Source organism: Schistocerca cancellata, chromosome 2 (genome assembly GCF_023864275.1).
Source record: "Schistocerca cancellata isolate TAMUIC-IGC-003103 chromosome 2, iqSchCanc2.1, whole genome shotgun sequence".
Taxonomy (NCBI): domain Eukaryota; kingdom Metazoa; phylum Arthropoda; class Insecta; order Orthoptera; family Acrididae; genus Schistocerca; species Schistocerca cancellata.
The window spans coordinates 307,355,278-307,643,635 of record NC_064627.1 but is presented as its reverse complement, the minus strand read 5'-3'; the positions used below and the strand labels follow the sequence as shown (position 1 = coordinate 307,643,635).

Genomic DNA, 288,358 nt, shown 5'->3' with positions numbered 1-288,358 from the left:
TTAATATAAACCACATTAACTGTACATTACAATATATACACATTTTACACAAGCCACAGCAACTTTACAATGCAATACATACGTATTTTACACAAACAGTGCAGTTACATTTTATATCTGTACAGCACCCGAAAAATTTATCATATGCCTACATTCACACAGGCTATATGTTACCACGCTCTCTAGTCTGAGGAAAGCACTGTCCACCTTTTCTTTCTTTCTACAGACATGACATTCAGCTGCAATAAACCATTTTACACTGATCGCCATATTGCACTGACAACAAAACGTCGCAAAGTGCCATACATATCATCAAATACATAAAGACACCCACGCCTTTACACTGTCCTCCCACTGGTGCCTGGAACTTGAATATTAGTGTGTGAAACCGATGTCCAACTCAGCAATATATCAACGCGTACTGTGTCAATGTAGCAAACATACAATTCGTATCCCACGCCATACAAAATCACCCTTTTACATCTGAAAGCCCTCACTTAATCGAAGTCACTCTCAGAACTGATGTGGAAAATTTCCCAGAACACACTGCAGCATATACTCTATTTCTACATGACAGTGTGATTAATTAGTGCCCTCTCACCATTGTTGTGCAACGAGCTGTATGAAATGAACAGGTACTTCGCCATATCCAGAACATTTCACAATTGTATCTCAAGGTGTGAACATCATTGCAGACGCTCAGGGTTTCTATTAAGATGAGTGTAGACAGTTCATATTTAAAGATGTTGCATTTGTAACGTACACAGAAGACCTCAGAATAATAGAGACATTCTCAGCAGACATTGCATCACCAAAGTCTTTGAAGAATATGAAGAACGCTAAAAGATGGAGGAGTGCAAGGTGGTTAACTCATTTTTACCATGGAATTCACTGGGATAATGCTGGCATACTTCCTAATTGTGGCTAGCGGCAATTCCATCTCCTTCCTTTTAGTGAGGGGCATCAGGTCAGTGACATCATACTGCAGTTAGAATATTTGGTGTTTGCAGATGCCTTTGATGAGTTAATCTCGTTCATGAGAAATTGGAATCCAGTGGGAGGGTACCGTGAGCTTATTGGGTTTCTAAGAGCATGTCTTCCTGTCGTGGAAACGGAGTTTGGCATTGAAGACAAGTCTTTATTATCTTTGGGGGGATAATGGCGTGGTAACACAGAGAACATCAATCACCAAGTGGTTTCCTGCATCCACCTTGAGAGCTATGCTGGCCCAATTTTCTGAGAGGAAGTCAGAGGATCAGCTAAAGCAGTCAGCCAAGTACTACACCTGGACATTCACACATGTCTGTGATCCAGTAAATGGAGGGTCCAGCTGTACCAAGCTTCCTAAGAATATGGCTGACAAGAAGGCATGCATTAATGTCGAAGATTAAAAGGATCAGTCATTTAGTGCATAGTCAATCCTGGCTTGTGAAAGAAATATTAAAGAGAATCCAGAGTGTACATATTCATATGATAGATAACTTGATGTTCATAAGTGTTATAACTTTGATGTTATCGAGTTTCCCATCAACATCCAGGCTATATCTAAATTTGAGATGCAGAATACCAGCTATTGGTTCATGTTTATGGCCTGGAGAAGCAGAAAAGCGAACCAAATGAGCAGGACAAGCGTATAGTCGTCGGCCCCCTGCATTTCCGAAAATTTGCTGGTGAGCATAAGACACATGTAAACATACTCTTATCTCCCATGAGAAAAATAAGAAGAAAGATAATTATCTTATATCTGGATCAAAGACTTGTCTGACTTCTGTTCTCTCGTTGAGTAACAACAAGTGTAAAAAGCATATTTGCTTAAGGTACTCAATGCCTTTTCCTCAGACAAGTTGTTAGCAAAGCATCTAGTAGGTTGGACTTCCAAAGACCCAGTACATGTTATTATGCCTACTGAGGAAAACAAATTCATAAAGTTTGAAAATGCTCATCTTCGAGAGCGATGCCTGTTTGTAGTGTGCATCGACTTTGAATGCCTCCTCGTCTCGTGACTCATTGTGACTATCTTTTCAGAAAAACACGTACCATAATCGGCAGCATAACAAATTGTACCGTTCTATAATCAAGTCTTAACCACTACAAATTTTATGTTGGGGATAATCCTGCTGTTTGGCTGCTCACTGAGCTCGAAAAACTTTCATGGAAGATTGATAAGCTTTACAGTGACAGTGTTCCCATGACAAAATCGAAGGAGAATGAAGATTTGTACAATAACGTGGTTGACTGTCATATTTGCAGGCTGCCGTTAGATAGAAAAGCGGAAACTGCTGATAGGAGCCACTGCCATCTCACGGAGAAGTTCTGTGGCGCAGCTTACAACATGTGCAATTTGAACTACCAGTCAACAATGGACACACTCGTTTTCTTCATAATTTTAGCGATTTGACACTCACTTTCTTGTTGAGCACTTGACTGATTCCTGCATGGAGAAAGATAAGGTTAGTGTCCTACCTGAGAGCATTGAGAAATATAGAAATATATTTCATTCTCCAAAGGAATGACGCCGAGAACTACGCTCCACTTCCTTGACACAATACGTTTTACTCGGACGCCATTTCAGAAACTCGTTGAAACAATACCTTGGGAGGACATGCATATCACACTATCAATAAAACTATGTCTAGGGGAAGCTGACGACCGTGTCCAACCAGTGGATAACAGTGTTGGGGAGGAAATACCTGCTGGGGTGTGGTATTTGGGCCAAGACACACATATCTTTCGTTGACGATGACGATTCTGATGAGGATGAGGAGGAGGAGGAGGAGGAGGAGGAGGAGGAGGAGGTAGTGACAGTGAGGCCCACTGGGAGAACCCAGAGTAATGTTGCTGCTGCTGCTGCATGCTGGAGCCTTCACCACCGCCAGCGTGATGAATAGGAGATTGTTGCTTTTCTTCTTCCTCCAACTATATGCCAGAGTATATGCGACAGTGTGGCGGCGGGTCGTTGTTGGGGGGAGACTGCGCCGACTGTAGTCCCCTGTCTCACAGCCATGTGTGATGCCTTTGCACAGCAGTGCATACTGCTCAGGCGCTTGTTTGATTCCTGCTCCCACAACCAGCACTCTGAACACCCATACCACAGTTTGTGCTTGTGGTGACGGCCTTGATGATGCCTCTGTAACAGACGAATAACGAAAAAAATTAAGTACAACACTCAAGATTTTTTTTCACATATGCTGTAAACAAATAACAATTAAGTACACCAACATTCCAGAACAATAATTATACGTTGTAAAGACGACTGTTGCATTATAATCACGTTTAACACTCTGTGTCCTAGGACTGAGCAGTTCAGTCGGTATTTCTGGTAGTCGTCCCACCCAATCCGGTATTTCCTCCTCATCCAAAAGAACGAGATGGCGATGCCTTTCAGCATCCTCAGCAGCCGCCATTTCATGTACCCACTCCGGTATTTCGCCCTCTCCTTAGGGCCATCCATCCAGCTCACTGACGCTGCCTGCAACAATGAGATATTGAACGTAAATAATTCTTGAAAATATTAGGGACATACTCAGAAAATCGTACTGAAATACAAACAGAAAATCTATTCCTCAGTTCACTTTAATCCAAACAGAAAATCATATTCCTAATTCACTGAAATTACTTATGTATGAAACACACACAATGAATTTGAAAATCGTATTCTACTACTTACAATACTGAATCGATGGCTCTTGACTTTCGGCCTGTACACATACCCATAGAAACATCTAGAAAAGCAAAGAATACGTCTCATGCCACTTGAACGCAACATGTTATGAAAAATAGATGTATATACATTCCACGCCCTCATCATTAGGACCACAATATATTACATGAAACAAAATATTTCCTCTAACAGCTACATGTTACGAAAAAAATACACTTACATTCTTGCTGATTGGCTCGATTATTATTGCTGGAGGCTGCTGTGCTCTCTCTGCGTCCAGTTGGCGGTCTAACTCAGCAAGCATCACAGGGATGAATGCTGCAACGACAGGAAACAAAAAGGCATATACACTACTGGCCATTAAAATTGCTACACCAAGAAGAAATGCAGATGATAAATGAGTAATCATTGGACAAATATATTATACTAGAACTGACATGTGATTACATTTTCACGCAATTTCTGTGCATAGATCCTGAGGAATCAGTACCAAGAACAACCACCTCTGGACGTTATAACGGCCTTGATACGCCTGGGCATTGAGTCAAACAGAGCTTGGATGGCGTGTACAGTTACAGCTGCCCGTGCTGCTTCAACACAATACCACAGTTCATCAAGAGCAGTGACTGGCGTATTGTGACGAGCCAGTTGCTTGGCCACCATTGACCAGACGTTTTCAGTTAGTGAGAGATCTGGAGAATGTGCCGGCCCGGTCAGCAGTCGAACATCTTCTGTATCCAGAAAGGCCCATACAGGACCTGCAACATGCGGTCGTGCATTATCCTTCTGAAATGTAGGTTTTCTCAGGGATCAAACGAAGGATAGAGCCACGGGTCGTAACACATCTGAAACGTAACGTCCACTGTTCAAAGTGCCATCAATGTGAACAAGAGGTGATCGAGACGTGTAACCAATGGCAGCCCATACCATCACGCCGAGTGATACGCCAGTATGGCGATGACTAATACACGCTTCCAATGTGCGTTCACCGCGTTGTCGCCAAACACGGATGCGACCATCGTGATGCTGTAAACACAATCTGGATACATCCGAAAAAAATGACGTTTTGCCGTTCGTGCACCCAGGTTCGTTGTTGAGTTCACCATCGCAGGCACTCCTGTCTGTGATGCAGCGCAAGGGTAATTGTACCCATGGTCTCTGAGCTGATAGTCAATGCTGCTGCAGACGTCGTCGAACTGCTCATACAGACGGTTGTTGCCTTGCAAACGTCCCCATCTGTTGACTCAGGGATCGAGACGTGGCTGCACGATCCACTACAGCCATGCGGATAAGATGTCTGTCATCTCGACTGATAGTGATACGAGCCCGTTGGGATCAATCATGGCGTTCCGTATTGCCCTCCTGAACCCACCGATTCCATATTCCGCTAACAGTCATTGGATCTCGACCAACGCGAGCAGCAATGTCGCGATACGATAAACTACAATCGCGATAGGCTACAATCCAACCTTTATCAAAGTTGGAAACATGATGGTACGCATTTCTCCTCCTTACACGAGGCATCACAACAACGTTTCACCAGGCAACCCCAGTCAACTGCTGTTTGTGTATGAGAAATCGGTTGGAAACTTTCCTCATGTCAGCAAATTGTAGGTGTCGCCACCGGCGCCAACCTTATGTGAATGCTCTGAAAAGCTAATCATTTGCATATCACAGCATCTTCTTCCTGTCAGTTAAATTTCGCGTCTGTAGCACGTCATATTTGTGGTGTAGCAATTTTAATGGCCAATAGTGTAATACTCATTACGGAATAAAAATTCGTCACACACTAAAATTACAGCAGCAAACCATTCAAAAGCTCGGTAGTACGGAGGTACGCCTCTACCGACTATGACCTAAACAGTTGCTGTGAGGGATACTAAAATTACAGGGCACATAGGTACATTGAATGAAGAGAACAATTAACTTACATGGTAGACTATTGTGGCGAAAGCGTTTGCCGCTGCTATCGCTGCTGATGCTGTCGTTGGAAACTGAGTGCTTCATAACACCCCACCGCCCGTCAAAAAAAAAAAAAAAAAAAAAAAAAAAAAAAAAAAAAAAAATAATAATAATCTGTCGCGAGAACACAGAAGCAAACACACAGGTGAACTGACGATGGCAGGGCGAGAGCGACTGCACCATGATGAGGATTTATATAACCCCTATCCCCTCCACCCATCATTTCACCCAGGGAGCCAACAGGAGTGCGGCATTCCTCCCGCCCTACTAATGAATGCTGGTCTGAGCACACAGGACTAATTGGTTCTTGTCTGCCTACCACGGATTTCGCGAGCTTTTGTATGTAGATTCCGGCGCACTTTGGAAATACCGACCGATTCCACTGATCCGTTTTTTCAGCTGGATGCGCTCGCCGATGCGGCCGGAGAGCCCACTGTGGTGAGCTGCGGCCACTGACGAACGCATCGCTTCGTGGATCCTGGATTACGACAGTGCCTCAAGTAGCAAACTACTGTGCTAGTGTATTTAACAATACTGAATCGTCTATAGAGTCTTGATGGAACGTATTTGCGCTCATTTATTTAATTTCAATTTATTAACAATATTCCTGTGCAGTGTAGTTTCGAGTGTGTCAGCATTCATTTATTTTCACATGATGTATTTTCATTCCACGTCCACTTAGGAAGACTGCTATGTTCACGAGTAGCGACAGGAATTGGGTACCGAAACTAGACACTTGAGAGGGCCACCATGCATTCCAAGATGCTCAGCTCTGGCTCAGTGAACTGCGACTTCCAGCACAGGTGTACAACACCTTCCAACTACAGTGCAGTGTTTTGTGTGCAAGTGTCTTTGAAACAAATTGTTTGAAGCAACATTTGCAAGTGTATTGAGGCATCAAGCATTTTACTCTCCTTCCAGCGATCGCAACTCCGGTGGACGGAGCGCGCGAGAGAGTTTTTCAGATGTTTTTAGCGCGATCTGTGACAGTGTAATTACGTGGTTCCTTTCGCTATCCGTATAAAAACAGGTACCATAATTGTTTAACACTGTTTAAATTGTTTAACAGTATTCCCCACTGTAAAGAACAATAACAATATTTCAACACCAGCATCAGTTTCGAGGTGTATTGTGATTTTGGAAATAAACAATATTCCGCAACTCATCTAAATTGTTTAAACACCAGTGTCAATTTGAGGTGTACTGTGATTTCAGAAATGAATAAACAATGTTCTTAAACAAATTGTTTAAACAATGCCTTAGGCACAGCTCATTAGCCTGCCATCATGAGTTTCTCCTAGTCCAAAACCCCAAAACAGACTGAGTGAGTTTTCCAGCCATTTCCAGAGGCAGGGGGTGGCGGTGGGGAGTGGGGAGGGTGAGGGCTGGGGGATTTCCCAGAGTGGAAGGGGTTAATTAATTTATCGATTTAATTAATTACCCTATTAATTTAAAAGTTGTGCTTGTATTGGCAAAGAGGTTTTCCAGAGGGGTGGGGGAGGGGTAAGGGGGTTTCCGTGAAGGACAGATTATCACCAGGGCGTCATATCAACCCCAGGGGGTCATAAATCAATTAACAGAACAATAGTTTAAGGGGAGGGGTCATAAATCAATCAATTTTGCCCCTGAATGTATGTAACTTGCACTAACAAATTGTTTCAGCACCCCCATTGTCCCATTACTGTGTGTGACCCGTGCACAGGCATCTGGTGCCACAAACCTCTGGAAACCTTTCACGTACTTGTCGAATCCGTGGCTCGCAAAATCACTTCCTCAATTGTGTTCCAGAGGTGTACCAACATGCTTTTAAGTAGGTGGTCATAATCAGTGTAAGGACATATCACAGTTAGTAGCAGCTGTTTTGGGCACCAGGCTGAGAGGAATGCCAAGGTGCTCAAGTGCAAGATTTATATATAGTGTATGTCACAATTAGTGGCAAGAACTGACAATGGTGATGTGTACAAGGGAAAAAGGGGAAGGTGGGGGGGGGGGGGGCAAATGATTAGTCGCTTATATGGAAAAATTATCTCAATCCAGCCTCGCATGTTTGTTAAGTCGGGGATTCTTCGTGCTGTCTCATCCTTGTATCAATACGCTGCGCAACAAAATCAAAGGATCACCTTTTTGAAATCCCGTTCTCTCTTTTGCAAACCGTAAGCTTGAAATCAAAGCTCAAATGTGCATACAAACTCCCTTTGAAGTTGTGCAAAAGTGTGGCGTCCTGCCCCGTCATCCTTGGGAAAAGGACAAGAGCTCAGAAGTTCATGTGAGGTGTAAGATGGGTTAATGGCACACTCCATCTTACGTACACTTCACCTCTTCTTTTGAAGCCTCTGCACCTGATGTCAGACCCGCAATGCCCAGCGTTGAAATCACGATGTTTTCTTATGGCTGGCCAGCGAAAAAATTTCATACTCACCGTCGTTCGGAACAGAAACGAAAAACCATTATAGGTGGCATAAATGGTGTCAATGAAAGATCCTTTCCCTTGTCGAAAACGACAGTTGCAGTGCGACGAGCAACAGGACGACTTTCTTGACAACTTTTGACGCTGCTGACTCCCCTTGGACAAATCCGGTCCTTATCTAAGAACATCGTGGGCCAGCTACCTGAATGTGATCGCACCTCTTTGGTGCGCAGTGCAACCGAAATTTTTGCTCTGCTGTCAGGGCGGAAACCCTACGGCCATTCAAAACCATTCGACGGGATTGTTTTCTTCGCCCACTCATAAGAAAACCGCGTGATTTCAGCGCTGGGCCGCTCGGCTCTGACCTCCATCGCAGAGGTTTCAAAAGGAGGGTGAAATGTAGGTAAGAGGGAGTATGATGACCTTCCCATAGCGTGGCTCGTCCACAGTGGCGTTGGGCATAATTGTGGTCGGTTTTGGTGCCAACGTGACATTATTAATCCATCTTACATCTCACATGAACTTCTGAGCTCTGGCCTTGTTTTCGCGTATGTTGACACCTTGCTGTTAGAATCGTCACCGAGACCAAGGGTGACGTTGCAGAGTGCCACGCTTTTGCTGCATCGGAGAGGAAGGCTGTAGGTAACTTTGAACCAAAGTCCAAACTTACTTTTCGTGATGGGATGTAAGTACGGGGTTTCGAAAAAGTGATTCTTTAAATTATGTCGCGCAATGTACTTGTTTAAAATGACTGAGCACTATGGGACTTAACACCTGAGGTCATCAGTCCCCTAGACTTACAACTAATTTAACCTAACTAACGTAAGGACAGCACACACACCCATGCCCGAGGCAGGATTCGAACCTGCGACCGTAGCAGCAGCGCGGTTCCGGACTGAAGCGCCTAGAACCGCTCGGTCACAACGGCCGGCTATACTTGTTTAATGCCACAATATGTGGTACTACTTTGGATATGCAGAAGAGACAAGAACTTGTTTTTGTTATTTCTTCAAAGGGCTTCAAAATAATAACGTAGTGTTCCATATAACACCACTGATGAGAAGTCACATTAGTAAGCCTATCGTGTTACAACACATACAGCGGCATAATCCGTTTTTGTTTCCACGGGCGCTGTACCATATAAATTGTGGAATTCCACCTCGCGCTGATATCTTGTAACAACTGATTCTCTGGTATATTTAGCTACTTTTGAATCGCCAACAATTTGTCTTGAGTAAAGCTCAAATGATTGAAGCGCGTTAGCAGACGTCTACCGGGAGCGATCTTTCCTGTTACTTCCGGCTGGACCTTCTACGACTCAGTTACAACCCTCTGTACCGAATAGGCGAGGCATATAGCAGAACCTTACTCAGCCACCCGAACAACTTTCTCCATGTCAGCACCGCTGTCATGAGTAAATATATTTTGTTTTGGTTAATATCCTAGCGATTTGTGATGGCATTAAGCTCCCTTGCTGTATTTTCTCCAGTGTGAGGGCCTAGAAAAGACGAGGAAGAACTTTTGTGTTCCAACTGGAATACAGGAGACAACCAATGAGCTGCGAAATACTGGAAGCTGGCTTTATTATTCCAGCAGGTATATAAATCATAAGTTACAGAAACCATGAGTGCACCTGAAATATTTGTTTTTATTTTGTCAGCATTATAATGAGAGCGTTTGTCGAAGTCGTGCTGGGGCCCAGCAGTTGTGGATGCTGCCTGCCTCCCACACTTACAACTTCAGCACTGAAATACTAGACGAGCGAGTGCATGCTCATTATACATTAATTTAAATACATTAATAAAAATCTCCCAGGAGTGGGCACCTATATTGCAATGGAAATACCGCCACAGTGAGAAAACACATTAGCTATGCGAATAACTGAGTACATTTATTAATTAATGATCGCCTAGTTAGGATTACATGTAGGACAATTGGACTTATGACTGCAAAGCATTACATTGTACAACATTGGTTAATTTTGATCAAAGCTCTGCATGAACAAAAGAAAATTACTACTAAGCAGTTATTATTATCACGCAAATATCAGTTCTCTGAACATTAACAGTGGCTCACTAAGAGCTTAATTATCTGAATGCACCCCAAACACATTGGAGGATACCTTAAATCTAGCTGGAAGACTGCTTGGGAAACGCTTCAGGCTTTGTATTCTGCGCAACTCACAAATGTAAAGTAATCAAGTGCAAGACTCATGAAACAGGACAGGTAATCAAGCAACCCAACTTGCGTTGCAAATCTTATGAATTGTGAGCTGCTCAGATAATGGACTGCACTTACTCCAAGATGTGAAACTTACTTAGAGCTCAGTGAATAAGTGCCCCAATGCACAGGTTAGCATTGAACGCAAGTGGTTGAGATGGTGCAGGAGAAGAGCTACGACCGACTTTGGGACAGGTCCAGACGTCTTCCTCTCGGTAAGTCCTGAAATGGATTCCTCATCTCCTCCTAACATTCTAACTTACAAAACATTTAGTCTGGAGGGGAGGATCTTTAGCCATTGTCACAGTGACCAGTGAGAATTTCGAGTTCTTTTGCAGAATACGGGAGATGACTGCGGGAATTTCCCATTCTTGGCTCACTGAATGCACTTTAGTACGCAGAAGGTTGGTATTGACTACTAGCCAGGTTCCACTCACTGGTTGAATCCTTCGCGCCAAAGCACGTTGTTGGACAAGATTTCTGTCGTTGGATAATCACATTTTGGAGGGAAGGCAACGAGTTTTCATATGGTAGGCTTGCGTTGCCATATGGTTTTCTTCTGTGTTCTGTCTAGCAGAAGGTGAATTTGTCGCACATGGAAGTCCTCTGGAGGGACTCCTGTCAAGCGAGAAAACTGCATGTGTATCCAGAACTCTAAAATCGGCTTCTGTGAAAAGCAGTACCCTCGAGGCCGCCAGAGCCTTCGTGACAAACCTCCTGATGTGCCCACTCAGCCGACTCGCTTTCTACCATAGCTAGCCAGTCTTGTGCTTTCCTCAAACATAACAAAAAATGAGCAACAAAAAGATCAAATTGCATAGAGAGACGTGACTACATTATCACAATAGCCAGTTGACCAACAAAAGACTCTCCATATAAGCACTCTTATAATTTTCTTTGATACAGCTCTCAAATCATGCTACAGTAATCTGAGTAACACTCATTTGGTGACTTAGCCACCAAATTCGTCCAGTCCAACGGAATCTGAAAGCTTTTGGACGCCACCTCTGCACCTGCAATTTACAGGAATTGTGTAAATGTGCTATGCCAGATACCTCTGGAACTTGGATGAATTTGCTGTAGCACTGCTTCGCTAGCATGCTTGATCTGCAAGCCATCATGAGGAGTGCAATGTGAGTCGTTATAGCAGATCCTCGCTATTGTAACCGTTCACGACCTTCTTCAGCAAAAGATGTCCCACACAAATGAACTTGTTGAAGAAATCTCACCTGCATTCGGCATAAATTATTTAAAAATCCTGTGGAGACATTCAAAGTCTATACCATGCTTATAGATCCAGCAGACTAAAGCAGCTAACGCTAGCGTTCGACATAAATGATTTGGAAATCCTGTGGAAACGTTAAAACTCGCTAGAAAATACACTTTGGTAGCATATAGCCGTCCCATTAACCCCACAAATCCATTACAATCATGAAAATCTTTCACAGTGTTCAGTGAGAAATTCTGGATGTAGCAATGTCAACACCAATACACCAGAAAAACAATGTATCAAACTGCTTATGAAAGAACGACACAGGGACCCTCTCTTGCGATTGATAGTCGATATGGTCTTCCTCCAGTACAGATAACAAAACTTTACACTTGTCTGTGCAAGCTACTGCGACCACTGCCCACATGCTACATTGGACCACATCTGTACATTTAATAGGATCGCCACATATGCTCTATGTTAGCATGCAGACGGTATTTGTTTTTGATATATCGGAAGAGGGGTATGCAGTAATATGTTATCGAGTTCTCTACTGGGTGACGTTAGCCAAGTTTTCATAGTTTTTCTCTGTCAGATGGCACAGAATAACTACACGGGAGAGAATGTTTGGCTACATATTTGAATACACCCTCAGGGAGGCGGGTCTCCTTCAGACTGCAGTACCTGCATATAATTTGGAAACGCACTGCAGTACAATAGCAAAATCTTCATCCTTCTTCCAGTTCCTGTATGATGTGAAATTTCCCTAATTTTCCCGATAAGAAACACCTCAAACTGCTTGTACTGTATTTTCTGCTACCTCATATAGCAGGAGAAAGCTTCATTTGGCGCTGACCTTACACATTGTACACAGTTGGTGGAGCTACGACAACATGTTCACGTTTCCACTGAGTAGTCAATACATGGTCCTGTTGCATTAACTCAGCTCACCCTGTTTCTCCAAGCCATGCGGAAGATTGTAGATATAATGCTCTCTGACTTCTGCTCAGCTCTGACTTAAATTAAAACGATTAATGGACAAAGCTGCAGGGAGAGTGGGACAGAGTCGGAGGAACAGTTACAAGATGTCGGATGTAGAGAGATTGTTTAAAACCACACAGGAGTTTTGCTGTATGAGATCCTTAGCAGATAGGTTCGAAAAAGGGGACTCGTCGCGAGATATGAGAGTGCTGCAAATATGATTCACCAGTGACTGTAATCGTTAAATGATATCTCCATTGGATCCAACACAAGTGTGTGGTAGAATGGAGAGACTTGATCCCAAATCACTGACAGAATTTCTACCAAAAGCGTAACACTATAGATCTGAGAAGCCAATGTTGGTCATAGGATTTTGTACATTTCTTATTACTTCAATCTAGTGTTGCATTTATTAAGTAATTTCTCACATAGCACACCATCTGCTGTATGGGGATTGAGGTGGGGAGGGCCAATATCGCCCTCTGGTGATGGTGGTGTTGTGAACTAGGTCACTTGGTCTCTGGACTGCAAGGTGTTACACACAAAATGTGATATTCGCGGCAATAAATTTGAATTTCCCATTTTTTTTAATTTACTGCAAAAATTTCAATTTCTCACCATTTCCAGGGGTGGGAGTGGAATGGAGGGGAGGGGAGGGGGAACAGACCCACATGCCAGCTGGGGAAAATCCATGACTGCATCAAGGGGATGCCCCTGAATATATGCAATCCGCACTAACAAAGTGGGATGATGCTCTCTTTGACCCACTTCTTCTGTTATGACAGTGCAGCGAAATTTGGTGTTAATGGGCTATGGCAGTGGTCATGCGAGTGCCTTTGCTAACAGCATGATGTCACCTGCAATGCCTCTCCTGGGCTCTTTACCATATCGGTTGGACCCTAGATGACTGGAAAACCGTGACCTGATCAAATGAATCCCGATTTTAGTTGATAAGAACTGAAGATAGTGTTACAGTGTGGCGCAGACCTCACGAAGCCTTGGACCTAAGTTGTCAACAAGGCACTGCAAGCTGGTGGTGGCTCCATAACAGTGTGGTGTTTACATGGAAAGGACTGAGTTCTCTGGTCCAACTGAACCTATCATTGACTGGAAAGGGTTATATTTGGCTACTTGGAGACCATTTGCAGCCATTCATAGACTTCAAATTCCCAAATAATTATGGAATTTTTATGGATGACAATGCATCATGTCACTGGTCCAGAGCTGCTCGCATCTGGTTTGAAGAACATTCTGTACAGTTCAAGCGAATGGTTCGGCCACTTAATTTGCCTGAGAAGAATCCCATCAAATATTTTTGGGACATAATCGAGAGGTCAGTTTGTGCACAAAATTTTGCACAAACAACAATTTCGCAGTTATGGACGTCAATATTTCTTCAGGAGACTTTCAACGACTCTTTGAGTCCACACCACGTCGAGCTGCTGCAATACACCAGGCAAAAGGTGATCTGACACGATATTAGGAGGTATCTGATGACTTATGTTGTTTATAGTGACACTGCATCACACCTCTGACATCACAGGCCGAGTGACCTAAGTTATAACAGCAGTGAAATTCAAAAATTCAAAAAGCACACTTATGATTTAAAATTGCAAGAAATGTCATCAGCCATACTAGGACTTACACATGCTTTCTGCTAGGTAATCAGAAACGCATCTGCACTTGTCATCTAGGAGAACTTTTGCATCAGAATGTTCAGAAACTATGTTGATAAAATTCACCACAAAAATAATGTGAGGGATTAGTGGCAGTTGCTGAACAAGCAACAATGTACCTTATTCATATCCAAACCCATGTTCTGTCAAAAACATGCCAGTCCTATGTGCAGTCGCCATTTATCAACCACATGACAATTAAACACGTGTATATAAAGTGACAAGTCAAATTACAGTCATCAAAAACGTTGAAGACACAGGTAACGTGTAAGAACAATATCGTATGAAAATATTGCTCAATAGACTACATGGTATTTCATGACGAAAAAACTCAGCTACCCTCTGCAATAGAGTGCAACACCATCTAATAGATAAAAGGTGAATGCAGTTTCCCAGAATGTAAACTGTGGTCCAGTGACCCAAGAAAGTGCACCAGCCACTCGATAATACATTACAGAGATGTATGTCACATGGCCCCACACGTAATGAGGAGATGACTAAAATGGGATGAACTAGGCTGTAAGAAACTCACAGCACTGCGTGGCTTCATAGCAGGAATCCAGCGTCAGTGATTTGCTGATCGTTTTCGTGGTTGTAATCGATTGGTGGGTAGTGAAACTAATATTTGCTAGAAATGTGGAACATATACTGTATAGTGTATATATAGAATAAATCATTTAATTCTGCGTCGAAATCGGTGAACTTTGTGCTGAAATCAACAAATAATGTATCGAAATCAATGGGTTTTGTACCTGAATCAGTGAATTTCGCGTCGAATCTCTACCGTAGAACATGTGCATCGATGAACAAAATGCAGTTATTTGCTGTTTTAAACTTAGCGAACGTCACCTATCAGCAACCACATCGCAGAACATCTACGAGGGTTGGAACTTAAATAGTGGCAACTATTTATTCACAACCGATACAAAAGAGTTACGTGTTAACACCTGTTTCTGTCCTTCAAAGTAGTTACCAGCGCTGTGTAGAATCCGTTGCCAGTTATGTGGAAGGTGTAGTATACCGTTAGCAGAGCCTGTTCTGTTGATGGTGCGAATGGAGCAGTCTACTGCCTGTCGAATCTCTGGAACAGTTCTGAAGCGAATGCCACGAAGTGGTTCCTTCATCTTCTCATCTTGTGTGCATTCATGAGATTCAACAGGTGACGTTCTCAAAGGAATATACTGTATTTCACTCAAGAAAGGCAAAGAATGGCCTATCAATCAAAAAATCATACTTGTCCAACTACCAAGAGCTTGAACAGTCCATATAACACAGAAGCGGCCCTGTATTGTGTGGAAAATGTGTATCAAAGTGCAGAGTGTAGTGGACTTAATACACCTCATAACTTCACATACATTATACCACTTCACTACAACACCATAGCTCGATGGCACAAACGATGTTTACGTGCACGACTATGACAACTGATGCACATAGTGGTCGCTACATCCACCTCCTTGGTGGAAGCAGAGTGTCAGTCTCTGAAGCGAGCTGTAAATAGCACATGTCGTCCAGAGTGGGTCGTGCATGGCAGTGGTTCTCTGTCGACTGGTTGTGATGGCTGAAATGGAATTTGGAGCGTTGAATCTGCTTGACGTTGAGCTCTTGACAGCAACGTGGAAGGTGACGCCTCCTGGAATACATTACCAAGTTTCACAGGTTAAGTGACGCGGTGGTTGGTTTCGCACTCACTGCTACATCAAGGGTCTATGTGCTTCTATGTAGAACGTGATATAGTCCAGTACATAGTGGTTGGAGCTGAAGCTTGGCACAGTCTGTCTAAGGCATTACATGCAAACAGTTCTCAAGATAGTCATGAACAAAAGTTGAAGGAGACCCATGCCTGGAGGCCTTGAAAGATTTGATCAGGTTGATATGCTCCTGAAAATGATGCAGCATCTCTGATTGGTCCTGCATTGCATTCGTAAGAGGGCTGGAGTCAACAAGCTCTGTAGGTAGGCGCAATGTCTTGCTGTAAACAAGCTCCACCACAGATGAGTCTATGTCGGGTTCATAGGCCGAGCAAAACTATGGGAAGTGCAGATGTCCATGAACTTCCCTCGCACATGAGCACTGCCTTCAGTGTTTGTTGCCACCGCTCAATCATGCTGTTGCTGGCAGCGTTGTAACTTGTTGTTTTATGGCGAAAGTAGCTGTAAAATTTCACCAATTGGAGAACAAACCCAACTCAAACTGTTGGCTGGGTGGTTATGCACAATGGACAGCCAAAACTCATTAACCACATCAATGCAAATTCAGAGGCTAGGGTTTCTGCCGACATATTATCTGTCAGAACTGCCTCGACCAATGTGCAATGTGCACGTCAGCAGGGGACTGTTAAAACTGGTGGAGGCTCTGTAATGGTGTGGGGCATGTGTAGTTAGAGTGATATGAATCCCCTGATACTTCTAGATACGAACTGACAGGTGATACATGCATAAGCATCCGGTGTGATCAGCTACATCCATTCATGTCCATTGTGCATCCGACGGACTTGGGCGATTCCAGCAGGACAATGCGACACCCCATACTTCCAGAATTGCTAGAGAGTGGCTCCAGGAACACTCTTCTGATTTAAACGCTCCTGCTGGCCACCAAACTCCCCAAACATGAACATTATTGAGTATATCTGGGATGGCTTGCAATGTGCTGTTCAGTAGCTATCACCCCTCAGACGCATACGGATTTATGGACAGCCCTGCAGGATTTATGGCGACAGTTCTCTCCATCACTACTTCAGACATTAGTTGAGTCCACGCCACATCGTGCTGCAGCACTTTTTCGTGCTCTCGGGGGGCATACACGATATTAGGCAGGTGTACCAGTTTCTTTGGTTCCTCAGTGTATATTGCCAATATGTGTAACAAGATTGTCTAGATTCTCCAGTAATAACAATCATCCAAGGGGTCCCACTGCGCCTCTCACACCTCCTTTAATGCTCTTAAGATCCACAATGGCAGCATAGTATCACCCTAATCACACTATTTTGTGTGCTAGACAAACCATGGAGGGGACAGTCCTTCATGAGTATCATTTTTATGTACAAGATAGAACAGCACATTAATCGGACAGTGTAGTATGGCGATGTACTCGAATGCATTCAGTCACTTCCAACCACACATTCTTCAGTTGCATCGCATTTGCTCTATTTTCTGTACATGTGTGTCACAGATGGCTCTCACAACTAAGAATACACTCAAGCTAGTTTTCGAGTGTGGATCGGTCACATGTTATATCTGGAGCAATGTTCAGAGGCGGATCCACAATATGCTGTGTCCAGGATAGAGTTTGAAGGTGGATCCGCAACAAGTTGTATTCGTAGTGATGTTCAGAGGTGAATCCACAGTACGTTACATCCAGGATAGAATTCTAGGGTGGATGGACCATGTGTTATATCTGGAATGGTGTCTAGAGATGGACCCACAATGCATTACATCTGGGATAGGGTTTGAAGGTGGGTTCACCACACCTTATGTCCAGAGATGTATTCTGTGTTTAAAAGTGGATCCACCAGCAGGATGACTGGGTCATGGGTGTCATCTGCGACATAGACACAAAGGAAATAGAGCAAATGCAATGCAGCTGTAGAATAAATGGTTGGAACTGACTGGATGCATTCAAGTACAATGCTATATTATACTGTCCGACTATTGTGCTGTTCTGTGTTGCATGATGATGTCATTGAAATCTGGCAACAATTCTGAGTAGGTCACTATTGGCTCAACCCCCCTGAACGTGTGAAGTAAACTATCTGTCTGCAAATCTGTGACACTAGTTCGTAATAACTCGGAAATAATGCACAGTGGGCATAGTGGAACAGTAGATGTAAAACAAAGAGTAATTTGTTACACATAAAATATGCTGTAATATGTATGATTATTATTATGAATGTATTATACATGCATTTCAAAACACATATAAATATATGTCACTGACTATTAAAAATGCTGCACAATCGGACAACATTACTACTACTTTCAATTTAATATTAATAATAGTTAATTTTCCCTTGGGACGGTCAGTGAAGCTGTGGGGAGCCTCAAAGCTTGCAGCAGTTACTTGTTGAACGTGCCAGTTGCTGGAAGTCTTTATCAGACTTGAGAAGTTTTTCACATACAATATAAAAATGTCAGTGTCAAAATAAGGTTTGGCCAGTGGAAAAATGCACTTGTTAATTCAGAAAGTGGAGAGCTTTCCCATATTATGGGACACAAAAAGTATGGATTTTACTAACAGAACTAAGAAACAAGACGAGCTTGCAAATATTATGCAACTTTTGAAATATCGGACACAGAATTACAGAAAATACACATTTTGCGGAATCATTTTCATAATTAGGCGTAAAAATGTAATTGTGTACAAAGAACAGATGGTCTGTATAGAAACAAATGGGAGTACTTTTATTTCATGAAATTTACATGTGAAAGGAGGATCAAGTGAAACACATTCTCCAAAGAGGCTAAGATTTATTAATTTTATTAAAAAAGTATTTATGTTAAAGTTTAAAGGCTTTAGAATTGTCATTCTACTTGCCCTTCTTATGAAACAAAGTAATCTGTGAATTCATTTCGTACTTCCTAGGTGTGAGTCTGGACAGTTTTGTACGTTTAGGGGCTCCAATGGTTCGTAATACTCGAAAACGCTTGAATATAAGTCAAAAAAGTTTACAGACACATTTCTTTCTCTCTTGAGCCGGTAATTAAACATTTAATTTTGCATTGGTAGTCCTCCAAAAGGGTACAGCTTCGTAATATACACTCCTGGAAATTGAAATAAGAACACCGTGAATTCATCCAGTCCCAAACATGCTCAATGGGGGACAGATCCGGAGATCTTGCTGGCCAGGGTAGTTGACTTACACCTTCTAGAGCACGTTGGGTGGCACAGGATACATGCGGACGTGCATTGTCCTGTTGGAACAGCAAGTTCCCTTGCCGGTCTAGGAATGGTAGAACGATGGGTTCGATGACGGTTTGGATGTACCGTGCACTATTCAGTGTCCCCTCGACGATCACCAGTGGTGTACGGCCAGTGTAGGAGATCGCTCCCCACACCATGATGCCGGGTGTTGGCCCTGTGTGCCTCGGTCATATGCAGTCCTGATTGTGGCGCTCACCTGCATGGCGCCAAACACGCATACGACCATCATTGGCACCAAGGCAGAAGCGACTCTCATCGCTGAAGACGACACGTCTCCATTCGTCCCTCCATTCACGCCTGTCGCGACACCACTGGAGGCGGGCTGCACGATGTTGGGGCGTGAGCGGAAGACGGCCTAACGGTGTGCGGGACCGTAGCCCAGCTTCATGGAGACGGTTGCGAATGGTCCTCGCCGATACCCCAGGAGCAACAGTGTCCCTAATTTGCTGGGAAGTGGCGGTGCGGTCCCCTACGGCACTGCGTAGGATCCTACGGTCTTGGCGTGCATCCGTGCGTCGCTGCGGTCCGGTCCCAGGTCGACGGGCACGTGCACCTTCCGCCGACCACTGGCGACAACATCGATGTACTGTGGAGACCTCACGCCCCACGTGTTGAGCAATTCGGCGGTACGTCCACCCGGCCTCCCGCATGCCCACTATACGCCCTCGCTCAAAGTCCGTCAACTGCACATACGGTTCACGTCCACGCTGTCGCGGCATGCTACCAGTGTTAAAGACTGCGATGGAGCTCCGTATGCCACGGCAAACTGGCTGACACTGACGGCGGCGGTGCACAAATGCTGCGCAGCTAGCGCCATTCGACGGCCAACACCGCAGTTCCTGGTGTGTTCGCTGTGCCGTGTGTGTGATCATTGCTTGTACAGCCCTCTCGCAGTGTCCGGAGCAAGTATGGTGGGTCTGACACACCGGTGTCAATGTGTTCTTTTTTCCATTTCCAGGAGTGTATATTTTTTACAGTAAATACATCATCAGCAACAATTACATATGCTGTCTCAATAGTAGAAGCTGCAAAAGTAGGGTATTGCTGCAGGTTTTGGCCATGAATTTGCGTAAATCGGCGCTTTTTGGCATAAGCTTTCCTGGAATATCAAAGTATTCCCAGAACTCCCTCTCTGTCCTTATTTCAAGGAATTCCGTTCTGCACTCCCTCTGTCTTTCTCCCCCTCCCACCATGGCTAGTGGTGATGTGGGCACACATTGACATCATCCTGCTTTCTGCCAGTCACCGTGGCACCCGAGGCACTGACGTTTTGGCCAATGACGTGCGCGCTCAGCTCTCCAACACTCCAGCGACTTTAACTTTTTGTAATTCGACTGTGTGAGCACCACGAATAGATGCCTACACTTTACAGCGAGATGACCAGTATGAAACGCCAACGTCAGAAGCGATAAGCTGGCAGACGAAAACTGAAAGTAATGAATTATCAGTTCTTTTTGTTATAACAACAAGGTTATCATTAACAGACTCAGTTTGCATGATGGTAGCAGCTAATGTTGTACTGCTTCCTTGCGAGATTTAGAGAACTATTTCTTTCTGCAGTGTGTGGCATCATAGAGTACATGTCTATTTAAAAACAATTGCATCAACCTATTGTGATAAAGTAAAAACCTCATGGCATCCTTTGTATTCACTTCATTTTATATATATATTTAATGCTTTATACTTAGGTTTTGTTGTTATTGTTACAACCCATGATCCAATGCTGGCAAAGCCACTGCAGTCTCCAGTAGTCCAGATGAATTTGGTGGTTATACAAGAGAGGTTGATTGTGGCCTGTGTACCATCAGACAGGCACAATGCGATCTGATCAGCTACCATGCTCTGGTGTGCAACCGTTATACACCATGAATGGTTTGCAAAATATGTGGAAGGACTGCCCACCTGGCCAGTGATTATCATAAATATGAGCAGCTAGCTCACCAAAGAAAGAAGAAATACCTAGAGAAGTTTGTGATGTGTATATAATTCAGATGATGATGATGATGATATGTGTGTGTGTGTGTGTGTGTGTGTGTGTGTGTGTGACTACACATCTTATCGTTAATAGCTATATCACGTTGATACAGGATGTGTCCACTTCCATACATATACGCATCTGAAACTACATTTTGGTCACATATCAGACATTCTTAGCTTAAAGTGTTTGAACTAAAATACTTCAGCATTAACGAATTCACTTAAAACTCTACCATTTAAAAGCACAATATCTAACACTGTGGTGGATGTCGATCTAGCATTTCAAAAATTACAGGTGGCTATTGGAGGCATCGCATGTTACTGTGTTTGTGACACAAGAATACAAGCATAACAGCTAACTCATCACAGCTCATCCGATGTGCATAAATTGCAGCTTGTATATATTAGGTAATCATTTGTGAACCAAATAAATTATTGAGGTATATGACACAAATGCTAACAACTTAGGAGGATCTTAGATCTCATTAAAATTATGCATACTGGAGAGAGACAATGCAACATGCTAGCAGGGCCTTGATGCTTACCTGTGACTGCTGGCTTCTGGTGGTACAACAACAACAACAACAACAACAACACAGTTTTTTAGGACTCGGTAGCTGCATCACATTAATATAAGATCCTGGAATAGTACATGCCCTCGATTCATGTATGTCAGCACCGTATCTTAATGCTTACCAATAATAAACTTAGATATAATGAGAGATACTGTGTACCAGTAACAGCAGTATGCCACACACATTGCAGCTGGTTAGCACTATACTGAGCACATTTCAGTGACAGCTGTGTGTCGTGGACAGAGCAAGGTGGCACAGCGATTAGCACATGGGATTCGCATTTGGGAGGACAACGGTTCAAACCTGCATCTGGCCATGCTGATTTAGGTTTTCCGTGATTTCCCTAAATTGCTACAGGCAAATGTTTGGATGGCTCCTTTGAAAGGTCATGGCCGACTTCCTTCCCCATCCTTCTCTAATCCAAAGGGACTGATGACCTCGCTGTTGGCTGGCCGGGGTGGCAGAGCGGTTCTAGGCGCTACAGTCTGGAACAGCGCGCCAGCTGCGGTCGCAGGTTCCAATCCTGTCTCGGGCATGGATGTATGTGATGTCCTTAGATTAGTTAGGTTTAAATACACTCCTGGAAATGGAAAAAAGAACACATTGACACCGGTGTGTCAGACCCACCATACTTGCTCCGGACACTGCGAGAGGGCTGTACAAGCAATGATCACACGCACGGCACAGCGGACACACCAGGAACCGCGGTGTTGGCCGTCGAATGGCGCTAGCTGCGCAGCATTTGTGCACCGCCGCCGTCAGTGTCAGCCAGTTTGCCGTGGCATACGGAGCTCCATCGCAGTCTTTAACACTGGTAGCATGCCGCGACAGCGTGGACGTGAACCGTATGTGCAGTTGACGGACTTTGAGCGAGGGCGTATAGTGGGCATGCGGGAGGCCGGGTGGACGTACCGCCGAATTGCTCAACACGTGGGGCGTGAGGTCTCCACAGTACATCGATGTTGTCGCCAGTGGTCGGCGGAAGGTGCACGTGCCCGTCGACCTGGGACCGGACCGCAGCGACGCACGGATGCACGCCAAGACCGTAGGATCCTACGCAGTGCTGTAGGGGACCGCACCGCCACTTCCCAGCAAATTAGGGACACTGTTGCTCCTGGGGTATCGGCGAGGACCATTCGCAACCGTCTCCATGAAGCTGGGCTACGGTCCCGCACACCGTTAGGCCGTCTTCCGCTCACGCCCCAACATCGTGCAGCCCGCCTCCAGTGGTGTCGCGACAGGCGCGAATGGAGGGACGAATGGAGACGTGTCGTCTTCAGCGATGAGAGTCGCTTCTGCCTTGGTGCCAATGATGGTCGTATGCGTGTTTGGCGCCGTGCAGGTGAGCGCCACAATCAGGACTGCATACGACCGAGGCACACAGGGCCAACACCCGGCATCATGGTGTGGGGAGCGATCTCCTACACTGGCCGTACACCACTGGTGATCGTCGAGGGGACACTGAATAGTGCACGGTACATCCAAACCGTCATCGAACCCATCATTCTACCATTCCTAGACCGGCAAGGGAACTTGCTGTTCCAACAGGACAATGCACATCCGCATGTATCCCGTGCCACCCAACGTGCTCTAGAAGGTGTAAGTCAACTACCCTGGCCAGCAAGATCTCCGGATCTGTCCCCCATTGAGCATGTTTGGGACTGGATGAAGCGTCGTCTCACGCGGTCTGCACGTCCAGCACGAACGCTGGTCCAACTGAGGCGCCAGGTGGAAATGGCATGGCAAGCCGTTCCACAGGACTACATCCAGCATCTCTACGATCGTCTCCATGGGAGAATAGCAGCCTGCATTGCTGCGAAAGGTGGATATACACTGTACTAGTGCCGACATTGTGCATGCTCTGTTGCCTGTGTCTATGTGCCTGTGGTTCTGTCAGTGTGATCATGTGATGTATGTGACCCCAGGAATGTGTCAATAAAGTTTCCCCTTCCTGGGACAATGAATTCACGGTGTTCGTATTTCAATTTCCAGGAGTGTAGTTCTAAGTTCTAGGGGACTGATGACCTCAGAAGTTAAGTACCATAGTGCTCCGAGCCATTTGAACCATTTTTGAACCTCGCTGTTTGGTCCCCTCCCCAGAATCAACCAATCAGCCAATGTGTCTTGTACCTGTGATGCGACACACTGCCTATGTCTAACACACGACTGCCACGAGCTAGCTGACAAAAATTACAACCTCGTTTTAGTTCAGCAATATGCAAAATGCATAAAGTATCTTGACATAAACATGAGAACTATGTATATACTGAGCCCTCGTTATGCTGTCTTGTGAAACACAGCTTCAACATAATGCACTGGCAGAATGATTGCAATGGAATGAGGTCAAATACAACATCGCAACCTGCCTGTTTGGGTAGCTAAGTTAAACTCCTATGGGGTTCGTTGGTATGGAAAGCCTCCTTCTCAACAATGTTTTAGATGGCGCATCTGGAATGTGCCCTATGTTGCAGCAAGCATTTTATGGTCAAACACCCACAGCGCCACATTAAGGCAATCTGCAGTTTTCTGTGATACGAACCCAGACTTTCTGTTGTTGTTGGTCATTTTGTAATGAACTTGGGCGAATGCCTGCTTTCTGCTGCTCATGAGGCTAAAAAAAGACCTGAATAAATTGGACTGAGAAGTGGAGTGGATGTAGCAGACAGGTTGTGGATCCTGTCGATAGGAATTGATATTTGCTGCATATTTCTGACCTGAGAAGCTATTGAGCCATAGTGATTGCTGAAGTTACTCACCCAGTATGGAGAGCTGGGAGGAATTCTGTCTTTTATCGTTATTTAGGCATGTGTTGTGTGCTTATGATCAGTAAGCAGAGCCCCTGTATCAGAGAATGATGTCATGAACTTGCTGGAAGTGGCGAGTGATTAACTCGAGGAGCTCTATTGTGATATACAGCAGAGGTTGTGTGTGCGCACTTGGTTGTCAGCATGCGACTCCTCATCCCAGTTCAAAACAAAAGTGTATCAAGCAAAACCTAGTCGCTCCAATAAGTTTAATAGAAATGGGGTTTAAAAAACATGGCTCTGGCAATGCTGTAAACTGTGTGCAGCATGGCCAGGAACAGGTAGCAAGAACTATGCACTGTGGTGGAACTGTGTGAGACGAAACAATGCCACGAGGAATAGATATACAGACTGATGTTCAAATCGTGTTTGTGCCATACATTTTTTTCAGTTGAAACATTAATCTGTATTCAATTTACATCTCCACAATGCGGCATCATGTGTAATTTTTCCCGCTACTTTTATCTTTATTTAAACATTAAGCAGGAAGCCATCCTTCACGAACTCGACAGGACCAATTATGGTTTTGCACTGCGCAATTAATAGACACTTGCATCCTGTTTAATGAATCACACTGTCATGTTATTTTCATGTAACAAAATGATGTCCTGCTTACAAATGACGACAACTGGGGAACAAACGTCTGAAAAATTAGAAAGGAACCTGACGAGAACTCGAACCATAACTTCATGGTCGCTGTGGGTTTCAGGTCCCAGCAGTCTGTTTAGTGAGCTACCACAGCTTGCACAATAGTGCAACATGATACACGTTCCTCTGTATATTCCATTGAGCTGCACTATGTGACAGTGTTGCTAGCTCCTCGTTTTCATTCAAGTGTTTTCAAAACGCACCAGATCTGATTTTGATAAATGAACTTTTGTCTGAATCTGGATGAGGAATCGCATGCCATCCTCCCGTGCGGTATTTTTTCTTCACCAACGCAACAGCATTGTTTCGGAATATGAATGCAAGCCCATTTCGTCCTGCTCAGGCTACAAGCAATGTATGGCATTGAGATATAACATCTGACTCATTTTACCAGGGCTACTACATTTACTGGTTCTTTCTATAAACTATTATATAACCTCCCACTGGACTGTTAGCTTACTTGTAAGTAATATGTTCACAGTCACTCTTTCAGATGCGATATAAATTTGTTAAATGCTGACAATGTTACTGGTCTACCAGCAGATGTGTGCCTACTTTGAGTAATAGAACGACCAGTCCAGAAAAGTTTGTGGTTCTATACAGGCTGCAATATTTGACTCAACACCTCAGTCTGCTACCATATTAGGGATAAAGTTGTACACTCAATAAGCTGTTTAGACGTTGACAACTAAATAAATAAATGAAAAACTATAGCAATAAATATAGATATTCCACATTTTCTTTATGCAAGACAACTTCAGTGTTACTCAGTAGTTGAGTTCACTCCATACACTTTAGAACTAGAAAACATTTTCACAAACCTGCTATTTAGGGACTGTTAAGTCCTCTCCACTCATATCTGAAAATCGTGATGGCAGACACACCTTTTCGACCTCTAGTTAGACTAGAATCACCTGCCCTTAAGGTGTATAAATGTACTTAAAAAACAATTGCGTAAACTCACATTTAGTCGTCCTCTGAACAGTAGTAGGTGCATGTCATCAAGCCGTCTATGGTGGTGGCGGCGGCAATGGATAAACGCGACTAATATTTGTCGAGGCGCCTCCTGTAATATTATATATCAGGAGCGTTCAATAATAATGCAACTCATTTTTTCAGCCAGTTTCGTTTAAAAAAATGTGGAATTTGTTGTGAAACATCGTGGAATATTCCCACGTTAGCCCCTATAGTTTCATGAAGTTCCGATGGATGGCGACGCTATATGTAGCCTTCAAAATGGCGTTTGTAATGAAGGTGGGTTCCAAGCAGAGAGCTTTCATTGAATTTCTTTTGGCGGAAAACTAGAGCATCGCAGACCTACTGAGACGAGGCAGTGAACAAAAACGCAGTGAGTCGTTGAGGATGGCGTGCTTCATTATCACAACAAGTTCGCGCAAACATGTCTGATCCCCTGCGTGCCAGCCGACTGGACACAGCTGTGACTCCAGCAACATTGGAATCTGTGGACACACTCATTCCAGGCGATCGATGGATCACAATGAAGAACCTTGCTGTTCTACTGGACGTCTCTGTTGGTAGTGCTGACATATCACCCACCTGGTGGGGTACTCAATGGTGGGCTCCTTGGCGACTAACAGAGGACTATAAAAAGCAGTGAAGTACCATCTGAGCAGAGTTGCTTGCGCATTACGAGGTTACTCGATAAAATTTACTGTCGAACATCGTCACAGGCAATGAAACATATGTTCATCACTTCGAACTGGAAGCAAAACGAAGTCTATGAAGTGGCACCACAACATCTCTCCTCTGAAGAAAAAATTCAAATCTGCACCCTCAGCCCGTGATGTTATAGCGACGGTTTTCTGGTAGTCTGAAGGGGTTATTCTGTTTGATGTCCTCCCCCATGGAGCAACGATCAATTCTGAAGTGTATTTGCTACCCTAAGGAAACTGAAGAAATGATTTCGGCGTGTTCGTCGCCACAAAAATGCAAACGAGTTTCTCTCCTTCTCCATGACAACTCAAGTAGTCTGCACGCCCCAGAGGAATCCACAGAACTTCATTGGACTGTTCTTCCTCATCCACCCTACAGCGTGGATCTCGCGCCTTCCGACTTCCATCCGTACGGCTCACTCTGAGAGAAGCAGTACATGAATGATTGGGAGTTTACTGATGCAGCAAGACATTGAACCTGACGTCGACCAGTAGAACGGTGCTATGCGGAAATACAGGCCCTCCCTGTAAGGTGTCACAAGGCCGTCGTAGTGAAGGAAGATAATGTTGAAAAATGTTTTGTAGCCAAAAGAATGGGGAACAATATCGTGTTTTGGAATCCTGAATATAATCAATCTGCTTTAAAAAAGGTGCTTTACTTATTCAACGCACCTCGTGTAGTAGAATATATTGAGAACAATGATAACAGTGCAGCTGCGAACTCAGCGTGAGAGCAAAAGTGCATTGAGGATCGGCATTTCGTGGTTCCGGCAGGTGCAGGCATTAACATTCTCACTTTAAGAAGTGGCATGTTGCGGTACTGAAGCAACCGGCACATGCAGTCACGCGCTCGCCCCTGCTAGTAAAGAGCTTGGACGCTAGGAAAAGAAATTAACATAAATGACACTACCCAGTTTGACCAGCGACAAAAATGTTATATTTTCGCAACGTCGTCTGGAGATCGCACTTCAGTCACTTTCATTTCTGATCAAGCAGTGTATAAACCATAAATCTGGACGAAATCGGTGATGACAAGTAGGTGCGGTCCACTTGTGAGGTTCAATCTCTCTCCCACTATTGGCACAGCTAATGTGTCATCCACCAGTATGACGCCATGGACGATTTGTTAAATGGCCACAGATGACTGACAGTGTTTTACATTGACAAAGGTAAGCCCTTTCACTGGATTAGTGAAAAGCTTTTAGGTAATTAGACATTGTAATATAAAAAGGGTTCATTCGCAATTATTTCTGAAAAGAGAGAGAAAATAATGCCTTTGGCTTCAAAATTTGAATCTGTAACCTTTTTAATAGGAACTCTTCTCTTGATATAGAAAAATATGTTGCTTTGATCTGAAAAAGAATAGCACATGGTATAGTGATTCTGAATGATCACATAAATATGACAGCCCGTGCGATGTCTAGAGAGGCAGAACCTAATGCAAGAACTTTTATTTCATTGCCTTAGTGTGAGGAATTTCAGGATTTGTCTCTAAATATGAGATCTACGTTTACACGGATACTCCGCAAACCACACTTAAGTGCCCGACAGAGGGTTCGTCGAACCACCTTCACAATAATTCTCTATTATTCCAATCTCGAACAGCGCGCGGAATAAAACGAACACATATATCTTTCCGTGTTAACTATGATTTTCCTTATTTTATGATGATGATCGTTTTCCCCTATGGATGTCTGCCTCAACAAAATATTTTCGCATTCGGAGGAGAAAGTTGCTGGTTGAAGTTTCGTGAGGAGATTCCGCCGCAAAGAAAAACGCCTTTGTTTGAATGACGTCCGCCCCAAGTCCTGTACCATGTCAGTGACACTCTGTTCCTTATTTCGAAATAATACAAAACGTGCTACTCTTCTTTGAACTTTCTCGATGTACATGGTTAATCCTGTCTGGTAAGGATCCCAGACCGCGCAGTAGTACTCCACAAGAGGACGGAATATAGTGTAGGCAGTCTCTTTAGTAGATCTGTTACATTTTCTAAGTGTTCTGTCAACAGAACGCAGTCTTTGGTTTGCCTTCCCAATAACATTTTCTATGTGTTCTTTCCAATTTAAGTATTCATAATTGTTATTCATAGGCATTTAGTTGAATTTGCGGCCATCAGATTTGAATGATTTATCGTGTAACCGAAGTTTAACAGATTCCTTCTAACACTCATGTGGATGACTTCACACTTTTCATTATTTTTGGGTCAATTTCCAATTTTCGCACCATAAAGATAGCTTTTCTAAATCGTTTTGCTATTTGCTTTGATGTTCTGGTGACTTTATTAGTCGATAAACGACAGCGTCGTCTACAAACAACCTAAGACAGCTGCTTAGATTGTCTTCCAAACCGTTTATATAGATAAGGAACAGCAAATGGCCTGTAACACTACCTTGGGGAACGCCAGAAATCACTTCCGTTTTACTCGATGACTTTCCGCCGATTACTACGAACTGTGAACTGTCTGACAGGAAATCACAAATCCAATCACATAACTGAGACGATATTCCATAAAAACGCAATTTGATTACAAGCCACTTGTGTGGTACAGTGTCCAAAGCCTTCTGGAAATCTGGATATACGGAATCAATTTGAAATCCCTTTTCAATAACACTGAACACTTTGTGTATGTAAAGAATAGTTGTGTTTCACAAGAACGATGTTTTCTAAATCCGTGTTGACTGTGTGTCAATACGCCATTCTCTTCGACGGAATTCATAATGTTCGAAAAGAATATACACTCCAAATCCTGGTGCATATCGACATTAATGATATGGGCCCATAATTTAGTAGGTTAATCCTACTACCTTTCTTGAATATTGGTGTGACTTTTGCAACTTTCCAGTCTTTGGGTACGGATCTTTCGTCGAGCGAGCGGTTGTATATTTAAAAGTGCTGCTGCGTCAACATACTCTGAAAGGAACCTAATTGGTATACTGTCTGGACCGGAAGACGCTTTTACTAAGTGATTTAAGTTGCCTCACTACTCCGAGAATATTCCTTCTAAGTTATTCATGTTACTAGGTTGTATCGATTCGAATTCTGGAATATTTACATTGTTTTCTTTGGTGAAGGAATTACAGAGGGCTGTGTTTAGTAACTCTGCTTCAGCAGCACCGTCGCTTCGACCATAGATACTAGTAGACTGGCCTTGCTGTGCACAAGCTATAGGGCTGGTGTGGCTCCAACATAAACCACGTGACTGTTGGCAAAACGTGGCGGGATTTCAAATGAGCGGTCTGCCATCTTGTGTTTGTATCGTATTTTACCCACATTTCTCAATTGACTGCCAAACGCTTCCAACAAAAATTACTTTTTTATTTGCGAAAAGTTATGTCAGAACTACATTTGACCTGGATTTGTTCACAGTACCATTTATAAAATCTAAAAAATATATCGAAGGCCCCTCTGGTGGGCAGCAGAACTAAATTACTATAAACTATCAGTTAAAGTAAAATGTCGTAAAAATTCTTTTAAACAGTAAGAGTGGGCTTGTGTCAAAACTTTAAATATTGGATTCGCCGCGTTTTGAGCTCTAGTCACTTATAAAAGAAAATGGGGTATGGGAATTATGTCAACTATAGGTCCCAAAATTGTCGACTTTAGGAGTAGGTCTATTTTAGAGTATCAATTTTAGGTGCACTTCAAAGGTTCAGTTCCTACTATTTTTACAAAAGTTTAAACTATCAGTTTAAAAAAAATGATATTTTAGATGAAAAGTGAGACTCTGAAGTTTCAGAAAATAATTTTGGAACCTACATTTATTTAATAGTATTAGAAGGTAGAAAAAAAATGCTCTTCATGTGTCGACTATAGGTGCTCTTACCTTACTATAATCTCACTTGTATATACAAAAAGGCGCGTATGTGCAGATGGCTTAAAGTTTTTCCGTTTCAGGGCCTGTATCCAAAGCTGTCTTCGGTTTTTATCCTTAGGGAACCTATGAGTAGGAACGAGAAACACTTATACTTACTTCTGTAACCGAATTATCACAGATACTTTCCAAAGTGTGATATGAGTCTGGCTTTACAGGCATCACCTTCAACACTTCAATTTACGTGATACTCTGTTTCAAGTGTAAAAAACATATAAAAGTCACTTCAGCAGATTTCAATAAATGTATCTGCATTATCATAGAAACACACGTGAAATGTAATGCCATTTCCCTCGACAAAACGCTGAGTACAGCCATAAGCGCAACACGAAACAACCATGTTTTGCCAACATTCATGTGACTTTTAGCCCAGAGATGTTGGAGCCACGAAAATGACGTCAGGGCCAGTCTATTATATTTATGGTCGAAGCACCGTCGTCGATAGTATTTCCATTGCTATCGCACAGAGAAGGCATTGGTTGTGCCTTGCAGCTAGTATACTTAACATGCGACTAGAATCTCTTTGAATTTTCTGCCGGGTTTGAAACAAAGTTTCGTTTTGGAAACTATTATAAGCATCTCGCTTTGAAGTCAGCGCTTAATTTCGAGCTTCTGTAAAATATCGCCAATCTTGGGGATTTTGTTTTCGTTTAAATTTGTCATGCTTTTTTCGTTGTTTGTGAAACGGTGTTCTAACCCATTTTGTGTACCATGGGGAATCAGCTCCGTCGTTTGTTAATTTATTCGGTATAAATCTCTCAATTGCTGTTGATTTATTTCTTTGAATTCCAGCCACATATAGTCTACATTTACATAGTTATTTTGGAGGGGTGAGGATTGTCTCTCAGGAATGTGTAAAATGAATTTTTATCTGCTTTTTTGAATAGATATATTTTTCGTTTATTTTTTGTGGAGGTGTATGCAAAAGAACTCAATCAGATGTTTGCTGTAAGTGTGTTGTGTGAGAGGTGATGTCTCTCTGGCATGATATGCTACTGGTTTTTTTATGTTAAATAAAGTTGCTGCAATTTTTGCTATTTCCTCTGGTGGATAACTTTTAAAAACTTTTGTCTATGTTTTGTGTTGAATTCTCTCCGAATTGCAGCAGATAAACTTAAACGTATTTGGTGAGATAAAATGGTATGTAACTTTGCTGGGAGGCGAAGGATGGATGCGAGCAGGAATCTTGTTAGGGCGTTGCCAGCGCTCTTGTTTGTTGTTTGTACAAACATACCATGCTGACATCAAGGGCTGATGAATCTGCACCATTATTTAAAACATGTTCGTGGAGTACATACTGATGGCACAGCATAAATTACCCCCTTTTTATTTTGCCACTATCCTTGCTTCCTACTGTTCACTATAATCAAAGTAGCAAACAATAAGTTTAAAACTTGAGCCACCATTTCTTGATGCCCACAGAGTAACTGTGAACTAATCAGACCGAAATTAATAGCAATTCCTGTATCTGTAAGAAGATCTATGCTCGATATCTATTGAGGCTATAGCAGCAAAATGTTAACAAAAGCTCTTTCAGAAGACTTTTGAATATTTAAGACCAACATACAATAGTTTAGGAGGTAGGTCCTGAACAATTAGGACTGACTGCAGAGGCCTTTTTCTTAAGGTCGACAATGAGAGCTCCGAGTTGTGGACAGTCTAACAGCGTCCATTACCGCAGAGAGCCTGTAGACGACGAAGTCTCTACACCCTTCAGCACAATGAGACCAAATTTCGACAAGATAATGTTAAATCACATGCTCCCAAAATATCTATGTGGTCTTCATGGTACAGAAGTCAGTGCACCTTGGTTTATCTCCTTTTGTTTGAATAGGAACACTCAAGTTAAGAAGTGATAATATGGGTCATTCTAAGGGTATCACATAAATTTAATTCTTTTGTGGTTTTCGAGGGATAGTTACCTAAAAAAGCTAGGACTGGGAATGGCTCATCTCATAGTTAACAATTATTTACTTATAATGTAAATTGAAGGTGGAGAAGGGAGAAAGGAAAGGATAGGGAAGAAACAAAAGTTGTCAGCTGCATCTGGACTTTATGTGGAATCAGTGCTGATGAGTGAAAATGTGTGCAGGATCGGGACTCAAACCCAGTATCTCCTACTTATGAGGCAGTTGTGTTACCCACTTCACCACTCGTACATAATGCTCAGCACAAATGCATGGACTATCTCTGCACACTCCCTCGCTGACCCACACTCAGACATAGCTCCACCTGTCTGCAGTCCCCATCCATGTCCTCCATGCTTGCTCATTTTAGATTCTCGCTGGAGGTCGAAAGTAAGTGTGCATCCATAGTGAATGTTGTTGATTCAGTGTCCATGAAGGTACATCATTTATATGAATTCATGGTGTAATTTTACCCTCCCACATATCACCATTAAATTGCTCTTAGTATCTTCATTATTTTCAAAAGCTTTGAGAGGTGTAAGATACACAAAAGAAAAACTTTTTAGTTATCTTCATTTTCTCTTCTTGTTGTTGGCTTCAAGTCTTGGGTCTAGGAGCCCCATGGAATTAGCCGAGTGGTCTAAGGCACTGCAGTCATAGACTGTGCAGCTGGTCCCGGTGGAGATTTGAATCCTACTTCGAGCATGTGTGTGTGTGTGTCTGTCCTTAGGATAATTTAGGTTAAGTAGTGTGTAAGCTTAGGGACTGACGACCTTAGCAATTAAGTCTCATAAGATTTCACACACATTTGAAATTTTTTTGGGTCTAGGAGTACATTCTTGTGGCTGAAATTTTGATTTAACGATGTGGGTTCCTGATGACTAAATAACTGATGAAGTGTTATCTTTTGTTAGGATTTTCTTTTATTTTATCGAATTCTTCTACATCACAGTGACTTCGCAATCTCCTCTTCATAAAGCCATCAATTTCATTATTGCAGACAAAATTATAAAACACGTGCATTTGCATCAGAGGCATGCCCACTACTCCTCACATTCTGGGGTACTCACAATATTGCAAAGAGTTTACAAAGCTAAAGAATTTACAAAGTGAAAGAGTTTACATACTTTCTTGACAAAAGAAGAATCAACACCAAGTTGTAACATTATTTCATAAATGAATGCAGAAATAAATTTAATAATTAGCATTAGATTGTGCAATTAATAACAGGAATTTTAAGTATACCAGAAATTTCGTAATTTAAAATATTTTTAAAAGAAGAGTAAATTTAACTGTTAGTAGATATCGATTGTAACACATGAATTTCTTTTTATACATTTTAACCCGAAATGTAACACATTGTATTGAAAAACATATGAAATTCTTTCAGTGAAACAGCCAAGAATGTTCACCTATACCAGATTCGGGATTAATCCTGGTATTGGCTACTTCTATAAGAAAAAAGTTTATGTTATAAAAGGGTGTTCCATACACGGTGGTGTATGTTATTTCGAAAGAACAGACACCATGTGGAGGGGAGGGAAAGGAAAGGAAAGGGACGAAATGAATGATATCAGCTGCATCAAGACGTTATGCAGAATCAGCGGCAATGAGTGACAATGTGTGCTAGACTGGGACTCGAGTCTGGGAACTCATGCTTGCTACGTAGTTGCGTTAACCACTGCACCACCTGGACACCATGTTCATCGCGAATGCACGGACTATTTCAGCATTCTCCCCAGCTAATGCACACTCGCACTTAGCGCCACTTGTCTACAGTTCCTGTCCATGCACTCTGTGATCGCTGATTTCAGATTCCTGCTGGAGGGAGAACGTAAATGTACATTCGCACTCAATGTTGTGCATTCTATTGTGTCCAAAATATCAGGCACCACACATTCGTGTAACTGATTTTCCTTGATGGGCAAAGAATCCACAACACTCAATGCATGTGCATATTTACTATCGACTTCCAGCAGGATTTAAAATTGGTGGCATGGAGGACATGGGCGCGCACTGGAGATAGGTGGTGCTAAGTGGGAGTGTGCATCAGCTGGGGAGCGTGCTGAGATAGTCTGCTCATTGGGAATGAACGCCATATCTGGGTGCCGCAGTGATCAAGGCAGCTGCCTAATAGACTGTAGATCCTGGGTTCGAGTTCTGGTCTGACATACATTTTCACTCATCGCCACTGAATCTGCATAAAATCGTTGTGCAGCTGATATCATTTGTTCCTTCCATTTTCTTTCCTTCCTTTCCTTTCTGCCCCCTCCACCTTCAGTTTACATAATATGTATCACAGCTGCTCTGCATGGTGTCTGTTCTTTCAGACATGACCGAAGGAACAGACACCATTCATTCATATACCTAGTTATGTATTGTGCTTCAGCATCAATTTTGCTCACATATCAGCTCATCTATTAAACACATCTGATAACTCCACTGCATTTTTTGTAGCTCGTGTAGACAGATGTTAAGCTGCTGAACTAGGGTTTGAGCAAAATGTAGAGTTTAATGATATACTTCAAAAAAAACGTTAATGGCTTCTTTTAATGTATGTAGCGAATTGTAGAAATTTTTACTTCAGCTCCCTATAGGTTCACTTCATGGCATTGAAATGAATACAGGAAAGTTTAGCGTCACATTGGAATTCATACGATTACAGATGGAACACTAGCACAACTGGTGGGGTAGCAGCAGGCAGAATCCACAGTACTACAGCATTAACCTGTGATTATTTGTGGAATCCACAGACAAACTAAATCAGGGTACCTGGACAGCTATTTGAACGCTTCTTTATTAGAACATGAGTCTGAAGTATAAATACCGAGACTGGTAACTTAGCAACGAGGGATGTGTCATAGTTGCTACAGTGGGAGCTTTTGCACACTTTTATTCAATCCTTAGAAGGGTACTGGTTCAAAGTCATACACAGGACCACCAGTCTTATAATACAACTGTATTAAAAGAACCGACAATAATGGCAAACAATATTTACTTCCCACTCTTTGCTAAGAGATTTCGTGTCTGGCATCAATCATGCACATTCTTTTAGGAGTACCTCGTTTCGGATCATACGAGTATTAGGATTGCCATCTTCAGTTGTGTCTTCCTTTTGCAAACATGTCGAAGGGGCGAAGCCAGATGACACATTCCACAAAGCGTTCATGGTTTCTCAAATATGCCTCACCTGTTTACTGCCTGTGCACCTTTAAGAACATGCTGACTTCAGTCAGCTATCGGCTAGTGGTGGAAAAGACCTCTACTTGAACTTACTCTGATGCATGTGTAGTATATTGGTGATAGCCTAATTAGTTGTGTTGAATAGCACGTAATATATGTTTTATTTATTATGTTATTATTTTGCAGGTGTATATGATCATTTATTTCCTGTGATATTGATGTGTTTTTGCATCGCCCCTACTGAATACTTTGAGGGCTTCCATGCTACAAATCATGCAGGAGCCATTCCACTCAAGATTTATGCAGAGGAAATTCTTACTGTTCCTATTGCCACATTCAACATGCATGCGCACATTGTGTGGTACAGTGTTCAACCAGAATTTAAACTGACTTGCCCTTGAGTGAGTATAATGAGGCTGTGAGGGCATGCCTTCCCTACCTGGATCATAGCCGCTTGCAGTCCAATGGGTGAAGTCGCTCAGAGGGTAAAGGCTGGCTGGCCCCAGCTCCCCAAATCGACGAAGCTTCTCCCAATCCCACAGCCTCTACCCCATTGGTATGGCGCACCTCGTGCTGGTACTCGGTGAATAACCAGGCGCAAGTTGCCAACTGATTTCCATCACCATTGGTCGGTCGTGCTTTCTCTGAAACTCAAAAGTATTTCATTCTCTCCAGTTCAAGACGCAGAAAGAATTGCCACAAGACTGAATTCTGAGAGATCCTAAGCTCGATTATTTATACCCATGTAGTTAAGCTTGTGACATAGTCCTGTTGGCGGGGGACAAAGAAGTTTGCTTCATTGTATTTGTGCTGTAACCTTTTCCTAGCCTGCTCTGCCCTGAGCATGGGTTGCTAGGCCCAGTAAAATTTGCAACCTGTGAATTTCTCAGTGGCATGTAAGAGCACCCTTGGTCATGTTGTGTTAGCTGTTACTGCACACGAGCATTGGCTGATGTCACAAACTCCTGTCTGCCCTAAATGATTTGTCATAATGTCAACAACATCATCCAGTGGCTTAATCTGTTAACTCATGGCTGTGCTGGTCTCTACTGCCTGGCCCCATGTAGGAAAATAACTTTAAAAAATACGCAAGTAACACACAGAATTTTTTCGCTGCACAGCATGCCTTCCCTGTTTCCAAAGGTTCGTCCCAAAATTCCAAGGTGAGTCTTTAATTAAAATTACTCTTAAGCAAAAAAAAAGTCCATGTTGTACTCATGGCAGCACACAGCTCCAACCCTAATCTGTCCCACATGGGTTTCTCCCTTATCCGCTGCTAACATGAGCTTATCCTCAAAGTGTGGTGTCCAGAACCTTATTGCAATACACTCCTTAATCGAATGCTTATACTAATTAATACAGAGATTCTACTTCCATGCCAGCTAGCCATTCGACTAGCAACTAAAATGTCCATTGATCTGTAGACTGTGCCCGTCTATGTTCGTTACATAAATAAAATATGCAGGAACATAGCAGACACGCCACAACTGGTAGCTGAAATGCTTGTCAATATAATGTTGTGCTGAAGATTTTCTCGAAATTTTTGGACCTGTAACATCTGCTCCATTGAACTTTTTCCCTGCTGTGTTTCGATAATTCTGCCAATGAATGCGTAAGTTCAGGGATGAGGGTGACATTAAGGTAAGTTAAATTCTGAGTGGATAGTACCCTTATTGATCCTTCTGGCCTACGCAACATATTCCACATCAATGTATGACAGTCATACCAGTGCCTGTAGCTGGAAGGTGGAAATCCTCCCCGAATATCTCCCAAGCTGCACCATTAATGATAATATCACTTTCCTGCAATTCTGATTTCTCCAGTCCTTCATGTTTCATTTTTCCATAGCAATTTACACACACATTTTCTGGCGAGATGACTGAGTCCAGCCTGCCTCCCTACCTTGTGGAAATAAGACTTGTGGGCAAGATTTCCTTTTCACAACTCGTCTTATTCATTTTCCCTAAAAGCATACTAATCCAACATGTCCGCATATCAGTCTGTACTCCTTTGAGTGCACTGCTCTGAATCTGCTAATGACATGTTAATATGAGCCTCCTTACCACCTGAAATCAACAATAGCTTCTACATCCTTATTTGTACCCATTTTCCTATTACCCATGAAGTTGCCACAAGTGGACAGGAGCCATACATCATTCCCTCCCTTCTTCCAAGACGAGTGACTAAGGACAAATAGAAACAGAAACAACAGCAATGAAAATCTGACAATAACAATACGATAACAAGAGAGAAATACACATGATACTGACAGGAAAACACTAAATCCTCCCAAATATAACTCAATGTAAAACATATCCATAACATAAATATTAAGAATAAACCTAATACAAACATAACATTGCAAAGAATCTAACAACATAACTAGTTATGTGACCTCAACCCATAAGCAATGTCTTGTGCCATGCACTGTCTAAGTGCTAGAGGTTCCTTCTTCCTGCCTACTGCACCTCTGTATCCTGGGTTGGTTACAGCTAATTGTGGTATCACATCCACTATATACTTAAATAGTTTTATTCAGCTGATGTGAACAACAGAAGTTTTAGTAGGAAACTATGCCTTTACATTAAATGATGAGGTCATCTCCAAGACTTGATGTGGCCCATGACATTTGTTCAAGTACTTCTTCATCTTTCTCTTCGTTGCCAGGGATTGGTGACCAATATCCACTGTCCTATATGATACTGTGATGGTTTGCCCATGAGCCTGTTTGGCTTTTCTTGGCATTCCAGAGCCTTCATGTTCAGCTTGTTTGTTATTTCTCTGTACTTCCCATATTCTTCTCACAAACTTCTTCACCAAGTTGCAATTCGGTTCTTTATTAGGACTTAAAACGTCAAAGGGCGTCAGCATCTTTGTCCCATACACTACCTCAAATATAGGTATGCTTGTTCCTGAATGACTCTTTGAGTTTTACTTGAAAGATCGTATTCCAGTAGTCATGTCTAACATTCATGTCAATACTTAGCATTTTTGAAATATTCTTACAGATAAGCTCAGTCCTACCTTTAGTCTGAGGCTGGAATGGGCTCATTCATAACTTCAGAATTTTTAACACATGGCTTAGCTGTTTCATAAGTTCTGAAACAAAGTTCATTATCTGATCTGTGTCTAGTTAGTTATTTAGTTAGTTATGTCTTTCATTGATCAACCTCACTAAGGTATCAGGCACTCCAGACTTCAATATCCAACTGTTAACTAATACCTGTGTCACAGTACTGGCCTGTTGATCTGGAATTGCTGTCACTGCAAGAAACCATGAACCATGATCAATGATCGTAAACACATACCTATTCCCATCAGTCCATCCATAAAGACACCTGTACAGAACAATATCTAAATAACAACCAAGATGGGATCTGGAAACCACCAGCAGTAATAACAGGGGACCAACTGAAGACAACAACAGCAATAGATACAACTTCAGATGGTCCATCAAGGACATTTTCACCTTTGCCACCAAAGACTCATCAATCCACCTGCAAAAATGCCGCCCCAGAAGCACATTTAATAAGAACCAAGCTGGGACCTTGAAATCAGAAGCAGTAACAACAGCAGCAGCAGATCTGACCCCAGAAGTACTGTCAAGGACATCTTCATTTGTCCCACCAAAGACATATCGATTCATCCTAAAGATGCTTCTGCATAAGAACATATAAATTACAACCAAGAAATCACAATCAATAACATGAGGGGACGCACTAAAGACAACAGCAAGTCCAGCCTCAGAAGTACCACCTAGGACCTCTTCAACTGTAAATGTTAATTTAAGACCAAGGCAGAATACATCTAAGAAGGACGATTTTTTACCATCCTCCAAGAAAGGAGAGAAGTTAGAAGCTACAAATGAGGTTAAAGTCCACTGTAATTCTTGTAATGAACCTCAACAGTCAATTATAATTAACAAGCTTGTGTCTAATAAATCTCATAAATGGGCAATGCAATCTAACAAAAAATTTCTTGAACTAAAAGTTTATTTTCATAATGTACAAGGGCTAAAAAATAAATAAGTTAGAAATTTTAGTTACAAGCGTAAGTGATCTGTCTGCTGCAAAGATTTTGTATATGAACGAACATTTCATGATGGCTTTCGAAACAGAAAGTGCTGTGTTACCACAATTTAGACTTGTGAGACACTTTTCAAGAAAAATTTTTAGAGGGGCAGGGAGCTGCATATTTGTAGAAGACAACATTACTGCCACACCGTTACTGCACTTCCCATAGCTTTGCAAAAGAAATAAAACTGTCAGGCATAAAACCTACAGACCTGAATGTTTACAACAGCCTACAGCTCACTCTATGGCAACATGAGCTCCTGCTACAATAATCTAGCGTTTGTAACAGAAAAATGAAGGAAAAGAAAATCTTATAGTATTCTAATATGTGATGATTTTAGGATAAATTTTCTCTGAAAAGACAGTAAGCATTTAATCTTCAACAATTTTATGTAAAAGTACAACCTTAACTTGACAGTCAAATCTCCATCTAAGGTAACAAACCATAATATTATTTACTTGGACCAAGTAGCTAGAAACATCAGTTGCACAGAATCCTCTGTAAATTTAGGATTCTCATACCACAAAGCATTAATTATACAGGTTAACTTGTCAATGAACAAGCCTCAACCCAAAAAAAATTGTTGTATAGAGGAGAAAGTTCAATAAAACAATATGCACACTTCTGTCTCGATATGCAGAAAGAAATCTGGCAAAATGTGTATGGTGGTCAAACCACAGACAGCAAATATGAAGCATTCCTAGACATTTCCTGCTATTGCCCTAACTCTCACTTCCCCTTACAAACAAAAAGTATAAACACCCTCCAAGTGGATCACCTCAGGAATCATCAGATTATATCAAAGGAAAAGAGAAATTATCTCTATTAGCAAAACTGAACTAGGCAATAGTGAAGAATTTAAGTACTACTTTACTTCATATAAAAAGATATTGAGGAATGTCGTTGGTGCAGCCAAAAAGCTACAAAAGGGTAATCTCCACAATCAATCGTCAAATAAAAGCAAATACATGTGGCAAATGATTAATATGAACACCTGTAGAGGAAAACAACAACCAAGTGGTATAGATCTAAAAGTAAATGGAAAATAATTCCTCAGTAAAAAAGAAACAGCATGTAAATTCAACCACTACTTCAAAAAATAGTTGGAAACCTAACCGATCACTTCAAGAATAACTGTCTCCCAGAATAAGAACCAAATTTTTGCCCTGATATGCTATTCTTAATGCCAATGTCAGAAACAGAGACAGAAAATATAATTCATAGCAAAATAGAGAAAAAGTCGTCTGCTGGACAAGACCAGATCCCAAGCTTTCTCATTCATAATTACAGTAACCATATCAGTAAACCATCACTCACATAATAATCTCCTCATTTATGAATTACACATTTCCTAATAATCTCAAAATTGCAAAAATCATACCTGTTCATAAGAAGAGAGGCGTAGAAGATCCTAGGAACTATCGACCTATTGCAGTGCTCTCAGCATTTAGTATATATAATGACCATCAGACGTAACTCACTTCTAAACAAAGTAAAAATCTTGTTACTTGCTTTGTTTGGCCTCCAAGGAAAGAAAACTACTGCTGATGCAATACATGAGTTACTAGATATTACTCTGGAGCTCGTTGACAAAAAACTTCCAGCCGTAGGTAATTTTATAGAACACCCAAAGGACTTCAACATGGTTAACCACAGCGTACTGCTGCAAAAGATGTACTCCTGTGGAATAAGAGGAACTGCCCATGGCAGGTTTAAAGTTGTCTAAAAGATCAACAGCAGTATGTTGAATTAAACGAAATCAAGCCCTCAGGAACAGCCAGCGGTGTACATTCTTCCACACAAATGATAAAACAAGGTGTTCCCCAAGGCTCAGTGTTATACTCCTTGTTGTTTTTACTTTACATAAATGACCTTCCACATAGCCTATCAGACACCAAAACCCTTCAGTTCGCTAATGACTCCACTGTTCTCATATCTGCTACAGAGGAAACTCTCCAGTCTGCTCTAGATGGAACCACAGATCAATTGAACTTATATCTTAAAGATAACAGGCTCCTTCTTAATGTAAAAACGACAGTTAGACTAACTTTTCACACTGCTCGAATTAGAAACCCCTGATACCAAGTACATTACTGGACAATATTAATGCTCAATTGGCAACGGAACTAAATTCTTGTGGATTTCCATACCTGACTTCATTACTTGAGAAGATCACATTGATTTAACTACCACAAAATTCAGTAAAGTGTGTTTTATGATCAGGTCAATACGGAATGTTATAAACATGAGCACACTCATAACATTGTATTAAGCTCTGTTCCACTCGACATTTAGTTATAATTTTTTTTGGGGGGGGAGGGTCAAAATGCTCAGTCTTCGAAATTATTTAAACTTCAAAAGAAAGTAGTCTGAACAATTTCATATAAACAGCAAAGAGAAACACATACATTACTCTGATTAGATCCATTATAAATGGTTTTTGAAAGCCTGCGACTGTAGATATAATAGGTTTGTTTATAAATAAATAATCTGCTACCAGTCACGATTTTTTCTTTATTTTATTATTCGCACGACGCGTTTCGAGAAATAATTCTCATTTTCAAGTGCGTTTTTATGTGTGTTAAGGCATTTCTTTTGATGTTGTCAGTGTGTGTGAGTCTGTGAGTCAACAAAATGAAGCAGACTCACACACACTGACAACATCAAAAGAAATGGCTTAACACACATAAAAACGCACTTGAAAATGAGAATTATTTCTCGAAATGCGTCGTGCGAATAATAAAATAAAGAAAAAATCGTGACTGGCAGCAGATTATTTATTTATAAACAAACCTATTACGTACATTACTATTTTAAAAAGTTGAATATATTGCCCCTTCCAACCAATACAGGGTGTTACAAAAAGGTACGGCCAAACTTTCAGGAAACATTCCTCACACACAAAGAAAGAAGATATGTTATGTGGGCATGTGTCCGGAAACGCTTACTTTCCATGTCAGAGCTCATATTATTACTTCTCTTCAAATCACATTAATCATGGAATGGAAACAAACTGCAACAGAACGTACCAGCGTGAGGTCAAACACTTTGTTACAAGAAATGTTCAAAATGCCCTCCGTTAGCGAGGATACACGCATCCACCCTCTGTCGCATGGAATCCCTGAAGCGCTGACGCAGCCCTGGAGAATGGCGTATTGTATCACAGCCATCCACAATACGAGCACGAATAGTCTCTACATTTGGTACCGGGGTTGCGTAGACAAGAGCTTTCAAATGCCCCCATAAATGAAAGTCAAGAGGGTTGAGGTCAGAAGAGCGTGGAGGCCATGGAATTGGTCCACCTCTACCAATCCATCAGTCACCGAATCTGTTGTTGAGAAATGTACGAACACTTTGACTGAAACGTGCAGGAGCTCCATCGTGCATGAACCACATGTGTCGTACTTGTAAAGGCACATGTTCTAGCAGCACAGGTAGAGTATCCCGTATGAAATCATGATAACGTGCTCCATTGAGCGTAGGTGGAAGAACATGGGGCCAATCAAGATATCACCAACAATGCCTGCCCAAACGTTCACAGAAAATCTGTGTTGATGACGTGATTGCACAATTGCGTGAGGGTTCTCGTCAGCACACACATGTTGATTGTGAAAATTTACAATTTGATCACGTTGGAATGAAGCCTCATCTGTAAAGAGAACATTTGCACTGAAATGAGTATTGACACATTGTTGGATGAACCATTCGCAGAAGTGTAGGAGGCCAGTCAGCTGCTGATAGTGCCTGCACACGCTGTACATGGTACAGAAACAACTGCTTCTCCCGTAGCACTCTCCATACAGTGACGTGGTCAATGTTACCTTGTACAGCAGCAAATTCTCTGACGCTGACATTAGAGTTATCGTCAACTGCACGAAGAATTGCCTCGCCCATTGCAGGTGTCCTCGTCGTTCTAGGTCTTCCCCAGTCGCGAGTCATAGGCTGGAATATTCTGTGTTCCCTAAGACGCCGATCAATTGCTTCGAACGTCTTCCTGTCAGGACACCTTGGTTCTGGAAATCTGTCTCGATACAAACGTACCGCGCCACGGCTATTGCCCCGTGCTAATCCATACATCAGATGGGCATCTGCCAACTCCGCATTTGTAAACATTGCACTGACTGCAAAACCACGTTCGTGATGAACACTAACTTGTTGATGCTACGTACTGGTGTGCTTGATGCTAGTACTGTAGAGCAATGAGTCGCATGTCAACACAAGCACAGAAGTCAACATTACCTTCCTTCAATTGGGCCAACTGGCGGTGAATCGAGGAAGTACAGTACATACTGACGAAACTAAAATGAGCTCTAACATGGAAATTAAGCGTTTCTGGACACATGTCCACATATGATCTTTTCTTTATTTGTGTGTGAGGAATGTTTCCTGAAAATTTTTGTAACACCCTGTTTATAGCAGAAATGTTTTACTAAGAAAAGCATTTACAAACGTGACAGAAATATGGATTGCCACCACCAAGACACAAGATCAAAAACCTTTTTAAGACTAATTCCTGCTCAACAAACTAGTGCAGTAATGGTATTAAATGTATGGGAACAAAATTATATAATAACTATCGAGCATCAATAAGAGAATCTGAGGATGTAAATAAATTTAAAATGAATGTAGAATCTCCTTTAATGAAACGCTTTCTTTACACCATCTGGGAATTTTTGGTATCTGAGCTGTCATAATGAACAAAAGTGTATCAAAACAGTCATTACTTGAGCCATATTCATGCACATCTTATGCGATTTCTGGAAAAAGGAAATAAATTAAAAAATATTTCTGTTTGAGTAAAGAAGTCACCTTTTCCACTCATACTGCACATAACAAAATAAGATAATACACCTTATGAAGTTGTAGCTATTAGAACCTGTGCTATACAGGTGAAAATAACACTGTCTGTATTAAATATTCCTGCCCACTGTTTATAAAGAGCCTTTGGTAAAAAATATGTGAAAATACTGTGTTTTATTCATGTTGTATATGTTGTAATGTATATTTTGTATTGTCTAATCCCATGTAATACGTATTTCTGTATTGACTTATCCGATATCATTTGTACTAACCTGATCTGTGGGACGAATAATAAATAAATAAATATATATTTGATAAATGCCAAGCCCAAGCATTTGAAATGGCTTCAATGGCTCTGGTAACCTCTGCAAAACGCCCTGCTGCTAAACAGAGCAGATCATTTTCTATACCAAAGCTCAATGACACAGGTGTCTTTGCAATACTATTTGAGATTGCTTGATAAGTCGCTCATATATGGTTGGACTGAAGTGAACAGTCAGTGCTGGGTGATGAACTAGCTCCCTGTGGTGATGTCTGGGATGATGCACGTGCGAGGTTTTGATGCCTGTGGGAACCCAAACGTTAGAGTGCCTTGAAATACATCAATTACTATATTTCCCTTTTATGTGGCTATACTGTTTCGACAATTCTGTTTTTAACGCAAACCAACATTTACTCTTGTTTTACTGAGACACTGTAAAAGCCTTCATCAAAAATTTTAAACAGTTCTACTCTTTATTGAACACAACTAAATACATTCATTATCTTATGAGTATTGTACCAGAAGATACAGTTACTGAGATTGTGTAAAGGCTGATTCACACTACGCATCAATGGAACATAATGTAACCTCAGGCTATATCACCGCCAAATGATGGAATTCTCACATTAGATGGAAAGTGAACACTTATGTCAGTTCAGTTAGCCCAGTACCGAATGGTGAAGGTAAAGCTATAAGACACCATTGTGATATAAAAATCTGGAATATAGACTAGTATCAGAATTAAGAAACTACCAATAGTAAATTCAAAGTTTAATAGTGATCAGAGCAAAATTCATAACGGATGCTCTAGATAACGTTTGTATGGTAAACTGCTGAGAAGTGAAACAAGAGGAATGTATCGTCAAAATATTTCAAAATATCGACAAAATATGTGTATATACAAACACAAGAAACAATATTTATAAGTTAATACACAGAGCCTGTTTACCCAGTACATTGTATTTACTTTTTCCAAGTACTAAATAACTTCAAAGGCAATGCTTACTCTTCTCTTTCGATAGACTCGACTGTTCACTGCTAAAAAGTGTTGTATTTATAGTCTTTTTTATATACAATGCAGGCTATTTTGTCTGTCCAGTTTTTTTATGAAATCTAAATAATTTTTCACTTTCAGATATCTGCCCTCTCTTGCAGAACAACACTGATTCTAAATTCAAGGGATGGGAACCAGCCACCGTGGTTTAATAGCAATGTTGGAAGACTGATAACTTATAAAGAGAGCTTCATCATAGATTCAAGAGAACTCAAAACCTACCTGACAGGCGACAGACAAACAAAAGCTGGCTGGAGCGAAAATGAGTGTAAGGGGAGCAATGAGAGAAGCATGTAATAGCTTTGAAAGTAAAATTTTGTCAAACGCTCTGACTAAACACCTTGAGCGGTTGTGGTCTTACATAAAATCAGCAAGTGGTTCAAAATCATCTATTCATTCACTCAGTGATCAGACAGGCACCGAAATAGAAGTTAACAGAAAGAAGGCTGATTACTGAATTTGGTCTTCTGAAATTGTTTCACTGCAGAAGATCGTAATACAGTCCACCTTTCAATCATCTCTCGAATGTCGAAATGGCATGTATTCAGATAACTCCTCACAGAACAGAAAAGCAACTTAAGTCTCTTAGTAGGGGAAAGGAATCAGGACCAGGGAAGGTACCTGTAAAATTTCACAAAGATGATGTCAGCAATATTTGATCCCAGTCCAGCAACAGTTTGTTGCACATTCCGGGTGCAACAAAGGGTACCTAGAGACTGGAAAAAAGTGCAGGTCATTCACATTTACAAGGAGAGTCATAGGTGAGACGCCCATAGTTATAGGTCAATACTCTTGTAGAGTCACAGAACACGTTTGTGCTCAAGAAAGATGATGTTGATGTAGAACGAAAATCTCCTTTGTAAAAATCAACATGGATTTTGCAAACAGATCTTGCAGAACTGTGATCACTCTGTTCCTAAGTGAATTCCATAGTGCTGTAGACACCGGCGCTGAGGTTGATGCCATGTTTCTTGTCTTCAGGAAGGTATTTGACACCATCCCACAATGCCGTTTAGTGGGAAAAATGCGAGCTTTCTGAGTATCGGACCAGATTTGTGACTGGAATCAAGACTTCCTTCCAGATAGAACTTGAAACGTTCCTTTTAACAGAACAAAAATGACGGATGTAAAGGTAATTTCCAGAGTACCTCATGGAAGTGTGATAGGACCATCACCGTTTACAATATATACGTAAATAATCTAGTAGAAAGCTTTGGAATCTCTTTAAGACTGTTTACAGATGATGTGGTTTACTGTAAGGAAATAGCAAAGACAGAAGTCTTCGCAAAATGACCTACAGATGATTAATGAATGGTACAGGCTCTGGCAGTTGACCCTCAACATACATAAAAGTAACATATTATGCACACATAAGATAAGAAATCCGACGCTTTACAACTGCGCTATTGATGAAATATTACTGGAAACATTAGCTCCTGTATGCTCTAAAATGTCTAGGAGCAACTATCCAGAGTGACATTAAGTGGAATCACCACATCAAACAAGTAGTAGGAAAAGTAAATGTCAGACTGAGATTCGTAGGAAGAATCTTAAGGAAATGTAACTTATCCAAGAAGGAAGCGACTTAGGAGCTTGTTCTACATATTCTTGATTTTTGTTCATCTATTTGGGACCATTACCAGAGATAGAGAAGATCCAATGAAGAGTGACACATTTGATCACAGAATCGTTTAGTCAGCGTGAGAGCTTTACAGAGATGCTAGAAAAACTCCAGAGGCCGGTTATATTAGATTAGATTCAGTTTTCGATCTGTAGACCGAAAAATGAGAGACTCATGGATATGGGACATGTCAGAGAGTATAACATAAAAAACATTGAACATTTGAATATAATACTCATTTCCCTGATCATTTGTCAAGAGAGTGTCAATTTATGTTAAATACAAGTGCAATAAAATGGAACTACTAATATTTAAGAATTAGTACACTATCAGAAAGAAATATACTTATCCACTGTTAATAAGTTTATCATATACAAAACTCCCAATTTTGACTAAATGCTGTCTAAACTGAAATCTAACAGTTATTTCTACTTAAGGTGGTGTAACAGCCCCTGTTAAGATATTTGTCTATAGAGTAGGAGTTGCCTACTAAAAATTTTTTCAAACTTTTTTAAACTGTGCTTTACCTGAAATCAATTTTTTAATGGCTGCTGGCAATTTATTGAAATCATGTGTTCCTCAGTGTTGAACCCCTTTTTGGACCAAGGTAACTGATTTGTGTAGATTGTTCTTGTTCATAGTCTTGGTACTATGTGTTTGAGTTTTTGGTTGGAGACAGAGATGTATTATTACCAACAAATTTCATTAAGGAATAAGTATTTTGAGAAGCACTGGTTAGAATACTCAGTTCCTTGAACAGGTTTCTACATGCTGTTCTTGAATTTACACCACAAATGACTCTTATTACATGGTCTTGCCCTCTAAAAATTTTGCTCAGTTTGACGAGTTACCCCAAAATATGATCCCATATGACATAATAGAATGAAAGTAAGCTAAGTATGCAAGTTGTTATATCTCTTACATCTGATGTCATTTGTATTGCGAATACAGACTTGTTTAGGTGCTTCAGCAATTCTGTGTTATGCCTTTCCCAACCGGATTTATTATTGAGTTGTAATCCCAGAAATTTAACACTGTTGTCCTCTTCTATTTGCATGTGTTCTTATGTATTTTCATGCTGGAAGGAAATCTCTTACAGGTTCTAACGTGCATATAGTTTTCAAAGTTTAATGGCAGTGAATTAGCTATAAATGATTTGTTAATATCATCGAAAATTTGATTAGCAGCAATTTCTAAATTTGTACTTGACTTGCTGTTTATTGCAATGTTTGTATCATATGGAAACAAAACAAACTTAACTTTGGGCAGTGTAACAGACAAGACATCATTAATTTACACAGAAAAAGCAATGAACCCAAGACAAAACCTTGAGGAACACCACATTCCCCATCAAATGACGACTGATTGCTTATTCCACAGACGTTTTGCAACCACACCATTTATTTACCTTTAGTTAGATAGACTTGAACAATTTTGGAGCACTGCCAGTGACACCATAATATTTTAATTTACTTAAGAGAATGCTGTGATTCATGCAGTCAAAGGCTCTTGGAAGATCACAGAAAATACCAGTAGCCTCTAATTTGTTTTCTATTGAATTAAGTACATTCTGACTATGTGTAAATAGCCTTCTCTATACTAGAGCCCTTAAAGAACCCAAATAGTGACTAGGACAATATATTATTTGCAGTCAGGTGCTTAAGAAGAGCTGAACACAACCTTCTCAAATATTTTTGAAAAACCAGCAAAAGTGAAAACTATCGATAGTCTGCTGGTATCTCTTTATCGCTCTTCTTGTAAAGAGGCTTAACTTCAGCGTATTTTAGCCTGTCTGGAAATGTTTCACTGATAAGAGATTATAACACAGATAACTTACGATAGAAATCAACTCACATGAATACTGTTTGAACTCTTTGAGCAGACGCTAAAAAAAGAGGCATTGTGTTTCATGGAAAGGTTTACTATTGAAATTTCGAGAGAGCACTTTTCAGGAAGAGTCAGAAAATGTTTTACTTCCTCCCACATACATCTTGCAGAATGACAACAATGAGAAAATTAGAACGAATACAGAGACTTGTTGACAATCACTCTTCTCACACACCAGTCATTAGTGGGCAGTGTTTTCTGCAAAGTCATCAACCATTTCATTATATTTGATGTTAGCATGTCCTTTATGTTCTTTCTGAGATATTCGTTTTATTGGTAGCTTTCAGGATGTCCATTGGCAGTGGATTAGTTTCCTTGATAGTGTTTTAAAAAAAACATAGAAATATTCAGAATGTAACTGTATGTACAGAGTAGTTTGTGATGTGAACGTAAAATGACTTGTTCCACATCATTAAGATCTACTGTGCAAAATGATTCATGGAACATATAACTAACTAACTAACTATGCAAAGCCTCTATGCAAAAACTGTTAACTGCATGATAAGCGAAGCTGGGATAATCTCGAAAAACTCGTAGAATCCAAACTATTACAGTTAAAGACCTCATTTCCTTTTTAAAAAAGGTTAAAAAATTAATTATTTGGTATTAATGGATGAAACCTGCGATTATGTTTTATACATTAAAATATTAAGTGAATATTGACTTAGCGGTTTTATGACCCAATTTATTCAGTTAGCAGGCCATGAAAATGTATCGATCGAATTACGAAACAAACAATCGGTTGCAAAACCCGCTATTCGCTGATATGTTAGCAATGACAGAAGGATGGAATTTAATTATTGCAAATATAAACAAAGCATGTTTTATTTCAAGGAGAAGTGTGAAAATTCTACAAAACTGGCATATAAAAACATGAAGGTGACATTATTTTAACAGGAAAAACTGACTTCTTTAACATCAAAACGAGAACAAAAATGAATGTTCGTCATTAGGATTTTAAAAAAATATGCCATCGTGCTTTCGACATCACAAGGTATTGTAGAAAATAAAATAACCTCCAAACTATAACTTAATAAAACATCGATAAAATTTTAGAAAATGATACAATTGGCAGAGAGTTGTATCTTAGTTAAAACAGTGACAAAAACTTTAGAAACTGAAATTGCTTTTAAGTGACATTGACCTCAACACAGTCCATCCACTCAAAATCGCTTCTGGGTTTTTCCTCATTCTGAGGGTTGAGAACGGCAGGAGCGACTCTAGGAGTGCCCCCTGCTTGTCTAAGACCTCGGTGTAGAATCTGAGTTTGTCGTTGGTCGCCCAGTCTCACCAAAGTAGAGCTCCAAAAGCTTTTTGATGTCTCTGAGTTTGGTTTCTGAAAGTTCTACGCCTGCTGTGATTGGTGTTGGGTCATTTCCTTTACTGCAATTTTTTCCCCTCTTCACCCTCTACAGATTTCAAATTGTAGAAGAGCTCTCCAAGAACTAACCAAATTTTATTGTCTTTGCTTTTCGTGAGCACGTTTTTTAAGTTCTTAAATCTGGAAATGCCAGTTAACAGTAATGTTCACTAAGCCTTCCGTGTATGTCATAACATTTAGTGTCAATACAGTTTTCACTGTCTAACATTTAATAATACTTTTCATGTTCTTGAGGAGGGACCATCGCCCTCGGTCTCATTCTAATCATCTGGAACTACTGCGACAGGTTCGCTTCTTGCAGAATTCCTACTGTTTCAATTACTCTCACTTCGTCTGCACCATCTTCTGCATTTAACCTCTTCACAAAATCACTCATTTTCTCCAAAACACTCATGCAAATACGTCAACAAACATCCTCCTGATCAGTTGAACTGTGCTTACCTGCGTATATTTCGACAATTCATCAGCAGTGGGAACTTCATTGTTGCATATGTGTTTGCTACAGGGCAGCCAGCTTAACCCTGAATAAGGAAAATATTACTTCTAATCGTAACAAATAGAAAGGTAGCTTTCAATGTCTAGATGGGAAAATCTGATGTCAGTTGGCGTGCTCTTCATCCGGACATGGCACAGCAACTGCCATGTCTGTTGAAATTGGCGGGTTTTGTAAACGTTGAACATTTAGAGGGGTTAGCACCCAAAGATAACGTGCAGTTAGCGGAGTTTACAACCGAACACGATTTTTTACAGCCATTGTCAACGATTTATAGCTTCTTTCGCACTCTGAAACCTTTTCCTTTGTGTAGGTGATGCAAAAATCTATTTGGCAGTGTGCCTAACTCAGAATCAACTAAAAATGCATTATCGGATTTTGCATCTGGACTGCTTATTTACAACATACTTCACGAGGGTATAAATACAAGGCAGTAGTCAAAATGCCTAATTCCTTAAACAGATGTCTAAAAGACAATCATGGGCGAACAGCACATATTGTTCTTACATCGTGTTTTTGACAGAAGAATGCTTTCTTGCTTAAAGGTGAGTTATCCTAGAACATTATTCTGTATGACATTACTGAATGAAAATAAGCAAATTAGGTTTCTGATTTTTCTCTCCCAAACATCTGCAGTGATTCTAAGCTCAAATGTGGCTGAATTAAGTTGTTTTAGGAGCATCAAAATGTGTTTCTTCTACTTCAAATTTTCATCAATATAGACCTGTAAAAATTTTGAAGTTTGCGCCCTTTTTATTATTTGGACACCATGTGTTACTCTTGTAACTGGTGTAGTACCTCTAGATGTGCAGAACTGAATATGTTGTGTCATTTAATATTATGGGTGAGACCATTCACAGAAAAAAAGTCAATGATACTTTTAAGAGTTTTGTTTATCATTTCTTCTTTTTCGTACTAATGTTTCAGTTGATGACAATACTAGTGCCATCTGTAAAAATAACCAATTCTGCTTGTTGTATACTGGATGGAAGATCATGAGGAACAGTAGTGGACCTAAAATTGAACCTTGAGGAACTTCATACGTGATTTCCCCCTGTCAGAATTATGTCCCTAGAAAATATTGGTTGAATTACTAAGTGTAACTTTCTGCATTCTTGTGGTTCAATAATTCATTATCCAATGGTTGGCTATACCATCAATCCCATAAAATGTCAATTTATCTAGGAAATACTATGATTCACACAGTCAAATACCTTAGAGGAGTCACAGAAAATATCTGGTACTATTTTACTATTTAGTCCTTGTAAAATTTGGTGACTAAACTCTGCAAGAGAGGCACTCTGCGTTGCGGTGTAGCTTGCTGTCCAGGTTTCGAGAGGATGGGTTTCTGGATGAGATATCGAATATATTACTTATACCTCCCGAGGAGATCACGAATATAAAACTAGAAAGATTCGAGCGCGCACGGAGGCTTTCTGGCAGTCGTTCTTCCTGCGGACTATACGCGACTGGAACAGGAAAGGGAGGTAATGACACTGGCACGTAAAGTACCCTCCACCACACACCGTTGGGTGGCTTGCGGAGTATAAATGTAGATGTAGTGGATGTAGATGTAAATGGCATTCTCAGTAGAGCAACTCTTCTGAAATCCGAAATGTGTTTGCTTAGGATACTATTGTTGCTAAGGTGAGATAGTATTCTAGAATACATCACCATCACCAATACATCACCATCACCGTCAACAATGAAACAGGTTGGTAGTTATTGACATATCGCTTGCCAACTTCCTTAAAGGCGGGTTTAACAACGGCATATTTCAGTCTCTCTGGAAAAATGCTTTGTGTTAGGGAAGCATTACGTATTTCGGATAAGATTGGGCTTATTACATGGGAAGAAATCTTTAGTACTCTACTGGAAACACCATTAAAACCAGATGAGCTTTTAGTTTTGAAAGAATGTATGATTTTCTTAATTTCAGAAGGAGAAGCTTTTGATAAATTCATATGATCAAATTTTATGAAAGAATACTACTGTGAGTTTGCTCTTGAAGTATTTGTACCTATAATAATCTTCATGGGTTTGCAGCCGGATCATGTCTTCGTCCAGACACAATATTTCGGCGGACCAGCTGGCCACCATTTTCAGGTGAGGACACCACATATCAAATTCATCCAACTTTATTCGACGATTAAAATGTTTGTACTGTGGTCCTTCTGACTTGCTCGTTAGCTTTGATGTTATTTCTTTCTTTACTCAGGTTGCTCTTGAAGAGACCTTGTTACTTATCGGTGAGATATTAGATGAAGAAACTACCAAGTTATGTCGTCATGTGTTGACTTCAACGTATTTTCTTTTTAATTATGTATATTTTGAGCAAACTGATGGGGTGGCTATGGGAGTCCACTCGCCCCCATAGTCGCCAACCTTTTTATGGAAGACTTTGAGGACATGGCACTCAAAACTTCGTTTCTTAAACCAAAGTGTTTTTTGAGATACGTTGATGACATTTTTATGGTTTGGCCACGTGGAATTGATGCTTTGAATCGCTTCTTAGATCATTTTAATTGTCTACATCCAAGTATTAAATTTACTATGGAAATTGAAAGTGATGGTAAACTTCCATTTCTTGATGTTTTAGTGCAAAGAAAGGCTGATGGGACTTTTGGACATAGTGTGTATTGGAAACCCACTCATACTGACCGCTATCTTCATGCGACCAGCTGTCATCCACCAAACCAACGTAGTGGAGTTTTGCGAACTCTGGTCAAAAGAGCTTATACCATTTCTGATGACGAACATTTGAAAGATGAACTTGATCATTTGAAGATTGTTTTTAAACATAATGGATATACGGAACAACAAATATGCCATGCTCTTCAGTTTGGTCTGTCACTTGAGCCCATAGAGGATACTTTTGAAGCTGTTGCTTATTTACCCTTTGCAGGAAGTATGTCATCCAAAATTTCAAGAATTTTAAGAAAATGTAATATTAAAAGTGTTTTTACGCCTGTGGCCAAGACTAGAGCCCTTCTTGGCTCAGTTAAAGAAAATTTGGGGCTGAGGAGGTCCAGGGTTTATGAAATTCCATGTCACTGTGGAAAGAAGTACATTGTTCAAACTATTAGAACTATTCAGGACTGGTGCATGGAACATCATCGGCACACACGGTTGTTTCAGTCTAACAAGTCTGCAGTGGCGAAACATTGCCTTAACAAAGGACAAAGGATGATGTATGACAAGACACAATTGATCTCTCCTGCTTCTCGCTGTTGGGAATGTGTTCTTAAAGAGTCCATTGAAATTAGATTATCCAGTAATATCATTAACAGGGATAAAGGTTTTCCTCTAAGTAAGATATGGAATCAGATTTTGCCCAACATTGAACAACAATGGTCTTCTTTTCGATCATTGGATTCTTCCAACTAGTGCTGTTACGATTTATCGTTTCTGCCGTCTTCTCACACCGGCGCGCTGCGTGTCTACTTGCCGCCAGGAGGCGCTGCCCATCATCTCACGCACGTGCAGTGCTCTGTTCGTGGTGTATAAAGGTTTCCGTCGTTGTGGCTGGAATTCAGTTCCGGCGAGGCAGTGCACTGGCTTTAACTCACCTGAAGATGGCAGCCAGCTCGTCCGCCGAAATTTGGTGTTGGGACGACGACATGATCCGGCTGCAAACTCGTGAAGAATATCAGAAGTTATTACGCCAGGAAAGACTATGAAAATCATTTGTACCTATGCTTTATGTTATACACTCCTGGAAATTGAAATAAGAACACCGTGAATTCATTGTCCCAGGAAGGGGAAACTTTATTGACACATTCCTGGGGTCAGATACATCACATGATCACACTGACAGAACCACAGGCACATAGACACAGGCAACAGAGCATGCACAATGTCGGCACTAGTACAGTGTATATCCACCTTTCGCAGCAATGCAGGCTGCTATTCTCCCATGGAGACGATCGTAGAGATGCTGGATGTAGTCCTGTGGAACGGCTTGCCATGCCATTTCCACCTGGCGCCTCAGTTGGACCAGCGTTCGTGCTGGACGTGCAGACCGCGTGAGACGACGCTTCATCCAGTCCCAAACATGCTCAATGGGGGACAGATCCGGAGATCTTGCTGGCCAGGGTAGTTGACTTACACCTTCTAGAGCACGTTGGGTGGCACGGGATACATGCGGACGTGCATTGTCCTGTTGGAACAGCAAGTTCCCTTGCCGGTCTAGGAATGGTAGAACGATGGGTTCGATGACGGTTTGGATGTACCGTGCACTATTCAGTGTCCCCTCGACGATCACCAGTGGTGTACGGCCAGTGTAGGAGATCGCTAACCACACCATGACGCCGGGTGTTGGCCCTGTGTGCCTCGGTCGTATGCAGTCCTGATTGTGGCGCTCACCTGCACGGCGCCAAACACGCATACGACCATCATTGGCACCAAGGCAGAAGCGACTCTCATCGCTGACGACGACACGTCTCCATTCGTCCCTCCATTCACGCCTGTCGCGACACCACTGGAGGCGGGCTGCACGATGTTGGGGCGTGAGCGGAAGACGGCCTAACGGTGTGCGGGACCGTAGCCCAGCTTCATGGAGACGGTTGCGAATGGTCCTCGCCGATACCCCAGGAGCAACAGTGTCCCTAATTTGCTGGGAAGTGGCGGTGCGGTCCACTACAGCACTGCGTAGGATCCTACGGTCTTGGTGTGCATCCGTGCGTCGCTGCGGTCCGGTCCCAGGTCGACGGGCACGTGCACCTTCCGCCGACCACTGGCGACAACATCGATGTACTGTGGAGACCTCACGCCCCACGTGTTGAGCAATTCGGCGGTACGTCCACCCGGCCTCCCGCATGCCCACTATACGCCCTCGCTCAAAGTCCGTCAACTGCACATATGGTTCACGTCCACGCTGTCGCGGCATGCTACCAGTGTTAAAGACTGCGATGGAGCTCCGTATGCCACGGCAAACTGGCTGACACTGACGGCGGCGGTGCACAAATGCTGCGCAGCTAGCGCCATTCGACGGCCAACACCGCGGTTCCTGGTGTGTCCGCTGTGCCGTGCGTGTGATCATTGCTTGTACAGCCCTCTCGCAGTGTCCGGAGCAAGTATGGTGGGTCTGACACACCGGTGTCAATGTGTTCTTTTTTCCATTTCCAGTAGTGTATTTAATAAATGATTGTTAAATAAATGTAATTGCTACCTGTGACTAATCATTTATAAACCTTCCATTAAGTTCAATAGTGTTCTTTTCTTGTTCTGTGGCTGGTTGTCCAGCCTCTCATTTCACTACATTCCATATAGCTTTAAGTCTGTTCTCTGAAGTACTGATTTCAGACATCATTTGCATGTTCCTTCATTTTTAATAACCTTTCTTCCAACTTTTGAGTGGTTTTTGTAGTGTATAACTACTGTAGGATCCCTACTTCTTCTTGGCAAAAGATACATTTCCCTTTACCTTTCTTAAGATACTTTATTCCCTCTAGTGGCCCATGGATTTTTATGTGGTTGTTTAGTGTCCCTTCTGTTCAGCATATTTAGAAATAGTGATATGGATTTATCAAGGAACAGATTAAATTTTACGTTAGCATTTCATTCATTATAAATTATATTACATTTCATCGCTTGTAAACTATTCTTTAAAAAAGTTGATCTGGAGTCATTAATTATATCTGATTTCCACTCAGGAGTATCCATACTGTAAGGCATGATATTATTTATCCTAAATAATACTACATCTTGATAAGAGAGAGCATTCATTACAGGATAAACAGTTATTTTCTTGCTTTGAGCTTTATCAAAGAAACCATTGTCAATTAGGGCCCTGCTGTCTTTATCCGCCTGTGTTGAAAATTAATTGTTGAGATCAACTTGTAAGATTCAAATAAGGTATCCAGATCATTTGTCTTATCAGATTCCTTTAGAAAATCTGCACTGACGTCACCAGAGACTATTAACTGTTTGCTGTTCTCTGACAGTTAACTCAGTAAGCAATCCAGGTTCCTCATACATAGTTCAAAATTTCCCAGTGGGCATCTGTAAACAGTTACAAGCAAAAGTGACCTATTTTTCAGCATTAATTCACAAGGACACACTTCTATATGCTGATCACTACATCTACTTGTCTCAATATTTTGAACTTGTGTTCTGCAATAGTGTAATCTTTTATATGCAACTTACCTAGTCTTGCGGTTATGTGGTGCTCAGACAGGCATGGAATGTCTATCTTTCCAGAGCTCTCTAAATTTTCCCAACAGACAAGAAGTTCTTTTACCTCATTACTCAATCCTGTAATGTTTTGATGAAATAAACTAATCTTGCCTTCCTTTCTTACGCAATTTGTGGGGCCCTTCTGTTATTTTTACTTCTTTCAAGGCAAGGTACCTGAATCATGATTCTAAGCTGAAAAAGGTAACCCTCTGACACCAGTAACCACAGGGATCTTGCTATGTGTGATCGTGCCCCCCCTTCCTCCCCATGTCCCCACTTTTATATAATTTGCAAGTAGCTTAGTCAACCTATCCTTCCCTCTCCAATTCTGGTGTAGGTCATGTATAGTATATTCCCACCTCCCAATTGCAGCAGCTGGCATTGCACTCATACGAGATTTCATTGCAGCTAGCAGCAGTCTGTTCAACCTGGTGTTTACCTAAACCACAGCATCGTTCACCTGAGGCTGGGCATGGCGCTGCAGGACCTCCACAAAGCTCACATTTTTGTGTGGAGTTGCTACTCGTATTTCATCCATGTCACCACCCTAATGCTGTAATAACTGTTCGTAGCCGGGCCGTTCCCCATCCACCAACTACAATAAACTGACCCTCTTTTTCAAAAACCTTTGCACAAATTCTCTATGTCATCTGCCATCTGGCTAAGGGTAGTACTTGGGTTCATAATACTTGTGACCTGCTACTGTGTATATAATTTGCCTGCACCATCTCTCCTAGACACCTCCCATGACCACTACCTAGCTGGAAGACTCTTTCCTTCCTACTATCTTTTGGTACCAATACTGCGTTTCTTTCCTAGAAGAATGCTGCACCCTACTGTGACCTACAGCTGGATAAGGAAGGCTCTACCCTCCTACTTTAGGTAACAATTCAAAGTTATTCGATACTGTTAGCACAAATGTATATGAAGTTGAAGAGCTGTTATCCTTTCGCCAATTGATTGTTACCTTTATCTATTTCCTAAGATCTTTTTCTCTCTTCAACCCATCTACTTCAAATTTCGATTGACCTAATTCAGCTGAAGAGTACAAATAACGATTCACAGTCGATACATACCACTCCCTCTTTGACTATCCTACAGCAACATTAACATTTGTCATGCATTGCAGTACAAATTACACTCTTAAAACTAGAATTAAGTCCCTTAACATACTTTACACTGGACGAATTTTCGTTACTTGTGAGCAGCAAAAATTATGATTGTAGGTTATGATGTAACATAAAAAGTCATTTACTTCGTATAACAGCAAGAACATATCTTGGAGTAAGCCTCTGCAATTCATCGAAATCAAAATGTTTTTAATTGGAATGTTCCGGATGCAATGTAAAGCTGCGAGTGCAGCTATAGCTTCTACTGAGAAACTAGAAGTTTCACTGGGAAGCGAAATCAACCTGCGCTTGGGAGTAGGAACGCGCAAACCACTCTGCCATTATCTACTAGTATAGCATGAGTAAGCACGTGAGATAGGTTAACTTCCGCTCTTAGCAGACGACTACATCGTTCCTCCCATCAATGTCTACCTCTTCTCGACGAACTTCGACACTCTCCGTCCCATACCGTCCCGTTCTGTTGACCTGGGTGAACGCCGCTCAGTGATCCCTATGTCTAATGCCGTCATTTGGAATACACTATAGAAATGTTTGACGCCCTCTTCGGTGCATTCGCGTTCTGTGAAACGTGAATCAACCTTACATCAAGAAATATTTCGAATTCATCTTCTTATTTCCTTTATCATTGTTATGCAGTATATCTTTTAAAGCATTGTTATTTGACGTAGAATGTAAATTTTCCGTTCCGTCATGCCTGTATTCTATCTCTTTGCCGATGACTAACTGACTTTACCGTGAGCCAGGCAAACTTGCTTGCACGACCGGTATTGCAGTACACCTGTGCAACTTTTCAATATCTATGGAAGCCGAACTTGAGATGTTTATTGTTTACTGTTTGTTGCAGTATCTGTGAAAACCACGGTGCTGGGAGGTGTGTTTGAAATGTTATTTTGCGGTCTGTTGTTTAAACTTGTTTTGTAAACATTGCAGAAATATAGTATTTTTAGGGATAACCGTGCGTTATCCAATTAAGGATGGCACACCTGAGCCTCAACCAGTACTTGCAAAGGGTGAGTGAGAATAATTTTGACATCGATGTCTCACATGCGTGAATGAATGGTGTTTTCGCTTAGCTTTAAAATAATAGTCAGCTTATCTTACACCTCCGCATCCATTTTAATTTTGTTTGAAATTTTTTTTACGTTTTTCTTCTTATAGAAAGCAATCCACATTATGTTAGCGAATATAGACTTGTAGAGATGTTATAATATCAATAATGAAATATTTCTGACTTATTGTCACTGAACATTTAGCCGTTGTGGAAACATTAGGGGATCCTGAAAGGCAGTCGGTTACCACATTCTGTATTTGACACTCATATTTGTTGGCTTCATCAACACTAAAGCGAATTATCACCATTTATCCTAACGTAGACATCCAGGTACGCTACGAATTAGTATCAGCAACTAGGGTCTATTGTTCATCCAGCTGAGCCGTCCATGTAAACTCAAAGCATGAAAGAAATCTTCAGTTCAGACTTTATCTCTCCAGCCAATGTTTATAGCTGTTTTCAGTATTTGTGTATGTTATAGCCCTTGGCGTGAATTCAGTGTTGTATTTTTAAGTAAGTTGCCGAAATGATTGACTGAAAAAGATGCGTTTCCCAGCCAGCTTTAGTTACTAAGTTTGTATGTGCAGAATTTAAGTGTTCTAACTGTTACAATATGTAGGGCTGACAGAAAAACTACTGCTGATAGCCGTCTCTGATTAACAGAAAACTTGTACTTTGTATGTTCATGCTTTTTTTGTTGTAAGTAATGTTGCTGGGACTGTTAAGATGGAAGTTGCATATCTTATTCACTTTGAGCAGTGAGGTAAGGTATTTGACTTGTAGTTTGGCATTCTGTAAGTTGAAAGTTTTAGTGTTAAGTCCCAAGATGGATCTATGCCCCCCCCCCCCTCCTCCTGCTGTCCCTCCTACCATACCTCCATCCTCCTGGCAGTAACATGACTTCCAGACCTCGACACCCTATGTGTGTGTGAATCATATTGAACTGCACTGTGCATAGATTCCATGCTAAACTGCTTTAACATTTATACCTGCCCAATTTTTTTTATATATGGAGTTAAAAGTACACTATGAAATGATGCATTTGTTGTAGATTGTAAAAATGCAGTTATGAAAATTTGTAGAATTAAAAATGATTCTTGTTATTGAGGAAACAAAATAGAATGGAAACCTCTATTTGTATGTATTTGTCTGGAACTTCTTATTGTATCATAGTTGGAATTTTTCAACCCACTGATACCTCCTCTCAGCTTTGACCTATGATACCATTGAAGTGGCAGACATAAATCTCTCACTGAAATCTGAAATGTATAAATTACACACCGTAAGAAGAATTGGAGTTATTCTGATAATATAAAATTTGTAGGCTTCGTGAACTTGCAGCCTTTTGTCTTTCAGTCTCGCTTTGACAATGGGCTATGCTACAGATCAGTTTGTTACCAAAAAACTACATTTAAAATAGAGTATACTAGTGAAATAAATATTATTATTGTTCTGTCCTATCCCTGTTTGTTCCACATCATGTCAAATGCCACATCATCATTATGCCATAGCCAACAACTGGTATCAATAGATTCAAGTAACCATACAGTTGATATACAGTGACAGGGACTCTATACTGTGGTGTAAGACATGAGACTTGTCATAACTAAGGAAGCAACAAAGAACATCAGCGGACCTTCATTACACTTATTGCAATTGATGATGGGTAGATTTGTCGACAACTCATGGTCTGGTGGTTACTGTGACTATATGTAGATTGTCGTCCCATTCATTTGGGGATTGGATGTTCATGTTGTCCTAATCATTTCGTCTGATCATTACAAAGACACGCAAGTTGCCAAAGTGGCATCAAATAGGAAGGCTTGCACCAAGCAGCCAAACAACCCCAGATGGAGAGTTCCAGCCAGTAATTCCACAAGATATTTCATTTCATGGATAACTCTATGTACACACATTTGTGTACTGCATATTGGTAAGATTCAAAACCAAACACTGGTCTTTCCATTGGTTAGTGATCCTGTAAATGAAGAATGAGAATATTGCATGCCACTGTGGCTAGTGCATCCATGAGTTTCCTGCCCTACATTATAAATTGTTCTGATAGCCAACAGAATAAAACCTTCTTCCTCATTCTCTTTAAGGGAACAAGGAAATTGTGATTTTCACTACAATTTTCTTTTCTGAGTACACCCATCCAGATAGGTGTGTGTGTGTTGAAGTGCCACTTCAAGGATGGGGAGGTGCACCTGCCCCAGATTGAATCCACCCGATGGATTAATGATAAAGATTGGTGTGCTGGTCAGCTTGGATGTGGTTTTTAGACAATTTCCCACATCCTACTGGATGGATACTGTGCTGGCACCCAAGTGCAGCCTCAGTTACACTATTCACAAACATTTAGGATGGGCAAATGGGGTGGCAACAGGAAGGACACCCAGCCATCCGTTAAACTAACCATTCCAAATCAGTTAATAACCATGCTGATGCTCTGCCAATGCAGGACAAAGGCATAGGAAAAAGAAGATGAATTTCTTTTCGGAGTACAAGTGGGTGGCTTGAACAGCCCTCAGATTGTCTGAATAGAACAGGAAATTGATGGCTAGAATGCATCTCATATGCTTCAGTGCTGTAAGGATATCATGATTTATATATCACAGATACTAAATTTCTTTGGTTGGAGATTTCAAAGACACTATCTAGGCAAATTACAGCACAACCAAGCCTGACTGCCTGTTAAGACACTGTAGTGTGGGCAGGTCTATAATGATGATTGTGAGTTTTAAAAAAGTGACATAATTTGGAGTATAATATCTCTAGCACTTCATTAAATTCAAAAAGTGTTGGACCCTGTTAGCAACCAGGACGGAAGATGATTCCAACCATGGGTAGCGATGAACATTTAGTCCAGAACAAATGCTGTTGTTGTTGCGTTCTTCAGTCTGAAGACTGGTTTGATGTAGCAAATTCTATGAGTTCTTGGTTGACATGAATCACTGGGATAGTTTGCATGCGCCATTTGCAATAGAGGATGATCAGTCAAATGAACTGTTAGTGACTTTGGAACAGACAGGCACCCGTATGGTTGACATACCATAGGGAGTTAACTTTCAAATGATTAATGGTGGCTGGCTACCAGCTTGGAAGCAGGCTACAAAACTGTTTCTGTAACCACCTATGGTTAGCTTTCCCATGGTGAATAGCATTGTCAGTCTTCAAATCTAGGTATTGCTGATCCCAGGACCTCACTCTCTTAGTCCAGCCAGGACCATATGAAAGCTTTGTAGAACTCAAACAAACCCATTTTGCCCGCTGCTCCATGACTTGTGGTGAGGCATTTCAGATAACAAATGCTGTGGTAAACCAGGTTTTCATTGCCTTTGATGTGGTCTAGGGGTAACCTTCAGTTCTGGGTTCGACCCTAGCCACCCCAAAAATTAAAGAAAATAAACATTCAGCAATGGCCTGAGGCTTCCGGTACAAGGAGACATCCTCGTACAGCCAGCAGTCTTCTCGAAGAGGGCAGGTGAGGAGACAGAGGCCTCTCTCTTGTCCTTTGGGTGGGAAACTGCTCCAGAAAGGCAGAAGAATTAGCTATGAACAATGTTATAAGCAATGGAAGCCACTGAATTAAAGACATGTAATTTACACCGACAGGACGTGTGATAGGTAACTGAAAAATTGTTATAATGATCTCTCCATTAGCAAAAGATCCCAGATGAGGCCCTCATTCAGAACTTGGCAAGGGAACTGCCAAGGGGTGGGTAACCATGAGAAAAAGATTGTGTAACCATTGAAAGGGTAATATAAGAGATGGAGCATAAAATGTCAGAAGTTTGAATGTTGTAGGAAAGCTAGACAACCTGTAAAGGAAACTGCAAAGATCCAGTTTAGATGTAGTGAGGGGTCAGTGAAGTGAATTTGAAAGAAGGTAAAGATTTGGGTCAGAAAATTATAGGGTAATATTGACAGGAGTAGGATTCATTGTGTTTAGGAAGGTAGAACAAAGAGTGAGTTACTGTGTAAATTACAGTGACAGGGTGGTTTAGTCATAATCGACAGCAAAAGTAGTTCAGGTATACATGTCAACATCATAGCAGATGAAGAGGGTAGAGAAAGTACATGAGGATATTGAACTTGTAGTTCTGTATGTAAATGAAGATAATTTCAATGGCAATGTAGGTTATGTAGAAAGGACCGAAAAATCGCTGAAGAAGAACAAAAATTTGCACCCTTAAGGCTGAATTAGAATATTTGAATTTGGAATTTTATAGGCTAAGGGAGGGAAAAGAGACAGGGCACTGGGAAAAGGTAGTAAGCAGACTGCGAGAAAGGGAAACTGTTGAAAAAACTTTAAAAATTCAGTTAGTAAACCAGTTTGGCTTGCTATATGAAGTAGTGGAGAAAGGGCCTCATCCAAATGTAGTTGAATGTAGATTGAAGCAGAATATTAGCTTAAAGAAAAAAGACAGGTCAGGATCAAATCGGAATAAGAAAAGGAGAATTCTGCTTCTAGGTAGCAGTCATGGGAGGGGTGTAGTTTTGTGAAACCAAGATCTAGCCTAAGCCAGGGGACCGAAAACTTAGGTCAGCTGTGTAGGGACTTTGGTAAGGAAGATCAGGTAATTATAGTTTGGAGAGCAGGAAACAGCTTGGCTATGAATCCAACATATACACACCTGGAAATTGAAATAAGAACACCGTGAATTCATTGTCCCAGGAAGGGGAAACTTTATTGACACATTCCTGGGGTCAGATACATCACATGATCACACTGACAGAACCACAGGCACATAGACACAGGCAACAGAGCATGCACAATGTCGGCACTAGTACAGTGTATATCCACCTTTCGCAGCAATGCAGGCTGCTATTCTCCCATGGAGACGATCGTAGAGATGCTGGATGTAGTCCTGTGGAACGGCTTGCCATGCCATTTCCACCTGGCGCCTCAGTTGGACCAGCGTTCGTGCTGGACGTGCAGACCGCGTGAGACGACGCTTCATCCAGTCCCAAACATGCTCAATGGGGGACAGATCCGGAGATCTTGCTGGCCAGGGTAGTTGACTTACACCTTCTAGAGCACGTTGGGTGGCACGGGATACATGCGGACGTGCATTGTCCTGTTGGAACAGCAAGTTCCCTTGCCGGTCTAGGAATGGTAGAACGATGGGTTCGATGACGGTTTGGATGTACCGTGCACTATTCAGTGTCCCCTCGACGATCACCAGTGGTGTACGGCCAGTGTAGGAGATCGCTAAGCCCTGTGTGCCTCGGTTGTATGCAGTCCTGATTGTGGCGCTCACCTGCACGGCGCCAAACACGCATACGACCATCATTGGCACCAAGGCAGAAGCGACTCTCATCGCTGAAGACGACACGTCTCCATTCGTCCCTCCATTCACGCCTGTCGCGACACCACTGGAGGCGGGCTGCACGATGTTGGGGCGTGAGCGGAAGACGGCCTAACGGTGTGCGGGACCGTAGCCCAGCTTCATGGAGACGGTTGCGAATGGTCCTCGCCGATACCCCAGGAGCAACAGTGTCCCTAATTTGCTGGGAAGTGGCGGTGCGGTCCCCTACGGCACTGCGTAGGATCCTACGGTCTTGGCGTGCATCCGTGCGTCGCTGCGGTCCGGTCCCAGGTCGACGGGCACGTGCACCTTCCGCCGACCACTGGCGACAACATCAATGTACTGTGGAGACCTCACGCCCCACGTGTTGAGCAATTCGGCGGTACGTCCACCCGGCCTCCCGCATGCCCACTATACGCCCTCGCTCAAAGTCCGTCAACTGCACATACGGTTCATGTCCACGCTGTCGCGGCATGCTACCAGTGTTAAAGACTGCGATGGAGCTCCGTATGCCACGGAAAACTGGCTGACACTGACGGCGGCGGTGCACAAATGCTGCGCAGCTAGCGCCATTCGACGGCCAACACCGCGGTTCCTGGTGTGTCCGCTGTGCCGTGCGTGTGATCATTGCTTGTACAGCCCTCTCGCAGTGTCCGGAGCAAGTATGGTGGGTCTGACACACCGGTGTCAATGTGTTCTTTTTTCCATTTCCAGGAGTGTAGTATTAAGAGTGACCTGGATAAAACAGAAGCAGAAACTGGGCACACAAAGTTGGGGTTTGTGGAGGTCTTTCAGCACCATGATTGGTCCTGGGTAGATGCTGCTGTAAGGCATGTTAACACTGAGCTGAACAGGGCACTCCAGACACCAGCAAAATCTCACATAAGTGGTGTTCCAGTTGATGCTATTGGAAGGTGGATATACACTGCACATGACCTGCACCTAAATCGGGAGGGGAAAGATAAGTTAGCCTCTCTATTAGCAGATACTGGAAGGTGGGCCACAGTCACACAAGATATGATCCCTGTGGTTAATGGGACCAGGTGGACAGGTTTTTTAGGTTAAAGCCAAAGTCCAGACAGACAACAACAAAGAAAATTAGAATAAAAGAATCTTCATGTACAGGAAATAGGGACAAAGCTAAAGATAGTATCAACTTACATCACCAAAATACCACGGGAATAATAAACAGAGTAGATGAGCTGTTAGTTTGTTTAGATGATTTCAAAAATAAGAATGAGATTGATATACTTTGTGTGTTTGAACACCATGTAACTGTGGTGATGGATAGTGCCAGTGTAAATTGGTATAATTTAGCATCTTACACTTGCAGATCTAGTGTGGATAAAGGAGGAGTTGACATTTTCACAAAACAAGGGCATAAATAAAAAACTGTACAAGTAAGTAAATTTTGTGTCGATCAGCACTTAAAGTTTGTGAATGTGAACTACAGCTAGATAATGTAGTGTTGATGTTAGCACCAGTGTACAGGTCCCCATTAGGGGATTTGGAGCTATCCATAAAAAAGTTTGACTCCCAATTATGCTGTCTGTCCAATAGAAAATGACACAAATAATGTCTTTTGAAAAGTTATTAATTGGTTTTATCCGAATGGGCTTGCTGAACTTTAAAAAAAAAAACAGAGTGCATTCAATTTTCTGGTGCAAGGAGTACAGTTCCTTCAATAAATATAACACATCAACAGAAGTGAACTAGAAGTGTTATCAATGTCATATAACTTAGAATCAGTGATCAGTTTCCCTGCCCATATAGCTCAAGACAGTAGCACTGTAACAGATAATGTATTTGTATAGCAAGAGGTAGCACTGTAATAGATAATGTATTTGTACAGCAAGAGGATGTAAAAAGATAATGTATTTGTACAGCAAGAGGTAGCACTGTAATAGATAATGTATTTGTACGGCAAGAGGATGTAAGACTAACACATGCTTTCCCTGTGATAAATGGATTATCAGACCATGATGCACAAACCTAGCAGGGTGTACAGTTCAGAAACCATTAAGTAAAAGTGCAAGATTGCTCAACCCAGAATATATAGAGCACTTCAGAGAAAGTTTAAGAAATGTTAATTGGGGAGACGTATATAATGAGCCAAATGCTGATGATAAATGCAACATATTTCTTGATAAATTTACATCACTTTTTGAACAGTGTTGCCCAAAAAAACTACAAAATATAACAACAAACAGTTTTCAAAGAAACCTTGGATTACTACACATATTAAAGTGTCTTCAGAAAGAAAGAGAAAACTGTATAAGACAGTAAGAATTTGTAAAGACCCAGAAGTAATGGTTCAAATGGCTCTGAGCACTATGGGACTTACCATCTTAGGTCATCAGTCCCCTAGAACTTAGAACTACTTAAACCTTACTAACCTAAGGACATCACACACATCCATGCCCGAGGCAGGATTTGAACCTGCGACCATAGCAGTCGTGCGGTTCCAGACTGAATAGCCTAGAACTGCTCGGCCACACCGGCCGGTCATAAGTAATTTTACACTATAAAAATAATTGTAACATTCTGAAAAAAGTTGTCAGAAAATCAAGAAATATGTATGTTAGAGATGAACTTAACAACTCGAGCAATAAAATCGAATCAGTATGGAATTTTCCTAGAAGGGGACAGGGAAAGTAACCACTGGGGTAGGTAATATTACTAGTAAAGAGAATGAGGCAATCCTAACCAGTGGTACACAAGCAACCTAATGTATTTAACAACCATTTCTTAAGTGTAGGTGATAAAATTGGTGAGAACAGTAAGGAAAAGCATTAAATCTTTGAAAAATAAATGTGTTGTTGGAGTAGGTGACATTGTTAACAAGATATTAAAACTATTTGGAGCAGTTACAGCTGTCACATATGTAATGCATCACTAAGTCAAGGTATTTTCCCAGACAGGTTAAAATATGTCATTGTCAAGCCTCTCTACAAAAATGGGGACGACACAGATTTCAATAATTAATGGCCAGTATCCTTGCTTATAGCATTTTCAAAAATCGCCAAGGAAGTAATGTATTCAAGAGTGGTTGGCCAACTCAACAGTAATAGGATATTTAGTAAATCACAGTTTGGATTTCAAAAATGCTGTTCCACTGAGACAGCAATATTCAGTTACACTGTCCACATAATAGACTCTTTAAATAGTAAAATGTCACCAGTAGGAATTTTCTGTGACTTATCCATTTTTCGGTGTGACAAATGGCGTCAGACAAGGTTGCATACTGTCACCTAAGTTCTACAGTATCTATGCAGAGTGTGTAATCAGGAAAGTGCTGGATGGATGGAATGGTGGGATTTGAATTGGTGTCAGGAAAATCAACAGTTCACGCTTCGCAGATGATACTATACTCATAGCAGGAAGTGAGGAAGAACTTGGTAATCTGTTTTCAAAAGTGAAGGATATTAGTCTAAATCTTGGCCTGGAGATAAACATGGAAAAAACCAAACTAATGGCAATAAATTGCCAAGGCATCAATCAAAACCAACTTACAGGATGCTTAAGGAATCTGGAGATAGTGAGTGATTATGTATATTATCTAGGCTCTCTGATCACTTACAAAGGACAGTGAGATAGAGAGATAAGACGACGAATCATTCTTGGCTGTGCCGCAATGGTCCAACTCACTAAGATATGGCAGAATCTGGCAATATCGAAGAAAACTAAGATGCGCTTGGTGGAAGTATTGGAGTTTCCTGTATTCTTATATGGATGTGAGATCTGGACCGTGAAAGGTAGTGGTAAGAGCCGCACTGTGGGTGCCTTCGAGATGTGGTGTTGGCGGAGGATGCTACGGGTGCCATGGACACAAAAAAACAACAAACGTTTCAATAATAGAAGAACTTAAAATCACGGGAAGATTATCTTCTTGTGTCAGCCAAAGATACCTTCAGTTCCTTGGGCACATCTTGAGAAGGAAAGGGGATAATTTAGAGAAGACCACCTTGCGGGAAAAAATTGAGGGCGGAAGATAATGTGGGAGAGCAGCAAACAGATGGTTGGATCAAGCGAAGAAGATTGCCAGCCTGCCACTTCACGTCATATTAAGAAATGCTGAAGGTCACTGTGGATGGAGGCATCTGTCTGAAGTTTCAACTATGTAAGATTGGATGAGGAAATGAGGTCACAACACTCAGCAATGAGCAAAACAACTATGATGATGATCCAGACCATTTGATTGTGTGAACCATGACCTGATGTTAAAGAAATTACTATTCTATTGTACAAATGGAACAGCATATTAGTGGTTTAAGGCATATATACAGAACAGGAAGCAAAAGTTTCTTCATCTGGCTTAAGTGATTTAAGGAAGTTTGCCACTTCATCTAAGGGGGGGGGGGATTGCATTATGTGTTCCACAGGGTTCGATCTTGGGTCCCCTTCTCTTCTTGATATTTGTGAATGACAGTTTACTATCTCAACACCTAAAAATTTGAACTGTTCAGTTTCAGTAATCTCAGACCCCACATCATAGCTATTCTTAACGCAGTATGTTGTTAAATTAATAAGTGAACCAATTGTGAGCATTTCCTTGTATCCCATAATGGTCCAACTTCTGGAGCAATATTTTGTGATCTATTATTATTATTATTATTATTATTATTATTATTACTACTACCACCTTTTTTTACCAGTTCTATGTCATTCACCAGACACAGCTGGACAGACAGTGTCAAGATACAACATTATCAAAATACATTAATACAACTCTATTGTGATAGTAATTTAATACCACAAGACATATTTAAGTTATAAATTAGATTACAATAATATCACAACTATAAAATAGATGAAGTATATAATGAAATTAAATGTAACGGTTGCTGTTGGAGTCATGGAACTGAGCTGCAGCTCAAGTAAACACTATGCTATTACTACAGAAAAATTCTTAAATATTGTAGAAGGGTTGCTCTTTTAGCTTACACAAAAATAGTAGTTTTAAACTGCTCCCATGGTAAAGACTGAATGTGATCAGGTAGAGCATTAAACAATTTTAGGGCCACCATTGGGAAGCTGTTTTGTGTCTTTACTAATCGACATCTTGGCATGTCGATACTGCCTTTGTTGCGAGTGCTGTATTTGTGCTTCATTTCTCTTTCTGTAAATATCATGGTTTATCATGTGAAAGAGGCAGTTCAATATATACTGGCTGTAAACAGTCAGAACTCCTAACCTGGTGAAAATTGGTTTACAGTGGTCTGTTTTTTTGCTTGAAGTAATGATTCTCATTGCTTTCTTTTGCAGTAAAAGCACATTCTTGCAACCTGCAGAATGGCCAAAAAACAACAGCCCATAACTGATGTGGCTGTGGTACATTGCATAGTACACAGAAGGTACTGTTCTGGTACTATACTTTTCAGTTTCCTCAAGGACTTTAACTTGATCTGGTGTTAGAAGGATTAGCCGGTGAAATCTTTCACCGTTTCCAGGGTACGCCCGATTGTGCCTGTCTTCAGTCTTTAGGCTCACAATCTTCTAGGAGGCTCCTTCTTTGTACATTGAAGTACTTACCATTCACGCCCAGAAGTTCTCTGTGACGTCTGTGTACAAACCACCAGCTGTGGACTTTGTTTTCCATGAACCAAACAATTTTACATATGATCATATTAATTTTGTCATGGGCGATTTCAACTGCCATGGGGATATAATGAGACTGATGAGAATGGTGTACAGCTTGAATCCTGGGCTGACACTAACGACCTACAACTCATTCATGACCCAAAACAGCCAGCATATTTCAACAGCAGAAGATGGGGAAGGGGATATAATCCTGACAACATCTTTGTGAGTAGGAAGTTGGCAGCACAGTGCATGAAGCTTGTTGAAGAACCTATCCCAAGTACACAACACAGACCCGTCGTTTGTGTTGTGAATGCCATGGTTAAACCAGAGGAGGTGCCATTCCGAAGACGGTTTAATTTCAAAAAGGCAGACTGGCAGCAATTTAAAGAGCAATTGGACGAAGAGATTGAGAAAATCCCTCCTCGACCAGATGAGTATGGTAGATTTATCGATTTTGTGAAAGGGAACTCAAGGAAAAACATCCTAAGGGGTTGCCGTACCCAGTACATCCAGGGTCTGACCGGCAGCAGCAAGGTCTTACTTGACAGGTACCAAAACCTGTTCACTCAGGACCCCTTCAGTGAAGATACGATGGAGGTTGGGGAGGAACTAATGCAGGCTATTGCTGAGGATAAGAGATCACGGTGGTGCAAACTAGTAGTCGAGAATCTTGACATGAAACAAAACAGCAGACGTGCATGGAAATTACTGAAAAACTTAAGTGGGGACCCAACTGACCACCAGCAGAAGAACAACGGGGTAACAGCAAATCAGATTGCTAGCCAACTTCTGAAGAATGGGAAAACCAGAGGGAAAAGAGAAAGGGAAAGAGTTATACCCCAAGAACAAAAAGATTACGGACTCCTCAATGCTTCATTCACAGCAACTGAACTGGAAGACGCCATTCAGAGTATGAAACTGAATAAGGCCGCTGGAACTGATGACCTTAGAACGGAGCGGATAAAACAGTTTGGGCCCAAAGCTCGAAACTGGTTACTACAAATGATGAACACCTGTATTAAAGAGCTGAATATTCCAAAACTATGGCGGCAGGCGAGAGTGGTGGCTTTACTAAAACCTGGCAAGGAGATAAAGGACCCCAAAAGTTACAGACCAGTGTCACTTCTATGCCATCTCTATAAGATACTGGAGCGGATGATTCTCAACCGGGTGGCAGAAACTATAGATGGAAAGCTCATAAAGGAACAAGCCGGTTTCAGACCAGGAAGATCTTGTTGTGGGCAAATACTTAATCTGACGCAACATATAGAAGACGGGTTTGAAAAAAAATTAATAACTGGAGCAGCTTTCATAGATCTTACTGCTGCATACGACACGGTAAACCACAGAAAGCTATTGCGCAAATTATATCACCTCACAGGGGACTGTAGGTTGACGATGGTTATTGGCAGTCTTCTGCAGAATCGAAGATTTTATGTCTCCCTAAGTGGTAAGAACAGTAGATGGCGACTGCAGAAGAATGGCTTACCACAGGGAAGTGTACTTTCTCCCATCCTTTATAATGTGTACACTAATGACCAACCTATACCTCAAGATGCAAGACTCTTCGTATATGCTGATGACACAGCTGTGGTGGTCCAGGGGTCCAATTTTGATGCAACATCTGGAAATCTCGCTAGAGCGCTTGAAGAACTGGCTCAATACTATGACGCAAATCACCTCAAGCCAAACCCTGACAAAACCCAAGTATGTGCTTTCCACCTGCGCAATAGAGATGCTGGAGTTGAGCTTGACGTTACATGGCAAGGTAAGAAGCTAAACCGCTGTCCAACACCTTAATACCTTGGGGTTGTACTTGACAGAATGCTTTCCTTCAAGCAGCATTGCCAAAACACCAAAGCTAAAGTCTGCTCCAGGAATAACATCATCCGCAGGCTGACAAACTATGAATGGGGAGCCCAACCATCAGTACTGAGAACATCAGCACTTGCTCTGTGTGTTTCTGCAGCAGACTATGCAGCACCAGTATGGGAAGCATCTGCACATGCTAAACAGGTTGATGTAAGTGTAAATGAGACAATGCGAATTGTTACAGGCTGTCTCAGACCCACACCAACGGGTAATTTGTACCTACTTGCTGGAATTGCCCCATCAAAGATCAGAAGGCAGGTGGGAGCAGACGCTGAGAGAACAAAGAAAGAAACAGATTCTCGACACCCACTGAATGGGCACGTCACTCAGGCTCGGAGGCTTAAGTCTAGAAACAGCTTTATTGCAAGAACCAAGATCCTTGATGGTTCACAGGAAGATAATAGAGTCCGTAGATGGGAGAATGAACAAACCGCACTGCAGATAATACCAAAAGAGCAAATGGCACCTGGAAACAAACTTCCTTATTCAGTGTGGAGAACACTAAATAGGCTGAGGGCTGGTGTTCCCAGTTGCAAAACTAATCTGTGTAAGTGGGGACTGCTCACTAACAATGACGACGTTCTTTGCGGATGCGGAGAGGTACAAGACGAGGCACATCTGCTCATGTGCCGACTACTGCCGGAGCCCTGCAGTTTTAGTGACCTGCTACAAGCCAACGACAAAGCCGTTGTGGTGGCTAACTATTGGAAAAATAAAATTTGATCTGGACACAGAAAGAAGAAGAAGAAGAAGAAGTTTCCTCAAGAGGTACAGGACCCGTGAAAGTTTGGAACATACATGTTCGGTGTGCTGTTGCCAGGTTAATTTGATATCAATGAGAAGGCAAAGAAGTTTAACATCTGCTGCGTTACCCAGTGCTCCAGTATTGAGGCTGCATATCATCATCTGAGTTTTTTCTTCATTAATTTTCATTTTGTTCATGATAAACCAGGCCTTAGCTTCATTGAACAAGACTTCTGCTTGTTGGACTGCCTGTTCAACATTCTCTCCTTTTGAGAATAAGGTTGTATCATCCGCAAATTGCAAGGTGTGCCCATTGGAGCCTTTGTCATTTATGAAGATAAGGAACAGCAGGGCCCCTATTACCGATCCCTGTGGCACACCATGCTGTAGCGTCTTCTCACCTGAATCAGCTCCTTGCACGAAGACAATCTGTCGTCTGTTTCTCAGATAGGATTCAAGAGTTTGCAGGACAGATCCCCCTATACCATATGTTTTTAGCTTTCTGAGCAGGTCCTTATGTGGGATGCAGTCAAATGCCTTACTAAGGTCACAGAGTACTAGTGTTATACTCTTTATCTTCAAAACCCTGACTTATGTTTGTAACTAAGTCAAGTACAGCTGTTGTTGTTGACCTGCCCTGCCGAAAGCCATGTTGTGCATCATAAAAGAGACTATTTCCTTCAAAGTAACTGAATAGTTGTTCTTTCATTATTTATTCCATCACCTTCGCTAGTACTGGTATTATAGATATGGGCCTGTAGCTTGACACTTAATGTGGACTGCCTTTTTTGTAAACAGGCACTGTGCGTGCTACTTTCAGGAAGTCTGGAAATTCCCCTGCACGGAGGCTTTTATTTATTACTACTGCTAATGGCTGTGCAATTTCACTGATTATAGTTTTTAACATAGTACAGGACATGCCATAAATATCAGGGCTCTCTGAAGATTTGTAGCTTTTTACAATTTTTATTATTTCTTTTGGATACACTCTCTTCCACATTACCATGCTTCATTTATTCTCAAATTTCACAGCAGCTGCAGGATCTATTCCAAAGTCAGGAATTTCATCTACTGTGTTTTCCACTATTTTTATAAAATAGTCATTAAACTCATCTGGACTGCAAGAATTGGAGCAAGAGGTGGGCTTTTTCCTGTGCTCATTAACCAGGTCCCATGCTGCTTTACAAGGATTGTGAGCTTCTTCAAAAAAATCTGGCATTGCTTTTCTTCTTTACTTTTTCCACTTCCTTTCTGTAGATCCTTTTGGTCTGTAAATAACTGGAGTATAGTCTATTCTTAATATCTATATCTTTAGCAGCTTTGACCTTGTCATTTAGTATTTGGGCAATGCATTTTATTTTGGCTAGTCTAGTAGTATACCACCTCTTTACTTTGTTAGTTTTTTGTCTACATTTTGGCTTAGCATTTGAATATCTCTTGGGTTTTAATGTGAAATGTTCATCAAATTTCACTTTAAGGGTCTGGAACATGTGACTGAATGCAGAATTTGGTGGCAGTTCATCAATTATTTGGTGCCACTATGTAGAAGACACTGTAGTTTTGAAATCATCTAAGCTTTTCTTTGTAATAACTCTATTTCTGAATACATAATTTGAATGCCAGCTGGGAATTTGTTTTGTACTTACTGAGTTTCTCCATAACTTCATGATTACTGCATGGTGATTTGCTAGTATAGTGTCCACCACACTTACTTTGTAGTCCCAACTATTTAGGTTTGTCACAATTGTGTCAAGACAAATAGCTCCTCTTGTTGGTAGAGAGTTTCCTATGAATAGCCCATAACTGCTTACTAAGTTCATGAAAGCTCTTTCTTTATTATTACCTTCTCCAATATGAATGTTGAAGTTTGCAGATCAAGCAATTTTTGTCCCTAAGTGCATTAGGTGACACAGACAGTTTTCCCACTGGTTGAAGAAATTTTCAAAATTTCCATCTGGGGAACGGTAGACAGAAACAACAATTAGGTTGGCATCTGACTGTCCCAAAGCAGCTAATTCTAGGTCTAGATCTACACAAAATTTTTATGTAAGTCAATTTTATTGGCACTGAGTTTACTATTTACATACACAGCCACACCACCATGGATAGTAGTTTCTCTACACCATGCATTCACCATTTCTAAATATTCAATGTTTCTGTAGTATTCTGTTTGTGGTTGGGCTAGCCAGTGTTCACATATACATAATACATCAGGTCTCACTTCATGAACAAACAGTGGTAATGAACCAAGTTTTGTTCTGAGGCACTGCACATTTACACTCGCTATAACTAAGATAGCATTTTCTTCAATGATATCATTTCCTTTTTCACTGGAATGTTCTTGGTCTTGGGAATTTATCGCACTGGTGCACTGGGCATCCTCCGGAATAAAAAACGTTTTATCACAAGGTTCTTCGGTCATATACTGTTGTCCATTATTTTATCTTTTAGGTCGAAATCAACACCAATTTTTATGCTATTATTTATTCCCTTTGTTTCCTGTTTTTCAACTGTAAAATTGTTGTGATTTGGGAAAGTGTTCTGTAAGAAGTTAGTTACATTTTCAGCTGTAGTGCCACCTCTTAGTTTGCTTAGGTGGAACCAGGCTTTTTTGTCACCATACAGCATTCCTTTTTCATTACCAATACCTATTATGGCTTCATTTCTGTTTTTAGTTCTGGCATTCACAAACGTTTGTATAGTGGGCCTCGGACACTATTCTCCAGATTTTCCATTTTGTAGCACAGTCTTGTAAGATATTTTGTTTTCTTTTTCCGTGTCTTCAGTGGTTTTGGCCGGTTCATTTTCTTGTTTCACTGCAGTCAAATTTCTCCTGCCTCCTCGCTTGTTTTTCACTTCTTGCCAGTCTGTATTGATGCCTTCCGAAGAGTTTTCATCCATCAGATCGTTTACGTCTGTATTTGGTTTGTTTTTAATGTGGGGTTGAGTTTCACTGACACACTCATTGTTTACATTTGTACTAAATGCCACTCTAGCAATGTTTGGGTCTTCAATGTTATTTCTCATTGGAAAATTACCACGTGATGAATTTGCAGGCTTTTTGCTGCTGTTGTGATTGGTGATGGTGGTAGGTGCTGCTTCTCTGACACACTCCAGACCAATATTTGAACTTTGCCTCAGATTAACGATGTTTACCTCTTTATTTCCGGCTATAATACATGACATGTTGTTTTCTACATTCTCTGCACACTGTCTTGCTGTGTTTCTCGATGATTGAGATGCTTTTTCACTTCGTGGTGCCAATATTTCTAACTTAGAGTTTGTGGCAATCAGTGTCTAGTTTTTCTTTTATTTATTTGTTATCATTGGTAAGTTTTTTCACAATTTGCGTAAGATTATTCACTGATGCAACTAGGTAAACACTGCATTGCTGCTTAGAGTACAAGATTTGTTCATGTTTCGCTGTATTAATGTATTCTGAGATTTTGTCAGCTAACCTCACTTCACAGTTGTCACAAACTTACCTTAAGCGACCTTTTGAGCACTTTAGAATGCGATCTTCGCTGTTGGTGAGCCCCACACATTCCGTGTGAAACAATTTTCCATACCATAGTCCACACAAAACACTGGATTCCTTATTTTTAATGTTTTTCTCGCACTTAGCACAAATGGTGCTTTCACTGGACACCATCTTTCCAAAGTTAAATGAAAGAGGTGCCTAGCATTTGAAACCTTTTGTTTAATCCATCCAGTACCTCACAGAGAAAAGAGAACATAGCATTTTCAATTTTTATTTGATAGCAAATTATGCAAAATAAAATGATCAATTATCCTTCCATACACAGCCTTTTCAATAACTTTAGCAAACACTGGTGGCATAGAAATAGGTCTAAAATTGTCTACATTATCCATTTCTCCCTTTTTATAAAGCAGCTTTACTACTGAGTACTCTAATCGTCCACAAAACTGACCATTTTTAAAGGAAAATTTATAGATATGGCTAAGTACAGGGCTAACATCTGCAGCACAGTACTTTAATATTCTGCTAGGTACTCCATCATGTCCTTGACAGTCCTAGTCTTCAGTGATTTAATTATTGACTCAGCCTCCCCCTTGTCAGTATCACAGAGGAGTATTTCAGATGTCAGTCTTGGAAAGACATTTTCCAAGAGAGCTGTATGAGTCCCTGTGGAAATTAAGTTTTTATTTAATTCACCTGCAGTGCTCAGAAAGTGATTGTTAAATACTGTACATATATTTGAATTGTCAGTAACAGAAATATTTTTACTTCGAACTAACCTTGTGCTGCTGACTTAGACATTTCTTTCACAACTGACCATACGGTTTTAATTTTATCCTGTAAGTTAACTATTCTATTTGCGCACCACATACTCTTTGCCTTCCTAACAACATTTTTAAGCACCATACAATACTGTTTGTAATGGGCTACTGTAGCTTGATTGGGACTACTACTGACACTTTGGTATAATTTCCACTTCATTCTACATGATATCCTCATTACACTAGTCAGCCACGCAGGCTGCCTTTTAGTGCTAGTACCCTGTTTAGAATGTTCTAATGGCAAGCAGCTTTCAAAGATCATGAGAAATTTTCAAGGAAAGCATTATATTTGTCATCTGTGTTATCGGCACTATAAACATCCTGCCATGCTTATTCCTTGCTGTTCAGTTAACTTTTCTACATGCTTTGTAATTATATATAGCCTTTGTTTGAGTACAAAAATCTTTTTGTGTTTAAACTTGTGCATCATGGTCCGAGAGACAAAAAAAATACTGTCTATGGCTGTGCTACTGTTCCCTTGCACCCTCGTTGGGGGGGGGGGGGGGGAGAGGAAGTCTTAGTCTGCATCAGATCATATGAATTTAGGAGATCTTCCTTCCTTTTTCATCTACAAAATTAATATTGAAGTCAGCACGTATAACTAATTCTTGATACTTCTTGTAAAGTGAACCAAGAACCCTCTCTAGCATGAGAAGAAATGCTCTGAAGTCAGAGTTAGAGGACCTATAAATAGCAACAATTAGAAGTTTAGTTTCACTTCCCGTGCATAACATTCAAATAACTTTTCAGTGCATCGCAGTAATACGTCTGTGGACTCAAATGGAATATGCTTTTTATGTACAAGGCCACTCCCCCACTCTGCAAAAAACTCCTTGGTAAACAGCCAGCTAATCTGTATCTTTGGTAAATAAAGCCTCTGAACTGTCAAATTATTTAAGTGGTGCTCCGAAATGCCAGTAATGTCAAGAGTCAACATCTATAAGTAGTTGACTAATGTTATCTCTATTACCTATTATATTTTGATGAAATATGCTAATTCCTTCACTACCTGGGTACCTGATCTCCTTTGAAGGCGATTCCTTTGTTAGAGGGACTTCCTTTAAGCAGGACTGACTTCAATCTAAAAAAGGTGCAGCTCTAACATCAACTGCCATAGGAATTTTCCCATGAGTGATCCCACCACCACTACATTGTCAGCCATAAGCTTAGCCAACCTCCTCTTCCTATATCTATTGAGGTGCAGGCCATGCCTAGTGAAACCCGATCTACTGATAGACTCAATTAGCACCACTGCAGTGTGAGCCAGGCATTCTGTGATCAGCCTCTTGTCCAGGCCCATGTTAACACGCCTAACAGCTTCATTAAGGTGAGGCCGATCATGACGCTGAAACAGTTGCGCAAAGTGCACATTTGTGCCACCAGTTTGAGTATCTATCTTAACTGGGTCACCACCTACATCACAATTCCCATCTCTATCAAGACTATTCCCAGCTCCACCCACAATCTCTACCTGACCCTCTTTTATAAAATTCCTATGTAACTCCCATAGGTTAACAAGCACCTCAGCCAATGCTGTACTAGGCTTCACAATGCTGGTGATCTGGTACTCATTCCCCAACACTTCCTATGACTGCTGGCCCACACCTCTGCCATGTGAACTACCAAGCAGCAGAACCTTCTTCTTTCTGTTAGAATTTGCGATTAACTGAGGCTCCCTAACTGCTGAGGACTGCTGCGTGTTTCCTACACCTACAGCTACAAGAGGCTCCTCTCCACTAAACTGTGACAGTTTGTCAAATATAATGGTTGTACACTAAGTATAGCTGTCTGAATATCTCCTCCTCCTAGCCTCCTCCTTACCAACTGCCAGTTCCCATTCCCCAGCACCGTTCACCCTCCTCAACCTATCTAGTTCCTCCTTTGTGTTTTCTAACTGCACCTGATGATATCATTGTCTGTGATAAACACTTGTCGCCAAGGACAGTGTGCTGGGTTCTGTTACTGAAGAAGTCTTTGAGCCACTCACATATCTGGGAACCTAATCCATATACTCATACCTTCATTAATAGTCAGCAGTGGGACACCGTGTCAAACACTTTCTGGAAATCTAGGAGTATGGAATTTACCTGTTGACCTTCATCCAAGATTTGCAGGACATAATGTAAGAAAAGGGCAAGCTGAGTATTGCAGGAGCAATGCTGATATCTGGACAGGTGCTTTTCCATCTCAAGGAAATTTTTATATTTGAACAACTGTTTATCTGCTTGATCTAGCAAAAATACTCTCCCAGGCTTCTTGATGGATTTTTTAAGTTTATTAACCATCATTGCTATGATGACAACATGATCACTAATCCCTTGTTTGTATACTGACACTGTCAATAAGTGCAGGTGTATTTTTAGCCAAAAGGTCTGAAATATTTCCATTGCTTGTGGACTGTGGATCTTTCAGAAATATGTTTCAAAGTACTTCACAAGACTGCCAGTCCATACCAGCTGCAGTGAATCCATAGACATCCCGATCTATACTCAGTAGTTTAAATTTACTTCCACCTATTATTCCATGGTCAGGTGTTTCCTTTCTACTGAGTGTAGACTTCATTTGAATGATACTAAAACTGTTACGGCAGAATTGTCTGCTGGTAAAACTATCTGATAATTAACTTGATTACACCTAGTTTTCATGTAAGTTGCTTGTTCAACATTCTCCAGTGATTTTTTTCTTGAACCTTTCATGCCTACATTTTATAGTAATGTACATTTAAGAAATGATAGTTAAACTTATCTGCTACTTGTGACTGATCATTTATAAACCCTTCCATTTAAATCAATAGTGATGTTATCCAGTTCTGTGGCCTCTTGCCCAGCCTCCCATTTTACTACATTCCATGTAGCTTTAAGTCTGGTGTTGGAATTACTGATTTCCGAAGTAATGAGCACGTACCTTGATTTTTAATAATTATCTTTAATAATTTTGAGTAGTTTTTGTAGTGTGCAACCACTACAGGATTGTAACTTTTTCTTGCCAACACATAGATTTCCTTTTTCCTTTCACAAGATACTTTAATCCCTCTAGTGGTCCATACAATGCATTGAAGGCCTCTTCCAGGGGTAGGACTTGGCTGATGATGTCATAGGAGACATGGAAGTTGATTTGTAGGACATTGGGGATCCAGTATTAGAGTTGAACAGAACTTTGGAAGACTTGTGATCAAATAAGGCAGACGGGATGGATGACATTCCTTTGGAATTTCTAAAACCACTGGGGGAAAATGCCAACCAAATGTGTTTTCAGGTTGATGTGTGTAACCAGTGATCGGGAGACATCCCATCAGACTTTCAGAAAACTAGCACCCACAGAACCCTAATGGTAGTAAGGGCAGATGAATAGGAGAACTTTTGCAGTCTGCCCAAAAGCTCATGCATCCAAGCTGCTGACTGGAATAATAATGTAGAAGGAAGGAAAAGAAAATGGAGGATTGTTTTGATGACAGTCAGTGTGGCTTTCTGAAAGGTAAAGGCACTAGAGAGGCAGTGCTTACTGTGTGCTTGATTATGGAAGCAAGACTTACGAATAATCAAGACCTGCTCATATGATTTGTTGACCTAGAATAAGCATTTGACACTGTAAAATGCTGCACAGTGTTAAAAATTCTCACAAAAGATAGGAGTAATTTATGGGTAAAATACAGGTAATATACACAATATGTCCAAGAGTCAGGAGGAAGCAGTAATAATTGAAGACTAAGAGAAAAGTGCACAGGTTAAAAAGGGGGTAAGACAGAGGTGTGGTCTTTTGCCCCCACTGTTCAATCCATACATGGAAATAAAAGAATAATCCACAACTGTGATTAAAATTCAGGGTGAAAGGTTATCAATGATAAGATTAGCTGATGACATTGATGTCCTGAGTGGGAATGAAGAAGAATTACAGTATACTTGGAATGAAATGAACTGTCTAATGAGTACAGAATATGTATCAAGATTAAAGCAAAGAAAGACAAAAGTAACGGGGATTAGCAGGAATGAGATTAGAGCTAAACTTAGCATTAAAATTGGGGGCCTCAAGGTATGGAATCCTGCTATTTTTGGAAGGACGTGGCAAGGAGGACACAAAAAGTAGTCTTGAACGGGCAATGAGAGTGTCCCTCACTTAAGTTAGTTTGCTAATATCAAACATAGAATACACCGTCTCATTTTCGACACCAATATTGGTATAGTCATTTCTGGAATTGAAATTTCGGGTAGTCTTCTTCGCTTTTGCATAGTGGTAACAAAATGCTGGATTATGGCTTTTAGAACCTGTTTATCTGCTGAAATACTGAAGCCATGTAAGGACTTCTGCTGTGATCAGGAGGCAGCTACCCTTCTTTATTGCTGCAACAAAGAATCTCCTCCCTTCACCTATAAATTCTACTAATGATCTCACATACTATTGTAGATTTGATATTTGGTAACTTGCACCAGGATCTCTACTTATGTTCTATGATAGTTCTTCAACATTTTGCTCAGCAGTTGATCAGCTTTTAATCTTATGATGATCAGCACACCTGTTCCTAATTGCTGAACAGCCGCCTGCCCCAATTCACTTCATACATGTCTTGAAGACTCCTGGATGTATGCATCAGCAGTGTGGTGGATCAAGTTCATATTGTGATTCACCTGTTCTTGGATGCTGCCTAGATTTTTAAATACATTTTGCTTTGCAGCATTAAGGTGCTTTGTTGAATATCCATTTCATTGACTTTCTTTTGTGTGTCACTCTACAGAAGTCACTATAGTGCAAATTGCCAAGCAGTGTTGGTGATGGCTACAAAGTATTTCAAGAGATGGGTGGTGAAAAGTGCTGAATTGCATGCTGCAGCATATATTCAGAAGACATTATCATTCTGAAGACTTTATGAAAGTATGTGGAGGTAGAACCAGTAGTTCGTAATGTGCATCAGAATATGTCCACAAATGATGAACAGTTGGAGGAGCTGTGCATTAACTTCAATGAGAGCCCTAAGGTTTAAACATTCATTGGAAAGTTGTAGTGAAGGAACTGTACTGTTGCCATATATGGCTCCAATACCATAGCAGTAACTGCTAATAAAATGGTGTTAGGCCGAAGAGAAGTGAAGAATGACAATCATCATTTATCAGTATTCCCACTCATATAACCTCCTTCCTGATAACATCTTCCCATTACCCCATCTACCCCTGAATACTGCTTTATCTTTGTTGTGACAGTTTTTGTGGTGTGTCTATGTTTGTTATTGCATGGCAAGTAGAATTCCTGTTTGTCGTGAATTCCTTTTAGTATTTACCAAATTTTAGACACATTGTTTTCAGTTTACTTTTCTTAAAATACTGATCATAATGCTTTGTTATGTTTGTTATGTAGTGTTACAGACTACATACATGATTGTATGAATAGTAATTTTTTAAAGTTTTATTGATCACAATTGTATGAAGTACTTAACTGTAAATTTGGGTGTAATGATGGACATTTTTCTGCCTTTGTGACTCCATTGCTTGTTGGTTATTTCATTCGTTACGTGGTCCATAGATCATAGTCATGATAAACATTTTGACTTGGAAAGTGTCAAGTGAACAAACATAGAACACATACTTAAAAATTAAGAAAATCATTTTTAGGCTATATGCTAATCATTTACAGTTCTTTTCTGTGTAAATGATTAATTATCTCTGTTCAAGAATTTCTCTCTTGTGTAGAAGGAGTTATTAAAGAGAAACATCTTTAATCTGAATTGAAAACACTTCTGCTGTGGGTCAGATATTTTATTTGAAGGGATAAATTGTCAAAGAGTTTATGGCTGCACATTTTACACCTTTCTTTTCCATAGTTAGATTAATTAAAGGATGATGCAGATAGTCTTCTCTTCTAGTGTTGTACTTGTGAATATCTCTGTTACTCTAAAAGCCAGATAAATTGTTGATAACAAATTTAATAAATTAAGTAATGTATTGTGAGGGTGTGGTTTATATTCCTAACGGCTTAAATAGATGCCTAGAGGATGTATGTGGGTGAGTGGTACACATAATTATAATTATTTTCTTTTGCCTAATTGGGGAGCTGTCCCAGAATATTATCCCACACAACATCAATGCATGACAATATATTGTATATTTTCTCTTACTGACTTCTATAGGCATAAGATTGGCAGCTATTCTTTCGGCTAAGTAACTGAGCTTAAAAGTTTTAGCAGTCTACGATATGGTTCTTCCACTTTTAGTTTTATCAGTATGTATGCCTAAAAACTTTCTACTTTGTTTTCGTTGTTGGTATACTATATTAATAGGAGGTGTGCCATTGCTAACAGTAAAAAATTTGATGTGCTGTTTGTTTTCAAAGTTTGAAGCTAACCTATCTGTGCAAAACCAGTCAGTAACTTTCACAAAAACTTCATTTACTACTTTCTCTGTTGATGTTTCTTTGCTCAGGTTTAGAATGATGCTTGTGTCATTTACAGACGGGACTAATTATGACTTCTGATTCAAGTAAAGCACTACGTCACTAACATATAGCAAGGAATGCCAATGATCGAATGCTGTGGGTCTCTCATTATAAGGATGATATGGCGTCTCTCTTTGTATTACTCATACAGCACAGGATAACTTTCTGCGTTCTGTTTCTTAAATGATAACTAATCCAGGCATGTGCTGAACTACGTATTGTACAAAAACATAACTTTTTTAGTAGGCTATTGTGATTGGTACAATGTCTTATTAGAGATATTATTGACTCCATTTGAACTTTTTCTTTTGAGAGTCCTAATAATATTTCTTATTTCAGAGAGAGGTGTGTGATCAGTTTTTACTTCACTGTTTAACTTCTTTGGTGTACTTTTCGCATTCTCTTCGGGACCGTTTGAACCAGTTTCTTCATCCTGTGTGTGTGTGTGTGTGTGTGTGTGTGTGTGTGTGTGTGTGTGTGTGTGTGTGTGTGTGTGTTTGCGGGGGGGGGGGGGGGGGAGGAGATTCAATTGATACTATATTCCTGTAAAGCCATCAAATTTCAGTTTTGCAACTGCTGTTATTTAAAAAGTATACAGCAGTTATTTTATTTATAAACAAAGATAAACTCAAAGCATTGCAGTTTTGTATACTTCATGTTTTAAAGAAATTTTAATTTGTTTCTTTTTTATGTGCAGGTGGAGGATGCTTGGCAGAACAGGGATGGTACAACGTTATCAGTAAGTTTTTATGTATTCTCTGAATATCCACATCGTTCATTGTGCTAACATTTAAACTTTGAGTAATGGACAAAAGTATTTTATGTTTGTACATGTTACAACATTAAATTGGCTGCCCACTGTATAACATAACCTCTGAAAGATAGTGTAAAACACTATCCTACCCCCTGCCCTCCTCCCACATGCCACCCCACACCCCACCTCACCCCACCCCACCCACATCCCTTTACACAAAACTAAATGTATTGTATTGTATTGTATGTTAACCGGGGAGGCTCTGTCCCCGCCGCAGCCGCAGTGGTCCACAACCGCACGACGACTACCGCAGTTCACTTCACCTCTCCGCCGCCCCACGCCGAACCCAGGGTTATTGTGCGGTTCGGCCCCCAGTGGCCCCCCGGGAACATCTCACACCAGACAAGTGTAACCCCTATGTTTGTGTGGTAGAGTAATGGTGGTGTACGCGTACGTGGAGATCTCGTTTGCGCAGCAATCGCCGACATAGTGTAACTGAGGCGGAATAAGGGGAACCAGCCCGCATTCACCGAGGCAGATGGAAAACCGCCTAAAAACCATCCACAGACTGGCCGGTTCACCGGACGTCGACACAAATCCGCCGGGCGGATTCGTGACGGGAACCAGGGACTCCTTCCCCCCCTGGAAAAACTAAATGTAACTCACAAAACAGGGAAGAAAAATTAAAATCAGGACAACATAAATACACTTGAAACATTTCTATCGCCAATTATGAGGTCACTTACATTCATTAATGTTTGTGATAACTGGAACTAGTTGAATGTTACATCAAGACCCCCCCCCCCCCACACACACACACACACACAGCTCATACTTGTTGCTTTCTGATACGCAACCATTTACATTAGTATTTAATCATTAGGCTGACACTGTCCTACACTGCTGAGTTATTTCATTAATTAGCAGTCATTAGCAGTATATAATAGACTCTAATAATTGTAGGTAATAAGTAATAATAATGTGTAAGTATTAGCAATGCAGAACAGTCAGCAAGATATCCATGCAAAGATCTTTAGAACACAAATCTCTATGGCAGAATATAAAATTTTCGCTGTTCCAAGATAAACATTGATAAGCATCAAATAACTGTATTACTAAATAAGTTTTCCAAATACATTGTTCACACTCACTTCATTATAAGTGGAAGCAATTTCTTACATATTTTGAGGAACGACATCACAACATAAATGATCTGGTATAATTTCCTCTAAAGGGAATTTTTGTGCTATAAACACCATGAGGTTTTCCCTGTACTGCTGCAGAAGAAGAAATTACCTTAGCATCTTCTCAAAACCAGCCGTTCACTCTCAAGATGTGTTTAATTGTCTACCACACTGAAGATGTGCTGTAGCATGTACAATACCAGTGCATACGGTTGCAACTCTGCTTAGTAAGTTTCTTGGATCTTTTATTCTCTCAGCCATTTCATAGCAGCTGATGATGTGCAGTATGACTTTTGATATATACTTGCATAGATAACTCTCACATAGGTAACTCCCACTGTGCTTTTGAATGAGAAAAGGAAATTAGTAAATAATTCAATCTTCTCCAGTACTCAAGTGGAAAGTTTTCTGTCCAATCTTCTCCAGTACTCAAGTGGAAAGTTTTCTGTCGAATGGCTGTTGAATGTGCAGTCCCTTATGTAGTGCCTAAATGACTAGAAAAAATTATCGTCTTGGTAACGGTTCAGAATGTGATTATTTCAGTATTCTGTTTACTTAGAAATTGCAAATGTATAGGCAGTTTCAAGCCATTTCCAAACATTGCTTGCTTCAACCTCTAAATGTGTGTGGGGAGTTTACTTAGTATCTCTGGGATTAGGACTTCAATATACATATTTCTAAAAATATATCTTTTGCTAAAATTCTGTACAACATAAATGCTAAGTATGTAATCAAGAGTGACAAATTCTTTTCTAAATTACCTTGGTTTTGAAACAGGTTGATCGGCATGAGTACAGTAGAAAGGGTGTCACTCAGATCATATCTACCACACAGAGGTTTTAAAAAGAAGTTGTTGCTTTCTGGATATATATGGTCCTATTACTAGTGAATTGCTGCATTACATATGTGCTTGTTATGGGTAGGTTAGCAATACTACTGAAACAAAGAAATGACTAAACTTTGTAGGACCACTAAACCAGCGGAAATTAGTGCCATGCTGCAGGGCTGCCATTATTTCCAAATACTTCTACACACATATTCCGCAAGCCACTCTATGGTGCGTGAAGGACGGTACCGTGTACCAATACTAGTCATTTCCTTTTGTGTTCCACTTGCAAATAGAGCAAGGTAAAACCACTGTCTATATGCCTCAGTATGACCACTAATGTCTCTGATCTTATCTTCATGGTCCTTAAGAAAAATATACACTGCCAGCAGTAGAATTGTTCTGCAGTCAGCCTCAAATACTGGTTATCCAAGTTTTTCTCAGTTGTGCTCCTCAAAAAGAATGTCACTTTACCTCCAGTGATTCCCATTTGAGTTCCCGAAGTATCTCTGTAATACTTGCATGTTGTTCAAACCTACCAGTAACAAATCTAGCACTTCGTCTCGGAATTTCTTCGATGTATTCCTTTAATCCAACCTCATGCAGATCCCAAACACTTGAACATTACTCAAGAATGGGTCATTCTAGTGTCCGATGTGTTGCCTCCTTTATGGATGAAGCACACTTTCATAAAATTCTCCCTATAAACCGAAGTCAAAAATTTGCCTTCCCTACTATAATCTGTATTTGCTAATTCCCTTTCATATTTCTTTGCAACATTACGCCTAGATATTTATTCAACATGACTGTGTCAAGCAGTGTACTACTAATGCTGTACTCGAACATTATAGATTTGTTTTTCCTACTCGTCTGCATTAACTTACATTATTTTACATTTAGAGCTAGTTGCCATTCATAGTACCAATTAGAAATTTTGTCTTAGCATCATGTATCCTTTCTTCCAAATTTGCTTCTTCAAGACTAAAGTAAATATTTTACAGTGGATAGATATAAAGTTTTCTGGTACATAGCTTATTGTACAATTTACAAGAGACTTGTGAAAGCTTGATGGGATGACATAAAGTCTTTATGAAAGTGTAATAACCAAAATTTATTACCTTTGTCCTTCTGACTGTAATGTCGTTTACAGATGATTAGAGTCAGCAGCTATCATTTATATACCTCAGTTAAATCTTCCTGCAGAACTTGAGGCCCAGGAGTCATACTGCCTTTGTAAAACATGATGGTGATGTTCTTCAATGAAAACAAGTGTGTTTTAAAATCTAACAGATGTAATCAAATGATACAATTTTTACTACTGTGGAGTGCCATGTTGCATTCAAAATAATGTTCCCTGGGTGTATTTTTAAAAGGGGGGGGGGGGGGGGGGGGGAGGTGGCAGGGGTTGAATCTTTAACATTGCACTGGTATAGATAGTTGTACAGTGGAAAGAACAGTTAGTCTCTGTGGCCAATAATGGACTGTGTTCACTCATTCTAATCTTGCTGTTGAGTTTGTGTTATTCTGAATTTGTGTACCTTTTTGAATAAATAATAATGTCAATTCTCATGTTGTAAAAGTTTGTATGCATTGTTGAATCACAGTACATGATTAGTGCCACTCAGTGCATGTTCATCTCCTGTGGCTGCTAGTCCTTTGTTTAAACAACATTTAAGTTCCTTTAAATGCATTGTTTGGTCAAGTAATTAGAATAAGTAAGACATATTCTGCTCTGTTTGTAATATAGGCTCCATTGAATATATGTAAAACCATGTATAAAATCATACCACTGTTCAGAATAAATGAGAGTTAAAACTTGAGCTTTCGAGGATTAACACCACCATCAGTGACAGTAAATCTCCTGAGAAAGAAGCTGGTGTGAATGCTTAAAAGCTTGAGTTTTAATTCTGATATGACTTGCTCTGAACACTGAGAAGGTTTTATACAAGGATACAGTTGCAAAAAACTTCTGCAAGACCCAAGTTAAAATTATGTCTCACGCCAGGCTTGGAACCTAGATCCTTGAATTTCACAAGTAGTGTACTACTGATTATGCCATCTAAGCATGCCTTGAGCACTGACTCGAAGTTGGCTGTGATTTGTATCTTAAGACAATACATTTCTTTATGTATTTATAACTTAAGACAGTATATTTCTTTCTTTATTAGGTAAGTTGTTTTGCTTCTGCCATCATCATATCAAAACCAGTTCCTATAATTCAGTTAACAGTACAGAATTCTTGGCCATCAGGACACTGGCTGGTCAGTCCTCTGTGCAGTAAATGCCGCCATCTGGCTGTTGTCTTCCCATTCAGCCCCCAATTGTCTTCTTTGGCTTTTGCTCCAACTGTTTATGTGTACAGTTCCATCCAGCCTTGAGTATGCATGGTGGTTACCTCAGTCACTCGCTCCCTGCACACTCTTACTGCAGCAAGAAAGCTTGTGCAGTTTTGACACCACTTGCTGAGTGGGGAGGAGCTTCAACTGTGCCACAAAATCACTGCACAGCCTCCCCCATCAAAACTAGTTACCTACAAGCCTCCCCCCCCCCCTTTTTTATTTATTTATTTTTTTTAAGGGAAAAAAGAGGGAGGATCATTTCGCTGTAACACAAACATGTCAGATTTCTGGGTCATATGTCTATCCTGTACATCCAGAATAGAAATGCAAGAAGTTTATAACAATGACTCCATTGAATGTACTTATTGCCAAACTATGGTGCATACAGTGTGACGTGATTGTTTGTGTAACTGGCTGGTGCACTGCAAGTCACCATTTCAAACATGACTACTGGCTACTATTTGTTATTCAGTATTTTCATTTATGCAAGATTCTAAAAATTTATTGTGTTTGTTATACTTGTACAAGTTGTACAACTTTGCTTCCGCCGTTTGCCAATAGGTGGCAACAACGGTAAGTAGAGGTCAAAAGAAACAGATCGCAGACGTCAGGCAGTTAGCTTGGACGTCGGTCAACATCACCTCATTCAAACATTAGTCGATTTGTGTCTGCATCATAAAGTTGTTCTTGATTGAAAATGTCAGTTTACGAGCCTAATTCTCATCATTAGTGGGAGGTGTTACTGTTTTGTTTCAATAAGAAGAAAACAGTGGCTGAGTCTCATCGAATGCTCTCAAGTACGTATGGTAAGGACGCTATTAGTGAAAGAACGTGTCGTGAGTGGTTTCAATGCTTCAAGAAAGGTGATTTTAATGTCATAGACCGGCACAGTGGTGGAAGAGAGCATGTTTCCAAAGATGCAGAATTGGAGACATTGCTGAGTGAAGACTCGTGTCAAACTCGAGAAAAATTGGCACGATTAGTGGGAGTGACACAGCAAGCCATTTCAAAACGTCTCAAGGCTATGGGCATGATTCAGAAAGAAGGAATGTGGGTCCCATGTGAGCTGAAACCAAGAGATGTTGAAAGGCACTTGTGTGTTTATGAATAGTTGCTTCAGAGGCAAAAAACAGAAGGGATTTCTGCATCGCATTGTGGCTGGGGATGAAAAATGGGTTCATTACAGTAACCCTAAATGCAAAAAATCAAGGGAATATCCCGGCCATGTTTCCATGTCGATGGCCAAACCGAATATTCGTGGCTCCAAGATCATGCTCTGCATTTGGTGGGACCAGCTCGGTGTCTTGTACTATGAGGTGTTAAAACCAAGTGAAACAATCACAGGTGCTTGTTATCGAATGCAGTTAATGTGTTTAAGCAGAGCATTAAAAGACAAACGGCTGCAATACAGCAAGAGGCACAATAAAGTGATTTCACAGCACGACAACACTTGACCCCACATTGCAAAAGAGGTTAAAACGTACTTGGAAATGTGAAAATGGAATGTCCTGCCCCACCCGCCGTATTCTCCAGACATTGCTCTCTCTGACAATCACCTGTTTAGATCAATGGTACATGGCCTGGCTGACCAACACTTCCGATCTCATGAAGAAGTCACAAATTAGATCGATTTGTGGATTGCTTCAGAAGATGAACAATTTTCTCGACGCACGATTCGTTCACCGCCTGGAAGATGGGAGAAAGTAGTGGCCAGCGATGGAAAATACTTTGAATGATACATGTGTAACCAATTAGTTTCATTAAAGCCTCAAATGTTGGGGAAAAATGGTGGAAGCAAAGTTGAACACCTTGTATATTCTGAAATATTTGATGTTTATATAAATACCAGCAATCTCCATGCAGGAATTCATTTCTGTTGTGGCTATACATTGGCATTTGCAATAAATGTGCTTTCAGTGTTACATGGTGTACTGACGACTCTGCTTTCATATTTGGACTTGAATGTGGTTATGACATGACAGTATAATCTTAGAACACATTCTGTATTCTATTCGAGCCATATGAAGGGTTGCGCTGGAAAATAGAAGCTCGATACATCTCCACTGTTGCAGCTTCCTTTGAAAGAGCGGTTACTGGAGTTATAAATTTAAGAATTTGGTAAGGCCCCTGAAACTGTGGTAAGAGTTTTACTTCAACCTTACCAACCCTGACAAATTCTCTGAGGTAAAGCTGATTTTCTGTCTTGAGTCTATTAGATCATCTTCTGTTATTATAGTGTATAACCTCCTGTTTAAAGGTTGCTTGAATGTTTTTTTCTGACCTGAATATTTTCGGGAAATGTCGTATTAGGTAGTAGTTTGTCAATAGACATAAATTAGGGGTGAATTTAGCTGCAAGGCGAAAATAAGCCTCCCTGGAGTGTTCTTATGTGCATCACCTTTGGCAGTGGTGAAGACATACGTCAACAACTCCAGCATCTCATCCCAAAGGGTATGGTCGTGGTGTTGGTATGTGATTAGTGCAACGTGAAGATTCTGATTGACCCTTCCAGCAAAGGAGGGTTTTGGATGATACGGAGTGGTGATAGAGTGCCTCGCCCTTATTTCAAACAATCCTTTCAAGAAGCTTGTAGCTGCCTGCACATTGGTTGCACAGGTAGTAAAAAGCTAAGAAAACCTCAAAAAGGCATCCAAGCAAATAAATGCATACCTGTTCCCCAAACATGAGTGAGGAAAAAGCCAAGCAAAATCCACATATATCTTTTCTAATTGTTGCTACACTGCATGTAATGCCAACATACCTCACTAAAGTCATTTCGGGATTCACAATACAAGATACTATTATTCAAAAAATACGGCTTCGCCTCTTCATCTCTTGTCAGCCTGTCTTTTTGTCTATCTTAGGGTTTCATACTCCCCAGATATCTGTCGTTACCCTTAAACAATGATGGAAATTCCCGTAAAATTGGACTAACTACATCAGAGTTTGGGATCTCCTCCCTTATTCTCTCAGTACCATCTGCCTCAGAATGATCCAGGATCCTACTTAGTCCGTCAGCCCACTAGGTGTCTCACGACTCTTCCGTGAGTTCGTGCGTGGCACACACCTTTTGTGACCCTTTCTTCCTTCATGGCTGCAATCCCTTTGCTGTGCCCCTCCCTCCCTGTCCTCGCTCCTTTCCCTCTGCCATCTTCTTCCCTTCTGCCCCCTTCTTCCCCTCTGACCCATTCATCCCCTCTTCCACTTTCTTCCCCTCTTCCCCCTTCTTCTCGTGTGCAGCCTTCTTCCCCACTCTCAGGGTCCTTGCTTACGACAGACCAGCTATGCTCCTGGTTTCTGTTATCCCTTACGGCTTCATTGCTCTTGTATTTTTTTCATTTTTTCTTTTAAGCATTTTTGGGCCCCCCTTGGGGTTTGACCTCCCCTTCTAAATTTTGTCTCCATATTATGAACCTCCTGGGAAGAACATCTTAGTATCTTTGGTGTGTAGCCTTACTGCCTCTTCCATTGTTTACTTGAGTTGTCCTTTTAATGCTATATAGCCAGCTCGGTGCTGGGATCATTATGTACCCTTTTGGTAGAGCCTCCTGACAACTCAGGGGTCACACTTCTGATACCTCAGCTGCTACCTCTCTGTGTATGCCTGGGAGTGATTGCTTGTCATTCTGGAGCATCAGAAATCCCAGTAATGGCCACTGTGCCAGACAGCCCATACTGTGGTTGGACGGTGTTCATGGGGAGAGCCCCTGATCAGAGTGGGTTTCAAGATAGACGCTGTGTATGAAACCTATCGAGCTAGAAAAAACAGTCAGTTCTCCTATGGCCATCTCTTTGTGCCTGTATCCTTTAATGCTGCTTCGTATGACCCTCTGGCCTTCCCTTCCCTGACCACGTCCTGAGAGGAGACCATGCTTCCCAGCTTGGTTTGAAACCCTTTCCTGACTGCTTGGTCTGCACCAGAATTGATGGGGACACTTTCAACCCCACCAAGCTGTTAATTTTGTGCAAACAATCAAAGAAGTATTTGGTGAAGTGGACTCTCTGAGTAAGATGTAGTCAGGTTCGCTGATGATCACAACTTCTCCTGGTGTCCAATCTGTGGCCCTTTGTGCCTGACCATCTTGGCAATCATCCTGGCATCCATTACTCCTCATCAGTCTTTGAATATGGTTCAGGATGTCATTTTTCATAGGGACCTCATTCTTCAAACTGATAAGGAATACCTTGTCAGTCTGGAGCAATAGGGTGTTAATTTTTCTGGTGTGTTCAAAAAGGCCATAAGGACAATTGCATCTATACTAGTACCTTTATTCTGGTATTTGAGCAGGATACCCTTCTGGAGGAGGTCAAGGTTATAGTTTATCGTTGTGACATGAAGCCGTATATCCTGCCACCCATGCGGCGTTTTTGGTGTTTGCATTTCGAGCAAGTCTTCCCGCTGTACAGCGAACCCCCTATACAGTGAATGTGCACACCCACTCCATGAGGGGATCTCGTGTGTTCCACTGCCTATATTTTAATTGTCATGACCATCACTCTTCATGCTCATCAGATAGGGCAGTTTATAAGAAGGAAAAGAAGATACAGGAATATTAAGTCCCTTGATTATTTATCCTACACTGAGGATCATCAGAAATAAGACGTCTTTACCCTGTGTTTATGACATCTAATGTTGCCTCTGTTATGTCCTTTCCCCCTTCTTATCTCAGTCCTGCACCCTCACCCCTTCTCCTCTCCCTCTCTCCAGCAGTTCCCACACTCTCCCCTCTGGGTGCTACTGATCCTACCCAGCCGGGAAGTGACCCCCTTATTTGACATCTGCTGGTGATGGGGACCTTTTTTGTGACCCCTTCCCCCAGTGTCTTCCATACCGGAGGCCTACTGCCACACATCAGCTGTGCGAACCACAGTCTGAGTGCCACAAGGTTGCCCACTCATTCTCAGTTCTGGATGTCACTGAAGCCTGCCCTCCTCGATCTATGGAAGAGAAGAAGAAGACACGTAAGTCCCAGGCAAGGCCTTCTGGTGCCCCTGAAGGTGCCAACTCTCCCCTCACATCCTGAGTAAGACCTCTTGTTTACAAATGGGCCTTCACCCTGGTTGGTGATGTATGGTGATGCAGCAGTATGTCTAGCTTTGACCAATATACCTCCTATTTGGATCCCAATTTGCTTATCAATGGAATTGTGATGGATACTACTGTCACCTATCGGAGTTGCAATCCCTTGTTTCTTTTTACTCTGCAGCATGTGTTGTTCTACAGGAATCTCATTTTACTGATGCTCACTCACTGACACTTCGTGAGTTCCGTGCTTTCTGTTGGAACCGGATTGTTCGTTTGAGGAATTCCAGTGGTGTTTGCATGTTGCTTCGTATGAATGTTGTTGGTACATGGATCTCCCTTCATACCACATTGGAAGCGGTTGCTATCCTGACAGGCTACCTATGCCCACTGCCTAATTGCTCTCCTTTTGCAACTCCTCCTTCCCTTCATACTACTTGAGGATTTTAATGCCTATCACCCCTCGTGAAGCAGTGATTTTTCATCTCTTCAGGGTCTCCTCATAGAACAGTTTCTTGCAGACCATGCTGGACTTTCCACCATGTTGATTGGCCTCTATGTACCTCCCAGGTGTGTGTACCCCTTCTTTCTCAGCTTGTACTGAGAACCCGTGGTCTAGGGGTAGCGTCTTTGATTCATAATCAAAACGTCTTCAGTCCTGGGTTCGATCCCCGCCACTGCCTAAATTTTTGATGAATAATCAGCATTGGCGGCCGAAGACTTCTGGCATAAGAAGTCAGCCTCATTCTGCCAACGGCCTTGTCAAAGAGGGCGGAGGAGCGGATAGAGGTTCAGGGCACTCTCTTGTCCTAGGGGTGGGAAATTGCCCCTAAAGGCGGAAGAATCAACAATGATCAATGACATGAGGATGCAGAAGGCAATGGAAACCACTGCATTAAAGACACGTAACGTGTATCCACAGGACATGTGGCCTGTAATTGAAGAAGTGTCATGATGATCTCTCCATTGGCTAAAGATTCCGGAATAGTCCCCCATTCGGATCTCCGGGAGGGGACTGCCAAGGAGGAGGTTACCATGAGAAAAAGATTGAATAATCAACGAAAGGATAACGTTCTACGAGTCGGGGCGTGGAATGTCAGAAGCTTGAACGTGGTAGGGAAACTAGAAAATCTGAAAAGGGAAATGCAAAGGCTCAATCTAGATATAGTAGGGGTCAGTGAAGTGAAGTGGAAGGAAGACAAGGATTTCTGGTCAGATGAGTATTGGGTAATATCAACAGCAGCAGAAAATGGTAAAACAGGTGTAGGATTCGTTATGAATAGGAAGGTAGGGCAGAGGGTGTGTTACTGTGAACAGTTCAGTGACCGGGTTGTTCTGATCAGAATCGACAGCAGACCAACACCGACAACGATAGTTCAGGTATACATGCTGACGTCGCAAGCTGAAGATGAACAGATAGAGAAAGTGTATGAGGATATTGAAAGGGTAATGCAGTATGTAAAGGGGGACGAAAATCTAATAGTCATGGGCGACTGGAATGCAGTTGTAGGGGAAGGAGTAGAAGAAAAGGTTACAGGAGAATATGGGCTTGGGACAAGGAATGAAAGAGGAGAAAGACTAATTGAGTTCTGTAACAAGTTTCAGCTAGTAATAGGGAATACCCTGTTAAAGAATCACAAGAGCAGGAGGTATACTTGGAAAAGGCCGGGAGATATGGGAAGATTTCAATTAGATCACATCATGGTCAGACAGAGATTCCGAAATCAGATACTGGATTGTAAGGCGTATCCAGGAGCAGATATAGACTCAGATCACAATATAGTAGTGATGAAGAGTAGGCTGAAGTTCAAGACATTAGTCAGGAAGAATCAATACACAAAGAAGTGGGATACGGAAGTACTAAGGAATGATGAGATACATTTGAAGTTCTCTAACGCTATAGATACAGCAATAAGGAATAGCGCAGTAGGCAGTACAGTTGAAGAGGAATGGACATCTCTAAAAAGGGCCATCACAGAAGTTGGGAAGGAAAACATAGGTACAAAGAAGGTAGCTGCGAAGAAACCATGGGTAACAGAAGAAATACTTCAGTTGATTGATGAAAGGAGGAAGTACAAACACGTTCCGGGAAAATCAGGAATACAGAAATACAAGTCGCTGAGGAATGAAATAAATAGGAAGTGCAGGGAAGCTAAGACGAAATGGCTGCAGGAAAAATGTGAAGACATCGAAAAAGATATGATTGTTGGAAGGACAGACTCAGCATACAGGAAAGTCAAAACAACCTTTGGTGACATTAAAAGCAACGGTGGTAACATTAAGAGTGCAACGGGAATTCCACTGCTAAATGCAGAGGAGAGAGCAGATAGGTGGAAAGAATACATTGTAAGCCTCTATGAGGGTGAAGATTTGTCTGATGTGATAGAAGAAGAAGCAGGAGTCGATTTAGAAGAGATAGGGGATCCAGTATTAGAATCGGAATTTAAAAGAGCTTTGGAGGACTTACGGTCAAATAAGGCGGAAGGGATAGATAACATTCCATCAGAATTTCTAAAATCATTGGGGGAAGTGGCAACAAAACGACTATTCACGTCGGTGTGTAGAATATATGAGTCTGGCGATATACCATCTGACTTTCGGAAAAGCATCATCCACACAATTCCAAAGACGGCAAGAGCTGACAAGTGCGAGAATTATCGCACAATCAGCTTAACAGCTCATGCATCGAAGCTGCTTACAAGAATAATCTACAGATGAATGGAAAAGAAAATTGAGAATGCGCTAGGTGACGATCAGTTTGGCTTTAGGAAAAGTAAAGGGACAAGAGAGGCAATTCTGACGTTGGGCGAATAATGGAAGCAAGGCAAAAGAAAAATCAAGACACTTTCATAGGATTTGTCGACCTGGAAAAAGCGTTCGACAATATAAAATGGTGCAAGCTGTTCGAGATTCTGAAAAAAGTAGGGGTAAGCTATAGGGAGAGACGGGTCATATACAATATGTACAACAACCAAGACGGAATAATAAGAGTGGACGATCAAGAACGAAGTGCTCGTATTAAGAAGGGTGTAAGACAAGGCTGTAGCCTTTCGCCCCTACTCTTCAATCTGTACATCGAGGAAGCAATGATGGAAATAAAAGAAAGGTTCAGGAGTGGAATTAAAATACAAGGTGAAAGGATATCAATGATACGATTCGCTGATGACATTGCTATCCTGAGTGAAAGTGAAGAAGAATTAAATGATCTGCTGAACGGAATGAACAGTCTAATGAGTACACAGTATGGTTTGAGAGTAAATCGGAGAAAGACGAAGGTAATGAGAAGTAGTAGAAATGAGAACAGCGAGAAACTTAACATCAGGATTGATGGTCACGAAGTCAATGAAGTTAAGGAATTGTGCTACCTAGGCAGTAAAATAACCAATGACGGACGGAGCAAGGAGGACATCAAAAGCAGACTTGCTATGGCAAAAAAGGCATTTCTGGCCAAGAGAAGTATACTAATATCAAATACCGGCCTTAATTTGAGGAAGAAATTTCTGAGGATGTACGTCTGGAGTACAGCATTGTATGGTAGTGAAACATGGACTGTGGGAAAACCGGAACAGAAGAGAATCGAAGCATTTGAGATGTGGTGCTATAGACGAATGTTGAAAAATTAGGTGGACTGATAAGATAAGGAATGAGGAGGTTCTGCGCAGAATCGGAGAGGAAAGGAATATGTGGAAAACACTGATAAGGAGAAGGGACAGGATGATAGGACATCTGCTAAGACATGAGGGAATGACTTCCATGGTACTAGAGGGAGCTGTAGAGGGCAGAAACTGTAGAGTAAGACAGAGATTGGAATAGGTCAAGCAAATAATTGAGGACGTAGGTTGCAAGTGCTACTCTGAGATGAAGAGGTTAGCACAGGAAAGGAGTTCGTGGCAGGCCGCATCAAACCAGTCAGTAGACTGATGGAAAAAAAAAAAAAAAAAAAAAATGATGACATCATCCATGATGCGCACTATATGATAATTTGTGCCACTGGCATTGCCATCCCCCACTCGATGGGACCCTCTTGCCGCCGGCTGGTTCCGTGGTGGAGCACAGCCATTGCAATTACCATCTGTGATTGCCATCAAGCCTTGTAATACCTTAAGCAACACCTACACTCTGCCAGTCTTTTTACCTTCAGATGCCTTTGTGCCAAACTCTGTTACTTAATCAAAGAGAGCTAGTGGTTGTGTTGGGAATGCTTGTCTCCTCCCTAGGTTCTCCTGTTCCTTCGTCACGAGTGAGGGCTATGCTCCGGACCCTCCAATGTTGCCAGTGGCCGTCTTCCATTCCAGACCTTGCCCAAGTGGGTGCCTTTTGTACAGATCTGCAACCTGTTTTGTGACAGCATTGGTGTCAGCCACCTCCCTCCTCTGACAACAGCAGACCAAAGCTTCCTGCTTATATTTTACCTGTTGTCAGGCAGAATCTTATTAAGATCTTCTTACTGAATGGTAACTGCTTCTGGCCCTCTCCTCTTCCCACGAATCATCCTCTGGTCCTGATTCTATCCATAACCAATTGCTTCAATATCTCAGCCCTCCAAAGTCTCTTGCAAGTTATTTGAATGGATGATGGTTCATTGGCTGTGTTGACTCCTTGAATCTCGGGACCTTTTGTCGCCTTACCAGTGGGGCTTTCGGGAGGAGCAGTCTCTGACCGATCATCTGCTTTGGTTCAGACTGCATTTCGGCAGGCCTTTTCACAGTCCTTCCATCTTGTTGCAGTTTTCTTAAATCATTATGAAGCCTACAATACGGATTGGCACCATCACATTGTACTTACATTCGTTGAGTGGGGTCTTCAGAGCCCCCTCTGATTTTTGTTCACCAGTTCCTGTACCACAGGTCATTTCAAGTTCGTGTTGGCACTGTTCTCAGCTTTTTGTGAAACATGGAGAATGGCATTCCTCAGGGTACCAAATTAAGTGCACATCTTTTCCTCATTGCCATTAATGGATTCCTTGCACTTGCTCTGTGTGTGTATGATTTCTGTGTCTGGGCTAGTTCTCACTCGGTGGCCACTGTGGAATGACAGCACCAGGGTGCCATCTGGTGCACTCTCATTGATCCTCTCCCACAGTTTTCAGTTGTCTCCTTAAATTCTGGGTGTGCATTTCTATTGCAGTACTATGGTCAATCCCGATCCAGATCTCTATCTCGATTTCCAACACCTGATTATTGTTACCCAGTTCTGTGTCTTGGGTCTTCTCTGTGACAACAAACTTGCTTGGTTGCCACATATCCATATTCTGAAAATTGGCTGTTTCCATAAACTCAGTGCCCTTCTCTTCCTTCCGCACACCTCTGGATGCATGGCTTATTTGACTCTCCTCTGCCCTTATTGGGTTGTAGTTCTGTAATGTCTGGACTCTGGTTGTTACGTTTATGGGTCAGCTGCCCATTCCACACTGCTCCTCTTCAACCTGATCCACCGCCGTGATGTCTGTGGCCACCAATGCCCTTTTCATTAGCCCTGTCAATAGTCTTCTGATTGATGCTAGGATCCTCCCCCAGATTTATGTACATGACTTTCCTTCTGGAATTGGAGTCGCTCAGTTAACATTGGTGTTAGTTCGAGAGGCCTGCGACCTTGCCACCATGTCGGCCTTGTTTCCTCCATCTTTTTCCCGATATTTTGTCTGGTCTATTGTGCCATTTTCCCCCTCTTTTCTTGTGTGTTCTTTCCTTGGTGTTGTGTCATGATTCATGGTGTGGTGTGAGCAGTGGGATGGTTTGGCGATGGTGCCAGTGCCGCGTTGCACATAGTGCCTTTGAGCCTCCCACATCCTGTACTTTACTCTTCTTACTTCCCCCCCCCACCCCCAATGTTTCTTCTGCCTCTTTGACCACCTGTATTCCTTTTCCATTGACTGGACTGTGTTGTTCCTCCCATAGTTCCTGCCACAGTAGATAATGGGATTGATGACCCCTCTGTTTTGTCTCCCCCCCCTCCCCCCCAACCCCCCCCCAATCAACCAACCAACCTATTTTATTCCATTGGCAGTTACATTATCTGTACCCTGCACATTGCTTGACTTTAAACAGAAATGCTGAGATATGTGCAGCCCATCTTGCTATCTTGTCAGTATGTCTAGGTCTTGCCAGCTGGAGGGCCATTTACTCCATGTAAAAATGGAACTTGTCGAAGGCAAATAACATGCCTGATGCTCCCAGGTCATACACCAAATGCAATTTCTGAAGTGGTGACAACCCATGAGAGGTAAGCTCAGGTTGTCTGTCATCCCAGTCTAGCTGTAGGACTTCTGGCACACAAGCCAACAAAACATAGTTTCTCAAAATTCGAGATTGCCAACATTGGGGCACACACGAAAGCTCCCATAAGCCCTTTGAAAGCAGCTAGCTCAACCGCCCCCCCTGCCTCCCCCTCCCACACCACTCCATCTCCATGCACACACACACACACACACACACACACACACACACACACACACACAAACGTGGATCCTTTTTTCATAATTTACTCAGGAGCATTGCTTGCTGAGCAAAATTTCGAGTGAATATTCAAAAAAACTGGACCATCCAAATAAAACTTGCACTTCCTATGGATACCTCGATGGTGTGGACATTTCCTTATTGCCTAAGTTTGGTTTGGGTCAGTCCTAATTTCACCTGGTGACACCCATTGCATCAAAAACGCCACCTCTGGAATGAAGCTTAATCTTGTTAGGTTTCACTGTTAAACCACTTTCTTTAATTGAGTGATCGCTACCCTCAGATGATGTACATGCTCATCCCAATTACGCTAAGAAGAACTATATCATCTAGTTAATGTGTGACGTAGAAAGCGGAGCTACTTTTACTTCCCCCCTTGTTTTGCCATCCACCTCCTTAAAATTCGTTTTTTCACTTTTAACTAATTACCTTTAACATATGTGAATAGAATCTGCATTTTCGTTAAAGAAGAAGGTTGGCCCTCACTTTTAAAGAATATGACACTAGATCTAATTTTGTGCTTAGTTTATGTATATAATTGATTCTATAATTTATTTCGACTATTATTAGTTAGTATCTTTCATTATATGGTGAAATTAGTAATTGTTTTGTAACTTAAATTCTGTATAAACAAATGTAATTTCTATAATAATTGCTAACATTTGGAAGATAAAATGCTAGTAATCTTGAAGTATCTATTTGGCTCTCTTCGAAAACATGTTAGCAAAACCAACCCTTCATTAATTCCAAAGTAATTAACAGTTTTATCAAAAGTATTGCTTGCATAACGATATGTGTTAATTTCATGAAGACTGAATTTTTTTATGTATTCATTTAATTTAATGAGTTAAGCTGTAATTGTGATTTTGGTAAATTAAACATCGAACAGTGTGAAGTTTCAGTACCTGTTATTGTGATGATATACGAGGACCCGAGTTTTGGTTACGAAACAGTCAGTCCTCGGCCGAGTCTCAGACGAGGAACCTGTGTCGATTAGAACGACAACAATGCAGCAACTTAACAGTGAAATAAGTGTTACACAAATAGGCCTTGTGTTAAAGCAATGAGTGTCTGTTCCATACACACCTTTCTATTATTCAAGAACTGTGAACTTTGTGGTTAGGCTTTTACTGCTTGGAGATGTTCAACAGTAAACTATTGTAGTAGTATGTGGGTGTTCACCTGCAGTTTATTAATGAGGCTTATCGAAAGTTAAACAATAATGCACTGGCCATATAATATTCGTTGGCTACATCATTTAAAGTAGTCTGTGTTGTACTTCCACTACCCATCTTTCAGCCAGTGTAGCAACGCAGTATGTCGACACCGAGGACAACAAATGAAATCAATAAAGCAGGCAAACCGCTACAAATGCTACACATACTTCAATTTGCTGTTCAGAAATATGTAATCCAGCAACTGGGACAGAATAGTGGCTCCAATCATAAGACCAAATGGTATTCAGTTGAATTCGAAGAGATTCCAATCAGTAGTAATGCTGTAATATATTTGGAATACTCATTGAGTGGAGTCTGGTAGTAAGCTTGATTGAGACCCAAGGTCTCAAAAACTTACACACTTGCAAACCATCCAAAACAGGTGTACGGATCAGGCAACAGAATAGATTTAAGGCCCACCTTATTTCACTTATAATAATCATCTATCAGCCTAGATTTACCAGAAGCCTTCGGGACCCAGAAGATAGGTGCCGAATAATGTGATTTGGAAGAGCAGATCATACCCTGTTCTAACATTTTCCCTATAAGACTTTTCAGTTCCTTTGTACACAAAGGGGGTAAACAATAAGTTGGTTTTCTCTTTGAAACTGCATCCCTAAGCTCAATTTTACACTGAATGAGATTTGTTAACCTCAGTTTATCAGTCAACACAACAGTGAGTTCACTACATCGTCCTCTGATCCAGTGGCAAATGATCTGCATGTACCTTGCTATCAACACTTCCCTTTACCTGCAGAGAAGCTAACGGAAACACTATATGCTTGCAAAACGAAAAAATGTCATGTTTACAGAAATTCAGTGTGAAATAATCCTCCTCCCAGCTCGGAATTAATCTGGAATTACTAGGCATAACATCTGAACATAAAATGAATTCGGCAGACATCCCCTGAGCTGTTCATAATTTAATCATCTGGGTCAAGTCTCAAATAATGCAGTTTTATAAGTTTTACCTTCACCCAGTGTAACAAATGCAATAAAGTGGTATTAGCCATGACCTATGAGACAGAAACCTGTCTTAATTTAGGCCATCCACACACAGATTGGTGGGATTGGAACCAACCTTACCCAAAGACATTAACAGAACTACAAGTGTTTAAAAGGATGCAAATTGGATCAATATTAATTTTGTAGCACATGAAAGGGGTTGAGCCTCCATCGCTTTGTCCTCTCTTAGAGCTGCAAACTGTCCACTCATCCCAGTTGTGCCCTAGTGGTATCATCACCTTGATTGTCTATTATCTCATTTCTCATGTGGACAGCCATGTATAGAGACTCCCTGGTCTGCACAAGCATAACAACTAATCTGTCTCATGCATTGCAGACACCGTCTTTCAGACACCCTACACCCAATAGCCGCTTCACTCCCTGGCCCCCGACAAAATTAACATACCTACTCCCTTTCGTCTTATGAGCCAATGCTTCCAAGTCCATGAACCCCTTTGGCAGTGGAGCAAACATCATTCACAACCTGACCAGTGGATTAATTCCCACAGCTTTATTCGGCACCACCTCCTGTTCCACATATGAAAGGCATGAGGCCCTTATTTCAGTTTTCAGTCTATTCATATTCTCACCAAAGGATTCCCCGTCACTTTGTTTATGATTATAATGTGTGTCAGTCAAATGTCACATTGCTCTAGTGAGGGTACTTGTTGGCAAAGCTGTCTATGGAAAGCTTCAGCTGTGTCCTGTAATATGATGGTTCTAGCCACTCACTGAATGAAACTCCCCTAGATATAAAGGTACAACATCTGCAGAGTCCAAACACTTCTTTTTGCTCATGGAGCGACACCAACTGCTATAAAAGCTGAGCAATACTTGGAACTGTGTTGATCAAAAATATTTGTCCTTTTTTCATCATTTCTAAAAGTGGATGAGGTAACTTTGAAAACTGTTTGTCTCACTGGTCAGCATCTGCACCTGCTAATTTGTGGTTCTGGCAACTTTCGCCATCCTTCTTGATGTTTCATAGACCTTTTACCCTGTACTGATGCTGCAGATACATGTTGTTTACTGTTAACTCTATCTGTGCAGCCTTTGCTCAAGACATTCCATCACATGACTGTTCTCTCCTTCCTTGCATAGGAGCTTCAAGTCACACAAACAGTTTGCGTAATGTGCTACCCTGGCCTGCAACCTTCTCAATTCAATATGCAGAAGGCACTTCCCCATCCAGAAATTTAATAAATGAATCAATCTTGGCCAAAGCTAATGGAAATCACTGCACCACCAGTACTGATTCCACGTTCTCCATATTAAGTTAACTGAATTGGGTCTCCTAATACCTGGCAAAGCTTTTGAGTCAGCTTGAGCACTGTAGCTGCAGAGCCCTGTCGACAAATGGTGATGTCATAGACTAGTTCTTCCTTCTGAAGTTACCCATCCTGGGAACATCTCTAACAGCCATACCTGCAACATCACACAGTGGAAATGCACAAATTGTCACAACTTTATTCTACACCATAGCTGCAACACTGTCACATCGCGTAACCACAAACTACTACCATTTATTTAGCAGCAGCAGTATGATGAGAAACGAAAAGACTTGGGGGGGGGGGGGGGGGGTGTTGTTGGGGACCAAATATATTTAAGTAGTCACACAATGTTATCATTAAACTCCTTTTTTATTGGGTCACAGATACCAGCCATCAAGAAAAGCAAACAAAAAGATTAAAATCAAAATGAACTCAGTGATTGTAAAAGCCTTAGCTGGTTCCCTTTTAATTAAATCCCTAGATCAGTAGAGCAAAAGTCTTCTGTGACTAAAGAACAACTTTCTGTAATTTAATTAGCAGTAGAGTTAAATCACACTTCAAACATACATTATAAAAATTCCATGAAATAACTGAACTCTAGTGCAGTCTCTTGAAATCCTCAAGAAGAAAAAGAAGAAGAAGAAGAAGAAGAAGAAGAAGAATGGAGAAACACCTGCCCAGTAACTTGAACAGAAAATACACTAGTGAAGTCAAATATTTCTGGGTGGCATATTCAGGCAATTTACTGTCTGGACATCAAGGCGTAGGTGTGTCAAATGTGAGAGTTTCACTTTGAGTCCAGTATATGAGGCACACAGCACAAGGTGCACTCACTGCCCATACTCTCCAAGCACAGACTTCTTGGGTGCCTTGACTACACCGGCTGGTCAGTCTTCTTTGCAATTGGTGCCACTGTCTGCCTGTTATCCTCCCACTCAGCAACTAGTCATCTTCTTTGGCGGTTGCTCCAAGTGTCTGTGTTCATATCCTCCTGGCCAGGCCTCATACTATCATGCAAGTCGCTCACTCGCCTGCACCAATAGTGTTAGCAGTGGGCTCCTTTGATCCTTACACCCTCTTGTCACAGTTAGAAAACTCCTGCAGTATTGTCACCACATGCTGAGCAGGGGTGGAACTTTTAACTGTGTTGTGAAATCAACACACACAATCTTCTGAGCTATTTCGAGAAAGTGATTAGGCTATCTGATATATTGACTACCTGACTACTGTCATTTATTATTTGGGCATTTTCTTTAATAACAAACTTCTCACATTCTTTGACCTATTTCCTGATTGCTCTTTTAATTATTGCTCATATAGATTTAATTTTACTATCTGAATTATTCATGTAGGACATATAAAGAGAATTTTTTTAATCACCTTCATTAAGACAACACAGCCTTTCTCAAAATACGTAATCAGTCCTACTTCTCTATTTATCCTAACAAAATTCTTTTCCTTGCAATTGATATTTTGATTCTTTTTGTAATCCAGGGCTTTTTTGCAGTCTCATTAGTACCATACTTTGTTGTTCTCTTGGTGAAGTGTTTTTTGAAGATTGATAGAAACCCGTGTATAAATGCATTAAATTAGTAGTTGGTAACCTCCTTCGTCATCTGCCTCCATTCTTCTCTGAACATCACTGTTTTTCTCCAATTCATCTGTCCAGAAACAGTCTGTAGTTCTGCATTTGTCCTTATTCTCAAGCTTCCTTCCTCTCTCACCATCCTAGATACTTTCTCAAAATGCACCTTTCCCATCTCAATAGTCAACCTTCCTCCTTTTGGTCACCACCCAGCCTTCCAATGCATACATACTACATTATTTTGCTATTAATGTTTCATGGCTAACACAAGCCTTTAATTTCTTTCATTCTTTTCAATTTTTATCTGCATATACACTACTGCCCTTTAAAATTGCTACACCAAGAAGAAATACAGATGATAAATGGGTATTCATTGGACAAATATATTATACTAGAACTGACATGTGATTACATTTTCACGCAATTTGGGTGCATATACTCTGAGAAATCAGTGCCCAGAACAACCACCTCTGGCAGTAATAACGACCTTCATATGCCTGGGCATTGAGTCAAACAGAGCTTGGATGGCGTGTCCAAGTGCAGCTTCACCACGATACCACAGTTCATCAAGAGTAGTGACTGGCGTATTGTGACAGGCCAGTTGCTCGGCCACCATTGACGTTTTCAATTGATGAGAGATCTGTAGAATGTGCTGGCCAGGGCAGCAGTTGAACATTTTCTGTATCCAGAAAGGCCCATAAAGGACCTACAACATGCGGTCGTGCATTATCCTGCCGAAATGTAGGGTTTCGCAGGGATCGAATAAAGGGTAGAGCCACGGGTTGTAACACATCTGAAATGTAACGTCCACTGTTCAAAGTGCCATCAATGCAAACAAGAGGTGACCGAGACATGTAACCAGTGGCACCCCATGCCATCACGCTGGGTGATATGCCAGTATGGCGATGACGAATATACGCTTCCAATGTGCGTTCACTGCGATGTCGCCAAACATGGATGCGACCATCATGATGCTGTAAACAGAACCTGGATTCATCCGAAAAAATGACGTTTTGCCGTTCGTGCACCCAGGTTCGTCGTTGAGTGCACCATCACAGGCGCTCCTGTCTGTGATGCAGCGTCAAGTGTAACCGCAGCCATGGTCTCCGAGCTGACAGTCCATGCTGCTGCAAACATTGAACTGTTTGTGCAGATGGTTGTTGTCTTGCAAACGTTCCCACCTGTTGACTCAGGGATTGAGACATGGCTGCACGATCCGTTACAACCATGTGGATAAGATGCCTGTCATCTCAACTGCTAGTGATACGAGGCTATTGGGATCCAGCATGGCATTCTGTATTACCCTCCTGAACCCACCGATTCGATATTCTGCTAACAGTCATTGGATCTCGACCAACACGAGCAGCAATGTCACTATACAATAAAACGCAATCGCGATAGGCTCCAATCCGACCTATATCAAAGCCGGAAACGTGATGGTACACATCTCTCCTCCTTACACGAGGCATCACAACAACGTTTCACCAGGCAATGCCGGTCGACTGCTGTTTCAACCTTGTGTGAATGCTCTGAAAAATCTAATCATTTGCATATCACAGCATCTTCTGCCTGTTGGTTAAATTTCGCGTCTGTAGCAAGTCATCTTCATGGTGTAGCAATTTTAATGGCCAGTAGTGTAGTTCTTATTCTACTGACAGTTGCCCAGATTCCTTTTCATGTGTATTGTCTAAGGATGTATTGTGTACATGAAGTTTTATTTGATCTACAAATTGTTCCACACAAAATGAGGAAATAGAAACTTGACTGAAGAATTTTATCAATGTCTGGCAATTTCATTTGCAGGAGTACTTGTCGTTTCGGCATCCTCATGTTGCCAGCAGCAAACTCCAAGTATCAAATCCAGAGGCAGCTGTTGAAAAAATCGTTGAGCCACCGCTGGATGAAATAGTTTCAGCACATTTGAGGTAAGCAATTGAACAAATTGTGTGCCAGAAACACTTCCTCATTTTATTTGTGTTTGGTTCAGCATATATATATATATATATATATATATATATATATATATATATATATATATATATATATATATATATATATATATAATAGAGGGAAACGTTCCACGTGGGAAAAAATATATTTAAAAAGAAAGATGATGAGACTTACCAAACAAAAGCGCAGGCAGGTCGATAGACACACAAACAAACACAAACATACACACAAAATCTAGCTTTCGCAACCAATGGTTGCCTTGTCAGGAAAGAGGGAAGGAGAGGGAAAGACAAAAGGATTTGGGTTTTAAGGGAGAGGGTAAGGAGTCATTCCAATCCCGGGAGCGGAAAGACTTACCTTAGGGGGAAAAAAGGACAGGTATACACTCGCACACACACACATATCCATCCTCATATACACAGACACAAGCAGACATTTGTAAAGGCAAAGAGTTTGGGCAGAGATGTCAGTCAGGGCGGATGTACAAAGGCAAAGATGATGTTGAAAGACAGGTGAAGTACGAGCGGCGACAAATTGAAATTAGAAATTAGCGGAGATTGAGGCCTGGCGGATAGCGAGAAGAGAGGATATGCTGAAGGGCAAGTTCCCATCTCCGGAGTTCTGACAGGTTGGTGTTAGTGGGAAGTATCCAGATAACCCGGACGGTGTAACACTGTGCCAAGATGTGCTGGCCGTGCACCAAGGCATGTTTAGCCACAGGGTGATCCTCATTACCAACAAACACTGTCTGCCTGTGTCCATTCATGCGAATGGACAGTTTGTTGCTGGTCATTCCCACATAGAACGCTTCACAGTGTAGGCAGGTCAGTTGGTAAATCACGTGGGTGCTTTCACACGTGGCTCTGCCTTTGATCGTGTACACCTTCCGGGTTACAGGACTGGAATAGGTGGTGGTGGAAGGGTGCATGGGACAGGTTTTACACCGGGGGCGGTTACAGGGGTAGGAGCCAGAGGGTAGGGAAGGTGGTCTGGGGATTTCATAGGGATGAACTAAGAGGTTGCGAAGGTTAGGTGGACGGCGGAAAGACACTCTTGGTGGAGTGGGGAGGATTTCATGAAGGATGGATCTCATTTCAGGGCAGGATTTGAGGAAGTCGTATCCCTGCTGGAGAGCCACATTCAGAATCTGATCCAGTCCCGGAAAGTATCCTGTCACAAGTGGGGCACTTTTGGGGTTCTTCTGTGGAAGGTTCCGGGTTTGAGGAGATGAGGAAGTGGCTCTGGTTATTTGCTTCTGTACCAGGTCGGGAGGGTAGTTACGGGATGCAAAAGCTGTTTTCAGGTTGTTGGTGTAATGGTTCAAGGATTCCGGACTGGAGCAGATTCGTTTGCCACGAAGACCTAGGCTGTAGGGAAGGGACCGTTTGATGTGGAATGGGTGGCAGCTGTCATAATGGAGGTACTGTTGCTTGTTGGTGGGTTTGATGTGGACGGACGCGTGAAGCTGGCCATTGGACAGGTGGAGGTCAACGTCAAGGAAAGTGGCATGGGATTTGGAGTAGGACCAGGTGAATCTGATGGAACCAAAGGAGTTGAGGTTGGAGAGGAAATTCTGGAGTTCTTCTTCACTGTGAGTCCAGATCATGAAAATGTCATCAATAAATCTGTACCAAACTTTGGGTTGGCAGGCCTGGGTAACCAAGAAGGCTTCCTCTAAGCGACCCATGAATAGGTTGGCATACGAGGGGGCCATCCTGGTACCCATGGCTGTTCCCTTTAATTGTTGGTATGTCTGGCCTTCAAAAGTGAAGAAGTTGTGGGTCAGGATGAAGCTGGCTAAGGTAATGAGGAAAGAGGTTTTAGGTAGAGCGGCAGGTGATCGGCGTGAAAGGAAGTGCTCCATCGCAGCGAGGCCCTGGACATGCGGAATATTTGTGTATAAGGAAGTGGCATCAATGGTTACAAGGATGGTTTCCGGGGGTAACAGACTGGGTAGGGTTTCCAGGCGTTCGAGAAAGTGGTTGGTGTCTTTGATGAAGGATGGGAGACTGCATGTAATGGGTTGAAGGTGTTGATCTACGTAGGCAGAGATGCGTTCGGTGGGGGCTTGGTAACCAGCTACAATGGGACGGCCGGGATGATTGGGTTTGTGAATTTTGGGAAGAAGGTAGAAGGTAGGGGTGCGGGGTGTTGGTGGGGTCAGGAGGTTGATGGAGTCGGGTGAAAGGTTTTGTAGGGGGCCTAAGGTTCTGAGGATTCCTTGAAGCTCCGCCTGGACATCAGGAATGGGATTGCCTTGGCAAACTTTGTAAGTAGTGTTGTCTGAAAGCTGACGCAGTCCCTCAGTCACATACTCCCGACGATCAAGTACCACAGTTGTGGAACCCTTGTCAGCCGGAAGAATGACGATGGATCGGTCAGCCTTCAGATCACGGATAGCCTGGGCTTCAGCAGTGGTGATGTTGGGAGGAGGATTAAGGTTTTTTAAGAAGGATTGAGAGGCAAGGCTGGAAGTCAGAAATTCCTGGAAGGTTAGGAGAGGGTGATTTTGAGGAAGAGGAGGTGGGTCCCGCTGTGACGGAGGACGGAACTGTTCCAGGCATGGTTCAATTTGGATAGTGTCTTGGGGAGTTGGATCATTAGGAGTAGGATTAGGATCATTTTTCTTCGTGGCAAAGTGATATTTCCAGCAGAGAGTACGGGTGTAGGACAGTAAATCTTTGACGAGGGCTGTTTGGTTAAATCTGGGAGTGGGGCTGAAGGTGAGGCCTTTGGATAGGACAGAGGTTTCGGATTGGGAGAGAGGTTTGGAGGAAAGGTTAACTATTGAATTGGGGTGTTGTGGTTCCAGATTGCGTTGATTGGAATTTTGAGGTTTTGGAGGGAGTGGAGCTGGAAGTGGGAGATTGAGTAGATGGGACAGACTGGGTTTGTGTGCAATGAGAGGAGGTTGAGGTTTGCTGGAAAGGTTGTGAAGGGTGAGTGAGTTGCCTTTCCGGAGGTGGGAAACCAGGAGATTGGATAGTTTTTTAAGGTGGAGGGTGGCATGCTTTTCTAATTTGCGGTTGGCCTGTAGGAGGATGCTCTGAACAACCGGTGTGGATGTGGGAGAGGAAAGATTGAGGACTTTTATTAGGGACAGGAGTTGATGGGTGTGTTGATTGGCTGAGTGGATGTGTAGGTGAAGGATTAGGTGGGTGAGGGCAATGGATTGTTCGGTTTGGAACTGGTATAGGGACTGATGGAAAGAAGGGTTGCAGCCAGAGATGGGAACTTTAAGTGTGAGGCCTTTGGGGGTGATGCCAAATGTCAGACAAGCCTGAGAAAATAAAATATGGGAGTGTAATTTGGCTAGGGCGAAGGCATGTTTGCGGAGGGAATGTAAATAAAACTTAATGGGGTCGTTGTGGAGGTGTTGTGAGGGTGACATGGTACTAGAAGGTGGAAAGTGGAACACGAGGCTGAAATGAAAATGAAAATAAATATAAAAATATATGGGGAGAGATAAAGGTAAAACTAGAAAGCAAATGGAGATCTGGTGTGAAAAAAGGCGAAAAAGGGTTGGTTAGAGCTGGGCTGTTGATCCTGTGGTGAACTTGTGTAGGTAGATAATGATGTGCATAAAGGTTAGGTGGTTGTGTTGCCGCCAAAACACGTTAAAGGGTGGAGAAATACGGGAGAATTTCGAAAAAACTACGTGAGGATGTATTAAAAGGGTGGTTTGGTGGTGACAGATTATGGAAATGAAGCTAACAATTGTCTGATGAAGAAATAATGACGTTAAAACCTGTGGGAAGCGGCTAGAAATGATCGATGATGTGAGAAAAACGGAAATGGAAATAAAGCAAAAGATATTAAAACTAGCCGAAAAGGTTGTTAAATAGCTGAAAGGAACTGTTTGTGAACTGGAAACGGTGGATTTTATAGCAGCGGTAGTGTTGAAAGCGGAAAAAAAATTTTTGGTTTGGAAGTGGGTTACGTATTATTACGTATTATGGAGTATATATCGGCGGGATAAAATTGTATACTGGATTACGGTAAAAAAGGAGAAGGTGAATAGAATGTGAAACTGCTGGCAAAAACAGGAGGAGGAAATAAGACGACAGAAAAGACTACGAAATGTAACAGTGACAATAACAATAACAATAACAAACGTGATTGTTGGGTTCAAATTAATGATATGAATATAATAGAGGGAAACATTCCACGTGGGAAAAATATATCTAAAAAGAAAGATGGTGAGACTTACCAAACAAAAGCGCTGGTAGGTCGATAGACACACAAACAAACACAAACATACACATAAAATTCTAGCTTTCGAAACCAACGGTTGCCTCGTCAGGAAAGAGGGAAGGAGAGGGAAAGACAAAAGGATTTGGGTTTTAAGGGAGAGGGTAAGGAGTCATTCCAATCCCGGGAGCGGAAAGACTTACCTTAGGGAGAAAAAAGGACAGGTATACACTCGCACACACACACATATCCATCCTCATATACACAGACACAAGCAGACATTTGTAAAGGCAAATGTGCTGGCCGTGCACCAAGGCATGTTTAGCCACAGGGTGATCCTCATTACCAACAAACACTGTCTGCATGTGTCCATTCATGCGAATGGGCAGTTTGTTGCTGGTCATTCCCACATAGAACGCTTCACAGTGTAGGCAGGTCGGGAGTATGTGACTGAGGGACTGCGTCAGCTTTCAGACAACACTACTTACAAAGTTTGCCAAGGCAATCCCATTCCTGATGTCCAGGCGGAGCTTCAAGGAATCCTCAGAACCTTAGGCCCCCTACAAAACCTTTCACCCGACTCCATCAACCTCCTGACCCCACCAACACCCCGCACCCCTACCTTCTACCTTCTTCCCAAAATTCACAAACCCAATCATCCCGGCCGTCCCATTGTAGCTGGTTACCAAGCCCCCACCGAACGCATTTCTGCCTACGTAGATCAACACCTTCAACCCATTACATGCAGTCTCCCATCCTTCATCAAAGACACCAACCACTTTCTCGAACGCCTGGAATCCCTACCCAGTCTGTTACCCCCGGAAACCATCCTTGTGACCATTGATGCCACTTCCTTATACACAAATATTCCGCATGTCCAGGGCCTCGCTGCGATGGAGCACTTCCTTTCACGCCGATCACCTGCCGCCCTACCTAAAACCTCTTTCCTCATTACCTTAGCCAGCTTCATCCTGACCCACAACTTCTTCACTTTTGAAGGCCAGACATACCAACAATTAAAGGGAACAGCCATGGGTACCAGGATGGCCCCCTCGTATGCCAACCTATTCATGGGTCGCTTAGAGGAAGCCTTCTTGGTTACCCAGGCCTGCCAACCCGAAGTTTGGTACAGATTTATTGATGACATTTTCATGATCTGGACTCACAGTGAAGAAGAACTCCAGAATTTCCTCTCCAACCTCAACTCCTTTGGTTCCATCAGATTCACCTGGTCCTACTCCAAATCCCAAGCCACTTTCCTTGACGTTGACCTCCACCTGTCCAATGGCCAGCTTCACACGTCCGTCCACATCAAACCCACCAACAAGCAACAGTACCTTCATTATGACAGCTGCCACCCATTCCACATCAAACGGTCCCTTCCCTACAGCCTAGGTCTTCGTGGCAAACGAATCTGCTCCAGTCCGGAATCCTTGAACCATTACACCAACAACCTGAAAACAGCTTTTGCATCCCGTAACTACCCTCCCGACCTGGTACAGAAGCAAATAACCAGAGCCACTTCCTCATCTCCTCAAACCCGGAACCTTCCACAGAAGAACCCCAAAAGTGCCCCACTTGTGACAGGATACTTTCCGGGACTGGATCAGATTCTGAATGTGGCTCTCCAGCAGGGATACGACTTCCTCAAATCCTGCCCTGAAATGAGATCCATCCTTCATGAAATCCTCCCCACTCCACCAAGAGTGTCTTTCCGCCGTCCACCTAACCTTCGCAACCTCTTAGTTCATCCCTATGAAATCCCCAGACCACCTTCCCTACCCTCTGGCTCCTACCCCTGTAACCGCCCCAGGTGTAAAACCTGTCCCATGCACCCTCCCACCACCACCTATTCCAGTCCTGTAACCCGGAAGGTGTACACGATCAAAGGCAGAGCCACGTGTGAAAGCACCCACGTGATTTACCAACTGACCTGCCTACACTGTGAAGCGTTCTATGTGGGAATGACCAGCAACAAACTGTCCATTCGCATGAATGGACACAGGCAGACAGTGTTTGTTGGTAATGAGGATCACCCTGTGGCTAAACATGCCTTGGTGCACGGCCAGCACATCTTGGCACAGTGTTACACCGTCCGGGTTATCTGGATACTTCCCACTAACACCAACCTGTCAGAACTCCGGAGATGGGAACTTGCCCTTCAGCATATCCTCTCTTCTCGCTATCCGCCAGGCCTCAATCTCCGCTAATTTCTAATTTCAATTTGCCGCCGCTCGTACCTCACCTGTCTTTCAACATCATCTTTGCCTTTGTACATCCGCCCCGACTGACATCTCTGCCCAAACTCTTTGCCTTTACAAATGTCTGCTTGTGTCTGTGTATATGAGGATGGATATGTGTGTGTGTGCGAGTGTATACCTGTCCTTTTTTCCCCCTAAGGTAAGTCTTTCCGCTCCCGGGATTGGAATGACTCCTTACCCTCTCCCTTAAAACCCAAATCCTTTTGTCTTTCCCTGTCCTTCCCTCTTTCCTGACGAGGCAACCATTGGTTGCGAAAGCTAGATTTTGTGTGTATGTTTGTGTTTGTTTGTGTGTCTATCGACCTGCCAGCGCTTTTGTTTGGTAAGTCTCTCTCTCTCTCTCTCTCTCTCTCTCTCTCTCTCTCTCTCTATATATATATATATATATATATATATATATATAATGGATGGGACAGTTGCTCTATGTTTTTCACAATCAAAAGCTATTATAGCAGAAAGTATAAATAGAAATAACTTAAGATTGACTGATGATCATATGAACAGTTGGTTTACCTTCCCTTTAAATCTGAATATCAGATGTTTATAAAGCGTGCTGTTAATCATCTGTAAAACTTTGTCACAGGTGGGACAGGAAATACTCATAACATTGAATCCCCACCAACATTTTACAAGAACTCTGTGAATAAATAACAAAACAAAAAGACTGCTATACATTTAAGCTTTCAGCCAAAAGGCACCCACACAAGAACAGCTCACATCCACATCACCACTGTTTCTGGCCACTGAAGCTGGGCTGTGCAGAGCAAATGCTCCCCAAGGGAGAAGCAATTTGGGGTTGGTGGAGGTAAGGAGGAGGCTGGGGCAGGGAGGGGCAGGATAGCAAAGCAGGGGTTTAGTGTTTCTAGTGGGAATATCCAGGGATGTGGTTGGGACAGGTGCAGTATGTAGTTCGGGGGGGGGGGGGGGGGGGGGAAGACAAGTGGGTGTATTGATGGAATAGAAGGCTGTGTAGTGCTGGATTTGGTGCAGGGTAGGGACAGGTAGGTAAAGGACAGGGACTAGCAGAGGTTGAGGCCAGGGGTTTTTGGAAATGTAGGATATATTGCAGGGAGAGTTCCCACCTATGCAATTCAGAAAAGCTGCTGTTGCTGGAAAGGATCCAGATTGATATGGTAGGGAGCAGGATACAGGGGCTGCTGGAGTGGAAGGCTGAGCAACAAATTGAGGATAGAATATAAAATTTAATTTATTACGCAAGAAAATTCATGAAAGGTACTGGTAACAACATATTGACACATAACTTGTTCATTTTAAATGTACATCAGCTGATTTAACATGAATCATCAACAAGTTATCTAACATCAAACAATCTGCAAATATGAGATTTAATACTTTCCCAAAATTTTAATGCTTGTAAAATGCTATTACGAAACAGAAAATTACCAAACTGGTCACTGTATTTAAGCCTTACATAACCAAATGGGCACAATGACTTACAGGAAATGATATCACAGGCGTATAGCAATATCTGCCCACTACAGCACTGTCTTATGTGACCTTGTGTGCCACAATGATTCACAGAAGCAACTCATATAGCTAAATGGTGAATGTTACCCACAATGGCACTTGCATTATAGTCTTATTTAGCACACCGATTTACCAAGACAATGCAATTAATGCCAAGAACAGTCTGGTCCAGAATAACGAGTGCCCTACCACTGATTAAACTACTCAGAATCCGTAACGAACTGTTTTACAAGGCAAGCACATTCAGTTCAGACAAGTTAACAAGGCAGTGCCTCCATTTGAATTATACCACAGAAATCCATCAATAGTCGTAGGCCGAACAGTGATTTGAAAAGGATTGATAACAAGTTGCCGCACTGTTGGCGGTTGGCACTAAACCCCTGTCGTGCGATAGATGTGTGGGCCAGAAACCCTGTTGCAACAGGAGCCGTTAACAACAGTACCCACAGAACTCTTTCTAAAACCACACCTAGAAATGACATCAAAGGGATTTCCAAAACAGTTTAACACTCAACAGTAGTGAGTAAGAGAAAAGGACAAAAAAAAAAAAAAAAAAAAAAAAAAAAAAAAAAAAAAAAAAAAAAAAAACAATGGTGTCACAGTAGACTTAAACTTTACTTGACTAGTGTGACAATTTTGGTGTCCCTTAACTGAGATAAGTTCAGTAACAAACTGAAATGCAATTTAAAGACACTCAAGTAAGGTTATTGTGAAACACTCCATCACACCCACATAAGCACTCCAGTTCATACGTAAATCAACCAGGGCACAAGTCAGTATTTCGACACGCGACATGGGAGCCCTCACTGCTCAATAATGCAAGCCAGAATACGACAGAAAGAAGTCTAGCTGTAACCCCACCAGATGAAGATGCACCAAACTAACAGCTCACCTTTAACAATATTAATCCAAATGCCGCTAATAAGTTAATGGCCAGAATAACACCAGCCCATAGCCACAGCATGAGGAAGGTTGAACTGGTAAACAGAATGAACGACAGCGAGTCACCGCAGCACCTCCAGTTCCGCTGTTTGGCCAGCCCCAGTGCAACTGCGACACTCACACCACTTGCCGACGCGACTTCCGTGATCTTCCGGCGTCACTCCGTCCAGGCCCGTTTGTCTTCCTCTGCCCAAGACTCCCTTTCAGCTTCCCGCACAGAATCCCAGAGGGCGCACCAACCCGTGCACCGCAAAGCGAATCGAAAGAGATCGAACACACTACACTGGAACAATCAAATTGCAGGAGCACACGGCACACAGATGGTGCAGGCTGTGAAGTGGTCATTGAACTGAAGCCTGTGTGCAGTCATGGCTGCAGCAGCCAGAGACAGTGGTCATAGCAGTTTATCCTTGTCGTAATAGGTACGTTACTGATACTTACGTATAAAAACTGTAATCAAAGACCTGTTTTTATATTTAAAATTAATTTCATTATATTAATTTATAAATGAATCAGTAGTTACCATATTTAGACCTCATTTCCGGTTTAGATAACCTTGTAAGTAAATTTTGTTACCTAAAAATAAGATAAATTTCAGTACAGTGTTACTTTAAAGTCCTGAGTATCTAATTATTTTAATTTGAAAAATCCACTACTAAAAAAAACTGAGGACCACTAATCCTCTTTCAAAATGTTTAAATTCATAATATGAGATGTTCCTAACATGTTTGATATCTGGATTCGGAAGAATAGCAAGAATTTGGTTCAGACTTCATGTTCATCCTCCTCATCAGTTTTGAACATCTTTGCAGAGCCGTCCCCTATAGATCTCTTACACATAAGCTGTGTTTCTCAGTTTTTTTCAACAGCCCCTTGGGTAACTGCATCATGCCTGTATCTGACTGATTTCGTTCTTGCAGTTTGAAATGCCAACAAAATAAATGTTCTTGGCATGTTCTTTTCCACAGCTGTTTCTGTCAGTGTAACTTCTTCGAGATGTGATTGTTCATCACTCATCTTAGAATCTGTAAAAAGCTTCCTTTATTGTCATATTCGTGTAACATTTCTGCAAGCCAACTCTTTTCTCAGTTGTTGGATGTACAATAGATTTGATATCATCCATATCAGGTAATTGAAAGTGGATTGTGTCTCATGAACAAGTTCTGTATTTTGAGCAGATTATCACCTGTAAGTATAGAAGGTGAAGATTTCATGTCTACTAAGAAAATCTGCTTTTCTGTTGTTTTAGGCAGGCTTTCCTATACAAACATATTTGTAACTGCTGATTTTTTTGAGGGGCTGGAAGGAAACAGCATCTTTACCCAGAAAACAGCTATGCTAAGTGACTGGCTTTTATATGATCCTGTCTGGGGAGTACAGATCTGAAACTCATATTCAGTTGGTACAGATTTTATTTGAAGCCTGTATTTTCCTTTTCCTTTCAGCTTCCTTATTAAGATGTTCAATTAAAACTTTTTCACAGGAAGAAGTCTTTATCTTCATGTTTTACTGTCTTCTTCTGCCCTATAATCTTCTTTTTTTCTTTATGGGTGTTGTATTTGCTGGTTTTCCTGTCTTCTTCTGTCCTATAATCTTCTTTTTTCTTTATGGGTGTTGTACTTGCTGTCATCTTTCTGCAACATTTCTCAAGTTTTTCTCATATGCTTTGGTGACATTGTTTTCCCCATTTTCTGAATAAATAGTAAACCATTAAGGTGGTAGTTATACCAACCAACATAACTTAAAAATGATAAGTGTTAAATGGTTTAGTTTTCGTAATAATTCAAAAAACTGTCATGTATGGGACACCATTACTTTCAACACTTACATGTGGTCATTCACATATTAAATGCCACTTTATGGTTCACTAGGTACTTTTATTGGCTTTTCTCATTCCTAACTTAAAATAAACATAATTACTATTATTAGTGAGCTCTAGAGTAAACTTTTCTGCTGTTGAAACTTAAATGTTGAAAAAATTTAAAATAGCTGCCAATATAAAAGGCAAACTTACTGCCCTCCATCCTTATGTACAGAAGTGTCAGCTTTGCTTAACTACATTTCCTCAAATAATTTTGTAACTTTGATAATTTTTTTTCAGGACAGTGAAATTTAACTTTTGTAGATTGAGAATACTATGACATAAAATTAATTAAAATTAAAATTAAAAATAATATCGTCCTCAGTTCCACATAGAAACACCCTATAGTTAAAATTGAACAGAATGTGTTTTGAAAGCATCTTTTTTTTTGTGTTGTTTGGCTAAATTGTAACCGAAGGCCAGCATCTAATAGACAAATATGAGGAAACTTCTCAATACAGGAGTCAAAAATTGAACTGTGTCAGTCGTTTTTCCCTCAGTTTGAGAAATGATTGTGAAGCCATGCCAAATTGACTGCACAGTTTGTAACTTTGTGACTGCTTGTTATCAATATTATGAAAAGGATAGTTGCTACTCACTACATAATGGAGATGCTGAGTCGCAGATATGCACAATAAAAAGACTGCCACAAAAAGAGCTTTCAGCCAACAAAGCCTTTATCAAAAATAGACAGAAACACCCCCCCCCCCCACACACACACACACACACAGAGACACGCGCATGGCCACAGTCTCTTGCTGCCAGAGAATAGTGTTTATGTTAGTTGTATCTGTGTGTGTGTGTGTGTGTGTGTGTGTGTGTGTGTGTTGTCTATTTTTGACAAAGCACATTTTGATTTTGTGACAGTCTTCTTGTTGTGCCTATCTACAACTCAGCATCTCCACTATAGAGTGAGTGGCAACTATCCTTTTCATAATATTGTTACATTCCATCCTGGAGTTTCAATTGTTTAACTGCATGTTATACTGTATTATTCTCCATATGTCCGAATTCATGTAGAGGAAACCTTTTCAACATTTTGCCAGTACCTCTTCCCTGCTTTCTGAACTTCACAGTCTGCTTGCATACTTTTTGGGGCCAGAACTCCTGGAAGAAAGGATGTTATGAAAAAATGGCTTAGCCACAGTGTAGACTGTTTGTTTCCAGAATGAATACGAATTGAAACTTCTTGTCAGATTCAAATTATGTGCTAGACCAGGCCTCAAATCCGAAACCTATGCCTGTCCAGGCACACTTCACAATCTGCTTTGTTGAAGTTCCTATTGACGATTCAGGGATTCAAATATTTTGTGTTACCTTGAATCCTTCAATTAATTTATTTCACCAAGACTTTCCGTTACCGAAGTCAAATTACAGTATTTTTCTGTGTTAAAAATTTTAAATTTCAAGTTGAGCTGCAGTGGATGAATTTGTTTTAGCCTAGAACAGAATCACTGAGTGTAGAGAGGAGAGAAGAAAGAAGGAAATTACTGTGAATGGTGGCTCCAGGCATCAGTTTATTCCAGTTACTAACATAATTATGCATAGTTTTACACAAGACATTTGTTAAATGTATTTCATAATCATGCTGGTAGTGTTTTCTCTTCCTATTTTCATTATTTGTAAAGTGCAATGAACATTACTAGAAAGTTCATAGCCACAAAATGATATGCATCCATTGTAACACTCCAAAACAAGAGACTGAGTTGATTTTTGTTAACTGAGGATTAATGAAAATAAGAATGAAACTATTGTAAAGGTGATTAAGAGAAATCTAATCCTCCTGTGTCCACTTCATTTTGTCTCTTGCTATGAGGACAGACTCCAAGTGTAATGTTTTTTCCTATTCCTAGATGTTCTGGCATGCTTTTTTTTTATGTAAACTTGGCATTGGAAAATCTGGGATGAACTTAATGATGATAGATGACTATTTACCAAATAAATGAGGCAAAAAGAAAGAAAGAAAGAAAGAAAGAAAGAAACAAACAAACAAATACACACACACACACACACACACACACACACACAGAGAGAGAGAGAGAGAGAGAGAGAGAGAGAGTGTCACACCCCTGACATGTTTACTGAGGTAGGTAGTAATGTTAGGTGGCATTGTTGTTATGGGTCATGAAAGAAGCACAGGTTCCCATAGTTCCTTTCAGTTTTACTGATGACTTGATTTTCATCCAGACGGTTTTATGTGCAAGTGGTTGACATAGAAGTTTGATAGCTGGTGCAGTGAATTTCATTACGATTTTACATAATCTGATGATGCCTAACCACAGCGAAATGCTTAAGTTTTTGCAACTGTGACTTTTATTTTCAGTATAAGCAAGGCAGGTTGTTAGAAAAGATCTTACAAATGTGGAACTTGTAGAGGAAACAGTAGTGGCTGGTCTCTACATGGCAAGGTAAAGGGGAAGAAACAAGGGAAGGTTGTAGTTATCTGCAGTTACTCAGTATTTATTACTTTACCAGTACATTAGAACTGTCAGTTTTATATTGATGGGAACCTGTCATCAGCTCGAAGGTTGATTTGAATGTCACAGTGCTTTACTAGGCATGTTCGTATTGGAGGTGTTTAGGTGGCTAGGGCATAGACATGATGACAAAAATACTGTTGATGTGCTTTGATAGTAACTTCGGCATACTACATAATAGTAATAATTCATGGTGACTGAACAGGTTGGTGCAAGTGTTTCAATTAGATAAAACGTGTGGATAAAAATCCTATGTTAAGATCACAAATTTTCTTTATTGGTTTTGGATCATTGCCGAGTCATTTTCAGGTCAGTCGAAAATGTTGCTCGGTGTATGACAATGTAAATTGACACCAACTATGATTTTTATTTTAGGGCTACTTAGCTCTAAGAATATGGCAATTTGTAATTATTACACACTGAACATCATATTAGATAGTCTGAAGATGGCTTGGCATTTAGCTGAAACCAGTAATCAATAAAGAAAATTTGCAATCTTGGCATAGGATTTTTAGCCACGCATTTTAAATCAACAGAATGTGTATCTCCCCATTGAAAATATAAAAATATCAAAGAATAACTTTTCAGTTTGATGCTACTTTGGTGATTTGTGTGTCCTAGGCCTATTCCAGTATTCCTACCAGGGAAAGGGGTCATTCATTCTAGCACTGTATCCAAATCTTCATATAGTTAAGAAGTGAAGTTCAGCATACTGAGATAGAGATTGCTTGTCACTTCAAAGCTGTAGCAACCACGTCTGAAGGTGGATGTATTGTTGTGGAACTGTTGGAATGGATATAGTTAATGGTTTGTGGGTTTAAATTGAGCAGGAGTGGAGGTAAATATCAGGAAGGTGACTCCATGAACTGAAGAGGAGAGGATGTAAAAAATGTGAGATATTGGTGACACTGAGAGGCATTTCTTCCCAGCTGTACATACACGTGTGTATTCTGTGCTTGTTCAAAAGCCAAATTATGAAAAGCTACTGCCCGGTCAGGAGATTGCTCAACACCATGGTAGAATTTCCAACTGTTTGCAAGAACGGTAGTCACTCCTGAAGTTGGAATCTGTTTGATTGGGTTTGTAAAAATACAGGTTTCACAAACAATTACTTATTTCTTGCACTTTCTGCAGCTCTTAAAGATTGTTTCCTGTCACTTTGCATTGTATTCATTCTCATTTTTTGTGCTTCTGTTGCTGGTACCATTCATTATGCCAACAGATATGGTGCTGCACTTTCTCCTCTGAACTGATACATCATGGAGTCTACATAAATAATTGGTTCTTGTAATAATTTTTTGCACAAAAATTTTTTATGACCTTCCATCAAACAAGAAGGCTGCATGCAATTTTACTTGCCAGCTATCAGTTTCATCAGACTGAAATATTTGGCTTGTTCATAGTTTGCAATCAGTTCATCTATACACATAGGTCTAACTCTATTTGGTTTCTACATGCTTATTTAGAATATGCTTATCTAAGACCAGATGCACCCTGCCAGTGGCTTTCACCACTAACAATGGATTGTTGTAGACACTTGATTTTCTATAATTTTATTTATTTTTATCTTGCATCACAGTTCGTAAATTTAAAGCTACAGGATAGTAGTTACACAAGAAAGAACTCTCATCTCTTACCTTAAATTGACAAACATAATCACCTATTACTCTCATTTTATCAGAGAATATTGATTTTTATTTCCATAGAATATTGTATGATTCATTTTTCTGCTCCTCACCTAAAAGGATAGATTCATAAGCTTTAGTATATATATATCAGTGTCATCAATCTGCATATCAGTTGGAGGTTCTTCTTATTAGTGTTAAGTACTATCAGCAAGATTTGCATAAATTGACAACTTCCTATCCTTATATATCTATATGTTTCTTGTTTAAACAATGTAAACTTCAGGTTGGAACATCAACAGTGTAAGGAAAGATAGATTGCTACTTATCGTAAGGATGACACATGAAATTGCAGACAGGCACAATTAAAACGCATTTACACATAAGCTTTTGACCACAGCCTCCATCAGAAAAAGAAGAAGAAACACACACACACACACACACACACACACACACACACACACTCACACACTCACTCACTTTCATTCACACAAGCAAGCACACTCATGGATACATAACTGTGATTTCTAGCTGCTTGGACGTGAATTCTGGCCTAAGTTGCCATAGAGGATGGAGGTGTGCTCTTTTTCTGACAAAGGCCATGTTGAAAGCTAAGGTGTCTGTGCCTGTCTGCAACTTAATGTGTCATCTTTGTGGTAAGTAGCAGTCTATCTTTTCCTTACATTGTTCATGTTCCTTGTTTAACTTACCTTTACTCCCAGTTATCCCTATGATATATACACCTGTAACACGTAGAATAGGATACTGGTCTCATTGTGTGTAAAAATTCTTGTGAAATCAAGGAAATCTCACTACCTGAGTCTAAATAAATGTCTACTTTCTTTCCATTAGCATGACCTGTAGAATGCTCATACAGAATGTTTGAGGTGTACTTCCCCGTCAGGTTTGAACTTTGGGAATCATTGCAGAAAATTCATACCCTTTTCTAATCAGAGTTCTTCCTTGTCGCTTGATAACCCAGCTATCCTTTTTCTATGTTCCTTGTGGATATTTTCTAAGGCTTGCCATAACTTTTGACTTTCCTTTTGCACCACTAGTGGATTAAATGTTCTGTTGTACTTTAAGTGCTCTCTTGTACATTTTGTTTAAGTAATTCTTGTATGTGTTCCTCCAAATCTGTGAAAGTGTTTGGTGCACCACTTATTTCACCAAAATCTCTACTTGTCTAATGCCTCTACTCAGCTTAGCGTATCTGAGATTTGACTATGCATTTCTTCAAATTCATGGGTAGACAATTTCTCTTTATGTTTTGTTTTATAATCTGCCTGTTGACACTGTACTTGAGCCTCCTTCCTGACTAAATCACTTTGGTTTTCTATTTCAGCCTGTAACTCCTCTGGTAATTTTGCAAAGGTCACAGCTACCTCCTCCCCTTGTATTTTTAAATCTTTAATACTATTATGCATTTCATATATTTTATTTAATCACTCTGGTTAAGCTTTACTGCTGTTCGATAACTCCTCCAAATTTTTCAAAATTTCTGACATTTTGTTATACATTTTTTGACTGTTTACTGGCATACAATAAAAATAACAGTAATATTTGCCTTACAAACACTGGTAGCCTATTTTCTTTGCTTTTCTTTGTCATCACCTTCTGTGAATATTAAGGACAGTAATACTTTTCCTGTGTTCTTTTGCTCTTAGAATAATTAAATCAAATACAGTTAACTGCATGAAACAATGTCAAAACATTTTTATTCTACAGAATTTAGCAGCATGTTCTATTTAATCCTAAACACAATTATAATCATTCATTGTTGAGTATACTGTAATTATTGGCGGGAAAGATTTTTTGTGTTCTTTGTTTTTGAAAGTGTATTCTCAATTGTTTTCATGTTTACATAAATTAGTTACCTAGATGACATTCTACTTTTTACTTATTTCAGATGTGTTACTGCTGTCAATAACCAAGAATTTATGCCTGCATATAACTATCAGACTGGGATGGTACAAGCTGTGACAAAATTGCTTCAGTCTCAGAGGGACCAGAATTGGGCCCTACCAGTAATGTGTGCTGCTTGTTTAGACTTGCGAATGATTGCCGTTCAAGCAGATAAACAAGTTACACATCGCTCTGTGGAGAGCCCCATGGAAATTTTTGAGAAAACTGCTGAATGTCTAATGGGGTGCTTTAGGATATGTGCAGCTGACAAGTAAGTTGGAGAGAGGAAAGCTTTTGTCATGTCATAGAATGTATCTGTTATATACGTCCTGTTGTCAAGATACTTGCTTTCATTTAACTAGTTAAATACAGGCCTTGCATTACTCCATTTTGATCTTCAGAAATAATTTTATGTTTTATTATTTCTTCCTGTTTAGTTATGTGCTGGCTTTTCAAATATTTTGGAAAATATTGGCAGTAGACAAATTGACAGATAGTTACCTATCTCACTGTGTCTGCCTCTTTCATCAGCTGGTCATATTTCTATCTATCAGAAATGTCAACTGCTTGAAATGATTAGTTGATAATGAAATGTGGTGATATGCTGTACTAAGACGTACTGCCATTATTATTTATGTTGCTATTTCATCCCATCTTACTGGGTTTAGAGTTTTAAGGACTTTTGAATATTAGTCACACTACAACACAACACAGGATCAAATCTGACTTCATTAGTGTTACCACGAGTGCAGTCAGGATAAATGTACACAGGGAAGTAGTACCTATTTCTTGGGAATCAGTGAAGTGTTTATTGAATGCTGTACAGATTTCCGTATCTTCAAGTTAGATTCTTTTTTAATCATTTTTGATAGTTCCTACTTCAACTTTCTTAATGGACCACAGTTTTTGATTTGTTTCTGGTATCTGAAATAAAACTTTCTATTTGCAATTTGTCCAGACATTTTTGTTGTACTACGCTGTTAAATGATCTTGTACATCTTGTTAAAAGTGTTTGGAACTTTGGATCAATGTAGACATTTTAGTCTCTTTGGTTAAGCAGGAGTCAACTACATGTGACTGTATGAACTGTTATGCTGTTATGTATGGAAAGTATTCATTGAATAAATTTACTGAACTTATTTTGCTAACAGACTAGGGTATCTTTTATTTTTCCTGTTAGATTGATCCACATAATCTTACACAAAATTTATGATTGTCATTATGTTACAGATTATGTTCAGCTAAGGTAGTGAAACAAAATAGACCTAAATGTGCAGTCATTCTCATGAAGTTTTCACCATTCAGTCTCAAATCATCTGTAGACACGAGATCCGTCACATTTATTGCAACTTTGTCATTAACTTTTATGTTAATATCAGCAGAAATAACAACCTTTCTGTACAGCTTTACTGATCTTAATCTGTTTAATAAAATTTTAATTTATTCAGGAATACATATAGGACTGAATAACTTGCAGACAGATTAAAACTGTGTCCCAGACCTCTTCTGTCACCTTCAGTATTTGATCCCTATTCAGACAGACAGTTTTAATTTGTAGTGAATTTTCATTATTAATTATACTACTATTGTTGTTATAATATTTCCAGTGTTATTTTCATTCTTAAATTTCTCAGATCCAAGTTTCATTATTATATTTTGTATACTTTCAATAAGTTATCACTTTGTTGTAGCATATTCTAAGATATTATGAGTCTCAGTCCAGCATCGAGTTTTAAACTGTAATGACATTAATGAAAATACGTTGTAAGTTTTAGACATTGCTTGTTGTTGTGGCTGTAATATGAAAAGATAATGTGTGTGTATTAACTGCTGTTTCAGTAAAGCTGAGACTTTCTTATTAGAAAAATATGATGAACATAATTTTGTGAATGAGTACTGTGGAACTATGCATGATTGTGACTCTTGAAGCACTATTATTTTTCAGCCGATCGACAGAAATATCTACCAAGAGATGGGGAATGCTTCCACTTGTAAACCAATTGTTTAAAGTGTATTTCCGAATAAACAAACTCCATTTGTGCAAGCCTCTGATCAGAGCGATTGAATCATCCCCTTTGAAAGACAATTTTTCTCTTAGTCAGCAGATAACATATAAGTATTATGTTGGAAGGAAGGCAATGTTTGACAGTGATTTCAAATCAGGTAAATTTGTTTTGCTTTCATCTCTTTGAAAAACTGTTATACCTTGAAAAAATGTTTGATAGAAATTAGTATAGACTAAATATTAGTATAGACTAAATATTATGTTTGTGAAAACACATACAGCCTCGCTGAAGGTACTTCATATGAAAGTGCTGTTGGTATTGTGTGTCAACGTGTACATGGATCTGGAGGGATACTATATTTATGTAAGGAAGAAAAACCGCAGCTCCTCAGTTTGATTATCTGGATAACACATGTAGATGAATCTCTCAGCATATTTAGTTGAAATGAAGAAATGGACTTGGGTACAAGTGAAAAATAACTACTGAAAATGCAAAGAATTGAAAGCAATTCATGAAGTTCAAACATTCTGTAGAAAATATGATCAAACATGAAGGAACACAGTTTTCTGTGAGAAATGTCTTACTAAAAACCAGCAGTCCATACTTCCTTGGTCACAGAATGTGTGATCAGAAAATACTTTTTTAAAAAGAGCTGACGTGTCATTATTGCTGGACTATTAAGTGTTATTTAAAACTCCCATTTTAGAGTAGATACGCCTGAAATTAATTCTTACGTGGAATATTTTTTGTATGCCTTATTATACAGCGAACTTTGCCTTACATGTGTGAAATAGATATCTGTGTGTATTTATTCAAGGACAAATGGAAGTTTTGCACTAGTAGGTTAGCTTAAAAAAGTCATGCAGAGTTCAAACAGTACAGAGTAGGAACTGGATAAAAATACCGACCTCTTGTGGATAGTACTCTTCCAATTGTCATTTTATTTGTAATTATTTGGATCACCAAGTCAGAATACTGCCCACAAAAGACGTGTGTGGATCAAAGTTCTGGTACAAGACTGTTCATATGTGGTACAAATGTTCAACACACTGAACTGAGATTAAACATTTCATTCTAGCCAAATTTTGGCTGTCTCTCCAGGAATCCTAAGATTATTTCAGTAAATGCCCCTGAAAAGATTGCTGACCATAATTGTGTGTCATTGTCAGTCATGTAAGTACCAAATGGTTTGGGTTTGTTTTAAGTTCAGTAAGATGAAATATCTCTCTGCCATACGTGCTTTCATTCTATGAAAAAAAAATTGTTTTTTGTTTTTTTGAAGGAAAAATAGTCGAATTATTGAATTGTGAAGTGAGCTAAGGAGTAGCCAACCGTCTGAACAAAAACATGAACCTGGTAGTCAGCTTATGGACTTGCATGCTTCTTCATGCTCCCCTGCCCAGACACAAAATGCTGAAATAATTTAGTTGTGCATTTATATGGGTTTTGAAGAAGGCAAGTTCACAGACTAAGATTTGCATGTGAGTTCTTGTATATGTGACTGCCACTGTCAATTTCCTCCATTGTGTGGTGAAGGATGATCTTTCCACACCATATTGTTTGTAATTCAGCAAGGATTTTCCAGTATCATGAAAATATGTCATGCACAGAAGTATTCAGTTCACTGACATTCTGAGAACAGTGCTGTTCTGGTGCTTTTTTTTAAATTCAAATTTGCAAAGAGCATCTTGTTGCAGCTTTGAGAGTCTTTGTTTCTTCGCTTTTACTCATGTAAGTGTAAATGTGGACTCTCAGTTTTGCATTTTGAATGTTGCATTCCTAAATTATACTTTGTAAAATTGAATTCTTGTTTTCTAAAGCCCTTTTTTTTCAGCTGATACCTATTTGTCCTTCGCATTTGAAAAATGCCACAAGAAATGTGTGAGAAATAAGCGCTTGATTCTAATATATCTGGTTCCTGTGAAGATGTTACTTGTAAGTACTTAATAATAAAAGGTATTGTATCTGCATGACACATGTGGTTATTATAAAAAGCATAAGTTATAAGAGTTGAGGGACATCAAAGGGAAGCAGTGGTTGGGAAGGGAGTGAGACAGGGTTGTAGCCTCTCCCCGATGTTATTCAATCTGTATATTGAGCAAGCAGTAAAGGAAACAAAAGAAAGGTTCGGAGTAGGTATTAAAATCCATGGAGAAGAAATAAAAACTTCGAGGTTCGCCGATGACATTGTAATTTTGTCAGAGACAGCAAAGGACTTGGAAGAGCTGTTGAATGGAATGGATAGTGTGTTGAAAGGAGGGTATAAAGTGAACATCAACAAAAGCAAAACGAGGATAATGGAATGTAGTCAAATTAAGTTGGGTGATGCTGAGGGAATTAGATTAGGAAATGAGACACTTAAAGTAGTGAAGGAATTTGGCTATTTGGGGAGCAAAATAACTGATGATGGTCGAAGTAGAGAGGATATAAAATGTAGACTGGCAATGGCAAGGAAAGCGTTTCTGAAGAAGATAAATTTGTTAACATCGAGTATAGATGTAAGTGTCAGGAAGTCATTTCTGAAAGTATTTGTATGGACTGTAGCCTTGTATGGAAGTGAAACATGGATGATAAATAGTTTGGACAAGAAGAGAATAAAAGCTTTTGAAATGTGGTGCTACAGAAGAATGCTGAAGATTAGATGGGTAGATCACATAACTAATGAGGAGGTATTGAATAGGATTGGGGAGAAGAGGAGTTTGTGGCACAACTTGACTAGAAGAAGGGACCGGTTGGTAGGACATGTTCTGAGGCATCAAGGGGTCACAAATTTAGCATTGGAGGGCAGCGTGGAGGGTAAAAATCATAGAGGGAGACCAAGAGATGAATACACTAAGCAAATTCAGAGGGATGTAGGTTGCAGTAGGTACTGGGAGATGAAGAAGCTTGCACAGGATAGAGTAGCATGGAGAGCTGCATCAAACCAGTCTCAGGACTGAAGACCACAACAACAACAACAACAGCCGTAAATTAGTTTGACATTGATTTTGTTATTGTAATGGATAATTCTCTATTTCATATCAGTACACTGGCTTGGTTGTGAAGTGCCAGACTACATACCCAAAGGTCTCTCATTTCGTCCCTGCTTGTTTGCAGGGTTTTTATCTTTCACTTACCACTTCTTTCAACTCCACCAGTGTGTGTTAATGTGAGGTTCAGAGTTCACATTAAACTGTGGGTCTCCATATTACCGACTCTGTAAAGGTTGATTTACACTTGATGGAATGGAATACAGGGGAGTGGAATGTCTAACATTCGACAACACATTTCAAATGACGACATTCACGCAGGCTCATCAGAATGGGACAAACATAACAGGACATCAGTTTCAACATTTATCAGTAAGAAAGTTTTTACTTATATGTTGGTGGTGTGGAGGGGGGGGGGGGGATGTTGTGGTCTGCTATTATCAGAGTTTTCACGATGCTCACATATAATAGTGGATTTCATTCATGTTTTTGCATCTTCTTGGACATTATTTGATTATTTTGCTTTGTATCTGTTACGCAATGCGAATGTTGCCAGATGAATTGATATTCTTTTTTCACTGACTGTTTTTCTACAAGAGAGGGCAGAGACCATATGCCTTTCTCTGAAAGTGAAAAATTATATAGGTTTTTATACCTGGACATAGAAAAAGCCTAAACTGTATATAAAAAAAAAAACATAAATTGATGAAGCAGCATTCAGTAAGTAAACCTTTTAACAGTGAAAAAGTCAGCTGTATTGAAGGAGAAAAATAATGTTGTTTTTTATATTGTTTGGTACGTAGGAATTGGGTGGGGGGGGGAGGGGGGGGATGCAAAAAGTAGATAAACAGACTCAGTGTTTTCTTCTTTTTCTTGTACACTTATCCCTGCCTGTGCAGAGTTGGTGTGGTTGGGAATGGATTTGTCATGGTTAGTTTCAAGGGGTGGCTAGAGACCCTTCCTGTTGGAGTCGTTGCTCTCCAACTCTCTGCCGTTCAGTGTTATCCTATGTGAAAGAGTGTGAAAGTTTTTTAAATGTTTGTGAATCATATAACTGAGGCAGGACTTGGGTACCAGGCCATTATTCACCTAGGTGGTTGTCAGAAACTACCTAAAAACCACATCCAGCCTGGCTGACACACTGACCTTCATCATTAATCAATCTGGGGTGAGCACATCTTCCTGTCCTGCAAGCAGCACTTTAATGCACATTTCTGTCTGGGTAGGTAAACAGGCTCTGTGTATTGCCTTATAAATATTGGTTGATGTGTTATGTGTATATATTTTCACTAGCAAATAAATGTTGATGCTTTGAAGTGTTTGGACAGGACTTTTCCTGCTGTTCTATTTCCCAGCAGTTTACCGTATGAACTTTGTCAAGATCATCCAGTATGAAGTTTGCTTTGGCTATTAATTAACTTTCTCATTGCTAGTTTCTTAATTTTGATATATGCTTACTTTTTGTATCATAGCTGGTATGTCATAACCTCACTTTCACAATGCACTACTGGTGTAAGTGAAGTGATGTTGGAGTGATGTTCCATCAAGTGTGAATACACCACCATTTAATGGTGACATTGCCTGATGGTCAATTCCATTGATGTCTAGTGTGGATTGGTCTTAAGTCAGTTCAAAGCAATAGTATACCACCTCCAATAGGACTATGCCTAATAAAGCAACTTCCTCTTCCAAATGCAAAAATGTGTTCTTGATGTAATGAGGAGAAATGATCATTGTAATAAAATAAGAGAAATCGGAGTTTGCAAGGAAAGATTTAAGTGTTTGTTTTTGCTGTGCATTGTTCGAGAGTGGAATGGTAGACAGGTAGTCAGAAGGTTGTTCTATGAACCCTCTGCCAGGCACTTAAGTGCGAATTGCAGAGTAATCATGTGGATGTGAAGTTCAAACCAACTTTATGCTGACTCAGATCGTTAGTATTAGCTATACCAGAGGTATTGTGCAGTTTATGTGCTGCTTGATGCTGTGTAGAATATACAAGGCAGGGGAAACAAGAAGAACAGAAAGTATTTTATTCATGTGTTGTTGTTGTTTCCTGTCCACCCCATGCAATTGTTTGCCCAAACTCTGTAGTAGATAAAAAAGATTAAAGTAAAATATAAAGTAAATAAGATACAGAGTAGATTACTGAGAAAGAAACTATACAGCATGCTAGTCCAAAAGTAGTTACCCTGTAGAAGGATTCTTGAACTATAATATTGTTATTTGTTGCTTGATACAGCAGAAGGAACTGAGAAACCTACAAAGAATTTTGTTGACAGTGATTCATTTTTCAAGTAGTGTGTGACATTAAATGATGCCAGGGTAGCCAAGAGCGCTAACACGCAGCTTCCTGGACTCGGGTAGGCGCGCCGGCCTCGGATCAAATCCAACTGGCCGATTAACGAAGAGGGCCGGTGTGCCGGCCAGCCTGGATGTGGTTTTTAGGCAGTTTTCCACATCCCACTAGGTAAATACCGGGCTGGTCCCCGCGTTCCGCCTCAGCTACACGTGTTGCAGACATTTGAAACATGTCCCCACTATTTACTGATTTACACTAGATGCAGACACTGATTCCGTCCTGGGGGGGGGGGGGGGGGTACGGGGTGGCGGCAGGAAGGGGCATCCGGCCATCCCTAAAACCTAACATTGCCAAATCCGTTATAACCACGCTGACCTTGCGATCGCTGTGGGACTATGGCGTAAGCAAAAGAAAGAAAGAAAGTTAGACTATTCCAAAATTGGAATTTAGTATAATATAATGTTCACGATTCTCCTGTATAGTAAATTACAGATTTAAATTTTACGTTATGAGACAGTAAACTTCTGCTTCTTATTCCGATTCTGGTATGGTGGATAGTTGGTCACAGTAACGGTTATGAGAAGAAATCTTGAGTGAGGATTAAAATTTTAGTGGGAGTGGGAGATGATTTTTTTTTAAGAAGGGAAGGTGAGAGAGAAATTTAGTGGAATTGTATGTGAAACATTGGAAGGTAATGTAATGCCTGATGTATACATGTTTTCAACACTAAAAAGCCAAAGGAAGTTCCGCATTGGCATTCTAAAATTGACCTCATAATAAGTGCATTACAATTGCCTTTATTTGATTGCTTTAACTGGGACTACCTCCTAAATTCGAACTTGGAGGTACTTTATAAATAATGTATACACAACTAGGCAGCTACCCAGAGGCATGATGTTTTGTGTGCAGGGTAATATTGACCTAGAATTACAAACTCAGTGATTTCATTCACCAAGAAAAATGGAAGAAAAACATTTATTGTTGCATATAGTAGTCACCACAGAGCTGACTAAAGGTATTTCAAATAGGTATAAGTGAAATTCTACACAGCATAAAGGAGAAGTTCTGATAAATATTTATCTTAACCACAGTTTGGATAGTGAGGAGGAGATGCCACACTACTGAGGAGACAATAATATAAACACCTGTGCATGAGTTCCAGTATTATGTGTGATAGAATAGTGTTACACTGTTTATTTGAAATATGGATAGATACAGTTATACCAGTATGCACATCTATAAATTCTGTGACAGGTAATGTAAGAGCAGCACAGACTTTTCCAAACTGATCCAATCCAGGTCTATGAATATACATATATGTGGAAAAACAGTTGCGTTATAATGTACACCAAGCACATGTAAAGTTACAAAATAAAGACACCAGGTGTGAGGAAGAAGTTTTGGAACAAGTAGCTAATGTTCCATCAAGTAGTATGTGTAGAGTAGCTTGTGCAATGCATTCAAGCTACCAAAGTGTGATGAGGATTCAACAAAAGACATTGTTTTGTGATGCAAATGTCATAATGAATTTATTTCTAGCCAGAATCAGGCATTAAATATTATGAAATGGATCAGTTACGACACCACTAGTGTGTTCTAAAAATTGTAGTTGAGGAAAGAAATCTATGAAAGACCCTTGTTTGAGAGAGTAATTCTGACAAAATATGTAACTTTAATGTCTCATAACATGGTCTTGACATTATTTAAAAGTGTATACCACCTTTTTATCAAAGTTCTTTTGTATTTATTATTTATTTTATTTTTACATAGCATTATTAATGAAATAGGTCCCACAGTGCCTATTAAAGACAAGGCTTCTGCATTTAAGTCATTGGCACTTAGTCATAACTAGTTGTAAAAGTTTTAAAGTCAAGTTTCACCCCAGAACTGTTGGCCTGTCCAACGAGTGCTTGATTATTAAAATGTAACTACAGTACGTGTTCAGTTGTCTGCTCATACTACTGGTCAAATATTGACAATGCATTTGTATCCTTGTGGCTCAAGAGAAACCAGAATGTTTGTACTTGTACACAAGAGGTTTATTAAGGGCTAAAAGATATAGTTGTCAAGGTGTGGCATGAGCTGCGAGCTGCACTTTAGGGAAAGAATGCAGTCATGACTGGGGCAACCACAATTGGGATACTACTGAGCTTGAAAATATTAGCACATCAAATGACACTCACCTGACATCAAATGGCACTCACCTGTAAAATGAAATTAAGGCAATTCATGTGTGTGTGTGTGTGTGTGTGTGTGTGTGTGTGTGTGTGTGTGTGTGTGTGTGTTATGCTGCTGTTATAGCTGCTGCATCTGCCCTACGAGACATGATTGCTATTTATATTTTTTAATCTCCTTGCCAATGGTATTGGTGGTTTGTAAGTTGATGATGACTTGTACTGTCATTGTGTCAATATTTATTCTTCTTCAGATTTATGAACATGACTGTAATGAGAAGCCTAATTGACTTTATGATACAAAACTGTTCTTTTACTTTTCAAATGCACATCAAATATGGATGTAACATTCTTCTTTCATAAATATTGTTTGACTGTAGAAGCAAATTAGACCATCTGCATTTAATTAAGATTGAGTAAGCACATAATATGAGAAATTGTTGCTCATGTATTGCTACAAGGGTTGTCCGTAAAGTAAAGTCTCCAATGAGCTCCCATCGGGACGAAGCGAGATAGCTTAGATCAGACAATAGCGCCGTGTTCCTTGCTTCCCACACCACTATTCTTGCCAGTTCCCACATCTCCACAATGCTCCTTCTTGGTTAGCAATTGTTAATGATGGAAGGGACAATCAACATTCCCGCCAAGTGTGAATTTGTTCTGTGATTAGATGTCTGTGGTTTAAGGGATCCATTGCCAGTTGACCAATGTGTTCAGAGAAAAGTGTATGGATGTAAAAAATGTGCGTAAGTGGCGTAGGGAGTTTGCAGATGGTCGTACAAACATGTACGGCAAGGCCGGCCACTGGCATCCATCAGTTTTGGATGAGACAGTGACGAAAGTCAAGAAGTTTTGGTTGTGGATTGGCATGTGACTGTGCGAGAGATTGCCGAACTGACAGGGGACATCTCTAAGACTACTGCGGACAAGATTTTGGCAGAAATTTTGATGTATCACAAGGTGTGTGCCAGGTGGGTGCTGCGGATGCTCGCTGATGAACACAAAAAGAAGCACATTGAAAGTGCCTTCCTTCCTGCACAAGTTGATGGGAGAATGGTATGACTCAGGTATGAAAAAGCTTCTGGAGTGTCTCCAAAAATGCATCGATCATGATGGGGACTACGTTGAAAAATAGCTAAAAGTTCAAACTTTCAGAATCTGTTGTTGGTTTTGCAATAAAATGAGTTTACTATGTGGAAAAGCATTGGAAACCTTAATTTACAGACAACCCTTGTAGGATATCACTTTTATAATTTTTTGAATCTGTTTTTGTTGATTTTTTTAAAGAAGCACAGGTCTGCTTTTTATATAACTTCATGAAATAAAACACATTTCCTGAAAGGAAGTTAGTTATTTCAACATTCCAAAAGGAAAATACAGGTTGTAGAACCTCTTGAACTATTAAATGTTCCATGTCTGTGAAGGCCTGGAGAAATTTAAGGCTTTGCTTCATTGCTGCTCATGACGAGATTCATAAATGGAAAAATTGGGATACAATTATTACACAAGGCGAACGTAAACTGATCTGAAAGTAGGATGATTGATTGCTGTTGATGATAAGAGGCACACCTTCAACATTGTTTTTCTTTCCTGTAATTTTACAGATAAATGAGAGCTTACTTGCAAAAACTGGTTGTCCCCGTGACCATTCAGCATCGGAGCTTGCAATATACAGTAGGTATTTCAGTAGTGGTTTTTGGTTTTGCAGGGACACTGGAAGTAATACAGATGAGTAACAGAGGTGCTGCTTTGAACAATGTCGAGGCAGCCATTACAGTGCGGGATTGCCAATGAGTCTACAGTTTTGAACTACTGTTGGCACATGCAAGTTATCCATGGGAAAATAATACGTAAAACCACATGAAAATAATGGTGGAATTAATTCCAGCCCAGATAAAATTAGTACATATATCTAGAGAGAATCAGTCGGATGTAAATAAGTAACCAGTACTGAGACATGAGAATAATGGAGACAAAAGCGTGTTGATTTTCACTGATGCATTGACATGATGGTGGTACACTGCATGTGAGAACATGTTGTTACTGTGATGAAAAAATAGTGAGCATCTCCTAAGAATGTGATTGGATTCCTATTGTGAGCTTCCTGTGCCCGTCTGACTTTAACGTAATGCAGTCCAGCATGTGTTGCAACTAAGATAGTGGCAAACTTCCATGTCAGTCTTCTCATTGTGCTGATGCCAACTGATCAGAGCTAGACTGTTCCGGAGTGGGCTTGGGAGAATCTCTCCATCAGTTTTATTCCCTCGGTGGAGACACTGGAGTGACTACACTAGTAAAATGTAGTTCCTTGCAGCCAACTTGACCAAGGTGGCAACAATGATCCCTCCCTGGCTATTAGGTTGGTCATATTGCAGTGGTGCTGTCCGAACACATCCGTCCACTGCCACTGTGAATAAAAGGTCTCCTTCTACCAAAACGTGGTGGGGGAGCAAGTTTGAAAGCAACAGCTTCTGTCTTCCTATTTAAAGAACACACCATCTTGGGGCTGTTTTACTAAGTTAATTTCCAGACATCTATAAATTATGCAGACACTCTCATCCTGTGGTCATGTTTCCTTGGTAACACGATGGTCGGTTTGGAATTACAGGCAAAATTACTTCTGAGAGGGAAATTTTCCTATCAAATCCCACCAGCTCATTAAATATGCACACAATCAACCCTGACTGTGATTGTTCGGTTCATGGTATCTTGTACAGTTTGAATCTATGCTGAAATTCAATATTAATTAAATACATTTAATAGGAAGGGGGGGGGGGGGGACAGAATGGTCATTCAAATTCCTGTGCATGTGTGAGAGCTTGAAAAGTATCCTAGTCGCTAGATGATGAATTAACTTTAATATTGTGGTAAGCTTAGTCACAGTATTTTGTCCCATACTTAAATGTTAAATGTTATGGAAAGCATAATTGTGACAGCTCTTCCAGACTGAAATATTAATAGTATGTTGGCTGCAAATCATTTTCACCCACAGCAACCACAACAATCCCCCCCCCTCCCCCCAACCCTCTGAAATCGGTTTAAAAAGCCATCGCTTTTACTACTGCTCCAAAAATGACGAATACTGTAACGCAAGAGCACGTAAGTCTTATTAATGTATGTGATAGACCTTCCATGATTACAGTACTTCAAATAGATCAGAAATATTGCAGCCATTAATGATTTCTGCTTTTCTTGCCATTTTCTCTGTCTACATCTTAAATCATTGCTAATCGTCCAAGGAACTCAGCAGCCAACACAAAAAAATTTCTTGTTTCTAAAGTGTACACATTCTTGTCAATACTGGGTGTTCACCATGCATTTTGAGAAAATAACTTATCTATAAATATAGGCACTTATTGCATCTTCGAACATTTCAAATTTTTAACTGATCCAGCTCTTGTCAGCTCTATGGCCAGCCCTTACATTGTGTTTCAAGGTATGTGTGTATACAAGTGTAGCATAAGCAACCTGTGATTGAACAATTTTTAGATGAATTGGCTGTTTTAAATCAGACTCGTAATTGAACTTGTACACACAATTAACTTGATGGGAGCGCAGAGCCAGTCACCACAGACTTGAGTCAGCTCCTTCTCCCAGCACACAAAAATAGCATGTGGCTGTTGTGCATGCTGATGCCATAACTAATGCTACATCTCACCAGCTATAATTCATATTTACTTTACAAGAATAATAAAGAAGGAAAACAGTGTTACGTCTATGTACTGTTGCCAGCTTTTTGTAACAAGCATGTTGGTGAGAACTTGGGTTCTGATTCATCATGGTTGTTGATCATAGTTGTCTCTTTTTCTGCAATTGCTACAATCTATCATGTGTTTCACCATGAAATTATGTATGTTAAGTTTTTTTTCCTTTCAATTCTTCACATTTCTCCTTTAAAAATGCTTTTAGACAAGATCGTTTCTGCAGATTGATATTTGTGTTAATAAAGTTCTTAGATGAGAAATATTGTCACGTCTTACACATTTGCAGGCAACCACCATTGGGAGCATAAAGACAGCACTAAAACGAGATTGTTTAAAGATATGAAGTGATTGTTTTAATGTCAGTTTGTAAAAATATATCTCAAGGGTTGATGCTTAAAACAGCAGTTGTAACAACTTGGCACTTGCCATTCCTCATGAAATCAAGATACCAGTACAGGTTTATAACAGAACAAATATGAGAAATTGAGAATGCTGGCTGTGCATTCTAACTTAGCGTATGTGAGGTGGGGAAAATGTTGTGTATTCTTTTATGTCCCTTATTTAAAGATTACTTGTATGTCAAAGACTCAAAAATCTGGATTGGAATAACAAAAGTATGAAAAGCGTGGATTGTTACTCAGCACAAAGAGGAGGCGTTGAATGAAAATTCCCCGTCATATATTACTTGTATTTTTGAAACAGAGAAACTGAAAGTTGAACTTAGCTGTGCAAATTTGTTCATTTGGTGTGGTATCTCAGAGAAATTTATTGTGTTAACATGTTAGTGCTGTATCTTAATGTTGTATTGTGTTTTACCCTAAAAAGGTACGACAGTTGATGTAGCAACTTCTACCTCAGTAAAGGGACTTATAGTCTTAAACTAGTCCTAATTCCACTAAATTGGCTCTTTACTGGCCTGAAACACCAGTAACAGTTAAAAAATTTGAATTTTTATAATATTCACAATCTGAAGTCCTGAAAATTAAAAATATCATGAACAGTTTCTCCATAATTGTAATTTATAAACAGGCCATTATTTTCAGGGTTACATGCCAAAGAAAAAGGTCCTTGCCAAATATGATCTTCTTCAGTTTTGGGAGCTTGTAGAGGCTATTAGAAGTGGAAATATCAGGCAAGCCAATAAAGTGATTCAGCAGCACCAATTCTTCTTCATAAAATGTGGTATATATTTAATTCTTGAGAAACTGAAAGTAATTGCATACAGGAATTTGTTCAAAAGAGTGTAAGTTCATGCATTTTATATCACATATTTCAATAATTATAAATTTTTAACTCTGCTCACCAATGAAATACACATTTAGCATTTTTACAACTTCAAATGTCTGATACACAAATTGTCCTGTTACTTCGTGCTCTTGAACATGGTTTCAGTCTTTTACATTACAGGAGTTGTATTTCATGGATCATGTGGAGAGCATTGTTGGGAATGTGGAAAGTAGTCAAGGATGTACATTTAAGTGCAATATAATGAAATGACTTGATTTACTTATTTATCTTTCTTCATCCAAGGATTATCTCAAAATGATACAGGATTTGTCAATCACTAGCTCAAAATATACAACACACAAAACATATTATAGTACCACAATGCTTATATTAATTATGTTCTATCCAATACATTAATTTTAAGAGTTTTTGTGAAGAGGAGTTACCTAATAGAAAGTTCTATAATTCAACCATAAATTCTACTACATTACACTGAATCAGTTAAATATGCTATAGGAAGTTGTTGAATACATGTGTACCCAACTCATTTTCCTCTCTGCGCAAATTTTAAAACAGTTGAAGTTGTGTAACTAACACCATGTGGAATATTATCCCTCCAAGTTCAGTTTACACCCTAAATACGTTGCAAAAATATTCTGAACAAACTAGTTTCTTTGATTTTCGAATCACTTTTACATGTTATAAATTCTGTTGTACCTAAGTTTCTGAGATTGCTGTCAGTGATGAGAAAAATAATCATCTTTACTGTTGTTGTTTTTCTGTTTGAGAAGTGGATTGGCAGAAGCATATGTATTAAAAGTGTCTACAGTTTGGGGTTACCTCTGATTAGCTCATCATTTATGTTAAGGAAATTTACCCATTTTTCCTAATTTGTTTTCTTGTCTGATATTTCTGTATTCCAAATAGTTTTTATTTCATTTCAGGAGATACTTATTTTTCCTTGAATATTTTTATAATGTGATATAACTCCGACACCATGAGTTACCCTTGATCTAAGGAAAGACTTCTGTTAGTGTTGCATGATAACCTGGTGGCATGTGTTGCCCAGGATCTGTGAGCATTCAGTTTACTTAGATAGGTCAGTTTTTTAGAACAACAATTTTCAAAGCAGATTTGAATATTGTCCAAAAGTTAAGCATAATCACAAACAGGACAGATTTATCTACCAGGATTTTGGAAGGATTACTATAAAAAACTGCAGCTTAATCAAGAAACATTTGGCGTACAACAGTGACCGAAAAATTATGTCAAAAAAGTTCTGATAGCTAAGAGACATATTTGTAAGAAAATAACACAACTTGGAAATCTCTTCCCCAACAAAAGAAGCTGTTAACAGGGCATATGGTTACCCCTAACAGCCCCACATGCTATACAGTGACTTGATGTGCTCTCTACAAAATAGTTTGAGAGCTCTCTTGGCACTTGATCCCATTCCCCAGCAATAACAGTGCAGAGGTCTGGAAGTATTCTTCTTGGAGGCCGAAGGATTGACATTCACTTCCTTAATGCATCCCTGACATGTTCCATAGGATTCAGATCCAGGGATCTTGCTGGCCAGTTGATGCAATGGTTATCTTCCTCTTCAAGAAATTCATCCACCAGAGCAGCTCGTAGTGGACAGGCAGTATTGTTCATAAAAAGGCAGCCAGGAACAATTGCACCTCTGAAAAGTGAACATGTGTTAGCAGTATCTCATCTCTGTATCTGTGAGTGTTTACAGTATTCCTCCAACCACCAATGAAGGTGCGCAGCCCTGTATAGCCATATCATGATGCCATTAGCACCAAACTGGCACTTTCTGTGATGTTCCTGGGTTGTATTAGCTATCAGGTTCTCTCCAGAGAAATCTATTTTTCTCGGATGAATCCTGCTTCAGTTTGCAAGTGATTCTCATCATGTCCTTTCTTGACCTAAGCCAGTGATCTACCTCTAATGACCGTGTTATCAGTAAGATGTTAGAGTTTAAGAAATTTATGTAATCTGTTATTTCTTATGTGTAATCACTCTTTACAAAAAATTGTTCATTAAGTTGTAAAATCTAAATATTTGGTGTCTAGGCAGTTTTGTTTATCTGTGACAGTTTCTAAGCACTTTTCACATTTCAACAGTTGTTATCATCAGCATTTTTGATGGTTTTATGCATTGGCAATAGTTTCAAATGCAATTCAGTTTTCTGTAGTATTTGTTTAACTTATGACTTCACCCACAATATACTTGCCATTATGAAGTTGTTGTTTTTCAGGCACTTTATGCTGGACACTCATCAGATTCCATTGGAAGCACTCCTCATAGCCCTTAAGATAATGGGCACAGATGATATTGATTTAGAAGAAATTCAGTGTATTGTTGCAAACTTAATAGCTGAAAAGAAAATAAAGGGCTATCTGTCTTATAGCCATAAAAAGTTAGTTGTAAGTAAACACATGCCCTTTCCGGCACTGAGCTCAATAGTCTGATACAAAAGGGCAATATATATATATCTCTGTGTGTGTGTGTGTGTGTGTGTGAAAAATAGGGGAGAGTGAGAGAAATATATATATATATTAAATTTTCTTTTTGGGTGTGAGAGTAGTATTTTGGGGAAGATGTTTTGTACAGTGTCATTGTGAAGGTAATTTTATGTTTCACAAAATGTAAAATAAGCAGTGTTTTGTACAATTTATGTAAACATGATGTGGATAATTCACATTAATATTGTTATGAATTTTCCATATTTGTACACTTTTAAGAAGAAAATACAACATTTTTGTACTAAATGCTTTTCTTCTTCTCTTTTTTACTGTGAAAGAGAAGCCAAGTTGGTATATAACTGGTGTGTGAAGTGCAAGTTAGTATGTTAAGCGTGATGAGAGGGGGGGGGGGGGGTATGTGAGTGGAAAATTTGTGTTTGGTATTGTTCACATGTGATCCTATATTAATTGTGGAGTTTTTGTTTCATGTATAGACATTATCTGAATGTGAGTTTATTTGCAGGAAATTTAGGCTCCTTGAGTGAGCTTGTGTTAGGGTAGATGATGACTTGATGAATTGCTTAGACAGAGTCACATTGCTTCAAAATCGGACTGGATTTTATAAGACCCAATGTTTGCATTGCTCAAGATCACCTTGGAGAAAGTGATGGTTGCACAAATGTATAAGGAGTTATTGTTGCTGATGGCTATTATGTTTTTTTCTCTTTTTTTCCGGAATGAATATCTCACTATGCAGCAATGTATACATACCATTGAAATTTCCTGACTGTGTTCGATTGAAACTAGAATTTAAATTCCAGCCTTTCACAGATCTGCTGACAAAAATACAAACAAATTGATTAACAAAAACACTAGACGAGAACTAACCCTCAGAGCAAGCTGGATTCCACAAAAGATTTAGCACAATGAAGCATATTCAAATTATTAAACAGATAATAGAAAAATTGGAAGATCGGCACCTCGAAATATACCTTGCTTTTGTCGATTACAGCAAAGCATTCGATACCATTGAACACCCAAACATATTTCAAGCAAAAAGAAATCAAGGAGTAGAAGCAAAATACATGCAATTACTAAAAAACATTCAAAACCACAGCTTTGCTAGAGTTAAAACTGAAAAGACAGGCCAACCTTTCTGCATGGAAAGAGGAGTTAGACAAGGGATCCCATCTCCCCAAAACTATTTACCTGCATACTGGAGGACATATTCAGGAAACTAAAATGGAATAAGAAAGACAGAATATGCCTCAATGGCAAGAGACTAACAAATTTGAGGTTCGCTGACGACAGTCGTCTTTGCCAAAACTGCAAGGGAAATGCAATCAATGCTCCAGGAGCTTAACACACAAAGTGAGATGGCAGGACTCACAATGAACAAATCCAAAATGCAAGTAATGACAAATGGATTAGAAACCCCAATATATCTTGAAGGAACAGAAATAATGTATGCATCACAATACATATACCTAGGCCAAATAATTTCCTTTAACAACAAAATGGGAAAAGAAATAATGAAGAGTTTCCTTACCTTGGAAAGCTTTCTGGGCCTTAAAATTCATATTGCTAGACAGAATCCTGAATAGGAGGCTCAAAATGGAGGCACTTGAAAGCTTTGTTTTCCAGGGTTATTATATGGATGTCAGACATGGGCTCTCAAAGCAAAAGACAGAAACACTCTACAGGTATGCCAAAGGAAAATGCAGAGGAAGATCCTTGGCATTGCTCTGAAAGACAGAATATCAAACACCTCGATACACAAGATGTCAGCAACAATAGACATAGCACAGCAGTCTACTAAGACCAAAGGGAAATGGGGCGGCCATATGGCTAGGCTGCAAGACGACAGATGGACAGCACGAGCTACCACATGGGACCCCTACATTGGCAAGAGACTCCCAGGAAGACCAAGACAAAAATGGTTGGACTTATTCAGAAAACAAGCAGGAAGACAGTGGACCAGTATAGCCAGAAACAGAAAGGAGTGGAAAGAACTAGAACTACAACTAAGTGACCAAGTGTAATTCAATGTGTAGTGTGCATTAAGTGCAGTAATCTCTTACAAGGACTAGCTCACTGCATGAGTCTTCAAAAGCAGCTACCCCTACTTGTAGGAGACCTTTGACCTCAATTGGACAACACAGGCTATTTTCATTCATTCATTCATTCATTCATCCTTTCGCAGACAATGCCCTCACTAACTAACTTACCCAAACAAATCTTGAAGTCCAAATAAATGTTTCAATGTGCCATTACCTTCAGGCTGGTTTGAAAATTTTTCCACACAACTAACTTATCAATTAGAACCCCGCCCCCCTCTTTTTACCCCTGTACACTTTCACTGATGCCAGATTCTGCTACCTAATTGTGATACACAATGTATAGAAATCTTGCATGTGTTTACACCTGGTGACCCTCAGCTTGACACCGTAAATGGCTGCTACTATTTTCAGTACACCCGTATAGAAATCTTACATTTGTTGTGCCACAAGCAGTGCCTTGTGCAGCTTGTGTCTTAAATTGGACCTTATTGCCTCTCCCCTACCTCCCAGAATGCATAGAGTCTCTCCTGAATACCTTGTTGGTACCCCATGGAGAGTGAGAAGTAGGAGAGAGCTACTAGAAGAAATAGAAACAAAAAGTGGATGTGGGAATATGTTAAATCAACAGTAATCATAAACAAATTAATGAAAACACAAATTTTATTAACAAATTATCATATTTATAGTCTATGATTAGAATCTATTTTTGGTGTAGACACATAGAAGCATGTCTTAGTTTGCCTCCTTAACAAAATGAAATCATTTTACTTTCTTTGATAACATGGCCCAGCATCACTTTTAACATAGTCAATTCAGTGATATAATCACCTCACATAAAGTGGCCATATTGTTACATTTTAAATTTTTGTAATATCTTCAGGACCATGTCTGCTAAAAAACAGACAGGTCTGTGAAATAGTGATACAGATTTGATTTACTAATTATATGCAGTACATATTGTGTACACCCATAATGAATCAGTTACTATGAAGTCCAGTGTATGTGTTCATGAATCTCACTGACTGATTAAAACTGTGTTCTCAACTGGGACTCAAACCCAAAATAATGCCTTTCATAATGAATGTATAATCAAAGTGCACCTCTTCATACATTTCTCAATCTCACTCAGTTTGCTAGTACCTCTGTCCTTCATTCAGTACTCATCAAAAGCTCTCATACATAATTTGCTGAAGAGAAGCAGTGGCAAATTGAAGCTCTGAGATATGCATGAATGATTCTTTTAGTAAGGAAATTGTCCATTAAAGATCTAGGTTCAGGTTCTGGCCTAGTGGGCAGTTTTAATATGTCAGGAAATTTCATTGTATAAAGTTTGTTTGTCTGTATGTGTGTGTTTTGCATTGAGATGGTGTCTAATTTAAAGGATTCAGTGAACCAGAGATATTCATTCATTTTTTGTTGTTGTAATGCATCAATAATGTGGCCAAAATAAGCATTGTGATAGGTTTGAATATGCTTACTCACAAGTTCATGGAACAAAATTTGGGGAAAAAAATATTTTAGGCAGAAATTTTGCTGTTATGCAACTTGCAAATTTTTGTGACTAGTTACAGTGCTGAAAGTGTGGATTTTTTTCTGAAGCCAGCTTTTCTTGGGAAAAAATATTCTGAAGTGTTATAAAACATTTTGTTGTATGGTTACATTTGCTTTCTACGTGTAACTGAATTTAGATGTCCACTTATTAAGATGGCAGGTAAGTACACTTGTGAACCAAGCATTGTTTTGCACATATTATCATGTTGGTCTATACAAGATATCATTTTGGTACTGCATTTTTGACACTTGTTCTCAAAATCTCACTCATATTGAAAGAAAGTTACCAGGTTACTCCAAATTCATTTGTGAGAAAAGCTTTGCTCTAAGTGGTTCAAAGCAATTCTCACTGGAGTACAATCTGTTGCTGCTGTGTAATCGTCATCCTATTCCTGAGAGCTTTTGATATTACATTTCCAATTTAACTGAATATATATTTAAATTTTGTACATGCTTATGGAGAAACTTTGATGACATCATTCAGGTATGTTCTTCTTTAGAGTTTCAAGTATTTGATTTAGCAACATGTTATTTTGGTGCTCAGTCTCTTCAAGTTTACCCAAAAGATCTGCAAATTCATTTAGTTTCTGTTGAAACACATCAAAATGAGTTTCATTTTTTTGAAGTTCTTCTTTTGTATTGGTGATAGCTTTTTCCACACTTTCTCTCAATAAGTTTTGCCTGCTTCCCAGGTTTTCTTGCTCCTGAAGAATTTTCTCATTTTGATATCTCACATTGTCAATCTCTGATGATAGGTTACGTAGTCTTTGGTGAAATACGTGTTCCGTGTCGTATGGAAATGCTCTGTGTGGGCTGTCAGGAGAGACAAAACCTCTCTCTGTATGGCTGTAGTTTCCATTATGCTGCAACACAAGAAAAATTTTGTAAGACTGGTTACATTCTTAAATGTGTACTCTATTTTTAAGTAATTGTCAAAAGTATTACAGTAGTGAAAAAAGATGAAGTTAAATTTCTGTAATGTACACATTTTAGTAGGGTATATGACTATCACAAGAAGTGATGCACTTTTGAACAGATTCTCATGGACAACAATTTCAGTGTTTTCAGTTACCTGTCATAAGACTCTCCATAGAGCTGATTATAGAAGTGTTATATGTCATCTTGGGAAACAGTGTTCCATACTGTTACCATGTGCTGTTTGAGTTGGTTAAACATCATTGCTGACAGTTATCAGACAGGACTAAATGCTGTCTCACCACATGCTCAATGGGGAAACAGGTTTGATGATTGTGTTGGCCATGGTTGTTGATGGCCATCTTAGAGAATGCATAGGGTAATATGATAACTTTACACAAGGGTATCATCCATTGGGAGAGCAGATTTGCTGCCTTATAGGAACATCCACAGAATAAGCTGGATTATGTTATAAATTATGTTCAGTATTTTCCTAACACTCCTTAGAGTCGTATAGACGTTGTAAGCTATGCATCGTCACACAATGACGGCCAGAGTTGGTCGTGTTTATAAGTGTTACATTACTGGCTGTTGTGCTCACAAGTGGCCTTCACTGTCACCACAGCTAACCAATGAAAATCAAAGGGCTCCACACACGAGCAACAGATAGCCGCGATCCATGTCGTGATATAACCTGTAACTGGTTGCCCACGTGAACTTCAATAATATGTGTAATTGTTTCGTAAATAACTCAAAATCAGCATATGGACCCTAGTGTTTCATGACTATTACCGTGAACTACTCATCAGTTCTACTTCTAAACCACAAGCTTCAGAATGCTCATCACTGCAAAGCTGGAAGGAGTATTTTGTATTACTTCTTAATATAAATGGCAACTACAGCCCCCATTTCACTTCTCAGAGTGGTTCGTGGGCCCTGAATAACTATTAATTCTATGTAAAGATCTTACTCAATTTGGGCAAAGGGAAATAAAACAAAACTGCACAACTACACTTAATAAATAGAGAACCAAGTCCCAGCCTTATTGCCACACATCACTACTAAACAGCCATATTGCATGCACAGGCCACATTCGATCCATCAGATTGCCCAGAATTTCCATGCGATTAGTGCACACACAAGTGCTTTATGAAGTAGTCGGTCACACAAGTGACAGATGGCTTCGATCTATTGCCTGTGTGTGGGGTTATAAAGAAATATACATTTGACTGAAGTCTTCAGCAATAGAAGTCAAAACAAAATTTTCTTTCTTCACTATATATCAATTTGTTCTGTTTAGCCCTCCAGTTGTGTTTTTCATTTCACAATCAGAGGAAGGGTGCATGGTTGTGAGATGTGAGGGGAAGCTTGGTGAGTAGCCATTGTTGGTATCCCAGCTTCCAGCAAATCATAACTGGATGTCACGCTGGGTACAATCTTATTACTAATTTTTACTATGATAACTGTGTAATCAACAGTTGCTGAATATGCATGTCTACCATCCAGAACCATGGTAGTGAGTGTGTACTCCTTCCTGTCGCAACTGGCACCAACATTATTACAGCTGATTTTTCATTTCCAGGATGCTGGGCAATTGTTTGGAAGGGCCATCCAGGCTCCTGATGATCAACAATACGACATCTGAAATTCAGTTAACTCCACATATTTTCCCACGTCATTCTGGCAGGTCTATTATATTTACTGACTACTGATTTTGCTCTGAAACAGTGAACCACTATTTCAGCAATTCATATACAGTGTGAAGCACCTAAAAGTTGCACCATAAATATTGTGGAAATGGAAAGTGCTCTTGAAGTGCAGTTTTTACAGAATTGATCGATAGTCAGAGGCTAGTATTGTTAGTCAATAAACAAATTGAAAGACTACTTACAAAGAGTATTTTTTGTGCAAACATACATTTTTTAAAATGGAATAATGCCTGTTGACGTTAACATACTGAAAGTAGGGTAAATTAGAATGTCAGTGGTGTTTGTTCCAGGATTCTAGTGCTAGTTGTTTACAGGGTTTATTTTGAAAAGTTCCCACACGGACACGTGTTGGGCTTTCAGCCTGCATAGCTGCTAGGTAAGATGTTGTTATGTTTGCTTACAGTGTGCTTGTGTGTTCCTCGATTGCATTGCAACTTGCTAGTCAGTTAGTACGTGACAGTTCAAGCAGTAGGTTGTGAATCGACAATGGCTTTTTCTGCGTTGGTAAATCCTGACATGCTCTTGGTGTTTGGAGAGTGTAGGAAGATTCCAGTTCGATTGTGTACAATGTATGTGGCAAGATATCCCAGTAGCTGTCAACCATCTTTGCAATTTTTTATCAACCTCTTCAACCAGGTATATGAAAGTAGTAGTTTAAAGGCTAGATAAAGCAACATAAGGAAACAAGTGACAACAGAAGAGGGGGAAGTTAATGTTCTTGCTGCAGTTGCAGTTGATCCGCATGTTAGCTCCTGTGCCCTATCAAATTTCTCTTCATCAAGAGATGCATGTAAATATGAGAATCATGTCAACTTCTGTACATGGACATTAAGACGCGATACTCCAGATGTGTCATGTATCTTGTTTAGTGATGCAGCCACAATTACTAATCATGGCTAGGTAAACTGCTGAAACATGCTATTGATGCGTTGGTAATCCCCTTTGGCTTAGCAAGGTGGAGTGTCAGCACCCATGGAGTGTAAATGTGTGGTATGGGATAGTGAACTGTCGGCTGATAGGCCTGTTTTTCATAGAAGGAATGCAAAATATGCGCAAGATTGGATTCTATTAACAGGTCATCTTCCACGGATTCTAGAAGATGTTGTTCTGCACTAGGAGGAACTTGTGGTACTAATATGATGGCTGTCCAGTCCATAGTGCACAACGTACTACAGCATGTCCTTACCTATTGTTCTAATTGTTGGATTGGAAGCAGAGGATCTGTACCTTGGCCAGCCCATTCCCTGGATTTGATGCCTGTGGACTTTTTTTCTGTGGGGAAAGCTGAAAGATGCAGTCTACAAGGATTGAGAGACTGATTAATTTAGGGGGGTTATGGGACTAAACAGTGAGGTCATCAGGTCGGCGATTCCAAAGTTACTCATGGAAGAGAGAGGGTCTGATAAAAGTGGATGGATCCAGCCAGATGAGTCAAACTATGGAATGAGGAAGTTAGAATACATGCAGTAGAATGTATAAAAGGGAAGCCCAAATCTAAAAACTGGAAAAACAGAGGGATAAAAGAGCGGCCTTTGCAAGGGGAAGTGGTAATTGGTTCCAGATCGAGAGAACATTAACCACAATTATCCTGCTTCAGGAGTAATGTAAAACCTTATATCTTAAAATAAAAACCACTTTCACAGAGGAAATTGAGGACCAGTTCAATCATCCATGAATTGTCTGCTAATATTAAAATTAAGGAATGGCTAGCAGCTCAGCTGTAAACACACTACATGATCCCAGCAGTAAATGGTGTTTTAAGCCAGTAGGAGACATAAAAGCATGTCCTGTCTTAGCTATCGTGTTAGAACCATCAGTGTAGTAGATGGTAGCACCCTGGAGCTCTGCAAGGATGGGACGTAATAGAAGCCAGAAGACCATAGGGGCAACAGTGATCTTTGGATCCTAGAATAGGTCATTCCTAATCTATGGTCTAGACACCATCCAAGAAGGGTTGTGGGAGCAAATACACGGGGCGCATTTCAGTGAGTGGAGATTGAGATCCTGACAGGGAAGTGAGACGCATTCCAACCAGCAGTCCCACCCATGGGCAGTTATCAGGAGGGAGACATTCCTTGCCTGCAGAGAGGACAGGGTACATGGGATGGCCAAGAAGTTGGCTCCATCATATTTGTGGAGGGGGAATTCCCACTTCTGCCAGGAGACTGTCAACAGAACTAGTGTCAAAGGCATCAATAACCAGATGCACCCACAGTGCTGAACAGGGTCAAGTATTTTCAGAGTGGAAGGAGCCGCTGAGCCATTAACCTATCATAATGTAGTCTGGGCAAGACCAGAGTACAGTAGAGACTGAGAATAGCATCATGGTCTGCACCCCAAGATGTGTGGGAGCTGCACCAGATAAAAAATTGTCGACATACAATGCTGGGGTATCCAGAGGCCCAACAGAGGCTACAAGCTCATTTATGGCTATGTGAAAGTGTGTGACTCTTAACACAGAACCCTGTGGGATACTGTTCTCTTGAATCCGAGGGATGCTGAGTGACGTGCCAACTTGAACCTGGAAGAGCCGGTGGGATAAAAACTCGCAGATAAAAATCAGAAGGGGTTGCGAAAGCCCTGGTCATGGGGGGTAACTAAAATGTGATGATGCCAAGCCGTGTCATATGCCTTATGTAGGTCAAAGAAGACCGCAACAAGGTGCCGGCAGCTAGTAAAAGCCTGTTGGATTGCAGTTTCCAATATGATTAAATGGTCACTTGGAGATTGTCCTTCCTGAAAGCCACATTGACATGGGGACAAAGGTCCCAAGATTTGAATATCCAACATAATGAGAAGCTAACCATTCTCTCAAGCAGTTTACAAAGTATATACATCAGGCTAATCAGGCAGTAGCTTTCAAAAGATGTTGGGTTCTTCCCGGGCTTAAGGACAGGGATGACTATACTGTCTTGCCATTGCACCAGGAAAGTGTCCGTGAGCCAAATGCAGTTAAAGACCCTGAGTAGATGTTGCCTCTGGGCAACGTCCAAGTGTTGGATCATATGGTTGAGGATGGAATCCAGGCCTGGTTACGTATCATGTGAAGAGGTAAGAGCCTGCAAGGTTTCCTGTTCATTGAAAGGTTTATAATAGAGTTGACTTTGATGGGGGCTGAAACATCTGGGGATCTGCTGAACTTGGTGTTTCTGCCAGAGTAAAGTAGCAGGATAGGAAGAGGACGCCGATGCCATTGCAAAGTGTGTCACTAGGTGTTCTGCAAGGACCAATGGATCAGTACACAGAGCACCTTGGAGGATAAGACCCTGCTCAGTTGACTGTCCTTGGCAGCCCAGAAGGCCACAGAGCTTGGTCCAAACCTGCAATGAAGAGGCATATGTCCCCAGGGAGGAAACATAGTGCTCCCAGCATTCCTTTTTAATCTGCTGAATAAAGTAAAGAGCCGTAACATGGATACACTTAAAAGTGAGGAGGTTGGTCTGTGAAGGGTGCCATTTAAATCAGTGCAGTGCCCGTTGGCAGTCCTGGAAAGCGATTGCTATGTCCTTGGTCCACCACGGTACTGGTCAACGACGAGGGATACCTGTGGATAGGGGGACAGCAGAGCCAGCAGCGTGTAGAATAGTGGCAGTGACACCCTGCACAACTGTGTCAAGGCAATTCGAGAGACAGGTGTTGAAGTGCGCAGCAGACATATAGAAAGGCCAACTGGCCCTTTAGGATGCCCAACGAGGGGGCCTGTCTGCCTGACGGTGGCAGGTGAATGATAGAATCACTGTCACAAAGGTATCAAAGTTGGGTAGCCTGTGAGATCGATTGCAGTAAAGGTGCCATGAGTGGCACTGAAGTGGGTAGAGGAACCAGGCACAAATTGAAGTCTGTAATAAGTTCGTCAATTAGAAGACCCCTACCCGCTGAAGTGGCACTCTGCCACATTATGTGCAATGAAGTCCCTGTGGAGGAGATATGGGGGCGGGAGTTGCTGTATGGAGGTAGAAAGTTCAATATAAGGATGTGGCCTACCTGGAGGGAGGTAGACATTGCAAATGGTAATCAAAATATCCACGGGTGTACTGCCGGTCTACAGTGTCCAACGGGCACAATATTTCGGCGATCATACATGTCGCCATCATCAGGTGAACTGACAGACTGAGCTCATGGTGGTTGTCGGTGTCGTTTGCACTTTAACCGCTATTGCTTCCAGGTTGGTACAAAGGGTGATCCAGTTACTAATGACATCTGAGCGAACCAAAGTGCAGGCCCCTCCAGATGCTATCCCTGGGCTGGCATGGTTCTGACAGAACACCCGATGACCATAAAACGTTGGAGAGTGGTCATCATGGAATGCGTTTCTTGAAGAGCAAGACAATGCAGAATAGGAGGAAACAAGGCATTGTATTTCAAGTAGGTGACGATAGTATCTGTTGCAATTCCACTGGATTATCATGTAGCAAGAGTCCACATTAGACATAAAGAAGCAGAGGGCAGATCATGTCACTTGATCAGTGGTCGTCACCAAGGATGGGGTGACATCCATAAATAAGATGTCATACTCATGTTGGGGGGGGGGGGGGGCAATGGCACCTCCGAGGGTGCCTGGAGGGGCCTTGTCATGGGATGTATGTTTCTTCTTCTTCTCTTTCAGAAGTGGAGGAGAGCATGGCACTAAGGAAGTACAGGCTTCTGCAAGATCTGGAACCAAACGAGAATGGGGGACTTTGGGGCACACAGATGGTGCATCTTGTGGCCGAGTTGTGGTAGTAGGCTTCTGGCCTGAGAGACGCAGGGATGGGGTGTCCGGGGGGTGGGGGAGCCCCATCACTGGCAGCTGCCGAAGAACGTAGGCACATCTTCAGCCAGGGAGGGGAAGCGGCTCCCAGAGGGAAGGTTCTGGGAACTGCAGGGGGGAGGAGAGGGAGATGGGGCTAGGGTGAGGAAGTAGTAGGAGGGGGAAAGGATGTAACAGAGGAAAAAGTTGAAGAAATTGATAATGGATGGAGTCTCTCACATTTCTGGTGAGTCTCTGCATAAGGCAAGTGATGCACATACTTGTCCTCTTGGATCTTCTTTTCTCTCTTTTAAGCTGGGCAATCTGGTGATTGAGGAGAGTGGCGGTCATGACAATTGACATCCACAGGTGGTGGAAAACAGAGGCTTCACTCATAGATTGGGTGTCCACACCACCGCACAGAGGGTCCGTCGTACAGCAGGAAGGCATATGTCCAAAATGCGAGCACTGAAAGCACCTCATGGGTGGTGGGTCGGGACATATGGCTTCACTTCACATCTGTGGCACATAATCTTGACCTCCTCACTTGGTCAAGCACTAAAAAGCCAGAATAAAGGTGCCAGTATCAGTGCAGTTGTCTTTATGACCCTGTTGCACACGTCGAACAAAATGAACACCGTGTCGCTCCAAATTAGCCTGGAATTCCTCATCAGTTTGCAGGATGAGATCCCTATGAAAAATCACTCTCTGGACGATATTCAGAGACTGGTGAGGGCTAATAGACACTGGGGCATTGCCAAGATGATCACAAGCACGAAAAGCTGCAAATTGGACAGCAGAAGAAGCTTTGATCATAAGGGAGCCCGACCACATCTTACTGAGAGACTCCACTTCACCAAACTTGTCCTCGATATTCTCCACAATAGACAATGGGATTGTGGTGGTGAATGTGTCCCTGTGTGTCCTAGTACAAACAAGGTAATGGGGAAAGTGTTTCATCCCAAGCTTGGGCCTCCTCCCATGGTGGAGCAAGGGAAGGGAAGGGAAGGGACGCCACGGTCGCAGGTTCGAATCCTGCCTCGGCCATGGATGTGTGTGATGTCCTTAGGTTAGTTAGGTTTAAGTAGTTCTAAGTTCTAGGGGACTGATGATCTCAGATGTTGAGTCCCATAGTGCTCAGAGCCATTTGAACCATTTTGAAGGGAAGGGAAGGCTGCCGGGTCATATGAAGCAACATTCAGAGAACCTTCATCATTCGAAGAGACAGCCATTTGAGAAAGGCCAGATTTTTGCAGTTGGATACACTTCGTGGGCCAGGCATCTGCCCTGATACCACTCACTCCGGTTAGGGGCTCTCCCCATTGGTGCCACCCAGTCGCAGCAAGGGCCGCCTGGCACATCGCCCAGTGCCAAGAGTTCCGGTACTCCCAGAAGACAAGCAACCGTTCCTTGGTATACATGAGGAAGGAACGGCTCAGGCATCATAAGTGTGATCTCTGTCTTGTCAGGAGGCTCAGAAAGATGCGTACGTAACAGCCCCACTACACGGACTGGCTGCTTGTGCTGGTAGTGGGTTGAAGGGGAGCTACGGCGTGGAAGGAAGAGAGGAAGGTGGGGGAAGAGGGGGAGGGAATCCACGCCGCATACGCTAGGGAGGGAGTTCTTCCACAAATGGGTCACACTAAAAACAGAAAATTTAGAAGTCGAGGTCTTGTGAAACAAGCGGGAACATAAACCCCAAAAAGGATGAAAAAGAATAGGCAGGAGGAACAAAATTGCAAACAAAAAAGGGGACCAGGTGCTTAGCATGGTCGACATAAATGAGAACACCGAGAAAGGGGAAGGAGGGGCAGCGAAGAAGGAGCGAGGATCGGGAGGGAGGGGCAGGGTAAGGAAATGAAGCCTGGGAAGGAAGAATGGGCTGCAATACCTCAGGGCCTAGTGTGTGCCATGCACAAACTCACGAAAGAATCGTGAGCACCTTGGGAGGTTTCTACGAGGACGTACCAACTACACCAAGTGGTATGTAATGACATATTACTGCAACTTGCTTGGACATTTCTGCTGAAATGCTAACACATGTGCAGTAGTTCCATACCAGACCGGAAGCATGTATTGCCGCTGCCGGTGGTCTTTTTGAAAACAAATTGTAATGGTAAGTTTTCTCATTACTGATCATAATCCACATCACTAGTTTATGCATTTATGTTGTTCTTTAGTGTGTGCTACCACAGATATAGTATAAATGTCGGTGTGGGAACTTTTCGAAGTGCGATAGCTCGTAAGTGACTCGCACTAGAATCCTGCAACAAACATCACTGACACTCTGATTTATCCTACTTTTACTTTGTTGATATCAATAGGTATTGTTCCATTTAAAAAAATGCATGTTCCCACAAAAATAGACTTTTTAAGTTTTATTTCAAGCTCTTGATTGGTTAACAGTACGAGACCCCGACTACCAATCCATTCTGTGATAACTGCACATCAATAGTACTTTCCATTTCCGCAATGTTTACGGTGCAGGTTTTAGGTGATTCTCACCGTATGTTGTCATAAGTTCAGAGATCATATTCATTTGATGTGGTTCCGAATCTGCCCAAAAGGATGAAACGTTAAATCATTCCTTTCACTATTTTATTGTCTTCTAAGCTGATATGTATTTACATAACATTTTCAGACATGTTCAATCTCCATATTCCACTAGAATGTACGCAGGACATGTAATAAATTTAACGTAGTGACACTGTCGGATAGATAAGCATAGAAAATACTTAATTTCAGAAATAACGCCAGTTTTTCTAAAAATTGCGCTTATAGCGCTGAATTTTATGAGAAATTTAAGACATGCAATTGCTTTTTACACACTGTATTGCAGTCACACTATCATCATATTATTATGAGACACATGTGTTTGGAGACCACTTTAACAAAGAAGACTGCTACATCCACACAGTAAAGTGACAGATAAGTGTGGCATTGCTCTATTAATGGTGCTCGTGAAGCTGTCAGTGCCAGTGCTCACGTCTCCAAAGCATCGGAAGAGTGGGATTTCTCCTTAGGCCACCACCTTACTCACTGATGCTGGTCATCCGGGATAGAGCAGAAACACGATTTATCACAGGACACAGTGCGGTGTGATTGATCAGCTGTCCATCCTTCCCAGTGAAGCTAATACTTGATGTGCACCTTTTTTCGTTGTGGTCTTAATGTCAGCCAGTGCATGGGATTCCCATGTCCAGCTGCTGCTAATCTCTGACCGATGGCGTGCCATAACAGAATGTTGCAGAGCGTCCAATACCGTACTTGTTCTGGGTTGGCAGGTGCAGATATGAAGGGATTATGATGTGCTTGGTGCACAATACAGTGATACTCCATTGTGGTGGTCAGATGTGATTGACCGGAACCTTGACAAGTGTGCCTGCCCTCAAATTCCCAAGCAGTCCAATGTCGGACCAGTGTCACATCCGAATGTCCCGAAATCTGAATACTGGACTATTCGACTAGCTGGCCAAATCAAGATCCATAATGTGGCTCCTTACAAACCTTGTTGGATGCTGATATCATTATCTCACACGAGTACGTGGCATCTGCATGTCCTTACCAGTGGTCACTCAGGATCTGACGCTGTTCATGCCCCGTATACGATCCAGCAGGCCAGGTAACAATGCTAACACTAGCGCACTCTAGTGAAGGCTGACTACACGTGTAGGGTAAGCCTGGACAGTCCTGGTTTTTTAGTGCTGTCCGGGGTTGCAAAAATGTCTAGTGTCTGAGAATTTTATGACTGACAAGTACTTTTTTTAAATTTTAGACGTGTATGTTTGACATTGCGTTTTTAACGATTGTCTTACGGCCATGCGCCTCAGCCGATCTTGGAGCAAGTGCTGACGTTGACGGGAGGGCGTGGCTACAGGTCACGTAACTTTCACTTAGTCATTTACAACACACCAGAGAAAATGGGTTTATGTTGTTTTCGTGTTTGAAGTAACTCATTTACAAGTTTTTGGTCCTTTTTACCTCTGCTCGTCTTTTGCCTCATCATTTAGCTGTGCACAAAAGAGTGTCTGTGTTTAATGTTAACCTGCAACAGGAAAACAAAGTTTTGAAATTGTGTAATGACAGCAACAATGGCGTATTTATTGCACGCTATGTACTAAATAATTTTATGTTGCACATAAAGAAAAATGCGACATTTAAAGACCACGTGAAAACAACTAAGCTTAGGAGTGCTATTGATACTACTGCTTCACCATATGTATGAATTTTTTTTAAAGCCAAAGAAAACAGTGATCTGCAGTGTGCAGCTATAGAGGCCACATTTTCATACCACACTGCTAAACACGAACATCATTTCTGAAAAATCTCATATCTACTGAAAAATACAACTGAATAAATGAAGTTAATGTTTCAGTAAACTGCTCTAACTAAATTCAAAAGTACGTCATGGGTTGGACTCAGATAAAATATGGTAATTTGTCCACGGTTGTATCCATAAAAAGTATGGTTAGCCTATGCCAGTGGCCGTTCTACCTGTCAGAGAGAATTGAATCATTTACATACCCGCCGATGGTGTGTATGTGTACGAAGTTAGATTGACATCTGACCATGTCTTCTGGTGCTTCACTTTTTTTGTCAGGGAGTGTAATTAGTGCCCTGTTGTTATCACTCATCAAAAGCTGACGTTATCACTTAAAGATGATGAGCAGGTGGCTCGTCGAAATATCACCAAGTCTTAATGATGCCATATGATATAACAATCGAAAGTTCAACAATATGTTTTGTTTTGTGTGAGCTCCTTGCCAAGCTTTTAGGGTAGATGTTTTTATTTATTCCAGAGTGGCAATCTCATCATTTTTTAGTTATCTGCTTGCCCTGCATATATCTCTTAATTTAATTTCTGAGTTGTTTTCTGATTTTGATGTTATTAAACATGCCAACAAATCCAGTCGTAAGGCCGATGATGTGAAATTAAATGATATTTGTATTCCTGTGGTGAAGAAAATTTGTATAGCTCTTTCCAGTATTCGGCGATAGGAATAGAATATGACAGCAGCTAACAATGGCGAATTGCGCTCGAGTTATGAAAATATGTAACATCACTCCTCTTCACGGGAACACGCGGTAACGAAATTTTACTGCAGTGAGTAGTGAACCAGGGTGTGAATCGGATGTACATGGAAGCTACAACCTCTTTGAAGATTTCCGTTCTAAGTTGGGACGAAACACTGGGATTCTGAAAGAAATTCATTCGACCATGGCGTAATATCTGCATGTACATAAATACTTTGCAGTCCACTTGCTTGTCATATATCAGTAAGAAACTCTTAAACATTTAGCTCTGACGAGAGACAAGTAGAAGAACTGTGGCTCAGATTTAGAAGAGTAGTTGACCATGCACCTAACAGATATGTACCTAGTAGAACAGTTCATGATGGTAGGGAACCTCCATGGTATACAGTTGCTACAAAGAAACTTCGAAATAAACAGAGACAACTGCATTTTATGTCTAAAATGAAGTATGGGATTATACATAGATGCTGAATGAAACGCCTATGGCTGTCAAGAGGACAATGTGTGAAGCCTTGAACGACTACCATACAAGAATATTATCGAAATATTTATCATGAAAACCCAAAGAATTTCTGGTAACATGTAAAGGCTGTTGGAGGTACCAAATTTAGTGTCCAGACACTCATGGACGAGGCAGGGACTGAAACTGAGTGTAGCAAAACAAAAGCAGAAACTCTGAAGTCCATTGTCAAATGTTCCTTACAAATGAAAAAACAATGGTATTGCACACCACTGCAGAGATGAGTGATACAGATGTTGGTGTCAGTGGTGTTGAGAAACACCAAAAATCTTGAAGACTGAGTAAAGCTCCAGGACTCGATGTAATCTTCAGAACATTGATTATATACTGAATTTGCGGCTGAGGTAGCCCTCTTTTTTAGGCGTAATCTACTGTAGATCTCTCAACAAGAAACTGTACCAAGTACTTGGAAGGGTCCGCAGCTCGTGGTCGTGCGATAGTGTTCTCGCTTCCCACGCCCGGGTTCGGCTCCTCAACGCCGACTATAAAATAATAGCGAAATGCATCGCAAACAACCTGAAATCGGCGATGAGGAAAGTCATCAGTTCGTGGCAAACGTGCGGTACCAGGGAAAAATATATTTGACGCCACATGCACCTACAGGGACATAATAGCACAGGCAGCCACCACCAGAAGTGCAGGTGCCATAATTTCGGTGGACTTCAACAAAGCCTTCGACAGGATCGACCGCAAATATCTCGTAGACACACTAAACAGACTCGGGTTTGGGCAAAAATTCATCACAATCATCCAGAAGATACTAAGTACTGCGAGATCGACAGTAATAATCAATAGTTGGGAAACAAAACTGATAAAACTGGACAGATCCGTGAGGCAAGGCTGTCCATTGTCAGTGGCTCCATTCGCTATAGCACTGGACCCGCTGCTGCGGAAACTCACAAACGACATCAGAGACTTCTCCGTAGGAGGCAAAGCAGTAGCATGTATAGCCTACGCTGACGACCTAGGCATCTTTATTGAAGACCAGGAAGATATTGGGAGAGTAGAAACCATCATGAATACATTCCAAAAAGCGTCAGGCGCCCAAACGAACCCCAGAAAAACAGTGCTACTGCCCATAGGGAATCGACGACTCAAACCAGACAGCCAGTGGTATAAAATAGCAGAAAGCCATAAAGTTCTTGGAATATATATACAGTCTTGTCCACGTAGAATGGCCGCATACAACTGGAGGGACGTGCTACACACCATAAGAGGTCTCTCCAGACAGCACGCGAACCGGAAGCTAACAATCCACCAGAAAACAGAACTGATAAACACGACGATCCTGTCGAAAGCATGGTACCTGGCGCAAATCTTAAGCACCCCGACAGAAATTGCGCGAGCACTAACGAGCGCAGTGTACTACCTGTTGTGGCGTCGAAATATATTCAAAGTGGCGCAAGCAACGTGCTCGCTGCCAACGAAAGAAGGGGGACTAGGTCTAGTTGATATAAAGACCAAATGTGCAGCCCTTCTACTGAAACGAACGCTCGCCATCCAGTACAAAAACCCTGACAGCGTCACAGCCAAGATAATTGGAAGATACAAGCCCGCATCACAAGAAGCGCCGGTCGACACGAGGCACATTCCCTTCAGAATGCGACACGTCAGGCTGCACTACGCCAACAAAAGTTACGTTCTGGACACCGTGGTGAACCCCAGCCACAGAACAGCCAAGAGAATATACTGGGCCCTCAGGGGGAAGCCGGCAAAAAACAAAATTGAACACAAACTCCCGCAATACAATTGGAAACAAATATGGGGGAACGTCTCGGAAAACGTGTTGCCTAAACATGCAAAGGAGACATGGTACAAAATAATTAACAGAACGGTACCAACCAACCAAAGACTGGCGGAGATAAAACTCGTCGCAAGTGACAAGTGTGACGTATGTGGCATGACCGACACCCTCGAGCACCGATTCACGTGCGGGAATGCCATCAACATCTGGGAAGCGTGCCAGCAGATGGTGGCCCACACCAACAGAACGGCGCCGGGAAGCATCACAGTGGAAGCAATCACCGCCCCAGACTGCAACCCATTTCCACGGCCCAAGCGACTGGCGACTCTCTGGATCCTCGCCATGACGGCATACGCCATCGTAGCGCGGAGGCAGACCGACCAGCTGGCCTTCCTGATGGACCTCTGGGAGGAGAACAGGACGGCCCAGCAGCACAGGCGATACCACGAGAACTTCAAAAACTTCCTGCAGATTCCACTGCAGACAGCAATCGCCAGAGTCCTTCCCAGCCTGTGACCCTCAGCACCGCCACCAGCCACCTCACCACACTCACCACAAGAATAACGTGTGCAGTAATAGTGAACAAGTGCAACACAAAAGATAAAGTGCTTTCTCTTCTCGCATCAAATAGTGAATATAGTAGTATAAAGTGAAATCAGTGATACAAAGTGCTTCTCACCAAACATCTGTCAGGCTCGCAGCCAAAACAGTGTCAAAAGTATGCACAGTAGTACTACCAGTTTTTTTTAATTAACTTTTCTTCCATTATTGTACTATACTGAATAGGAAACAAGCATTACTTAGTGGAAAGTGCCAACTACTCATTATTATTATTAAATATATTTTTTAATGTGCCTATAAAATTCTATTGATTACTCACACTATCCTTTCTGCTTCTCTTATGTAATATGACAAAATTTTCTCTCTTCTTCAATTTAGGTATATTCTGTAGTATATGTAATAAACGTTTCTTCCACTTCTGCTCCACCTATCATGGTGACGTTTCCCTCATACTGTCCCACTTAAAAGTGTAACTAGAGGAAGAGATCAAACCAGAATACACAATGTGCCTGTGGCATCACAAGTGCATCTTATACAGAAACATAAACTCAAAATCAATGCATCGATGCCAAATATAAACTGTTATGCCTGTCCTGCAGTGTCTACCCCCTCAAAAAAAAAACGAAAAAGGGAAAATATAAAAACGAAAACATATAAAATGACAGTAATATTAACCAACACTAGGAATATAATAGATTAATAGAATAAAATGTCTTTTTTTAAAAATGTATCGTTGTTAATATATTTAAATAAATATATATGGTTACAAAAAAAAAAAAAAAGATTCCCGGGGGGTCAGGGATTTTCTCTGCCTCGTGATGACTGGGTGTTGTGTGATGTCCTTAGGTTAGTTAGGTGTAAGTAGTTCTAAGTTCTAGGGGACTGATGACCATAGATGTTAAGTCCCATAGTGCTCAGAGCCATTTGAACCATTTTTTAGTACTTGGAAGAAAGTACAAGTCACATTCATATGCAGGAAGGCTATCAGAAGTGATACACGAAACTACCATCCAATACCCTTTTAATTCATTTGTTGTAGAGTCGTATAACTCATTCTGAGCTCAAATATGATCAGCTATCTTGAACATAATTACTTCCATACCACGCAGCACATATTCCAAAAACGTCGATCATGTGAAACCCAACTCACACGTTTCTCACATGACATTCTAAAGCCATGGATCAAGGCAGTCGGGTAGATACGTGCCTCATTTCTCGATTTCCGAAAAGTATTTCACTCAGTACCACACCTGCACTTGTAATCAAAAGTGCAACAGTACAGGGCATCAAGCGAAATTTGTGACTGGATTGAGGATTTCTTGGTAGGTAGTATGCAGGATATTTTCTTGGATGCAGACTCATCAGCAGATGTCGAAGTAACTTCGGATGTGCCTCAGGGACATGAGTTACCCTTGCTGTTCATGTTGTTATTTTTACGGAAGAAGCAATTATCTATAATGAAGTACAGTCTAGAAAAAAGTTGCACGAATAAACAACCGGATCTGGATAAAATTTGAAACTTCGAAAGGTTGGCAGTTTTCTTTAAATGTTTAGAAATGTGAAAATGAATCGGTCTTTTTAAAAAGGGCGTAAGTCAAGAAAACCAACTTAGTGGGAAACTAAAAAAACTGTTTTGGAAGAAAAATTCCAGGAAATAAGAAAGTTTGCTCGTATGAAATAGTAGTATAGGTGCCCCTTGATTCGTATATACATTAACTGTTAAGTGAATACATACTATGTTATGTATATTTAAAATGTGAAAACATCTGCCCTTTAAAAAATGGTCTCATAGGAAGAAGACAGAACAAAATGTTGATATTAGGCCACGTTAGTGAATTAAATGTTACAAAAACGATTCTAAGCCACAGAGAATGGACATAATACCTTTAAACTGGTAAAAGAAACATTTAGAAATATTAGAAAAGGTACATAAAACTCAAGCCTTTCCACTTGGGATGAACTGTTCCTCAGTCATCGTCATGTGCTGTACTACTGTCAGTAGTCCAGCTCAAAAGTTCGTCGTAGAATTGCGTACGCTCACTTGAAACATATCGCTACATCTTTTCTGCGTCTTGAATTTTTTGCACTTTAATTGGCACCGATCCTGCTGGGTAGGCGGGGTTTGTTGGAGGAGGTACAGGTTCTCGCTGATGGGCCATGATGAATGTTGGCTCACTAATTCGTTGATACACGTCGAGCGTTTTATGAACCCAACTCTGTCACTCGACTAAACAAAGTGAAAGGAACTGGTGAGTGCAAAGTTACATCTGTCACATCTTAGCTTGTACCTTGTTTCTTCAGAAACTGTCGTCTTCTTACAATATTTTGTCCACCAACCTTTTAAGTCCAGAATGTCTGATGTGTCAACTTCTGTAACTATAAATTTTCCTGATTTTGTACTGCTTTGTAGAATGTGCTATGTTGTTTGACGAACAGTGAATATTCTGTCGAAACTTATCCGAAGTGATATCAGAGTCACGATCACAAGGTAAAAAGCTGTGTCCTCTCACTGGAAAATACTGCTGAAAAAGTTTGGGACGTCCAGAATCTGTCAGTGAAAGTATCTACTGGTTCCTTCGTGACAAACATACGAAGTGCTAGTCCAGCTTTTTATGTCTCGAATGCATAAAACATTGACTGAGATCTCTCCGAGATAAATAGATGCTGTACTAGTACTTTTGGCAGGCTAATACGAGGGTGTTTTGAAAAGTTCTCGGAATCACCACGAGAGGTCAGGACAACGAGTTGTTTACGTGTTATTCATTGGACTGTTGCCTGGAAACACGTGCCACGTCAGTGCTCTTGGAAAAGAGCTGTGGCGGTAACGAGGCTCTGTTGTTGTTCCCACGTAGTGATTTGCGAAGATGGAAAAAAATCGAGATTTGAGCAGTGATTAAGTACTTCGCGAAGAAAGGAATGAAATCAAAGGACGTTCGTGTCGATTTCCAGAATAAACTGGGGGACTCTGCTCCTTCATACTGGACTCAAGCCATGTTGCCAAGTTCACATTTAAATTTGGTCGGGAGAGCTTAGATGATGATTCGCGCAGTGGTCGGCCAAGATGTGTCACTACTCGAGAAATCATTGTAAAAGTTCACAAAATGATAATGGAGATCGCCTATTGAAAGTCCATGAAATTGCTCACGCTCGCCATATGTCATCTGAAAGTGTATATCACATTTTAACTGAAGAATTAGAAATGAATGTATTTTTTATTTGGCATTTAGAAATATTTGCTAGGATACCTTATAGCACGTAGATTTAAAACGTGTAAGCTTCCATCAATAACTATGGTTTGGTGAAAATTGAATGTCTCTCTGAGTGGTCACTTTCCCACCTCCGCCTCCCCCTCCTCAACATGCGGCCCGAGATTTCGCTCTACAATGGTCAATATCGGCTTGTAAGCAAAAATATTTGACGACCACAGGTCTGGAATATTTCTTTCACGTATGGATAGTTGGACTAATTGTTCGAGGCAATTATCAGACGAAGTTTTCAGTATTATTTCGCAAGACTGTCCTTAGCGCCGGTAACCTATAATATCCCGAACTATTTTAATTATCGCGGCATTTCCAGCTGTGGAAGTTATTTCCTCAAACACTGATAGAGGTGTATCAGGTCAGTTTCTTTGGGGGAGGAAAATAATTTTCACGGAAGGAACTGGAGGCTGGAACAATATGGGTTACTGTTGGCGACGAACTTCATTTGACTTCTGAACGGAGCTGCAAGCTCACCGAATGCAGGGACAAGGTTGACGGCCGCGGCGCCGACGCGGTGCTGTGGCGGGGGTAGCAGTGGCGGCTGGCGCCAGCCTTGATGAGCTCGACGACGAAGGGCTCCGCGCCCGGCTCGGAGCAGGCGATCATGAGGCAGGTGCCCTTGTAGGGCCGGCCGTACCAGTGGTCGGGGTCGACGTCAGGCCGCGCCAGTAGTTCGCGGAAAGCGGACAGGTCCCGCCGCTCCAGCGCCTGTATCAGCTCCATTTGCGCCTCCGAGCACTCGCACGTTGCCCGAGGCTCGAACATCCTGGAACAGCATAATGCGAGGGGCAACCGTATAGCTTTAATTGTTGTGGTTGTTGTTGTCTTCAGTCCTGAGACTGGTTTGATGCAGCTCTCCATGCTACTCTCTCCTGTGCAAGCTTCTTCATCTCCCAGTACCTACTGCAACCTACATTCTTCTGCATCTGCTTAGTGTATTCATCTCTTGGTCTCCCTCTACGATTATTACCCTCCACGCTGCCCTCCAATGCTAAATTCGTGATCCCTTGATGCCTCAGAACATGTCCTACCAACCGGTACCTTCTTCTTGTCAAGTTGTGCCACAAACTCCTCTTCTCCCCAATTCTATTCAATACCTCCTCATTAGTTATGCGATCTACCCATCTAATCTTCAGCATTCTTCTGTAGCACCACATTTCGAAAGCTTCTATTCTCTTCTTGCCCAAACTATTTATCGTCGACGTTTCACTTCCATACATGGCTACACTCCATACAAATACTTTCAGAAACGACTTCCTGACACTTAAATCTGTACTCGATGTTAACAAATTTCTCTTCTTCAGAAACGCTTTCCTTGCCATTGTCAGTCTACATTTTATATCCTCTCTACTTCGACCATCATCAGTTATTTTGCTACCCAAATAGCAAAACTGCTTTACTACTTTAAGTGTCTCATTTCCCAATCTAATTCCCTCAGCATCACCCGACTTAATTCGACTACATTCCATTATCCTCGTTTTACTTTTGTTGATGTTCATCTTATATCCTCCTTTCAAGACACTGTCCATTCCATTCAACTGCTCTTCCAAGTCCTTTGCTATCTCTGACAGAATTACAATTTCATCGGCGAACCTCAAAGTTTTTATTTCTTCTCCCTGGATTTTAATACCTACCCTGAATTTTTCTTTTGTTTGCTTTACTGCTTGCTCAATATACAGATTGAATAACATCGGGGAGAGGCTACAACTCTGTCTCACTCCCTTCGCAACCACTGCTTCCCTTTCATGTCCCTCGACTCATATAACTGCCATCTGGTTTCTGTACAAATTGTAAATAGCCTTTCGCTCCCTCTATGTTACCCCTGCCAACTTAAGAATTTGAAAGAGAGTATTCCAGTCAACATTGTCAAAAGCTTTATCTAAGTCTACAAAAGCTAGGAACGTAGGTTTACCTTTCCTTAATCTTTCTTCTAAGGTGAATCGTAAGGTCAGTATTGCCTCACGTGTTCCAATATTTCTACGGAATCCAAACTGATCTTCCCCGAGGTCCGCTTCTACCAGTTTTTCCATTGTCTGTAAAGAATTCGTGTTAGTATTTTGCAGCCGTGACTTATTAAACTGATAGTTCGGTAATTTTCACATCTGTCAACACCTGCTTTCTTTGGGATTGGAATTATTATATTCTTCTTGAAGTCTGACGGTATTTCGCCGGTCTCATACATCTTGCTCACCAGACGGTAGAGTTTTGTCAGGACTGGCTCTCCCAAGGATTATCACCACTAAAAATTTAAGTTATGTTGGTAATTTTTGTTTTTCGCAGGCATATGTCGTCAGTTCTGATACAAACTGAAATCATCGCACCAAAGTATCGTAACGCGCCGCTAGGTAAGCCAAAACATAAGCGAGCAAACCATTAATAAAGTGGATATTGTGCATGGATAACTCCATATCCGGCAGAAAACCAGACACCTGGAGATGTCAACAGATCGCAGGGGAAGCCTGAAGAATTATATCGAGAGACTCTACGGGTAGAAGATGTACCGAAATATCAAAAAGCTGGGCAAGCTTTGACAAAGAAAAGGGGCAATGATCAGTTCTTTCAGCTTCCTGCTGGTGTGTCTAGTTGGGTACATGGTACAAGTTTTCGCCAGTATCAGTACGCATATGCACTGACGGTAAAAAATGCAACATCAAAAAATAATGAATGTAGAGTAATGAAGTTTATGGAATACATTTACCTAGGTAGCTTACTTAAGTGATTAACATTGCGAGAAAAACCGCTGAAAATTTGAAATGCTGGGACGTTAATATCTGGCGTAACCGCCAGAATGTTGAATGTAAGCATGCAAAAGTGCGTGCATTGTGTTGTACAGATTCCAGATGTCAGTTTCTGGGATGGAGTTCCATGCCTGTTACACTTGGTTGGTCAACATAGTAACGGTTAATGCTGGTTGTGGATGACGCTGGAGTTATCGTCCAGTGATCTCCCATAGGTGCTCGCTTGGAGACAGATCTGGTGATAGAGCAAGCCATGGCAACATATCGATACAGAGCAAGCCATGGCAACATATCGATACTCTGTAGAGCATGTTGGTTTACAACAGCGGTATGTGGGCGAGCATTATTCTGCTGGAAAACACCCCCTGGAATGCTCTTCATGAATGGCATCAGCAGGTCGAAACACCAGACTGACGTACAAATTTGCAGTCAGTGTCGTGGGATAACCACGAAAATACTCCTGCTGTCATACGAAATCGCACCCAAGACCATAATTCCGAGTGTAGGTCCAGTGTGTCTAGCGCGTAGACAGATTGGTTGCAGGCCTTCAACCAGCTTCCTACTAACCAATACACGACCATCACTGGCACTGAGGCAGAATCAGCTTTCATCAGAAAGCTCTACCCTGCCCTTCAATGAACACCAATGAAGTCGCAAATGGCAGTGGAAGGAAAGCTATCGGGCTTCTGGCTCGGAGCTGTCCTTGAAGTAACCGATTTGTAACGGTTCATTGTGTCACTATGGTGCCAACTGTTGCTCAAATTGCTGCTGCAGATGCAGTACGATGAGCCAGAGCCGTACACCGAACACGATGGTCTTCCCTCACGGTAGTGCCATGTGGCCGTCCAGAGCCAAGTGTTCTTGCGACTGTACGTTCTCGTGACTATCGCTGCCAGAAATCACGTACAGTGGCTGCATTCCTGCCAAGTCTTCCTGCAATATCGCAGAAGGAAAAATTAGCTCCTCGTAGCGCGATTACACGACCTCGTTCAAACTCAGTGAAGTGTTGAAATGGCGTCTTTGTCGTCTTAAAGACATTCTTGACTAACATTAACTCACCACGTCCAATCTCAAAGGCAACTAAAGCTCACGACCGTTGCAGCGTGTGTTTAAAGCAAACCTGATTTGCATCCTCATAGGGCGCTATTAGCGCCAATTTTATGCGACAGACGTGAAAGTTGAACAGACATCAACTTCCAGATGTAGACATACGACTACCAACTTTCGTATATGTTGCGCAGCTCCTTCATGGTTTTGGGATTTTTTTTCGTCTATATATTTGTACCTCATGCCGTGACTGTGTTATCTGTGGCTCGTCATTTCGCAAATTCCGGTAAACCATGCTGCACAGAAGACTGGCAGAGGCTTACCTCGATGAGGACCAATTTGGGTTCTGGAGAAGTATGGGGTTAGTCACTGCAGTACTGACCCTACGACTTATTTCAGAAGAAAGAATAGAGAAAGGCAAACGTATGTTTACAGCATTTGTATATTCGGAGAATGCTTTCTACAATGTTGACTGGAATACATATTAGAAATTCTTAAGGTAGCGTGGATAAAACACAGGGAAAGAAATGTTATCTACAACTTGTATATAACCAAGGCTGCAGTTATAAGAGGAGACAGACGTGGAAAGGGAGCAGTACTGTCGGCTGCTGTGGCCGAGTGGTTCTAGGCGCTTCTGTCTGGAACCGTGCAACCGGTACGGTCGCAGGTTCGAATCCTGCCTCGGGCATGGATATGTGTGATGTCCTTAGGTTAGTTAGGTTTAAGTAGTTCTAAGTTCCAGGGAACTGATGATCTCAGATGTTAAGTCTGTACACTGAGACTGCAGTAATGAGAGCTAGTGGAAAGCAAAAAGAAATTTGGAAAGCAAAATAAAGTTGAGGGAGAATAATGTGTCGTGCAGGTATATCGTAGCGCGATTCAGTATCCCCCTGGTTGGTAGCATCATTGGCGGTGGTAGAGTCAGAGCGATTTTCCAGCCCAAGAGGGAAGCGCAGTGACGATTAGGTCGATTTAAGCGCGACCACGTGGACGGTTGTACTGTCTCAGTGATCGGGTGTCTAGCGGTTTGTGTGGCGACGGTGAGTAGTTACAGACATGACGTCTTGCCCGATAAGATCCTTGGTTTGCTGCTGCATTTGTAATGAGTCGGCCAGATCAGTGTAGACGTTGTTTCAGTGTGTTGCTTGGACACCTACTTGAATTTAGATTATTCCGAAGAAGTTAGTCTTCATTGTGGTGCCAGGTTGGTTTCCTGTCCCCAGTTCCAAAAGATTGAACACGAGGGCGATTGGTGAATATACTCAACCGATTGCAGCTATTGATTGGACGGTTATTATGTTCCTGCTTCCTGGGAACTATAGTGAGCATTCAATTACAGTCCCAACGTCACAGCCGGCCGCTGTGGCCAGCTGTTCTAGGCGCTTCAGTCCGGAACCGCGCTGCTGCTACGATCGCAGGTTCGAATCCTGCCTCGGGTATGGATGTGTGTGCTGTCCTTAGGTTAGTTAGGTTTAAGTAGTTCTAAGTCTAGGGGACTGATGACCTCAGATGTCAAGTCCCATAGTGCTTAGAGCCATTTTTTGAACCAACGTCATAATGTATGTGTGAAAAGGCTATTCTCTTACTTACCAGCCTGGTTATTCATCGCCCTCTGTAAAGCAGTTTTTGTGAACTTTTCAAGAGGTATCATTCAAGTCATTTTACTGCGTATTTTTAACTGTTAAGCTGACGGTGTGGAAGCCTCTTGGCGGGGTTTTGCTGGCTAACTGGCGTTATGTAAATTAAGCGTTACTTTGCGTGATTTCAGCGCACGACTCGCTTTTTCCAATTTTGTCCAGTGTATTTTCGTGTTGTAATTTTTTCTAAATTTGTTAACTAGTAATTTATATGTTACATAACACCTAGAGTCCACGTGTGGTTGATATTGTGAGATCCGCTAAAACGACATTAAGCAAAAGAATTGATTAATCCTGAAGTGGACGCTCTCTCCGTTAGTAGTACTAACGCGAGAGCCTGGAAACAGTTGGCCAACTGTGTTGAGTGTAGTTTTCGCCGTACACAGGCACCTTGTCCGCACGACAACTAATTGTGTTTATGCAAGTTTGTCATCAGCTTATTTACTTGGATTGCTTACTTGCTTAAATTTGGAATGTACTGTTAAACGTCATGTTGTTGATATTAACTGTCTGTGTTAAGGCTTGGATTTAAGGTCAAGTCTTCAGAAAAATTTTCTTAAGATTCTTTTCTTATATTTGTTTTCTAAAATGTTAGTTTAAAGGTTTTGCCAAAATTACAACCAGTTGCCTTGCTTCCAAAAGAAAAGTCACTAGTAAATTAAATTCTGGCAGTAGTCGCTGCGATTTTTAGATCTTTTTGATGTGGCAATAACGTGGTTTATGTTATATTAAATTTGTTAATAAAATTATGGCCATTATCCTGTCACTCAACACCATTTCCCTACCGCATTTCAAATAAATACAAACTTTGAGGTTAGCAGGAGACATTGTAAATCTGTCAGAGACGGCAGAGCACTTGGAAAATCAGTTGAGCGGACAGTAATGTCTCGAAAAGAGATTATGAGGTGAACATCAATAAAGGTAAAACGAAGGTGATGGAACTTAGGAATGTAGTCGAATCGAATCAGGCGATGCACAAGGAATTAGATTAAGAAATGAGAAACTAGAAGTAGTAGGCGAGTTCTGCTATTCGGGCAGCCAAATTACCGACGGTGGCCAAAATACATAGGAATTACATGCAGATTGACAGAAATAATATCGAATGTAAGTTTATTAATATCGAATGTAAATTTGATTGTTAGTAAGTCGTTCATTATCTAAAGCATTTGTCTAGAGCACAGCCTTTCACGAAAATAAAACTCGAACCATAAGCAGGCCAGACAAGAAAACAGAACTTTTAGAAATGTAATGCTACAGAATACTGCTGAAGATTAGTCGATTAGGTCGTATGACTGACTAAGCGGTACTGAATCGAGTTTTCGAGAACAGAAATTTATGAAACAACTTGGCTAAAAGAAGGGATCGATTGATGAAACACATGCTGGGGCATGAACGATAGGACTATGGAGGGAAGTGGGATGAAAAAATTGTGAGACTAAGGCTTGATACAATAAACAAGTTGAGACGGATGCAGGTTGCAATAATTGTGCAAAGATGATCACACAGGACTAAGAGCAGCATCAAACCAAATGTACTGATCACCGCAATAACAGCCACAACGAGATATGGCACCATGTAAACCCGTTTTAATGTCGCCCCACCGATCACCGGCTACACCTGAAACTTCAGTACTTGGAAAATGTCTTACAAGAGGACCATCAAACCTTTTGATAACGTATTTTGATGAGTCTTATGTATGTTGTAGGGGGACTTGGTTCAAAAATGGTTCAAATGGCTCTGAGCACTATGGGACTTAACTTCTGAGGTCATTAGTCCCCTAGAACTTAGAACTACTTAAACCCAATTAACCTAAGAACATCACATACATCCATGCCCGAGGCAGGATTCGAACCTGCGACCGTAGCGGTCGCGCGGTTCCAGACTGTAGCGCCTAGAACCGCTCGGCCACCCCGGCCGGCTGTAGGGGGACTTATCCTGAGTACTTGGCAACGGTTTTTTGTGCGACGGCCCCTAGTATCCGAGAAATTCTATTTGTACGGCCTGTACCTACAGCGTTACTCAAGTTTCGGCCACGCGAGCCTAGTGCAGGGGCTAAGATTCACACGGATGGTATTTGTCGTACAAGCAACCGTAGCACAAATTCGTGGTCTCCACGCACATTTAAGGAAAGCTACTGCCTTGCAGGCACACTGATTTTTCAGTAACGATACCGAAAAACGCAGATCGTTTGTTTTCGAAAAGATTGTTCTGTCTTCGATGCGCAGCACGCATATTTGATCATTCCTGTGAAATCAGGTGCGCTAAATATATGCAGACTTAAATAATGCATTTTTATAGAATTTTCAGTCGAAGAAATTAAAAAGTAGACAGGCAAGATTTGTACCCTTGGTAGCCGTTAACTTTAGCCGCTGTGCTACGTTTGCTTGGTCGAAACATTACCAACGTCACGGATATGCACTAAAGAGCCAAAGAAACTGGTATACCTGCCTAATATCGCATAGGGATCCATCGAGCACGAAGTGCCGCAACACGACGTGGCATGGACTCGACTAATGTCTGAAGTAGTGCTGGAGGGAACTGACACCATGAATCCCGCATGGCTGTCCGTAAATCAGCAAGAATACAAGGGGGTGGAGATCTCTTCTGATCAGCACGTTGGAGGGCGTCCCGGATATGCTCAATAATGTTCGTGTCTGGGAAGTTTGGTTGCCAGTGGAAGTGTTTAAACTCAGAAGAGTGTTTCTGGAGCCACCCTGTAGCAATTCTGGACGTGTGGGATGCCGCATTGTCCTGCTGGAACTGCCCTAGTCTGTCGGAATGCACAATGCACATGAACGGATGCAAGTGATCAGACAGAATGCTTACATACGTGTCACCTGTCAGAGTCGTATCTAGACGTGTCAAGGATGCCATATCACTCCGACTGCACTCGCTCCACACCATTACAGGGATTCCACCAGATTGAACAGTCCCCTGCTGAGATGCACGGTCTGTGGATTCTTAAGGTTGTCTCCATATTCGTACAAGTTCATCCGCTCGATACAATTTGGGACGAGACTCGTCCGACCAGGCAACAGTCCAATGTCGGTGTCGACGAGCCCAAGCGAGACGTAAAGCTTTGTGTCGTTCAGTCATCAAGTTTACAAGGGTGAGCCTTCGGCTCCGAAGCCCATAACGATGATGTTTAATTGAATGGTTCGCACGCTGACACTTGGTGATGGCCAGCATTGAAATCTGTAGTTATAGGCGGAAGAGTTGCACTTTTGTCATGTTGGAAGATTCCCTTCAGTCGTCGTTGGTCCCGTTCTTGCAGTAACCGACGTAACAACTGCGCCAGACACTTGTTGTCTTATGTGGGCGTTGCCGACCGGAGCGCCGTATTCTGCCTGTTTACATACCTCTGCTTATACCAGTTTTTTTGGCGTTCCAGTGTAGAAGGTACGCGTAAAACTATAACGTCGATTTCCTCAGAAACTGAGGGCCGTTGCATGTAAATGCGATAGTCAGTTAGACAGGGCAAGTCCCTCTACAGCGTAACTAAGATTCATCAAAATACGTGGTTCACAGTTCTGATGGCCCCCTTGTATGTTACTAGTTACCTACCTAGTCGAAAGGTGTAGGTTAGGGCTGTGGACAAAATATAAATATGTCGATGTCTTTACCAAGGTGTATCAATATATGAATCAGCCATAATTCTTTCATCGATATATCGATGTCGGAATGATAGTATCGAATGCCGACATTTTCATTATATTTTTTCGCAATTTTCGGCAAGTATTTGAAATCGTTCTTTTGAAACTGCTGTTGTTGTGGTCTTCAGTGCTGAGACGGGTTTGATGCAGCTCTCCATGCTACTCTATCCTGTGCAAGCTTCTTCATCTCGCAGTACCTACTGCAACCTACATCTTTCTGAATCTGCTTAGTGTATTCATCTCTTGGTCTCCCTCTACGATCTTTACCCTCCACACTGCCCTCCAACACTAAATTGGTGATCCCTTGATGCCTCAGAACACGTCCTACCAACCGATCCCTTCTTCTAGTCAAGTTGTGCCACAAACTCCTCTTCTCCCCAATCCTACTCAATACTTCCTCATTAGTTATGTAATCTACCCATCTAATCTTCAGCATTCTTCTGTAGCACCATATTTCGAAAGCTTCTATTTTCTTCTTGTCTAAACCATTTATCGTCGACGTTTCACTTCCATACATGGCTACACTCCATACAAATACTTTCAGAAACGACTTCCTGACACTTAAATCTATACTCGATGTTAAAAAAATTTCTCTTCTTCAGAAACGCTTTCCTTGCCATTGCCAGTCTACATTTTATATCCTCGCTACTTCGACCATCATCAGTTATTTTGCTGTCCAAATAGCAAAACTCCTTTACTACTTTAAGTGTCTCATTTCCTAATCTAATTCCCTCAGCATCACCCGACTTAATTCCATTCCATTATCCTCGTTCTGCTTTTGTTGATGCTCATCTTATATCCTCCTTTCAAGACACTGTCCATTCCATTCACCTGCTCTTCCAAGTCTTTTGCTGTCTCAGACAGAATTACAATGTCATCGGCGAACCTCAAAGTTTTTATTTCTTCTCCCTGGATTTTAATTCCTACCCTGAATTTTTCTTTTGTTTCCTTTACTGCTTGCTCAATATACAGATTGAATAACATCGGGGAGATGCTACAACCCTGTCTCACTTCCTTCCCAACCGTTGCTTCCCTTTCATGTCCCTCGACTCTTATAAATGCCATCTGGTTTCTGTACAAATTGTAAATAGCCTTTCGCTCCCTGTATTTTACCCCTGCCACCTTTAGAATTTGAAAGAGAGTATTCCAGTCAACACTGTCAAAAGCTTTCTCTAAGTCTACAAATGCTAGAAACGTAGGTTTGCCTTTCCTTAATCTTTCTTCTAAGGTGAGTCGTAAGGTCAGCATTGCCTCATGTGTTCCAATATTTCTACGGAATCCAAACTGATCTTCCCCGAGGTCGGCTTCTACTAGTTTTTCTATTCGTCTGTAAAGAATTCATGTTAGTATTTTGCAGCTGTAGCTTATTAAACTGATTGTTCGGTAATTTTCACATCTGTCAACACCTGCTTTCTTTGGGATTGGAATTATTATATTCTTCTTGAAGTCTGAGGGAATGTCGCCTGTCTCATACATCTTGCTCACCAGATGGTAGAGTTTTGTCAGAACTGGCTCTCCCAAGGCCGTCAGTAGTTCTAATGGAATGTTGTCTACTCCCGGGGCCTTGTTTCGACTCAGGTCTTTCAGTGCTCTGTCAAACTCTTCACTCAGTATCATACCTCCCATTTCGTCTTCATCTACATTCTCTTCCATTTCCAGAATATTGTCCTCAAGTAAGTCGCCCTTGTATAGACCCTCTATGTACTCCTTCCACCCTTCTGCTTTCCATTCTTTGCTTAGAACTGGGTTTCCATCTGAGCTCTTGATATTCATACAAGTGGTTCTCTTTTCTCCAAAGGTCTCTTTCATTTTCCTGTAGGCAGTATCTGTCTTACCCGTAGTGAGATAAGCCTCTAAATCCTTACATTTGTCCTCTAGACACCCCTGCTTAGCCATTTTGCACTTCCTGTCGATCTCATTTTTGAGACGTTTGTATTCCTTTTTGCCTGCTTCATTTACTGCATTTTTATATTTTCTCCTTTCATCAATTAAATTCAATATTTCTTCTGTTACCCAAGGATTTCTACTAGTCCTCGTCTTTTTACCTACTTGATCCTCTGCTGCCTTCACTACTTCATCCCTCAGAGCTACCCATTCTTCTTCTACTGTATTTCTTTCCCCCATTTGTGACAATTGTTCTCTTATGCTCTTCCTGAAACTCTGTACAACCTCTGGTTTAATCAGTTTGTCCAGATCCCATCTCCTTAAATTCCCACCTTTTTGCAGTTTCTGCAGTTTTAATCTACAGTTCATAACCAATAGATTATGGTCAGAGTCCACATCTGCCTCTGAAAATGTCTTACAATTTAATACCTGGTTCCTAAATCTCTGTCTTACCGTTATATAATCTATCTGATACCTTCTAGTATTTCCAGGATTCTTCCATGTGTACAACCTTCTTTTATGATACTTGAACCGAGTGTTAGCTATGATTAAGTTATGCTCTTTGCAAAATTCTACCAGACGGCTTCCTCTTTCATTTCTTTCCCCCAATCCATATTCACCTACTGTGTTTCCTGTTCTCCCTTTTCCTACTCTCGAATTCCAGTCGCCCATGACTATTAAATTTTCGTCTCCCTTCACTACCTGAATAATTTCTTTTATCTCATCATACATTTCATCAATTTCTTCATCATTTGCAGAGCTAGTTGGCATATAAATTTGTACTATTGTAGTTGGTGTGGGCTTCGTGTCTATCTTGGCCACAATAATGCGTTCACTATGCTGTTTGTAGTAGCTTATCCCACTCCTATTTTTTTATTCATTATTAAACCTACTCCTGCATTACCCCTATTTGATTTTGTATTTATAACCCTGTATGCTCCTGACCAAAAGTCTTGTTCCTCCTGCCACCGAACTTCACTAATTCCCACTATATCTAACTTTAACCTATCCATTTCCCTTTTTAAGTTTTCTAATCTACCTGCCCGATTAAGGGATCTGACATTCCACGCTCCGATCCGCAGAACGCCAGTTTTCTTTCTCCTGATAACGACGTCCTCTTGAGTAGTCCCCGCCCGGAGATCCGAATGGGGGACTATTTTACCTCCGGAATATTTTACCCTAGAGGACGCCATCATCATTTAACCATACAGTAAAGCTGCATGCACTTGGGAAAAATTACGGCTGTAGTTTCCCCTTGCTTTCAGCCGTTCGCAGTACCAGCACAGCACAGCAAGGCTGTTTTGGTTAGGGTTATAGGACCAGATCAGTCAATGATCCAGACTGTTGCCCCTGCAGTTACTGAAAAGGCTGCTGCCCTTCTTCAGGAACCACACGTTTGTCTGGCCTCTCAACAGATACCCCTCCGTTGTGCTTGAACCTACGGTACGGCTATCTGTATCGCTGAGGCACTCAAGCCTCCCCACCAACGGCAAGGTCCATGGTTCATGGGGGGGGGGGGGGGGGGGGGGTTGAAACTGTAGTAGAACATAATTTTACTTTCACTTTCTGAAGTGGTCTAACTACTTTTTGAGCATTTCATCAGGTCCAGTCTTTTTTCTTTGAGTGTGTGAGTCAAGCTTACGTGGCACAAAGAACAGCTCCAATTGCACTTGGGGGCTGAGGGCGGGGGTTGGCGGTGCGAATGGAATAACAAGATTTCCGATGTGGTGAAACAGCACGGCGCTTGCGTTAAAAAACAGTTTTTAACGCAACTGATGTGCTATTTCTCAACATCGGTATTGTTCAAAAACAGTTGCTGAAAGTGGTGAACAAAAATCTAGATGACGAGATTGGTTTCGCGGTGGGCAGAGACGTGTGAGGGGAAAGGCTGACGTAATAGGCACTCGGCGCTACAGACAGAAACTGCAACGTTTAACATCACCACGCAATTTTGACACTACGACAGCTAGTTCGCTGGCGTTTGCAGAAATGAAAAAAAAACAGGAAAGTCTACATGAAGTGTTCCAGACAAATCCGATAAGAGACGAAACCGAACAACGGGCCCGTCGGACACCTTTTATTGTGCTTCTTGCATGCAGTAGTGTTGTTAGGAAAGTGGTTATCGCCAAGCATGAACATGCATCATTTTCCTTTCAATTCTTGCTCTAAGGGGGATAAGCAGGCTACTAGCCTATTGATGTGCAGAATATCTAATAATACATACATCAAACAAAATTTTGTATCACCCCGGTTCCCAGAATTCCTGAAGATAGATGTTGCCTGTGGATATTATATCACTGCCACAGTCCCTTTGACTGTTCAGAGATGTCACTAAATCCGCCCAAAGGTGTAAACAACCATGCATGAGCAGCGTCTGTTAGACGGAGGGGGTCCGAAAGTCGATCAGTTCCAGTCATACCACCAGGAAGGAGGTACACGGCTCGTGTTGTCTGTAGTTCAACCATACCTAGACGGTCAATACTGCGGTTCGATCGCGTCCGCATTGTTACTTTGTGCCAGGAAGGGCTCTAAACAAGGGAAGTATGCAGGCGTCTCGGAGTGAACCAAAGCGATGTTGTTCGGACATGGAGGAGATACAGAGACACAGGAACTGTCGATGAGTTGCCTCGCTCTGGCCTCCCAAGGACTATTACTGCAGTGGATGACCACTACCTACGGATTATGGCTCGGAGGAACCCTGACAGCAACGCCGCCATGTTGAATAATGCTTTTTGTGTAGCCACAGGACGTCGTGTTACGTCTCAAACTGTGCGCAATAAGCTGCATGACGCGTAACTTCACTCCCGACGTCCATGGCGAGGTCCACCTTTGCAACCGCGACACCATGCAGCGAGGTACAGATGGCCCCAATAACATGCCGAATGGACCGCTCAGGATTGGAATCACGTTCTCTTCACCGATGAGAGTCGCATATGCCTTCAATCAAACAATCGTCGGAGACGTGTTTGGAGGCAACCCGGTCAGGTCGAATACCTTAGACACACTGTCCAGCGACTGCAGCACGGTGGAGGTTCCCTCCTGTTTTGGGGTGGCATTATGGGGGGCCGACGTACGCCGCTGGTGGTCATAGAAGGCGCCGTAACGGCTGTACGATACGTGAATGCCATCCTCGGCCGATAGTGCAATCATATCGGCAGCATATTGGCGAGGCATTCGTCTTCATGGACGGCAATTCGCACACCCATTGTGCACATCTTGTGAATGTCTTCCTTCAGGATAACGGCGTCGCTCGACTGGAGTGGCCATCATGTTCTTCAGACATGAAATCTATCGAACAGCCGGCCGGGGTGGCCGAGCGGTTGTAGGCGCTACAGTCTGGAACCGCACGACCGCTACTGTCGCAAGTTCGAATCCTGCCTCGGGCATGGATGTGTGTGATGTCCTTAGGTTAGTTCTAAGTTCTAGGGGACTGATGACCTCAGCAGTTAAGTCCCTTAGTGTTCAGAGCCATTTGAAGCATTTGAACCTATCGAACATGACTAGGGTAGATTAAAAAGCGCTGTTTATGGACGACAGGATCCACCAACGACTCTGAGTGGTCTACTCCGAATCGCCGTTGAGGAGTGGGACAATCTGGACCAACAATGCCTTGATGAACTTGTGGATAGTATGCCACGACGAATACAGGCATGCATCAATGCAAGAGAACACGCTACTGGGAATTAGAGATACCGGTGTGTACAGCAATCTAGACCACCACCTCTGAAGGTCTCGCTGTTTGGTGGTACAACATGCAAGTGTGGTTTTCATGAGGAATAAAAAGGGCGGAAATGATTTTTATGTTGATCTCTAATTCCAGTTTCCTGTACAGGCTCCGGATCTCTTGGAACCTAGGTGATGAAAATTTTTTTGATGTGTGTAAATCAGTACTTAAATATACAGCTCTAAAACTGGTAATATATTTACCATGCGCATCCGATACTTTTATAGGCCAGTATGTCTATGCTTTTCCTGTCGATATTTCGAGATTTTAATAATATTTTTCGATATATCGAGTGCCGATAAATATGCTTTTTTAAATATCGATAAATCGGAATACCGATATTTTTAAAAATATCGTCAGTCCTAGTCTAGATAAGTGGAACAGCCTCCACCGCCTTCCATAGTAGTACTGAACGGCTGTGCACCAACATTGCACAGCATTGTCTTGTTAATGTGGCGCTGTCACATCTCGGGTGATCTGCTGATTGTTCTGGTTAGTTTATCTTTAGTAGCTAATGCAGATAGTTACATTTGCAGAACAGCTGTAGAAACAGTATTATGGCTCATTATCGATTCTGTATTGTGAAGGAATAAAGCGACCACGCCTTCAGATAAGTGGTAAGTTGAAGTGAGGAACCTTTCAGCCTGATATGTCCATACTCACCTCAGCACTAAATTCTGTCCGACACGATGACCAATCTTGAAAGGTCACATCACGACATTTCTCACGTTGTAAATTAGTTCATTTACTGATGGACAGCGTTGTAGATTGATTTAAAGAATGAAATTACCGTGCTGTCAAATAAGCCACTAAGAAATGTTGCTTTACTCTGTCAATCCCACATTTGCGACTTACAGCATTATGGCAAGTATTTCGCATTTTATGCGGATATCATGTATTAAGTGTCACTATAAAAGCTTTGTAATCCACAAAAAATACTGTTAATAAGAAGTGGAAACTGTCAACATTTTACGCAGTAAATTTGTTAAATATTCTGTGCATGTTCCATTCACAGCATAACATTTACGTACTTATCCTGTGATCTGGTTAAAATGTCCTGCCCCCACATCCTTCGGCAAGGGGCGATGGGCGATGGGCTACTGGTTCACTCGCTCAGAAATCAGTTCTCATAGATCCCAGGGTTAAGGAGAACCTTCAAATGTGTTTGATGAGACCAAAGTACATGAATCGAGAAGGCGAAACTATAAGTTCAGTGTACGTGACCGACAGTGGCTCGCTATGGAATATTTCTTTTGGTCTGTTCTCTCAGACAATTACGAAACAGAGAGGTTTCTGATCAGTGAAGCACCTGATACTGGGTGGTTATAATTAAAGTGCAGCTACCCATAAGTGTCAATTGTGGGCTGTAATTATCGTATGGCAGCGAAACTTGATAGATATTCTAATGCGTTAAGGCGGAACCAATTTACGCTGGAAAAGAACTGGTTCCAATTTTGATTACCAGTGGCACCGTTTGTGTGACGGTATGACATCCACCATGCTATTTGACAAACAATAACGTGAGTGAACAATATGGTTATCGAGAAGAGAGTCCGTGTGCTGTAAGTGAAACAGGTTTTTGTGGACGACAGCAATTGTAGTGATGCGCTGAGAGAGTATCGCCTACTGAAAGGTCTGAGGAGAGGCTCTATGTCATTAAATGGTTTAAAGAAGATGATAATGAAATTTGAAAACACAAGTAAGCTTGGTATGGGACCTGAAGAGGAAGATGTCCTATCCCGGTGGAAGATATTGACGACGTTTCTGTTGCTGTAACTGACCATGCAGCACGTGTCCGGGGTGGTGCTAGTGCTGGTACATGCCACGAGGATTGTCCATCACAGGTCAACAGTACGGTAAGTTTTGCGATCTATGTTAGACTGGTACCCGTACAAGATCCAGACGGTGCAGCAACTGAACCTTATGATCCGCAGCAACTTTCTGAATTTGCTCTTCAGATCCAAGTTGAAATGTGGCCGGGCAATATTCTGTGGAGTGACGAGTCACATTTTACACTGCAGGGTGCAATGAATACACAGAAACGCCGAATTTGGGGTGCTGTTAAACCGCATGTTGAGCACGAACAGCCATTGCAGTCCCCGTATGTTGACTGTATGGTGTGGATTCACAAGCACTTTCATTCTCGGTCCGTATTCTTCTATGAAGAGAACGCAGCCAATGGGCCAATCAGGTGTACCGTGACGTCTGCACATTATCGAGACCATGTGATTCCTACTTCCATAAAGATCTACGTAATGCAACCTTCCACGAAAGTGTTATCTCTAAAGAGTTTCCAGATGCATGATCTGCAAGATCACTCGATCTGAATCCATGGCTCTGCAGTTATCTAGCAGGAACACGTTCGATCTCTACCTCATTTGAAGGCCAGTATACAGGAGCACGTTGATCAGATTCCATAGGAACCGCTGAGGGCAACTGTTGATCACGTCGTTTTACGGATGCAGCATCTCGTCGACATCTCCGCTGCTCATACTGAACAAATTGTGTAAACGGAAGTTAATAATAAAATCAGTATTATTCATTTCTCACTTATTTGACGTTTTCTGCCCACGTCCCATTGTGGTGTCACCGCCAGACACCACACTTGCTAGGTGGTAGCTTTTAAATCGGCCGCGGTCCGCTAGTATACGACGGACCCGCGTGTCGCCACTGTCAGTGATGGCAGAGCGGGCGCCGCCACACGGCAGGTCTAGAGAGACGTACTAGCACTCGCACCAGTTGTACAGCCGACTTGCTAGCGAAGATACACTGACAAATACGCTCTCATTTGCCGAGACGATAGTTAGCATAGCCTTCAGCTACGTCAATTGCTACGGCCTAGCAAGGCGCCATTTATCTTTTGCTGGTTATCTTATAAAGCCTGTACCGTCAGACCGATGTTCTACAATTGTGGATTAAAGTTAAGTATTCTACCAGTTACTCTTGTTTTGCTAGTCTTATTTCTCTGACCTGTTCCAGACCTCACGCCAGCCTGCGTGAGCTTAAACGCGTGCATTTCGGCTTCCTCCAAACCCCGTGAATTGGCTCCTGCCAATTCACTTCACCCATTCGTAATGCATTATTTGTGGAAACATTTATGTACGTCTTTCTTGCATTCACAACGCCCGATTTGCATCAGGTGGCCAAAATCGTAAAGCATTAGTATATCTATCAAGCTTCGCTACTATACGATAATTACAGCCCACACTGGACCTCTGTGAGTAGCTTCTCTTTAATTATAACCACCCGCTGCCTCACTGTTTTACAGGAATCAGTATATTTCCTTTACTAAAACTACTATACGAATCTGTGTTGGTGAATGCATTCTCTCAGAGCAGCATGTTCACAAAGGTGGCGAGGGTAACAAATTGACACCTGACAGTTTGTCGGTAGAGTTCGGACTCACCCTTTATTCATAAACAGCTGATATCCAGTGATGAGTAGGTACTTACGTAACTTGTCGCAGACAGTGGGTAACTTGTGTGCCCAGTTTGTCTGAGTTACTTTAGGCGTCCCAAAGGCATTTTTTTTTCATATCGGTCTTCATTACTTCTCCCACTGTTACAGGAGTTAGAGTTCTCAAAATTTTTTGGCGTACACATTGATGTAAGCTTGAACCGGGAGAAGCATGCTACTGAACTTCTCAGACAGTTCAGCTACTTTTGCTCTTCATGTAACTGCTAGTCTTGGAATTCAAAGATTCAAACTCCTGACTTATTTTTCCTGTTTCCAGTCCACAATGCCTTATGAAATAATTTTCTCGGCTAACTCATTACTTGGAAAGGAAGTACTGATTGCAGAGAAGTGGGCAGTAAGAACAACATTAAATGTTCATTCTCAGATATCTGGTAGGTACCTCTTCAAGGAGTTAGGAATTTTAACTGCATCTTCACAAGATACGCAGCCTGACAAAAAAAGTGAGGCACTCAGAAGACATGGTCACAAGTTACTGTAACTTCGTACGCATTCACACCGTTGGCGGGTATGTAAATGATTAGAGTTGAAATATTCTGTGAACAGTAGAACGGCTACCAAATCGCATTACTGTTATTCGTTTTAAGCGTTGTAGCCACACCTAGTAAGGTACACCTTGAGGTGAGAAGAGTCATGGGATAGCGATACGTACACATATAGATGACGGTAATATCGCGTACATGAGGTAAAAAAAGGGCAATACATTGGCGGAACCGTCATTTGTACTCAGGTGATTCAAGTGAAAAGATTTCCGATGTGATTTTGGCCGCATGACGGGACTTAACAGGTTTCCTACGCGGAATCGTACTTGCAGCTACAAGCATCGGGCAGCCCATTTCGGAAATCGTTAGGGAATTCAGTATTCCGAAATCCACAGTGTCAAGAGCGTGCCGAGAATAGCAAATTCTAAGTATTACCTCTCACCACGAACAACGCAGTAGTCGACGGCGTTCACTTAACGACAGAGAGCAGTGGCGTTTGCGTAGAGTTGTCAGTGCTAACGGACAAGCAACAAGGTGTGAAATACCTGCAGAAATCAATGTGGGACGTACGACAAATGTATCCACTAGGAAAATGCGGCGAAATTTGGCGTTAACGGGCTATGGCAGCAGTCGACCGACGCGAGTGCCTTTGTCAAGAGCACGACATCACCTGCAGCGCCTTATCTGGGCTCATCACCATAATGATTGGACCCCAGACGACTGGAAAACCGTGACATGGTCAGATGAGTCGCGACGTTAGTTGGTAAGAACTGGTAGTAGGGTTCGAGTGTGGCACAGATTCCACGAAGCCATGGAGCCAAGTTGTCAACAAGGCACTCTACAAGCTGGTAGTGGCTCCATAATGGTGTGGACTGTGTTTACATGGACTGGACTGGGTCCTCTGGTCTAACTGAACCGATCATTGACTGGAAATGGTTATGTTCGGCTAGTTGGAGACCACTTGCAGCCATTAATGAATTCCATGTTTCCAAACAACGACGGAATTTTTATGGATGATGAGGTGCCATATCACCTGGCCACAACTGTGTGTGATTGGTTTGAAGAACATGCTACACAATTCGAGAGAATGATTAAGTCACCCAGATCATCCGGCATGAATCCGATCGAACATTTACGGGACATAATCGACAAGTCAGTTCATGTACAAAATCCTGCACCGGAAACACTTTCACAATTATGGACGGCTATAGAGGCAGCGTGGCTCAATATTTGTTCGGGGGACTTCCAACGACTTGTTGCGCCCACGGCACGCCGAGCTGCTGTACTACGCCGGGCAAAGGGAGGTAAGACACGATATTAGGATGTATCCCGTGACTTTTGTCACCTTATTGTATAAGGTGCGTGAACAGTGTCAGAGTGATTACTGTGAAGGGCACGGAGACGCCGCGAACACGTGGGAGACGGCTTTATCGGCGCCTGACACATTTTCAAAGGGGCTTAGTTGTTGCTCTCCATTCGGTCGACTGATCGAATCATGCACTGTTCACGTTTCGGGGGGGGGGGGGGGGGGGATTCGGATGTGACGGTGGCGCACTGTTGAACTGGGCGGGAAGGTGAGGAGGACAGACATAATCATTTTCAAGATTCCAATAGAACTGTCTACGAAATGTTGAGGTACTCTCCTACCAGCAGGGTTTTCTGGGCCGTCCTGATAGAATATGTGTGCGACCAGCTCACGTACCCACTCCTTCCCAGTGCCAGCATCCAGGATATCAAGGAACAGATGCAACAGTTTGTGGCCAGCTTGCCTCAGGTAACCTTGGCTTGATGAGACCCTTCCCAACCGAATCAGTGCATGCTTCCAGGCCAGAAGAGTTCCAACGTCATACAGTTAATTGAGCTCAATCTGCGAAGTTCTCTGTAAATCCTACTGTATTTTGTAATCGCATAAATAACATCGCATGCTCTCTCAACCCGTGAAGTTTTTTTTTCTTTCCTTTCTGTGTTCTTCACTTTTTTTGTCAGGCACTTTATATATTCGCTAGTGAAATTCGTCGTAAATAATCCATCAAAATTTGAAAAGAATGATGTGTCCATACCTATAACACTAGAAGAAAAAAATCACTTTTCTTACCTGTGTAAGTGGCTCAGAAAGATCATATGCACCAGCAAAATTTTTTTATCCTTTGACCAAGAACATTAAATGTCTGACAGGTGTCAAAGGAAGTTCTAAATCTAAACCAAAATAATTTATTCTGGACAACGCCTTCTGTTCCACAGACACATTTTTATTTAAAGTCTGGTAACCTGTAGAGAAAATCTATTTTTTAAGTGTAACTGCACGAATAGGACAATAAAATATGTTAAAATTACCCACATATACATATCCTGTACACTGATTTGTTCCACATTATTTCGACGAAAAAATCTTTCAGATGATCTGTTTAACATGTAACTAAGTAGAGCTGGCACCAGTCAAGGCAGTGATGTGGTATGTATAGTCCAGTCTTTTGCATGGTATCACCACAGTAAAATGGGTCAGTGTGGAGACGTGACTAAATGTCAGAAAGGAGCTATGGTGTTTGAAAACAGCCAAGACCACATACCACATTGTGAATGTAGTTGCCCAATTAGTAAATGTATCAATGCAGACTGTCCAATATGTTTAAAAGGAATGCTGTACCACTTGCAACAATGTAACACAGCATAAGATCAGCAGTTGCAAAAAATTCTGTACCGACAGGGGCCGGAGGCTAGAGTCCCACCTTGTTGGTGACGATCGGTTTCAAACCAGAGAGTAACTGCTGTCACTGAATCTGGGACCTTCTCAATTAGTTTACGAGCGAACATTACTAAGGGCACTCCATGCAGTGGACATTTCGAGTACCTCAGGAAAGGCCACGGCCCATAAAGGCACACAAAGCTTCACACCTTCAATGGTGCCAAAAATACAAACTGGACGGCAGCTGACTTAAGGAGTGTAGTGTGGTCTGATGAACCGCAAGTTTACCTCCTTGGAAATGATGCAAGTTGTCGGGTCCTCTCTGGGGGACACCACCTTGGCAAAGCACTGTCCATGTGGGTGGAGAGGCTTGTGTATCTGTGTGAAGCTGAGGGCTATGCTGAAGGAAGAGGACCTACTGCCAGATTGCCCTTAGCTGATGGATCAGACTAAGAGTGCCCCACAGCGTCCTGTCTTCTTTATCCACTCCTAGTCCTTACCCAACCCAAGGTGTCACGCGATCATGCTGAGGGGTGTGTGACACATGGGAAGGTGTGTCGCAAACAGAACCTCAGGGACACCAGGTGACATCCCTGAGTAAGTAGACTTACACCGTGTGGGTTTTCCGTGGTGTGGACCCGGTGATCCCCAAATCTCGTGGGACCAAGATGGACACGACTGATGAAAATAATTTAAGACAAACTGAGGGGCAAACTGAGGCCTCAGGCACCCAAACATCGGGGTCAGGACCGATGGAATGCACTCCCACTACTGAATCAGGGTCTAGACCTGAGCAAGAAGTGGGAACAGTAACTGAGAAGTTACACCAGATCAAGATTAAAGCCTTGTCTGGGGCCCAGAGGAGGAAACTTCTCAGGGAACAGATGGCCCTCTTTGAAAAGGTTGGGGGAGTGGACACTGGTGCAGGACCCAATTTCAGAAGAGTCTGTCTAGATTGTGGTGCCCTTATTTTAGTCTGTGAGGGGGTGCGTATGGTGGAATGCCTCAAGGACAAGGTGCTCATGATATCCCCGTGGGAGGATGCAAAGCTGCTGGTCAAGACAGCGGCTGAGCTTCTTAAGACCGCGAAGGTATCAATATGGGTACCAAAGATCCTGAAGGATGTCTCTCCAAAGACTATGTTCGAGAAAATAAGGGTCCATAACCCAGAAGTCTCGACAGAGGATTGGAGAATAATCGACCAGAGGGTTGTATCGGAAGGATGAACGCTAGAGGTGGAGGTCAGAGAGAAGTCCCTGAAGGCAATGCGAGAGCAAGACCTGAAATTGTTTTTAGGGTTCTCGCAGGTTGCTGTCAGGATAATGATGGCAGCAAGATGGAGACTTGAGGTGCTGCAGATTAATCTGCAACATAGTAAAGGGGCCACTACTGCCCTGAGTCGTTGCCTGGGGAGACAGGAAGTGGACGTGGCCCTGATACAAGAACCCTACTTATATAAAGGGTGTGTATCAGGCCTCAGTGGTACAGAAGGTGAGCTGATTTATGCTAGAAATCTAAGAAACTCCAGAACATGCATTTATGTGGGAAATGGAATTTCTTTCATGCCAATGATGGATTTCTGTTCCAGAGACCGGTGACCATCAGGATGCAGCAACATGAGGAAGATATCATGAGGGAAATTGTTTTGGCCTCAGCATACCTTCCTTACAGAGACAGCTCTCCTCCTTTGGAGGTGAGGAGACTGACAGAAACTTGCCATCAGCAAGGCGACCAACTGTTGGTTGGATGTGATGCCAGTGCCCACAACCTAGTGTGGGGCAGCAAGGACACCAACAGTAGAGGTGAGTACCTTCTTGAACTTGTTTTGTCTAACAACTTGGAGGTCTTGAATAGAGGTGACAAACCTACATTCAGGAACAGCAGAAGAGAGGAAGTAATTGGCATAACCTTAGGTTCCATGATGATGGGCAGCTATGTCAAACAGTGGCATGTGGCTTTAGAGCTATCCTCATAAGACCACATGTATATTAAATTCAAGGTTGAAATGGGAATCAGACAGACCACGGCCTATAGGAATCCTGGGAAAACAGACTGGGAAACACATAGGAGGGACCTTGACTTAAGCTTATCAGAAATTAATACCTCGATAAGGAATCCAGAAGAGTTTGAGGAAGTAGCAGAGGCTGTAACCTCTGCCATAGTGACCTAATATCAGGACAACTGCTCAGTCACAAAGAGGTGCACAAATAGGAGTGTACCTTGGTGGAACAACAACTTGGAAACGCAAAGAAGACAAGTATGGAGACTGTTCAACCTTGCAAGACGTAAAGGACAATAGGCAAAATATTGTGAGGCCCTTGACAAGTACAACCTTGCAATTAGACAATCAAAGGAGGCATCCTGGAAGTAATTCTGTGAGGAAGTGGAGAGCACAGCTGCTCAAGCCAGACTTCACAGAATCCTCACTAGAGTACAACCAATCTTGGAGGTATGTTGAGGAAGGAGGATGGGGAACATACAAAGACAGCACATGAGATGCTGGAACTGCTCCTCAAAACAATGGTTCTCAGGCATTCAGAGAGAGGACTGGGAATTGGCCAAGGAGTGTGTCGACGTCAGTAAAATCTAATGGGTGGTGGGAACATTCCAACTGTTCAAGTCAACTAGCCTGGATGGAATCTTTCCAGCTATCCTGAAACAGGCAGGAGAGAGTCTTATAACAGTCCTATGCAGGTTATTCAGGGTTAGCTTAGCAGCAGGAATCATTCCCAATGCCTGGAGGGCAGTGAAGGTTGTCTTTATTCCAAAGGCAGGGAGAACTGATCATACCAAGGTCAAGGATATGAGATCAATCAGCCTGTCCTTTTTCATTCTTAAAACATTGGAAAAACTGCATTCAAACCAACTTGCATATCAATTAGGTAAATCATGTGAGACAGCTCTCCACCAACTTGTTGGGAAGGCACTTCACTTTCAGGAAATAGGCCTCTGCATTTTCCTGGACATCGAGGAGGCTTTTAGTAACACAACCTTCGATTCCATGGTTAGGGCAGCAGAGGTGCATGGCCTAGGGACCACTATATGTAGGTGGACTAGGGCCATGCTTAGTGGAAGGAAGGTAGAGGTCACCATGATGAATGAAGAGATGGTAATTAACACCACTACAGGTTGTCCACAAGGAGGAGTTTTGTCCCCTTTATTGTGGAATCTAGTGGTGAACGAACTCATTGAGAAACTAAATTCCAGACTATGCTTTTGCCAAGGATATGCAGATGACCTTGTCATAATAATATTTGGCAAATTTACTGACACAGTCATGAATATGGCACAAGGTGCGCTGGACGTTGTGCAAGATTGGTGCAGGAAACAAGATCTAGGGGTCAATCCTAAGAAGACTGTTGTGGCAACATTCACGAAGAAACATATCCAGCACTCAACTTGGAATCGAAAGCTTTTCGATGAAACTCTACCTGTGAAGGGGATAGTGAAATATCTAGGGGTAATCTTAGATGAGAAGCTAACATGGACCTCTGACATTGAGCATCTGCTCCAAGGCGAAAGGTACTGCAGTGAGTACCAGAAGAGCTTGTGGCAAAAACTGGGGTCTAAGTCCCAGATGTATGCACTGGATATACACCACAGTGGTTAGACCTAGGATCTCCTATGGGACCGTAGTGTGGTGGAAGAAGGTGGAACAGCAGGTTGCCGTTGAGGAGCTTGCTAAGGTGCAGAGACTGGCCTGCTTAACCATAACAGGCTGAATGAGCGACACACCTACCGCTGGGATGGAAACTATGTTGGACATGCCTCCACTACACCTTTGGGTCACGATGAAAGCGGCAGCTGCTGCATACAGACTCAAAACTGATGAAAACTGGATCTCATTGGGATATCCAGAGTGAGGTAAATATAGGAATGGTTGAGGAAATGCTGGCCGACTATATAAAAACTCCCAACTGTTTCAACAAGCCTTACAATATAATAATTGGAAGCAGAGAGCATTCAAAATCAGACCTTGCACTGGGGCTGGGGTGTACGGGGTTCAGCCAAGACTGGAGGGCATCATCTCTCTAGGAAAAGTGGCCTTGGTATTCCAAGCCGAAATCACTGCAATCAGGGCGTGTATGGAGGAGAATGTGCGTCGGTGTTACAGGACCATAGCATCTGCATCTATTCAGAGAGCCAGGAAGCCCTGAAATCGTTGGCAGCCCCTGCAACGAGATCTAACATTTTTCCAGAATGTCACAGGTTTCTGGTGGAGCTAGGGGAAGCAGTAGGGTAAACCTAGTGTTGTCCCTGGCCCCTCAGGTATCGGTGGCAATGAACAAGTTGACAGATTGGCCAGGATGGGGGCAAAGACTCGATTCATTGGACCAGAACCTGTCCTGACAATCACCAAGGCTATGATCAAACTAGAACTACGGAACTGGCTCAGAAGACAGCATGTAGAACACTGGACCAAGGTCTATAAACAAAACCATGGAAAGGTAATGATGCCAAAGCTGTGTTTTAAAAGAGGCTCTGTAATCCTGGACTTGAACAGGAAAGAGATTAAACTCATGGTTGGACTGATGACCGGCCATGGAAATTTCAAAAAACACCTACATACAATGGATATAACGGTAGAAGACCCTAAATGTAGGATTTGTGATGTGAGTGAAGAAACTGCATCACACCTAATCTTCGAATGCACGGCATTGGAGAACAAGAGACACAGATTTTTCGGGACAACTAGACATGAAGAAATTGTGTCTAACAAAGAACTGGTAACGGGACTGCTTGCACTATTTAAGGGCATTGGTTGGCTTTACTAGATATACAGGGAGCGATACCGCACAATAAACTCGGTTTCGGTGCGGACAGTGGCTGGTTAGACCAAAGCTGTTTTAGCTTCCCTGCTAAAATCAATCAATCAATCAATCAAGGTGTCGCGTGCACTGACGGTCCAATCAGGCGTTCAACGGAAATGTGTGGAAAGTGTACTTCAGGTTGGAAGTGGTTCTTTGACGTTTTGGAGATTTCTTTTTAATTCTTTTTGTAGCAGCTCCGCTCTTTCAGATTACCGTGAACATGAACTAGGTTGTTTATTTCAGCATTGTCATTGACTTAATGTTGGATTTTCTCCTAATATTCACAATGAGAATTCTGTAAACACTCTTGTCTTGCGAGAGGATCACAGCCACGTTCACGAGGGTGTATGCTTAAGCCGTCGGCAGACGGACCGTGTGGGTGGCACCCTGGACTCGTATTTTGGAGGACGACGGTTCAAACCCGCGTCCGGCCATCCTGATTTAGGTTTTCTGTGATTTCCCTAAATCGCCTTAGGCAAATGCCGGGATGGTTCCTTTGTAAGGACGAGGACGACTTGCTTCCCTAATCCCATCGGTCCGATGACCTCGCTGTTTGGTCCTGTGCATTCCAACGCTGACCGTTGAGCGTGCCGAGTTTCTGACGCCATAGCGTGGAATAGCACGTTGGAGGGGGGGGGGAGTCTTTCTGAACGTGCAGAGCAATATCTAGTACGCCGCCAGATATTCTGAACGTGCATTTGAACATAGACGAGTGAGATGAAGAAAGCAATCTACGTCACATGCACACCATATCTCTTCAGCAGAGAAGCGTGTGGCGCTCTATTGGCTACCGGTTGAAGCCCATTTGTATATGTACCGTTTCTGAGCTCCAGCAAATTGAGGATCTCTCTAAAAATCGTTGTAATAAAATGATGGGAAGCATCAAAGTCGTGGTTAATGAATTATTGTAACTTGTGTATTTTGAGTGTATGCCGTTTTACGGCAATGGGACATTGACGATCCATCAAAACCGCCTTCTTTTTGGTACAATTTGTTATACTTAAATGTATATCTACGATTAAAGCTACCAGAAGATAGTGCAAAAGGAGGAGCTGAATTACTCGTGGTCCATGTAGCGCAATGAGCAGTGTCTTAGGGATGTAAGGTAAAGATTGTTGTGTTGCTGGTTCCCACTTTGCAGGATCCAAATACTTTTTTATTATCTTTCGCTTTTTCTAATAGGTAATGATACTTTCTTATTAATTTAGTAAAATTGTATTCTATAATATTCGATGTTATGGAAATATAAGTGCTCTCTATCTGAGGAGTGAGTTTGTTCGATTGGCTTAATCCACAAGGCAGCTTGCACAGCTTGCAGTAAGATATTTTGCATTTTCTTATTTTAAGTAAATATTCTTTTATTTAATAGGAATAGTGATCAAGTAAGAATGACCTTAGGGTTCTATTAAAAAGTGAGAATGATGAAATAATTTTTACACACATCAAAAAAAGTTTTGCATCATCCCAGTTCCCAGAACTCTTGAAGATAGACGTTGACTGTGGATATTGTATCACAGGCACAGGCCCTTTCACTGTTCAGAGATGTCACTAAACCCGCCCAAAGATGTAAACAACCATGCATGAGCAGCGCCTATTAGACGGAGGGGATCCGACAGCCGATGAGTTCCAGTCACTCCACCAGAAAGGAGGTACACGGCTTGTGTTGTCTGTAGTTCAACCATGCCTAGACGATCAATACCGCGGTTCGATTGCGTCCGTGTTGTTACTCTGTGCCAGGAAGGGCTCTCAACAAGGGAAGTGTCCAGGCGTCTCGGAGTGAACCCAAGCTATATTGTTCGGACATGGAGAGAGAGACAGCAACTGTCGATGACATGCCTCGCTCAGGCCGGCCTAGGGCTACTACTGCAGTGGATGACCGCTACCTGCGGCTTATGGCTCGGAGGAACCCTGACAGCAAAGCCACCATGTTGAATAATGCTTTTCGTGCAGCCACAGGACGTCGTGTTACCGCTCAAACTGTGGCAATAGGCAGCATGATGCGCAACCCCACTCCCGACGTCCATGGCGAGGTCCATCTTTGCAACCAGGACACCATGCAGCGCGGTACAGATGGACCCTGCAACATGCCGAGTGGGCCGCTCATTATTGGCATCACGTTCTCTTCACCGACGAGTGTCGCATTTGCCTTCAACCAAACAATCGTCGGAGACGTCTTTGGAGGCAACCCGGTCAGGATGAACGCCTTAGACACAATGTCCAGCGAGTGCAGCAAGATGGACGTTGCCTGCTGTTTTGTGGTGTCATTATGGGGGTCCGACGTATGCCGCCGGTGGCCAAGGAAGGCGCCGTAACGGGTGTTACGATACGTGAATGCCATACTCCGAACGATAGTGCAACCATATCGGCAGCATACTGGCGAGGCATTGGTCTTCATGGACGACAATTCGCGCCCCCACCGTGCACATCTTGTGAATGACTTCCTTCAGGACCGAGAGAGGTGGCGCAGTGGTTAGTACACTGGACTTTCATTCGAGAGGAAGACGGTTCAGTTCCGCGACCGACCATCCTGATTTAGTTTTTCCGTGATTTCCCTGAATCGCTCCAGGTTCCCTTGAAAGGGCACGGCCGACTTCCTTACCCGTCCTTCCCTAATCCGATGGGACCGATCTCCTCGCTGTCTGGTCTCCTCCCCAACCCAACGCACTTCCTTGGGGATAACGACATCGCTCGGCTAGAGTGGCCAGCATGTTCTCCAGACATGAACCCTATCGAACATGCCTGGGATAGATTGAAAATGGCTGTTTATGGACGACGTGACCCACCAACCAATCTGAGGGATCTACGCCGGATAGCCGTTGCGGAGTGGGACAATGTGGACCCACAGTGCACGAATACAGGCATGCACCAACGCAAGAGGACGTGTTACTGGATATTAGACGTACCGGTGTGTACAGGTCTGGACCAGCATCTCTGAAGGTGTCGCTGTATGCTGCTCCAACATGCAATGTGTGGTTTTCTTGAGCAATAAAAAGGTCGGGATTGACGTTTATGTTGATCTCTATTAGAATTTTCTGTACAGGTTCTGGAACTCTCGGAACGGAGGTGATGCAAAACTTTTTTTGGTGTGTGTATTTATGTGATGAACTACTGTGAATTTCTATCGCATTACATGTAATGGAACTCTTATAAGGCGATGTCCTTATTGACTGGACACTCTACTGTGCTTTCCTTTTTGCCTTTTAACGTGTTCCCATATGTATGGTAGAGAGAGAACAATATGAGTAGCTCGTGGTGAGGAAATGTCCATTTTAATGCAGGCAACATAGAAATTTTACGTCCGACAATTTCGCAAACAGTGTGATTTGCGAGTCAGATACAGCCGACACCTTCTGTTGCAGCGCCCTGCGATCGCACACACCACGTTGGAGCACACGTACCGGATTACCCGTCGCATCGCCTTTGAGCGTTCAGTAGCACGTTAAACTCGGCACACTCAACATTGGCGTTCGAAAGTACGGTGCGTGTGCCGACGGCCCTACGTTCGTGGTTTGACGAACGCTCGGGCACCCTATTGCAATTCGACTGGTACACTAAATCACCCGATCTTAATCTCATGGAAACTGTCTGCGATTATGTGGAACAGCTGGTGAAACTTGTCAGTCAACATCCACTAAATCTGTTATCTCTACAGAATCTAATTATCAAGGAGTAGTCTCTGAGAGAGTATCTAGTGTCTGGAGAGACTTTTGATCTTATGGAGTTGATGACATTATCATGGCTAGAAGCCCAGCGTTGACCAATGTTATGTCCGAACTACTTATAAACTCATTCGTAAACTCATTATGGACGCGTAGGAGGAATAATGCCGTAGTAGGAGGGCTCTAGCAGGACCATGCTGAGGATAAGAAGGCTTAATGAGGAGCTTATTACAAATCTGACACAGCTGGAGTAAATATATATATTTTAGGAGTCTAGTTTTGTACCGACTGATTCGTTCTCAAGCCTGACCACAGAAGGTACACTGAAAGTGCCTTATCTTAATGACAAACGACTAAAACTGGCAATGCGTGTATCACACTGTGACGATGGATAAATGTCATAATACACATATGCTCACTATACAAGTCAGAAAACTGAAGCTTCAGGTTGCGTTTATTGTAACATTTGTCTGGTATCACTGTGTGATCCACGTATTGTCAATTTTATATGGTTGTCATTACGATTAGGCACTTTCAGTGCTGCCTCAATAGGTTAGGCTTGAGAATGAACCAGTCGGTTCGAAACTAGCCGCCAGCAAATAGGTGTACTGCAACTGCGACATTTGTAATCAGCTCTCCACGAAATAAAAGTGGTGCTGATCTTACATCAACAAAATATTGAAATTGCGTAAAATAAGACGTAATATCTCAACCCTCGTGTGAGTGTGGGGCTGATTTTCACCTCTTTTTAGTGCTCTGTAGCAAAGAACGTAGTGATTAACTTACTAGTTTCAAAGTTTGAAAATGAATGATCATTTGCGGTAATTTATAGTTACGACCACTTTGTCTTCTGAAAGAGAAAATTTCATCATTCGCTATTTTCTATCCTATACGGGGTCGATCATAATTAATGGCGTAAACGCACTTTGTTGACATGAAATGATCGTAAGGCGCCACTGTTTGCGAGAGCTCATCTAGGGTTGTTCCGCCGCATAGGGCAATTCTTTTTATTTGACGCTACTTCTGCGACCTGCACTTTGATGATGATGAAATGATATGAGGACAACACAACACCTAGTTCTCGAGCGCATAAAATCTTCGACCCGGTCGCGAATCGTAGCCGCCCCCCAACAAGGCAGTCAGCTGCGCTGGCCACCCACCTACGGAAGCGGACTAGGCATATAGTTGAAAGCACACGAAACCAGAAGCAAAAAAGTCTCAGTAAACAAGGGCTCTAAATGAATACCTGAAGAGCTATGGGCACTTCTTCATCTTCGATACTTTGAAACAAATCTCTTCTACAGCATCCTTTTTGCGTTCTATATTTTGAGAGGTGGTAATATGGACCGAAAAAAGAAAAAAAGATTCCAGCAAATATTACCTGTAAAATGCATACCTAAAGAGTTATGAGCATTTGATTATCTTTACTACTGAACAGGCCGGCCGCAGTGGCCGAGCGATTCTAAGCGCTTCAGTCTGAAACCGCGCAACCGCTACGGTCGCAGGTTCGAATCCTGCCTCGGGCATGGATGTGTGTGATGTCCTTAGGTTAGTTAGGCTTAAGTAGTTAAAAGTTCTAGGGGACTGATGACCTCAGATGTTAAGTCCCATAGCGCTCAGAGCCATTTGAACCATTTACTGAACAAGTGCGCATTGCTTTTAAGGTATGCATTTTAGATTCAATGTTTACTAGACAACTTTTTTCTTTTTTTGGTCGACACTACCTCCTCCCAGAATGCGGAAAAGAAAGATCATGCACTAGAAGACATTTCTTTTATTATTTGTTTATTTAACCCGATGTGACTAGGCCCATCAGGCCCTCTCTTACATCGGACCAGAATTTCACACATACAGTACCTTCTTTACAACATAGCTACGTAAAAATAAAAATTTTAATAACTAGTATTAAAATGGTCCGTAGTCACAATGTGAGTAATGGTTTTAGTGTCCGTAGTCACAATGTGAGTAAATAATACTGCCTCGAAATAATGTAGTTAATACTGGCATTATTAGCACTACTACTACTGCTGCTGCTGCGACTAATAGTGATGATAATAATAACAATAATAATAATAAAAATAACAAAATAATAATAAGGACAAAAATAACAATAAAGATAGTGGCAGACATAAAAAGAATTTATAGGTGCACAAAATAGATGTTTCTGATACAGCGAGTTCTGGGGAAAGGGAGTTTAAGGAGACTGCACCCGCTAAGAATACTGGGAAATGGGGAAGACCTGGTTGGAAAGAAGGATGCCCAAGGGTAACAAGTGCGCTGAAGGACAATAGTAATCATTATTGTTGCTTTAGTATCTACGTCATTAACTGTCTTTTGAAACTTCGAGAAAGTGGCGGAACGATGGAGGAAAGGAGTTTGCTCTGGGGGGTGGGGGTTGTTTCTGCAATCTTGTTCACATAAGAGCGTTAAGGTCGAGGGGAGACGTGAGGGACGGTGTTCGTTGATAAGACAGTAGAGAAGACTGAAGGCATGGAAATCTCTGCGCTTGTCTACACGCAGCCAGGATAGCTGTGGGTGTGAGGAAAGAGTCGAACATCATGGATATAAAGAATACAAGTATTCATCACCAGTTCTAGGAGCCGTGAGCTTTTCTGGTATAGGCATCGCTGTAATCAATAATTTGGGGTAGAAGTTCATATTTGTCCCGTTTTGCTTTAAAGATTACACGCATTCCCGGTAATTCGGGCTAACGGCCGCGCGGTTCGAGTCCTCCCTCGGGCATGGGTGTGTGTGTTTGTCCTTAGGATAATTTAGGGTAAGTAGTGTGTAAGCTTAGGGACTGATGACCTTACAAGGGAACCTCCCCATCGCACCCCCCTCAGATTTAGTTATAAGTTGGCACAGCGGATAGGGCTTGAAAAACTGAACACAGATCATTCGAGAAAACAGGAATAAGTTGTGTGGAACTACGAAAAAAATAAGCAAAATATACAAACTGAGTAGTCCATGTGCAAGATAGGTAACATCAAGGGGAACGTGAGATTAGGAGCGCCGTGGTCCCGTGGTTAGCGTGAGCAACTGCGGAGCGAGAGGTCCTTGGTTCAAAACTTCCCTCGCGTGAAAATTTTTTTTCCTTTATTTTCGCAAAGTTATGATCTGTCCGTTCGTTCATTGACGTCTCTGTTTCACTGTAATAAGTTTAGTGTCTATGTTTTGCGACCGCACCTCAAACTTACAGTTCGGAAAATATTCATTGACCTTGTTATTGAAGTCGCGAGCTGTATTTGCCGGATTCATATTGCCCACGGAATACATCTCACGTATTTAATGCACTCCCGTCCAAAGTAGCGAACAGCCAACTGCCAGCCAGGGAGCCTCGTTAGTAGGAATATTCCTCTTTCGTGCGCTGTTGTCGACTGACGTGTGTTTCGATGTTTGTTTAGGTGTTGCGTCCTCATGCTACGGCGCAGTTACCTCGCATCGGACGGACGGACGGACAGATAATAATTGTCTGAAAATAAAAAAAATAAACTCTTCACTCGAGGGTAGACTTGAACCAAGGACCTCTTAAACCGCAGCTGCTCACGCTAAGCACGGAACCACGACGCTCCTGAGCTCACTTCATCCTTGATGTTGCCTATCTTGCACATGGACTACTCAGTTTGTATATTTTGCTATTTTTTTCATAGTTCCACACAACTTCTTCCTGTTTTCTCGATTGATCTGCGTTCAGTTTTTCAAGGCCTATCCACTGTGCCAACTTATAACTAAATCTGAGGGGGGTGGGATGGGGAGGTTCCCTTGTTAGCAATTAAGTCTCATAAGATTTCACATACATTTGAACATTTTTTTCGCGCTAATGAGCCTAGAATGACCAACCAGTGCGGCTTGGAATTTGGATGGGTTGAGTTGTATCCCTGTATCCCGCACCCGTTTTGATAGTGCACTCAGGTCGGTATTGAGATTCTCGATAGCTGTCTTCACAGTTATTGGTTTTGCACTTAGATACAACTGGAGGTCATCAGTGTACATGTCGAATTTGCAGTAGGACAAAACTGCTCACGTATCATTGACATACAATGAAAGGAGTATAGGACCTAATACTGTGCCCTGAGCGGCGGCTGATACTACCTGCCTCCATTGTGACTTGTGGTGCCGGACATGACGCACTGCTGGCGAGACGTCACGTATGAGCGAAACCATTGCGCTGCACTTGGCTAGAAACTTAGGCAGCTGTGTTTGGCAAGTAAAATGTCGAACTCGACAGTGTCAAACGCTTTGCTGAAATCTAAGAAGCACATAATTTTCTCCTCTTGTGCGTCCATGGCAAGCTTCAGGTCATCCGTTACCTTTATTGCGGCGGAACTTGTGCTACGATGTTTACGGAAATCCGATTAGTATTCGTCTGTAGGTTGTTTGTGCTTAGGTAGTCTCTTAGATGGGCTATACTATCGAAGATGAAGAAGTGTCCATAGCTCTCATGTTTACTGAGACTTGTTTTGCTGCTAGTGTTGTGTGCTTTCAGCTGTATGCGTTTACCCCATTAATGTCCGCCCCAGTAGCTGAGTGGTGCTGGCACGGTAGCTCAGCGTGTTCGGTCAGACGGCTGCTTGCCCACTGTAACAAAAAAACTGAGTAAAGGAATCAACGATCACCTTGAACGGATGTCTTGTGACGTCCGCCCAGAGCAAACGCAACGAAGAATATCGAACAAAATGAAAAGAAAAAAAGTGGTCAGCGTGACGGATTGCCGTCCTAAGGGCCCGGGTTCGATTCCCGGCTGGGTTGGGTCCGCTCAGGGACTGGGTGTTGTGCTGTCTTCATCATCATTTCATCCCCACCCGGCTCGCAGGTCGCCCAATGTGGCGCTAAATGTAATAAGACCTGCACCAAGGCGGCCGGACCTGCCCCGCAAGGGGCCTCCCGGCCAATGACGCCAAACGATCATTTCATTTCACCCCATTAATTATGATACATCCTGTACTACACGCGCAAACATATTTGACACTCGGCGCCGTGGCTGATGAGAGCGACGGCAAAGACATTTCCCATTTACAATCGCTCCCATCAGCCACCGATCCGAGTGTCAACTTTGTTTGCACGAGTGTTATATTTGCCAGAGTACTCATTCCGCGACGTTCGTGAAACGTGCTGCTAGAGAAGATAAAGACTTTCTTGACTCCAGCTTTGGTTTGAACCTCACAGACCTTGAAGAGACAGGGACTTAGTGGAGACTGTATGTCATAGTCTTCATAGGGACCTGAGAAATAACTTGCTCCCTAGCTAGAGGGGAGAATCTATATTTCAGTGATTAGCATTTGTCGCATACACAAGTAGTTGGGTGTAGGAGGCAATAGGAGCCGGTAAAAACTCTTAGGATCACCCGGGATCAAATCTGGTAACTGTGCAGACTGACATTCAAATAGACAGACAGCGAGTTCTTAGTGTGAGCAAAGCACCTAGCCATCCTTGCTAGCCAACATTTGTCTCCGTAAATCGCCGCAGCACCCCAGTGTCTGAGGAACTTTACCTCGTCCTATACACTAGATGAACGTCTGTCCCCCGGAGACGCTGCGTGCAAAAAATATATATTGTGGCATTTTAAATCAAAGTTCTTTGTCTGTCTTCTTGCGCGACAATCGTTTTTATTTCGCTGTCGCGAAATGACAGGTCGGATAAGATAAATGGTTATCAGACACACAAAACATGTGTAAAACGACCGCACCCAGAACTTGTCGAGACGAGACGGTCGTATGCTGTCTCATTTTGTTGTCGCCGCAGGAATCAGCGCGGTTCTAGATCTTTAAAGTTGTTGCCTACGAATCTGGACGGTGACCGCTACTGCACAGGGAGAATGCGAGTAGATTAAAGAGGCTTCTCCATAGCAATTAGCGCGTGTGCCGAAAACATCGATCGTGAAGCCCGACTAATTCGCACACACGCCACATTTTAACGTCCTGTCCGAATTTTAATACACTGCGCATTGATCTTGGCCTGCCATGTACTCTGGATGAAATTTTAGCGGATGACCCAGGAGCAGTTGCTCGCGTTCTTCGTTTTATCCACTTGGCAAACCTGTCTAAGGACATTTGATTATGCTGTTTTCTTTTAATCCCTTGCTGTTAGTGCCTTTTGAAGTGTTGTCCTTTTTAGTTGCTGTTTTAACATTGTGCCTCGCAGTGCATTCATAATTTAGTCTGGGCGCTAATGACCACTGTAGTTGTGCGCCCTAAAATCACAAAAAAACCACTTAGCATGATGGCATTTGGGGCTACAGATAACTAGAAATTCTGTTTCTTCTAAAAACTTGCTATCAACACCACACCGTCACCAATTGCGCAGAAAGCTTTCATTTCGAATATCCGGGATGACTTTCGGCTAGGTTGAGGACTTCTTGGCGGTCAGAACGCAGCACTTATCTACAGGAAACTACGGTATTACGGGGTCACTGATGTTCATGCTCCTTTATAAATCAATGTCTGAATCGCAATTTAGTACAGAATTTCGTAAAACAGTCTCCATAACTTACCGTCAGATTGAAACATGCTATTTACTGACAGAGCTGACACGCTATACGTAGGGTGTCCCAAAATTTTTAGGGTCAGAATTACACAGACGGCGGCATTAGTAGCAGTAGTAGTAGTTTTTGTTGTTTTATTCATCAAGGATATTGGGCATGTCTTGGAATTGCAATTTAAGAACAGCAAAAATAACGCAATTTGTATATACAAGCATTTACGTACTTACAGGTCTAGTTTCACAAGGATGAAACAAGTACTCGGCCGTGACTTTATACAGTAAAAATGGTTCAAATGGGTCTGAGTACTATGAGACTTAACGTCTGAGGTCATCAGTCCCCTAGAACATAGAACTACTTAAACCTGAGGACAACACACATCCATGCCCGAGGCAGGATTCGAACCTGCGACCGTTGCGGTCGCGCGGTTCCAGACTGAAGCGCCTAGAACCGCTCGGCCACTCCGGCCGGCCTTTATACAGTAGATACAGTAGGAACCATATCGGCATTTGAGTAAGTAACTTAGGAAAACCAGGGAAAACCTAAACCAGGACAACCTGTTTAAAACAGACGGTGCTACCGCATACGGTTCATTCCTACTGTACAACACTGTTTTGCCGTAAGTTATTGTAAGGGGCTATTGTTACACTGTTTAATCAGAATAAATTCCCAGCCACAGCCAACAGTACACACGCTACAGTCATATTGTTTGATAATGTAACACTACACACACTATTAGCTGATGTCAGGATCATAGTGACGATATTTGGTTTCCGTTTTGTGTGTGAATTCCCATTTGCTAACCTGAAAAACTTGAGTCAGCTTCCCTCTATAATGAATGAGATGTTCAGCTCAGAAAGAGGATAATGTGTTAGTGTTACATGTTGCACAGCATTGGATGTAAGTTTTTCTAGAAAAAAAAGGAATGGTTATTGTATTCCACAGCTGTTATTCCTATAACGTTACTTCTGTTCGTTTTGCGCCAAGGCGGCCGGACCTGCGCCGTAAGGGGCCTCCCGGCCAGTGACGCAAAACGCTCATTTCCATTTTCTATTTTGCGCACTCTAAAGCTTTCTGCAACTGACAGGTGGCGCGTATCAACTGCTGTTTCAATTTGAAGCATTTCCTGTATATTTCATTCATTATCTACGTATATTTACAGATCTATTATTAAGCTTGGTCTCTTGTAATAACAGTTTTCATTTATAATATAAGTGTTTTCTTAATTTGTGCCGCTCTATGCTATTCGCGCCACGTAAGTGGCACGCATTGCGCTGTTTCAACGTGACGGCGTAATCAGTTGACAAACTTTTCAGTCTGACGTCAGCCCTAGCGGCTTGCTATGCTTATCGTTACAATATTACTTTTACTTACTTGACTTGAGCACTTCAGCTGATGTGCTTTTATTATCTCTCCGTGCAATGTGAACCTATGTAAGTAAACCTGTTCTGTTTTTAATACGTCTTGCGCTACTTAAGACTTTAGAAATGTTTGTTATTCTTCTACGTTGATTAAAATTTTTTACGGGTAACTAATTTGTGCAAGCGGTTGGCTGTTTTTATTCTTCATTAAAAAGAAGGTAAAAACGTAAAGTGAAACTGTTATCTAGAACGACAGACGTTTCATTATCGTTATTATTATTTATTTGTGTTATATTTTTTACCGAACCCCTAATTTGCGTTATGTAAATAATCCCTTAGTCTTCGGAATATATTGCTCAACAGCTACCTTTTAAGTGCCTTTAGTAAACTCTTTAATCTCCTTACGCAATTTATTGCACAGTTATATTCCTCCGTAAAAATGCTGTTTCGAGTTTTATGTCTCCTCTTTCTTGACAAATTTAAGTTCACACTAGATCTTGCTTCATGGTTATGGACAGAGCTGTTTGTGCAGTAATTATCAATGTTAATTTTGATGTGTACCGGTGATTGGTAAATGTACTCATACGATTTAGTTGAAATCCTCAATGTTTTGAACAGATCTTTGAAATGGCCCTTTGTCGTAGGCTGAAAACTGTGTTCATATGTTTTGCATTTGTTCCTCGAAAAGAATTCCATAGCTAAGAATTGAGTATACATATGTAAAGTATGTAACTAAAAGGCACTGTTGCACACTGACGACAGGACTCGAAGGGTATGAAGGGTATGTTGATGTTGTGTTTCCAAGCATTTTCGTGTGTTCGCACCGCTTCGACTGCGTATCAACACTCATTCTAAGAATTTTTTGTGTGGTAGGGTCTGCAGCTGCAATGAATGTTTTGTAAGATTTCATGATGTCGTCAGCTGCCACTCTCTTTATTTTACGTACGGTTGTGCAATTTCGGCCTTAGACCATTTTCAAGCATTTTATGTATGATTTTTGGTAGTAAATTATGCCTTGTACGTCGTTGCTCCTATGACTCTATGTTATGCTCATAAAATAAATCCGTGATGTTGTATGCTATTGTAGTAGCCTTATATGTAACAGCATTGCAACAACTTCTCGAAAGTAACGTGCTGCTAAAATAGCGTAAAACATCTCGGACTTATTTTATGAGCATAACATGGAGTCACAGGAGCAACGACATACAAGGCATAATTTACTACTAAAAATCGTTCGTAAAATACTTGAAAACGGCCTAAGGCCGAAATTGTACAATCGTACATAAAATAAAGAGTGACAGCTGAAGCAAAACAAAAACAAAAAAAAAATTCATTCCAATAAATTTGTGTTAGTCACACGGTTTACTGAGGTGTTACCTACATTTAACGTGTCATTTCCCAAGTTAAAATGACATTCATTGTATTTCTTTCCTTTATGCTCAGTGTCGCTTTACCACTCATGACCCAACTGTAAACTTCCTTGAGGGTTCCATTTGCTGCCTCTGCGAACAGTTCTCTTGTTTAATCACTGACTATAATGCTGTTGTCACCAGTGAAAAGAAATTTTTTCACGTGACTAACACATTGGAGAACTCATTGATGTAAATCAATAACGATATTGTTCCTAATAAGCTACCGTGAGGAAATCCTATATTAATGTATTTAGTTTCTGATAAGAGTAGATAATTATGAACTCAGTAATTTTAGATAATAGATTGGAAAGGAATATTTCGCTTCGTACGAGACCTTGAAGGAGCAGAATGTGAGAGGTTCGCATTTAAAAATTGTTTACGGTTCAAAACAATCGACAACTTGCTGCATCCCCGTTGAGGGCGCTACTTAAAAAGACAATAAACACTCGTCTATCCACCGTGGAGTTTGCCACTATTTACAGTTCGTGAATGGCTGTCGAAGATGGAGTATTACTTGTTACAGAAACTTACACACATGCGTTTGATGTACGGCGAAGTAGGATGTCGCGTCCAGCGGGAAGAGCGAATGTACAGAGAAAAGGTTCGCAACAGGCGGCATTCCAACTGTGAAGTGAAATTTACGAGAAAGTGGAACGTTCACGCCATAGGGAAGTGAACAACGTTCCAGAGAAAGAATATTTTCCATAGAAGAATTTGGGGAAATGTTACTGGGTCGTGTGGGGAAGATTAATCAGCAAGCACACGTCAACGAGTCCGTGAAATGCACACTTTGAAGGATCTATGTGGAGCGTACTGGCAGAACACCGATCTCTAAGTGATCTCTAAGAAATTATTTTAAACCCAGAGTTCAGTTCTGCCAATGGGTTTTGTTGCAGGACATGTTCTGACAATGGCAATCATTTATGATATTGCTGCTGTTGTTGTTGTTATGGTCTTCAGTCCAGAGACTGGTTTGATGCAGCTCTCCATGCTACTCTATCCTGTGCAAGCTTCATCTCCCAGTACCTACTGCAACCTACATCCTTCTGAATCTGTTTCGTATATTCATCTCTTGGTCTTCCTCTACGATTTTTACCCTCCACGCTGCCTTCCAATACTACATTGGTGATATCTTGATGCCTCACAACATGTCCTACCAACCTATCCCTTCTTCTAGTCAAGTTGTGCCACAAATTTCTCTTCTCCCCAATTCTATTCAATACCTCCTCATTAGTTTTGTGATCTACCCATCTAATCTTCAGCATTCTTCTGTAGCACCACATTTCGAAAGCCTCTATTCTCTTCTTGTCCAAACTATTTATCGTCCATATTTCACTTCCATGCACGGCTACAATCTATACAAATATTTTCAGAAACGCCTTCCTGACACTTAAATCTATATTCGATGTTAACAAATTTCTCATCTTCAGAAACGTTTTCCTTGCCGTAGCCAGTCTACATTCTATATCCTCCCTGCTTCGACCATCATCAGTTATTTTGCTCCCCAAATAGCATAACTCATCTACTACTTTAAGTGTCTCATTTCCTAATCTAATTCCCTCAGCATCATCCTACTTAATTCGACTACATTCCATGATCCTCGTTTTGCTTTTGTTGATGTTCATCTTATATCCTCCTTTCAAGACACTGTCGATTCAGTTCACCTGCTCTTCCAGGTCCTTTGCTGCCTCTGATAGAATTACAATGTCATCGGCGAACCTCAAAGTTTTTATTTCTTCACCATGGATTTTAATTCCTACTCAGAATTTTTCTTTTGTTTCCTTTATTTCTTGCTCAATATACAGATTGAATAACGTCAGGGATAGGCTACAACCCTGTCTCACTCCCTTCCCAACCACTGGTTCCCTTACATGCCCTTTGACTCTTATAACTGCCATCTGGTTCCTGTACAAACTGTAAATAGCCTTTCGCTCCCTGTGTGTTACCCCTGCCACCTGTGTCGATAAAAAAGTAAATATACAAGTCTTGAAGCGAAGTTTAGGATATTCTATCATTTGTACCCGGAAAACCATAAGAGAGACTTGAAGCTGTACAGGGTGCTCGGAAATTCCTGTTACATACTTCTAGGACTTGTAGAAGGGATTGAGTTCATAATATTTTGATTGGTAACCCATGGTTTCACTGCGGATATGTATCGCGTCCACGTATGCGGAGGGAAAGAGATAAACCTGAGAGTTGCTTGTCCTGGTATGCAAGAGGGTAAACACAATGACGGTCACCTGATGTCACTTAACGTCTGCCTTACTGAGAGAGCTTAATTTACGAGACAGCTGTAGAGACAGACGAATATCTGCTAGCACGAGTTCTGGTTGCCTCACTAAAAGCTGCAGAGACTCCAGGTGGGATGGAGAGTGTAAACCAGATCATGCTCCGTAGGTACAATGTCTGTAATAACGTTGGCGGTCGCTACATCGAGCCGCTGTTGTAATGCATCGGTACTGTTCTGTACGTAAAATATGCAGGTTTTTTGGTTTGGAATACAGTAAATACGTAATGTTTAAGTGTTAATACAAACAAATGTGCTTAAGTGATAAATGGATGTTTCGTAATGTTTTCTTTCAAACTGTTCTCGTAATTGTACGTTTTCGTAAGCAGAAGTGGATGAGTTAGACATCTGAACTGAAACGGGTGTAGAACGGAAACGGTACGTTTCCGGACATAGGTTCCTATTCAGAATATTATGTACTCACTCTCTTCTAGAAGCCCTAGAAGTTTGTAACGGGAATTTCCGAACACCTTGTAGTAGGATGTTGAAAATTAGGTTGACTGATAAGAAATGAGGTAGTTTTCCGCAGAATGGACGAGGAAAAGAAAATGTAGAAACACTGACAGGAAAAAGGAACGGGATGATAGAACCTGTGTTAAGTCATCAGGGAAGAACTCCCATTGTGCTTGAGGAATCTGCAGAAGGTAAAAACTTTGGGAGAAGGTACAGAGTGGAATACCCACAACAAATAACTAAGGACGTTGGGGTCAAAGGTCCTGTGAGAGGAAGAAGTTGGCTAAGGAGAGTATTCGTGGCGGGACGCATCAAACCAGTAAGAGGGCTAATGGCCACCCTCTCTCCACTCCCGAAATAAAAAAGTAAAAAAAATTGTATAATTTGATCCACCCTGTTTATAAAAGTAAACTGAAGGTATTGGATATGCTGGTATCGGAGTAGGTACTTGAGCTGAACGATGTGGAGTCCAGTTCTTATTGTTCGCCCGTTATGGAAACGTGAAACAGAGCTTGCTTTATTCGTACTTGACATCTTGAAAACAGTAGACCAAACGGATAGATTTCAGAAAGGGGTACGACATCTACCACATCGTCGACTATGGACCAAGATGCAGTCATACATACCTACGCAAATGTGGGACTGGCTCGAGAAATCCACTGGTTGGTTAAAATTAAAGTGCAGCTACTCACAGTCGTCAAGTGTGTGCTGTGATTATCGTATGACAGCGAAAGTAATGCATTAATGCGGAACTGATTTAGGTTATAAAAATTACTTCAATTTTGGCCACCAGGTGCAAATCTTGCGTTGTGAATCCAAGAAAGATGTATAGCAATGTTTCCATAAGTAATGGATTGGGAACGCGACGTGGGCAGAAAAGGTCAAAAAAGTGAGGGAGGCATAATATTGATTTTATTATTAACTGCCTCTTGCACAATTTCTTCAGTTTTAGCAGCGGAAACGTCGACGAAATGCTGCATCCGTAAAACGACGTGATCAGTAGTTACTCGCAGCAGTTCCAATGGAATCTGAACAATGTATTCCTCTGTTCTGACTTTCAGATCAAGCAGAGACCGAACACGTTCCTGCTGGATATCCGCAACGCCATGGTTTCCGATCAAGTGATCTTGCAGATGATGCATCTGGAAAACCTCTTGAGAGAACAGTTTCGTGGAAGGTTGCATCATGCAGATCTTTCACTGGGAGAGTGACGTAAGGTGTTGTCCCATCTTGCATGAAACCAACGGTTTCCACACACTTGCCATCTTCGAAAGCAGGAATCTCATGCTCTCGATAACGTGCAGACGCCACGGTACATCTGACAGGCCCTCTAGTTGTATTCTCTTCAAAGAAGAACGGACCGAGAGTAAAGAGTCGCATACACCCAGTGCAATGGCCCTTCGTGCACAACACGCGATGTAGCAGTACCCCAGATTCGGAAGGTCTCTGTAGTCAATGAACCCTTTAGTGTAAATGTGCCTCGTTGCTTCATAGAATACTATCCAACCCCATGGCATCAACTTCAATCCGCAGCAAGCGGATCATGAGTTACAGTTGCTGCACCGTCTGGATCATGTACGGGTACCAGTGCCAAATAGACCGCAAAACTTTCCGTACTGTTGACCTGTGATGGACAATCGTCGTGGCTCGTACAAGCAGAAACACCTCCCGGGACACGTGCTGCATGGTCAGTTACAGCAACAGCAAACTCAATAACTTCCACCCGGTTGGGAGGCCTTCCTCGTTCAGATGCCACACCAAGCTCACTTCTGTTTTCTTCTTGGGCATCTTCTCAGACCTTCCAATCGGCGATACGCCGTCAATGCATCATTGTAATTGCTGTCGTTTAAATGATACTGTTTCACTGAAAGCGCACGGTCTCTCTTCTCGATAGTCATTCAGTCCACTCACGTTATGGCTTGTCAAATGACAGCATGGATATCATACCGTCATAAAGACAGTGTACATGCCAGATTTGCACCTGTGGCCACAGTGGGAACTAATTTGTTTTCCAGCGTAAATCAATTCTGCATCAACGTATTACCATATCTACCAAGTCTCGCTATCATCCGATAACTTCTGCCCACACTGGAGACTCGCGAGGAACTGCACTTTAATTATAGCCACCCTGTATATTACTACGTGACTATCCCGGAACCTGTCACCGTGCGAGGTGGCGCAGTTGTTAGCACACTGGACTCGCATTCGATAGGACGGCGGTTCTACCCGCGTCCGGCTATTATGGTTTCGATTTTCCGTTATTTCCCTAAATCACTTAAGGGGGGACGTTGATGAAATTGACCAAAAATGACAATTTTCGATATATTTTTTTATTTGTTAGGACAACTCATGGACAATAAGTTCCCAAAATTTCAATGTTGAAATCGCATTCGAAGTGCTTGAAAATTTTTTCAACCAAACGTGTGCGGGATACATCTATAAGGCCGTGATACATACTCTTTGGTTTTATAGATCATCTTTGGCAGATTCTCCACTTCTCAAAAAGTGTGTTCATGGCAAAACCCAAAATCCAAATTAGTCTCCAAATTTACTCATAAGGAAACGATGCCCTAAAAACACATTTGCATCTGCTACAGTTGTCAGAATTGCAACTTATGATGCAGTTATTGTATTTAATAATGGGAACGTCGGGAGGATGAAGGTATTAGAAAGAATGGGCTTCAAGATAGGAAATTTTCCTCAAGACATCCTGAGAAAAATAGATTTGCAGTGTGTCTCTACAGCTGAAAAGTCAGTTGAAGACCTGGTAAAGGAAAGAAGACAGACAACAAGAAACCAGAAGAGAAGCCTTGAAGCTAAAGATGACCCAGAGTACAAATGTGGTGCCTTCTGAAGAAGTGACATAAGGAAAAAAGTTAGGTTGAACTTAAAATTGCGTTTCCTGAAAAGTTTGTTTTTTAAAGTTTATGCACCTTTTCCTCAGATTCTATGAATGCTAGAATTATGAAATTATGTACACATATTTCTGTAAACCTAATAAACGTTGTCTCAAGAGCATATTTTGAAATTCTGTTTGCAAGCTAAGATATGGGGCAAAGTGATTGGAATTTTGCATGAATTTAAAACTGTACTTGCGGAATTATAATTAAAGAAATTATGAAAATTCTCCTATTTGACGTATTCCAAAAACCTCATGAGAGAAGCTTACAACATATAAAGAGAAGAAACAGAGAATTTTTTGTTGAAATCTCTTGAATACTTTCTGAGAAAAAGGAACGTACATTATTTTTTGAAAATAAAACTTCAAATTTCATTAAAAAGATTGAATATACTATAATCAAAGGATTTTATATGTAAATGTGTTACTTTCACGTAAAGCGCGGTACAAAATTTAATTGCCGTATCTCCAAAACTGTGGATTTGGTGCATTTTTGAAATAGTGTGCGTTTTTCGTCAACACCCCCCCTTAAGGCAAATGCCGGGATGTTTCCTTCGAAAGGGCACGGTTGCTTTCCTTCTCCACCCTTCCCTAATCCGAGCTTGTGATCCGTCTGTAATGACCTCGTTGTCGATGGGACTTTAAACACTCCTTCTCCTCCGGAACCCGACAACAGCTACAGGTTGCCTATCTAACGGCTTCCAGAGATAACAAAATTTGATTTTCGATATCTCGCTTAACTGTTGATCAAATTTAAAAATTTAAAGTGCCCTCATCATGCAGAAAAACAGCAATACCATGTACGACATTTTATTTTGTTACTTACTTACTTACTACTAAATCTACTGGCAACACGCAATGAAGGCAGTATCTGCATGCAGTGAGAAAAAAATTGCAACGCCAAATAATAAGTAATGTAGAGTAATGAAATTTTCAGAATATGTTTGTCTAGGTAACCTATTTAAGTGATTAACATTGCAACATCACAGTTTAATGTGAGAGCCAGATAAGATATCGCAAATGTAAAATTCTCTTATATTAGTAACCGGTGTAACCGCCAGAATGTTGAATGCAAGCATGCAAACGTTCATGCATTATGTTGAAAAGGTGCCAGACATCACTTTATGGGAAGGAGTTAACATGCCAGTCGCACTTGGTCGGGCAGTACAGGGGCGGCTAATGATTGTTGTGGATGACTCTGCAGTTGTCGTCCGATGATGTCTCGTGTGTGCTCGATTGGTGATCGAGCAGGCCAAGGTAACATATCGACACTCTGTAGAGCATGTTGCATTACAATAGCAGTCTGTGCGCGAGCGTTATCCAGTTCGAAAACACTTCTTGGAACGCTGTTCGGCATCACAACAGGTCAAATTACCAGATTGACGTACAAATTGCTGTCAGGGTGCTTGGGATGACCACGAGAGTGGTCCTGCTGTCATACGAAATGGAATCCCAGACCATAACTCCAGGTGTTATGTCCAATGTGTCTAGCACACAAACAGGTTGGTTGCAGGCCCACAGCTCGCCTCCTTCTAACCGGTCACAGTCATCACTGGCGCCGAGGCAGAACCAGCTTTCAGCAGTAAGCACAACAGACTTCCACCCTGCCCTCCAGTTAGCTCTCGCTTGACAACACTGAAGTCACAAATGGCCGTGGTCTGGGGTCAGTGGGGACGCACGCTACAGGGCGCCTGGTTCGGATCTGTCCTTGAAGTAGCCGATCTGTAACTGTTCGTTGTGTCACTGTGGTGCCAACTTCTGGTCAGATTGTTGCTGGAGATGCAGTACAATGCGCCAGAGCAATTCGCCGAACACGATGGTCTTCCCCTCACGGTTGTTTTATGTGGCTGTCCGGCCCCGGTGTTCTTGCAACCGTACATTCTTGTGACTACCGCTGCCAGCAATCATGTACAGTCACTACGTTCCTGACATGTGTTCCTGAGATATCGCAGAAGGAAAAATCAGCTCCTCGTAGCCCGATTACACGACATCGTTCAAACGTGATGATGATAGCGTCTTTGTCGCCTTAAGACATTTTTGGCTAACGTCAGCTCACCACGTCCAGTCTCTAAGGCAACTAACGCTGACGACCGTTATAGTATGAATTTAATGCAAACCTGATTTCTATTCCACAGGGCGCTCCTAGCGTACACTCTTGTGCGATTAGTGCGATATTTGAACAGATATCATCTTACAGATATACAGACACGCCTACCAACTTTCGGTTATGTCGTACAACCCCTTCCTGATCTTGCGACTTTCTTCCGTTAGTGCTACTGAATGTAGCTGCGAAATATCATTGTATGGCACATAGTGCAGGTGATATGACGACATAAACATTGAGATGCGTTAAAAATTAACTTTTGGTTAAAATGGAGCGTACTTTATGCAGACTATGGGAGAGTACATACAATGTTTCATAATGAGAGCAGTTAAAGGGTTCCAACAAACTGCAAGCCTAATTTCAAACATTTCCTTAACTTTATTTCTCTAACATGATTAAAGTCAAATATTTAGCACATTAACTTGGTGCTGTTTTGTACATGGGAGTTCGGTTCTTTAAGGGATCAGTGGTTTACTGGTATTTATTTAATACAACCCAGTAAGCTATACTAAGGTGGTGGATGTTCCACAGAAACGAATGTTAGGTAGGGTGTGCCCCAAGGAAGTGTAATAGGGCCTTCAGTGTTTTCAATATACATAAACGATTTATCAAACAGGATCGGCATCACTGTAAGATTGTTCGGTAACTTGGCTGTTGTGTACAGAAATGTATCGTCGTTGAACTATCGTAAGAGATTACAGGAAGAGTTGGCCAAAATTTCCACATCGAATCCAAATTAAGGAAGGCGAGTGGAGGACTTACATTTATTGGAAGTGTTGTGAAAAAATGGAATGAATCTGTAAAGGAACTCAGCTACAAAATGCTAGTGCGACCAATTCCATTGTTCCATTGTTTTGTGTGCTTATCAAATAGGCGTGACAACAGATATCGGTCATATTCAAGTTAGAGAACCTGTATTCGGAGAATGTACGACCATTATATTACCACTAACGAATATCTAGCCTAGGGATCATGAGTATAAGATAGCAGGGATTAGAGAGCGTACTGAGGCATAGAGACAGTAAATTTTTCCCTCGCTCAGTATGCAAATGGACTGGGAAAGAAAATCGGTAATAATGGTTCAATGTATACTGCGCAGAATACCGTGCATTGGCATTCGGGGCATAAAGGGTGTTAAAGAGTGTCGAATATTTTGAAGAATAATATTCAGTAAAATGAAATGAAAAAGAGAAATGTACAGTAAACATAGGCTCTAAAATGCATAGTTTTAAGAGTTCCGAGCATTTGTTCGGTAGGAGAGGTATGTTTTACTGTAGTGGAGATGAACAAGTGCCCATGGCTCTTAATGTACGCACTTCAGAGCCCGTCTCTATCGGACTTTTTTTTTTGTTTTGATGGTTACTACCACCTCTCAAAATATTCACTCCTCTTTAACACCCTATACAGTTTGTTAAGTAAGATCGTGGTCAGACTTATCAGTAGAAAAATGTATCTGACAAGAAAGTAAAACATATACACATCGTATATGAACAAAAGAATAATAATTAATCATACGTCCAGTGACCCGCAGCGTAGATAATTGCTTGGCATCTGCCAGGCATGCTTGGAACCGGGTTTTCCGGGTATTCACGTGGAAGAGACCTCCAAATGCGTCGATTTTGCGTTTACAGTTGTTTCAAAGTGAAGATCTTTTTCCCTTGCAACTTATTTTTGATGCAAGAAAATACATTTTCAGCAGGACTAGCATCAGACTACTGTGAGCGACAAACCAGTGCCTGCTCGTCTTTCTCCTTGTTGCAGTCGCTGCAGAGCCTGCTGTGGTGCTTCGGATCATTGCCCTCCTGCAGAATCCAGTCTTCATTTTTATCGATAAACCAACATTCGGTAGTCGGCATCAAACTTCTTTGATAAACGCGACGCGTAAGCTGCAGTCATGTCCCTTCTTGTGTGTCTCAGTCCAGAATCCAAAGTAAACTAATTATTTATGGACGTAGCAGGAAGGAAAAAGGTTCTCTCTGTTGGGACGTGAGAGGACTAAGGCGATGTCTTTTATCATCTGTGTGTAATACCGACCACGCTCTTGCTTAACAGACTGTATGTGTAGAGGCAGTTCCGAGTTTATTATCCTGATACTGTACCTTCCAGTAACAGGCGTTGGGATAACATGTCCATTTCGGAGTCTACTTGTATATGATTATTTACTGACGTTTGTCACGGAGCATGTCGTCGTTCGTATAAACGGAGGAAACTTTTCCCCGTATTTTCGTGACTTTGCAACTCGTCATGTTGTTCGGATGATTCAGAATGCTCTGATGTGCTGCAGTGATGAAACGATGTGTACGAATATTTGAATTTTACATGTTCTTTATGGGATATTTTGTTGGATCTAGCTCTTTCTTGCATTTATTTCATCTAGGTATATTCACGGCAATTTCTATCTGTCGCTAAATGATTTTCATGGGGGTACATACATGTAATGGAATGAAACGAACATGTTTGTTGGTAGCGGCCCTTTTCGCATTTTGCTTGTCAAATACTTTGGTTTTTAATATTCAGGTAGCATAGACATTTGAAATGTTGTGTACTAGGTCTGATCTGAAAATTCCGGAACATTCGTGCCCATGGTGTGTTTGAGCGAAATGTGGTTGGCTTCCCTGCACACGCCTGTGTTTAATGTGTAACTGTCGGAAGTTTCACTGATGTATGTCTGTTTGCTATTGTTCAGTACTGTATTGAGTAGAACGTTGAGTCGCACAGTCTGCGAATTTCGAAATGGCAGAGTTAGAGGGACAACGCATCTGCATTAAATTTTGCGTGAAACTCACGAAAACCTTTACAGAGACACACCAAATGAAGCAGAAAGCCTACGGTGATGAGTGCTTAAGCCTTACTCTGAGGTACAAATGGTTCACACGGTTTAAAAATGATCAGACGGAAGTTAAAGATGACCTTCGTTAAGGACGCCCTTCGACGTCTACCGACGATGCTCATGTCAGGAACGTCAACGAAACTATGCGTCCTTTTTGAAGACTGACTGTCCGAGACGTGCAGAAGAATGTAACATTTCAGTTGGGTCACGTCATGAAACCTAACATAGCACGTTGGAATGCATCGTGTTGCTGTCAAGTTCGTCCCACTGCTGATCAGTTAAAACCAGAAAGATCTTCGTCTCGCAATCTGTAAAGAGTTTTCGGATCGTCCAAATGAGAACGAGATGTTCCTTAAGAGAATCATAACTGATGATGAGACATGGGTTTACCGTTATGATGTTGCGACCAAGGTTCAGTCTTCACAAAGGGTCGGGATAAGTTCTCCAAGACCAAAGCTCGTTAGGGCAGGTCAAATGTCAAAGCCATTCTGATAGTTTCCTTTGACTTTGAAGGATTAGTTCATCACGAATTCGTGCCACAAGGACAAACTGTTAATCTCACGAGCTGCGACATGGTACTACTGGGACATGTTGCGACGCCCGCGGACAAAAATGTGAGAAGGAAACGGCCTGAAATGTGACGAGACAGTTCATGGCTCTTGCATCACGATAATGCATCCGCACATTCATTCGTGTTGGTGAGTGACGAAGCCACAGTTGTGCCTCTGCCTCCGTACTCTCCACACCTGGCCCCTGCGCACTTTTTTTATGTCCAGAGTTGAATTCAGTCTGGAACCGCGCGACCGCTACGGTCGCAGGTTCGAATCCTGCCTCGGGCATGGATGTGTGTGACGTCCTTAGGTTAGTTAGGTTCAAGTAGTTCTAAGTTCTAGGGGACTGATGACCTCAGATGTTAAGTACCATAGTGCTCAGAGTCATTTGAAAAATTTGAAACATTTGAACCAGAGTTGAAAGCACTGATGAAAGGACAAGATTTACAACAATAGACGAAATAAAAAAAAAATCTCAGACCGCGCTTCGCGCGGTCCACCAAGAGGCATACTAAGGCTGCTTCCGGAAGTGGGAACGGTGTTGGGAGCGGTGTATCAGTATTGGAGGAGAGTATTTCGATGGCGACCCTGCACAATAAGTAAAAGGTAAACGTAGAAAAAATTTGTGGACAAAGTTCCCGAATTTTTTGAACAGACCTTGTATATATGGTTCTAAGGAGCATTTTATTGGAGCATTTTATTCCGTTAGTATAAATAAATGTCGGTAAAGCATGTACATCAAATGTTATAAAACAGAAGTTTCTTAACAGTGTGAACTGCATGACCCCTTCGGTAAACGTCCGTATCTTAGTAACTTCATGTTACTTTTCAAATTAGATCCACAATTTACCGTTCATCTACTGGAACTGCAACATTTCTGACTTCACCTTGTTTGCTCACCACTCTTAACTGTGTTATCTGTACTGGGGATAGATTCTGTACCTCCTCAGTGATTGCTTTCTTGTTTCACTTTGCCGGCCGCGGTGGTCTCGCGGTTCTAGGCGCGCAGTCCGGAACCGCGCGACTGCTACGGTCGCAGGTTCGAATCCTGCCTCGGGCAAGGATGTGTGTGATGTCCTTAGGTTAGTTAGGTTTAATTAGTTCCAAGTTCTAGGGGACTGATGACCACAGCTGTTAAGTCCCATAGTGCTCAGAGCCATTTGAACCATTTTTTTGTTTCACTTCCACCTATCACTTGTAAGCAGTACATACTTACCTGCATTTATCTCTTCTGAAATCTTCCCTGAAATTTTCATTTGTCTCCTTTCGTAGATTCTTCACCAGGTCACAACTTACGACATATACTGTGTGATCAAAAGTGTCCCGACACACTTACGTGATATGTGATTGGCCTCTAAATATCACGAGAGGTGGATCCAGCAGTATAAACGAGGCGGTGAGTATTGTGTTGTCAGCAGAGATGAATTACCAGATTGGGTTGGTCAGAAGCGTTGGTGACTTCGAACGTGGACTAGTCATTAGATGTCACCGGAGTAATACTTCCGTCAGAGGCATTTCAGCCATTGTGAAACTGCATAAGTCAACTGTTGGTGATGTGACTGAAGTAGAAACGCGGTGGAACAACGGCAGCTTAACTAACACCAAGCAGACCGCCGAGCATGGAGTGTGGTTGTAAAATATTGCATAAAATCAACGAAATAAATCACTCGTGGCTTCCAAAGTGCTACAAGCCGTCCAGCCTATGACAAGGCACACATTTCTGTAGTCAGTTCTGCGTGACGCTTGGGGGTGATGTAAAGAGTGGACAGTGCGTGACTGGAAACGAGTGATTTGGAGTCACGTTATACTCTCTGGCAATCCAATGGGAAGTTTTAGTTTGGCAAATACCTGGAGAATGTTAGCTGCCTTATTGTACATCTACATCTACGTCATTACTCTGCTATTCACAATGAAGTGCCTCGCAGATGGTTCAATAACCACCTTCAAGCTGTCTCTCTACCGTTCCACTCTCGAACAGCATGCGTGAAAAACGAACACTTAAATTTTTCTGTGCGAGCCCTGATTTCTATTATTTTATCGTGATGATGGTTTCTCCCTATGTAAGTGGGTGTCAACAGAATGTTTTTGTAATCGGAGGAGAAAACTGGTGATTGAAATTTCATGAGAAGATCACGTTGCAACGAAAATCGCCTTTGTTTTAATGATTGCTACTTCAGTTCACGCATCATGTCTGTGGCACTATCTCCCCTATCCCGCGATAGTACAAAACGAGCTGCCCTTCTTTGAACTTTTTCGATGTCATCCGTCAGTCCCACCTGATGCGGATCCCACTCTGCACAGCAATACTCCAGAATAGGGCGGACAAGCGTGGTGAAAGCAGTCTCTTCAGTAGACGTATTGCACTTTTAGGTGCTCTGCCAATGAATCGCAGTCTTTGGTTTGCTCTACCCACAACTCTATGTGATCGTTCCAGTTTCGGTTATTTGTTATTGTAATCCCTAAGTATTTAGTTGAATTTACAGGCTTCAGGTTTGTGTGACTTACCGCGTAATCGAAATGTAGTGGATTTCTTTTAGTATTCATACGAATAACTTCACACTTCTCTTTATTCAGGGTCAATGGCCACTTTTCGCACCATACAGATATCGTTTCTAAATCATTTTGAAATTCGTTTTGGTCATCTGATGACTTTACAAGACGGTAAATGACAGCGTCTTCTGCAAACTATCTAAAAAGGCTACTCAGATTGTCTCCTATGTCGTTAATATAGATCAGGAACAATAGAGGGCCTACAAAACTTCCTTGGGGAACGCCGGATATTACTTTTGTTTTACTCGATGACTTTCCGTCTATTACTATGAACTGTGGAATTTCTGACAGGAAATCACGAATCCAGTTGCACAGCTGAGGCGATATTGCGTAGGCACGCAGTTTGGTTAGAAGACGCTTGTGAGGAATAGTGTCGAAAGCATTGTAGCCCAACGGTGAAGTGCCTAGCAGGTAGTGTTACGTCATGTGGCGGTTTTTCGTGGTTAGGGTGTAGTTCACTTATTGCAATCAATAAAACACTAAATGTGGAAGAATTTTAACACATTTTTCAACATTGTATACTGCGTACAGTAGAGGAAGAGTGAGGAGACAGCAATTGATTGTATCACCATGACGATGCACCTTGTCATAATGCGGCATCTGTGAGGCAATGGTTTGTGAATAACAGCTGTCCTAATATGGATTGGCCTCCCCATAATCCGACTTAACCCAGTGCAACAGCTGGAACATCTTTGGGATGAGTTAGAATGTCGACTTCGCTCCAGATCGCAGCCTCCGACATCACTACCATCTCTGGTTTTGGCTCTTGAGGAAAAATGGGCTGACTTGCCCCACAGACTTTTAGACACTTGTTTGAAAGTGTACCCAGCAGTTCAAGCCCCCATAAGGACGAAGGGTGCATACTACTCATATTAATACACTAAGAACTGTCGGGATACTTTTGCCCAGATAGTGTAAATGTAAACTCCGTCCACAGGCCCTGGTGGACCCAGCGGTACCGACCGGCCGCCGTGTCACCCTCAACACATAGGCGTCACCGGATGCGGATATGGAGGGGCATATGATCAGCACACCGCTCTCCCAGCCGTATGTCACTTTCCGAGACCGGAGCCGCTACTTCTCAATCAAGTAGCTCCTCAGTTTGCCTCACAAGGTCTGAATGCATCCCGCGTGCCAACAGCGCTCGGTAGATCGGATCATCACCCATCCAAGTGCTAGCCCATCCCGACAGCGCTTAACTTCGGTGATCTAACGGGAACCGGTTTTACCACTGCGGCAATGCCGTTGGCTCAGATGGTGTAATCGCGAATAAAAACAGTGATACAGAAAGTGTAGAATTTGTTTCTTTTCTTCATGTCTATGATCACGAAGATTGTCGTCTCACTACATATTTCGGTCACTGGTGACTATCTTCAGATTATGTTTTAAACAGATCTGTAGGCGTTGACTACTAACGGAAGACGATAATCTGACGACAGTTTTAGGATAAGAGAAACTAATTTTGATCGATTGTCATTTGTCGGTATCGAAATCCTCTTCTCAATCGTTTTCCTCACTCGGGAACTTATTCTGACTACAGTATCTATTGCAGTGTTTACGGCAGAGCATCTCGGATTTCGTGATACGGGGATTCTGTTTGTAGAGGAGATACTTTCCGCTTCCCCGCTTTTTCCACAAGCTCTCTCCCAGTAATTGTCAACAGACATCATGCGATTTTGGAGGAAGTGAACCTTCTGATAAGAGTTAATAAACTCACTGTTTTGATATCACTAATATTTTAAACCACACTGTTCTGCCTCACAATTCACTGTACTCTGTACGAGGAAATGTTACGAACGCACAAGGAAAACTGTGCATGCTACAGTGACTCGCAGCGAATTGAACGGAAAGTTAATGAGTTGGATTCGACTCCAACGAACATATCGTGAGGCAATAGCTTTTTTAACATGTTATTATTAACTTTTATTTTACAATATAATTATTTATGCGTTTGTTGACCCTACTGAATATACTCGACACCCACCAGTAAATTATTCCTCGGAGCGTTACGTACGAGTTTACTTGTGTGACTTGTTGCACAAGACGACGTTCTCGTCCTTTTTACTTCCCTGCATCACAGGCTTTCCTATAGCAGCTCGTGATCCTCTATTTTAGTTAGCAAATCTATACTGGTATAGGTGTATCTGTCGCAACAACGAATAACTGAACCAGCAGGACTGTCATCTGCAACTCTAGCCTACACACTGATCTTTAATTGAAACTTGTCCTCCTGTAAATTTGCGATGTCGTCTGGTCTAATGTTGTACATAGACACAACAAACTGGCAACTTAGGCAGAAAATAATTGGAGAAAATTTTCCCGTCTAAGCTCTTTAACAGCGAAATACCCTGCTCACGAAACATAATACGATCCAGGTGCTCCTTGTGGATTGGATTTCACGTTGCGCAACGAGAGCCACTTGTCTGGATCTTCTTTAATAGTCCACAGAATAGTTTCTTCTAGGCAAACTGAACGAGTTACTTTTTAATTTTTTTATTTCTGTGGACGGCAACAGTGATCAGCAATTCCTCGTTATTCTCCTAATGCATACATTTTCATTCTCTACCCTTACACTTAATCCCCGAAGTCACTAGCAGAAATGAGCAAACGATTCCATCTTTTTACTGACGCGATTTTCCGTTGTTCTAATTTCAGTAACTTCTTTTACGGCCCTATCATCAAATGCTTTGTCTATGTGAAGACTGATCTATTGTAGGATGTAATTTGTCCGTCTCCCGCAACATTTTTTGTCGTCAGTGATTTCTGGGAACAAAGTTGCGTAAAACATCTATCGCGTTTCGTTCGTTATTGATCAACAGTGCGCATTGCTTCCAGGCCTAACAGTTCGTGTAGGCGCACAAATTCAGTATGGATATACACTGACGGAAAAGAAAAATCGCAACACCAAGGAGGAGTTATACGACATAAACGAAAGTTGGTAGGCGTGTTTCTATTTTTGAAGGACGATGTCTTCATATTTCATGCAGGTCGTATAAGAGTTGCGCTAGTAGCACCATTACGAAGATGATAAACGGTTTGTTTTACATACATGCGGTAACGATCGTGAGTGTTAGTTACCTCTGAGATTGGACGTGGTGAGTTGATGTTAGTCAAGAGTGACTTTAAAGAGACTAAGATACCATTATCAACACCTCATTGAGCTTGAACGAGACCGTGTAATCGGGCTATGAGAAGCAGATTTTTCCTTCTTCGATATTGCAGTAAGACTTGTCAGAGATATAGCCACTGTATATGACTGCTGGCAGCGGTGGTCACGAGAATGTACGGTCCCAAGAACACGGCGCTCTGGACGACCACGTGGCTCTACCGGGAGGGAAGATCATCGTCTTCGTTGTGTGGATCTGGCGCATCGTAGTGCATCTACGGCAGCAGTTTGAGCAGCAGTTGGCATCACAGTGACACAACTAACTGTTACAAATCCGGTTCTTCAAGGACAGCTCCGAGCCAGAGCCCTGTAACGTGCATTCCACTGATCCCAAACCATCACCATTTGCGAGTGCTCATTGGAGGGCAGGGTAGAGGTTTGTTGTGTTTTCTGATGAAAACTGGTTCTGCCTCGGTGACAGTGATGCAGATATGTTGGTTAGGAGGTGGCCAATTGAGGCCTGTAACCAATCTGTCTGCATGCTAGACGCACTGGACCAACACCTTGTGAAATGGGTTGGGATGCAGTTATTCCATGCACCGTTACTGCACAATTGTTAATCAATCTGGTAATTTGACCTGGGAGTGTTTTCCAACTGGATAATGCTCGCGCACATACTTGTGTTGTAACGCAACATACTCTACGTGTTACCTTGGCCTGGTCGATCACCAGGTCTGTCCCCAATCGATATAGTGGGAATTAGTGAAGTTCGGTGGCAGGAGGAACAAGACTGGTGGTCAGGTGACTACAGGGTTATAATCACAAAGTCAAATAGGGGTAATGCAGGAGTAGGTTTAATAATGAATAGGAAAATAGGAATGCGGGTAAGCTACTACAAACAGCATAGTGAACGCATTATCGTGGCCAAGATATATACGAATCCCACACCTACTACAGTAGTACAAGTTTATATGCCAACTAGCTCTGCAGATGACGAAGAAATTGAAGAAATGTATGATGAAATAAAAGAAATTATTCAGGTAGTGAAGGGAGACGAAAATTTAATAGTCATGGGTGACTGGAATTCGAGTGTAGGAAAAGGGAGAGAAGGAAACGTAGTAGGTGAATACGGATTGGGGGTAAGAAATGAAAGAGGAAGCCGGCTGGTAGAATTTTGCACAGAGCACAACTTAATCATAGCTAACACTTGGTTTAAGAATCATTATAGAAGGTTGCATACATGGAAGAACCCTGGAGATACTAAAAGGTATCAGATAGATTATATAATGGTAAGACAGAGATTTAGGAACCAAGTTTTAAATTGTAAGACATTTCCGGGGGCAGATGTGGACTCTGACCACAATCTATTGGTTATGACCTGTAGATTAAAACTGAAGAAACTGCAAAAAGGTGGGAATTTAAGGAGATGGGACCTGGATAAACTGAAAGAACGAGAGGTTGTAGAGAGTTTCAGGGAGAGCATAAGGGAACAATTGACAGGAATGGGGGAAAGAAATACAGTAGAAGAAGAATGGGTAGCTCTGAGGGATGAAGTAGTGAAGGCAGCAGAGGATCAAGTAGGTAAAAAGACGAGGGCTAGTAGAAATCCTTGGGTAACAGAAGAAATATTGAATTTAATTGATGAAAGGAGAAAATATAAAAACGCAGTAAATGAAGCAGGCAAAAAGGAATACAAACATCTCAAAAATGAGATCGACAGGAAGTGCAAAATGGCTAAGCAGGGAGGACAAATGTAAGGATGTAGAGGCTTATCTCACTAGGGGTAAGATAGATACTGCCTACAGGAAAATTAAAGAGACGTTTGGAGAAAAGAGAACCACTTGTATGAATATCAAGAGCTCAGATGGAAACCCAGTTCTAAGCAAAGAAGGGAAAGCAGAAAGGTGGAAGGAGTATACAGAGGTTCTATACAAGGGCGATGTACTTGAGGACAATATTATGGAAATGGAAGAGGATGTAGATGAAGATGAAATGAGAGATACGATACTGCGTGAAGAGTTTGACAGAGCACTGAAAGACCTGAGTCGAAACAAGGCCCCCGGAGTAGACAACATTCCATTGGAACTACTGACGGCCTTGGGAGAGCCAGTCCTGACAAAACTCTACCATCTGGTGAGCAAGATGTATGAAACAGGCGAAATACCCTCAGACTTCAAGAATAACATAATAATTCCAATCCCAAAGAAAGCAGGTGTCGACAGATGTGAAAATTACCGAACAATCAGTTTAATATGCCACAGCTGCAAAATATTAACACGAATTCTTTGCAGACGAATGGAAAAACTAGTAGAAGCCGACCTCGGGGAAGATCAGTTTGGATTCCGTAGAAATACTGGAACACGTGAGGCAATACTGACCTTACGACTTATCTTAGAAGAAAGATTAAGGAAAGGCAAAGCTACGTTTCTAGCATTTGTAGACTTAGAGAAAGCTTTTGACAATGTTGACTGGAATACTCTCTTTCAAATTCTGAAGGTGGCAGGGGTAAAGTACAGGGAGCGATAGGCTATTTACAATTTGTACAGAAACCAGATGGCAGTTATAAGAGTCGAGGGACATGAAAGGGAAGCAGTGGTTACGAAGGGAGTGAGACAGAGTTGTTGCCTCTCCCCGATGTTATTCAATCTGTATATTGAGCAAGCAGTAAAGCAAACAAAAGAAAAATTCAGGGTAGGTATTAAAATCCAGGGAGAAGAAATAAAAACTTTGAGGTTCGCCGATGACATTGTAATTCTGTCAGAGACAGCAAAGGACTTGGAAGAGCAGTTGAACGGAATGGATGGTGTCTTGAAGGGAGGATATAAGATGAACATCAACAAAAGCAAAACGAGGATAATGGAATGTAGTCGAATTAAGTCGGATGATGTTGAGGGTATTAGATTAGGAAATGAGACACTTAAAGTAGTAAAGGAGTTTTGCTATTTCGGGAGCAAAATAACTGATGATGGTCGAAGTAGAGAGGATATAAAATGTAGACTGGCACTGGCAATGGCAAGGAAAGCGTTTCTGAAGAAGAAAAGATGCTGAAGATTAGATGGGTAGATCACATAACTAATGAGGAAGTATTGAACAGGATTGGGGAGAAGAGAAGTTTGTGGCACAACTTGACCAGAAGAAGGGATCTGTTGGTAGGACATGTTCTGAGGCATCAAGGGATCACCAATTTAGTATTGGAGGGCAGCGTGGAGGGTAAAAATCGTAGGGGGAGACCAAGAGATGAATACACTAAGCAGATTCAGAAGGATGTAGGCTGCAGTACGTACTGGGAGATGAAGAAGCTTGCACAGGATAGAGTAGCATGGAGAGCTGCATCAAACCAGTCTCAGGACTGAAGACCACAACAACAACAATAAGTTTTACCGTATTCTACCAAATTGAGTTTTCTGGATGCCTATGCACAATCAACAACTCACATCTTTTAGTCAAATTGTTCCATAAATTTATTTTATCTCCACTTCGATTCCTGGGAAAGGTTAAGGCTGGAAATTACGTGTGACCGTTTCATAACAACAAGCTCGACAGTTATCTTAAGCGATTTAAGGAAACCACCGAAGGTCTAAATCAGGATCGCCATGTAGCTTATGAACCTCTGTTCTGAAGTCCGCCTCGGTAGCTGCACGGTCAGCGCGGCGGAGTATTGAGTGAAGGGGTGCGTGTTCGATTCCCGGCCAGGTCGTAGATCTTCTCCGCTCGGGAACGTAGTGTTGTGTTTTACTTATGTTCGTATCGTCGTAATTGACATTCTGCTATAGAGATGAGATGGCTGAATGGGCACGTCGCTAAAGCCAACAAATTAAAAAACCATCGATTCCCTCCCGTGCTTCCCTTGTGTGTGTGTGTGTGTGTGTGTGTGTGTGTGTGTGTGTGTCTGTCTGTGTCTGTGTCTGTGTGTGTGTTTGGGCGGGTGGCGCTGGATCGGAGTTACTTTTGGTTGTACTAGCAGCGTGTTTCTCACTCAAATCAGAATTAAAGAGAAAAATGGAAAACACCTTGAGATACAGATGTTGAAGTATGAATATGTTCGTCAATTCATCAAGCATCGTACGTACAGACTTTTTTGCTACATGCCAACACGTTTTCCCTTTCCACCAAATGCCTCATATTACTGTCGTCACAAGTCGCCTGCCCCAGTATTATCCAAGATGCTGAAAAATGTATGAAGGACTTCCATGTCGTAATGCCTTAAATTCCCACACGCTAAATAGACCCTTTTTTCTTTACTATTTGCTTCAGTTAAGATTAATATTTTAATTATCAAATGTATTGTATTGAACTGGGGACCTAGAAACGACAGAGAGGCTTCGTCCCCGCCGAACCCACAACAGGCTACAGCAGTCCACTCACCCCACCGCCGCTCCACACCGAACCCAGGGTTATTATGCGGTTTGGCCCCTAGTGGACCCCTTTGTCGTTCATGATCGTTTGTGGTCCAGGTGTTTGGTGTGGGCAGGCATAATGTTGCGTGATGACCACACACGGCCGCATCGAACAGCGCAGGTGTAGGCGCTCTTGGAACGAGAGGGCATTCGGCTAACTGACTGGACTGCCCATTCCCCCGACTTAAAATCCCATCGGGCATGTGATCGCACTGGTGGAGGAATGGAACGCTGTATCACAAGAACTCCTTATCAACCTTGTGGCCAGAATCGGAGCACGTTGCAGAGCATACGCTGCCGTCTATGGTGATCAGACACCCTATTAAGAATCATGTCCTACCTTTTGTTATGTCCAGGGGACCATCATAAATAGCGGCGACTTCAGTGTTATTACTGCCTTTGAATGAAAGTGTCATTTCTGTTGGTCTCATTGCGTAATTCTTTCAGCTACCTTCTGTACTATACTGTAGCAGTTCTTTCTATGCATGGTCCAAGTTTTGTCGAGCTATGCTACTTGACAGTGACACATTATGTGGAAGTTACTTTCGCCCGTGAGTTTTGCACACCAGTATATAACACGATGGCGAGATAAAATTGACACGCAGATTGACAGGCAGATAAGCTCTTCATATTGTAGAAAATACGAAACCTAAGATAATTACTGGAGAAATGATGAGGCAAAATACAAATATCTTTCCATTTTACTTCTCTTAGGAGTTAACATAATGAAGCAAGTAATTATGTCACGACTTATGAACTATACACGCTCCTAATAAAAGCTAACACTCACCTTAATATTAGATAACAGTCTAGTGTACGAAAAGTAACTGAAGTAAATTATAAGCCAACGCCTAATTAAAGCTAACACTCGCCTTAATATTAGATAATAGTCTAGTGTATGGAAAGTAACTGAAGTAAATTATAAGCCAACTGTGAATGAATTTCGAACTTTTGATAACCGATGATGCAAGCATTGGCTTGAACTTTAATCGAACTATTCAAGTATTAGGATTAACGTCCTCAACTGAACAGTCTACGTGCAAGGCTACCACTGGGAAAAACCGGGTTCGATCTGTAGTATTTTTAAAGGTTTTTGTGGAGTAGGGGCTACTGAATTGTAAACCACTCAGCCTCATGAGGACAAATGAGGCGCTAATTGAGGGAGAAGAGGCAGCCACGGTATGAAAACAGACATTACGAGCCAGGAGACCAATGCGCTAGCTCTTTGCTTGACCGACATTGTTCTTCATTTACGTCTTGGGCTGAGGAAAAAACAGTGATTAACTTCTATTGTTGCGTAACACACTAGTATTGATCTCTAAGTTCAGTTTTTTCATAAATGTTTTGATAAATAACTGTAAATTATAATCGGATCAGAGTCAAATTTATTAGGCAGGCAAAACAGCTATACGTCATACGAGCAAACTTTGAGTAAAACTCTAAGGACTATTAGAAAACATAGGCTTAAAGGTGCATTAGACACCTCAAAGGTTAACAAGACACATCAGTATCATGCTAGTTCGAGACGAAGCAATTTCATAGTTTTCATTAACCATACGTGCAGCAGCAACAGTCTAAAGAATGTCGTATTATAGTATCCACTATTACGTTGTTGTTGAAAACTTATTGGTGTAAAAAAAAAATTGGCCGGCCGCGGTGGTCTAGCGGTTCTAGGCGCTCAGTCCGGAACCGCGCGAATGCTACGGTCGCAGGTTCGAATCCTGCCTGGGGCATGGATGTGTGTGATGTCCTTAGGTTAGTTACGTTTAAGTAGTTCTAAGTTCTAGGGGACTGATGATCACAGATGTTAAGTCCCATAGTGCTCAGAGCCATTTGAACCATTTTTTAAAAAATTGTTTCCTTTTTTAACATCAAAATATTTGCTGTTTCTAGTCAAGATTTTATTTATTTATTATGCTACATATTTAGCTAGGAATGGAATGTATGTGGAAAAGACATATTAGACGCCATAGGAGGGGGATGCTCATTGTTGTCGACAAAAATGTTGTGTCTATCGAGGTCGAAACTGAGTCCGACTGTGAAATTATCTGGAAACGAGTAGTAGGCCTACGTGAACTAAAATTAATTTTCGGATTTGGGTCACCTGATTTGCCGCAACAGTTGTAGAATCATTCAAGGGAAGTCTGCGCTCTGTTGCTCTGTTGCGTGCAATATTAGTTGGAAGCGACTTCAGCATATCTTGTATAGACTAGGGCGTATAAGTATTCGTTGCAGGGGGTACGGACAGACAGTCTTGAGAAGTACTTTTGATCGCGTTTTCCGAAAACTTACTTGAACAAATAGTCGATAGCCCACACGCGGTGTAGATATTTTAGACCGACTAACTACTAACAGGCCTGACTTTATCGCACAGCGTCAGTATAGAGACAGGGATTCGTGACCACGATATTCTCACAGCGACGATGGTTACTAAACTTAATAAGTCCATCAAGAAGGCTATCATAGTTTTTATACTAGAAAAAGCAGGTAAGTAGTTGTTAGCATCCCACTTACACAATGAACGGACATTATTTAGTTCCAATACGACGGACGTAGGGGACTTAGGGGCAAAGTTTAAACTGACTGTAAATCGTGCTCTGGAGACGTATGTGCCAAATAACTGGATTAAGGATGGAAAAGATCTTCCGTGGTTTAACAGCAAAATTCGGAAACTGCTGAGGGAACAGAACTTGTTGCACTCTCTGTTCAAGAAAGAACGTGGAAATGACGATAGGCAAAAGTTAGTAGAAAATGGTGCGTCCGTAACAAATCAATGCGCGAAGCATAAAACAACTACCACCGACATACCTTAATGAAAGATCTTCCGTAGAACCCAAAAATATACTGGTCATACGTAAAATCACTAAGCGAGTCGAAAGTTCCTGTCCAGTCACTCGTGGACTAGCCTCGGGTGGCAATAGACGACAGCAAAAAGAAAGCTGAAATTTTAAACTTCACGTCTAAGAAATCATTCACGCAGGACGATAGTCTGTCGCACAGACCCCCGCACGGTCATAGAAGTAGGGTCCAGATGAAATCCCCATTCGGTTTTACAGAGCATTGGCTCTTTGCTTAGCTCGCATTTATCGCGAATCTGTCACCCAGGTCAAAGACCCAAGGGCTTGGAAAAAAGCGCAGGCGACTCCTGTTTATAAGAAAGGTAAAGGAATGGACCCTCACAATTACAGATCCACGTCCGTAACAACGGTTCGCTACAGAATTCTTCAACACATTCTGTGTTCCAATGCAACAAATTTCCTTCAGAGCACGGATTTGAAAAACAAGGCTCGTCCGAAAGTAAGCTCGCCCTCACATGGTATCACAAAGGTATTGATTTAGCGCGACAAGCACAGTCCACATCCTAGATTACCGGAAAGCGTTTGACGCGGTGCTTCACTGCAGACTGTTGACGAAGGTCCGAGCTTACGGATTAGGTTCACAGATATATGAGTGGCTCGAAGACTTTTTAAGTAATGTAATCCAATAGGTTGTCCACGATGGAGAGTGTTCATCAGAGACCAAGTTCTTGTCAGGAATGTCCCAGGGGAGTGAGAGAGTATCGCTGTTACTTTTTCTATACACAAATGATCTGGCAGACAGGGTGAACATCAATTTATGGCTGGTTGCTGATGATGCTTTGGTGTACTGAAAGGTGTCGTCGTTGAGTGACTGTAGGAGGATACAAGGTAACATATCTAGTTGGTGTGATGAATTGCAGCTTGCTCTAAATGTAGAAAAATCGTAAGTTATGTGGATGAGTAGGAAAAACAATCCTGTAACGTTCGAATACAGCATTAGTCGTGTGCTGCTTGACGCAGTCACTTCGGGTAAAGATCTACGCGTGAGGTCTGTATTAAATGGGATGAGCGCTTCTGGTTCGTAGTCGGGTTGGCGAATGCTCGACTTCTTTGTATTGGAAGAATTTTGAGAAAGTGTAGCTCACCTACAAAGGAGACTGCGCTAGTACGGCCAATTCTTGAGTACTATTCTTTTGTTTGGATGCTCACTAGGTCGGATTAAACGAAGACATTGAGGCAATTCAGAGGCATGCTGCTGGATTTGTTAGTGGTAGTTTTGATCAACACACAAGAGTTACGGAAAATAATTTTTTCATAATGCGGGGCCACAGTCATATTATATTTCTTTAAAGTCAGTACCGCTGTTAGACTGTTGTTTATTTGCAGTGTTACATTTCCACTTACACAATCATGATTTCGGCTTCAAAGTGCCATTATCAAGTGTTTTATGTGTTATAAATTGCCTAAGATGGCATACTGTCGTATTAAAATACACTATTAGGCACATTGTCTAAGAGTCGATATTTCTGGCTGAGTTTACTGATTTTTTTCATTACTGAGTACACCATCTTGACTGATTGAAACAAAGCAGTAGGCTCTGCCAGAAATATCGACTCTTAGACAATGTGTCTAATAGTGTATTTTAATACGACAATATGCCATCTTAGGCAATTAATAACACATAAAATACTTGATAATGGCACTTTGACGCCGAAACATGATTGTGTAAGTGTAAAGTAACACTGTAAAATATACAACAATCTAATGGCGGTATTGACTTTAAGGAGTTGCGGGAAAGCTTCGTGAATCGAAATGGGAATTCCTGGTGGGAGGACGACGCTCTTTTCGCGAGACACTGTTGTAGAAATTTGAAGAAACAGCATTTGAGGCTGATTGCAGATCGATTCTACTGCCGCAAACGTACGTTTCACGTAAGTACCGAGGCACGTAGGCAGCCATGTAGACAGTCGGTTTTACTTCGCTTAATTTGCGAGTGGAATAGGAAAGAAAATGACTAGTAGTGATATATTCTATCCTCCATCATGAGCAGTACGGTGGATTGTGGGAGATGTATGTGGATGCCGCATTCAAACATTTTAAGCAGCGTGGTCGCTTTGCGTGGGTCAGCTGCATCATTATTGTAAAATTACTGTAACACAAACGGGACAGTTTTCATTACTGACGTTTAAGCTCTTATTTAACATCAGGATACACGAAATTAGCTGGACTTGGCGAATTTCAAGTGTGCTATGCAGAATGTCAGTGATGCCAATTATCACTCGCAGACGGGATTAGCCGAGCAGTCTAGGGCGCTGCAGTCATGGACTGTGCGGCTGATCCCGGCGGCGGTTCGAGTGTTCCCTCGGGCATGGGTGTGTGTGTTTGTCCTTAGGATAATTTAGGTTAAGTAGTTTGTAAGTTTAGGGACTGATGACCTTAGCAGTTAAGTCCCATAAGATTTCACACACATTTGAACACATTTTTATCACTCGCAGAGTGTCTTTCTGTTCATGAGCACACTGCAAAAACAGTGATGCAAGTGAAGCAGCAAGATGATGAAATCGTACTTGATGAACTGTCATAAAATCCTTTCACACTATTTTAGTAACACATAACTGATGCAAATCTATCTGCGTCCTATACAGGCTGTGATATCATACATAGTCAATTACAAGGAAGAAAACCAGCAGAAGACATCACTGATTTCGATTTCTCGCCATACACTGCCCCCCTCCCCCCCCCCCCCCCCCCTCGGCCAAATGCCACACCAGCCGCTACAGTAACAAACAATGGACATAGAGTTCTAGATTAATCTAGTTTAAGACTGTTTAAGTAACATTTCTCTGTATGTATGTGTGAACTACTGAAAATGAAAGGAACATGTTCGAAACGCGTTGTATTATGTTAGATTAAACACAAAATAAAAAAGTGACTGGTAGCAGAAACTAGAAATAAATGTTACAAAAGGCTGTAAACCTCTTGAAAATACAAGGTAGAAACAATATTCTCTACTGCAACAATCGGCAATAGAAACCAATACACAATGTAAACCGTAGTCATCGCCCGTTTTCACATCCCGGAATCTATAAACAAACCTGTTGTAATGTTTCACATTTTACCGAAGACCAACGGCCCGGTTTTTATAAGTAAGTTATTCAGACAATTACTACACATTACAGATTAGCACTAAACACAACACATCCACTGGGTAGGAGAACAAAATGTTTAAGTTCTTCATATATTAAATTAAAGTAATAAAGGGGATTTGTTAGAAGTACTGAAGATAGTTTGACATTGAAGATAAAATCTTACTGAGGCTGTGAAAATGAATCAGTAAATTTCTTTGTAGGTTCTTAACACAACAAAATAAAGACCGTGGAATGTAAAAATAAATAACTGTCTCTTTGTTGTACAAGTAAATAATATAAATGATACTGTATAATATGAAGTTACGAAAATGACAATGGTCCAGCCCACGATATATCTGCCGTGAGATTTTGTATTAGAAACTGTCCTGTTCAGTGCTTCATTTACACGATATTACTAGTACCTTCATATTAACTATGAAAAGTTAGTTTAGACTAAAATTCTTATCAAAAAGCAAGCATGAGGCCTCACTGTAACGTATATTTCGATCGATTTCAATATTTGATACCACCAAATACCTATTAACGAAAATTTCATATACTGTGTTGGAAACCTTCTTTAGTAATACGGTAGGCGTTGTATTATTTGGCTGAGAAGTGTTTCATTTTCCACTTGCGTCACATGTATACATGCTTACAATCGCAGCTCAGGCCATAGTTGAAGGAATAGTGAGAATTACTTTCTAATTTGTAAGTATTTATAGGAGAAGAAACGTCAGTATCGATTATTTTTCTCGTTTTCGTGTTGCGCCGAAGCTACCAAAACGACGCAACAGTCCACGCAAGCAAATACCACGTTTAGGATTACACACGCTTGATAATGGCGACTACTTTCTGAAACTTGCGTGCGTTTGATAAGTTATATAAATGAAGATCGTCACTGGTAACAGGTAATATGATTTGTGTGAAAAAAATGAAACTTATAAGAAAGTAAATTACGGCAGTGAAATCCTTGGTTTACCCAGCGAGCGGAAAAGAACGTGACATTGTGTTTCCAACAAAAGCTGTATTAGGTTTAAATAACATGAGCACACGTAACTAAGACCACACACAGTATTCAGATCACAGTACAACCAACAGTTACCTCCATCTTTCTCATATCTGCTCATATCTGTTTAGTTAATGCAGGTAGCTTGTTTCTACCTATCTTCATTTGTCGGAGCACTTTATTCTGGTATAAGTGCACTAAAAGTTTGTACGGTGCTGATAAGAGTTTCAAGAACACTATGGCTACAGCTTATCAGAGTGTCTAGAGACGCTTCATTTGTGGTTAGCGGAGAGGGATAAGTCATTATTATTCCTGGTTTCTCCAGAAATAACCTTTACGAAAGAATTTGAACATACCCGCATATTTCGTTCTCCTAACATTCCACCTTTTTCTGTTTCGGATCTTTGAGACTGAGAAGCGTGTAACATAAAAATAATTAACGCTGGCGAGGAGTATCCAGAGACGTGTACTGCAACGCTAACCCGTTACGTTACCTATATCGTTATCATAAGAAATTTCCACGACCTATACTTCTAGAATGGCTGTTTTGAAGAGACCTGAAATACCAAGTGCAATTTCTGAACTTCCCAACAGTCATATTTTTGCCCTTTAGGAAGCTGTTTTTGCTTGTCTATCCTGTTTGTATGTTTTCCAGCAGTTATGAGGGCTTACGCGATTATCTTAATTTACGATTTGCTTTTCTGGAACTCTGATGACAAGTCACCTGTTGTTGTTGTTGTTGTTGTTGTGGCCTTTAGTCCAGAGACTGATTTGATGCAGCTCTCCACGCTATCCTGTGCAAGCCTTTTCATCTCCGTATAACTACTGCAACCTACATCCTTCTGAATCTGCTTAGCGTATTCATCTCTTGGTCTTCCTCTACGATTTTTACCCTCCAGGCTTCTCTTCAATATTAAACTGGTGATCCCTTGATGCTTCAGAATGTGTCTAACCAACCGATCCCTTCTTCTAGTCAAGTTGTGCCACAAACTCCTCTTCTCCCCAATTCTATTCAGTACCTCCTCATTAGTTACAAGATCTACCCAGCTAATCTTGAACGTTCTTCTGTAGCACCACATTTCGAAAGCTTCTATTCTCTTCTTGTCTAAACTGTTTATTGTCCATATTTCAGTTCCATACATGGCTGCACTCCATACAAATGCTTTCAGAAAAGACTTCCTGACACTTAAACCTATAACCGATGTTAACAAGTTTCTCTTCTTCAGAAACGCTTTTCTTGAAATTGCCAGACCACATTTTACATCCTGCCTATTTTGACCATCATCAGTTATTTTATTCCCCAAATAGCGAAACTCATCAACTATTTTGCCTCATTTCGTAATCTCAATCCGTCAGCATCGCCTGATTTAGTTCGACTACATTCCATTATCTTCGTTTTGCTTTAGTTGATGTTCATCTTACATCCTCCTTTCAAGACACTGTCCATTCCGTTCAGCTGCTCTTCCATGTTGTTTACTGTCTCTGACAGAATTACAATGTCGTCGGCAAACCTCAAAGTTTTTATTTTTTGTCCATCGATTTTAATTCCTACTCCAATTTTTTCTTTTATTTCCTTTACTGCTTGCACAGTATACAGATTGAATAACATCGGGGACAGGCTACAACCCTGATGTAACTCCCTTCTCAACCACTGCTTCCTTTTTGTGCCCCTCGTCTCCTATAACTGCCTTCTGGTTTCTGTACAAATTCTAAATAGTCTTCCGCTCCCTGTATTTTACCCCTGCCATTTTCAGAATTTGAAAGAGAGTATTCCAGTCAGCATTGTCAAAAGCTTTCTCGAAGTCTACAAATGCTAGAAACGTAGGTTTGCCTTTCCTTAACATATCTCATAGTCGTAGGGTCAGTATTGCCTTGCGTGTTCCAACATTTCTACAGAATCCAAACTGATTTTCGCCAAGGTCGGCTTCTACCAGTTTTTCCATTCGTCTGTAAAGAATTCGTGTTAGTATTTTGCAGCCATGGCTTATTAAACTGATAATTCGGTAATTTTCACATCTGTCAACACCTGCTTTCTTTGAGATTGGAATTATTATATTCTTCTTGAATTCTGAAGATATTTCGCCTGTCTCATACATCTTGCTCACCAGACGGTAGAGCTTTGTCGTGGCTGGCTCTCCCAAGGCTATCAGTAGTTCTAATGGAATGTTGTCTACTTCCGAGGCCTTATTTCGACTTAGGTCTTTCAGGCCTCTGTCAAATTCTTCACGCTGTATCATATCTCCCATTTCATCTTCATCTACAGCCTCTTCCATTTCCATAACATATTGCCCTCAAGTACATCGTCCTTGTATAGATCCTCTATATACTCCTTCCGTCTTTCCTTTTTCCCTTCTTTGCTTAGGACTGGTTTTCCATCTGAGTTCTTGATATTCATATTCTCCAAATTTTCCTGTAGGCAGTATCTATATTACTTCCAGAGATACACGCTTCTACATCCTTATATTTATCCTCTAGCCATCCCTGCTTAGCCATTTTGCACTTCCTGTTGGTCTCATTTTTGAGACGTTCGTATTCCTTTTCACCTGCTTCATTTACTGCATTTTATATTTCCCCATTTCATCAATTAAATTCAATATTCCTTCTGTTACCCATGGGGAAGACGAGGGCTAGTAGAAATCCTTGGGTAACAGAAGAAATATTGAATTTAATTGATGAAAGGAGAAAATATAAAAACGCAGTAAATGAAGCAGGCAAAAAGGAATACAAACATCTCAAAAATGAGATCTACAGGAAGTGCAAAATGGCTAAGCAGGGAGGGCTAGAGGACAAATGTAAGGATGTAGAGGCTTATCTCACTAGGGGGTAAGATAGATACTGCCTACAGGATAATTAAAGAGACCTTTGGAGAAAAGAGAGCCACTTGTATGAATATCAAAAGCTCAGATGGAAACCCAGTTCTAAGCAAAGAAGGGAAAGCAGAAAGGTGAAATGAGTATATAGATGGTCTATACAAGGGCGATGTACTTCAGTAAAATATTATGGAAATGGAAGCGGATGTAGAAGAAGATGAAATGGGAGATGTGATACGGCGTGAAGAGTTTGACAGAGCAGTGAAAGACCTGAGTCGAAACAAGGCCCCGGGAGTAGACAACATTCCATTGGAACTACTCACGGTCTTGGGAGAGCCAGTCCTGATAAAACTCTACGATCCGGTGAGCAGGATGTATGAGAAAGGCGAAATACCCTCAGACTTCAAGAATAATATAATAATTCCAATCCCAAAGAAAGCAGGTGTTGACAGATGTGAAAATTACCGAACTATTAGTTTAATAAGTCACAGCTGCAAAATACTAAGGCGAATTCTTTACAGACGAATGGAAAATGTGGTAGAAGCCGACGTCGGGGAAGATCAGTTTGGATTCCGTAGAAATATTGGAACACGTGAGGCAATACTGACATTACGACTCATCTTAGAAGAAAGATTAAGGAAAGGCAAACGTACTTCCTAGCATTTGTAGGCTTACATAAAGCTTTTGACAATGTTGACTGGAATACTCTCTTTCAAATTCTAAAAGTGGCAGGGGTAAAATACAGGGAGCGGAAGACTATTTAGAATTTGTACAGAAACCAGAAGGCAGTTATAAGAGTTGGTGGGGGGGCATGAAAGGGAAGTAGCGGTGGGAGTAATTCTGTCAGAGACAGCAAAGGACTTGGAAGAGCAGTTGAACGGAATGGGCAGTGTCTTGAAAGGAGGATATAAGAAGAACATCAACAAAAGCAAAACGAGGATCATGGAATGTAGTCGAATTAAGTCGGGTGATGCTGAGGGAATTAGATTAGGAAATGAGACACTTAAAGTAGTAAAGGAGTTTTGCTATTTGGGGAGCAGAATAACTGATGATGGTCGTAGTAGAGAGGATATAAAATGTAGACTGGCAATGGCAAGGAAAGCGTTTGTGAAGAAGAGAAATTTGTTAGCATCAAGTATAGATTTAAGTGTCAGGATGTCGTTTCTGAAAGTATTTGTATGGAGTGTAGCCATGTATGGAAGTGAAACGTGGACGATAAATAGTTTGGACAAGAAGAGAATAGAAGCTTTCGAAGTGTGGTGCTACAGAAGAGTGCTGAAGATTAGATGGGTAGATCACGTAACTAATGAGGAGGTATTGAATAGAATTGGGGAGAAGAGGAGTTTATGGCACATTTTGACAAGAAGAAGGGACCGGTTGGTAGGACATGTTCTGAGGCATCAAGGTATCACAAATTTAGCATTGGAGGGCAGCGTGGAGGGTAAAAATCGTAGAGGGAGACCAAGAGATGAATACACTAAGCTGATTCAGGAGGATGTAGGTTGCAGTAAGTACTGGGAGATGAAGAAGCTTGCACAGGAGAGACTAGCATGGGGAGCTGCATCAAACCAGTCTCAGGACTGAGGACCACAACAACAACAACAACAACCCATGGATTTCTACTAGTTCTCGTCTTGTTACCTACTTGATCCTTTGCTGCCTTCACTATTTCATCTCTCAAAGCTACCCATTCTTCTTCTACTGTATCTCTTTCCCCCGTTCTTGTCAATCGTTCGCTAATGCTGTTCCTGAAACTCTCTACAACCTGTAGTTCTTTCATTTTATCCAGGTCCCATCTCCTTAAATTCCTACCTTTTTGCAGTTTCTGCAGTTCATAAACAATAAATTGTGGTCAGAGTCCACCTGTGCCCCTGGAAAAATCTTAGAATTTAAAACCTGGCTCCTAAATCTCTGTCTTACCATTTTATAATGTATCTGAAACCTTCCAGTGTCACCAGGCCTCTTTCACGTATTCAGCCTTCTTTCATGATTCTTAAACCAAGCGTTAGCTATGATTAAGTTATGCTCTGTGCAAAATTCTACCAGGCGGCTTCCTCTTTCATTCCTTACCCCCAGTCCATGTTCACCCACTACTTTTCCCTCTCTTCGCTTTCCTCCTATCGAATTCCAGTCCCCCATGACTATAAAATTTTCGTCTCCCTTAACTATCTGAATAATTTTTTTTTTTCGCATCATACATTTTTTCAATCTCTTGATCATCCACGGAGCTAGTTGGCATATAAACGCGTACTACTCTGGTAGGCATGAGCTTCGTGTCTATCTTGGCTACAATAATGCGTTCACTATGCTGCTCATAGTAGCTTACTCGCATCCCTATTGTTTTATTCATTATTAAACCTACTCCTGCATCACCCTTATTTGATTTTCTACTTATAATCATGTATTCACCTGACCAAAAGTCTTGTTATCGTGCCACCGAACTTCACTAATTCCCGCTATATCTAATTTTAACCTATCCATTTCCCATTTTAAATTTTCTAACCTGTCTGTCCGATTAAGGGATCTAACATTTTATGCTCCTGTCCGTAGAACGCCAGTTTTTTTTTCTGCTGATAACGACGTCCTCCTGGGTAACTCCCGCCCGGAGATCCGAATGGGGGACTATTTTATCTCCGGAATATTTTACCCAAAAGGGCGTCATCATCATGTAACCATACAGTAAAGTTGCATGTCCTCGGGAAAAATTACGGCTGTAGTTTCCCCTTGCTTTCAGCCGTTTGCAGTAACTGCACAGCAAGGCCGTTTTGGTTAGTGTTACAAGGCCAGATCAGTCAATCATCCAGACTGTTGCTCCTGAAATTACTGAAAAGGCTGCTGCACCTCTTCAGGAACCACAAGTTTGTCTGGCCTCTCAACAGATACCTCTCTCCTAGAACACTACAAAATTCCCGTATGGAATCACTCAATTACACTGCTTCTAACCTCTGCTTGTAACCTCTGCTGGTTCTGTAAACGTATTTCTCTTTCTGTTGTCATCCATATTATTACATGGAAACAACCTTTAGGAAACGGTTGCTGACGTCTGACATTCTATAACAGTCCGCGTAACTATTAAATATTTGTGGCGATAAAGGGAAGAACGTTTGCTTTTAACATCCCTTCGATGGGCACGGAGCCCGTGGTCCCATTGTGGATCGTGTCCATTTCGAAAAAGCCATAGTTCCACATGCCTTGAGCAAACTAATTACGGAAAACCTGAACTGAATTGCCGGACGGGTAATTTCACTCTTCTTTCAAATAAAATGACCTGTGTGGGTCTGATCGCTGCACCATCTCTCTTGTTTTTTCCATCGTTTCGTCCACATTTGCGCTGGACTGGAGCGCTTTTTTGCGTATGAACTGTTTTTCGCATATGACACTTCATAATGAGCGACTACTTTTGTAACCAATTATGCGAATAAATAATGGTAAAAGTGTACTGAGGCTGAGGCGTTAATCGTTTAAGAAATTCCGGCATCAAACCGCAGACTGCGAACTTTCTTCCAAATGCGCACAGAAAACTAATCGGCTTTGTTTTATAGAATGTAATGATTAAGAAGATCTTTCCCTTGGATGTGTAAGAATATGCTGTTAACATTACTCGAGATGGAAAATACTTGAAGCAGAATGTCGCAAGTGAAGAAAGTTGATCCCCATCCCATAATGCACCCAACCTGCAATCCAATCTACTGCACACTTCTGAAACTGTACGCCGCGAACAAAGCATTACAAAGACGTGGAATATGGAGAGAGTGAGAGTAATTTAGGATGCACTGGTAGGATTTGAAACATGATGCTGTAGAAGGAAATCGAAGAAAGAAGGGAGATTTGGGTTTAACGTCCCGTCGACATCGTGGTCATTAAGGACGGAGCACAAGCTCGTATTTGGGAAGGGTGGGGAAGGAAATCTGCCGTGTCCCTTCAAAACAACCCTTCCAGCGAAGAAAATGGAGTACTTACATGGATGAACTTCTATGTGGTAGAAATATAGGGCAAGAAAGATCAACACGTTAAGCATCTGATATTGACGATAAAATTAGACACGATATAATAGTGAAGCGCCTGTGTCGTTACGAAGAACAATGCCACGCTCTCACGGACATGCATGCATATGCGAAGGAGCACGCACCGCGGCGGTTTCAGGCGTTATGAGGGACATGAAATGTATTCAAAGTTGCGAATACGAACAACCATCAGCTATATAATGTAATGACGACAATGAAATCGCTGTTGCAGAAGCAACGAAAAAAGCATGTCAAATTTAAAAGAACGCAAAATCCCCAAGATTGGAAAAGTTTTGCAGAAGTTCGAATTATAGTGCGTAGTTCAATGCGAGATGCTTTCAATAATTTCCACAACGAAACTCTATCTCGAAATCTGGCAGAAAACCCAAAGAGATTCTGGTCATACATAAAATACACGAGTGGTAAAACGCAATCAATACCTTCACTGCGCGATAACAACGGTGAATTCACTGACGACAGTGCCACTAAAGCAGAGTTATCAAACACGGTTTCCCGAAACTCCTTCACCAAAGAAGACGAAGTAAATATTCCTGAATTCCAGCCAAGAACAACAGCCAAGATGAGAAACATAGAAGTAGGTATCTTCGGTGTAACGAAGCAGCCTAAATCACTTAATAAAGGCAAGGCCTCCGGTCCAGACTGTAAACCAGTCAGGTTCCTTTCAGAGTACGCTGATACAATAGCTCCACGTTTAGCAGTTACATACAAGCGCTCGCTCACAGAAAGATCCGTATCTAAAGACTGGAAAATTGTTCAAGTCACACCAATACCCAAAAAGAGAAATACGAGTAATCCGCTGAATTATAGGCCCATATCACTAACGTCGATTTGCAGTAGGGTTTTGGATCATATACTGTGTTCGAACGTAATGAAGTACCTCGAAGAAAACGATTTATTGACACATAGTCAGCACGGATTCAGAAAATATCGCTCTTGTGAAACACAACTAGCTCTTTATGCTCATGAAGTAATGAGTGCTATCGACAGCGGACGCAAAATTGATTCCATATTTTTAGATATCTAGAAGGCTTTCGCCATCGTTCCTCACAAGCGTCTTCTAAGCAAACTGCGTGCCTAAGGAATATCGCCTCACAAGGGAGCCTCCCCATCGCACCCCCCTCAGATTTAGATATAAGTTGGCACAGTGGATAGGCCTTGAAAAACTGAACACAGATCAATCGAGAAAACAGGAAGAAGTTGTGTGGAACTATGAAAAAAATAAGCAAAATATACAAACTTAGTAGTCCATGCGCAAGATAAGCAACATGAAGGATACTGTGCTCTCAGGAGCGCCGTGGTCTGTGAAACAAGAGGTCCTTGGTTCAAGTCTTCCCTCGAGTGAAAAGTTTAATTTTTTATTTTCAGACAATTATTATCTATCTGTCCGTCCGTCCGATGCGAGGTAACTGCGCCGTAGTATTGGGCAAGGTAGAAGAATCTTTTTACCGATTCGCCAAGTGTACAAGTTAGGTGGGTCGACAACATATTCCTGTCATGTGACGCACATGCCGTAACCAGTGTCGTATAGAATATATCAGACGTGTTTTCCTGTGGAGGAATCGGTTGCCCTTTGACCCTGCGATCAAATGTTTTCGGTTCCTATTGGAGAGGCACGTCCTTTCGTCTACTAATCGCACGGTTTCGCTGTGCGGTCGCAAAACACAGACACTAAACTTATTACAGTGAACAGAGACCTCAATGAACGAACGGACAGATCATAACTTAAAAAAAAAGTGAACTTTTTCACTCGAGGGAAGACTTGAACCAAGGACCTCTCGTTCCGCAGCTGCTCACGCTTACCACGAGACCACGGCACTGCTGGGCTCACATAGTCCTTAATGTTGCCTGTCTTAAACATGGACTACTCAGTTTGTATATTTTGCTTATTTTTTCATAGTTCCACACAACTTCTTCCCGTTTTCTCGATTGATCTGTGTTCAGTTTTTCAAGGCCTATCCACTGTGCCAACTTATAACTAAATCTGAGGGGGGTCCGATGGGGAGGTTCCCTTGTCAGTTGTGTGACTGTATTCGTGATTTACTGTCAGAAAGGTCACAGTTCGAAGTAATAGACGGAAAGTCATCGAGTAAAACAAACGTAATATCCGGCGTTCCCCAAGGTAGTGCTATAGGCCCTATATTGTTCCTGATCTATATTAACGACGTGGGAGACAATCTGAGTAGCTCTCTTAGATTGTTTGCAGATGATGCTGTCATTTACTGTCTTGTAAAGTCGTCACATGACCAAAACGAATTGCAATATGATTTAGATGAGATATCTCTGTGGTGCGAAAAGTGGCAATTGAATAAAGAAAAGTGTGAAGTTATTCCCATGAGTGCTAAAAGAAATCCGCTAAATTTCGATTACGCGATAAGTCACACAAACCTGAAGGCTGTAAGTGCAACTAAATACTTAGGGATTACAAAAACAAATAACCAAAATTTGAACGATCATATAGATAATGTTGTGGGTAGAGCAAACCAAAGACTGAGATTCATTGGCAGAACATTAGAAGGTGCAACTGGTCTACTAAAGAGACAGCTTTTAACCCGCTTGTCCACCCTATTCTGGAGTATTGCTGTGCGGTGTTGGATCCGCATCAGGTTCGAAAATGGTTCAAATGGCTCTGAGCACTATGGGACTTAACTGCTGTGGTCATCAGTCCCCTAGAACTTAGAACTACTTAAACCTAACTAACCTAAGGACATCACACACATCCATGCCCGAGGCAGGATTCGAACCTGCGACCGTAGCGGTCACGCGGTTCCAGACTCCGGCCGGCCATCAGGTAGTGCCACAGACATGATATGTGGATTGGAATGGCAATTATTAAAACAAAGGCGTTGATCTTCTCATGAAATTTCAATCACCTGTTTTCTCCTCCGATTGCGAAAACATTCTGTTGGCACCCACCTACATAGGGAGAAATGATCATCACGATAAAATAAGAGAAATCAGGGTTCGCACAGAAAAAATTAAGTGCACGCTTTTCCCGCGTGCCGTTCAAGAGTGGAACGGTAGAGAGACAGCTTGAAGGTGGTTCATTGAACCCTCTGCCACGCACTTTATTGTGAATAGCAGAGCAATCATGTAGATGTAGATGAAAATTTGTTCCGGATTGGGACTCGAAACCGAATTTTCTGCTTTGCACGAGCGGTTGTTTTAAGCGCTTTGACTGTCCGTGCGCGACTCACGGCCAGATCCAAACATCCAGATGTGGTCGTTACTGCGGTACAACCTGTACTCGTACACACATTATAATTCCCGTACAAGGGAGGGCATTTTAATTGAAAGTCTTAGCCCGGTATCGGCGGATAAATATGATATTGCAATGCCTGTGTGGTTAAGGAGAATGGTGCAATGTTCCTTTAGACAGCGGCAATATTACACAAGACTGTGGTTCACATCATGGCAATGGCCTGCAACAGACAGCTTAAATTTTTAGCAAGTCAGTACATCACTTATCGATGAATACATTATGTCCTTCGATTCATATCATGCGTTTCTCCGTGTATTCCTTTCTTTATCTAATAGACCGAGCAGAGGAAAATTTACGAAAAAGGGTACAAACAGGAAAGACAAAGAGAAAACACTTTCTAAAGGACAAAAGTGTAACTGTTGTTTCCTTCAGAAATTGCTCTTGATACCTGTGAACTCATCATAGTAGCCATTTAAGAAGCACAGGCCTTGAATATTTCTTCTAACAACAAACGATATAGTAACATGTGTGTTCGAAGGAACTTTACATCTTTCTCCTTAACAACATGGGCACTGCAATATTACATTTACGCACCGATACCGGGCATTTCAATTAGAATGTCCTCCCCTGTAGGGGAATTACATGATATGCGTGCGAGTACAGGTTGTCGCGCAGGAACGACGACATCTGGAAGTTTGGATGTGACCTTGAGTCGGGCACGGATAGTCCAGAGCGGTTAAGGCGACCGTTCGCCTAAACCGGGAAATCCGGGTTCGTGTGCCGGTCTGGCACAAATTTTCATTGTCATTCTTTTGCACAACATTCAATATATTTCAGGTATTCATGTGTATATATAATTAGACATGGGCCACAAACTCGGATCTGACACGGATTTGTAAGAAAATCGGCTGTGACTTTTTTCATAGGATCTTCCCTGACAGTCTCCTCAAGTGTTTTAGCAAAATTAAGGAAACCGTAAATGAGATTGTCCGGACGGGAATCAACCCAGCAGCCCCTTCAGCACTGCTCTGCTCCATTTCACTAGGTCAAGGGAGGAAAATATGGAGGATGGCATGATATCAATCAAAGGACATAGTATTGTTTCTCGATGCGTAAGGTACTAAGTTGCTGAAAATGAAAACTATCTGTTGCAAGCCATTGCCATGAGGCGAACCACTGTCTTGTGTCATATTTTGCGTGATGCAGGAGCGGCATAATAAGAGGACGTAGTGTGTATACGTCAGCAACGAGCTCATTTCCAAAGGACTGAGACAATTTAAGGATCGTGGGGAGCTATTCGAAAGCCTTATTCACGCTAATGAGAAAGTGGAGGTCGTGAAACTGTCAGAACTGAACTGTTTGTATTAGAAAAATGCATTCAGTGTACAAAGGAGACTACTTACAAAACACTCGTGCGACCTATCCTAGAATGTTGCACTAGTGTGTCTTATCCGTACTACGAGGGGGTTAATTAATTAATGCAACATTTTTTTTCTCCGCAAATTTCGGTTGAAAAAAATGCGATATTTGGTTGTGGGACATTGTGGAATATTCCCGCATGAGTCCCTATAGTTTCATGACGTTGTGCGATAGGTGGCGGCAGCCATCAAAATGTCGTCTGTAACACAGGTGCGTTCCGAGTAGAGAGCTATCATTCAGTTTCTTTTGATGAAAAACCAGAGCATCACAGATATTCATAGGCGCTTGCAGAATGTCTACGTTCTACAAAAGCACGGTGAGTCGTGGGGCGAGGGGTCTGTCATAACCGCAACAAGGTCGTACAAACCTGCCGACCGGCCGCATACAGCTATGAGTGCCGCAACGTTGGAACGCTCTGACGCTCTCATTCGAGGTGATCGACACATCGCAATCGAACACATCGCTGCTCAACTGGACGTCTCTGTTGGTAGTGCTGATACACTCGTCCAGCGGCACGAACTCACAAAGCTTCATTGGACTGTTCTACAGCCCAGATCTCGCATCTTCCGACTTCCATCTGTTTGTCCTAATGAAGGAATGACTCCGCGGGAAGCAGTACGTGGATGATTGGGAGGTTACTGGTGCAGCAAGGCGTTGGGTCCGACGTCGACCAGTAAAGTGGTACCGTGAGGGCATACACGCCCTCCCAGAAAAGTGGCGTATGCCGTCGCACTGAACGTAGATTTTGTTGAAAAATAGATTATTTAGTCGAAAGACTGGAGCATAAAGTGATGTGTGGGAAAACTGAATAAACCCGAACTACTTTTTTTAAAAAAATGAGTTGCATTACATATTGAACGCCCTCGTAAATACAACTAGCAGAAGATACTGTACCAATCCAAAGAAGGGCACCACGAATGGTCATAAGTTTTGTTCGACGCGTGTGAGTGCATCAAGCAGATTCTGCTGATAAACCTTGAACTGGCAGACGCTTGGAGACATACGCAAAATATTTTGGAATATACTACACTCCTGGAAATTGAAATAAGAACACCGTGAATTCATTGTCCCAGGAAGGGGAAACTTTATTGACACATTCCTGGGGTCAGATACATCACATGACCACACTGACAGAACCACAGGCACATAGACACAGGCAACAGAGCATGCACAATGTCGGCACTAGTACAGTGTATATCCACCTTTCGCAGCAATGCAGGCTGCTATTCTCCCATGGAGACGATCGTAGAGATGCTGGATGTAGTCCTGTGGAACGGCTTGCCATGCCATTTCCACCTGGCCCTCAGTTGGACCAGCGTTCGTGCTGGACGTGCAGACCGCGTGAGACGACGCTTCATCCAGTCCCAAACATGCTCAATGGGGAACAGATCCGGAGATCTTGCTGGCCAGGGTAGTTGACTTACACCTTCTAGAGCACGTTGGGTGGCACGGGATACATGCGGACGTGCATTGTCCTGTTGGAACAGCAAGTTCCCTTGCCGGTCTAGTAATGGTAGAACGATGGGTTCGATGACGGTTTGGATGTACCGTGCACTATTCAGTGTCCCCGCGACGATCACCAGTGGTGTACGGCCAGTGTAGGAGATCGCTCCCCACACCATGATGCCGGGTGTTGGCCCTGTGTGCCTCGGTCGTATGCAGTCCTGATTGTGGCGCTCACCTGCACGGCGCCAAACACGCATACGACCATCATTGGCACCAAGGCAGAAGCGACTCTCATCGCTGAAGACGACACGTCTCCATTCGTCCCTCCATTCACGCCTGTCGCGACACCACTGGAGGCGGGCTGCACGATGTTGGGACGTGAGCGGAAGACGGCCTAACGGTGTGCGGGACCGTAGCCCAGCTTCATGGAGACGGTTGCGAATGGTCCTCGCCGATACCCCAGGAGCAACAGTGTCCCTAATTTGCTGGGAAGTGGCGGTGCGGTCCCCTACGGCACTGCGTAGGATCCTACGGTCTTGGCGTGCATCCGTGCGTCGCTGCGGTCCGGTCCCAGGTCGATGGGCACGTGCACCTTCCGCCGACCACTGGCGACAACATCGATGTACTGTGGTGACCTCACGCCCCACGTGTTGAGCAATTCGGCGGTACGTCCACCCGGCCTCCCGCATGCCCACTATACGCCCTCGCTCAAAGTCCGTCAACTGCACATACGGTTCATGTCCACGCTGTCGCGGCATGCTACCCGTGTTAAAGACTGCGATGGAGCTCCGTATGCCACGGCAAACTGGCTGACACTGACGGCGGCGGTGCACAAATGCTGCGCAGCTAGCGCCATTCGACGGCCAACACCGCGGTTCCTGGTGTGTCCGCTGTGCCGTGCGTGTGATCATTGCTTGTACAGCCCTCTCGCAGTGTCCGGAGCAAGTGTGGTGGGTCTGACACACCGGTGTCAATGTGTTCTTTTTTCCATTTCCAGGAGTGTACAATTCCCTGCGTATCGCTTCCGTTGGCATGGCGAGAATAGAATCAGATTAATTACAAGGCGAACAGAGGCGTTTAAGTAGTCATTCCTTCCGTGTTCCATGCGTGAATGAAACGCAAAGAAACTCTAATAAGCAGTGCAATAGGACGTATTTTCAGCCGTGCGCTCCGCAGTGGTAAGCAGAGTATAGACACTCACGCAACACTGTGCATTGACGTGCAACTTTGCTCACGCTTGTGAACTTTTATGACTGTTTCCACTGGTACATAATACTCCAATCATTTTTCTTCTACTACTACTTCAGGAATAAATGTATTTATACCATTATCGTTTGTTTATGTCCATTTTCAGATATATGACATTATTATTAATAATACATTTTTTAATGCCACAAGAAGTGTTAAGGTTTTGAAGTCCAAGGGACAGTCAGCAAAAATTCAGAAACTATCGTTCTTGTGAAACTCAACTAGCTCTTTATTTTCAAGAAGTAATTCGTACTACCGACAGGGAATGTCAGATTAATTCCATACTTTTAGATTTCCAGAAGTGAACTCTAATCAAATAACGTGCCTGCAGAGTGTCGCCTCAGTTGTGCGACTGGATTCGTGAGTTCCTGCCAGAAAGGTCACAGTTCGTAGTAATTGACGGAAAGTCATCGAGTAAGACAGACGTAATATCCGGCGTTCCGCCAGGAAGTGTTATAGGCCCTCTATTGTTCCTGATCTATATTAACGACATAGGAGACAATCTGAGTAGCCGTCTTACATTGTTTGCAGATGATGCTGTCATTTACAGTCTTGTAAAGTCATCAGATGATGAAAACGACTTGCAAAATGATTTAGATAAGATATCTGTATGGTGTGAAAAGTGGCATTGACCCTGAATAAAGAAAAGTGTGAAGTTATTCACATGAGTACTAAAACAAATCCGCTAAATTTCGAATACGAAATTTTAATCACACGAACCTGAAGGCTGTAAATTCAACTAAGTGCTTAGGGATTACAACTACAAATAACCTAAATTGAAACGACCACATAGATAATGTTGTGGATAGATCAAACCAAAGACCGATTCATCGGCAGAACACTCAGAAAATGCAACAATTCTACTAAATAGACGGCTTACACTAAGTAGACTGCTTACGTCACGCTTGTCCGCCCTCTTCTGGAGTATTGCAGTGCGAAGTGCGATACACATGAGATGGAACTGGCGAAGGGCATCGACAAACTTCAGAGAAGGGCAAGTCGTTTTGTATTTTCGCGAAATAGGGAAGAATGTAACGGATATGTTACGTGGGTTGGGTGGCAATCATTAAAACAAAGACGTTTTTTACTGTGGCGAGATCTTTTCACGGAATTTCGGTCTCAGATTTTCTTCCCCCAAATCTGAAAATATTTTGTAGATGCCCACCCACATAGAGGAAAATGATCATTGTTATACAATAAGAGAAATCGGGCTCGCACAGAAAGATTTAAGTGCTCGTTTTTCCCGTGCGCCGAGAGTGAAACGATAAGGAAATAGCATGAAGGTGTTTCGATGAACCTCTGCCAGGCACTTAATTGTGAAGTGCAGAATAATCGTGTGGATGTAGATGTGGATATAGAAAGTGTAGAATCGTATGGAAGCTTCAATTTCACGTAGCTAGGAGCCAGACCCTTGTAGAATTACAATAGTTACGAAATATTCCTATAACACGCACTGATTTCACATATGGCTCGTAGCATAATGCGGCCCTTCCTTGTTTCATATAGAATTCATATGCTGTTGAAAATACGTATGGAGGGTGTACAAACACTGTTCACGTTGAAATTTTCTTTCAACGCGTATATTTGAACTTGGTACTTGCGGCGAAGCAAGATGCCGCAGAGAATCTCCGAAACGTTTTGGATGATGTCACTTTTATCAAAAATAAAAACTGCTGTACAGCAAAAACTTTTCAATGCCGTTGAGCCGCAGTCATACAATACTTTTTAAAAGAGTAAACCGCCATTTGACTGTGTATTATTATCCTTATCTTTCGTACTATCCGGATTCCGGCTTTTATGCCATTATAAAGTACAATGCTACAAGTTCTCAGACCGTTATTAAGTCATATCTTTTAAGGCAGTTTGTCAAAGGCAAGGCTTTGACAGTTACAACGTAAAGACACGTGTTAGCCTAGTTATAATAATAATAATAATAATGCAAATTTATATGGCGGATTACTTTTTCAAAAAATGCTGTATAGCAGTTTGTGAAAATTGCCCGATAGTAACTGTAAGAACCACACTGGTAATCATTTGTACGTTCTACATGCAATGAAGAGTATCACATCTTTGCGGCTTATTCTGAATCATTTCTCGCACTACAAATGCATTACAGTCATAAAAGCAACAGATACACAACTGCATTTTACGTCGGATGCGTGGTCCGAAAACTATATGTAGTAGCACATAATCTGGAGGTGAATCAGACGATAACTTACTTTACGTAGATAAACTACGGCGGCTTCGTACGACGGACGCAGTCAGCCCTGCTAATACAGGTGCTAAGAATCCACTCGCGTCTGCTCTCTTGACACACTTTCCCATCCAGATGACAGGCACCAGCGTGGCCGTCTGAAGTAAATAAGCCTTGCACGATCACCTCCTTTCTCATAATCTTATCGCTTTCTGCTGAACGCTTATCGCCGATAAAGACGTCTCCCCTCAGTCACTGTCTTGGCGCTTAGGAAGTTACTGAGTCAGTACAAAGATATATTTTCACCAAATGTCAAAGATGTAGTTACACTGAGGTGTTAGCGATAAGCACTTATACAGATGATATACAGATGGCGGTAGTATCCTGTACACACCGTATAAAAGGGCAGTGCACTGGAGGAACTATCATTTGTATTCAGGTGATTCACACGAAAAGGTTTCCCACGTGATTATGACCGCACGACGGGGAATAACAGACTTTGAACGCGGAGTGTGAGAGTGTGCCGCGAATACCAAATTTCGGACATTACCTCTCACCACGGACAACGCATTGGCCGACAGCCTTCACATAACGACCGAGAGCAGCGGCGTTTTCGTAGAGTTGTCAGTACTAATAAACAAGCAACACTGAGTGAAATAGCCTCAGAAATCAATTTGGCAATTACGATGAACATATCCATTAGTACAGTGCTGCGAAATTCGGCGTTAATGGGCTACTGCAGCAGACGATCGACGCAAGTCCTTTGCTTACTTACGGCATGAAATCACCTGCAGCATCTCTCCTGGGCTCGCTATCATATCGGTTGGACTCTAGACGACTGGAAATCCGTGGCCTGTTCAGATGAGTCACAGTTTCAGTTGATTGATGGTAGGGTTCGAGTGTGATGCAGACCCCACGAAGCCATGGACCCAAGTTGTCCAGAAGGCAAAGTGTATGTTGGTGGTGGCTCCATGATGGTGTGCACTGTGTTTACGTGGAATGGAACGGAATTGTCCAACTGAACGCATTGTTGACTGGAAACGGTCACGTTCAGCTACTTGGAGACCGTTTGCAACCATCCATGGACTTCTCAAATAACGATGGAATTTTTATGGGTAACAATGCACCATGTCACTGGATCACAGTTATTCGCGAATGGCTTAAATAAAATTCTGGACAATTTGAGCGAATGAAATGTCTATCGAGATCGCCCGACATGGATCCCATCGAACATTTATGGGACATAATCGAGAGGTCAGTGCGTACACAAAACCCTACATCGGCAACACCTTCGCAGTTATGGACGGCTGGCTCTAGAGGCAGCAAGGCTCAATATTGCTGCAGGGGACTTCAAACGACTTGTTCAGACCATGCCACGTCGAGCTGCTGCGCTACGCCGAACAAAAGGTCAGACACGATATAGGGAGGTATCCCATGACTTGACATCTTTTAGATTGGTTTCCACAAAACAAGATATATTCTACAAGAACAGCGGTAACTTGAAATGTTATGTCACGAATGTGATTAAATAGTCAAGGTGCAGAATACGACATAAATAAGATGTGAAAAACGCAGTTATAGATAAAAAATCGAAGTGAAACTTGGGCGATAAACAACACACATAAGAAGAGACTCGTCGTGCTAATGTCAAAATGACAGATATCGAAGTAAGTGACTAGGATATAGAAAAATCAACAGAAATCACTGTTTGTGTACGTGATTATGTCGCAGTTGGTGAAAGAAATCACTTAACAAAGGAAAGGTGAGTGGGCCTGATAGGACACCTGTATGAGTATACATGGAGATGGCGAAGAAAGCTAAGCCTCTTGTAGCAGCCGTCGCTGGAGAAATGAAGGGTTTTAAGTAACTGGAAAACCGTGCAGCCCGTTTCCAATTTCAAGAATGGCCGTCGAACATGCGTACAAACGTATAAATGGCCTGTATCTCTGACGTCGTGCTGTTGTAGAATTTCGGAAAATGTTTTATGCCTGCGTATTATGACACATTATGACATCTCTGGAGACCGATGATCTGTTCCATAGGAATCAATATTGTTTCCGAAAACAACGATCGTGTGAAATCCTGGAAGCAGTAGATACCAGCACACAGCTTGGCATCCGGTTCTTTGACTTCCGGGCCGGTCGGTGTGGCCGAGCGATTCTAGGCGCTTCAGTCTGAAACCGCGCGACCGCTACGGTCGCAGGTTCGAATCCTGCATCGGGCATGGATGTGTGTGATCTCCTTGGGTTAGTTAGGTTTAAGTAGTTCTAAGTTCTAGGGGACTGATGACCTCAGATATTAAGTCCCATAGTGCTCAGAGCCATTTGAACCTTTGACTTCCGGAACACGTTCGACAAAGTTCTGCACTTCCACCCAATAAACAAAATACGAGTGCACGAAATATCAGACCAACTGTGTGATTGGATTGAAGAGTTTCTAGCAAAGGGGGTACAACATATTATTCTCAAGGGATGATGATGATGTTTGGTTTGTGGGGCGCTTAACTGTGTGGTTATCAGCGCCCGTACAATGTCCCAACCTTTGCTCAGTCCAATTTCGCCACTTTCCTGGATGATGATGAAATGATGAGGACAACACAAACACCCAGTCATCTCGAGGCAGGTGAAAATCCCTGACCCCGCCGGGAATCGAACCCGGGACCCCGTCCTCGGGAAGCGAGAACGCTACCGCGAGACCACGAGCGGCGAACATTCTCAAGGGAGAGAAAGCACCATACGTAAAAGTAACTTAGGGTGAACCCGAAGGGAGCGTTATAGGACAAATACTTTTCACAATATACATGACGTTCGGAAATTCCCGTTACAAACTGGGTCAAGCAGAGGGGAGTGAATACACAATATTTTTAACAGGAACCCATGTCCTGAAACGTACCGTTTCTGTGCATCAGCCGTTTGAAAACATGTTTGCTAGGTACGTATGCAACAGGGTAGTCACGGTGGTGGGTAGTTACGATGGATTGGCTGTTGTCATTTGATGTGTATCTTACCTCTCTGACCTGTTTCGAGCGTCATTCACGTGTCTGAGTGTTACAGCAACACTGCTGATTACGTGTTTGCAGAATATACCGTCATGATCCTTCTGAACGGCAAGCTCACCGTATTTGAAAGAGCTCTCGTCGCATTTATCAAGATCGTTCTCCACAATATCCGACTCTGTCGCATACCCCTTTCACCATAATTACGCAACGGCTTCGAGAAAGGGTACCTTCACCATCAGCAGGAGTGACTGTGGTCCTCTAAGGAGACACCGCACACCCGAACTGGAAGAGACCGTAGTGCATCACGTTGAAGAGAACCTGTCAAGAACGCAGGAGTAATGTCTGTGGCTACTAATGAGTGGCACTATAAAACGCCTGAGCAATTACTTATCAAAATATTTTCAAATGGTTGTAGCACGGAAACGGTGCGTTTCCGGACTTGGGTTCAAATTCAAAATATTAACTACTCATTCCCTTCTACGAGTCCTAGAAGTTTGTAACGGGAGTTTCCGAATATTGTACGTAAGTGAACCAGTGTATAATATGGGAACTTCCATGAGGCTTTCATGGTTGGTGCTATTGTATTGAGAAGAGTCGCAACGTTAGAAAATGGTAGCAAAATGCAAGAAGACGTGCAGAGGATCGACGTTTGGTGCAGGAATTGGCAGTTGACACTTATTATAAAAATTGCAACATATTGTGCATAAGAAAGCAGAAACACCAATTATTGCATGATTACACGATTTTCGAAAGATCGCTGGAAGCAATCCCATCCATAAAATATGCGGCTGCGTGGGGTAGCAGCGCGGTCTTCGGCGCCTTGCCACGCACGGTTCGTGCGACTTCCGCAGTTGGAGATTCGCACACTAAGATTGATTTGATGTATCCCCAGACTCTGTAGTCCACGCTCGAAAGGGGTAGCTTACAAAAGCCTCATTCTACCAGTACCTGGGTGCTGCTTCTTAGTCTGAGACCTCCACCGAATAGGACTGATAGATGAAATAGCACTCCGCCTTCAGGCCACAAGCGGCCCATCGGGACCATCCGACCGCCGTGTCATCCTCAGTTGAGCATGCGGATAGGAGGGGCATGTGGTCAACACACCGCTCTCCCGGTCGTTATGATGGTTTTCTTTGACCGGAGCCGTTACTATTTTGTCGAGTATCTCATCAATTGGCATCACGAAGCTGAGTACACCCAGAAAATAGATGAAATACAGAAGGTCTAAAGAGTGGCAGCGTGTTTCGCCACAGGTCCGTTAAGTAAGCGCGAAAGCGTCACGAAGATGTTCAACCAAGTAACGCAAAAGAGGCTGCAAGAGAGGCGTTGTGCATCACGGTGTGATGTATTGTTAAGATTCCGAGAAATCACTTTCCTAGAAAGTCAATCAGTATTTTGCTACGTCGTACGTATATCTCACAGAAATACTGAAGGCAAGAATAGAGAGATTGGAGCTCATACGGAGGCTAGCAACAATCTCGTTCCCGCAGACCATTTGCGACTGGAATAGCAAAGGAGGAAGTGACAGCAGAGTACAAAGGACTCTCTTCCATGCAACATAAGGTGGTGTATAGATGGTGATGCAGTAACTCGCTAAGCAGGTCTGGTTACATATAAGGGGCTAGAGGCCTTAATTTTGGCAAGGAAAATAGATGCACAAATAAGTTAATTAAAAACAATGGAACAGTGCTTTTGCAACTAAGTACTAATGTTTTACACGGCAATGTGCTTAGACTGTGATGAGCCACGATACTAATTAACGCGACACACACGACAGTAATGTGGCCACCTAGTTCCCAGGCAACCACATATTCTCTTTCCATCGGTGAGGATTAGCGCTTAATTTTTATTGCTTTGTCTTGCAGCTAGCTGACAGATCATATACATATAAAGGGTGTTCAAAAAAGTGTGTAATATACATGGGCCCGGAATTGCATATTTTCCGAGATAAACACGTGTTTATGGGAAGGGCTGCGCGACGCGTGGTTGCGGATATTAGCACGGTCGTTGCATTGGCGCGTCGTCGAATGTGTCGGTCGGCAGGGTGTTACGATGTCTTACTCACAGTACTCTACCTACCGTTAAGTGGTCTGCAGTCAGTTGAGTGGTTCGAATTCTTGTTGTAGGCTACGTTAGTTTTCGTCGTGTTTGTGTACCTTATTGTACTGAACTGTCAACCTTGGGTACGAACCGGCCGAGCGGTTCTAGGCGCTACAGTCTGGAACTGCGCGACCGTTACGGTCGCAGGTTCGAATCCTGCCTCGGGCATGGATGTCTGTGATGTCCTTAGGTTAGTTAGGTTTAAGAAGTTCTAAGTTCTAGGGGACTTATGGCCTCAGAAGTTGAGTCCCATAGTGCTCAGAGCCATTTTTTGGGTACGTACCATGGTATTTAACTTCTTCCAAACTCGGATTTACTAACGAGTAATTGTATGATTACTCGATTGTATGATTACACGATTACACGAGTGTCGAACGATCGCTGCGCTGTTTGTATGTACAAATGGTGTAGTACATTTACATTTTGTACCTTCCACCACTTTTTAGCAATGGAAGCCTACTACTCCACAAGTGAATGGCAGATATGATATTCTGCAACGGTTTATCAGATGGACGTAGCCTGTGATCCCGTGTCCTCTACGCTGAAAAATATCCACAGTGCAGAGTGCCCTCTGATAAGCTGTTCGACAGACTTTTCCAGCGTTTGAAGGACGCAGGTATCCTTGCATCTCGGAAGACTGGCAGTGGAAGTCCCGACACAGTCCGTACGCATGACGTGGAGGAGCGTGTGCTACGTTCGGTCGAGAAAACCCATGGGACCAGTGAGCGACGATTAGCAGCAACAGAAGTCGTGTTTCACTCTCTTATCTGGGGGGGAGGGGGGGGGGGAGTACTGCTGTACCCATATTATCTACAGCGCCTTCTGGCCTTAAGCCCACCCCACAGGATCATCATGGCAGACGGCGGTTCTGTCAATAGCTGTTGTAGAAGTGTGTCGCTGGTCCACTGTTCACATCCAAGAGTTTATTTACTGATGAGGAATGGTTTACAAGAGATGGTGTTGTGAATTTCCATAACCAGCATGTATGGCCAGATGTAAATCCTCAAGCAATTCAGGAAAGAGGGCATCAACACCGATTCTCAATCAACGGAGGATCAGGCGTACTTGGCGATAGATTAATATGGCCACATGCGCTACCACAATGGACAACTGGGGCGCATTATCTGGACTTCCTAATTAATACGAGGGCCGTTCAGAAAGTAACCTCCAGTTGATTTAAAAAAATAGACCAAGTTAAATAAAAATATTTTAATATATACATCTTACAACTACATCTTTGCACTATTTTTCTACATAGTCTCCATAGCGATTGAGGCACTTATCGTATCTCTTCACAAGCTTTGAAACTCCTTCTGCATAAAAATCACCCGCTTGTGCCTGGAGCCAGCCTGTGACCGCATCTTTGAGCTCTTCGTCGTCATCAAACCGCTGTGACCCGAGCCATTTCTTCAAATGCATGAAGAGGTGATAATCACTTAGCGCCAGGTCTGGGCTGTAAGGTGGATGGTTGATAACGTCCCACTTGAAGGACTCAAGAAGGGCCGTTGTTCTGCGAGCAGAGTGAGGACGAGCGTTATCGTGCAAAAAAACGATACCGGAAGTCAGCATACCACGGCGTTTGTTCTGTATAGCCCGTCGTAACTTTTTTATTGTTTCACAGTACACGTCTTGATTAATGGTCGTACCACGTTCCATGAATTCAACCAACAACACCCCTTTGGCATTCCAAAACACCGTTGCCATCAGTTTTCTGGCAGAAAAATCTTGCGAGGCTTTTCTTGGTTTGGTAGGCGAATTTGAATGTGCCCACATCTTTGATTGTTCTTTTGTCTCAGGGTTCACGTACTTAATCCAGGTTTCGTCACCGGTCACGATTCTGTTTAACAATGGTTCTCCTTCGTCCTCATAACGTGACAGAAAGTCTAATGCAGAGGCCATTCTTTGAGTTTTGTGGTGGTCGGTAAGAATTTTGGGCACCCATCGTGCACAGAACTTACGGTAACCCAATCTTGCTGTCACTATCTCGTACAAGAGAGTCTTAGAAATCTGTGGAAAACCAGTAGACAACTCCGACATTGAGAAACGTCGATTTTCACGAACTTTTGCATCAACTGTCTGAACGAGTTCGTCAGTCACCAATGATGGTCTACCACTCCTCTCTTCATCATGAACGTTTTCTCGTCCACTTTTAAATAAACGTACCCATTCACGGACAACTCCTTCACTCATAACTCTTGGTCCGTACACGGCACAAAGCTCACGATGAATAGCTGCTGCAGAATATCCCTTTGGCTGTAAAAAACCTTATGACAGCACGCACTTCACATTTGGCGGGGTTTTCTATTGCAGCACACATTTCAAACTGCCACAAAAACTAAACTAGCGCAGGTACGACGTTCACTCGACCACGGCTTGATGCCGACTGACCTGTTGAGTGCGTGAACGCACAGATGGCGTCGTTACTCCCCCCACAACCCGCACTGTGACCGATCGGGGGTTACTTTCTGAACCGCCCTCGTATATTGTCTACCTTGCTGGAGGCTGTGCCACTGCAGCAACGAATACAAATATGGTTCATGCATGATCGCGCACCAGCACACTTTCGTCACAATGTGCGCGAACACCTGACGCAGACATTTCAGGACCGCTGTCAGTGCCGGCCGATGTGGCCGAGCGGTTCTAGGCGCTTCCGTCTGGAACCGCGCCACCTCTACGGTCGCAGGTTCGAATCCTGCCTCGGGCATGGATGTGTGTGATGTCCTTAGGTTAGTTAGGTTTAAGTAGTTCTAAGTGCTAGGAGACTGATGACATCAGATGTTAAGTCCCATAGTGATCAGAGCCATTTGAACCATTTGAACCGTAGTACCCCTCCCGTCAGACTCAAATTGACAACTTTTCCACACACTACTAATGTAGTGCTCCTTGCCCATTATCCTCATTACTCTCGGCATTTCGACGTTTCCCGTAAGAGTTCGAGCCTGTTCTGCAGCTGCACTGAAGAAATCATTGGCGGTCTCACCACCACTGTGTCCAGATGGCTCAATGGTACTCAGCGTGTTCGGTCAGAGGGCTAGCTGCCCTCTGTAATAAAAAAAAAACTGAGTTAATGGATCAATAACAAACTGAAACAGATGTCTTTCGACGTCCGCCCCGAACAGATACAACGAACGAAAAAAACGAACAAAATGAAGTTAAAAAAAATATGGTAGGAGCACGTGTCTAGTAAGCAGGAGACCCGGTTTCGAATCCCGGTCCGGCACAAATTTTCAACTTTCCCCATTGATTTCACTCAACCTCCGTTCGCAGCCAATGTCTGTAATTCCTTTGTGTCTTAGATCATACATACATCTTTCATCTCCAGGCCTAGAAAGTGCTAAGCAATGTAATGGTATTAACCATTGTTTAATGCATGGCCGAATGTCGTACGTTTAACGGTGTGTTGTGTGTAATGTGCGTTTGTTGTATGCCAATTTATGCTGTTTCAGCGCAAACTGCTTCCATTTAAACCATGATAAACATTATATGCACTCGCGGTCAAGGCGTCTTTGACTACCAATCACAACGTCCTGGGTCACGGATTCATACCTTGTCCGTTTAACGGTGTGTTGTGTGTAATGTGCGTTTGTTGTACGCCAATTTATGCTGTTTTAGCGCAAACTGCTTCCATTTAAACCTGAAAAACATTATATGCACTCGCGGTCAAGGCGTCTTTGACTACCAATCACAACGTCCTGGGTCACGGATTCGTACCTCGCCACTGCCTAAAATTTATAATACAAATCATCAGCAATGGCGGGCAAATACTTTCGGCATAAGAAGACACCCCTGTGCAGCCAACTGTCTTGTTAAAGACGATGCGAAACTGCCCTTAAAAGGTGGAAGACTCAGCAATGATCAACGGCCTGAGGATGTGAAAGGCTATGGAAACCAATGAATTAAAGACATATGATGTGCATCCTCAGGACATGAGGCCTGTAATATGAAAACTGCCTTGATGGTATTTCCACTGGCAAAAGATTCCAAACTGCTCTCCCATTCGGATTTCCGGGAGGAGACTGCCAAAGAGGGCGTGACCATGAGAAAAACATTGTGTAACCAATGAAAGCGTAACGTTCTACGAATCGGGGCTTGGAATATTAGAAGTTTTAACGTCGTACGGAAGCTAGAAAATCTGAAAAGAGAAATGCAAAGGCTGAATATACACTCCTGGAAATTGAAATAAGAACACCGTGAATTCATTGTCCCAGGAAGGGGAAACTTTATTGGCACATTCCTGGGGTCAGATACATCACATGATCACACTGACAGAACCACAGGCACATAGACACAGGCAACAGAGCATGCACAATGTCGGCACTAGTACAGTGTATATCCACCTTTCGCAGCAATGCAGGCTGCTATTCTCCCATGGAGACGATCGTAGAGATGTTGGATGTAGTCCTGTGGAACGGCTTGCCATGCCATTTCCACCTGGCGCCTCAGTTGGACCAGCGTTCGTGCTGGACGTGCAGACCGCGTGAGACGACGCTTCATCCAGTCCCAAACATGCTCAATGGGGGACAGATCCGGAGATCTTGCTGGCCAGGGTAGTTGACTTACACCTTCTAGAGCACGTTGGGTGGCACGGGATACATGCGGACGTGCATTGTCCTGTTGGAACAGCAAGTTCCCTTGACGGTCTAGGAATGGTAGAACGATGGGTTCGATGACGGTTTGGATGTACCGTGCACTATTCAGTGTCCCTCGACGATCACCAGTGGTGTACGGCCAGTGTAGGAGATCGCTCCCCACACCATGATGCCGGGTGTTGGCCCTGTGTGCCTCGGTCGTATGCAGTCCTGATTGTGGCGCTCACCTGCACGGCGCCAAACACGCATACGACCATCATTGGCACCAAGGCAGAAGCGACTCTCATCGCTGAAGACGACACGTCTCCATTCGTCCCTCCATTCACGCCTGTCGCGACACCACTGGAGGCGGGCTGCACGATGTTGGGGCGTGAGCGGAAGACGGCCTAACGGTGTGCGGGACCGTAGCCCAGCTTCATGGAGACGGTTGCGAATGGTCCTCGCCGATACCCCAGGAGCAACAGTGTCCCAAATTTGCTGGGAAGTGGCGGTGCGGTCCCCCACGGCACTGCGTAGGATCCAACGGTCTTGGCGTGCATCCGTGCGTCGCTGCGGTCCGTTCCCAGGTCGACGGGCACGTGCACCTTCCGCCGACCACTGGCGACAACATCGATGTACTGTGGAGACCTCACGCCCCACGTGTTGAGCAATTCGGCGGTACGTCCACCCGGCCTCCCGCATGCCCACTATACGCCCTCGCTCAAAGTCCGTCAACTGCACATACGGTTCACGTCCACGCTGTCGCGGCATGCTACCAGTGTTAAAGACTGCGATGGAGCTCCGTATGCCACGGCAAACTGGCTGACACTGACGGCGGCGGTGCACAAATGCTGCGCAGCTAGCGCCATTCGACGGCCAACACCGCGGTTCCTGGTGTGTCCGCTGTGCCGTGCGTGTGATCATTGCTTGTACAGCCCTCTCGCAGTATCCGGAGCAAGTATGGTGGGTCTGACACACCGCTGTCAATGTGTTCTTTTTTCCATTTCCAGGAGTGTAATTTATATCTGTATATATTTCTACATTCAGATCTACTGTTAGCAGCTGACACTGCAACTACAGCAACAAAATTAAGTATTATTTTTACTATTTGATATTAGATGTAAAATACATTAATATCTGTATCTTCTGTTCTTGAACAACATCTGTTCCTCGCTCCTGTGTCTCCTAAAGAACCACACAACGTACAGGTAAGTTATAATACAGGGAAGCTAATACGAAATAGCTACATGAAAAATGTGAAGAAATAGAGAAAGAAATAATTGTCGGACGCACTGACTCAGCGTTCAGAAAAGTCAAAACAGCCTTTGGAGAAATTAAAAGCAATGGCGGTAACATTAAGAGTGAAATGGGAATTCCGCTGTTAAATTCAGAAGAGGAAGCAGATATGTCGAAAACGAACATTGAAGCCCTCTACGATGTGGAGGACTTGTCTGATTACGTGATCGAAGAAGAAACACGAGTCCAGCGGGATGAGATAGGAGGCTCAGTATTACAATTTAAAAGAGTTTTGGGTTACTTACTATCAAATAAGGCAAAAGGGATGGATAACATTCCACTGAAACTTCTAAAAATCATTAGAGGAAGTGACACGTTGGTATGCAGAATGTGACCTGTGGTCTAGGGGTCGCCGGCACGGCTGCTCAGCTTGTTCGGTCAGAGTGGTAGCTGCCCTCTGTAATACAAAAAACTGAGTCAATTGATGGACGATAAATTTGAACGGGTGTCATGGGACGTCCGCCCCGAACAAATGCAACGAACAATAACGAAAGAAAAGGGGTAACGTCTTTGATTCATAATCAAAACGTCCTCGGTCCCGGGTTCGAAACCTGCCAGCGCTTAAATTTTGATTAATAATCAGCACTGGCGGCGGAAGACTTCCAACATAAGAAGTCACCCTCACTCTGCCAACGATCTTTCAAAGAGGGCGGAGGAGCGGACAGAGGTCCAGGGCTCTCTCTTTCCCCTGGGTTGGGAAACTGCCCCCCAAGGTGAAAGAATCAGCAATGATCAAGGTCATGAGGATGCAGAAGGCAATGGAAACCACTGTATTAAAGACACATAACGTGTCTGTACAGGACATGTGGCCTGTAATTGAAAAAGTGTCGTGATGATCTCTCCATTGGCAAAAGATTTCGGAACAGTGCCCCATTCGGATCTGTGGGAGGGGACGTGACCATGAGGAAAAGATTGAATAATCAAAGAAAGGATAACGTTCTAAGAGTCGGGGCGTGGAATGTCAGGAGCTTGAATGTAGCAGGGAAGCTAGGAAATCTGAAAATGGAAATGCAAAGGCTCAATCTTAGTAGGTATCAGCGAAGTGAAATGGAAAGAAGACAAGGATTCCTGGTCAGATGAGTATGGGATTATAGCAACAGCAGCGGAAACTGATATAACGGGAGTAGGATTCGTTATGAATAGGAAGATAGGACAGAGAGTGTGTTACCGTGAACAGTTCCGTGATAGAGTTATTCTTATCGGAATCGACAGCAAACCAACAACGACAACGATAGTTCAGGTACACATGCTGACATCGCGAGCTGAAGATGGAAGACATATAGAAAGTATACGAGGGTCTTGAAAGGGTAATACAATACGAAAATGGAGATGAAATCTAATAGTCACGGGGGACTGGAATGCGATTATAGGAGAAGGAGTAGAAGAAAAGGTTACAGGAGGATATGAGCTGGGGACAAGGAATGAGAGAGGAGAAAGACTAATTGAGTTCTGTAATAGATTTCAGCTAGTAATAGCCACTACTCTGTTCAAGAATCACAAGAGGAAGAAGTGTACTTGGAAAAGGCGGGGTAATACGGGAAGAATTCAGTCAGATTACGTAATGTTCAGGCAGAGATTCCGAAATCAGATTCTGGATTGTAAGGTGTACCCAGGAGCACACATAAATCACAACGTGGTAGTGATGAAGAGTAAACTGTAGTTTAAGAGATTAACCAGGAAGAATCAGTATACAAAGAAGTGGGATACGGAAGTACTAAGGACTGACGAGATACACTAGAAGTTTTCTAAGGCTGTAGATACATTGCAGTAGGCAGTACAGGTGAAGAGTAATGGACATCTCTCAAAAGAGCAGTTACAGAATCTGGGAAGAAAAACATAGATACAAAGAGGGTAACTGCAAAGAAACCATGGGTAACCGAAGAAAGACTGTAGGTGATAAATGAAAGAAGGAAGTCCGAAAATGTTCAGGGAAATTCAGGAACACAGAAATACGAGTCGCTGAGGAATCAAATAAATAGGAAGTGCAGGGAACCTAAGACGAAGCGGCTGCACGAAAAATGTGAAGAAATCGAAAAAGAAATCATAGTGGGAAGGACTGACTCAGCATATAGGAAAGTCAAATTAACCTTCGGGGAAATTAAAAGCGAGGGTGGTAACGTTAAGACAGCAACCGGAATTCCGTTTTTAAATGCAGAGGAGAGAGCAGATAGGTGGAAAGAGTACATTGAAGGCCTCTATGAGGGAGAAGATTTGTCTCATGTGATAGAAGAAGAAACAGGAGTCGATTTAGAGGAGGTAGGAGATACACTATTAGAATCAGAATTTAAGAGAGCCTTGGAGGACTTAAGATCAAGTAAGGCAGGAGGGATCAGTAACATTCCAGGGGAATTTCTAAAATCATTAGGGGAAGTGGCAACAAAACGACTATTCACGTTAGTGTGTAGAATGTACGAGGGTTGCCCAGAAAGTAATGCACCACATTTTTTTCTTCAACAATTCTTTATTGACATAATGAGAATTAGACACACGAAAGAATGGTGTTTTATCTACACATCTTTTTTATGTAATCTCCATCCTGTTCTATGGCTTTTCTCCAGCGCGAAACAAGGGCGTGTATGCCCTGTCGGTACCAATCCTTGTCCTGCTGGCGGAGCCAGTGCTTCGCTGTGTGAACTTCCTTTGCTGATTGACAGATGCAGCGCCAACTGCCTAGTCGTAATGCATCTCCTCTCGAATGACAACAAGTGCTTGCTGCAACAAGTTAGGTGTCAAAGCCGTGGATGGCCTCCCCGACCGCTGCAAATCGTGAACTCCGCCGAAACGCTTTCTGATGACCTCACACTCTGTACCCAGCTACTAACTGTTGTTCTGTCGACATCAGATGCTACATACTTTTTGCACAGTTTCCTTCTCTGCAGTGAGAAATTCAATGACGGCACGTTGCTTGTAACGTACATTACCTACAAACACCTTTTTGAAACTGTCCAGCAGCTACGCTGTCTGTCGGAAGTGACGGAAACTTCGCGCACTCACTCAGGAGACTTCAAATAATACATACGTAATATTTCGCATTCGTAGCATTGTTTTTGGCTGATAAAAAAAATGCAGTGCATTACGTTCGGGGCAACCCTTGTATGAGTCTGGGGACATACCAGCTGACATTCGGAAAAACATCATCCACACAATTCCGAAGAATGCAAGAGCTGACAAGTGCGAGAATTATCGCACAATCAGCTTTACAGCTCGTGCATCCAAGTTGATGACAAGAATAATATACAGAAGAATGGACAAGAAAATTTAGGATGTGTTAGATGACGATCAGTTTGGTTTTAGGAAAGGCAAAGGCACTAGAGAGGCGATTCTGACTTTGTGGTTGATAATGGAAGCAAGACTAAAGAAAAATCAAGACACTTTCATCGGATTTGTCGACTTAGAAAAAGCATTCGACAATGTCTTTGAAATTCTGAAAAAAATAGGGGTACACTATAAGGAGAGATTGGTAATATACAATATGTTCAAGAACCAAGAGGGCATCATAAGAGTGGACGACCAAGAACAAAATGCCCGGATTAAAGAGGGTGTAAGACAGGGATTCGCTGATGAGATTTCTGTCCTGATTGAAAGTGAAGAAGAATTACATGATCTGCTAAACAGAATGAACAGTATATTGAGTACTAAATAGGAACTAGGAATAAAGCGAAGAAAGACGAAAGTAATGAGAAGTAGCAGAAATGAGAACAGTAAGAAACAACATCAGGATTGATGGTGAAGAAGTAGATGAAGTTAGAGGATTATATTGCCTAGGCAGCAAAATAACCAGTGACGGACGGAGCAAGGAGGGCATAAAAAGTAGACTAGCATTGGAAACTGGGAATCCCTTGTTAAGAGAAATCTACTAATATCAAATATCGGCCTTAATTTGAGGAAGAAATTTCTGAGAATGTACGTCTGGGGTACAGCATTGTATGGTAGTGAAACATGGACTGTGGGAAAACCGGGCAGAAGGGAAACGTAGCATTGGAGATGTAGTGCGACAGACGAATGTTGAAAATTAGGTGGACTGATAAGGTAAGGAATGAGGGGGTTCTACGCACAATCGGCGAGGAAAGGGGTATGTGGAAAACACTTAAGGAGGGACAGGGTGATAGGACATCTGTTAAGTAATTCAGGAATATCTTCCATGGTACTAGAGGGGGATGAACACTGTGGAGCAATCGTGTTTAGTTCTAGTGCTGGTAACCCAGTACAGATTTCCTTGTTCGCCTTTCTGACGAAACCAAGTGCCGCACTAGAAAGTAAGTAGTGCTGAATTACAGAGGAGAAAAATAGAGAACATTATGTATCAATTCCGCAACGAATCACAGCTGGATTACTGGCGAAAGATTGTCCTATGCCGAACTAATCATGTCCTTTGATTTGTCCTACTGTTTAGAATTTTTTTTGTCTATGTTAAGATTTAAGAGGTGAAACGATTATGGCAGAGAAAACACCCACAATGAACATTTTAAAGCAAGGCTACAGCTTAACATATTGTTGACGTCCATGTCATTAGAGACGAATTACAAGCTCGAAACAGACAAGAGCAAAGAAAGCAATCTAGGGTTGTATTAGTTCATTTCAAATGATTTAAGGAAGCTGTTGGAAGTTAGTATGTCTCGACGGTAATGTAATCGCCACACCTTTGAACACCTTTGTAATCCGTTATTAAAGCCTCCATTTACTCGGTATATTTTCTAAGAATTTAGTTATTAATCTTACGTGACTTTTATTATCCTTAGAGGGCAGCTTATTTAAAAATAAGTTAACAACTAAGGACTTGGCTTTACTGCAGTCGCTATCCTCTTATTCTAAGCGCTAGTTCTACAAGATAAGAAGGAGACCCTGTATAGAAATTGGCATTATAGATAGAGAAAATGACGCATGTAGAATATATTTCCGACCAAAACCACAACATGCAAACCCGCAGTACTACAGGCTGCTCGAGACATATGCACATGTTTGAGAGACGGACAGCAGTTTGTTCTGGGCGATAGGGAGGTAAGCAGTTTGGTCGAGTAGAGTCAAGGATTAATTTCCTGAGCGAACATTGACCGTGGGCTATGGCAGATAGGAGCATAACGCTTAGAGTTTGGGAGGTGCTTTGGTGTACTAGCTTCTATTGTTCTTAGATTACGACCACAATCGCTTACTACAGATTCAGAATTCAGAAGGGTCAACCAAGGACGAACACGAGCTACGCCAACGACTGGTTTAGCTGTTTGTATTTCTCGATTCAGAAAACTTTACCAGCAGCGGTATACTTTGGGTTATTTTATTTTATTTTATTTATCGAATGTTACCAGTTTCGTCAACTCAGTATTGCCATCTTCAGGCCCCTGCATAATAAAGGAGTATACATGTAGTGATATAACGGTGTACAAGTCAAGTTTACAAGTGACAGGTAATCATAATACCGCTTAAAATTAAAAATAATGGAAGTATTAGCGTTAAATCAAATCTATGTGTACATCCAGCACAAATATGTTAAAACATGTATATATATTTGTTAACATCATTAAACCAAACCTATCTGTATATCTAGCACAATAGATTAAAACATGTGTACACATTTGTTATTCATAAAACTATTTTGCATTACAGATTTGCTAGGGAGCATGTAAAATCATTAAAAAGATCAGCAATACGCAGCCTACACTCAGGAACTCCGTACAAACAAAGCACGTAAATTTTTTTAAACAATGAAATCCTATAAAATTCTTTTAGATGAGGAACCGCCTAGTGTATATGAGTCCCAATCATTCATTCAAATGTTAATTGATATTCGGGACCAGGACTTCGATTGTAGAACTGTGTGTGTGATGTTTAAGACGTCTCTGACGAGTTGATTGGCATTGATTTGAGATGGCATTAGTTGTAGTCGTAACGTTCTCTCCCAATGTATGTTCGACCATCGACTTAGAGGATCTTGATATTTAGACTCCACAGTGACCTGCCTAATCTGTACCAGTTTAAGATAAAAAAGATACCGTTGTATAAACAACCACAGAGTTCCTCAAGAGACAACCTGTTAAATAAATAACCACTCGTAGCACTACGTTCCTTGTCAGCTGCAGCTAATTTTTAGTGTTTCTGGTACTCTTTGATGTGTAACTATTTGAAGGTACCACGGTTGAACAAAAAGAAATGAAAAACTGGTCATGACTTGCAAGTGGCCTACTGTGTTAAGATCTGGTCTACCAGAATAAGTCGTTAGACTAAGCCCTGATCAGGTGATGCTATGCCTTAACCCAATAGTTTGACTTCGAAAACAAGAAAAAGAAACAATTACGATAGATCACACTTATAACAAACGGCGCAGTTGATGAATGGCAGTCATGGCTTGTATAACTGAACACCCGAAAGTGTGAATATCATTCGTAAAATCTTATCATAACTGCAGAGTGCAGAAGTGGTGGCCTTGTACCAAACACAGCAATGGGACAGTTCCTCCAGATTGTAATCACAATACCTCAACCTGAAAATGATTAATTACTGTTAACACCACACTAAGGCTATTGAGTAACGATGTGGTTCGAAAGAGAAATTCTACAAGTATTAGTAAAGAGTGCTGCTGGAATTAATACCATACTTCGTGGAGATGTAAACACGCATAGACTGTATAAAATCCGCAACAGCTACATTGCAATTATGGATAGAGACAGAGATGTTTAACAAACTCAAGTGGCAGACTCTGCAAGAGAGGCGCTCTGCATCGCGGCGTAGCTTGCTCGCCAGGTTTCGAGAGGGTGCGTTTCTGGATGAGGTATCGAATATATTGCTTCCCCATACTTATACCTCCCGAGGAGATCACGAATGTAAAATTAGAGAGATTAGAGCGCGCACGGAGGCTTTCAGACAGTCGTTCTTCCCGCGAACCATACGCGACTGGAACAGGAAAGGGAGGTAATGACAGTGGCACGTAAAGTGCCCTCCGCCACACACCGTTGGGTGGCTTGCGGAGTATAAATGTAGATGTAGAACCTTCGTTAACCAACCCTAAAATTCATGAAAAAGAACGGGATATTTATCACTATTAATGTTGGAATATTATCTACGAACTGAATTATTTAATTCCCTGCATCACTGTCATTCTCTGACAAGACAAGAAAAGGGAGCTACTCGTAACAGATATGCACAAGATGGTTTCACATAAAGAGTGCAACAGAATCACGCATGAAATCTTCAGTAAATGATGCAGGAAAGCAGAAATGAGTAAACGCAAATTTGAGCTGATACTCTATGTCGACTTCAAATTAACCAAACAGAGAAGATAGTCACATGGAGCTCACAATACACTTGAAATGTGAGTTGAAATTCTACCAAGCACAGAAATATAAGTTTTCTATATACGACTTCGGCAAAGCATTGAACAATCTAAAGTGCAGGAGAGCGTGACAAAACTAAGTGCTTAATACTTCGGGCTGAGTGACTGACACGATTTTATCAGTTTCCGACTTACGAATAACAAACGATCGATGAGCCTCTGTTACTAATTTGTTGGAGTGTCGTAGAACGTTCGTTCTCCTATCCTGTTACCTGAACCTGGGACACAGGTGTGTAAGAGTGGCAGGGAGAAATTGTCTTAGCGGTGTACTGCTCCAGAAACAGTTTCACGAACTTAGAAACTCGGCCTATCGTAGCAACAGTGGAAACTCGGCCTGCACAGCTGTAGGGACGAGGCATTTATGAAACTGGCGACGAGGCTTTACGAAATTGCACATACTTTTCCAGTCCAGCTTGTGTTCTGCCTCCGATGAACCGACGCCAAATGACCCTAAACCATTATTGTTGTTGATGTGGTCTTCAGTCCAGAGACTGGTATGATGCAGCTCTCCATGCTACTCTATCTTGTACAAGCTTCTTCATCTCCCAGTACCTACTGCAATCTACATCCTTCTGAATCTGCTTAGTGTATTCATATCTTGGTCTCCCTCTACGATTTTTAGCCTCCACACTGCCCCCAATGCTAAATTGGTGATCCCATGATGCCTCAGAACATGTCCTACCAAACAATCCCTTCTTGTAGTGAAGTTGTGCCACAAATTTCTCTTCTCCCCGAATCTGTTCAGTACCTCCTCATTAGTTATGTGATCTACCCATCTAATCTTCAGCACTCTTCTGTAGCACCACATTTCGAAAGCTTCTATTATCTTCTTGTCCAAACTATTTGTCGTCCATGTTTCACTTCTATACATGGCTACTCTCCATACAAATACATTCAGAAAAGACTTCCTGACGCCTAAATCTATACTCCATGTTAACAAATTTCTCTTCTTCAGAAACGCTTTCCTTGTCATTGCCAGTCAACATTTTATATCCTCTGTACTTCGACCATCATCAGTTATTTTGCTCCCCAAATAGCAAAACTCCTTTACTACTTCAAGTATCTCATTTCCTAATCTAATTCCCACAGCTTCACACGATTTAATTCGACTACATTCCATTATCCTCGTTTTGCTTTTGTTGACGTTCATCTTATATCCTCCTTTCAAGACACTCAATTCCGTTCAACTGCTCTTCCAGGTCTTTTGCTCTCTCTGCAGAATTACAATGTCATTGGCAAACATTAAAGTTTTTATTTCTTCTCTATGGATTTTAATTCCTACTCCGAATTTTTATTTCGTTTCCTTTACTGCTTGCAAATGGTTCAAATGGTTCTGAGCACTATGGGACTTAACTTCTGAGGTCATCAGTCCCCTAGAACTACTTAAACCTAACTAACCTAAGGACATCACACACACCCATGCCTGAGGCAGGATTCGAACCTGCGACCGTAGCGGTAGCGTGGTTCCAGACTGTAGCGCATAGAACCGCTCGGCCACCCCGGCCGGCTACTCCTTGCACAATATAAGGATTGAATAACATCGGGGATTGGCTACAACCTTGTCTCACTCCCGTCCCAACCACTACTTCCCTTTCATGTCCCTCGACTCTTATAACTGCCATCTGGTTTCTGTACAAATTGTAAATAGTCCTTCGTTCCCTGTATTTGAACCCTGCCACCTTCAGAATTTGAAAGAGAGTACTCCAGTCAACATTGTCAAAAGCTTTCTCTACGTCTACAAATGCTAGAAACGTAGGTTTGCCCTTTCCTTAATCTATCTTCTAAGATAAGTCGAAGGGTCAGTATTGCCTCAAGTGTTCCAACATTTCTACGGAATCCAAACTGCTCTTCCCCGAGGTCGGCTTCTGCAAGTTTTCCATTCGTCTGTAAAGAATTCGTATTACTATTTTGCAGCCGTGACTTATTAAACTGATAGTTCGATAATTTTCACATCTGTCAACACCTGTATTCTTTGGGATTGGAATTATTATATTCTTCTTGCTCACCAAAGGGTAGGGTTTTGTCAGTGCTGGCTCTCCCAAGGCTATCAGTAGTTCTGATGGAATGTTGTCTACTCCCGGGTCTTGTTTCGACTTTGGTCTTTCAGTGCTCTGTCAAACTATTTACGCAGTATCATATCTCCCATTTGATCTTCATCTACGTCCTCTTCTATTTCCATGATATTGTTCTCAAGTACATCGCCCTGGCATACACTCCTTCCATCTTTCTGCTTTACATTCTTTGCTTAGTATTGGGTTTCCATATGAGCTGTTGATACTCATACAAGTGGTTCTGTTTTCTCCAAAGGTCTCTTTAATTTTTCTGTAGGCAGTATCAATCTTACCCCTAGTGATGTATGCCTCTACATTCGTACATTTGTCCTCTAGCCATTCCTGCTTAGTCATTTTGCACTTCCTGTCAATCTCATTTTTGAGACGTTTGTATTCCTTTTTGCCAGCTTCATTTACTGCATTTTTGTATTTTCTCCTTTCATCAATTAAATTCAATATTCCTTCTGTTAAACATGGATTTCCACTAGCTCTCGTCTTGTTACCTACTTGATCCTCTGCTAACTTCACTATTTCATCTCTCAAAGCCAGCCACTCTTCTTCTACTGTATTTATTTCCCCGTTCTTGTCAATCGTTCCCTAAGGGTCTCTCTGAAACTCTCTACAACCCCTGGTTCTTCCAGTCCCACCTTTTTGCAGTTTCTTCAGTTTTCATCTACAGTTCATAACCAATAAATTGTGGTCAGAGTCTACATCTGCCACTAGAAATGTCTTACAATTTAAAACCTGGTTCCTAAATCTCTGCCTTACCAGTATATAATCTATCTGAAACGTCCCAGTGTCTACACGCCTCTTCCACGTATACAGCCTTGTTTCATGATTCTTGAACCAAGTGTTAGGTATGATTAAGTTATGCTCTGTGCAAAATTCTACCAGGCGGCTTCCTCTTTAATTTCTTGCCCCCATTCCATATTCACCCACTACTTTTCCTTCCACTCACCCATGATTATTAAATTTTCGTCTCCCTTCACTATCTGAATTATTTCTTTTATCTCAGCATACATTTCATCAGTTTCTTAGTCATCTGCGGAGCTAGTAGGCATATAAACTGGTACTTAACTGCTATGATAGGCGTGGCTTTGTGTCTATCTTGGATACAATAATGCGTTCACTATGCTGTTCGTGGTAGCTTACTCGCACTCCATTTTTTTAAAATTTATTATTAAACCATTGTTAGTCAAATTGTTTTGCTCAAGAGACAATACTGACATTGGGCGGCGGCACCTTGGGCCTCATGTGTACCTAATGTGCATAAATTAGTATGGTACGAGCCACTAATAGATCAGCTACAGCAAAGGCACGACAAACTGGCTGCTGGTCCTCAACCATTGATCGTTAAAAGTCGGTAGTCTCATACTCTAACCATGCATTGGCCGCGCTACTTACCCTCCTGCCCTTGAGGCAAGTACCATAGCCAGATTGCCCAGAAACTTCGCTCGGTGGAAGAGGGTTAAAAATAAGCGAACACTTGTCTCGGCTTATCTGTAGATACTCGACCGTTTCTGAGAAAACGACGATCAAAGTTTTCGAGGTACTTTATCTGTCTTTTAGCGAGGTGAACTCAGCTGAAGACTAGTGTCTTGCCTTCACGCTTTTGTGTCTCATGTTTGAAACCCGATGATTATTTATATTTTTGTTTTTCATTTATATATCCATGTACATAGAAAATTACTCCACAAATGTTTTCCATTTTATATTGAAATAACGTTGTACTTATTCGTCTACTAACTACATGTCAAGTGAATAAATTTAAACAAAAAGAAAAAAATAATAAATAAATGAGACAATTATTTGAAACTGTTTTCGGTAAAAGCTGTATAGTTGGTCTTGATTCATAATCAACTGAAAGTCCCAATTTTCGGTAAAGCGATCCGTTATGCGTGAATTGCAACGAAATTATTCCCAACACCTGAAGTCTTCAGCAGTATTAACGATGTTTCTTTCCCAAGCAAGACTGCTAAGAAAAAATGTCGCTCTGGCAAACCTGCCTTCGCGCGATGCTTGTGGCGTTCAAATTTCTATGTTTCGAATGTTTCTACGATCGATATCATCCAAGGAAATGCACCCAATCTTCCTTACAATAGCGTAAGAATATTTAAGAAATGATATACGAAAGAAATATAAGAATATGAGAATTTGAAGAGGATTGTAACCACTGGGATTACCAAACACACATATGTTATAATGTATGACACTTATTGTGAAACCCAGTTGTAATTTAAAACTAATAAAACGCTCTTGTATCCCCTATCTTGATAAGAAATATCCGTGTAGTGACCTTCTATGGACATGGATAGATAAAAGAAAAAATATAATAAAATAAAATAAAATAAATTAGAACACTAACCGAGTTTCGAACAAGGGACGCAAAACAGGTCATGGCACTTATCACGCGCTGAAAGATATCTAAACTATATCGAAAATTTTGATCGCTGTTTTCTCAAAAACGGTAAGGTATCTGTGGATAAGCCGAGACAAGTATTTGTTTATTTTGAACCCTCTTCCACCCAGCGAAATTTCTGTAGTATTCGCTTCTTTTGACTCCTCTCCTACTGAGCGAAATATCTGGGAAATCGGGTCATGGCACTTCCCGTGTTCTCTCGTTCATTCACGGCCGTTTTCCTCGACGTCAATTAAAGTATAGATAACACGTATAAATATTAATACATCGGTAAACTACTCGTATTTGCTACTGAGCAGGGAAACTACACTCTTAAGTTCTTAACGTTAGTTAACGTTTTTGGATTGGGCTGTTAGTTGGTGGATCATATTATAAAATGCTGTTGAGGACCAAGGGTCGCACGGATACTTCAGGCCCTCAGGATGCAATTTGGCGACCACTGCTCTAAAACCTATAGAAAGATACTGTGCCGAAAGCTGTATATCGGTTTCGGAGTAAAAACGCCGCAAGACATTGCGTTGGCCCTCTGTTTTTCAGGTGTATCGCTGTAGGGCCAACGTTCTTCTTTTTTCCCACTTTTCGATGACCTTATACGCCAATAGTCAGGGTCAACACCTCTCTAGACACCTGCTATCTACGAGACACCCCGACCCTCCCTAATTGAGGACAAATAGAGCGACCATCGCGTGACGACACACCTCACACATCACACGTCACACTCCAGACACGGTGCTCCCACACGTTAGGGTTGAGCTGTCTATCCAGGTGCGGCGGCAACTGAGCAAACATCAGCGTGTGGGGGCGAGCGCCGAAAGTGGGTCACGGGCGGCCAGACTGACATAAACGCCTGCTAATGATACGGCTGGGCCGGCGACCCGCGGCTCGCCGCTTTGTGGGGCCAGGGGTGGGTGGCGCCGCGCCTGTTTCACACGCGCTGCCGCCTAATGAAGCGGCCCTGTAATTGCCTGACGTCGGCTCCGCCGCTGTGATCCAGCTGGGCCGCCGGGTAGCCGGGCCGGCCTGCTAGCCGCAGCAGCCGAGAGCCGATACCTGCCGCTATCACTGTGCCGGCCTTTCTCTTTTCCTCTGTCCAGGTCGTCTTCCTGCCACTCGCACGACCACGGACTTCTGCGTGATAGCGGCACATCACAAATCGAGAACACTGATGATACACTGCCGGGAAAAAAATAGTTCACCCTTTTAGAAGTTTGCAATTCACGTAAGACATGAAATGACTACATTTACAGCATACATCTACATCTACATTTATACTCTGCAAGCCACCCAACGGTGTGTGGCGGAGGGAACTTAGCGTGCCACTGTCATTACCTCCCTTTCCTGTTCCAGCCGCGCATGGTTCGCGGGAAGAAAGACTGCCGGAAAGCCTCCGTGCGCGCTCGAATCTCTCTAATTTTACATTCGAGATCTCATCGGGAGGTATAAGTAGGGGGAAGCAATATATTCGATACCTCATCCAGAAACGCACCCTCTCGAAACCTGGACAGCAAACTACACCGCGATGCAGAGCGCCTCTCTTGCAGAGTCTGCCACTTGAGTTTGCTAAACATCTCCGTAACGCTATCACGCTTACCAAATAACCCTGTGACGAAACGCGCCGCTCTTATTTGGATCTTCTCTATCTCCTCTGTCAACCCGACCTGGTATGCAGCACTGATGAGCAATACTCAAGTATAGGTCGAACGAGTGTTTTGTAAGCCACCTCCTTTGTTGATGGACTACATTTTCTAAGGACTCTCCCAATGAATCTCAACCTGTCACCCGCATTACCAACAATTAATTTTATATGATCATTCCACTTCAAGTCGTTCCGCACGCATTCTCCCAGATATTTTACAGAAGTAATTGCTACCAGTGCATGTTCCACTATCATATAAACATACAATAAAGGATCCTTCTTTCTATGTATTCGCAATACGTTACATTTGTATTTGTTAAGGGTCAGTTGCCACTCCCTGCACCAAGTGCCTATCCGCTGCAGATCTTCCTGCATTTCGCTACAATTTTCTAATGCTGCAACTTCTCTGCAGCTCAGCAGCTTTGCAGGTTCTGAGGTACCAGGTATCAACCTACGCTGCAGCACACATATTACTATAGTCCGATTAAAATTACCTGATAGTTGACATCTGTCACTTGCCGCTAGAACATTGCCACATCGGCTGCCGGCTTTCTTTTTCTTTTATTTGAATCATCAGTCTTCTGACTGGTTTGATGCGACCTGCCACTAATTCCTCTCCTCTGCCAATCTCTTCATCTCAGAGTAGCACTTGCAACCTACGTCTTCGATTATTTGCTGGATGTACTCCAGGCTCTGTCTTCGTCTACAGTTTTTCCTCTCTACAGCTCCCTCTAGTACCATGGAAGTCATTCCTTGATGTCTTAACAGATGTCCTATCATCCTGTCCCTTCTCCTTGTCAGTGTTTTCTACTTATTCCTTTCCTTTCCGATTCTGCGCAAAACCTTTTCATTTCCTACCTTGTCAGTCCACCTAATTTTCAACATTTGTCTGTAGCGCCACATCTCAAATGCCTCAATACTCTTCTGTTCGGATTCTCTCACAGTGCATGTTTCACTGCCATAAAATGGTGAGCTCCAAACATACATCTTCCTCAGCTTAAGACCTATGTTTGATACTAGTAGACTTCTCTTGCCGCAGTTATAGGCTAGACACAAAAACATCTGGTCACTTCACAGATGCTGTTAATGTGTAACGCGGAGCATTAGTGGAAGCTGCCGCCGGGAGGTATGACGGAAATGTGAGATCCTCTGTCAACAACTGATTTTAAGTGACCAGACGGCAGACGACGCGTGTTGTGGCTGTGAATTTAAACTAATTACTTAACCTGACCACAATCTCGTGATGTGCGATGTATCTGAGTAAACAGTGGTTAACAATCAGTGGTGGAACTAAAATCACTGTCGCTTTGATCACGGCGACTAAAGCTAACCTCTACGATCAAATTCAAGGGAAAAAAAGTTCGGTTTGAGAGCTGAAACAGAAACTCTAACTTCTCGCTATCATTCATTGGTTGTCTGAAAGTACCGCCACACTGGCTACAGAAATACCGCTTTACCAACCGATGCCCAGTCCTGGTTGACTCTTGTTTGTAGATTATACACGATATTGGCAAATTGCAAATGAAAAACAGAATGATAGGAAGAAAAGTAAGGGCAAGTAAAAAAGTTGCCACAGCAATGAAAATGACGCGGCGAAGTATTAGAAATTAAAAAAATTACATTTAAATCCAATAATCCAATAACAATAGTAATGAAAGTCTTTTTATCAGTTTCAGAAATAAAAAATTTCCACGTGAATCACGAATTTTGTGCTTATGACGTTCTTTACTTCGCTGCGATCCTATGATGCCTCACATACTTGAATTTATGACTGATATTCTAGTAGCAACCATCTCTCTCTCTCTCACTGTTTGTGTGTGTGTGTGTGTGTGTGATGAAATACGAAATTAAAGGGCCAGATCCAGTATTCGGGATCCAAACACAATAAGAAAAAAAGCTGGACAAGTTGAACTGACCAATTGTTGTGGCAGTCTGACAACGGCGAACGGTTCGGGCGTGACTTTCAGCGCTCTGATTGGAGGAAACCAGCCCCAGCCCGTCAACTATCAAGTCAATTTAATCGGAACATAAGTGGTGTAACCTCCACGGGTGGAAATGCAGGTGCTGGCTCTGGCGTCCAGTCGGTTGTACAGATGTCGAATACTGTCCTGGGATACATTGTGCCACACCTGCTTGACTTGGTAACGTGGTTCTGTAAGAGTTATTGGTTGACGAGTCGCACAAGTCACTTCTTGTCCCATCATATTACGCATGCGCTCTGTCGGAGACAAGTTTGGAGATTGTGTTGGCCAGAGAGGTTGCTGCACGTCTTGCAGACACGTTGAGCTCCACGGGCAGTGTATGCGTGAGCATTATGCTATTGGAACAACACATCATCTTCCTGCTGCAAGAACGGGTGTAACAACATTCTGCACGTTCCGTGCGTTGGTTGGCATCCCCTCCATAAACACCAAAGGTGAACGAGAGTTGTAGCTTGTCGCATCCCAAATCTTAAAGGTACGGGACAGCGCACACCAAATCTAAATCTAAGTTGCACGTGCAAACAACCATGATTTGGGTGCAGGCATAATTTGATTTAATCGCTGAAGACCACGGCAAGTGATTCCATCGTCCAAACGATCCTCTGACTGCACCACCCGAGCCGTGTACTTCGATGCTATGGCTTGAGTGGAAGACGGGCTAGAGATATGCGTGCCCCTAGTTAGACTGCTAGTAACCGGTTCGCAATAGTTCGTGGTGACACGGCTCACAAGCCCTCTTGTCTGTGATGTGGTAGCTGTGCGATCTGCCACTGCTGCCCTTACCACACGACGAGCCTAGCCCGTCTGTGCTGCGTGGACGTTCAGAACCTCGTCTAAAAGTGTGTGAATATGTTCACGTGATCGTTGATATCGTCATCTTTACAAAACCGAGGCAGCATGTCCAACTTATGTGGCCGTTCTCAGAAGGACTATCCCGCCACTCGGAAGGCCACAATTTGACCCCTTTAATCTTGTTCAATTGGCTGTGGAAGGTAAGAGTGCTTCTCCGTGGCATGGTTACCTGCTTGCTTCACACGTTTGCTCCACACTGGGCCTTCTGGCTGTGAGTATTCCCTGTTAGCCGGTAGACACAGAAACACAACTAGCTCTTTATTCACATGAAGTGTTGAGTGCTATTGACAAGGGACTTCAGATCGATTCCGTATTTCTGGATTTCCGGAAGGCTTTTGACACTGTACCACACAAGCGGCTCGTAGTGAAATTGCGTGCTTATGGAATATCGTCTCAGTTATGCGACTGGATTTGTGATTTCCTGTCAGAGACGTCACAGTTCGTAGTAGCTGACGGGAAGTCATCTAATGACCCCAAGGTAGTGTTATAGGCCCGCAGATCGTTGTCTATATAAACGATTTGGGAGACAATCTGAGCAGCCGTCTTCGGTTGTTTGCAGATGACGCTGTCGTTTATCGACTAATAAAATCATCAGAAGATCAAAACAAACTCCAAAACGATTTAGGAAAAATATCTGAATGGTGCTAAAAGTGTCAGTTGACCCTAAATAACGAAAAGTGTGAGGTCATCCACATGAGTGCTGAAAGGAACTCGTTAAACTTCGGTTACACGATAAATCAGTCTAATATAAAAGCCTTAAGTTCAACTAAATACCTAGGTATTACAATTACGAACAACTTAAATTGGAAGGAACACATAGACAATGTTGTGGGGAAGGCTAACCAAAGACTGCGTTTTATTGGCAGGACACTTAGAAAATGTAACAGACCTACTAAAGAAACTGCCTACACTACGCTTGTCCATCCCCTTTTAGAAAACTGCTGCGTGATGTGGGATCCTTATCAGATAGGACTGACGGAGTACATCGAAAAAGTCCAAAGAAAGGCAGCACGTTTTGTGTTATCACGAAATATGGGAGAGTGTGTCACAGAAATGATACAAGATTTGGGCTGGACATCATTAAATGAAAGGCGTCTTTCGTTGCGACGGAATCTTCTCACAAAATTCCAATCACCAACTTTCTCCTCCGAATGCGAAAATATTTTGTTGACACCGACCTACATAGGGAGGAACGATCACCACGATAAAATAAGGGAAATCAGAGCTCGTACGGAAAGATATAGGTGTTCATTCTTTCCGAGCGCTATACGAGATTGGAATAATAGAGAACTCTGAAGGTGTTTCGATGAACCTTCAGCCAGGCACTTAAATGTGATTTGCAGAGTATCCATGTAGATGTAGATACAGGAACGTACGGCAGCACGGTCATTGCACACTGCGCAATCGTGGAAGGCCTCTATGCGCCATGGGGCAGGGGGCACTATGAATACCGCTTTCGTTCAACTGCGTGCGTCTACCCGTGCATGCATAGTGTCTGCTCCTGGCCTGATAAATTTCGCCGCGACCGCACGAGTATCGTCAGTCGCGTCTTGAGCGCTGACAGCGTCGACTACCACCAACTGAAGGTGTCGATCAGTTGTGTCGATGAAATATTGTGTGGGATTTGCACAATATGATACGATGGCAAACCCGAGAAGAGCATTTGTAACATACTCATCGGGAAATCCCGAAAAACCACATTGTTTTTGTTATGTCGGTACCAGCTGTGCAATCAGTGTCAAATGCCAGTTTGATCGCTTTTTGAAGTAGCCATGTCTACATATACTACTCTGCATGCCTACCTTACAACATTTGGTGGGAGGTACGTCTTGTACCACTGTTCTTGCCCCCCCCCCTTTTTCCTGTTCCAATCACAGACGTAGCATGGGAAGAACGACTGTGATAAAGCTCCGTGTTGTGTCTCATTTCTCTGATTTTCGCGAGACATGTGTGGAAGTAATATGTTGCTTGACATTTCTTGTAAACTATTCACCCGATACATACTTCGCAGCGATGCACAACGCCTCCCTTGTGAAGTCTGCCTCTTAAGACTGTTGATCCTCTCAGTAAAGCTTTTGCGCCGAACAAACGATTCCGTGACGAAACGCTCCATTTTTCATTGGATCTTCTTTGTCTTTTCTGTTAATGCAACCCGGTAAGGGTCGCAGACTAATGAACAATACTCAAGAATCTGTAGAACCAACATATAATTTGAGTAATCTGCCGTCATAAAATTTTTCTTTGTTTGTGACTGGAGAGAAGAGAACCACCTCTATGGATATTAAGAACTCAGATGATAAGCGAGTACTAAGCAAAGAAGAGATAGCTGCAATGTGAAAGGAATAAAAAAATAGAACGGCTATATAACGGAAGGTGTCCGTAGATATTCTTGAAGCGTCTATGAATATTTATGATGTTCTGATTTTCCGCCAAAAGAAACCTAGTGACAGCTCTCTGCTTGGAACACACCTCCGTTACAGACGCCATTTTGAAGGCTACGTATAGCGCCCCTACCTATCAGAACTTCATTAAACTATAGAGGCTGAAGCGGCAATATTCCATCATGACCCACAACAATTTCCGCATTTTTCAATCGAAATTGGCAAAAAAAAGTGTTGCATTACTAACTGAGAAGAAAAAATTGTTGCATTACTTATTGAACGCCTCTCGTATTATGAGAATATTTTAGTATTCAAAATTCTCTAGGCGATGGTCCTATGAGTTCTCTTCGAGAAACCCAACGTTTCTCGTCTGAAGAGGACATCTTCAGGAGGAGTCTTGTCTCGAAAGTATGTCAGATTCACACAGTGGCTCAAATTCAAATGGTTCAAATGGCTCTGAGCACTATGGGACTTAACTACTGAGGTCATCAGTCCCCTAGAACTTAGAACTACTTAAACCTAACTAACCTAAGGACATCACACACATCCATGCCCGAGGTAGGATTCGAACCTGCGACCGTAGCGGTCACGCGGTTCCAAACTGACGCGCTTAGAACCGCACGGCCACCGGCCGGCCACAGTGGCTCGCTACTGTCTGAAGTTAATAGTACACCTACTTTTCATAAATAAGAACCAGGTATCACTAAAGCTTCACATATTCCTCTTTCTGAATAAAATTATGGGCGTGTGTAGTGGCCTCCCTATATAACCTAGTTTATTATCATGTAGTGGCTGCCAAATTCTGCGTCTTAACAAACTGTTGTTTCGTGGCTGTTGTAAATGTTCATCCTATAGTTTCTCTTCTAGACACTAGATTCCCTTCACGTCTTCGGCCGACTCTGCAGGATTAAAATGTCATCGGAAAACCTCGAAGTTTTTATTTCTTTTCCCTTAACTTCAGTTTCTATTACTGCTTAGCTGCACATTCCATTTTACAGGTGGACAAATGCAATTAAACCCTTTGCTAATGCTGCTCCAATTTTCGTTGTGTGATGCAAAGCATTGAAATGCTGTTAGATTTTTTATAGCCTCTTCACTCCTGATCACGTATTGAAAGTACAGATTAGCTACTGTTTGGTAAAATACTTTGTGTTAATGCTAGTTAACAATGAATGACCCTGAAAATTTTTTTGAAACTACAGTGATTTTTTTGTAGGAGGTATCATATATGATATCTCTTGACTTGGCCAGGAGAATAATAACACAACTTTGCAGTTTCATGTAACTTTATTGCAAAAAAAAGAAGCAGTCACATACATTACACATATACTTCATATTTAGTGTAGATTTCAAGGTAAGTAAATACACGCTTGGAATCACAATTCCAACACTTGTAAGTAAACAATTCAAAATGTTCAAACAAAATTATCTTAGCAAAAATTTTTAAAATACTGTTGCTTTTCTTGATATTACTACATGGACCAATATTAAGTTAGCATTATTTGTCCTAATTTCATTTTATTTTTTGTGGAATGTTTTAAAGTAATTTCTGTCAGTAGTGAAGCAAATGCACTGCTCACACTGTTCAAAGGTAAAGCCTCTGCAGCCTTCTGCCCCACGTTTTGTCCTTCTCATCCCAATATGGCAGTCAAGCCTGGGGATGAAGCGAAAAAATAATTTCACTTCCACCGTTCCACTGATGTAAACAAAGTCGGCATTGAGTCCCGTGGTGTCATATGTGATATCCAAAAATTTAAAGCTCATAAATCCGTTACAGTATTAATTTATGTTTAGCTATTAACTGCAGTATGTCTATTCAGGTTTAATAACTTATTAGAGCATATGAAAACACTTGTAATTAGAAAAAAGATTTGTCTTTACCTTCATTTCGCCGGACCATGCTGTGCAGCTGCAGAATCCAAAGTTTGCAAGCACTGTTGCCACCTCATGGCGCTCAACAGAAGGGCGACCTGCGGCATACAAAATGCGTATCGTACATGATACCACATCTCAGGAATGGTTCAGCTGCGTACGCACCCGAGAAATGAATAAAATCTGGAGTTATCGTATACGATACCTCGGAACTGAAGAGGATAGACGGTGACGTAAAATTCTTTATTTGTTGAAACAACAGAATGATGTAGTAGATCCTAACAGTGGTAAAAACTTTTCTGACCTCTTAGTACTGCTTTGGGTCCAACCTCAAAAAAATTAACCTCCTTAAGTTTAATGTAACTAAAGCTAAAAGTGCTTGTGACTGTTCTAAACGTTCAGCATTGCAACAGGCGGAAATGATAGTACTGCCGAAGTTCCTACACAGACGAAAATACGAAGCACGCACATCTTACACAAACCTAAATGTCGTTTGGCAGTATGGCAGTGATAAATTATAGGAAAACAGTACATCTTTTACTGAGATGGACGGAAGTATTCCATTATATTAATTTATGACAGTGCTGGTATATAAACCGGATTTTTTTTTAAAAAACAAGGATATAACAGAAGTATAAAGAACCTTGTCCAGCACTTTCAGGTGGAATCTCAGAATAATGTTTGCGGGAAGTAAGTTTTTCTTTGAGGATGATAGCAAAACAAGAGAACGATGAGATGACTGCCACAATTCCAAATTTGAGATCACAAATTAAATTACATAAGACATGCTAGCGTCTTGGGCCTATGGTGAACAGCCTAACCTCTCCCAACTACAACATTAATAGAGAGTGCAATAGGCGGCGCAAGGAATTTTATGTAAACGCGGGGCCCATTGACATAAAAAACAGTTATGAGTTTGAGTCATAAATTAAGTATATTGTACTCCCAGAAGGTGTACATCTTGCTTCACTAGATATTTTCAACGTATACATTAATGTTCCCTCTCAGAAAACTCTAGAAAACAAATCTTGCATGTAAGTGCAGAGAATGACTGCCAACCTCCGTAAGGGTTTCCTATTCTATGCAGTGACGAAGGGCATGTGGGTGAGAAACCGAGCTATTCTCTTCAAGATATTTCCAAAAGATTGTTCAAATGTGTGTGAAATCTTATGGGACTTAACTGCTACACACTGGACTCGCATTCGGGAGGACGACGGTTCAATCCTTCCCTAATCCGATGAGACCGATGACCTCGCTGTCTGGTCTCCTTCCCCAAACAACCCAACCCCAACCCACTTAATTGCTAAGGTCATCAGTCCCTAAGCTTACACACTACTTAACCTAAATTATCCTAAGGACAAACACACACACCCATGCCCGAGGGAGGACTCGAACCTCCGCCGGGACCAGCCGCTCAGTCCATGACTGCAGCCCCTTAGACCGCTCGGCTAATCCCGCGCTCCAAAAGATTCATCCGATTTCCGAAGACTGTACCTTCTACGTGAATGAAAACTTGAGACGAATTTTAACTTGTGCCTAAGACTACAAAGTCTTTATTTTGAATAGAACCATTCTGTTTTGCAAAGGTGTATCTTTTACATACATTCGCGTACGTCCTATGGGTACTTTTTATAGTTACGTTTAACATCAAGCTTTTCATTTACATTTCATGAACGTTAAATGTTCCCTCCATTGGATGCATTACAAACATCCAAATGATTCGCACTAGCGAATATGGACCACCTTCAGCTGTATATTGGAATGAAAACTATGAAGATTTGTGCTGGACTGGGACTCGAGCATGGATTTCGGTCGGCTTAACCTCTTGGGCCATCTGAGTGCGAATCACGGTCAGACATAAACTTCCATATGCCGTCGTTCATGTGCATCTCCAAAGGAACATTGCATTGTATTTCTTAAGAACACAGACACTGAAGATGGCATAGTAAAACGATGAAACTGGTTGCCAAATAAAATAAGGTTGCAAATTTGTCGGCTGAAAGGTGTTTAATTTGACATCCTCTATCGAACAGGCGAGTCCCGCAACCATCTCTAAAAAGATGGACACACAGAGACAGGCAATGTTATTTTGTATTTATTCGCCAATACCAGGCTCTCGACTCTCAATAAATATGTCCTTCCTGGACGGGAATGTATGGAACATACAAGTGCACGTTGTGACACACGGACGACGACATATGGAAGTTTGGGCCTGGCCGTAATCCGTGCTCGGATGGCCGAAGCGGTTAAGGCGACCCCTTACGTAAACAGTAAGTCCCAGTCCTGCACAACTGTTTTTTGTCGTCATTCCAATATACACCCGAAGGTGGTTCATATACGAAACTGCGAATTCATCTCCTGTACTTTTCGACGGCCGTAGTCGCTACAGTGCCGGTTCCTTTGGACATGCATGCATGTCCGAAGCAACAGTGCATCGTTCTTGTTAATAACAAAAGCAATGCTATTTGGTATCCAGGTAAGAATCCTTCGCATTACAGCTAATTTTGCTGGAAGGGAAGGCACATAGACGCAGTTTTTCATAAACCCCGACGAAAAATTCTCAAACCGTTGTCGGGAAATACTGGAGGCCAGTGGTGGAACGCGAGACCTGTACTCTTCTTAGACAGTAGGAGGTGCAGTGCTGCTCTTTCGACGACAATCAAGCTACATGTTTTTAACTGAATAGTACTTACTGGAACAAGAGCCGGTTCGGGAATATTTTTCCGCACAAGCGGCTTGTCATTTGGCACCCTCTCTCTTCCTGCCCCCCCCCCCCCCCCCCGCCCTCCCATCCCTTTTCCCTTCTACCTATTCCACAGTGGTGGCGCGACGTTGGAGCAGTGCAACGGGTGTGGACATTTCTGCGTCGACAGTTCGACGCCGTCTGCTGAGGGCCGGGCTGGTGGCACATATGCTACTAACAGTGAAACGCACAGTATACAAATTTGTACTTAGGTGTTACTCTCAATTTGGTGCCCCAGGTGGCCGCTACGAACTATGATAAGCCCTGTATAGAAAGTCTTACGGTTGTGGCGCCTCTCGCGCCCCAAGCGGGGCTTTGTGGCATTTGGACCTTAAACCGGCCGCCGGCTGGAATGGCCGAGCGGTTCTAGGCGCTACAGTCTGGAACTGCGCGACCGCTACGGTGGCAGGTTGGAATCCTGCCTCGGGCATGGATGTTAGTTATTTTAAAGTATTTCTAAGTTCTAGGGGACTGATGACCTCAGAAGTTAAGGGGACCGTTCAAGCTGCTGGAGCCTCTATAATGGTGTGAGTCGTGTGCAGTTGGAGTGATATGGGATCCCTGATACGACTCTGACTGGTGACACGTACCTAAGTATCCTGTCTGATCACTTGCATCCGTTCACGTCCATTGTGCATTACGACGGTCTTGGGGAATTCCAGCAGGACATTGCGACATCCCACACCTCCAGAATTGCTATAGAGCTGCTCCAGGAACAGTCTTCTGAGTTTAAACACTTCCGCTGGTCGTTTGCTGACATGAGGCTCAATGGAGTCATGAGCTTGTCTCCATACCCGTACACGTCCATCCACTCGATACAATTTGGTTCGAATGGCTCTAAGCACTATGGGACTTAACATTATTGAGATTATCTGGGGTGCCTTGCAACGTGATGTTCTCCATCTCCTCGTACTCTTACGGATTTGTGGACAGACCTGTAGGATTCATGGTGCCAATTCCCTATAGCACTACTTCAGACATTAGTCGAGTCCATGCCACGTCGTGTTCCGGCACTTCTGCGTGCTCGCGGGAGCCGTAAACGATTTTAGGCAGATGTAGCAGTTTCTTTGGCTCTTCAGTGTATTTCTCCAAGTGAACGAAGACTCACTACAAATATTTCAGCAAGAAATAGTGTCCAGCTGGTACAACAGCGGCAAGGATGAGGCACTCTGAACAAAAGCACTAACGATGGAGTTGGAGCAACGAATAGGCGGCGTCTGTGTAGCGTCATAGGCGGAGTGACTCCGCGTACGAGAGGGCTGTGGGGCTGCCGCCGGCCGTCCTATACCGCGGTGGCCGATGACGCTCGTGGTACAGAGTCGCTGGAGGCGTAGCTTAATGGGCACACACCATTGTGTCCACCGGATCCCATGCGAAAATTGCAGTTCCATTGTCAGCTGTATAACGCCCATAGGGTGGTATCAATATGTGATACACCTGGAACACGCAAATAGCTGGGGCATTTCATTTAGTTAACATTAAATGCTTCATGTCTGCTGCATGCTTTCTCACTGGTCTTCTTGCATTTAGTGTACTGTTACAGTAAACAAAGAAATGAAATGGAAGGAGAACATTGAAACTTCCCCTTCAAAAATTAACTTTTGAGTGTGCTAGTAAACTTCTACGTTATTTGATTTTCAAACAGCTGAGCAAAACTGAACGTACTCAGACAGTTCTCTCTTTATTTATTCTGATCATCACTAAACTGACACACAATATTTTTAGCGCAACGCAGTCTGCCTTTCAATAATCCCTACAAAAGAATGGGTCTGACTAACAATAACCTATACCTTTCATGAATCACTTACCTCACAAAAATCTTCGTTACTCGAACTAGTCCAATACAGCGAGCACCAATACTGCCAGCTAAATAAAAGATTCTAACTACTGTAGGCACTAACTACTGACAGGCATAGTTAGCAAATGAAAGATTTTGATAAAGAACAAACAATGTATTTACCTTAATAGTGTTCAAAAGTCATAATATATATATCAGTTCATGCCATTCAGTCTTACAAATTTCCTTTTTCTGACAGACACACGTCTAGATCGTCCGCTTTCAAATCTCTGGCATCTCTCTCCCCACATCCACCAATGCTGGCGGCTCACCTCTAACTGCCCAACGCTATGCGCTGCTCACATCCAACTGCCCAACACTACACAAGCGAATATTCCAACAATAATTCCAACCAGCCACAGACTGCACACAGCGCGTCAGCGATTTTCATACAGAGCACTACGTGGCGTTACCAACATAAAAACCTAAACAGTCTACTTACAGCATAAAGACAAACAAATGTAATGGGAACGTTACAGCTGACTTTCTTCATCATCGGTATTTTACAATAATTTCCACGAAAAACTAAACAATTTCAAACGCAAATTCTAGGTACAATATGTACGTCAAACAATGTTTGTTGTGTGTTTTTGCGTAAAATTCGGAACATAGGTATATAATGTTGCTTAAAATCCGTCTTGATTGCAATCAAGACGGATTTTAAGCAACATTATAAAATCACTGATTGCTGTTTCCCATAAGACATTACGTCTGTTTTTGCAAACATAGGTATATGACTTATGAATCAGTTATATTCTAATCGAGATATGCTTGGGTGACATTTTAGCGATTAAAAAAGACTGCTGTGAATGTTTCATGCCTGGGTGTACATCTGTATAGAAGATACTGTTCATTGCATGGTTATCCCTGTGATTCTGTCCGCGTATAAGTGAGAGCTTTCACAGGCATTAAAATAAGAAACTTTAGGCGAGAATTTTTTTAATCTGATCTCTTAAATGTACCATGTAGTGAAAGAAGCATGGTTTCTGTACTAGTAAGTAATTTTAGCTAATTTCTTTTAAATTGCTTTAAGAAGAACAGCTTCATAATTCTGGTGTATGTCTTGCAGCTTAGATACTTCCTCGTAAAAACGATGTTTTCCAACCTAATAACGGTTACTTCCTCTACTGTTGAGGATTCTAGATGATCACTTTAAAGCTGCTTATGACAACAATAGCCATTCAAGTTTTCTGCCCTATTATAGACTGCGAAATATATTACGCGGTCAGTGTTAATAAATGATAGCAACACGAAAATTTTACTTTATCCTCGTTACAAAATATATTTTTTCCACACATTTTGTTTATATTTTTATACTGCTAAGGATTGGAGACGTTCATTTTGAAGCTAGTGCTTTATCTTGGGCAGCTGAGCGCGCTTCTTTAATAAGAACTGCTAAATATACTGTTACGGTCAATGTAGGAGCCAAGGTAAGCTTTCGATTAATTAGTTACAATTCACTTAAAACTTCTGTCTTCGTTCATGTGGAAGATACGGTCATGTGATACGAATCTTTTCGAAACACAGAGTATAACGAAGGTCTGGAAACTAACGCTTAAAGTCGCGCAGGAGCCCGTAGACTATAATGTGAATACTGGACACGTCTTTTTTTCGTTTCTTTGTTTGATAGCCAATAACTATGGTGATCTGTTAAAAAATTTTAGTCGTTCCATCATCAGTACATCATAAAGAGAACTTAATACATACAGTAGTGTTTGTGAAAATTGCAACTCCAAGAATGAAACGTATTTACAATGAAATTTGTTACACAGTTTAGGGACATGAAAATACGCAAATAACTAGAATTACATAACTGTACTCACGTCTTCCTGTGAGGTTTCAGTACAGCGTGAAGCTGCAACGTGCTTCAATCAGAGTCTCTAGAAATCGTGAGATGTAATCAGAGAAGGCGCGGCTATCGTGTTGGGGAACACACTGTCACGCCGTTTGTAGGCGCGTCCACAAAGCATCGACAGTGTTTGTAGAAGAATCAGAACGAACAAGTTACCGACCAACTACATCCCAGACGTGTTCGATGGGCGACAGGTAAGGCAAACGCGCAGGCCAGGGAAGCAATGGTGCCGGTTGTGTGTTGAAGGCTTGCTTATTCCTCGTCACATTTACCCAGGAACTGTCCTGCTAAAATACGACATGTGGAGCTGCTTGCAGGACGGGCAGTACCTCGGTTCCTAAAATCCCCTTGATGTAACGGTTGCTGTACAAATAACGGTCCTCAGTACAGAGAAGGCGAGATCGCATCTAATAGCGAATGGCGCGCCAACCATCACACGTGGCATTTGTCCACTACGCCGCCCAACAATGCAGTTTGCCCGACTGCGTCCACCACGGTAGTATCAGAAACACGCACGCGGCCATCACTGTACGAGTAGTTGGTTTTTTTCCCCCGATATCACTACATTTTGCCATTCAGCACGCCAGTGACGGCGTTCGCGTGCTCAATACAGCCTAAACTTTGGTGGTCACTGGTCGATAGAAGCCAAGGCAATGACATATGTGCCACCAGCCCGGCCCTCAGCAGACGGCGTCGAACTGTCGACGCAGAAATGTCCACACCCGTTGCACTGCTCCAACGTCGCGCCACCACTGTGGAAAAATGGTTCAAATGGCTCTGAGCACTGTGGGACTCAACTTCTAAGGTCATCAGTCCCCTAGAACTTAGAACTACTTAAACCTAACTAACCTAAGGACATCACACACATCCATGCCCGAGGCAGGATTCGAACCTGCGACCGTAGCGGTCACGCGGTTCCAGACTGTAGCGCCTAGAACCGCTCGGCCACACCGGCCGGCCCACCACTGTGGACGTAGCTGTTGTGTCGGTTACGTCCACGCGGACAAGATGCTGTTCCTCTGGCGCTGTGATCAGATTGTGTGGCCAGTAAGCGCTCGTCACTGTGTGCGACCTTCTATGTACTGGTTACACACCAGAGGTGTACAAATTCTTCTGCCTGCCCCTATATCCGCCGCAGCCATTAAAGCAGCTCAACCTGCCGCAACGAGAACACAAGGGAACATGGGTAGCGAAGCACAGTGGTTAATGCAGGTCAGCTTGGGTTTCCGTAGGCCTGGCGAGTTTCACGGGACCCGTTCAGCCTTCTGCACCTGACGACACGTGGCGCTGTCAGTCCAATGTGACTAGCCAGGTATATGGTGCGTAGGTAGTTACGCTGCTGCTCACGTATCGTAACGGTGGTAGCAACAAAATAAACAAACCAAACTTATATGAGACTGAGGAGAAATTGTAATTGGGTATATATACTAGTCAGGAAACAGAATCCAAGTCTAGCACGGGAAATGTTTTCGGTGTTTACGAGACACCTTTAAATAAGTCGGAAGGTGTCTCGCAAAGCAACTTGTACGGGGTGAAAAGTATTTAAACCGACAAACTCTGAGAGGATGTAGGGTACATCAAAACAAACATTTTTCCCTGATGTCATTCTTTTCCTATGAGGAGTATTTAAACCGGTAGAGGAAGATTTCTCAGGCGCCAAATTAATTAAACCAACAAACACATTCACATTTTTTTATGACCAAGAGACAACACATTAACACAACCCAATTTCAATTACAGTAGATTTTCAAAATGCTTCCATTGACACGTAAACAAAGGTTAGACCGTCGGATCATGTTCTATCTGACACAGGCAAAAACCCCGGGAGTATCCTGAATTGTTCCTGCTGCTTCTACTATCCGAGCAACCAGATCCTCTTCTGATGCAACAGGAGTTGCGTAAACAAGGTTGCGCATCTCTCTCCACACAAAAAAAGTCCAGAGGGGAGATATCTGGGGATCGAGCAGGCTATGGTACAGGACCACCTCTGCCAATCCACTTTTCTGGGAACCGTCGCTCCAGGAATCGACGCACACAACGACTGAAATGTGCCGGCGTCCCGTCATGTTGGAAAAACATGCCTTGTCTTGTAGGCAGCGGGACGTCTTCCCGCAATTCTGGCAATGCTCTGGCGAGAAAATTGTAATAGTGCCTGCCATTTAATGGCCCAATTAAACAGTCCCCAACAACACCGACCCACACGTTAACGAGGAACCGCACTTGATGAGCGCAAGTAACTGTGGCATGTGTGTTATCCTCACTCCAAACATGCGAATTGTGCATGTCGAAGACTCCATCACGCCCGAACGGTGCTTCATCGGTAAACAACACAGAGGATGGAAATGTAGGATGCATTTCACACTGTTCCAGGTACCACTGCGAAAACTATGCTCTGGGTGGATAATCAACTGGTTCCAGGTTGTGGACACGCTGTAAGTGAAATGGACGCAACAATTGCTCTTGAAGGACTGTTCTTACATTCGTCTGATTCGTCCCCGTGTTAGGTGCAATTGCACGAGTGCTGATTGAAGGATCCCGCTCCACATGCGCAAGACAGCTTCCTCAAATTGCAGCGTTCTTACCGTGCGACGGCGTCCCTGTCTAGGTAATCTGCTAAATGACCCGGTCTCACGCAGACTTTGGTACACAGCAGCAAAGGTCGTATGATGCGGGATACGGCGATTAGGATATTGTTGTTGATAAACCCGCTGTGCATCTCGTCCGTTGTGGTGCGCTACGTAGTACGCACCAGCCATATAAGTGTACTCGCTCCAGATGTATCGCTCCATTAGTAAACAGAGACAATTCACTACTACACTGGTGGACAGCAGTTGCCTACAACTGAAGAGCCTAATACGCCCTCTAACAACTGAAGATCGTAATTTGGCCTCTAACAACTGAAGAGCGTAATACGGCCTCCATGGGTTTAAATAATCCTCATAGGAAAAAATGATATTAGGAAAAAATATTTGTTTTAATGTCCCCTACAACCTCCCAGAGTTTGTAGGTTTAAATACTTTTCACCCTGTATAAAAAGATACTAAACACTCATTCTACAAACTAGAGTACGTTACGACACGTTGTAAATGTGATCAGTAATTTCCTCACTCCATAAATATTTTGGAAGAGGACAGACGTAGTTGCTGCCAAGTGTGTAGCAATACATATCAATGGTTGCTTGGTTGTTTCGGGGGAGGGGACCAAACAGCGAGGTCATCGGTCCCATCGGGTTAGGAAAGGATGGGGAAGGAAATCGGCCGTGCCCTTTATAAGGAACCATCCCGGCATTTGCCTGAAGCGATTTAGGGAAATCGCTGGAAATCTAAATCAGGATGACCGGACGGGGATTTGAATCGTCGTCCTCCCGAATGCGAGTCCAGTGTGCTACCACTGCGCCCCTCACTCGGTACATATCAATGTTGGCCCTAAATTTAAAATGCCTATATATTGCTCAGTAGCGGTCACGAAACCTGACAACGGCCGAGAGAGCACAGGTCCCTCCATATTTGCATATCTGCATCCAGTGGCGCCTATCGACCGTCGTGTCATTCTTAGTCGATAGGCGTCACTGGATGCGGGTATGCAAAATATGGAGGGACCTGTGCTCTCTCGGCCGTTGTCATGTTTCGTGGCCGAAATTTAGCAGCATATAGACTTTCTAAATTTAGCGCCAAGACTGGTTGAAATGTGAAGAAAGCTTAGTATGAAAGAAAAGCTTATTCTTTCAGAAGTTTTAGATTACGATAGTAATAAAAACGAATTTCGTATTTGCTAAAATGCATTTGGGAATTTAGAATGAACTATTTCGACCACTTAGAATG

At 42.0% G+C, this 288,358-nt stretch overlaps 2 protein-coding genes across 2 annotated transcripts; one reads left to right on the top strand and one right to left on the bottom strand.

Moving 5' to 3' along the window:
• The first annotated feature begins 59,355 nt into the window (after positions 1-59,355).
• LOC126161690 (PCI domain-containing protein 2) lies at positions 59,356-141,331 on the top strand. The gene is made up of 8 exons (XM_049917706.1): positions 59,356-59,567; positions 84,539-84,580; positions 107,304-107,425; positions 124,205-124,471; positions 126,146-126,363; positions 128,041-128,141; positions 138,396-138,595; positions 140,843-141,331. The coding sequence occupies exons 1-8, from the start codon at positions 59,532-59,534 to the stop codon at positions 141,054-141,056; spliced, it is 1,200 nt and encodes a 399-aa protein (XP_049773663.1). The 5' UTR covers positions 59,356-59,531; the 3' UTR covers positions 141,057-141,331.
• A 2,472-nt stretch (positions 141,332-143,803) lies between these two features.
• Positions 143,804-246,777, bottom strand: LOC126145244 (uncharacterized). Its single transcript, XM_049915544.1, has 3 exons — positions 246,652-246,777; positions 163,608-163,899; positions 143,804-145,524 (listed from the first exon to the last, which is right to left on the bottom strand). Exons 2-3 carry the CDS (start codon positions 163,896-163,898, stop codon positions 145,138-145,140), a joined length of 678 nt encoding a protein of 225 aa, XP_049771501.1. The 5' UTR covers position 163,899; positions 246,652-246,777; the 3' UTR covers positions 143,804-145,137.
• Between the last annotated feature and the right edge of the window lie 41,581 nt (positions 246,778-288,358).

What these genes read in the sequence shown, in the direction of transcription:
- LOC126161690 (XM_049917706.1), top strand. Translation starts at nt 59,532, where the DNA reads ATGGCACACCTGAGCCTCAACCAGTACTTGCAAAGG. An exon ending in GGGATGGTACAACGTTATCA is followed by an intron (nt 84,581 to 107,303) that starts GTAAGTTTTTAT and finishes TTTCATTTGCAG; the next exon opens with GAGTACTTGTCGTTTCGGCA. An exon ending in TTCCTGTGAAGATGTTACTT is followed by an intron (nt 128,142 to 138,395) that starts GTAAGTACTTAA and finishes CATTATTTTCAG; the next exon opens with GGTTACATGCCAAAGAAAAA.
- LOC126145244 (XM_049915544.1), bottom strand. Translation starts at nt 163,898, where the DNA reads ATGTTCGAGCCTCGGGCAACGTGCGAGTGCTCGGAGGCGCAAATGGAG. An exon ending in CAACCTTGTCCCTGCATTCG is followed by an intron (nt 145,525 to 163,607) that starts GTGAGCTTGCAG and finishes CTTGTGTTGCAG; the next exon opens with CATAATGGAAACTACAGCCA.